At 41.6% G+C, this 270912-nt stretch overlaps 6 protein-coding genes across 10 annotated transcripts in view; 2 read left to right on the forward strand and 4 right to left on the reverse strand.

The window, feature by feature from the left end:
- The first annotated feature begins 30669 nt into the window (after positions 1–30669).
- thrb (thyroid hormone receptor beta) lies at positions 30670–169494 on the forward strand. 3 transcript variants are annotated; one of them, XM_083981879.1, is made up of 11 exons: positions 30670–31127; positions 113590–113654; positions 136012–136084; positions 138238–138288; positions 154355–154455; positions 154575–154722; positions 156216–156421; positions 157950–158036; positions 158242–158388; positions 159345–159603; positions 162142–169494. In XM_083981879.1, the coding sequence occupies exons 3-11, from the start codon at positions 136078–136080 to the stop codon at positions 162381–162383; spliced, it is 1248 nt and encodes a 415-aa protein (XP_083838005.1). In that variant the 5' UTR covers positions 30670–31127; positions 113590–113654; positions 136012–136077; the 3' UTR covers positions 162384–169494. The 3 variants fall into 3 exon arrangements, with proteins under 3 accessions (XP_083838005.1, XP_083838006.1, XP_083838007.1); XM_083981880.1 differs by having other exon boundaries at positions 158010–158036; XM_083981881.1 differs by lacking the exons at positions 30670–31127; positions 113590–113654; positions 136012–136084; positions 138238–138288 and adding an exon at positions 151618–153132.
- A 4961-nt stretch (positions 169495–174455) lies between these two features.
- nr1d2b (nuclear receptor subfamily 1, group D, member 2b) lies at positions 174456–183488 on the reverse strand. The gene is made up of 8 exons (XM_083981878.1): positions 182998–183488; positions 180973–181203; positions 180273–180361; positions 179142–179286; positions 178102–178832; positions 177441–177626; positions 177117–177327; positions 174456–176170 (listed from the first exon to the last, which is right to left on the reverse strand). Exons 1-8 carry the CDS (start codon positions 183014–183016, stop codon positions 175974–175976), a joined length of 1809 nt encoding a protein of 602 aa, XP_083838004.1. The 5' UTR covers positions 183017–183488; the 3' UTR covers positions 174456–175973.
- A 27062-nt stretch (positions 183489–210550) lies between these two features.
- Positions 210551–213813, reverse strand: rpl15 (ribosomal protein L15). Its single transcript, XM_083981759.1, has 4 exons — positions 213768–213813; positions 212676–212857; positions 212441–212577; positions 210551–210908 (listed from the first exon to the last, which is right to left on the reverse strand). Exons 2-4 carry the CDS (start codon positions 212845–212847, stop codon positions 210603–210605), a joined length of 615 nt encoding a protein of 204 aa, XP_083837885.1. The 5' UTR covers positions 212848–212857; positions 213768–213813; the 3' UTR covers positions 210551–210602.
- A 390-nt stretch (positions 213814–214203) lies between these two features.
- Positions 214204–218490, forward strand: nkiras1 (NFKB inhibitor interacting Ras-like 1). The gene is made up of 3 exons (XM_083982777.1): positions 214204–214688; positions 215345–215586; positions 216665–218490. The coding sequence occupies exons 1-3, from the start codon at positions 214595–214597 to the stop codon at positions 216905–216907; spliced, it is 579 nt and encodes a 192-aa protein (XP_083838903.1). The 5' UTR covers positions 214204–214594; the 3' UTR covers positions 216908–218490.
- Positions 218491–218509: 19 nt separating this feature from the next.
- Positions 218510–240277, reverse strand: LOC310994178 (ubiquitin-conjugating enzyme E2 E1-like). 3 transcript variants are annotated; one of them, XM_083982772.1, is made up of 6 exons: positions 239895–240069; positions 238400–238618; positions 237883–237933; positions 219996–220128; positions 219220–219367; positions 218510–219140 (listed from the first exon to the last, which is right to left on the reverse strand). In XM_083982772.1, the coding sequence occupies exons 2-6, from the start codon at positions 238609–238611 to the stop codon at positions 219043–219045; spliced, it is 642 nt and encodes a 213-aa protein (XP_083838898.1). In that variant the 5' UTR covers positions 238612–238618; positions 239895–240069; the 3' UTR covers positions 218510–219042. The 3 variants fall into 3 exon arrangements, with proteins under 3 accessions (XP_083838898.1, XP_083838899.1, XP_083838897.1); XM_083982773.1 differs by lacking the exon at positions 239895–240069 and adding an exon at positions 239762–239866; XM_083982771.1 differs by lacking the exon at positions 239895–240069 and adding an exon at positions 240203–240277 and having other exon boundaries at positions 218515–219140.
- A 7985-nt stretch (positions 240278–248262) lies between these two features.
- LOC310994179 (ubiquitin-conjugating enzyme E2 E2-like) overlaps positions 248263–270912 on the reverse strand; it is an 88558-nt gene continuing 65908 nt past the window's right edge. The window contains exons 5-6 of the mRNA XM_083982774.1: positions 257572–257719; positions 248263–249044 (exon numbers count right to left, since the gene is read on the reverse strand). Coding sequence (XP_083838900.1) covers positions 248947–249044; positions 257572–257719 — 246 coding nt within the window. The 3' untranslated portion in view covers positions 248263–248946. The remainder of the gene's footprint in view (positions 249045–257571; positions 257720–270912) is intronic.

Consider the following 270912-nt stretch of genomic DNA (forward strand, 5'->3'; position numbering starts at 1 on the left):
TGTGTTTACCAGGAGCTGAAAGGATAAATTGCCATCCCTCTGTGCAGCACTGCTCCAATCACCAGCATAATTACACAAAGTCCATTTGAAAGCGAGGATTTGCTCCAGCTCTGCTTTTGATTACTGTCCGTTCACGCCGACCCCCCAGGCCCTCCCTCGTTACATCTGCTGTGACCCATCACTGTCAGATCGTCTGTTTCTGCCCTTGCCTGCATTTTTTCTTCACTCAGGATTGGATTTTTTGAAAATGTAAAGTCAGCAAGCGAGATCTAATGTCTGACATATATTCAGTACAATGGGCATCATCTGCACTGCGCACAACTTTGAAGACATTTTTGTTTATTGCAGTCGGGCTCACATCCTGCAGACCCTGACAGGACTGTACACCTGGAGGAGATGATTCTTTAAGATCCTTGACTGTGTGTTCAACGCAACAACCAGTATAAAGCTTGAAAATATATTCTAGAGCTTTGGAAAACATAAATAACTGTAAACTCTGGTTCATTTGCTAGCCTTTTGGCTGGAGTTTACAGTAATCCGCTCTATTCTCCAAGGAGTAAAACTCACTTTGGTGTCTGGGATCGACAAGTAAGATGTCAAAGATACAAGCCAGGCAAGGGCCTTTCTAGACACTATGGGGGCCCCTTTCCAGCTCGGGGCCCTAGGTATTTGCCTGGGTAGCCAGGGGTAGCCTGTCCTGCTGCATCGCCTCTGAAGCCAGGAGTCGTAGACAGCCACAGAGGGGGTAGAAAGAAAGGGATAGAAAGAGGTAGATAGGTGGAGAAAGAAAGAAAGAAAGAAAGAAAGAAAGAAAGAAAGAAAGAAAGAAAGAAAAGGGTAAAAAGGAGTAAAAAGACAGAGAAAGGGTGTAGAAAGAAAGAAAGAAAGAAAGAAAGAAAGAAAGAAAGAAAGAAAGAAAGAAAGAGGGGGATAGACAGATAAAGACAAATAAAGAAAGGCAAGGCAATTTTATTTGTATAGCCGGTTTTTGCAAACAGTTTTCTCAACACTCAAAGGGCTTTACATGGCATCATAACAACATCCTCTGTCCTTAGACCCTCACATAGACTGAGGAAAAACTCCATAGAAAACCCTTTTAACAGGGACAAATCGGAAAAACCTCAGGGTGAGCAACAGAGGAGGGATCCCTCACCCAGGACGGACAGACGTGCAATAGATGTTGTAAACAGACAAGAAAACAGTTTATAACACAGAATGTGGGAAACATGGAAATGTTAACAAGAGCTGATGAAGGCAGCTTCTGGTGGGAGGAAAGGCAGGGAGAACAGGCCAGCTTAATGGGAGGACTGGAAACATGAATTGTTTAATCAAAACTACATGTCTCCTCTTCAGTATATATCACATACAGTACAAGCACAGAAAACAAGCATGGTAGAGTTTGGAGGTGTGTAGCTACTGACCATGAACAGCCAGCTTCGGGCTGGTGCCGAGCAGCCCTCCACAAATCTGTGTCTCAGATTTGCAAACTGTGGTATTTGCTGTTTCGTTTTGTCCCTTACCCCCTTTTCCTCCCAGGCAGCTGTGGCTCAGGAGGATGAGTGGGATGTCCACTAAATTCAAAATTGCCCTCAATGTACAAAATGTGTAATATAAACGTCGATCTACCATTTACTTCAATCCTATCCCTTTCTTTGTGTCAGAGCTGAATAAATCTTGATCCTTGTGCTCACCATGTAGGGTGATGCTTGGTCAGTTTTCATCCATTTTCATTTACATTTCATGCGTCTATTATGTTGTTGTAACGTCCTTGAGAGAAACAGAATCATTCAAATGTAAGCATGTGTGAATGTCAGTCTCCCATTTGAAGAAATCATTCCTGTGCATTTCTATGACTCCTGTTAACAACAGTTACAATGTGTTAGATGTCTTTTAAGATAGATTCAAAACCCTCTCCCTGACATGATTGAGATGTTGCTTCAGGCTCAGATTTTTGACTGCTCTCTCTGGTTTCAGCCCTCCCCTACCTCACCATCCTCTAACCTTTTGTTTGGTTTGCTTCTGACCCAAAGGAGCGGCATCCAGTGGACACCACGTGCTTGGATGACCTTGAATTTACAGATGATCTGGTCCCTGTCTCCCACACCCAGCAGCAAATGCAGATGAAGACCACCACAGTCTCAACAAACTCAGCACACCTTGGCCTCATTATACACAAAGGAAAGAGCAAGATCCTCAAGGTAAGCAATGACAACGCTACCCCCATCACGCTAGAGGGTGAAGCATTAGAAGAGGTGGAGAGCTTTACCTGTTTTGGCAGTGTTGTTGACAAACTGGGTGGGAAGGATGCTGATGTTAAAGTTTGGATTGGTGAGGCAAGAGCAGCTTTTACCAGTTGAAAAAGGTCTGGGAATTCTCAGAGCCGCCTACTGTACAGATGTTACTGGTTCAAATTTGCGGGGTTTGTCCTGCACTGCAGGATCGCGTGATCGCGTGACTTTTCACCACAACTGTTTTCCTCTAGGTGGCAGCACCGTACTAAATACTGCTCAGACGTTTTGGGGACAATGCTGACAGCCTGATAGCCGCGATTAGGAGTGGCGCTGTTCATGATACAGAATACAAGAGGATGAAAGGAGAACTAGCTGCAGACAGTAAATAATATAGTAGCCTAGTTTTTCAATGACAAAATGTAACGACGGCAGCTACAGTAGACTATAGCCCACGTCTCACTCTCTTTTTTCGGTCATCTGTCTCGTCATCTCCAAAATGTGTTTTTAAAATGAGCCAACTACAGTACTGTGCAGTAGTGCCGCAGATTTCTCACTCCGCACCTTGTTTGAGAGTGCAGCTGGATGATTTCTTGTGAATGAACGGGTCTGTGTCACTTTGGGGCTGGGCGATAAAACATAGGATAAATAACTTTCCCTCGATAGAAGACGCGGCCGATACAAAGTGACACCGTCAGCCATGCAGCCGGCCTGGACTTTTTATTTTTAATTATGAAGGATCATCTGCGCAAGGCAAAGATGATAGCATCAACAAAACACGGCGTAACACACGCGGCTGTATGGGACAGGCTTTTATTTAATTCAGAACAAACCGCTTAGCAAAAATGGAAAATATAGTCTATAATAATTAATTGATCTGTTGTTTGGCCACTGTTTGAAAATAACCCGAATTATGAGCAAATAATCTGATCCAGAACAGCAGTCATAATCAGACTTCTTCTAAATAAACCTAAACATTAAATAACTGGGTCAGGTCGGACCATGGGGTTATTTTTTCTCTTCTTCTTCACAGGAGAAGAGGAGGCTATGTGCAAAGTACCACATTAACATCTCTATTCATATAACGCCCATCGAAACAGCTGATTTACATGTCGGCCGTTAAGGCAAGGCAAGGCAAGGCAATTTTATTTGTATAGCCCGTTTTTACAAACAGTTTGTCTCAAAGGGCTTCACATGGCATCGTAGCAACATCCTCTGTCCTTAGACCCTCACATCGACTGAGGAAAAACTCCATGGAAACCCTTTTAACAGGGAAAAACAGGAGAAACCTCAGGGTGAGCAACAGAGGAGGGATCCCTCACCCAGGACGGACAGACGTGCAATAGATGTTGTTACAGACAAGAAAACAGTTTACAGTTTGTCACAGAATGTGCGGAATATGGAAATGTTAACACATGGCGATTGGCCATTCACGCGGCTTTGTTCTTGGTTTCGGCCAATCAGCTTATAAGCACATGGCTAATTATCAGCTTTCAACCAATCGCACTGTTTTAATGTGTGTGTGTGAAAGTTATTTTCTTTAGTTCATTTTCGTTTCTTTTGGATTTTTTTTACAACAATGTATCAATATAATATTGTTTTCGTTTCATTTCGTTATAAAAATCAATCCCTTTTCTTTGAAACAATGAGATTGAGCAGCTAAAACTCAATAAACTCAACCATGGCTTGTCTTATTGTTAATCTGAACGCACATGTATAAAGGGCAGAGTCAAGGCAGCAGATAAATCACAAAACATCAACGCGTCCGTGAGCGCAGCGCACCTCCTCTTCTCCTGTGAAGAAGAAGAGAAAAAATAACCCCATGGTCCGACCTGACCCAGTTATTTAATGTTTAGGTTTATTTAGAAGAAGTCTGATTATGACTGCTGTTCTGGATTAGATTATTTGCTCATAATTCGGGTTATTTTCAAACAGTGGCCAAACAACAGATCAATTAATTATTATAGACTATATTTTCCATTTTTGCTAAGCGGTTTGTTCTGAATTAAATAAAAGCCTGTCCCATACAGCCGCGTGTGTTACGCCGTGTTTTGTTGATGCTATCATCTTTGCCTTGCGCAGATGATCCTTCATAATTAAAAATAAAAAGTCCAGGCCGGCTGCATGGCTGACGGTGTCACTTTGTATCGGCCGCGTCTTCTATCGAGGGAAAGTTATTTATCCTATGTTTTATCGCCCAGCCCCAAAGTGACACAGACCCGTTCATTCACAAGAAATCATCCAGCTGCACTCTCAAACAAGGTGCGGAGTGAGAAATCTGCGGCACTACTGCACAGTACTGTAGTTGGCTCATTTTAAAAACACATTTTGGAGATGACGAGACAGATGACCGAAAAAAGAGAGTGAGACGTGGGCTATAGTCTACTGTAGCTGCCGTCGTTACATTTTGTCATTGAAAAACTAGGCTACTATATTATTTACTGTCTGCAGCTAGTTCTCCTTTCATCCTCTTGTATTCTGTATCATGAACAGCGCCACTCCTAATCGCGGCGATATGTGATACATAATCATCAAGTCATAAAGCAAGACAGGCTTTATCATATTACAATAGTTTCTGTGATTTAGGCAGTGTATACAGTAGTTAGTTCTAGTTTAATAGCCTAGAGTTTAAGCTGTGGATTACTGCACAGATCACTGAGTCATCCGCCTGTCGTCCTCCGTTCTCACAGATGCCACCTGGCGGTTGTTTTGGCACATTGAGGCTTTTCATTAAAACCTCTTGTCTCGCCAAAGAAAAAAAATGCATGAGTCTTGTGCCGTCTCGCGTGGACCACGCGTGAAGTCCGCAAATTTGAACCAGTAACATCTGTATGTATGAACACCAGGACCAGGATCTCTCATGGTGCAGCCTGTATTACTTAACGGAGCAGCCTCAGACAAATCCTTAGAATACACTGGCCGAATATTATCAGCAACCCAGATCCCAGATTCACAAACCTGCACCCAACATCACAAGATATGTCCTCTTCTGGAATCCACAAGGGAAAAGGAGAGGAGGCAGACCAAGAAACACCTGCTGCCATGACCTGGACACAGATGTGAAGATATCATGGAGACAGTTGGAGAATTCAGCTATGAACTAGAGTTGGGCATTATAGGTGTAAGAAAGTAAATAGACTCAAGACTGGAGCAGGTTTGGAAAAGATTTATTGCAAATGAAGAGGTGCTTTTGCTTTCACCATGTGGGATCCATCAGATCTGGGCTGGTTAGTCCAAGTCCAGCAGCTACAGTGACACTGTCTGCTTTAGCTGCTAAATGTTACACTACACTACATGCTCCCCAATATGTTTGTTGTTGCCTGGTGGTACCAGGGGTCCAAATCTATCATCCAGCAGAGACTTTCAGGTCCTATATTGTATAAAATGCAGACTTTCTTTTATTTCAATACTTTGTCAACTTATTAAAACAGTCACTAAACTGCAATTTTGTGTTTTCTCTGCCCCTAGACTGTTCAGAATCAGAATCTTGAGCAAAATCAGAATCAGAGAGATTAAATTGATATTGCTCCTCCTGTCTCAAAGTGACGATGGAAAAGGGGGCTTAAAAGCGTGTCCTTTAAAATTACTTCTGAATGTTACATCACCTTTTTCTAACATTGCTTTTTATTTTAGTTTTGCAGTGGATGGTGCTGACCGCATCACATCACATGAAAGGCAGGGTTAGTCAGTGGAGGTGGCTTGTAGCCTGGATTTAATAAGGTGTTACAGGCACAGAGTTGTGTTCACATGAAGATAAACATGGAGCAGATAGAGCCCACCATCTTCTCCTGAAGGATGCTCTGTCATTATTGAGGCAGCACAGAGGGACTTACAGGTTATTAACATGTTTACCTCACATACACTTCACGCAGATCGATGCCCACTTTGTCCCATTGACAGATGTAGGAAGAGCTGCAGGCCTGAGCCGCACAAATGAATCATTATTGAGCCGATGTGAGAGGATAAAGTGTGTCGCGTCCTGGCTCGGTGGACATGGAGCAGAGGACGGCGAGACTGATGATGAACTCTGTTCTGCTCACACTGAGCCGTGCAGCCGACAGGATAGGTCCTCAGGGAGAATGACACTTCTTCTTTTTCTCCTTTTATTTATTTTCAACTATGTGACATGGAGGTAAAAACCATGATTCATTGACCTGCTATGACACGTTATTTCAATAAACAACTGAGAACTGTGGAATGAGGCCTGTTGGTTTCCCCCCAAAATCAGGATTAGTGATTCAGCGTTTAATATTCCAGCCCCCCTGTGTGTTATTATTTAGGCTGTTTTACTCTTTTATTAAACACTGGTTATTTAATTCAAATACATTTGTCAAGTGAAGTTATTTTTCACTTGATTTATTTACTTTAGAAGCTCCAGCATCACTGTTTAACCTCAAGAACTCATCTCTCTTTGATGGTGTGAACGTGCCGTTCCAACACCTGCTGTTAAAGGGATAGTTCAACATTTTGGCAAATTGGCCCATTGCCATAATCACTATAATCATAGCAGTAGGTTTGTTGCCTTTATTTGTCGGTGCAAGCTGTTTTTAGAAAGGCGGAGCAGAGCCGCGAGCTGCTCAGAGCTACGCTATGGAGGCTTATGGGATTTCTTGGTTTCCCTCATCAAACTCATCAAATACACAATCCAACAACTCCACAACGCTCTCATGTACAAGTTGTGACCTGTGCATTCACCACGCTATGAGATAATAACAGAACGTTACGAGTTGTTTTTGAGGTAAATTCATGCAAAACCACTGATGCGTGTTGCCTTCAGGGACAGTTTTTCATCAAGCAGTCTCTGTATTTACCTCGAAAACAACTCTGTCTCGTAACATTCCATTATTATCTCATAGCGTGGTGAATACGGTATGCAGGTCACAACTTGTCCACGAGAGCCATTTGGATTTGTTGGATTGTGTATTTGATGATTTTGATGACGGAAACCAAAAAATCCCACTAGCTTCCGTAGCGTAGCTCTGAGCAGCTCGCAGCTCTGCTCTGCCGTTCTAAAAATAGCTTGCACCGACAATTAAAGGTAACTAACCTACTGCCAATTTGCCAAAAATGTTGAACTATCCCTTTAACTCGCAGAAGCTTCTGTTCTGTCTTGATCCTGCAGGCTTAACCACATCTTGTATCAGTGAGGAAACTCACCAAGGTCTGACCAGTGTAATGTGATCCTCTACAGTATTTGGGGGAGGGGAGGGGAGGAGAGGGGAGGGAAAGCAAAGTCAAAATCAAGACAAATCAACAGTGAAGGCTTCAACCTCTGCAGCGCACCATCCCCAAACACAGGACCACAGAAACCCTTCAGTAGAAGACGAAACCCTGCATTCATCATACAGTCTCACCTCCAGACATCACATCAGCTCCTCTGTCCTTTTTCATTTCTGACCGTGTTTCTGCTTCCTCTGAGCTCCTCAGACATTCCAGCACAGCAATGATGCTGTCATTAAACGATACCGTTGAAGCTTTTTGCTGAGGACAACACTTCTCATTTCAGACAGATGGTGGTCCGTGTTCGCCCCGTGGTGCATGATTTCTTATCTCTGTCAGCAGGCGCTGGAGTAAGCTCACCGGGTTTCAGAGGGCTATCTATTTGAGTCTGCAGCACAGCTCAGGGGAACTATTGAAGAGGTCAAACTGAGGGCAGCACGGGAAACAATAACACAAAGCTGATAATGACACAATACAATACAGTTGCCTGAAAATGGCTGCCTTATCATCAAGGATATCATATGGCGGGGAGCATGTGACAGTGATGTGAAAAACAAGCACTCCCCCTGGTGAGGAAACACATGAGGTCTGGATTTTTTATTTCTTTTTTTTTGTGAAGAATTTGATGTTACACTTGACTGGAGCTGGACAAGTGCAGCTGTATCCACAGGAAATAAACAGGTCAAAGTGCACAATTATTATCAGCCAAATAAACACCAATAAAAAAGACTGTCCCCCACAGTTATTTGTCTTTGGAGTCTGCATTAACATGGAAACAATAGTGTGACCTTTTTTATTTTTTTATATAAAGGACTGTTAAGTTGTTGTTGTTCTACTTGGTAGCCTACTTGGTCTCCATCTCTTTTTAATTCCATTTCTATTTCAATCCACTTCCTAAAGTCAGCTCACTTTATTTAGAATGAAATATTTTAGTTTTAGTTTTAGTTTTTTTTTACTTTAAACTTTAGGTTAAGATCATAGATACAAACAGATATGATAAACTAAAACACAACTCATTGTTCCAAGTCTTGAGGTGATTGGTCCAGGGGTTTACTGAAGCAGGTCGGTACCTGAGGTCTGGATGGGCTCCAGCTGCAGCAGGTTGGGAGGGGCCATGGACATAGACTTTAGGTTGGCCTAAAGGAAATTCTGACATGTCATCAATTGACTAATAAGGGAAAGCAGGGCTTTGCCAAAATTGTATTTAGCAGGGGAGGAAATCTGCTGACTCTGACCTGGCATATCACCAGGAACTCAACAGCAAAAGACATTGTTTCCTGTCAGACAACAATTACAACTCATTTGGAACAGCAGATGCATTTTGTTTGCAGATTACGATTTTCATCATTGAGTTGGATTGAATGAGTTGAATCAATTCAGTATCAAATCGCCAAGAATGAAAGCCACAAATAGTACATGGATTCGAAGCATATATCAGCAAATCATCACAAATGATCTCTGGCAGGTCAATGTCCACTGAGTAACAACAGCATTATTAGACAGTTCAAGCACTCACAGAAGGTGGGAAGGTCATTTTTTAGAATAATCATAGACACTAAGCAAATATTAACAAAAGGATTGAAGGTTGAAGTCTTCATAAATTATCTAATATAAGTCATTAAGCCAGTGTTATTTACAGGCGCATCTCAATAAAGTAGAATATGATGGAGGTCAGAAGTCTTCCCCATTGGAGTGCAGCTACTGAACCAGACTGAGAGACCATTTAAAGTGTTCATTAGCTGATTAGAGTGTGACACCATTAGCTTACAATAGGGGAATTGTTCATACAATTTTATAATAATAATAATGCATTTTATTTATAACGCGCTTTTACAAGTGCTCAAAGACGCTTTTGATTTAATGAATTTTGGGTTTTCATTAAATGTATGTAATAATCAATAGCTACAATTTAAAGAAATAAAGACGTGAAATGTTTTAGTCTGTGTGTAATGAATCTATATAATATATGAGTTTCACTATTTGAATTGAACTACAAAAATAAATGAACTTTTCCATGATATTCTAATTTTGAAGTTGAGATTCACCTTTTGGAGCCTATTCTTTCTTTGTATTATTTATTTTGGAAATGTTAAAGGAGCATTATCGCAAATCCAAATTCTTAATTTGGCCACTAGATGGAGCCAGGCGGAGCTTATCAGATATAAACAAGTGGGCAGCTGTCAGAGAGAGAGAGAGCAGCCTCCTTTAGTCCCCCCCTACAGTCTATGGTACCCCCCCCCCCCCCCCTCCTCCTCCTCCTCCTCCCTCACCAGGCTGAATGAACGTGCAATCGCGGGAAAAAGAAAACTCGCGCGCACAACGACAACAGCAACTGCAACTTCCTCCTCCTTAATAACGCTGAGAGGACAGCTGAAGAAAGACACAGGGACGTGGAGACAAAGTGTTCTACCGAGCGATTCAGTGACTGTGAGCAGCCTAACACTGCTACATTACTATTTACTGTTGCATTTTTCCGGTTCGGAGGTCGGATTTGCGAGTTCCGAGTGCAATTGAACGCAGCAAGCGCCGGGCCGGCTTGGATCATAACAAAGACAAATTGTGCATTTGCCCCACGGACACTACACTGTTGGCGATTTTTTTTGTAAATTTAGTTATGGCTCCCCCCGACCCATCTTTTGCATATTTCATCTTATTTTATGCTATTACTGCTGTATTTGCGATAATGCTCCTTTAAGGATTATGATAACTATTGAGGATATATACATTGTAGATGAACTATTATTTATATTTTTTGCTGCTCAGGTCAGGCATCCTACTCCTGTGATTGAGGACAGCTAGTTTCTTTAGGTCCGAAACACTCAGAAGGACAAGTTGTTACCTGCACATTCACCACACTATGAAATAATTATGTAACATTACGACACATGAAGCAAAGCGTGGTGAATGTGCAGGTCACAACTTGTCCATTGTTGTTGGTGGATTGTGTATTTGATGAGTTTGATTAGGATTCGGGAAACGTGGAAATACCATGCACCTCACATCTATCCCCTACTGTATGTAACAGGGGTTATGTAACATATATATAATCACACAAAATTGTATTAATTTGAGTTACCTGACGGATATTGCTCCTTGGACGGAGCTTTTGTTTGTCCTGTGTGCCCCTGCATTCTTTCTGGGGTAACCCCATGTCTTCCTATGAAATGGCCATGTCCTGCTGAAACTCTCTCTCTTTTCTTCTACTCTGGGAGAGGTGAGTGTTTTCATTTGCTCCGGGTTCTTTTATGTTTTATTTGGCCTTCATTTAATGTTTTGCATTATATTCATGTTATGTTCATTCTTGTAGGGGCTCGGGTGGTGTCCGGGAGGATATGTTGTTTATTGTTTTTTATCATCTCCATCAGAAAATAAAGACGATTGAGACAAGAGCACAGTGGTTCACTTCTTGACAACACAACGCAGAGGTTACACCAGTTACAGGTATAAATCTACTCCTAAAACTATAGGGATTATGGCGATGGGCGAATTTGCCAAAATGTTGAAAAATCCCTTTAAATATAGTTGTGTATTTTACATCCGTCAGTAGATGGCAGCACTGCACTGATGAATACCATGGAACCTTTCAGGGACAGACATGACATCAACACAAACGAGTTAAGGTAATCACTAAATTATTATATTCCTCCCGTAAAAAGGTGGAAACTGCCTTAAATAATATTGTCCAACACACTTAGCAATGTTACTCCCCTTCAGGTGTAAACACGGGGATCAGGGTCAGAGCTTGGGACTTTATGGAGCTGCAAGTTGCAAAGACATGAAGAGATTGAGAGTATAGTCAAAGAACTAGCAGTGGTAGTCTATAAATTGTTGGTGTTTCAAATGTATTTTGTGAGTTTGTAAAGAGACGTGTTAGCTAAAACAGGACGTTCAGCTCTATAAGAATAATCTCAAAGGACTGTAGTGTTGTAGTGACTTGGCCGAGTCATTACGTTACATTATTTTTCTGTCTTCATAGCATCCTCTGACACTGTGGTGTGTGGAAATGGTTGAGATCAAGAGGGAATACAGCGGCCAGGTGTGTGTCTGGCCTTCAGTGACAGTGTCCTGGCCTGAGGAGAGGAGAGGAGGAGGAGGAGGAGGAGGAGGAGGAGGAAGGAGATGAAGCATCAGGAGATGGCAGTCGGTCACTGAAGAAAGAAGGACTCTTACAGTAAGAATATGTGACTCAGTTCTCTATCTGCCCGTCTCTATGTCTGTTAGTGGTTCTTTGTAAAAACTCTCCTTGAAATCATGATTTTGAGCCAGCAAAGGTTTGTGTTTGAACATGATGATGGTTCTTCAACACGATGCCTGGAAGTACACAATTTTAGAAAGTGGTATAGGTTCAATGGAAATACATGGTAGTGATTATCAGTGACCCTCCACAGGTTTAACTTTATCACAAACAAGACTGATTCCAAGTCTTTGTTCTTCTATGACACCACACCATGTTTATTGTGTGAAAAGGACCTTTTTATTCACAGTAAGACACAGGTGTGCTTGGGTGTGCTGTCCCTTTATTCACTCTGAAGAAAAATGAGACATAAAATACACAACAGTCTTGTATTGCACAAATTAAAAACACTCTTGATGGTTATGCATAATACACAGTAGGTCACATGAAATACAATAAGGGGCATGTACAATAAAGGGTAATCTGTCTTCTGTAGTAAAATCCCCACTCAGATGAGGGCATACAGTAATATGGTGCAACCTATTTGACACGAATGGCAAAAAACTGCCGTTTTTTACAACCTGGACCTTATTTCTAGCATAAAATACGATCATTTACTCACCCAGATAACAAGTCATTCCAACGAAATTAGATCCAGCCGAGAGCCGTATAATCCGTATAATGTGAGTCTACAGGGCAGCGCCATGCAGCCGCTAAATAACACATTATCTGCAGTGAAACTCGTTCATTTCACCAATATTTTGTTATGATACACTAGTGCTATTCCCCTCTGAGTCCGGGGTTAGCTGTTCAACATCAACATCTGTGGTCTGTAGGTTGACCTACTGACCTCTGACCTGGATGATGTCATCTCCGACCGCTGCCCGGCTCATTCTGATAATAATCATTTCACTTCGGCATTCGGGCCCATTTTTAGCGCAACCAGCCGGAGCTTTAGTGAGTCCAGGTTGAGGAGAGGAAGCCTGTGGAAGCTGAACTTCGTCCAGCTGCTCATTTTGTTCTGACAAGTCAGAAACACACAGAAACGAACCATAGTATTAACAGTAGCAACAAGCCGAGAGACGAGACGATATCATCCAGGTCAGAGGTCAGTAGGTCAACCTACAGACCCCGGATGTTGATAACAGCTTACCCTGGACTCAGAGGAGAATAGCGCTAGTGTATTATAACAAAATATTGGTGAAATAAACGGGTTTCACGGCAGATAATGTGTTATTTAGAGGCTGCATTCCACTGCCCTGTAGACTCGCATGATACGGATATACACGGTTTTCGTCTGGAGCTAATTTTGTCGGAACGACTTGTAATGACACCAAAGTTATCTTGGTGATCGTGATCGTATTTTATGCTAGAAATAAGGTCCAGATTGTAAAAAAAACGGCAATTCCCCTTTAAATTAAGATTAAGATAGATTTATTGTCATTGTATGGTTGATACAACGAAATTACATTGCACTCAATATACTGGGCTCAGTAGCAACAAATAAAAACAATTAATTACTCTAGTAAAATTAAAAAGTATACTCATCCATACATCGTCTCATCCATTCAGTCACATTCACGTCATCGTACATCACACCATTTACTCAATACCTTGTATGCATTCAAAACGAGACAGTGAAAGTGCATATGCTGTGTATGGTACAAAGTGCAGTGCATTTGTGAGTTATTGCTGTTATGTTGGCAGATGTTGGTGGGTCTGTTTCAGGTCAGAGTTGAGTATGGTAATAGCCTTGGGGTAGAAGCTGTTTATGAATCTTGTGGTGCGTGTTCTGGTGGACCTGTAACGTTTCCCTGAGGGCAACAGTTCGAAAAGATGGTTAGCAGGATGGGATGAGTCTTTCAGAATGTTGTGTGTCTTCTGCAAACACCGGGAGTTGAAGATGGAGTCCAGGGTAGGTAGCTGTTGTTACAAAGAGTGCTGAGCCGCTGCGTGTACACGCGCCGCCATTGCAGATCGAAAAAAAGTGAAGTAAGTTTAAGTTAAGTTAGGTACGTTTTTTCCAAACCTTATTACTCGCTTACGATAATGATATGAATGCAGAATCCACCAATGTGGATGTGGATGATTCTCAGCCCCCGTGCTCCTGGCTCTGACAAACAGGGAGAGGGTGAGAGGGTGAGATGAAACTGTTGATAACATACAGATTTTAATTCACAACTTTACCGTGAGCCCCAACCATGATAATGGCAACAGAGCAGAATTCTCCTGGCACCGAAGCATTCATTAAATATGTCACAGTTGAATGTGATAGTCACACTATGTGTCAGATTTGACATCAGTGCCACATGCAGCAAGCTGCTCAGACAGTATCAGGTGACGTATGTGATGGATCTTTAGCCGGCTGTTTAGATCACTGTGCATCTTTGGGGTCAGTTTCATGAAATTGCCCGCTGACTATGCACTGTCTCTGTAAGTATCCTAAACTCACTAACCTTCACTTTCTGATGATATTTGACCTAATGTCATACTTGATTCCTTTGTCCAACACGCCAAAGTTTCAGTGAAGACTTAGATCTATTTGATGAATGATAAGAATGTTCTGGTTTCAGCTTCAAAAATGGGACGATTTGCTGCCATTTTGTGACAGTTATCAGAAAATGATACGGTTTGGAACAAAACAAATAATGTGAAGATATCAGCTTGGGCTCCGGGAAATTATTTAATCTCATTTCACTATTTTCTGACAAAATGATGAATTGAGGAAATAATCAGTTGTGGACAGGGCAGAATTGTTTATCTCTATGAAAGCATTTCAAATCACTTTGATCACCATGATTTCCTTAAACTCCTGTGAGTCCAGGATTTAAAGGTTAAAGGTACATTGTGTAGGAATTACTCTCATCTAGCGTTGCGGTTGTATATTGCAAGCAACTCAATCGTATTTTTCATGCTGCATTCACGTGAAATTGGGCAGACGGCAGACGGACGACAGCCGCTGCACGTAACGGCATAAACAAGCCTCTATGTAAACAAGTGGTCCGTCAGCACGAGGCAAAACAATACACGTGACAATATGTTGTCATGGTGATGTGGTATTGTTTACCTGACCCACGTTTTACCGGCTTTCTCTCCACTTCTGTGACTAAAATGACATCTGGTTTGTTACCGACGGCCGTCTGCCCGACTGCAGGTGAATGCAGCATCAGTGTAACGCTCCATTCCTCCTCACTGCGTTACCGCGGTGACTTTTCACAGACGCCTCCTCGACCTGAGCCGACAGCTCCGGTGTCTCCGCTGAGTTTCCATGGTTTCCTACCGTCACGCTGCCACTGAACGTAAAAACATGGCGACACCACATGGCAGCCAGCACCGAGCTTACCCACTCCATGTAGAGATGAATGATATGAACGGCTAATTCAGAGCTGAAAGGAACACTTCAGTTTGTTGATGGGGAGGATTACTGATTAATGAAAACTATACTTTTGAACCAAATAATCGATTTTCGTGAATACAGGAAAAGTTACACAATGTCCCTTTAAGGCTGGTGTTATTCTGTGTTTTGCTATTGTTAAACCAATGTTTTTTGTCCACCCTGCAGACTGGGCCTGGTGCATATTAATGCTTCTTCATCTTTGAAAACAAGGGATCAATAGGGAGACAACAGTGGCTCGTAAAAGTAAAATATATATAATCTCATCTTTGTTTTTTAAAAAAGACAGCACAAAAGTTGAACTTTTCTCACCGCTGTTGAGCACCTTGACAATAGATGGACCTGCTCCGACACAGATCCTGCAGACACTCACTGCCCACAACACCTCCAGCAGGTCTGTCTGGTTCAGCATCTTATTCCAAGTCTGTTGGGGACCGTGTCACAGTGTCTCAACAGAAAATCCGCAATGGACCAAGAGAGAGTAACAGAAACTTGAGTGAAAGCAATGGTGACAGAAAGAGGAAAACCAAGGCTGAAACTCAAGCCGCCATCAGGCCGATATCTTTGTCCATGAGCCAACACGGCCGCACATTTCTGCTCTTCTTCATCACAAAGGCTGGGTGTAATCACAACCAGCTTTCCTCTGCTGTAAGAGACCGAGACAACCATTGTGCCTCTACAGCCTTATACCTATTCTCATAAGATCAGATTTCCATAATCAACACCTAGGTTTGAATACAGAGACACACACAAGAACCGATGATGAGGCATTTAGAAAAATATCAGTCCTTCCTTGTTTTACAAATGTATACATCCAAGCTAGAGAGCTGCTTCCTGCCATGACCCTCCAGGGTGCAAAGTCAATCAGAATGGATTAAACCTCCTCTACTCACTGTCCACTGTGCTTCCCTCCATGTCTCCTGACTCAGTCTGTTCTGTTCTCGTAGCTATCAGCATGGAGCTGTGGTTGTGGCCAGCGCTCATTGTGACATGACCTGACCAACTTCTTTTTGTCCTCACAGACCTAAGGCCTTCCCCCTTCTGTCTCAACCTCCACCTCCACCTCCTTCTTCTCCTCCTTCGGGCCCATTGTTTCCCTCCCAGCCACATTACCAGCACCTGCAGCACCACTTGCCACAGGGGTACTAAGATATTTATTAACGGAGCATGATGTGCCTGAAATCTAGTTATTTCTTTCAAATTTGAAAATGTTTTTTAGGTTTTTACTCAGCTTTTTTGTGTTGTTCTATTGCAAACAGAGGTTATAAACTTCTGAACACCCAAACAACAATTTTCTGGGAGAAGTACTGTAGTGTAATTAAAAAAACATGCAGGGGTGGCAATATTTTTGGCCATGGCTTTAGAACAGATCAAGTAATTGAGGACATCTGTACCAGGGTGTGGGTGTGTATGTGACCTAAATGAAACATGGAGCAGACCTGCTCAGGGTGGTGGAACAGGTCACATAGCAGACAAACCTACACTCAGGTATAGATGATACAGTATAGATGCCCTCACTCACATCAGCTCAGCATGTCAGCTGTAGCAAGTGATGGACATGATGACTGCCTGTCATGAGGACAGTTTCTGTGGTAAACCTATGTATATCGTAATTCTAACATAATTGGTAATCAGCAAAATATCCTGTATGTGTGCGTGCGTGTGGGTGTGCCCAGGGCCGTTGTATAGGGGAGAAAGGTGTTGATAATTCTAGGGGCCCAGCGCCCAGTAAGGCCCACAAAAAACCCCAGCAGTCCAATCTTTGCATGACTGAATTATTCTGCATAAGACCCTGACTAATACTCATAGTAATGCTGCATTAGCATCAAAACAAAGTAGGCTAAATAAAAAATGATAATACATAAAAAAAAGGAAAAAAAAGTGGAAAAGTCAGGGTCTAGGGGCCCACTTTAGTATTCTTTCAGGGGGGCCAGAATTCCTAGCAACGGCCCTGGGTGTGCTGCATCGTGCTGCAAAGTGCGTGAGACCGCTGCCTTGTCCTCCAACAGGGTCAGAGAGAGAGAGAGAGGTGCAGGAGCTGTTGTGGAAATTTCCTTTAACTTGTGTGAGAGAAAATCATAAGTCCAGCAAAGAAGGGTTGCACTTTAAGTACTTTATTTTTTATCTTGCCAGAGGTGGACTGTCATACACACAAAAGTCTGTACAACAGTGCACACTGAGATTTGGTTACATCAGGTTACATAGGCACAATAGCAGGAAGGAGCCATGTGCTCCTCCTAGGAGGCGGCATCATATTTGTCCAATAACAATATATGCAATATATTGTTTTGTTTTGTTTTTTAAGTATATTTTTTGCGCTTTTAATGTCTTTAATTGATAGCACAGTGGAGAGAGAGACAGGAAATGGGGAGGCAGAGAGGGGGGATGACATGCAGGAAAGGGCTGCCCGATGCAGGATTCGAACCAGGGAAAGCGTCTGCAGTGAGGACTATAGCCTCAATATGGGGCGGCAGCTCTATCAAGTGAGCTAAACGCCGCCCCTTCTTGCAGAACAAGTTTGCATAGTAAAGTTTGCACTATAGCACTTTTGACATATCATTGGGCTATTATAAAATCAACTGATATGAAAAGGCAGGAAGCTAGTGGTTGTCTGTAACTGAAGGTTTGTTGTGTTTTTTTCACACCTCAGCATGTTGACATCTCTTTGACATCTCACTGTGGTTTTGGATATGGAGACAACTGCTTGCTTAAAGCAGAAGTAGCGATCCGGTCGTTTTGGCTAATGCTGCGTTCCAAGACCCACTTGTGTTTTTCCGACCTGTTTTACCGGTGAAAGTCACTATAACGGCCACTCGTAACTTCCGACCCGTGAACTCGTACCTGATCGAACTGGTACAACTTCACAGGTCGGAAAAACACGAGTTACGGGCTGTCTTGAACGCACCATAACAGTCCTCGTCCCTACGTCACCACATTCACGGCGTTCCTTGGCTGCACACACAGCCCTGCATGCCGTTCTCTCTCCTCATTGGATAAAAACTGTAGGATACGAGAAATGTTTTCTCCTCGGCTCAGAGCAGAGCAGAGGGACTGACAGACCCGTGTTTCGGTCCAAACACTCTATGTAAGTGATTGCTGTCGGAAGATATAACTATTTAAGACTTATATTAACACAAATATATCACTTACTTCTGCTTTAAGAGTTATCATCACAAACTAACAGGAACCCAGTCATACTGCCCCATGCACAGCAGACAAATGCAACTTGCGCTTTCTTCAAGGTTCACCTAAGGTTCATGAACATACATCTTCAAAGTTCAATCAAGGGTCATAAACATAAAATTTTCCATTACAAGGCAAACAGTGACAACACATCACAGACCAGCGTCTCAATCAGAAACAGGTGGTGAATGTATAAGAGAACTAACAAATGTGGAATCTGTCCTCTCACTTTCTGGGACCCAGACAAAGGCTAGAAGGTGTTGTGTTGGGAAAGGTAGCATTGTAATACAAGTAGGGATGTGTATCTTTCACATTTGAACTGATATGCTACCAATACTCTGTACCTGGAAACCGGTACCGATATACAACGGTACCTGTTTTCCGTACTTTTGTGTGTATGTGTGGTAATAAAAGTTATTTTGTCTGTAAGCAAAAATAGTCAATTTTGAAATTTGAATATTTATTTCTCAACAACATTACAACTTTATCAGCCTTCAAGACTACTTTACCGTATGTATTAGGGATGGGCAATGATTTTGTATTCAATGACTAAAATGAAAAAATGTAAATGTTTCCTTTTTACTATATTGCATAAGGAGAAACATGGAAGGACTCCTACAGCCATCAGAGAGTTCTGTATGAAACTATAAAAAAAACAATGAAACTGAGGTGCAGCACAAACTCTGCAAGGTGGGGACTGTGATTGATGTATTGATGAGAGGAGACTTTGTCCTTGTTTAAATGTGTTCTTAACTTTTAAGTCACTACTCTCATGTACTGTACAACTGGGTTTTGTCATTTTACTGCAATGGCTTCTGGTGGAGTAAATACAATGAAAGTTTCTTTCATGTTTTCAGTGTTATTTTATCACCATCCAATGAGAAAATGAAGAATCACAGCAGCATACAGGGTGCAGGTCCTCTATATATCCACTTGATGGCAGCAGCAGACTGATAGACAGCAGACAGACACGTTTTCCTGTTACATAATTTGGCACAGCTCCAAATGTTTTCTACCAATCAGATAAAACCATAACACTGCTGCATGTCTCCAGCAAGTATGTGATTCAGTCTTGTTTTGTTTTGCACCAGATAAGCTGCCTCTGTAAAAAGCTTTTCAAGTCACATTTATCAGTGCTCTATGACACAGTGAGAGACTGACGTGTGTGTGTGTGTGTGTGTGTGTGTGTGTGTGTGTGTGTGTGTGTGTGTGTGTGTGTGTGTGTGTGTGTGTGTGTGTGTGTGTGTGTGTGTGTGTGTGTGTGTGTGTGTGTGTGTTTATGGTAAAGTGTCCAACCAGCTGTTGGGATTATACACTTAGAGAGCTGAGCATGAGGAGTGCAGAGAGATGTGTGTGAATCTAGCAGCCTCAGCTCTCCTTCACCGAGTCTGTCACCTTAAATAAACCCGGCAACATTCTCTGGGTGTAATTCGACTGTTATCAAAAGATGCTGCTGTATGTAATGATACCGTCTTTTGGGTATCTGGGTGTTTGAGGCCTGTTCTTTAGGTCTAACAGTCAAGTTTACACCTGTCGTGTGGTAACGTCAGCTAATCTGCAAAACACACTCCAACCACCCAAAGACTTGGAGCTGCAGCAGATGTACAGCTCCTATCTGCCAGTCAGTGTGTGTGTGTGTGTGTGTGTGTGTGTGTGTGTGTGTGTGTGTGTGTGTGTGTGTGTGTGTACCCTGAACCTCTTATTAGCACCAGTTTGTAGTTCTCATTGACCAGTCATCCTGGTGAATGTAATCATTATTTCTGAGCTCCTGGGGGTCCTAGGGTTAGGGGGAGCACCATGTCGATTACTGACCTGAGGGTCATTTTTGATCTGTTCTGGGAACAGTCAACTTGACCATCAAGCAAGAATAAGTTTTTTTTTCTTTCTACGTTAGCAATGTGGTATGATAAACTGCTATCAATTGTTCCTTATGAAAGGCTATCCCATGTGTTGCAAGGAACCTTAGATGAATTTGTTAAAGAGTGGACCCCCCCCCCCCCCCCCCGAGCATGTTTTTCGGTTGCGAGTGGCCATGAATAATAAGTAGCCTATTGGTGTAAAGCAAGAATAAGTTGATGAACTTCTTGCATCATCTCACCTGTGCATGAGGCTACATATTGTTTGCCTTTGATAATGGACAAAAGAGAGGAATGTTTATCCAGTGTTAACAAGACAAGAGAAGACAAACCAAAATGCAGTCATACAGTATGAGCTTTGTTTACCCTCATTCAACAGAGAAGAAAGAGAGAAAGGGGAAAAAGCACTGGAATTCAACTGCCCTTCACCTCCACCCTCTCCTGTAATAACATGCAGTTGCTAAAATGGTTAATTGAACATAATGTTTTCATTTGATGGTCTGACATAAGTGTTTGTTTTTTGTTGGCTGGATAATTTTCCTTTCATATGAACATAGCGAACAGATGTAAATTACATTTAGCCTAACCTGAATTACTGCTCAGTCTCTAGCCACAGTCTGAGGGATGAGCGACTGAGGACTGGAGTTCAGATTAGGCTGTCCACAATGAATGGAAGGAAGCACGATATCCTAACTAGGATTTGCTACGTGTGCACGCGCGTGCGTGCATGCGTGTGCGTGCATGCGTGTGAACTGGTCTGGAGGGCTGTGTGTTGATGTTGATCATAACGCCACTTGACAGATCCCAGAACAAAATGCCCCAGTTGCCAGAGGGAGTGGGCACTCAACTACACACAGATACTTTATTTATAGGTGAAGAAGATCAGAAGGGGACAGGTTCACAAGGTCAGCAGGCAACACATCACTGTTTGTTTTTTTTGCATTGCTGAATGGTATTAACAGACAAACCAGAGAAGAAAGAGCACATTCTTTGAAGCAGGCCTCCTGGGGATACAGAGAAGCTTGGTGCAATTTTTAGATGAATACTTCCTTGACTAGATGAATGTACACGCTTGTAGACAATAAACATGTCATTCTTATGAATGAATGAAAAGTCCTGCATAAGCATGTTCAAGGTGGTGTGAATGGTCCAACATCAAGTTAACCAAAAGATTTGTATTGTTTAACATGTAGGGAGAGCTAAAGCAGTGACCACTCGAGTCAATGGCTTGTATCAGATGTCAAAGCAGACAAGAGTAATTACACATCAGGTAATGCTGTGTCACTTACAGTAAGTCATTGTCATTGTAAATCTTACCTGTTAGGTTTCAGGGCTGCAAGTAATGAGGCAAACCAGATTTACAGGGAGAACTATTTAAATGAGCATACTCTACAGATTTTATTCTCTACTGACACAAAAATTCAGGACAATTTTGCTGATTGCCAGTGTGTTATCTACCTTTACTGAGTTAGCATGCTAGTTAGCTGCTGTAAGGGTCATATATTAGACTGTCTCTCTTTGATTGTCCCCCAGGCCATCCCCTTTTCTCACAAGGAGGCCATTCATTTGACACCATGGGCTAGTCTTGAGCTGGGATGGAGATCGTGATCTGCCCCCTGTTTACGACCCATTCTTATCACATGATCAAATCACCAAGTTGCCATCATGTGATGACTCCTCAGAGTCATTTCAAACTGACAACTGTAACATGCTGAAGCTCTGAAGCAACATCATATTCAGAAGGAAGGGAGGGAGGGGAAAGAAAGAAAGAAAGAAAGAAAGAAAGAAAGAAAGAAAGAAAGAAAGAAAGAAAGAAAGAAAGAAAGAAAGAAAGAAAGAAAGACAAGTACTTGCACCTCAGAGAAGTCATTAAGATAAGAGGTCACCAGTCGAAAAGTCCTGTTCAACTAAAATCTCCCTCAGCTCTAAGCACATATAGGCCAAACATCAAAGCTGGAGTAATATTAGACCAGTTTACATTACATTGGATCAGATGAAACTTTAATGATGCATGTGGAGAAACTGGGTCATTCTAGCAGGCAAAAGAAGAGAAGAATAAAGACAGTAGAGTGGGCAATAAATCAATTACCAAGATGAACACACTGAGACTAAATAAGCACTGTAGTGTCTTGTACCAATAATAAAGAGCGTTTTCTGGCTCACTAGGACACCTTTTACCAATGTGATGGACATACTGTAAGTGCATTTTACCATTCTATCACAGGGCATGTAAAGACATGTGGAGGACACGTAAAGGTCTAAGCACAATATCCATTATGCATATCTCTTTCACAAGATTACAGTGATTTGAAAAGCTGTATGGGATGTAATGTCATCCTCATATTTCTCTTCATTGACAAAGGGAGTCAGTTTGATAGACAGGCTGTTTGTTGCACCATACAAAGCTGGACTGTACAGTTTAAGATTTTTAAAAGATATCATGCGTCTCACAGTCTTAGTTTTTTGCAAGGGTTTCAAATCTTGGTCCAGTGCAGGGCTTCAATTTATAAGCCCCTCCTGAGTTACGGGAATGAAGGGATGTTGAACCTTTATTCCACCTCATTGTTCTGTATAAAAGACACAATCATGTAATGGAGGGACCATTGTCCTTCCATCTTTATGCCTGAAGTGCAGCTAATTTGATGTCTGCATAGAAGGATAGGTGCTGTTGTGTCAAACATCATGCCCCTGATTTCAGAAAATAGGCATACTGTCTAAAATTAAAGAGTCTCCCATTGTTGCTCTATTACAAGGGTAAGTGAAACGGTCATGTTACACTCAAGTACAAAGGGTTTCATTCATAGTCTAGTGTAGGGGTCTCAGAAAATACCTACTGTAGAGCAAGTAGTCCAGTTACATTTTAAAATACTCCATCAGCTGTAATTTCCACACACATGCATGTTATCCACCTTTTTCCGAACGTCAAAAACGTAAGCCGGTTTTGCTCTTCCGGTGGAATTGAATGTTTACGTTTCCATAGTTTCAGTAGTCGCGGTAAATACATGGATTCTTATTTTTTTCCCCAATGAAAATCTGTAAAATGCATGGATCATCACAACAGCTTTTAACAATGGATATCACATAAATGGACATCCATGTTAAAAGCCAGCGTTAATAGATCCAGGCGTTTACCGCAACTATGACAACGACTGAAACCATGGAGACGTAAATGTACAATTCCACCGGAAGTGCAAAACCGGCTTCCGGTTTTGACGTTCGGAAACTCGTGGATTGTAGGTATCTGTTTGTTTGGAATGATGATGAACTGCACCCGATGGGTCATCAGTGTGGTGGCACACTGTGTTCCAAACACTTCAGCCCATGGTAGAGACTGCAGAGAATGATTAGTTAGCCTGGTTGTCATAGTTATAGAAAGAAGTGGTGCTGGTTGTTGTTGAGGATCCTTGGAATGTGAGGGAAGAAGCTGAGGGACTTGCACAGCCGGGTAGTGGAGGCCCCAGGGATCCAGGACTGACTCCATGATGCTATAGGCTATTCCTGTAGTGGCTGTGGCCCTGTGCCTATAATTCCATCCATGCATTCTCTATACGCCACTTATCCATGTAGGGTCGCAGGAGGACAGGAGCCAATCCCATCTGACACAGGAAGTGGAGATTATCCTGCTGAGAATTGGTTGAATTGCCTGTCTAAGGAAGGTCTAAACCCTCCATAGGACCCACCTCCTTTCTGTAAAGTGTTTCCTCATGATGTCCATGTCTGTTCATCAGCAAACTCCATGATGGCTGGATGCAGTGCAGTCCTGTGTTAGCAGCATGGTCAGGAGTACTAAAGTATGAGTAAGAGTAAGAGTAATGTTGACCACAAAGACCCAAAGATGTGTTGAAGAAATGATCCAGTGTCCACCAAAAAACTTTAAAGTCCCCCTCCCGTGACCCTTTTTGGTCATTTTAAAACCAGCTCATTAGCAATGCACATTAGCAATGCACCTCTGGAGGGGGGGCGGAGACTGTGCTGCTCTGCTCCCGCCCAGCCACCTCCTCGCACCCCACCCCCCGCTTGCTGACAGCTGGACGTTGTACAATTACAGATTCAGCGCGTTTAGCGTAAAACTCCACACTGGGATTCAATCCCAGACTGGAACATAGTCCTTGCTCACGGTGCAAGCTGCTCTAACAGGTGAGCTATACCTGTTGACAGCTACACCGAGTTGCCAAGCCTTTCACCTCTGAGCCAGATGCAGAGCGGGGCGGGAGCTTGTAGCACTAGTGCCCTCCCCTGGAGCTGTGACACGTCAGCTCCAGTCTCCCTGAAACTGCCAGTTTGCGTCTGCCATTGGTTCACAGCAATTTGAAGGCAGAGAAACTCAGAAATGCAATTTTGCACTTCCTTTTCTGCTGATATGTGCTCTAACACAAGAAAAATGCCACAGGAACATGTGAAAAGCATGAAAAAACACGATTTTCATGGGAGGGGGTCTTTAAGGTGAGAGGAAAGCTCTATTAATTAACAGCTGTAACAATATCACATGCTGACACTGATGCTTCAGTAACAATTCAATGATATCATCAATAATTATTCATCAGTGAGAGACCAAACTGGTACTTGTAGTTAAATGCTTTTACTACATCTTGATGCAAATACTTTTACCTATTTTACCTCATGTCACTAAAGTCAAGAATGTCAGTGGTCAAAATCAAGTCGACTGAGAGAATCTTCTTCAGACATCAGTCTTGATGTCACTGGTTAGCAAAACTGATTAAGTCATCATATCAGTTTGTTCATTCAAGGATAAACAGCCAGCCACCTCCACTCCTTCTAGTAATCTGTGACATATACAGGTAGACTGTATACCTTCTCTTGTATTTACAGCAGAAATCCACAACCCACTAAACAGGGTTGGTTGTAGCAGACTGTATTCAACCTATTTGTTATCTAAAACTTGAAGTTGAACTTTCAGGCATGTAAGAATAACAGCCGACATTAACATGGTACCTGAAGGCACCATACATGTTTACTTGTCATCATGTGGAAAATAATGAAGTTATGACAATCAACAGTAAATGTCAATGCCGTGCCTGAGATCTGACACCAAAATGTTTCATTCTGAACTAAGGAGAAAGGTCGACCCTGAGCGGAGACACATGACAATTATTTATTTTCTCCTGGAGTTCAATGTGACTGTTATTTCTGTTCTTGTGGAAAGTAAACAAGAAGTGGAACGAAAACTGTAGAATTTATGTAGAGGGTTTCTTTTCCCAAATACTAATGTGATCCCACAGGAGAGAACACCTTGGCCAGCAACCCGCCTGGTGCTCTCATACCCTCAATTTAGTATCTGTTATTGCTTAAATGCCCCATTTGTGTGATGTGTAAGTATAATGTATATGTTTTGATACAGATAAGATCCGTCTCATTTGCGTTTTACATCTCCACTTTTGGGCTTCTTTCTGGAGCTTAAGCAATACTTGAATCAGAAGAGAGGTGATTCTGGTCAGACCGAAGCCTCCTACTGCGGTTTGGTCAAACTCACCCATAATTGCGGTGGCCAATCAGTGGTGAAATAAGCCAAACAGATGGTCAGATTCTGGATTTTGTATACGTTCATCAGTCTTCTACTACACATCATGATTGTTTACTCTGCAATAGCTCATTACCATAACTAATCTGGCAACCACATGCCATTTCTCACCACCAAGAGACGCTGCCTATGGTAAATGAATGACTTCTGGACTGCACAACATGTAGGGTGGTCACGTGAGTCAAATGAGCCATGCAAGAGTCAAAGAGGCCAGCCCCTATTTGTCTTTCTCTCTTGATTGTCTGGACGCCATTAGCTTCATTTCAGCATGTCAGTAGAGAAGACCTAACCCACAGACAGAATAACTCATAATACACCTCCTTTTGGCTCAGGTTTACTGAGATTTTGTCTAAAATCCCCCGGCTGCTCATGCCAAAGGTTTTTTGTGACACTTTACAAATAAAATTCATTCCTATCCACAGTCCAGACTGATAGTATTCAAAAAAATCTGTTCAGCAGTCGTTTTTAAGCTTAATATTTCATCTAACTTAATGTTGTGAGTCAGTTTCCCTCCTAGGATTCTTAACTTTCACCACCCACTGCCACTGACCGTAGTTACTCTAAATGTACTCTATGGAATAGGTAAATAGAAATCAGCTCACTCTAGAAGCTGCAGGAGGTGTGGAGGCCAATTCTGAATAACTGGAAGTCCTACAAGGTTCTTAACCTCCTTGATTGGCTCTGTCCTTCCTCATCAAAATCAGTTTAAGGTCCAGACTCCTGCATCAACAGTGAATCATTTGTACGATCTCTCCATATTTGACAAGTGCAACTAAAGGATGTCACGCTGGATCCTCATGGACCATGTGATGACACTCCTCCTGATTATTCTCACTGACAAAACCTGTAATGTGTAGGGTTCCCCCATTATGATACTGGAAGATATACTCAGTTCATGAATCAACTCTTTTCTTTTTTAAATATCAATTCTTTATTGTTCTTTTCCATGTTAGTATAGGCAGACATTATGTGCTCAAAGTGTCCAAGTACAGAAAACAATGGCAACATCTGCCCCAACCCAGGTGGTATGCCCAAGGCAAGGCCTGCACGAATGTCTACAAAACGGTAACAGCAATTACAGCAACAGATGCAATGATAATACACAAAACAAACAAGCAAACAAAACAACGCAAAACAAAAAAAACATATACATGTCGAAAAATATTACATAAACAAAACAGCTTCTATCCCACAGGCGATCTCAACATGAACATCATACCAAATACAGAATACTACACACATATCCTTTGCAGAAGCCTTGACCAGCAGGAGACATTTAGTGCCTTGTGCAGTAGACCGCTCTATCTGAGCAATCTCCTTGTAGCTCAAAAGCCATTCCCTCACTGACAGCATGTGTGGCAATTACCAGCGACAAGCTATAATTCTTTTTGCAGCGGTAAGCCCGGCCAACAGAAGTCGTTTTTCATTCACACTAAGCTTTAATAATGAAGTGTCATTAAGCAGGAGCAAATGCTGTGAGTGAGGGACAGATATATCCAGAAGATTAGACAAGGTGCTTGCAACATTTAACCAAAATCTGTCAACCTCCAGACACTGCCAAACCATATGAATCAACATTTAATGCTATTTGTTTTTTTGCTTATGAGATGTGAAAAAGCCCCTCGCCCCCAAAAAACAGACTGTACACTACAGACAGACACCTAGGTTATGTAAGCCAACTTGCTGACCTTCCAAGATAAGGCACTAACACCAGTCTGCCTGTGATTCCTACTCTGTGCCCTCAGCCTGCACCACTCTGAGCCTCTCCACAAGCAGTAATGATAAACATACTCAAAGAGTCGACAGAGAGGTTGTAACCGTCCGTCCTTCAAGTACTCTTTTGTGGAAACAAGCTTTTATGAGTGGTTGCTGCACACAAATGCTGGCCTTAAAAAAAGTAAACATGGAGAGAATCCTTCAGTGTAGAATAAGGGGCCTCGTATAAGGCAATAAAACTGTCTTAGGCCATAACCAATCAATGACCTCAAACCAAGCCTTTTAAAGAATTAATATCCAAAGACTGATGCAACATAGTTTTGATTTAACTAAACTGAACCCTTTACACTTTGATGATGGTGTTTAGTCAGAATTAGTTCAAAGCACACTGTACAGACAGTCAGAAATGAAGGTTACAGAGTACAGTGTGTCACCAAGGCTCCACACACACAGTTTGACAACAATGGAAATGTTCTTCTGAGGAACTAATAAATGTCTGAAATGATGGCTGAAGTACAGGATGATGTGCTTCATTACAACATGGCAGTGTTTCAAATTAAGCAGTTTAGAATGACATGCAGACTTTAATACAAGTGACATTTCAGCAACATGTTGAAAGTAAAAAGGACAAAGGATCATCTGCTTGAAATTTCATTGCCATTGTCATTGTCATTCAATTATTGTCGAGATAATTTAGTAAAAGACAACTTAACTTTCTTGTTGAGGCAGAGGTGAAAGGAGGTGAAAGAATCACACACAAAAAATTGAATTTGTTGCAGCTACAGTCTTTTTGTTATGGCTATGTTTATCTGTATGACCAGAGAGCAATTTAACCATCTAACTGTGTGTTAGAGATGGATGGTCAGGTGAGGAAAACCTATGCTAGGATCCCTTAAGGTGAAAAGAGCCACCTGATATCATCTTCTTTAAAAGAAAAACACACACACACACACACACACACACACACACACACACACACACACACACACACACACACACACACACACACACACACACACACACACATTCAAACCATCAGAGAGTTTCAGAATTGTTTTAACCCTCTGGTGTCCACACCCATTCCAAAGAACACACTCAAAGCGGAAATAGGCTGGAAAAAGTTGCGAACAAAGAAGACTTGTAACCCTAACAGACTGTCATGTAAAAATAACAATGTGACCTGTATGCAATTATGTTGTAGTCAAGACCACCTAATACAGTGTTTTTCAACCTTGGGGTCAGGACCCCATGTGGGGTCGCCTGGAATTCAAATGGAGTCACCTGAAATGTCTAGGCTAGTAATTGATAATAATAAAAAACACTGATAAAAATATTTTTTTCAACTAATTATTAAGAAAAATGAATTTGATTCCACTGTGGGTCCTAACATTAGTGTAATAACTCATCTATCATTGATAGCATCACGTTGCTCACGATTCATCAGCCACTGATATTGGATCCGTCATCCATCAATCAAACGTCTGAGACACACACACACACTGAGCTCGGTCTCGCTCCAAACATTGAATATCCCGCCCGCTTGATAACAACCAATCAAATTCGTTTTCCTTACTCGGGTAAACTTGTGCTGCAACTTGTGGAAACTCGTAGAAGGAGGCGCGACAAACAGGACAAATGGCCATTTCTGAACACCTTTAAAATTATAGTTAAAAACACCACGCAAATTCTTTAAAATATCTGAACTGGCGGGGTCACCAGAAAATTGTTATGTCAAAATGGGGTCAAAAGGTTGGGAACCACTGACCTAACCCGAGATTGAGTCAACATCAAGACTTTGGGGGGGTCGAGACCAAGTCGTAGACTGAGACCAAACAAATGCGAGACCATTTTCAATAAACCAAAGTGAGTGAGTGACAGAGAGAGGCATTTGCGGTTAAAAAAAATAAAAAGATGTCACTGCAGCTGTGGTCTTGACTGGTCTGGAGAAGAAAATCAAGTCTCAGGACCGGTCTCGAGTAACACCAGTATGCAAATTATGTAGGAACTTACAGTATTTACCCTGTAACATCCAGGTGACCTTGAAAGTGGTATACACATTGTTCTTCCTAGAGGCAACAGACGTTATGCAAACAGGTTCTGCATTTTTCCCTCATAAAACAAAAGGTCACATGGTTCATATATGCAGCTGTGATTTGGCGTGCCACAGCAGTATCTTCCTGCTCTGTATTCTCCCTAAGGTTCACACAATGCTATGAATGAAGAGTGTGTGTGTGTGTGTGTGTGTGTGTGTGTGTGTGTGTGTGTGTGTGGTTTACCATGAATTGAGGTGACCTGAAAAATAAAAAAATCTACCTTAATATACACAACATTCATGTGGGTTTAAATTCTGTTTCCATAGGCAGTGAGGCTTTATGTTGAGCTATTTTCCTGTTTAGTTCGACAGTAGAAAATGTGTCAGCGACACAGTAGTTCTATGTGTAATTTAAACATGAAAACACTGCACTCTGTACTCTTTTTCCTTTTGACTGATGTTATCGCTCTACATCGCCTACATTACTACTGTAATGTAACCACAAACTGCTCTACAAGAGAAGAGATAGATTTAAACACAAAATCATACTCCTGAATGCTCAGCCTTTAATAAACATAGCATAAGAAGACTGTGGGAAGCCATCTCCCATCATCTGCACTTTAACCAAATTACAGTTTTCTTGGCATGTTATTTATCTATTGGAGCTAAACTTTCTTAGGGTGGTAGATAATTAGACAGACAGTTAGTTGTTTTAGGCTCAAACATCAACTAATGCAGTGGAGAAAGCAGCACAGCTCTGGCCCTTTTACACACTTGGAAAATGTCCAAGTCAATACGGGAAAGAAAAGGTGATATAAAGTAAGTGAGCAGGCCCCCACCAAGTGATCAGTGCCATTCAAGGTAGCGTATGCAGCACGGGGACATTCACAGATCACCGCCGGAAGACTTTGAAACCTTACGCTAATAATTTACCTGCAAGATGTGTATCTGCTATAGCAGTTCTTACAGACATAGATTAGTAGGCTACTTTTATGATCATTATGCATCACAATGCAAAGTTCATAAAACCAAGAAGACCAAAGATGGTCAATGCTCAACTTTTTTTTTTACTAGGACATGACTTCAATGTTTTTTTAATACTCCTACAGAGTATTGCATTTTATTGTTAAATGCAATTAAAAGCAATAATGATAAAATTACAATTTATCGACTTTCATAACAAGAATGATAACAACAGGAATGATAATAATAAAAAAATATAAATATAATAACAACATTCTCCCTATTTTTCATTTCATTTATAAACACAGTAGGCACACACTAATAAGTTAGAGCAGTGTTTCCTGCCTTGTCTGCATGTACCAGGCCTACTGTAAAAACAGCCAACCGCCATCGAAAAAAAAAAAAAAAAAAACTTGGGAGTTTGTAATTAGGGCGAGGCTTATTTTGCTCGGTTCCTGCCCGTGATTCGGCTCTCTGATTCCCCACAGCGATCAGTCGGAGCGCTGCAACTTACTGTGCCGTTTTCAAGGTTTGTTTTTCGGCTCCATGTTGAAGTTTTTTGCGTCCGGAGCTCCTCAGACTCTCCTCTCGTAGCCGCATACAGTGTTAGCGGATACACACAGTACACACACAGAGAGACACACACGCAGAAGCCCTCGCCTGATTTGCACCAGCGCGGGTCATTTCAGGTTAAAACCCTGGCGCTGTGTCCCGTCCAGTTTAGCCGACGGAGATCAACGCTGGTTCCAGCTGAGGAGGAATGCACGGACACCGGGACTCCTATTAGATTCTTTTGGACGCGAGCTTCTTCTTGCATATGCGGTATGTTTTTACATTTCTTGTTATTCGTGTCAACAGCCAGTGACAACCTCTCCAGGAACTATGTGTTTGACATTAGCGCTGGTAGGTGGGCGTAGAACGCTTCCTAAGCGAATTTTCACATGAACGTCCACGCTTTGACACAGCAGCCTGATGTGCTTCTGGTGTCCTGTGCACTGAGCGCTGTGTGGACAGTGTGTGTGTGCGCGCGCTGAACTACCGTCACAATTTCCGCAATTGACCGCTTGCTGCTCGGTGGGCTGACGGTTCACAGTCGGGTGAACGTGACTTGGACCTTTCCAGAACTAACCGAGTGTTTCCCACAGTTCGGGGTCTACTGAGCCCACCGAGCAGCACTTTATCACCGTCACATTTCAACTTCACAGATGCTAAACTCGGCTCCGTGACGCCCACGGCGGCGGTCTGTTGGCATGAGGGGGCGCGAAAAAGGAGGCTTTACTTTCACATTTAATTAATTTCTGTTGGGTTTTAATCCACGCCGAACTGAATACCGGCCTGTCAGAGTAAATTAAGTAACTTTTAATTTGTTGTTGGGGGTTGTGGAGTTTGTCAAAAAGCGATAGCAAAGTAAATTGGTGTAAGTTGAAGCGTGGTTCTGTGTCGGTAGGCTACGAGACCAGAACCGGAGCAGCTTTTATGGGTGCACTGACACTGGGGCCACTTGTTCCGTACCGTGCTGAAACACGAATGTCACCCCCCCTCCCCTGTCCTCCGCCGGACCGCACTCACATTATTTACCCCGAGCCCAAGTGTACTCAAGCACCGTTGCCTCCGACACATACGTCATCACGTTGATATATGACATGCGCGTGGCGCGACGTCATCATAAATGACTGTATGTGTCTGCAGACCCCGAGACCTGCACAGTCAGACCCCTGCACTTGTGGACCCACACATTCAGACCCCTTGGTTTTTTGCTATGGCGCCACAGGTCTGTTTTGTATGTGGATAATGTATACGAAATATGGACAATATGGATGGCAGTAGGAACGTGAATCACATTGTTCATTTAATGTCATAAAAGGTTTTGTCGAAAATGTATAGTGTAACGACCATTTGACCAATACGTTTACTACGATAGTCTTATATGCATGTCAAATTCAGTAATAGCCTATATAATATTGATCTTCTTGGAAGCTCGCTTGGCTGGCACATTTTGTTTAAGTTAATGAAACCGAGATACTTTTAATACTGTGTGCTTAAAATAAAGAGAAATAAAATGATAGGCTATGTGTGTGGGCCAACGTGTTCATAAAATATGTCATACTTTTGTGGAAACGTTGGCCCACACTGTCAGATACATTTTCGCCAAAAACTTTTATGACATAAAACAAACAACGCGATTAACGTTCGATACTCACGTTCCTACTGCCATCCATATTGTCCATATTTCGTATCTGGCATATCTGTATCCGCATACAAAACTAATAGTAGCCTAACCCCATGCAATAGAACATTTAAAAGCATTTTATTTCATTATAGGCTTTTAAAAAAAGTTTAAAAGTGTTCCAAGCTTCACAAACAATTAGATCTTGGCATTTTATTTGGATTTTGCCCTGTCAAAAAACCATAGTGCGGGTCTAGACTGTGCAGTTGCAATTTTACAGTCAACCACTAGGTGGAATTAAGGGGTCTGAACGTGCGGGTCCACAAGTGCAGGGGTCTGACTGTGCAGGTCTCTGGGTCTGCAGCCATATACTATTGGTTGTTAATACGCAGTTGCAGCAGTAGGTTGAAGAAGGAACCTGAAAACATGGCTCACTTACAAAACTGTGCTTGTAAGCATGCACAACCAAGTGTACCCACACCTCTTCCAACCGTACTGGGCAAGTGAAGCGTAGGCTACCGTAACAAGCATGGTACACTTGCACTCACACTAGCCAAATAATCCAGACTTAATGGAGCAAATGTTCTTGGGCACGGCACGGTTGCCTAGGTCACATTCACACCAGCCTTTTTTAGTCCGGTTGATCCGAACCCTGGAGCGTTTCCCCCTTTGGTGCGGCTCGTTGCGTGGGCCGCGAACTCTGGTGCAGACCAAACAATCGCTCTCTGGCCCACATCGTGACAGTGGTCTTGGTCCGCAGTCATATACCAGCCATTCATATGCGCAATACTTTAAAGTCTACTGAGATACAGTCCAGATCAGCACCAACATGAAAATAAGCCGACAATGCTCCATGTTGTAATTGCGACGAGGTTGTTGTCTGTTGTCTACTCGCTTAACCTGTACGACCAGTAACCGAACGCCATTTGTGGCCATGTGACTTTTGTTTACAATTTTTGGACCGTTTTAGTTCGGCCTTTGTTAATGCTAACCAGACCTATTGAAAATTAATTGAAAATTGAAAAGATATCCTTTCCTTGATTTGAATCATACAACAGACCCTTACTGTAGGTGTGAACAGTGGCGCTGCCAGGATTCAATTTCAATGTACACACATAATATACTGCACAACTGAAAGTATTGTTGCGACCCCGCAGTAATGTTCTTGTTATGATGTTTAAGTTCTGTGATTTCTGACTGATTGTGAATGTGTATGGTACGGGCAGGTAGCGTATGGTTGGATGAGAAACTGAGGAGCCGGGTTGAGTGTGAGGAAGACCTGTGTGTGTGTGTGTGAATGTGAGTGAGGAGGAGCAGAGGAAGAAGTGAGAGCTGTCAGATAAGTTTGTGTTATGTTGTTGTAGTTACGTCGGGTCTGACGCTACAATATCAATAACAACATGTGCTTAACATGGACGTCGGACGCGAAATAGCCGCGGAGCAGAGCCAGTTTCCTTTCGGTGCCGTTAACAGATTGTGCCAGATGCGCCAGAGCGCGTGAGAGATTAACACACACATTCACACAGGCTACACACACATACGGGCTACAATACCCACAGACACACAGCTGATGGGCCGAGGCGCGGCACGGAGAAATGCGCAACTGGTGGCGTGCTCCCCCAGTGGGTGCTCAACCTGGAATCGGTGCCTATGAGTCCATAATCGCGGTGCAGACGAGTGAGTTTGGAGCTAGAGAGGAGAGACCTTCATTATCGCTGCTCTGCTGCGTGTTTGTGATCGTGGGTTTGAATCTCTTTTTTTTCAAATGCCTGGAAAAGGCTCAACTGTCTTTTTGACATTTCTATACTGGACCGGGCGTAATCATCACATAGCGGTAGTGTAATAGGCGCCAGAAATCAAAAAGAGACAGATGACATGGCGTAAACGACAATCACTGGCTTTTATGTTAGGTTTCAGTGATTGGTTTAACAATCAATGAACTCAGCACGTTTAGCCTGTTAGAAACAACAAGCTTCTTTATCACACCCCCTAAAAAAAAAAAAAAAGTGCTTCTTTTTTTTTCACTTATGAAAACAATTGTACGCACAGTGCGTACAGGATTCCGGCTGGCGGCGCCACTGGGTGTGAACCATACCTAAGAGGACTTAAAGGTAAGGTATGAGATCCTCGAGGGTTAGGGTTCTGGTTTTCCTCCCAGTCCCAGGGCCTGAGGGAGGGCATCCAGCCTCTGATGGAAATACTCTTGTGGCGGCATCTGGCTCACTTTGACTCCTGTGGATGTTTTAAAGAGGAACTAAGAAGGATTTCTCCCGTGGCTAGGCAACATTTTTACCGTAATTAAAAAGCTCTGGAGTAATTGTGATCGTTAACTACATGACTTGTTATACGAGTGAGAACGGAGGCTCTCTGTCTTCCACCTGACGCCTCACGGCTGAAAACCAACCTTGCAACATCAGTGTAGTACCTGGTCACCGCCCCGGTGTCCCAGCTCTCGTCTCTGCACACCGCAACACTAACGCGCTCCGTAACCCGTAATCTTTTGTTTCATGACGGTTAAGACTACACAAACACACATGCTGTAACATCGTTAACGTTTTCCACTGCTCCATTTATTGATTTACGCCGGCTTCATTGTAAACAAATGCACATGGGCGAGAGGAGCGTAACTGACAGCTGGAAAAGCGAGCAGACTTGCATAGTTCCCCTTTAAGACAAGTCACTCACTTCATCGCTGTGATGTCAGCTGTGATCTTTGCTGTGTGCGATCAGCATCTTGTACAATGCAAACAAACATGTCCGACAGTGCGTTAGCGGCCTTAAAGGTCGGACCTGTGGACATGACTGTTCAGTTGTTGTTTGATGTTGGGTAATTTGATAAAGCACGTGTGGTTAGCCTTCAGGGAGGGACTTGTTTGTAAAGTTGGGTCATTGCTCAATATTTTTGAAGCTGTCCTTTCTGGCTTGCCGTAGTTTTCCGTAGCATGACAGATGACATATCGCCTTCACGAACAGTAGCCTACGTCAGTAGCTAAAATCGGCTGTAAAAAAAAAAAAAAAGCGCACACAACACACACATACACACATGATTGGCTTAGTAGCTGAAAAGGTATTTTTGACACATAAAAGAAAGTGGCACTTTATTCTGCAAGTTGTTTTTCCATAGGCTTATTATTGCATAGGAGTATTTATGTTCACCTGCCTGTTTCCACGTAAATGTGCGAGTGCTTGCATGAACATGTTTACTGTAATGCAACCTACAGTCTTTACAGTTGATTACAGTTTATTCCTGCATTTTGCATACAGCACCATGCCATCACTGGTCTCCAATTCTCCATTCAGTATAACCAGTTTGTGACATGAGGGAGATGGCTGGGGAAACATTGGCATGGAATTATCAGTTCATTTACTTTCTTTGATGCATTTGTTGAAACTTGTAAGATTATTTTCAGCTCTAGAAGGATGCCCTACCCACGTGATGACAGTTGTGAATTTTACAATAACAAGCCCCGACTCCTGAAAGGGCAGAGCACACACACACACAGCGAGTGGGTACAGTCTGTTTGATCAAGACATCTTTTATCTGTACCTATAATTGTGTGAGTTGAACTGGTGGCATTTCCTTTCCAGCTCATGAGGCATTGTCACACAGTCACTTGGTAAATGATTACATGTGATTGATTCAGATCAGTTCATCAAGGGGCTGAAGTTTGAAACCACTGGCGTTGCCATAAAAGGTGAACATAGAAAACCCCATCAGATTTAAAGCATTTATTTTCATTTGGCATAATTTAAGACCTGCACATGGATCCAACAAGTGATTCACTTACAATCCTGTTGTCAACTCTACAGGTTTTATCATGTGGGGCTGTAGTTTGAAAGCAGTAAATATAAAAGACCTTACACTCTCATGACTAACCCACACAGGTGTTTTCACTTCTCCAGCCAGATAAGACCCTTTCAAAGAGAGCGCGGCTGTGTGTAGACACAGTTTGATTGACACCACTTTCACGTTTCTGTTTTATTGCACTCCAAGGCAGTACTTTATTTTATTGTTTTGGAGGTGGAATCAAACAATTCTTTTCACTTAGGCACCTTATCAACAGTTTATATCAATTAAAAGTTGTCAGCATAGTCCTGCCAAACTACAACCTGAACACATGCCTCAGCAGAATGATTGAAAGCACCAGAGTGGATGTACAGGGCTTTAATGTTCAGGGGTAAGGGTTGATTATCCGCTTGGTCCACACTATGTCAAGTATCAATGCTGCTATAGTCTGCCAGTAAACCCAGAACTCTGTTAGCGCTTTTACCACTTTCGGTTCCCTTGTCAATACGTTTTTTGAATAGGATTTTGGTAAAATAACTCAAATAAGGGCTTAAGCGAGTTTCAGTAAAATCAGTAAATAATAGCCTACTTGTTAATTTTGAAGCTTTTACGTGTGGTAAAAAAGGCTGTTGCTAACAAGTTGCTCAATACAAACAAACCCTGTCTGGGACATTAAGCGTCATCACCCCCAACAGGCCAGAGTGTTGTTTTGGAGGTTATTTGATGTTATTCATGGCTCTTCAACAAGTAGAAACAGTCTCATTTCCCCATTAGACAACGTTTTTACAATAAAGTGGCTGAAATCAGTGGAAAGCTTAGTGGTGGTGACGTCAGTCATGTGACCGTGTAGTAGTCCGTTAAAGCAGAACGTTAGCTTTTTACTTCTGGCCATCGCATTTAAGCTTCCAATACGGTATAAAAGGTGTTCATATGTGAAGATTATCTCACTGAACTAAACTTGTAAGTATCATACATTTGTGTTTTAGTCACAGAGCAGATCATCCGGGAACCAGCATGATGCTAAACTTCAAGTTTTGACGTCAGCCCTGGCAACACTCTGTTGGTGCAAAGGTATTTCTGGCCTCGTCTTTTGCCCTTAATCCGAGGGAGAGAAAGAGTGGGCTTGACAGGTGCTTTGAAAACTGAAGTCTACATTCAGTGTTTTCTTCATGCAGGAGATTTGTTGCAGCTCCATTCTCCACAGGAGCAGAAACAATGAAAGCGGCTAGTGGGGCTGGTATTGTTTTCACCTTGTGGGTCTAGGGATGAACTGGTAACTTGTTAGACGCTGTATCACAGTAGAAAAGCCAGACAGTTGATTTTTAGTTTCACTCTTCTTCTGTATCACACATGAGCAGGTTTCAAAAGTGAAAGTGAATATCCCTGCAAAAAGGCTGATTGACTGTCAGGCGAGTTTGTCTCAGTCACATGACCACAGAGCTTCATGCACAGACTCAGCAGAGAGAGAGAGAGAGAGAGAGAGAGAGATAGAGCCGTATGCGAGCCTCCGTCTGAGCTCGTTGCTGCCACAGTGTTTCTGCTTTAACAGCGCCATGCTGGGCAAGTGACAGGTGTGTCTGAAAGATGATACAGAGTGGAGAAATAATATAATGAAATGGCTATTCCATTCTTCAGAGTGGAAATTCAGCAGGCAAACCCAGTACTGCTATTGGTTGAATGTGTGATTTCAGTATTTGAATGCAAATATTCAGCTGTTTAGACGAGTTCAAGTGATGATGTGTTACCACTGTGTAAAGCAACCTGATGGTTATAATTTTGATGTTAAATTTTTACACCATTTCATATCTAGTCATGGCAAAGTGTGGTCCTGAGAACACAAACATCTACCTCTAGTTTCGTAATGCAAAGCTGTGCATCTACATATTACAGAAAAATGATTGGTTCTACGCTGCTGTATTCATTTTAATGGAGGTCTACTGAGACTGTCCTTGTTCAGCAGCTTACAGTGCCTTGCAAAAGTTGAACCTTTCCACATTTTGTCACATTACAACCACAAACTTAAACATAATGTTTTGCATGTTGGCCATAAAGTTCAATTTTGGTCTTTGATTTAAAAAAAAATCTTGAACACCATGTATCATTTTCCTTCCACTTCACAACAATATGCATGGTGTTCAAGAATTTTTACAAATCAAAGACCAAAATTTAACTTTTTGGCCAACATGCAAAACGCTATGTGTGCAGAAACACTGCACATGAACCTGAACGCACCATCCCCACGGTGAAACATGGACTTTTTCTATTCCTATGTAACTACGTACTTTTAGTGGCAAAGTTATGCAGTCTAAAGGCCTTTGCACACTGAGTCCGTTTTTTCCATCTGAAATTGCCGCACGTCAAAAAATAAATTCGAGATGCGTGACCATTTTTGTCTCCTTCTCCGTAATTTGGAACACAAAATAAAAACGCATGCGAATAAAACGCAACGGACTCAGTGTGCAAGGAGCCTGTGCGTAACGTTTTTTGTCGGATGACGGATACGAAAAACGCATGCCAAAAAAACGGACTCAGTGTGCAAAGACCTTAAGTCTTATAGCCATGATTGCTATTTGTCACCATGGTGATGATCTCCGCAAGAAGGATCTAGGTTTAATCTCGGGGCCTGGGGCCTTTCTGGGAGAGTCCACATGCGCCCCCTGTGCCTGTGTGTCTAAACACACACACTCTGCTGATTTGTGACTTTAAATTGCCTTAGCATGTGAACGTGTGTCTGTGTGTTGTTCATCTCTATATGTGGCATGGCCCTGTGATGGACTGGTGGTGACCCGTCCAGAGTGTAACGGCCCACCCCTCGCCCCGTGTCTGTCCTCTGACTCCCTCAGTCCAGAGGCACAGTAGGTTGATTGGAGAAATTGTCCGTGTGTGTGACGTGTGGCATTGTGATAGAATATAAGCTGAAGACTGAGACTGAATTCAGACTGACTGAGGCCGTGACTCATGATGTACAGCACATGGTCTCTAGAAGTGTAAGATTCAACTTGTTATGGTCTGTTGGTAAAACACTGAAATACCAACACAATCTTCAAATTTAAATGAATCAACATATCAATTTGCAACACTTAGAACCTACAGTTCATACAGAATCCTTGCCCAACAGGTTTAGATAAGTATGTGGTCCCCACCCTAATGTCAAGTGTGTATGCAAATATGTGCTGATGCAATAAGTTAATTAATTCACTGATATCTAAGGTAAAACTGCTAAAGCTGTGTTGGTTTCTGCTTGTTAATTAAAAAAAAAAAAAAGAAGGTCTATTTGTCTTTTATTGCAGTCTGTGTGGGTTATAGTAACCTGGTGCTCTATCTGAATGATGATTTTGTTGGTTGCAGCCCAAGGAATGAAAAATCGATAATAGATCTGACTGGCTATGGGCAGTTAACCCAGTATTCAAAGACTCATTTCTCATGTTAATTTCATTGTCCAAGTAAGTGGGATAAAGGGTTATAGTTTGTTTTGATCAAAGTTTTGTAGTTTGACGCCTTAATGGCTTCACTAACTACGCTGTCCCGGTGATAATTTATTCAGTGGCACAACTGATACGAGTTTGTTGATGTGCAAATTATTATGATTCAGCCAAAAACTTCACTTTGAAGAAAGGAAGTGTAAAGCATGCAGCACAGTATGTTGTCTATAGCTGTCTCTCTGAAACATGTCAGTTTGTAATGATCTACTATTAGCCTACTATTAGAACAGTACTGGGAGGACTTGGGAAATAATTACACTTTCCCCTTGTACTTTGATCAGACTGACCCACAAGTGCAACCCAAGTGTATGGGATCATGTGTTGAGCTTCGAGCACTACCACAATGTGTGTTCTTACATTTCAGTAGTGGAACTTAACCTGTCAAGTCTATAAGATAGATGTGGAATAAAGGGCAAGCCAGAACCAGACATAAAACTGGGACAAAAACATAATCATAACATAAAATGCTCCGGGGGTCGTCATCTGATTTTCTCTACTTATTGCAGATATTGCAGTAGCGGCCTCATCAAAACATGCCGAAATGTTATCACACCAACACTCTGTCATGATACAGGCACAGCCAAAGCCAGTTCTCCAACTGGAGCTGTGGCTTACGAGGCCGTTGGCTGTGTGAGTTGGCACGTAAATGATTGTTTGCAAGTACAGGCTCATTCTGAAGGCAGCGACGTCTGCTATGAATTTATCTCCCTCTTGCAAAAGTAGAATGCAGTTTATTTGTACCATTGAATGTGAGTCGGTTTGATTCATTGCATTGTTTCTAAAGGGGATAGAAGTTATGGTAGCTTTATCAAAGAAGAGTTACAGATAGTAATTCATTTAAGAATGAACTGTACAGTAAAATAATGTAACTGTCTGCAGCACTATAACAGGAGTGATGATGATGTTGCCAACTGGATCATGGTTCAGGTTGTGCAACCAGTCTTAACAGTTTTAAATAGTACTATCTGGCCAATTTTACTAATGTAAGCTTAGCTACTGCTGTTAAGAGTTTACAGCGTTGGTAAAGTAATGTGTAATGTATGCATGGATGCTTTACACTTTTAATACTCTGGCTGAGAGAAGCACTGTGTCCTGTGGAGTTTAGCTGCACCTCCCACCTTCTTTACTGCAGCGGCGTGCAGCAGGCCACCAAAACAAACCAACACGTCACCGGATTGGTCGATTTCACTCATATGTGATCGGTATCAGTGGCAGATTGGGGACATTCCTGGTTCCTACTGTTTTAAAAGGATCTCCCACATACAGTATGTCATCAGCTCATTGAGCCTCATCAGTGTACCATAACCATTCCTCACCCATGGAAGTATCTAGTTGGAACATGAACGTGGGCTATTACAGTAAAACGCCTGATTGCACAATTTCAGACAACATAATAATGTATCTTGCATCTTGCAGCACCAGGTTATCAAGTTTATTCGAAGCTGTGGGTTCTATAAAACGAGAGATTATGCTCGGAAATCCAGCTTTTCAGATAAAGACTTCAGCTGCTATCAACTCCCTATACGCATTTTGTACGTCAGGTTGAGTTATTGCTAATGAAATCCTATCATCAATTATCAATCAGCTGTCAGTGTTCCAGTAATGTGGGTACAGGTAAATGGACCTGAAAGCTCACACCAGGAGACAGCTTTAAGGTGGGACCTATTGCACTGAATCAGTGAGACAGGAAGGGTTGAACATGAAGGCAACTCAGAGGGGAACTGTGCCTATACGCATCAACATGGGTTCACTAGCTGCAAAGATCAGCTGAGTCTGTGAGAGCACTTGACTCCTGAGAGGCTTTCTAAAGCCTCGGAGTATCAGCTTGAATTTCATCATCATTTCTGTTTTCTTCAATTGATTTAAATGCAACTATTGAAACCGTGACTGTGTCATAGTTGTGTAAATGTAAAAACTGCCAGCAGCACCAGTTGTCTGTAGTACAACAGTAATGTGGGCTGAGGCCATTTCCTTAGTGATGCCTGCTTGCCTAAGTCTCTGCCAGCAGCTGCTGGAGAAGATAAAATAATACCAGTTGGTCATGTTACCTCGGTGACATGGAAAGTGTTCCGTTTGATGGAGACTGCCCTGCGTGAAGTCTGTCACTCTTTTGGCCAATCACCTGTCTGAGCTGCAGTTACTGAGTAAGAGCTGGAGGTATTTACACCTGTCTATTACAGTTATATCACATGTTAAAGGTCCAGTGTGTAATAATTTACAAGGTTTATTGGCAAAATCTGAATATACTACCCATGAATATATTAAAGTGTATAATCGCTACAGAGAAGTGGAGCCGGTTTCCTTTCGGCGCCCATATTTACCGCTGGTGTTGTGTCGCGGCACCTCCACGGCCGGCTCGTGCCTTGCAGCGATTGTTTCGGCATCTGGTCTATTTTGTGCGTGAGCCACGAGCGATCGCGTCAAGCTGGGCAGGAAGTCAAACATGAAACAACGAGAGAATCTGGTCAATTTTCGAAATAAAACACAAATTTAGATCTTCACCTCATCGCTCCATGCTCCCGAAATACTCCCAGTCGTCCCAGTCTTGGTAAACAAGTTATTTTATCCTCGGAGGCCACCGTCACTTTGCCGATGGGAGGGGTGAGTTTGAACGAGTGAGCGCTGCAAACTAGAATCTGAACGCGATATCACGGTTTTCCCCCCATTTTACACACTGGACCTTTAACTAATTGTTCACTTACTGTCAAATCCATCCCAGACTTTGACATCTGTTGTTTCAAGGTAATCAGTGTTATTTGCTTATTTGTGAGTATAGTCATAAAGATTGGACTCTTCAGTGTCGGGCCATTATTTGAACTGAGCAGAGAATTCTGTGTGATTGTTGCTGTACTCATTGGTTTACATTACTCATACAAAATTGAGGAGAACAGCACTTTATCTTTCAGCGTAGGTCTCAGAGGGCGCTTAACATCTAGATTTATATGGACATGTGAAACCTCATGAGTAGCAGAGCTGGTTGTCTACTACGAGTTGACCTTTCTCCGTCAGTCAGACATCAGAAACCGCGGCATCTTAGACCTCTCGACCTTCCTGGCAACCGCAGTGTAACAAGTGCAGCATGGTCCAACACATGCTATGCTCTTTCTTGCTGCTATAATTATACATTTATAAGCTACATACTGTTCTGCTTTGACCTACAAGCTGTATGTCAACCAGAAACACGCAAGAAAGTATTTCATTGGCACATCCCGCTACTACAGTGTGGGGAGCTGCGATGGTGACAATGAGGCAGAACTCTTGACAAACTGTGGCGGGTGGTGTGATGTTTGGCTGGCTGAACATACTGTACTCTGCAGCTGTCAGAAACAGAAACAACTGCTCACACAGCATTCACATAAGGGCCGGATGATGATTCCTTTAAAAACTGGAAACAAGGGCCTTGTACAGATGAGTCATCAGAGAGCACAACATCAGAAACAAACTAACTAGTTCAGTTTGTGCTCAGTACAGGTTTGTGGGGCTTCATTGACTTTATAGTTGGTCAGATTTATCACATGACTTTGTTAGGTGTAGAGGGAGCAGGTGAGTGGGAGTGGTAACACCAGGCTGGATGAGTGTCGCCTATAGCCACCTACACCCATACCAAATACTATCTATAGCCTACTAAGTGAGATCACGGTTAATATGCGTCTAGCGTTCGGTGTTATGGAGATGTGTCATTTTCTACAGCTATCTTCTAACTTATCTCTACATTAGGCTACAGTGGTTTAAAGGTAGAGTCTGGAGGCTTGTTCGTTGCAGTTTGAAACTGGACCCCTCCTCTCGGGCTCAACTGTGCAGCCTCCTGCCCCTGACAGCAGCAGCAGCAGCAGCAGTTGTCAGGACTGCAAAGAAAAGAAAAAGTCTGAGTGAAGCGCTGGAGTGGCAGGCCGATACCCGGCCATCACCAACAACAGGAGCCTCCAATGTTATGCTGTAACGAGTAGGAGGGCCATTGTGGTGAGCTGGGAAGCGGGTGCTAGTGGCCACCGCTAGCAGAAGTTAGCGTGATGGATAGCATCTGCCGCTAGTACTCGCTAGAGCACTGGAAAAGAGAGCAACGACATGCATTGGTCCAATGGAAGCGCCTCCTGATGGCGGAATATGGGTATTGCAAAAGCACCCAAGAACTGACAACTTTGCATTGTTGGTGAATGAGCAAGTGTGGTATTTTCAATAATTTAAGGACATTTATAGATCACCCATGTTAATAGCATCATTGAGGGCCCTTTACAGATATACATTAACACATAGGCGAGTAAAAAAACAAAACAAAACAAAAAACAGTTATCTACATTAATGTTTCAATCTACATTTTGTAATAAACAAATTATAAGTATAATTTGATATGACCAAGACACCTAAAAACAAAAACACGGACGTTTTAATCAATTTACAAGCAAGTGGGCAACACACATACATTGGAGTGAATGGGTTTTCTGGGCGCTTTTGCAATACCCATATCCTGCCACTAGGGGCGCAAAACCCTTACCACGGGAGTCAATGGTGGTGTCGTTACTCTCTTTTCCAGTGCTCTAGTACTCGCTAGCATCCGGGACAGATAACGGGGCTAGCAGCCTTCCTACTCACAGCATGGAGTTTCACCTGAGCTCTGTCATTGGCTGGAGAGAGAAAATGACTCTCCACCCAGTTCAGCGTCCCTGTGCACAACAAAACAAAGCAAAAAATACAGACGGGGGGGAGGGGGCTGTGCAGACACAGCCACCACCACACAGGACTAGAAGCCCATAGGTGTTGATTAAGCCAGATTTCATTTGTATAAGTCTAGTGCTTATTTTTGAGCAAAAACCTCCAGACTCTACCTTTAATTAACATGACCAATTTGGGGGGAAATTAAAGTAGCTGAACCCTGAAGGAGGTTCAGATATGGTACAGTCTGAAAATCGTATCACATTAGATTTTAACTGGCAAGGGTATTACTGTATTACATTTTCCATTACATGATGATAAAATGAATATTTCATGCCCCCAAAACCATCATTTTTATCCTTTTAGAGGGGTCCATTAGGAGGGGGTCAGCCCCCCCCCCCCCCCAGTAATTGTGATGGTTAAATGATGAATTACAGGAAGAATGGAGGCTCTCTGTCTTCCACTTAGTGTCTCTTAGCTGTAAAACCAACCTTGTAAGATCCCAGCTCATGTGGCACTGCAACACAAACGTGCCCCGTAACCCATAATCTCTTGTTTATGACAGAGACTGCACAAATATACACATCGTAACATTGTATATGATAAGTAAAATTATTCACTCATGCTCATGGCCAAGAGGAGGGTTAGCAACACAGAGGAGAAGAGGCTGCTTGTATAGTTCCCCTTTAAAAGAAAAGTAAAGAAGAAAAAGTATTGGTATCGGGATACTGGCCCTGTATGTACGAGATATTAGATTAATTCCAGATTTTGCAGTATGACACAGCCCTATTAGAGGCAGACCTGGTCATCTGTGTTGCATTACTATGTTCTGTTCAGTGTATAACTCTTTATTACCAGGGCTTTCATGATGCTACCATAGGGATTATTCTGACCAGTCCAGTGATGTGGTCACCACTGGGATTTCTCTGGGTGCTCCTCATGGCACAGTCCATATAGTCTAAACTAAAATAATCCAAAATGGACTTTAACTGTCAGTGCTCATGTTGCTATGACAGCACGATGTGTTATAAAAGTTTATAAAAAGGTGTTGTGGCCCGCTTGGCCGAGCAGTGCTCTCCATGGTACTGAAAGGGGGATTTAATTCTGTCGTGTTGGATTAGTATCTAACCTTTTTTGTTTGGTTGTGTATGACCACATCCCCTGTGTGTCAATATGTGGAAAAGAAAGTCCACCACTGATACTTATCTGATACCTGACAATATTTTCACCCACATACACTCCACAGCATATTCAGACAGTACCATACAGTAAGTCCTACAAAGGTGAACAAATATTCTAATAGATATGTCACCACAGACCACGTGTTTTTAATTATTTTTTTTCGTCTTGCTTTTTTTTTGGCTCTCCAGTACAAACTCCAGTTGTGTTGATCTGTATCAGTTGTGGCCATGGGCTGTTTGGCTGAGTAAGCTCATTAAGTAAATACAAAACAGGATCACAAATACTTGATGCATGTGCTTGTGGGTTTGTGGTAGAGAAAGCAAACACCTACATATTAAGAAAGTGAAGCTGTGCAACAAATGGTGTTAAAGTTGGCAGGCGCTGTGGGTTTTTTTTATACAGTTGCCCTGGAGATACTTTATTCTCAGGTCCATTTCAATTCAATAGTCTGTTTGTGATAATGGTTTCAAATAGATGCAGTTCCATACATACTGTTTTGCTGCTGTGTCTCTGGTGCTGATCAGTGCTCACTCAGCTCAGGGAGTTTTTTTCTGCCTCCTGTTGTTCCTCTGCTCACGTTCATTCTGACTTGAAGTGTGTGTCATTATCCAGCCTGCTCTGTCATAGCAGCCCGCGTGTGTGAGTGTGATGCTTTCACCCTGAGCACCACAGGGTTACACTTGTTATGAAATCAGCAAGCAGAGCAGTCCATCTCATTACTTTATATTCATGTGACGAGCGTACAAATGTCAATGAGGTGCTAAACTGCATGAGCCCGGAAAGACGAGGCAATAATTTGGTTTTAACAATAAGAGGTTTCAACAGTAAAGAGATGAGGAAAAAATATATTCCGAGTCAGAGTCTGTTTATTTGCCATTTATGGAAGGAGACCACATTGGAAAAGTAGATAGATAGATAGATAGATAGATAGATAGATAGATAGATAGATAGATAGATAGATAGATAGATAGATAGATAGATTCATTAAGTATAATAATAATAAAAAAGTAAATATGAGGTCATATCAGGATATGACTGTGCCCCCCCAGTTTATGTCATGCAGTCACTGTCCCTCTCTGAGTAGGATCTGTTGCCTTTCGCTCTCATCTGTATCTCTGTGTAGTTTGTTTTTGGAGAGTTCAAGTTCAAACTTTGGTTGGGTCATTTAAGGACACGCAAATCTGAGGCTGCCCCAGCTTTGCCTTGGCTCGCTGCCTTGGCCACTCGTGCTCTTCCTGCACTCTGCAGCAGGCCTCTTCTACACTCTCTCTCTCTCTCCATCCCTCTCTGTCTTTGGTTCCGTATTTAGCGCCCTCAGTCCAGACTGGACTTGCATCAATATGCTGCTCCACCGCAGGAAAGCTGGGATCCGGCTCATGAAGTGGATCTTGTTTTTTTTTCCCCAGGTGTGTGTGTGTGTGTGTGTGTGGGGGGGAGGTTGGGGTTCATGGCGACCATGAAGGTTATGTAAACATGAGTCATTTAAAACATTGGTTCCCAACCTGGGGGCGTCAGAGATTTCAGGGGGTCCACTGAGCTTTGTCTGTTCTGAGGTTGTGAGGTCATCAAAATTATATTTGCGCATATTTCAATTTTAAAATCCCAATAACACCCAATTGGAAAATCAAAATCATGTAAAAACCTGAACCAGAAAGATAAAATAAAACAAAATAAGATAGAATAAAATGAATCAGATGGATTCGAAGTGTAAATGGGGGGGGCGGGGGGTTCAAGGAAAAAAGGTTGGGAACTACTGATTCAAAGGATGCGTCCACTTATTGCAGATGGGGATGGACACCATCGCTCTGATAGGTCTTTTAAATTGTCCACTGTTTTGATGGACAGGGTTGTAAATATTCTGTCTTTATCTACTATTACTCATTACTTTCATTATCATTTTAATGACGATGAGACATAGTCAAAAATAATCACTTTATTGCTTTTCATGTCAACAGTGCGTTAAGCAGATGGATGATTTGTTTGTCTACGGTGACAGTGGAGGACACTAAGCACTGTGTGTTTGAACTTAGAATTTATTTAACATTTATTTTTATTATGAACAAACCAAAAGCCTGCTCCTTCAGCTGGCTGCTCTCTTCAGTGTAATCTAACACATACATAGCTCTGGATGCCGGGGCGAGGTGCTCCTGTTGAAAACATCCACTGCATCACAACAGTTGGCCTTTGAAAGGAGCCAAGCTGCCGACGGTATCCCCCTACATAATAAAAATCAAGATGTTACTTTTGGCATGAATTATTACTTGAGGCATTCAGCAGTTTGTGCAGCCTGGCTGCAGGACATGGAAAAAGCCCTGGCTGCAGGACAAGAGGAAAATGAAAGAGAATGGTTGCCTTCTCCTCTGCAACAGAAGGTGTCTACAGGTGCTGTGAGCTGCTAGCACTTGTGTCATTTTATTGAACAATGACTGGTGTCTGTTAGGTGTCATTTCAAAGCTTCTGCCAGTGGTTCTCTGTTGTCATATGCTCATGAACCCTGATGTTGTTGTGATGTCAGAGCATCCTTAGATCACTTCTATGAAACTACTGCACACCTGTGGTCTGGCCTCAGGGAGGTGTTCAGCTGACAGTATTAATGTGAATTTGTGAACATTACAGAGGAACTATGCAGGATTTATAGCTTAAATCTGATAGATTTTTTTTTAACCTTAAAGCAGAAGTAAGCGATCCGGTCGTTTTGGCTAATGCTGCGTTCCAGGCAGGCTTTTGAAACCGTAAGTTACAGCTTCAAGTCACGACTTACGACTTTGTAGCGTTCCAGGCAACCCGCAACTCGCGTTTCTCCGTCCTGTTGCCTGTGAAAGTCACTATAACGGCCACTCGTAACTTCCGACCCGTGAACTCGTACCAGATCGAACTGGTACGACTTCACAGGTCGGAAAAACACGAGTTACGGGCTGCCTTGAACGCACCATAACTTCTTGTCAGCCGATGGAGTTAGCAGTCCCCGCCCTCGTCATGGATCTATTGGTCCTCGTCCCTACGTCACCACATTCACGCGCATCCCTTGGCTGCACACACAGAGGACCGCCCCTTAATGCCGTTCTCTCTCCTCATTGGATAAAACTTGTAGGATACGAGAAAAGTTTTCTCCTCGGCTCAGAGCAGAGCAGAGTGACTGACAGACCCGTGTTTCGGTCCAAACACTCCATGTAAGTGATTCCCGTCGGAAGATATAACTATTTAAGACTTATATTAACACAAAAATATCGCTTACTTCTGCTTTAATTAAACAGCTTCTGAGTTATTGTGGTGGTTAAATCAATGACTTGTAACTTGTTCCAGGGAGAATGGAGGCTCTCTGCCTTCCACCTAGCGTCTCTTGGCTGAAAACCAACCTTGTAAGATCAGAGCCTCTGACCCGGTGTCCCAGCTCTCATCTCTACGGCACCGCTACACAAACGTAACGCCCCCCGTAACCCATAACCTCTTGTTTATGACAGATAAGACTACACAAATATACATGTCGTAACATTGTAAATGATATATAACGTTATCTACCGCTCTATTGATTGCTTTCTCAACAGCTTTGTTGTAAATAAATGCTATATCTAACTGTTTGACTTTAACTGTGCCACTGAATGTCACTATCGTTGCTCAGTTTGCTTTGAAAACTAGCGAGCCAAGCCCACAGATGACTGTCTACCTTTTAAAATACAGGCTGAGAAGTGAAGCAGCAGAGAGAATCAGAGTGAACAAAGAGTTATTCCTGGCAAGATGGCTGAGGGGCAAAATGTATTCCAGTGATTTTAGCATGAGGTTGCAAAATGAACTGTAGCTTTAACATGTCAGCTGACAGTGTCTTGTGTCCACTATGAGGTGGAGTGTGGAGACGAATGTCTTCAGCATAGATTTAATCAACAAAGAAGTATATTTAAGGGACATATTATGGAAATATCCCTTTTTGAAGGCTCTTTAACTTATATTTGGATGTTTGTCTTGCATTCTGGCCTCCAAAATGTGAGAAGTGACAAAAATAATCTGTCATTTTCAGACTCCCTGGGTTGAAATCTATGTGGTTTTATGAGCTGTTCCCTCAGTTGTCTGACAATGATGTAACTAGTTTTCGTATTTGCATAATACCACCCCTACCTGCTACCAGTAGAAGGGGTGGGGCAAGCAGTGGTTCATTTGCATTTAAAGGGACAGACACTGAAACCAGCCGTTGTGAACAGGGCTGTTTTGAGAGGATGAAAAGAGCTGTGATGTTTGATCCTTGGGGTATTTTTGACCAAAGCATGTCACAGACATGTCTTTAAGACACCTGGAACTATTTTAATTTGTGGAAAGGGGGCAGAATATGTCTCCTTTAAAGTGTCATGCCTGTGTGTGAGACAGCTTTTTGCTGTTTTCAGTAGCACTTCAGCCAATCACAGAGGGAGACGATTAAGCCGTTTTCCCACAAAAATTAGCGGGTCGACCCAGGTTTTTTAAATGACTAACTAACAATCAGCATTTGGCTCCTTTCCCATTGACCAAAATGAGCCGAGTCTGACCCTGCGCTGGGTTTAAACGCGGGTTTAAATGGGTTTTTTGGCCAGTGGGAAAGAGGTATTAGACTGAAGGAAGCTAAAATGATTTCAGACTGTTCCCTGGGTTCCCCACTCTATCACACTTGCTGTCTCCAACATCATGGAGATCATGTCCGTGTAGGTTCTCAGTCATCCAAGTCATGGTAGTCAATCAGTGCTAGAGTTCTTAACGATGCTTCACCTCTCACCCAGAAGCTTCTTCCGTTCAGGCATCATACAGACTCTCCATTGACTGGTATGTGTGAATGTGCTTAGAAGACGGGTTAGCCAAACTGTCTTTGGCTTAACCCCTGCGTCACTTTCTCTTCCTGTGTCACTTCTTTTTTTCTTCTCTTGTTCCCTATATACTGAGTCAGGCTGTAGAAACTGAGTACGCATGTTTCTGCGGTTCATGTTTGCGAGGCGAAGGAGGGAAAAACTCTGCAAACTTCTGAATTCTTGGTGAGTGGTTGTTTTTCAACCTTTATATGCACTTGTCAGGTAGATGCTATATATGTGCAGTAATTCCCTTTCTTATGATTTTAAAAGATGCGCTGTGGAGATTAGTTTATGGAAAAACAATAACAGCTGATTCATCTCCAGCAGAGCTGCAGAGGAAGTATGCATTTGAAGTTGTACTTGGAATTCCTTGAAACCTTGAAAACAGATTAAGGAAACAGCATGTTTATAGTGGGTGAATGAAAAATTCCACATTTGTGTCTTGACAGTTGTGTTTTCAGAGAAGATGTATTAGGGTAATTACATTTAAGGATATGTGAGTAATGAGGTGATTCATCCTGATTTGAAAGGAAGCAAAACAAAGGCTTTGATGCCTGTGACACAGCCATCAAACTGCTCTTAATGCTGGATTGAGACTTAAGTACCTTAACCTTCAGTAAGTCCCGAGCACACTGTAGATGTGTATTGAGTCTGTTTCGATTTAAAAAATAAACTTTTGGAACAAAGATTTATTGGTTTTCAGTGAATGTGTTTTCCAAAGCTTAAATCTTTGGACCAAGGTTTGTTTGTATGTGGTGTGAAGCATAATACAGTATGTACTGAATGTATCCAAGGCAGCCCATTCATGTGTTTGTGTCCTGGGTGTTTCCAGATGCGACAGTCAGTGGATCAGATAGATGTGGTCTTTGGTTACAACTCAGATCCACATGAAATATATGAGCACGGTAATGCCTGTGATATAATTCCAGAAGTAAAAAAAACAATACAATATAATGATGCCTTCATCTCAACACCAGTCAGCCATATGGAAACTATAGCCTAGATAATAAGCCTTCATAAAACTGAAGTCATTATGAAGTAAATGAACATCCTGATAAATGTAGAACATATAGCTAAATAATTATGTCATTTTTAGAAGAGAGATGTTTTTTATAATGAATTTTTATTTTTTTTATTTTCATAGAAAGATCAGTTCCTTATTTTTATTTTAAATAATGGCAGTTTCCGAGCAATCAAACCTTATTATTTGTGTGTAATCCTAAATTTCCTTATGTTATTTTCATGTCTTAATTCAGTATGCGTGTGTGTGTGTGTGTGTGTGTGTGTGGCTTTCCATCGTTGAGTGATCTGCTGTGGTCTTGGGAATTGTTAGTTGTTTCAGCAAGTGCCAGAAAAAGACACGTGTATGTAGAAGTGGTAAGGCATAGTCCTGTAGTAATGATGAGAGGAGCAAAAGAGGAAGCAGCAACACAGCGATTTCCTGTTTCAAACCTAAAGTCAGCTTTGCTTCCTTTCACTGTTGTGATTGTTTTTTTATTTTAATAATAATGGATTTTGTTTGTCAAAGGTCAAAACAGAGATTCTGTCTTCTGAACTCAGTATCTCAGGAACCTCTGAGGGGAGAAGTCGGCTGAGACTTAAGGAGGAATTTAATTTGAATTGCAGGTCAAAGGTCAAAGTCACTGCACAAACACAACAAATCAAGAGCTGCTGAAGCACAGTTGAAACCAATTAGATAAATGAATTGTAGCCTATTGATCCCTGTTCTTCGATATATATATATATATATATATATATATATATATATATATATATATATATATATATATATATATATATATATATATATATATATATATTTGTTTTCCTCACAATTCTTTGTTTAGTTTAATTTAAAGGGACAGATGACAACTAGCCTTTTGGCTAAACCTGGCATATTTACAGAAATTAATCAATCAATATGCTCTGTCCCTGTCAAATAAACAGGTCAATTAATAAATAAATGGTCCAACAGAACAAAACTGATTGATGAATATTTCTATTAAACTTTTTTTTTTTTTTTTCCTGTGTTTGTTTTTCGAAGTTCAACAGTGCACTCCAAACTTCCTTCGCCTCTTAGGTTGGTGTTTTTAATTGGCATTTGAGTAAAACCGCCTGGAACTAATGATGTGTTGTATTTGGTTGAATAGAAAAAAGGTCTTTGACATTTTTCTTGGAGGAACCCCTGTGGATGGGAAAACACTGCTGTTGATCAGAAGTTACTGTGCTGCATACAAATTTAAAGTTCAGTGAGGAGAGCAAGCCAGAATTTAAAAGACACGTACAGATTCTCCAGTAAAAACTGTAATTTGTCCTTTCTTCATCTGTCATTTGGTTCACCATGACCCGAGCACTTTAACTTCAGCACGTAAGCATCATTTACACTAGCTTAATGCATTCACATACTGTAGTATCCTGGAGCTGCAGCCTTGGAGAACTTACTGCTGTCCAAACTGTTTATACTGTCATACAATAATATTGTGTCAATATAAAGTACATAGAGCATGTCCTGATGACTAGGCAGTGATAAGCTCATTTTGTTATGTGTGAAGTATCCCACACCTACATGTCAAATCATCTCTAATCTTCCTCTAGTAGCCTAATGCTTGTCTAGACTTGGTAGCAGGAACACTCCTTCTTTTCAGTTTACTCATTAGATGACTCAGCCTCAATGAAAGAAATAAAATGAAACTGATGAGTAAACCATTTAATTTTGATCTGTATTAAACAGTCTTTAAACATTACATTTGAATGAATTAAATCATTAGGGCTGACCCAAAAAATTGAAGCTTCGAAGCTTCGTTCGTTGCCATGGTAATCGATCATGAAGTCCGTGATCGATTGTTTTTTCTTTCTTCCTTTTTGACACCGGTTGTCATCGGCAATTGTTACATTAAAATGAGTAGGCGACTTGCCTGATTTTGGAGATATGCAGTGTTTGTTTGCCATTACTTTCATTATTTCCGCTACAATTGCGGGGTTTTGGGTTTTTAGCCTATGTTTGAAAGTAGGCTAAGTGGTACTGAAGTGTAACAAGGAGCAGTCCATTTCCTGTAAGGGCACCCACACTCTACAGAGCTGCAGCCTCCTTTAGATGTCTACCAGACAAAAAGACATCAAAGTTTTATTAACATTTGGTAGCATTTCTAACTAGGGGGCCACTTGCTTAACCAAAGCATTGAAGCATGTGGACAAAAATGTTAGGTTTTCAAATGGCAGACTCTTTTCATTGGTGCATAATTACCTGGGGAAATGTGATTGTGTAACGTGATCTACAGCCTTGTTTTCAGAACTAAAAAGCCTCACAATTTTATTATGGAGCCTGCTTTAAGATGTAACTAGATATTCAATAGTTTTGTAAATGCATCTTTTCATTTTCTGTGTCAAAGTGGGAACATTTTAAATGATTCACGCTCAGGAAATACCTCAAAAGATTCTTACTTGACACTGCTGGGTGAACTCTACCTTTACTTGGCCTCAGTTGAAAAAATACACCAAGCTTTAGGGCTAACTAATTAGACACTGTAGCTCTCTGAAACGTTACAGTACTATCAGCTGGAGCCATGACAGGGCTATCAGCAAACACTCGCACACAAATGTTCCGTTTTATCTGGTGTGGTGATGTCTGTGTTTAGTGAGATATTGAAAAGCAGTTTAATTGAAAAATTGGCACATAATCCACACTGTCATTTTATTATGTATCAAAGCCGGCTTGTCACACTACCAGAATTTCAGTAGTTGCTACAAATACCAATATTTCCAAGATTCCCAACACCACGATAAAAATCAAACAACAGAACCGCCCAAAAAACGGTTTCACATCAAACCCTTAAAGCCCCAGTATGTAACTTATTTGGCTTTTTATTAGCACTCAGCGGAGCTGTCGGCTCGGGAAGAAGGTTTTCCAGGTAGCGCCTGTTAAAACTGTCACCACTGTGTAGTGTGAGGAAGGACGGAGGCTCTGATGTTGCATTCAAGTGCAGTCAGGCAGATGGCTGTCGGCAAACCAACCGGATGTAATTTTACTCGACAAGAAAAGTAAAACGTGAGTCAGGTAAACAATACGACATCACCATGACAACATATTGTCAGGCCTGTATTGTTTTGCCTCGTGCAATGCGTTCAGATATGCAACCGCACCGCTTGATGGGGGGAATTCCTACATATTATACCTTTAAGTATTTAGGCTCCAATGTGCCTCAACAACTTCTCAAACTGCACAGAATTTAGTAAATGTTAAAGTGCTAAATCACTAATTGATGGCAATCATCATCACCCCCCCCCCCCCCCGACAGTGTCACGACTTCCTGTATCCGGCCCTTCAAATTAAAAGCCCTCTTGACTTTCTTACACAGATCAGTCCTATAGATTTTGACTTAATTTTGACAAAACACAACGACCAATCAACCAATGAAATTTAGGTCGACTAATGATTTTTTGGTCGACTAACGCTTGGGTGGCTATTTGGGGGCAACCCTAACCAGACTCATGATACCGAAAACAAGCGGGTATCCAGTCCACATATTTTTTGCGGGTTGGCCTCAACTTGGTTAGGAAGTATCGGTTCTCATGACAACCCTATTTAAAAGGAAACTTTATATTTTTGTCAAGACATACAGAGCTCACTGTAGGTTCTGCAGTGGACTAGGTAAACCAAATGGTTCTATTGAAGGTTACCTGAAGTAAAAGGTAGTACATTTGTTGATAATCTCACCTGCTGATGAGCCTGATGTTGATCAGTTACACACAGTTAGTCATTCTACTTGTGACTCAGGACACAAGTGTCTACCCAGTTTGACTTGCATCTAACTGCAGATCTCTTCCTGTAACATCTTTATGCTGACACACACCTCGCTCTCCATGTCAGCAAAAGTTCAACACAGATACAGCATCAGTTCAGCATGCGCTCGTCTTCTAACGAGTGTTTCAAAGCAGCGTCGCAGAACTTTGATTGAAATGTTGTGTAAATGTCAGACAGGAGCCGGAGGAGACGGTGCAGCCCGGCCTCCTTCACCACTTCAACGTCCTCACAGATAAATGAGCAGAGTCTCTGAAGAGAGAGGCGCTCTGCATGTGACTGCAGTCATCTGCAGTGCAATAAACTAATGTTGTTCTCTACTCTTTCTTTTTCTTCCATATGACTGGATCGTGATGATCAACCGTTGACTCGACCATAGGTAAGTTCAGTTTTTCGTATTCATTGAACTGTAGATCTGTAGACTGTGCTCAGCCTTCTCTTCTCTATGAGTATATTTACCTCCTGTCATGATGGAAATTCTTTTCTAAGCTCTCATTCAATGTTCATACAATATATGTTTCACCAGAGTACTGAGTCTCCACCTCTGGCTGCACTGTGCATGAGCAGCTGAAAATGTATGCTTCATTGATCATTACAGTCTGGAACCATTCCCTCCTGTTTGCCTTGCTGTCGTTTTTTAGAAACCAGTCTACATGACAGTTGGTTCTGTGGGGTGGCAGCTGTTCATCATTTGCAAACTGAATCCAGTCTTTGTGTTTTTCTATTTTAATCTACCATTGACCTGGCCCCTATCCAATTTCATTGATTTTTTTTTTTAAATTTAATTTAATTTTTTTATTTGTATTCATCATCCAGTATAAAGTTGGAGGAGCCCCTTTTTGTCCGGGGTTGATTTGAGTCTCCATATTGATGACTTAAAATGTAATCTTGCTTCCGATTTCTTAATCTGGCTTGAGTCTTTTGATGGGGAATTTTGGAAATATTCCACATTGGAAACTTTCCATGGGAATTATGTGAATTAATGTGAATTATTGGGAATTTATTGGAATTAACTGGAAATTGGGGGTAATTTAAACAAACTGTATCGTATCCAGACATAAATGTAAATATTTTGTCATAAGCAGACATCCATGCAAAATAATACAATTAAAAAACATGACATTTCAACAGATTTATTTGTGAGTAGAACTTTATCAAGTTGTAATTCTTGTATGAACAATCAATTATTTTACTAAACAACAAAAACATGAATGTACAATATTACCCCCCAATCAAAAAGTAAAATGTTCCTGTTTATTCCCATATATTCCTGTTAATTCCCATGGAAAGTTTCCAACTTTGAAAATTCCCGGAATTTTGCAACCCTACACTCTTTACACTCCTAAGCCCACAGAAAGCTTGAGATCCCTGGACTTTGTGGACTCAAGTCAAACCTTTCCTGTTCACACAGACTCTTGGCTGTTTTACAGTTTTGTTTTAATCCAGAGCTTGTAACTGTTTGCCTTTGTATATTTTACTAGGTGTTTTTATCATTCAGTCAATCAGTCTGTCTCACTTGTAATCTTATGTAATCGACTTGTACAAAGCTTTTGTGCAGTTGCCTGTGTTTAGACTACATTGAACTTGGTTAAAAAAAAGGTGTAAGATAAATAAACAAGTACAATTTTGATATCCCACATAGTGAGGTGTTGAAGATGGCAGCGTTGTGGACTCACAAGTAGACCAGACTCAACAACATTTTTGTTTTCAATTCAATTTTCGTTACAATGACTTGGATCTCGGCTAAAGTCTGCATGATATGAGGAAAAGTCTGTGTTAAGTGAATCTGCAGCACACAGTTTCCCTTTCAGCTCAGCGTTAGCTTCTCATGCTAAATCAAACTGGTGGATGGAGAAGTTGAAAATGTTGTTTTTCTGTATGATTTTATCTTATCGGACCGGTGTGTAATGAAGGATACTAATCGTTTTGATACTGGCATAGGGCGATGAGGCTCTCAGATATGACTGTGTGAGTGTGACAGAGAGAGAGAGAGAGAGTAGTTCTTTCCGGTTCACTTGGCTCAGGTGCTGTGGCTGTGCACATATGTGAGTCATGTTGTGTGTAAATAAAACTACTTCAGGGCTGTGTTTATTGCACATGCTCATGTCACAGTGACGATGACAATAGGATTAAGTGGTGGACACTGTTTGAAGTCTTTTTAAATGATGCATCTAAAACAACAAGAGAGCACACATGCAGAAAGGCTGCAAAGCTCAGCGTTGATTAAAAGCGATTACATATCTGTGTGTCGCAGCTTTCAAGTGCTTTGTAAAACATGTGGTGGCTGTTTCCAGATTTGAAATGATTTGCATTATCTCCCATCTCTGACCCAGCCGGCAGAGCCCTTGTTACATGTGCAAATGTCGAATCGAGTTGTTTTGGCTTTGTTGCTGAAACTGTTCAATCAGCAAACCTGCAGAAACCTCACTGAGTCTCTGCATTTCCGTCAGATTCGGGGCCTAATTCCAGATTCCTTGATGTAGCGCATGATTTACACAGAATGGATAACACGGGGCCCTGTGTAGGTTAACACACTACCTGCGCCTGTGCCTTTAGCAAAACCTCTAGTTGTGTGGCTTAATGTGATCCTATTATAATCGGGAGTGGATTTATGTTAGGTATGAGGAGCTTATGACCCTCCTGGCAGCCGGTGTGGAGCTGCGCTGTGTTTTCATGCTTCAGGGGAAAGTTGAAAAACGCTCTCAGGCCTGGATGGGGTTGAATTATTCATGTAGATGGAGGGAGAAGAGCTGTAAAAGCCTTCATCTTCACTTTTCTGCCCCTGGCTGTGCTGCTCAGTGGAGTGCTAGGGGTGAGCGGGGGTAAGAAGACACGTGATTATCCTTGTAGAGTATGGATAGCAGATTGAATAGCTGCAGAAGAGCAGATTGCTCTGCTAATGATTATACCAATTGTGTCTTCCTTGAAGAGTCAAAGCTAGATTGCAATTTCTTGTGTTCATCTGAACATCTGTTTGTTTGATTTTTTTAATATTCTGTTTCCCCGTTACGCTGCTAGTCGTGTTGACATTTTCATAAAGTATAAACAGAAGCTTGTAAAATGTGAAAAGGTTAGGGTTGAGTAGAATGCTAGCAGGCATAGAGACAAACTGGAAGTGCCATAATTTAATATTTAGTTATATGGATGACCAACTTGGATCAATAATCCATTGGTTACCTTGAGTTTGAGATGATGAGAGAAGTTATTCCACATGTGTGACAGTCAACAAATGGCAAGTAAAAGCCAAAATTTGAAACCGAATCATGTTCACCAACACAATATGTGTATCCAGTGGTGGGCCAAAATCAAGTGTCTGTAAAATGTTTTTCTTGAGAATTTCCATAAGTGTGATGTCTACCAATTTGTATCCTACATCAGAAAAGTCACTTGAACTCCTCACAGTGATTTAAGGTCACTGGGGGCAGCACTACAGGTTCTGCCAGCCTTTTGTTGAAAGACCACACATGTGATTTATAACGAGCATTAGTGACAGAATCATCAGCCAATCAAATCTCGATGTTCAATGGCAGGACGTCCTCTGGGCCCAGCGACGCATTCCGTACCAAAGTCACCTTGAGCAAAAAGAAATGGCAGCCGCTGTCACCGATCCGGATCTAGTTGTTGATCTTCTGAAAACGCCCTTTTCAAAGCGCTCCTTCCAAGACAAAAGAGAAATAATTGAGAAAGGAAGACCTACGCCCAACCTGGATTCATTAACAAAGGCAAGCAAAGGGCTGGTGCACCATTTCAAAGACGGCCACTATGAGCGCTACGAGTGGCTAACGGCCAGCGCCGAGCACAGCAAGCTGTTTTGCTGGCCGTGTTTACTTTTTAATACCAGTAAAGGGACATGGAATGATTCTGGTTTCGGCAGTCTGAACAGCTTCACCAAGGCAGCTGTCAAACACCAAAGCGCCGAGCGCCACATCATGTCAGTGGTGCATTTGAAAACATTTGGTGAATGTCGAGTGGATTTGCAGCCGGACGATCAGAGGAAACAGGAGATGAGCATCCACAACGAGAGGGTCAGAAGGAACCGAGATATCCTGAAGCGCCTCATTGACTGTGTCCTCTTTTTGGGACGACAAGAATTGTCTTTCAGGGGACACGATGAATCCAGAGATTCGCTGAATAGAGGCAATTATTTGGAACTGTTAACGCTGCTAGCTGAGCATGACGCCGACTTGCGGCATCACCTTGATACAGCCACAGTTTTTACAGGCTCATTAGGAAAAATTCAAAACGACCTAATAACTTCAGTGGCCGAGGTGTTAAACCATCACATCAGAGAGGAGGTTGAACAGACAAAGTTTGTGGCCGTTATCGTCGATGAGGCGACTGACTTCAGTAACACGGTCTCCTTCGTCTTCAGGTATGTGACTGACATGGGGGTCAAGGAGAGGTTTTTAAAAGTTGTGGACATTACAGACAGAAAACAATCCCAGGATCTAGCAGGGCTGGTCCTGGATCTGCTGGAGAGCTACGACTGTAAATCCAAATTAGTGGCTCAGTGCTACGATGGAGCGGCGGCTATGGCGTCGGGGCTAAACGGAGTGCAGGCTACCGTCAAAGACACCGTCCCCCAGGCCCTCTTCCTGCATTGTTATGCACACACCTTGAACTTAGTTATGTCCCAGGGAGCATCCGGAATTAAAGAATGCAAGATATTTTTTGCAAATCTTTGTGGATTATCAGCATTTTTCACCGGTTCCCCCAAACGCACCAAATTACTGGATGAGTTTTGTCAGAGACGGCTGCCGCACGTCGCGCAGGTGCGGTGGAATTCTAACTCCAGACTGGTGTGCACTGTCCACGACAAAAGAGTTGAGCTGGTTGAGCTTTTCCAACATATCCTCGACCATGCTGAAGATTTTGACAGAGACACCGTACACTGTGCATCTGGACACCTGTCTCAATTGAAAAGTTTTGACTTCTGCTTTTTTCTCTTTTCTTTAACCGGCATTTTCGACATTGCCGATGCGCTCTTTGGGATTCTGCAAAGCAAGGCCACAGATGTGCAGTTTAGTCTTGACAGAATTGCAGATTTTTGCCAGAGCGTGGAAAGGGAGCGGGCTAAATTCAGTGACGTCTACGACAAGACCGTGCAGGCGGCGGGACAGCCGAGGGCACCGCGCGGAAAGCCCGACGCGCACGCCTACTACGGAGAGCTTCACATGGCTGTAATCGACAACATACTGGCACAAGTTAGGAACAGATTTGAAGATCACCAGAGGCTGGTGTTTGTCGGATTGCTGGACTCAAAGCATTTTGAAAAGTTCAAGCAGACGTTTCCAGAGGCAGAGCTCAGGAGTTTGATGGAGAGCTACGGCGCACAGTTTGACTTGAACAGACTCAGGGCTGAGCTCAAAGTCATGTATAACATGTCAAACTTTCACGGCAAAAGCACAAGTGATCTTCTGGTGTTTCTGAGGAGTACAGGCCTTGCAGACAGTATGACAGAGCTGTATGCACTCACATGCCTGATCCTAACCATCCCAGTGTCCACAGCCTCCGTGGAGCGCTCGGCCTCGGCTCTTAAACGGATAAAAACTTACGCAAGGAGCACAACCGGACAAACAAAGCTGTCTTCTTTGGCGTCTCTCTCCATTGAGAAAGAATTGCTCAATCAACTGAAGCAAAAAGGACGACTGCATGAGGACATTATTGAACGCTTTGTCAAAAAAGACAGACGCATGGACTTTATTTACAAGTGACGGGTGAGTGCTGCTTGACGAGTGTCGTGTCAGGCACATTGTGGTTCTCAACTGATAATCAGCATTATTAATGGCTAGTGCAGATTGTTATTGAGGTTTGTGTGGTAGTTGTTGTATGTGGATGTTCAGGATGTCCAGCTTTGATGTTGTGGACGAGGCATCATTTTACAGTGGTGTGTATGAGCAGAGTGACACATACTAGTAGACAAATTTATTGATCCGTGTAGCAAAAATTACTCTGCATTTCACTCTCCTGCCTACTGTTGTAGTTGTTGATCAGCTGTCCTGTTGTTGAGACCGTGTGTGGCATAATATGTGCGTTATTTGCAAATGGCTGTTAGGCTGGGTTAGCCTGGTTAAGATTCAGACAAGTTTGTGTTTTATGTAGGCCTACACAAAATACGAATTGTGTGCATTTGATTGTTTTGCTTGTACCTACTGTACATGTACTCAGGTATTCATCATAAAGTAAAAATAAACTGGTTAAGATGTGTATATATCTAGCTCACAGTTGCGTACAGAAGGAAAGGATTGGATTGAAAGCCCACGGTGTGTGTATCACTGCACCCTCATAAACACAGCGTTTCCCCCTGTTTGAGTCTAGCTGTTGTAGGAAATGCCTGAGTTTTTTTTTTTTAAAGGGATCTATATATTTGGTGATCCATACTTCAAATATTTGCTTGTCTGGTGAGACATTTCTCAAAAGTCCCAGAGAGGACAAAGGGAAACAGGAAAGTGTTGCGAAACAAACTAAAGCAAAGCTATTAAATTTATTATTTTTTTTTTTTCATAGAATTTGTTCATAATAAAAATCCTTCCAGCCTTACTCTGTAACAGAAACTGTTACATCATGCACGATGACATGAAGGTCTGTTTGACATTGTGCTGTTTACAGATCCAGTTGATCAAAGCTCTGAGAGTTGACACTTTTAAACTGTGGCTGCAGTCCCCTGCTTTTTGTTGGCTTTGTTTGGTCATCCCACAGGACGGGACCATCACGGACAAACATTATGAACAAACTGGTAATCCTGACAGGGACTGGGCATTACAGTACAGTTCATCTCAAAGTCACAGAGGCTGAGGTTTATTAGCAGTTGATAAAGGTCATATTTGGCTCATCATATTTCTGATTACATGCCCCATAAAACACAAAATGTGTGAAACCACCCTGTAGATGTAGTCTATTCTAAGAAAAGGCACTATTTTATATCACCATGTATGGATAAGGATGTGAAACTGAAGGTTGTGTGCAGATGGGGTGATTTTATTGTGTTGTTACTTCGGCCAAGACATGACTCTGTATTTTTCTATCAAGAGGAAAAGTTCATCGATAGAAAACATGATCTTGGTTTGGAAAACCACAAAATGTTCCTGGCCGAGCGTTGGTATCATTGTTCCTGTGGACAGCAGGCCCATCGTACTGCAGATATCAAATCAGTTTGAGAGATTCATACAATAATAAAAATGCCAGAAGATACGAGAAAGCTAGATTTTTATTTACTGAGGGTGCACATAATCACTGATCTGCACTGCACTTTCCTCATGTTTCCCTCTATTGCCATCTGCAAAAGGTTTCAACCACATTCTTGAGGTCATGGGTGTTGTGATGCAAACATTAACATTCCTAAACCTATAACATACACATCACTTGAAGCACTCAATCTGCAGTTCATATTGATATGTAGTAATTTAGGATTCATTCTGCTTCAGAACTGTGATTCATGAATGTGCGTACAGCCGTTCAAAGGATCATCATCTGTCATATAATCAGTTTGAGATGTCTGACGTTGCAGACATCGGTGGCAAGTAGAGCAGAACATCTGGATTGCAGTTGTGGGTCAGCACGCTTACTGTATGAGGTCCACATCCCCACTTGAATGGTTTGTCCTGGGTGGGCGATATCTAACACCATCTGTATCACAGCTTGTTTCAGGTAGGATGTACGCATAAATGATGGCGACCAGACGACACACTCAGAAAACCCAGGGATCCTGTTTCAGCTCAGATGTGACTCTTAAAGTCCTGACCAGAAGTTGTGATGCGCATCTTTGCGCTGCTTTGATGCCGTTTCCAAATGTTAGTCATCTTTTCCTGTTCTCCACACACTGCCTCTGGTTACAGACTGTCTCAAAACCAGTCATGCATTTTGCTCAGTTCATAGTGTTCAGTGCTAGTGAGGGCCTGCAGGTAAGTCTTTATGTAAATACGTAGATAGCTGTGATGGGCTGTAGCTCTGTCTTCGGCAGTGTTTGGTGATGACCGTCCTTCCTCCAGAGTCCATGCGCTGCTACACCAGGCTGTGACCTTTTCAAATAGCGAGATACTGCACCCTTTAATTATGTCATATATGATTAACCTGAATAGTAGATAATATAAGTAAAATCATCGATAAGATATTATAAGAAAATATTTTAAACCGTTGTTGTTATGGGTCAAATTCGACTCGGTTTTTATTTCACCAATGTCTGCACATTAACAAACAGAAACCACAAAGCACCACCAAAACACAGTTAAAAATGATTTAATGCATACATAAATTGCAGGGACTACTGGGAATGTCATACTTTAGTCATTTTAAAATATCCCAATACAGTATTATGTATGGGCTATAACCATAAAATGTCATGATGTGCCGTGTCACTGCATAGTTGACTATGATTTGAAGAGAGAGAAGCGCAGGAAAGGACTAACGATGCCATAAAGAATACCACTGAACCAATGCACGTCAAATGTGGGTTTGTTTCTGTACTAGCCACATAGCCGAGTGGTTAGATTTGTGGTAGTGAAAACCCTGGAGTTTGCTATTCTCCTACTCTGTATGTCTGCATTTGTTGTCTCTTAAAAACAAAATGAAATACACACAGCACAAGCATGTTACTTTCATAGGCCCTATGGTTTTTGGGGATGTTGGAGGAGTTTTTGGTCTACAAGTCTTATTGAAGTGGTTGAAAAAGCTGCTTCAGCATAAAATCTGACAATCGCAACAAAAAAGACATACATACAACAGGTGTCATGAGGTGCAGAACACAGTGGTTACCTGACATCAGGACCATCCAGTGGTGCTGTATGCTCATGCATTCTCAATGTCTTCCTGGCTTATATGAATATGCATGAAAACAGAAAGGATGGAGGAATTAGAATAAAGATATGAGGATAAAACTAGAACAAGATTTGCACAAACTCATAGAAAATAATCAGACATGTAGTTGAGATCTGAGACGCTGAACAAAAACGCCCAGGAAAAGTGATGAATATAAAATAACTCCTGGCTCTGTCCCTTTAACGAGATCCGCAACAAAATTGAATAGGTCCTCTCCTGGCTCATGCCCCGTCCCTCTGCCAAGCTGTTTTGCATAATCCTGCTGACAAACAACACCAGACGAGCAAAAACACAAGCTCCTTGACGGAGGTAAAAAAAAAAGAATTAAAAAAAGGTGAAACACAACCACAAATGACTTTTAGACACAATAAAAGGAGCTCAGAGCTCAGAGCTCAGCTCAGAATCTCTCCCACAGCTTCTGAGTCCACACTTGGTTAAATCCGGTGACGTTAAAAGGACTGGATGGAGGTTTTTCTCTGGTGTAGGAGCTAATGAGGGTCTGCGCTGTGTGCCTGCAGCCCTCTGTCAGTCCTCCTGGCTCGTGGCTCTGGTGCCTTCACCTTTAAGAGCTGTGCTGGAATGGGAGCGTTGGGCTCTGTGGCCTGTTATGTAAGGCTTTGGCTGTGGCGCTCGGAGCTGCGTGGCCCCTGTGCTGTCCCTCTGCCAACAAGCGCAGGAGGTTTCATCACCCCAATGTTTCAAAGGGCCCTTTGGACTTTGGATATTGTTAACTGCTGCTCTGCAGTTCGCCTAATTCGTTTTCTCCCTTCTCTCCCTTTTACACCAGCCATCTGTCATCCTCCCTCTCTCTCTCTCTCTCTCTCTCTCCTTCTTTTCAACCCTCCGTCTTTTTCCTCGTTTGCTCTCCTCTCTTTTGCTGACTCACTCTGCCCTCTGAAATTATAATGCACTGAAATAGCTGACTCTCTTTCACATGCTCTTATTGCACCATTTTGTTTGTAGAGCTGATTCTCCTCTCTTCCCCTCCGCTGAGACTGTGCCTAACAAGATCTCTGTATAAAGATAAGAATAACCTCCCTACATTTTTTTTTTTTACATCAGTGCTTTAACACACAGAGGAGAGGAGGGTTGGTTGTTGTTTATCTATATATATATACAGTATGAAGCTAAACTTTAAAGTGCAATAAGCCCATCCTTGTAAAAGGTTAATGAATGTTTGTTTATTAGCTTGTTAACACTTTGTAAATCATTTATTAGCCGTAATCACACATTAAATAAAAAGGGCAACAGTGACCTCTTTCTAGCCAAATAGTGAGTCCACATCTGTGCTGTTCAGCCACTTATCTCATCACTTACTGAGCTTTCTTTGTTTGCTCCATAACCCAAGTTATTAGTAATTCAGCAGTTAGAGAGTTTTATCACATGATCAGACTGATACTCACTGTTGTTTACGTTGACCTGCTGTCAGCAGCCGTCCCCATTTCAATCACAGGTGTTGATTAGTTCATTTATTTATCAGTTAAAGGTAAAGGGAGTGTTTTACTCAGCTTTGCATAGATTAGAAGATAAGTATGATCATACAGGCTTGCCAAAATGATGCGACTGTTAAGCCCAAGTTATTATGTGCAGTCTGCGTCTGATGCTAGTTAAAGGCCTATGGCTTGTTGAGAGCGCATAACACATGGCTTGTTATTACTGATGAGAATGCACACGTGTGGATATGTTTTGTACTGTTAATAGTGTTGGAATGGAGAGAGATACATTCTTTTGATGTTTGTGGAGGTGAAACGCTCAGCTTGTTGAAAATAAATTTGGCACACCCAGTCTTTGCTGGTGCAGACCCAATTTTTTATTCTTTTTTCTGGCTACGCCACCGGTTGTAGACACTGTGGAAAAGCACTAAAGCTGGAGAGTGGAGGATTTTACTACTTGACACAAATAGTCACCTACAGTATCAACTGAGTGTGCATTGTCTTTAGACTGTGAGGGGAAGCTGCACGACTTGGACAAAACCGACACAGACATGTAGAGAACATGCAAACTCCACCCAGAAAGGCCCCAGGCTTGGGAATCAAACCCTGAACCTTCTTGCAGGGAGTGTTGACAGCCACACTAAGCTAACCTGGCATTATTTTAAAGTGCTGCTGTTCTTGTCGAAATTATTCATAATGGATTTGAGGAATAGAGACACTGTAGCTCATTAGTAAAAGGAAGTGAAACATGTTCAATAATTGATCAGGGCTCCAGACTGCCCCTAAATGGAGGCGTTTTGCCCCTAACATTTGAGACGCCGCAAGTAATTTTTTCATCTACCTGCACATGCGTACAGGTGTATGGGGATCATGAATGAAAAGGAAATGTAAATATTTGCTTTGCAAGTCAATTTACAGTGTGCGCCCCTAAATGTTTTGTGTAATAAAGTGTGTATAAGGGAATACAGTGTATCTGAGGATGAGTCTAAGCGGTTCAGGCACAGGGGCCATGTGCATGCAGGTGTTTCAACAACAATAGGAAGTGACTTATTGTGGTAATAACCACAGAGTCGGCTCACTCACAGGCACGGTCAGACGCACACACGGCTCATGTACGCAATTAACACACCAAAATGCCAGAATTTGCATCAGATGGTGGAGACACAGCCCGCCACAGTCAGGGACATGATGTGCCTTCAGAGAGTGTTCAGTGAACAGAACCCAGGAACAACATCTTAAGTCTCCTTCAGTAGAAAGTGATGCGTGGGCACATTGTCAACAGAAACTGCTAATAGCTCATTTAGCATGCTCCCAATGATGCCTGTTTTGTTTGAGTGAAGATGTCAGCTAAGAGTTACAAAACAATCTAAATTACAACATGAAAATAATTGCTCAGGGAGTATGTGGAAGTTTTAAGCGAGTAAAACAGTTTCAGAAATCCTGAACTCAAGGTCTATTTACTGTTGTTTTCAACCACAATTATCTTGTTGTGGTCTTCCTCAGTCTCCAGTAACAACCAGGCAACTACCATCCAAAGATTGCATAATGCAGCTGAAATTTATGTGGTTCTGTTTTTATAACCTTTCATTACACTTCAATGTGTCATCAGTTGTTCCAATTCTGCCGTCAAAACCTTTTTTTATTTTTTATTTTAAATTTGAGACAGTTAATTCCTAGGGGTGTAACGGTACACAAAAGTCACGGTTCGGTACGTACCTCGGTTCAGGGGTCACGGTTCGGTACGGTTTCGGTACAACAGACACTAATTGAATGTAAAACTAAAATCTGTCTTGTGTTATAAAAGTTAAAAGAAAAAAGAATACAAAATAAAACAAGTGCATTAGGAGTGTTATAATGCCATTCATTAATTCTAGAGGAAAAAAACGTGCACTTGACAACTGGCAACTATTATTCGAATTATTAAATTATTATTATTAAAAAAATATTATTAAAAAAACAAAACAATAAACTGACAAAAATGTTGGTTTACACAGTTAAATTAGACTAGCAGTTACTTTGGTGATGTTTCTGGTCCTGTCTGTGTTCATAAAACATATTAGGCAGCTACACGCACATCCCCCAAAAAACTGAAGACTAGGTGCTGGGCCACCAAGAAAGATACAGGTAAGGAAAAAAGGAGACCGCACACTAGTTAAAAGCTCCCGTGACAGTTTAATGTCACTCACACGTTTCGGGCGTCAGCCCTTCATCAGACAAAATGTGTCTGATTATATTGTGCGGTCTCCTTTTCTCCTCACCTGTCTGTGTTCATGTCAAGAGGCTTAAAAGCTGCGGGATAAGTTGTTGCACACAACTAGTCTTTTTACTTGCACCAGTGATTGACATATCGGGTTGAACATGCGCTACGTGTTTGATGCGTTTCTAGCGACGCACCGCGCATCCGTGAAACATCGCCGACGGACTTTGTCCGGTGGACCAGTCGCGAGCATGGATGTATTATGGTCGCGAGCCGCCGCCGCCGTTTGTTTCATTGAGAAGCCACAGTGACATGAATGAAGCAGACAGCTCTCCTCCTCTAACTTCACTCTCTCATCACTTCTCTTCTTCGTCTGCTATGACGGCTGCAGGCAGCTTCGAGGCTCATTACCGCCACCTGGATTCGAGTGACTCGACTTTTTTATTTTTATTTTTTTTTTAATAAATATTCATTCAGACGTATTCGTCGTGTGACTGTGTGCACCGAACCGTGACCCCCGTACCGTGACGGCACGGGACGAATACATATACCGTTACACCCCTATTAATTCCTGAAGATTTGATTTGGTCTTTTTGAAAGTGAATTCAGATTTTCCATAAAAGCAGATGAAAGCTGTGGTATCGTTGGCCGTTGAGCTGTGAATTGCTGCTGACAGCTGATTCCGGCAAAGAGATCGGTCACGGTCGACTTCTGCACCACCAAACTTGCCCAGCTGACTCCTGTCTGGCGCCTAACTGCCCTCTGGCAGCATCTCAGATATTAACATACTCCGATTGATGTGGATGGTGAGTGTGAGCATCTCCCCTGGCTGATGGTTAGGGGGAAGTGGTGAATTACTGCAGAGATGTGACCCAACACTGGGAAATGTACTGTAGTCAATGAACAAGAGCCAAAAGGAATATTTGTCAGATATTAGTGGAATAGAAGTCCTGTCCTACTCTGAACTATGGTACTAGGGGTCAACTGATTATTGGCATGGCCGATAATATCCGTCAATATTCAGGATTTTTACGTTAATCTGCATTGGGCTTTTTATTTTTTACAGATAACCGGTTTAAATAAATTTGAATAAATTTGAAAACTTGCTCCTTTGGCTCTGATAGGCATGTGCACAGTTACCCAGTTACTTGAGTACCCGAGTAGGCAATCTGCTAATCGGTTACAAATTATTACCCAGTTAACCTAAGATTTTGCATGAATTTACCTCTAAATCGACTCTGTCTCGTAATGTTCCGTTATTATCTCATAGCGTGGTGAAAGTGCAGGTCATAACTTGTCCACCAGAGCGTCTTGGAGTTGTTGGATTGTGTATTTGATGAGTTTGGTGAGGGAAACCCAGAAATCCCATTAGCCTCCGTAGCGTAGCTCTGAACAGCTTGAGGCTCTGCTCCGCCGTTCTAAAAACAGCTTGCACCGACACTTAAAGGTGACGAACCTACTGCTATGACTATAGGGATTATGGCAATGGGCCAATCTGCCAAATGTTGAACTATCCCTTTAACCACCTGATATTTTGTCTGACGAGGCTGTGTGTTAGTATGATTTATGAGTCATTCTATTTTTATTAAAGTAATCGGTTACTCGAGTAAGACCAGGTTAGGTTACTCGGTTAGAAAATGACTGGAGATGCCCATAGGCTCTGATGCAGGCGTAGGCCTGGGACGATAATCAATAAATCAATTAATCGCACGATAAATGAAATTGAACTCGATAGTTTTTCCGGCCTCGATAAATCGCCATGTGCATGCACGTATTTGTTTTCCTGGTCTCTGGCCTCCAACCAGGCTGGATGACAAGAGGCTTCACTCTGTGCATCGGTCTCAGCACCTGGGCCGATGTTTTGCAGAATGAAAGGAGTGAACCCTCTTTTCAGTCATCCAGGATCTTTGTTTCCCAGAATGCATTTGGCAGCAACCGGCAGCGTTAGCTGTAAAGCTAAGCAGCTAAAAGCTATTTTACTGTAATTCTTGCTGCCGCGCTGTTAACACGGCACTTTTTAAAGTTTTAATATTTTTTCATGCGAGAAAGTCACAGTTTGTGGTCAGTTTATCCACATATCGCCTGTTGGGAGATTTCCTCCGACGTTTTTGGAGCTAATGGAGCTAGCTAATGTGGTAGCAGCGAGCAGGAGGAGCAGGGCTTCCCACAGCCTGCAGCCGTCTGCAGCAGCAGCTCACTGGCCGGTCAACCTCCGTCATTGGGGGAGAAAACGACTAAGAAAACTTATCAGCAGGTTTTTAGAGGTTTACCACCAGCTGGTTTTTTATAGGAGATAAATTCTGGTCTCATTGATGAAATCTTACATCTGTGGAAGTCACATTAGTTTGTTTGAATGAAAAGTGGAGCTTCAGGTGTGTAACGCACTGTTTATTATTTTTTGTTTATTTTATTTATTTAGGATAGTAGCTATATAAGTTCTTGTCATTCCAATTACAATGGTTAAAAAAAATACTCATGAGAAATAAAAGTTTATCGCATTTAAAAGGGTCTACTTGCATTATTATGAAATATTATTATATCAGTGGTTAATTTGTTCTCAAAAAAATGTGTCAATAATATCGTTTATCGTCAATAATTTGTGGGACAATATATCGTCCAGCAAAATTTATTATCGGCCCAGGCCTATGCAGGCGTCACCACTCTGGGCTAGTCTGGGGCCGTTGACTCGCTGTTTTGGTAGGAAACGGATCCAGGGCGAGAGAGACAGACCTTTCCTTCAAAATAAAAGCACCAAGCTAATAAAATGCGGTAAAACTCTTTAATTTAAGGAATATAATTGTATTACAAGTTAATGTTTATTTTATAAGTTTTATGTTGGTGAATACTTTTATTTTGGTGAATTTGGTGATTTCGGTATCCGCTACAGACAGGAACCAGAATGCAGACTAATTGGGAGGTAACTGACACCAGGCTCTTCGCTTGTCTGAAGAGCCTGGTGATGCGAGGCTACTCTGGGCTGTGTCCCGCCCACAGCCCCCACTGATTGGTTACACGGCCCAAGTGATAGCCAGTCAACACTGAAGCCTCTACATGCAGTGGCACAGATAAGGAGAAGCAGACTGCTACCGTACAGCACACTTCAGTTTTTTACTTTATTGATTTCATAAAAAAATTCCAGGAGCTATTTTGTTTATTTATTTATTTATTTATTTCACTGAACTTTAAGAAGTACTGTTGGAAGATCCCTGCACTTTTTCTTTTAACCTGTTCACGCAGGCCCCCTAGTGGTTGGGACGCCGGCGTCCCAAATCAATAACACACGAACGGCGTCCTTAATATAACGAAAAGTAGGCATGCTGTAATGAAAACTCCACCACAGACCTTTTAAGGACACTTTCAGCAACAGGTAGAAAAAAAAAAGAAGTTTCTAGGTGCTACGGTTTTTTCACAGTCACTGAAAATGTCTCAAACAATATCAGACTACGGCAGCCCGCAAGCGACGTCACGTCAACAACGAAGGTGATTTTAACATATATGTACCATCTGTACACCTCTTCTTTCACCACCAAAAAATCGTTTTCTGTCATATAAACAAAAGCAAAGCACAAAAATGCAGTTTTTACCCCATCAAAGGTTTAAACCAGCCTGCTCACTCTACACAAACAAACCCGGAAGTCATTTTCGAGTGCCGAAAAAGACGGACAATAATCAATAATAGACCCACTAAAACACTGAATAAAATTACAAGCTTACCCTTTTTTAAAAGCTGAACATGTGCTCGAAAATAATCCATTGATTGATTTTATCCATCGTGACCAGATATTCCACGGCGTTTTACGTAACTCCGCAGTTCTAATACTGCTCGCATTCTCCGGCAGACTGCGCACCCGGTTTTGCGCATCTCTCGTCGCCTGTCAATCAAAGTCACGGGGGTGAAAACTTTTTGGTCCAATAGCAGAGACTCTAAGGTGTGACCTGATATATAATGATCCCTGATTGGGCAAAGCTTAAGCCTGCACCCAGCTGGTTCATGTGGTTCCCTCTCCCCCTAGTGTCAACATGTAAGCAATACAAGTCGACACAAAAAGTGTGTTTTTACTGCCCCAAGTTTAATTAAAAATAATAATAAAAGACAAAATGAACTATTTCAAATGTCCTTGTTAATTTAAGCCATCACTGATGGTTGTGGGATGTTTACTTCTGGAGTTTTAAAGGAAAATAACAATATAATACAGGCGAAAATAGGTAAATTCATGTTTGGATGGGTTTTGGACACTAAATATTCATCCCCAGAAATAAAATTTTCAAATGGCATTTTACTTATGTAACTGATGTTCCTAAAACCCATCAAGTGTGTGATTGGCCCCAATAGGTTATCTGTTGGAAAAAAAAAAAATCTCACTAAAATCTTGCAGTGTGCATTTTAGCCAAATTGGACAATTTTGGACACTGTACATCGCCAAGGGACACTGTTTGGAAAAACTCTATAGTGCCTCAGTAGTTTTACATATCAACCTAAAATTTGGTACACATGTGGACAGGGAGTGTGTGAACCATATATGTAAAATTCAACCTGTTTTATAATTAGGATTTTGATATATCACCTTTTCACCAAAAATTTCAAACTCGTTTTTTTTTTTTTTCAAAAAAAAAATAGCAATTCCAGAAGCCCATTTTTTTATGGAATGACTCAATTCAATATTGTATACATATAGATGTAAAGGGACAAAGGTTGTCTTTCATTTAAGCCATAAACCATAGTTGTGGGATTAGTACTTCTGTGGCTATTAAGCTTTAATTGCAGTGATACAAAAACAGGCGGAAATTGCCAAAAATGGCCTCTGCATGAAGAGGTTAAGATAGTTAAACATATTACTTTTCAACCAAGATCTGAGTTGGACTTTGTGTTACTGTACAAAAATGTTAGGTCTTTTCATCACAGATTTTCACAGTATACAAAAAACAAACAGTACTGTATTGTACTGTATTCAGAATAGTCTAATCCCAGGTGTGTTATATTTACTGCAAATGAATATTGGTTCTTCTACATATTGGTTTCCTCGATTACTAGTAATCGGTATCGGCCCTGAAAGAACCATGTCGGTTGAGGTTGAGGTTGAGGTTGCATGAATGTATCCCAACACAGTGGCCTCTTCTGCTCTCACAGCTGTGCATGTGTCTTCAGCTGGACTCTCTGTCCTAGTTTGGCTTCACATTGACAAACCCACAAACACATGCTTGTCTTCCCTTAGTTGTGAAGTCGCTCATTGACATCATGCAGTTGCTAACCTTAACCACCATTATTACACGGCTCTATTGAATGCTGCTCTCTGATTGGTCCATCGCTGCGTTCTACGGTCCGTTATTTCTGCATAATGACCGTCGTTAAGTATAACAGACCGTTGCTAGGGACGCCGCTCTGATCAGCGCAGCACAGAAAAGAGAAACTATGCAGGATATTTACTTTATGTTTCATTTTTACCGTCATTAAACAGCTTCAGACTAATATTGATGTTAGATTAATGACTTGTAACTTGTTACAGGGAGAGTGGAGGCTCCTTCCACATCGTGGCTGAAAACCAAACCTGCATCAGAGCCTCTCGTCTCTCACCTCGTCGGCACCGCGACAAAAACTCACCCCGTAAACAGTCCCCTTGTTAATGCAGATACGACTACACACAATTAACATATGGGAATATGTGTATGGTAATCCATCGATCCACTGATTGATTATCAAAGGCTTCAAATGCACGAATGGGAGGAGGCTCAGCAAAACAGCGGACGTGACCAGACTTGCAGATGCGCTAAATGATGCTATTATAAATCGATTAAAGTTGTTTTTTTTTTTGTTTTTTTTTAAGTATATTTTTTGGCTTTTTTGGCTTTATTTGATAGCACAGTGAGATAGACAGGAAAGGGGGAGGGAGAGAGAGGGGGAATGACACGCAGGAAAGGTCTGCCCGACACGGGACTCGAACCGGGGGCGCCTGCGTTGAGGACTGCAGCCTCTACATGGGGCAGCCGCTTTACCCACTGTGCCACGCACCGCCCCATGAAAGCTGTTTTTTGATAAACATTATGTTTCAAATTAATTATTTTACTTGTGAACCGTGTAATAAGCGGGATAATGTATAGTTTGGGGGTTGTTATGGAGAAATAAACCCCGACGTGACAACCTGTCGGGGTTTATTTCTCCATAACAACCTCCGAACTATACATTATCCCTTACCTAATAAATAGCCAGGCCTGATCCTGAACCTGCACCTAAACACCAAGTCTAACCACCAAGCAGCAAACACAACATGGAAGGCTAAAGACTATTATGGAGCCTCCAGTGTCCAGACTGACAGTGAAGGAGACGAGACCTCAGTCGGTTTTCTTTGTGGCACATTGTGTTGTTTCTTGTTGTGATGTGGCCCAGATTCCCCAAACTGTGTGCTGTGGATAAAAGTAACACAAAGTACACAGAGGCTACTCAGTTCAAGTATGTGTCTTTTATGTCAGCGCTCAGAGATTTGTAGCATTAACGTCGTCCTGCCTGAGTGATTACACAGTTCAGTCATCTGCTGTCCCTATCACGGGGGAATGTGGGTAAAGTATAATATCACTTTTGTTTTGCTGCTCCTGACTTGTTCCAGAGGCCAAAGGAAATCCATGCAGACATTTATCAGGAACTTGGAGAATGTTCTTAGAAGGCAGCTCTTGGTGTCGGGGAAAGCGTTTCCACTTCTCTCTGATTTAATTATAATAATTTCATCATGGTGAGTATGTGCTTGGAAAAACATGAACATGCTGATAACATAAGCTGTGAAATGGGTGGTGAATGATGGTCTAAACCCTTATGGTTTAACCCAACACCCTGTTTCTGCCCCTTATAATTGATGCTCAACACAAAAGCAAACTACCAGTTTCTGTCTCGACACAACTGAGCAGCACAGCCACTGTGTTTGAGGGAAGATTGTCTAAATTATATGTCACTCTTTCTAGTTATTGTACCTCTCTTTTTCCCGCTGCACAACGTTGGCTGTTTGACATATTTCAACATGTTGGACCGTACCAAATAGGGCTGTCAAAATGAACTTCACTATTCGAATAGAATTCAATTTTTTTTTTTAAATGAGAAGATTCAAGTGTGGAAACTTGTGCGCAACGACGTAAATCAAAGTCCAAAACAGACCTCTGCCGCGGCGTCGCCCCTACAGCCTGTTGTCCTGGTCCACTGTGATTGGACCACCGTCATCCACTGGTCTCTGCCTCCTCCTGCACTATATCTACAGTACATGTATACATTGTTTACGTTGTGTGTGAAATTTGTAATTTCTATAGCGCACATTTGCCCCGGCGCACATTTGTAAAAGAAAAGAAAAGAAAAAAAAACAATAAGAGAAAAAAAATAGAAGCGCGGCGGCAGAAGTCACAAAATAGAAATATTGTAACCTGTGACCACAGCTGGTCACAGTGGTCTATTAGCAGCTGCAGTATGACCGCTATGGCGGTCTGAGAAATAAATGATCAGAAATCAATTGTGTTTCATTTTGATAAGTTAAAGCTTCAGAAGCCATCAAACACAATACATTGGATTGACAGAGGAGGTCCAAATTAGGCACTTTATATCTTATCTATATATACATTTCTGGCCATATCTATAGGCTATATGTGCATCTGGCCTTCTAACATTTCGATTTCCCTTCATGAAGTTTTGTATTGATTTGGTAAAACTTGTTGCAAATGTTACATAACAGATTTGGTTGGAGTGTCCTCTAATGGACGCGGCACGTAGGCCTAATAATAAGCTGGTATTGGTATGATGATATAATAATAATAATAATAATACTAATAATAATAATAATAATAATAATAATAATAATAATAATAATAATAAAAAACATTAAAAAATTTGAATATTTAACATAAGAAGCATTAGAAATTCCAATATGATTTGAGGGGAGGATTGACAGCCCTAGTACCAAAGTTGTTATGCTGACATATAATTAAGCAATATATCATGACAGGCCGTGGTATATGCTCATTATACCACGGCTAAGGTCAAGGTCAAGGTCAGGTTTATTTATATAGCACCTTGACCAAAGTGCTTTACAATTAAAACAATTTCAGTTACTAAGGGGCGTTCTTTGGCCTGACGCGAAGTGGAGGGACGACAACCCCCTTAGAGTGGTATAGGATGAATTAATTGTATATTCCATATATAATCCAGTCAGAGAATCTAGCTTTTGTAAAGAGTATTTGTTAGAAAGAGAGTAGAATTATACAAAGTATAAAATGATTTAAGTCAGCAATCTGCTGCGTTTTTTTCATTCTCAGCTCTGTAACATCCAACATCTATTTGCATATCCATCTTGCTGGAGTCTTCCCTTCCTTACCCCCAATTCCCACATACTCTGTCTCCACTCTGTTCCGTCTCTGTTGCTGTTTAGCTCAATAGCAAACCCTCGCCCACTGCATGTGTTGCATCTCCGATCCGTCTCTGGAGCCCGGAGCAGCCGGACACCTGAGATCCTGGGAGAGCTACATGCTAACGTGATAACAGCCGTGTATAAAGTGAGGTTTAAAAAGTAAACAGATCACTTTGACTTTCTGAGCTTGATTTTTACTCTGTGATTTTGTGCCAGCGAATGAAACTAATGTTGACAAAGTGATGATTTGATGATTGGAAGTTGATCCATTGTGTTATATTTTGAAATTTACTGCATTTGACTTCCTGTGTGGGGCGATCTAATCGATGTGAATTGATGCGTGATCTGGTGAAAATAGACCTGCTGTGTATTTCTGCAGAGCTGAGACGGACCGGAGACACACGCTGGGTAAATGCTCTGATCGACTTGAATGGGAGCAAATTGCTCCAGCATGCACAACAGTGCTGGGATGGAGTATGTGGAAATTGGAGGTTATAGTCACTTGTGCCACATTCCACGTTTTGACAGTTCAGTGATATTGTCACTATCTTACTCTTTCAAAGACAGTCTGCAAATTTCACTTCCCTCATGGCTTGGCCATCCAGCGTTACTTGGCATTTTGCTTTGAATTGGGTTTCATCACTGCATAAAGAGAATGAGCTGGTAGAAAGCTGGATGAGCCTGTAACCTTAAACCAGTTACTGCACCTGGTTTACATTAAAATTACAGCACTGCCGTCCTCCACCAAATAAACTCTCTGAGTTTGCTAATTGGTCTGGCTTTTCCATTAATATGGTGAGCCTGCACTATTAAAGGGCTGATCATACAGAACGCACTGCGTCCAGAGTTGTCAGCTCTTTAATAGTCTCTGGACAGAGCTGGGTCTTTTTGTTCTTTCGGCCTTGTCACTTTGCTAATTTGGCTGATAATATCAGCTAATGCTCTCAGCTAACTAATGAAGCAAACACCCCCCTTCCCTAGTGGCACCACTCCAAGCCTTATGCTGTTTATTGATATTATCTGATGGTGGATAGATAGGATGTGCAAGAACAAGCAATATCGGCTTTTTCCCCTTGTTTTGAAGACAAGTAATAAAAGACAGGCCTTCTTTTGTCCTCAGACTGGAAAAGGAGAGAAAACGCTGTAATGATTCAGAGCATTCTTGAATGCTTTTCAACTATGGGTGCCTCGAGTGTTTCTTAGAACACTCTTGGTACGCAGCATGGATAAAAGGTTGCATGAGTGATGTGCAAAACACTTTAACAATTACAAGAATCATGGTTCCACTCTATTTTGGTTTAATTAAGGGCGTCCTATGTTTAACAGCACCAGTAAAAATACAATTGGATTTGGGTTTTCATGCCATTGTAGTGTTGTGAATGCAGTAATCTGAGAGCAAGCACGTCATCTCTAGACTACAGATATCTTGAGCTTATTTTGCACCACATATCTCTTGTATGTGGACCAGATGGATTCGATTTTTTTTTGCCAAACACCCAAATTAGAAAAGAGAGGCCTGTGTCACATGTGAGCAGAAGAATCAGATTTAGGATGTGGCCCTCTTCAACTCAGTCAGACGTCTCCCCCTAGTATCCAGTTTTGCCATCTGCCGGTTACAGATTCATGTTAAAGCACCCGTTGCTTCTCCTGGTTTGAATGCGAATGCCAAGGACGGTCTCAAAAACAGCCCAAATAGAAAAGGTGAGTGGGTGGGTGGGGGCAGCAGAAAAGGGGTGTAGGTGTAAATGTGGGTGTCATGGTAAAAGATAAGGGGAAATAAGGGAAGACAACGGTTAACACGGCTGAGAGACATATTGTGAAATCATTTTTAAATGCTCCAGAGTTTTTTATATCACAATCACACCAAGTATCCACATGTTCCATAGGCCTGAGGGTAGACAAGAGGGCGCAGGGACGAGAGGGTTGGGAGTGTTTGCTGTCATTCCCTTTCAATGAGGGAGAGGAAGCATTCTAATGATATGTTAGAGCTCATTGATTTCTGCATGTGACTGTACCTATTTTAGTTCCTTGGTTGTGGTCCTGACTGTGTTCTGCCACAGTCCTCACCCTCGCTCTTTTTTCCATATTCTGTGCAGATGCTCAGCAAACTGCTGCAGCAGTGAATCCAGTTTGTTTGCATTCCTGGTTATCACATGGAACCAGGGTTAGTAAATGTACTGCAAAGATCATTTCATAAAGGTGTCTAAACAGGGACAGACTGATGCTGGAGGAAGGACAGAGGAACAGTGTGGGGGATATATATATACTGTGTATGTGTATATATATATATATATATATATATATATATATATATATATATATATATATATATATATATATATATATATATATATATATATATATATATTTTTATATATCTATAATATATATTACTTTTTTTGCCGTGGTCTGGACGAGAATTAATGCATGTGAGTCTGGCCTCATCAGCGGATCGGACCGGGTCGGGTCTTTGAGAACTGTAGCAGGAATGAAGCACTTTGAGAGGTTTTGTTCATTCACTAGAACAGACCCGGCTTCTAATTGTGACCGGCTTTTATTTGCTCAAACCTGGAGACAGACCCGACCTAGTGCAACCGGCATCTCGAGACTCGCCTTTTTTTTGGAGAATTTACGGTAGGCTACATGATGGTCTGGGAGACGCTGTACGCTACTGTACAGGTTGAGAAGGCTTGCGGTTCAAATGATGTACTGTAGACTTGATCTAAAGTAGGCTATATATATACAGTATATATCAATGCATGTGCAAACATGCTCTACTCCATCCAATGAGCTGTTCTCTACTGCAGATATCTATAAGTCCTACCATGCTGAGCTGTTTTCAGGCAGGACATTGCTCTCATTGCAGCACTTAACACCGGCAGTGTACTCCAAGTTGCTCAACTTTAGTTCACCCATGGTTGAAGTGAACGGTAAATCAACCACGGGAAGGCAGAGTGGTCTGTTGTTTACATGTTGGTCTCACTTTATACATTGTTGTCATCAGATCAGCTTGTAGTTCTCCTGTGTGCTCTGGGCTCTGCTCTGCTCTGCTGTGTGGTGCAGTGGATCAGGAAGGCATCCAGTGAGCCAGAGCTGTCGTCGGAGCAACGGTTTGGCTCCGACAACATGGACCGCTGGGGCTGGACGATTAATCGAATTTTGACCAGTATTTCGATTTTGGGTCCAAACTGTCTCTAAACTTATATAATCTGCTGCATTTTTTAAAATTAATTATTATTAATTATCATTTTAATTCAGGTTTACAAATGATTTTCCTGAATTTTGAGATTTTGAGACCCCATTTAAAATCATTTAAGAGTTATTTTTTTTCATTATTATAACACCATATTACCCTTTTCACGTCAGACACCCCCTAGCAGCAGCTATAGTATAGAGGGAGTGCACGCACCACAGCTTGGGAATCCCCGCTTTAAGGTTTTAAGACTTTGGCGCGCCACATAAGTGCTTCTGCCCACCGCCACAGCCGAATGAACGGGCAATTGAAAAAAAAGAAAAAGAAACTCTGCTTGTATCCTTGAAGCAGCAGCGCTATACTGTGCACAACAACAACCACAACTTTCTAAAGTGAACAATTGTTTCTTTCTACCCACATGTGTCAGTTAATTCACAAAAGCATATGCAATGAGTCATTGTTGGCTGGTGAGTTAGTCACTCAGCTCCTCTGATCTGGTGTTGCTGCTTCATAAAACATGCAAATTGTTGTCACAATCAAGCAGCCCCACCCATATACATACATACACAATGGTGTAAATAATTATGATTTCAATATTGACCAAAATAATCGTGATTATGATTTTTGCCAGAATCGTCTAGCCCTATGGATCGTGGTGCAGATGGAGTTTGTGGACATTAGAGATGACCGCGCATTTCCGCCATAACTGTTGGATTAACCGACAATAAATCTTTGTGATCCCTAGAGGATGACTCTCCCTGACCCTCTGACCCTCTGACCATCCCTCTAGTGTCAGCAGCGGGTCATATTTTCACATACAGTATACTGAAATGAAGTAGATCTACACGTCCCGATCACATGGGAGCTGCGGTCATAGTTCATGGCAACCATCAGAATAGGGAAAAACACAGTCTAAGTGACTTTGGTCGAATTCCGATTCTCCCCTTAGCCCTAGCCCTTGGCCCTAACCCTTCGTTTTGCGCGTTCACGTGAAGTGGTAGGGGTGTCCCAATTCTGGTTCAGACGAGGGTTAGGGGGAAGGGGTAGGGCTATCTCGCCCTCGAAACGGAGATTTTTCAGGGGCACACTACGGACCGAGGGCTATGGCAAGTTTCCCAGAATGCATCTTGCGGCAACCGGCAGCTGATTTATTTCTCACTGTAGCGCTGTTATTACGTCATTTTGTTAAGTTTTAATATTTTTTCATGCGAGAAAGTAGCTGTTTAGATCCCCAATGTGCGGTCGGTTTATCCAAATGAGGCTGTTTAGACGTTTGCTCCGATGTTTTTCGGAGAAGTGAAGCTCCACGTTGGAGCCTCCACCTGTGGAGCAGATCAACAGCTCGTCACGGAGACACCACCCCGTCCGGAGAGCTTGTCAGCCGGCCAACCTCCCGACCTCGTCCCGGTAGAAAAGACGACCGCTAATTAACTTACCCGCAGGTTTTTAAAGGTTTACCGCCGCGTAGTTACATTCTTTTTAGGAGATAAATGCTCGTCTCATTGATGAAATGTAACAATTGTCGCATTAATTTGTTTGAATTAAAAGTGAAGCTTCATGTGTTTTGGACACAGGAGCAGCGCTGCCTGGGGGCTCTGTAGCCTATACAGAAATCACCACATTTACATCAATAAATAAATGTTTTACAATGAACCGATCATTCTTCATTAAATTTTATTTTATTTTATTAAGTTAACGTGGTTTTGAATAGAGGATTTGTGGCAAAAGCTCGTCACATCTGCTTATGTGAAAGCCAGCAGAGATGACTGATGACGCATGTGATTGTTGAAGTGGTGTCCCAATTCGTAGGGGTTGACTTTCAACCCTACTCCTTGTAGCTCCGTTTCAAGGGCAAGGGTTAAGGGCTAGGGGTAGGGGTAGGGATGAAAAATAGAATCAGAATTGGGCCTTTGACTTTGAAATTGTAATTGTATACATGTTGGTGGCTGGCGGAGGATTTTCTCAAACTGCTGATCTCTTGGGCTTTTCTATACTCAGTCTCTTGGGTTTTGACTCAAAGTGGAGCCAACAACAAAAAATACATCCAGTATGCAGCAGTTCTGTGGACGGAAATGCCTTGATGATGATAGGTCAGAGGAGAATGTCAAGACGGGTGGAGCTGACAGCTTTGTTAACTCAGATAAGCATTTCAAAAAGTACAACATGTCCGGCGTTGAGGCAGATTGGATGGAGGTCGGCAGCAGAGGACCACCAGGGTTCCACTGGCCAATCACAACGATGGTCCAACTGACCAGACAGATGGATGAGCCCATTAGATGACCTGAGAGTGAAAATCAGGGGGGACAACCAATCGATTCGAGGAGAACCCCTTCAGGAACCAGAAAACCCTGACTAGCGTTCTTCACCTTTCATTCAATCTCCTTGGTAACAGGCCCAGCAAAACAGAAAGGGGGCAGAATAGAAGAGCTGACCTTAGGCTCAGAATCAAAGGAGAACAGACTTGACGGAGCATCAGGCTTAATGTTTTTGGAACCAGGGTTTTAGGAGGCAGTAAAGTTGAACCCATCAAAGAATAGTCTCCACCTTGGCGGTCTGGCATTCAGTCTCTTAGCTGTAGTCTGATACTCTGGACTCTGTCCACACCAAAAAGGGCTTGCTCTGCTACCTCTTGCCAGTGTCTCCACTCCTCCAGCAACCATGATGGCTAAAAGCTCTGGATTGCCAAAATTTCACTATCCTCTGGTACAATTTCAATCAATCAATCAAATTTTATTTATATAGCACCGTTCAAAGCAAATAAATGCAGTTCAAAGTGCTTTACATTTTGATTGAAAAAGTATATATATAAAAAGTGAAACAAGAAGAATGACGTGGAGACTAATGCACAAAGATGAAAAACAACAATAAATTATAGTAATAGTAAAAGATAAAAACTTATAAATATGATACAATATAAAAAACAATAAAAACGTATTAAAATAGAATAAAATGCAGGATAGAAATATAGAACAAAATATAAAAACACTCAAAAGAAAGACAAAAATAAGAGAGAAGAAAGTAATAGAATAGACGACTGTAAAATTTGGCACCAATTCCTAGATTTCAATAGTCAACCTGCCCCACAGACTGGAGAGTCAATAACAGGTGCAGCGGTGAAACTAGGTTTCACCCTCTGGAGAGAAGTTTCAGCCTGTGGTCTCCAGGAGAACTGGGACAATGAGGATATTAAAGGTTGCAAAGGGGCTGCAATGGAACTGAAATTTCTAATGAGCTTTCTATCAGAATTTGCAAACCCCAGTCTGACCTCCTTCCTGTCCAAACGGGTCGGCCACTTAGTGACAGCACTAACCTTCTCCGGATCCATCCTCACCTCCCTGTCAAAACCAATAAATCCCAGAAATGAGATTGGAGGCATGCAACTCGCATATCTCTGCCTTGACATACAGCTGGTTGTCCAGGCAGTCTTCCATTTATCCCCTTCTCTTACCCTAATAAGGTGATAGGCACCGTGTTAATCACATTTTGTCAACACCTTCAGAAGTTCACAGCCAGAGGAATCTTAATGATGTCATTGAGGCCTCTTTCCTCAACACAGGGTCTGGAGGTCTTGTCCTTCTTCATCCACAAAGATGAAGGAGGACGGCCGGATCATGCCTGCAGCCAATGCTAAGCTCAAGCTGATCTTTGATGCTTGCAATGTGCTCGTCAGGACCAATCGATGTGGAGGTCGCTTGTGCACTCAGACAGTTGTAGTGAAGCCTTATTGCTATGACTGTTTGAGAACATGTTGAAGGATAACTCATTTGACAACAGGGCCGTTGTATAGGGGAGAAAGGTGATGATAATTCTAGGGGCCCAGCGCCCAGTAGGGCCCACAAAAAACCCCAGCAGTCGAATCTTTGTATGACTGAATTATTCTGCTTAGACCCTGACTAATACTCATAGTAATGCTGCATTAGCATCAAAACAAAGTAGGCTAAATAAAAAATGATAATACAAACGTAATCTAAGAAAAAAAAAGTGGAAAAGTCAGTGGCCCACTCTAGTAATCTTTCAGGGGGCCCAGAATTCCTAGCAACGGCCCTGTTTGACCATATCACTTTTCCCACACAGTAGCTCCTTGCCTTAATACCCACCCAGCAGTTTGAACCATGTGTGCTTATAACAGTTAGATTTTTCATGGTGAGTCATCAAAAACTGCCACCCTGCTAGAGACACATCCTCTGATGAAAGAAAAAAAAGCTCTGAAACTTTAACAAACACAAAAAGTCTAAAGCTGGGGCTGACTATCCCTATAGGGAGTTGAATTTAATTTTGAGGTCCCCAAATTGTGACAATGGTGCCAATATTGTTCAAATCAAATCCAGCCTATATGCTGGTTAGCCACAAGTTGGAAGTGATGGCTAGAACAGTTTGGGTTTCTTATTCTCTGTAAATGTGAAGAGCTGGGTCCACTTTCCATCAATTGTGGAAATTCAGCAACCACATTAGTCACCCAGTTACAGTTACTGTTCTTGTGCAGTGAGGCACAGGCCGTTGCTGCCTCAACTGTTATGACATTTTACACGCTAACCACCTTTTGGCTCTCAGCCTTTAATTTATCTTGTATGCTGCCATATGCTGCACATTTCAGCCTGACCCAGCTCACAGTGCCAACAGCACACGTGTTTGTCAAGTAACAGCACCGGAGATGCATAGAGGAACACAAACCTTTTCTAATGCCTCATCCACATCACTGATTGTTATGTGATATCACATCCATTTAGACCTCCATGAACGATGGCTAAAGGCTCTACAGTGGTAAGAATGAATACGTTGGTAGCACTGAAACAGATCGGGGAGACATAGTCGTGTGTCATAGTCTATTTCTATACTTTGCCTGTGGCCAAATTCTCAGCAGTTACACAGATGCTGTTGCCAGATGTGGATCAAACTGTGACCTCATAGTGCTTCACCTATTTTTAAGTTGCTCACACATGTGAGAACACACAGAGTCGTATATAGCTCATTAAATACCACTGCTTCCTATTATGTTTCCACAGTCATGTAGCATTGGTACCAGATCACAGCGTGCCCTCTCTGCTTTCATGTAAGTCGCTGATGGAATCACTGGGACGCTATTCTTGGCCAGTAGTGACACTATCAAAGAACATTTCATGTGCCTGTCAGTGTTTTTATATCACTGGCACATGCATGTGTTGGCTAAGCACTAAACACAGTCAGATTTCCCATTCAAATTCACAGCAGCTTCTCTTTGAGTTGACCTGAACCTCTGTAACTAGCTATAATCAATCATCAACATATAAAGCACTGTGGTCCTGAACTTGATGGCTACATGCATGGCAGCATATCAGACACATACAACTTATAAATAAGGGAACAGCAATGTTCTTTTGCATTGCTTTAAAGGGATATTTTAACATTTTTGCAAATTTGCCCATTGTCATAATCCCTACAGTCATAGCAGTAGGTTCGTTACCTTTAATTGTCGGTGCAAGCTGTTTTTCGATTGGCAGGGCAGAGATACAAGCTGCTCACTCCAAAACGCTCTCGTAGACAAGTTGTGACCTGCACATTCACCACGCTATGAAATAATAACACATACAACTATTTGCACTTTTGAAGTCACTCTGCTGAGCAGCCATGTCCGGGACATACTGTAGTTCCAGCTACGCATTTGTCTCGAAAACAACTCTGTCTCGTAACGTTCCGTTATTATCTCATAGCGTGGTGAATGTGCAGGTCACAACTTGTCCACATGAGTGTTTTGGAGTTTGTTACAGCTTGTACCGACAATTAAAGGCAATGAACCTACTGCTATGACTGTAGGGATTATGGCGATGGGCGAATTTGCCAAAATGTTGAAATATCCCTTTAAATTCAGTCTGAACAAAGCCAGAACAATCAGCAGGTTAATATATTCTTGTTTTTTTTCGTATCCATCTCAAGAAAAACAAATACAACAACCAGCCAGGGTCGGTGCTGGCTGAGAACAAAGAGAATTGAGAATTAGTTTTTTGGTTCTGAGCTGTGATCTGAAGTGGATCATCCATTTCCAAGGTAAACAGCAATCTGAAAGAAAACATGTTTTGCATTCAAAATATCATGCACGTAAATGGTTCTTTTTAGTTTCACACTGCACTCTGCACATCTCATTTGGTTTATCACATGAAATAGTAGCCTAATTTTTTTCCTTTACAAATGTTACTTAAAAAGGACAGAGTGCATTTGTCTGGGGCTGTTTTCAGTGACAGATTATTCAACATTGAGGTCCCAGAGGTGGGTATTTAGAGCAGCAGGTGTATTGAAGGTTGAGTCAAATTAAACTGCAGTGTACGTTTATGGTACTGAAAGAACTGCTAAAGACACACTGATTGATATTTTTTGGAAAACAATGGAGCAGAGGACTCTGGCTTCATGCTCAAATCTTACTCCGTGTTACCTTCAAAATCACTGTCTATTGTGTAAATGTATGAAAATGAAATCTCACAAATAAGAGTGACGAGGCATCTCCTGCAACACATTAGAGCCAAGTGTTAACCAATATTAGCTTATCACAGATGTGATGGCGTGTTGTCCCACAGTAAGTGCAATAGATTCTGCTAATAATATGTTTTATAGTCCAGCTGTTACACTGTTGTAACAACTGGGTTTGACAAATAAAAACATCTGACTATTAAAAAATGCTTCAGCTTTCTTCTCTATTTAATTAGCTTTATTATTTTTTTTTAACTCCACTCCAGTTTATTGGTGGTTGATTTCAACAGATAGTGACTCTAATAACATTTTTAACAGCACTGTTCTTATTCTTTTACCATGTAAAATAAAGGAAACATCAGTAGAAAACTCCCTCAACAGGCAGTAATGACCCAGCACCAGGCCTGGTCTGCACAGCTCACACTTGGCTGCGTGCATTAGCAAACTCGTTCTGTTGGTCAGTGTCCAAAGCTCGTTATCATAGTTAAGTGTTGGAATGAAGGCTGAATGGAGCTGTGCTTCTTTGCTTCACTTCCCTTTCATTCAGCGTGGTACATAGCTGAACACGGCCAAGTTTACTGCAGCTCATGCAAGTGACTGGCAGTCACACTCTTGTCTTTGTTCTTAGAAGGATCCAGCTCCTCCCTCACACTGACGTTTTGATGTGTTTTTAATGCAGAGAGAGAGAGTGAAGCTCGTACTTAACTTAAGAATGTTTGCGTCCCCTTAGGCCTTCAGTGTTGTTATTACTTTCCAAGTTACTTTGGATTGTTTTAGTGGTTAAAGGATCTGGGTTAAGACTGGACCTTGACTGATGAAAACCTCTTAACCTTCCTCTTATGTTAGGGTTTGCCAGCCACTGACCTGTTTTTAGGTTTTTAATAGATAAAAATACCACATCAATTTATTTATTTCATAAAAGCTTTTTGACTTGCAGGAGCCTATATTTAAACAAAATAAAACGTTTTTTTCTCTTCACAAAATTCTAAAATGCTCTGATAAGAGTCACCTTTGAGTCCGACCTGATCACCTTATCATGCCACCGATAGCAATCATCTACGGTACACTGCAGATGGTAGACATCATATCTCTCTCGCAATGATCTTTTATTAGTCTGGTTGTGTTTGTTGTATGAATTTGTCCTTAATATTTAGTTGTTGTCCTCTTGTTTATTCCTGTATGCCTGGATATATTTTCAAATTTGGGAGCAAATTGCATTTCTACTGAGGTTATCATTAATTGTTGCCACAATACCAAAAATATCACTTTGATACAATAACTAAGTATGTTGATAGCAGAGAACTGTTAACCATAAGAAGGTAATGTGTGTGTGCTTTACCAAACACAGACACTTTGCTGTAATCTTTGCTGCAGCGGATCTTTGTGCTGACTTGGGAAATCATAAATCTGAGCAGTTTCCACAGTCAGTCATTTTCTGTTGCTTAGTTTTACCGTTTGTTTGCAGATCCTGGTAACAGGAGGAGGTGGTGGGCCGGGCCAGGGCTCTGGGCTCTGGGTGTGAAGCTCTTTCTCACAAGAAAGTGCAGGCTTTTACAGAGGCCTGAGCTAATGTTGCCTCTTTCAATCAGAGACTCAACTGAGGTGCTGCATAGCAAGCACTTTGAGATAAAGCATTATTTTCATTGAACTGTGAATCATGCAAAGCTCCCAGGATAAAACTTTGGAACCAGGCATTAGCATAACAGCTCATATTAAGGCTACCGTGGCTTTATTTTTGTAGCACTGAGTATCATTTCTATTGGTTATGATAAATGAGTCCCAGAGAGTAACATGGCTGCATGTAAGAAGTGCTATTAAGAAGCCGTTAGGCTATTTTGAATTATGTAGCTGCTACTGTAACCACTGATTCACAGGCCGGTCCAGAAAGAGCCAGTTGGTCATCAGCGCAGATTTGCACATTGGATTTGAATTTTGCCTCTGTGCTTGGATGATTCTTTGTGACATTTAACCTTTTTTTAATTTTTTTTTTTTAGAAAATCTCATTCAAACTGTGTCTTTAAACTGGAGCTTGATTTAAAGTGTACAGTAGCTCAAAGTTGAACCAAATGGTCATTTCGTAAACAGCGATGGGTGTTTGCAACAGAGTTTGGTTTGCTAAGTGCCACTCGTTGACTCGAAGTGAACAAAACATCCCGGCGGCAGGCAGCTGTGCATGGGGAAGGATCTCTCTTCCAAAAAACCTTTGGCAAAGCCAGGACTTTATTTACAACCTGTCTGACAGCTTGTCTTGTTTAACTTCCTCTCAGTGATGTTACCATGCTTCCAGATCCACCGTGGTGTGCGCCACCCTGTTAGTACGGATGGAAACGGCTAGTGAAAAACTATTAAAAGACCTGGTTTGTAATCATCTGAAGTGGCCCTTTAATATGGTAGCAGTAGTGCGTTTTAAACAGTAGATAAACAGCTTGAAGAGTCTAGATATGTGCCTGTTCCCCGGCCCCAGCTGTTGGGAAAAGCTGTGTGCTGTTCAGGGTCAGAGAAATCAATCCTTCGGGGCCTTGTGGCTGCAGCTGTCGGGTGGAGCCCAGGCTAGAAGGAGCTGACCGCTCGCCGTGGCCGAGTCTTTATGACCGCCGTGAATCCGCTCTCTGATTTCTCCCAGTGTGACATCACTATGTTTTCATGGCTGTATGTATGCGTGGAATGCTGTGTGGACGTACTGTACAGTATGTGGAGCATTTTTAGCCATCCACTGTTGTCCCACGTGCGTTAAAGGAGAAGTGCAGTTTTTTACAACCTGGACCTTATTTCTGGCATAAAATGCGGTGGTTTACTCAAATATAACTTTGGAGTTCTATATAACGCATTATCTGCCGTGAAACTTTATAACTTCATATGTTAAATCATGCCAATGATCAGGGATTTGCATTTGCTCTGTTCTGCTGTGTATTATTGTCTACAGTTTGAAATCTGAGTAGCCTTTCAATTTCTTCATACTGATCTTCAACAATTCTAGTAATTTCCAACCATTTCATGCTCTTCATGTATTGTTTCATCTCTTCAAGATTGCTTCAGCAGTTTCTTCACTTAATTCAGCATTGTTTCAACAATTTATTCAGCTCATTCAGCTTCCAGCTTTCAGCATTCACCCGTATTTCCTTCAGGAAATGCATTCTCTAGTTGTTGTTGTTGTTGCTTTTGTTGTTTCCGTAGTGTTGTATGGATGTCTCTTATTTAGTGTCATTGCCTGATGGATTCTGTTTTCCACATGGATATGTTGTGTTTCTATGTCTCGAACTTTGTGTCCTCTGTGTCCTTGTTTCATGTATTTTTACACAAAACCTTTGTGTATTTTAATGGCCTGAGGTCTTTTTAACATCATTCCGGAGGACTGCAGTTGTAAATTAGCCTTCGGCTGACACTGGCACATTTACAGAAATGTCCATGAATGTGCACTGTCCTCTAAATAAATAAATAATAAAGTTATATAGTTGAGTAAACCACTGTATTTTATTCCAGAAATAAGGTCAGGTTGTAAAAACCGGCACTTCTCCTTTAACTTTTTGCTGTGTCGTTAGAGTTTTATCTGACTGTGTGTTTCCTAAAACCTGGCAGAGGTCCCAGCCAGCGAGAGGGGTGGTATCCAGGTTTCTGCCCCAGAGACGTGGGAACCGACCAATCAGAGGGGTAGTTTTGGAGAAAATCCTAGGATGCCCATTACTGACCCATTTTGCAGTTAGACACAGGCTTTTGCACTCTTTGCAAACCCTATAACGACCAGAACAGCCTTATTAGGAAGACTAGAGCAGCTGGATCAAGCTGGAACAACACATTACTTTCTCCCATTGCATTACATAGAGGCTCCACATGAGTTTCTCATTTTGATTTGACTTGTTCTTCTCGTTGTTTTCGTGTTTGTCTTTCTTTTACTGCCTGGAACTTCTGCAGCAAACAGCCTCCCTGCACATCTTGCCAAGAAACATATTGTTCATCTAGTACCTTGCCATGGAGCTGCCTGCCTCTCTGTCTGGGAAAACCTAGTGTTTACTGTAGGCAGCTGGGCCGAGCTGCAAAACCAGTAGGAGGGGAAGCATGGCAGACCCACAGCCTTCACTGGTTTATAGCCAGTTTATAACCAAATTAGAGTTTGAGTAATAAGCTTTACTTTCTATACTATACACAATGGTATCTTTGTGGTGGGACCTGGAATATTGCTGGAAGAGCTGAACCACTGAGACTAATGAGCAAAACATTTGTTCCACCATGGCTGTATGTGGAAGACTTCCTCACAAAGAGCAGCTTTTATAGCAGTGTGATCTACTGTATGCTTTGAGGTGCACGCTGAGGCCATCGCAGCAGCTTTAATGTGTCTATGAGCACTTTTATTGCCCTGGTGGTGACTCGTATAAGAAGAATGATGAACACTCTCCCTGAAAAGTAAATGCTCCTAAAGTCGCTTCCTGAACTTTGGGATTATTATTGATGTGTCCTGTAAATCCCTTCCATGCAAAGCAGTTTATGGCTTCAAAGTCAAAAAGCCCGTGCACAGACAGTCACATAATGGTGCTGAATTACAAGATAGCTTTCCAGTTTCATTTTTAGGGCAGCGCGGTGTGTGTGTGTGTGTGTGTGTGTGTGTGTGTGTGTGTGTGTGTGTGTGTGTGTGTGTGTGTGTGTGTGTGTGTGTGTGTGTGTGTGTGTGTGTGTGTGTGTGTGTGTGTGTGTGTGTGTGTGTGTGTGTGTGTGTGTGTGTGTGTGTGTGTGTGTGTGTGTGTGTGTGTGTGTGTGTGTGTGTGTGTGTGTGTGTGTGTGTGTGTGTGTCAGCCTGAGCTGCTGCTGCTGCTCAGACTGTGGATCATGCACATTGTGCTTTCGGGGATTGTGTTTATATTCAGTTTTGAATAATAGGTAATGCCACGCTTAAGGTCTTGTCTGGGATAAGCTGCTGAAAAGCATCTTCATATGCATTCAAGGCGTGCCCTCATCTGTGTACAAGCAGTCTGAGTGGTCATCTGTACCACAGCAGCTATGGGGTCAGTGAATCTTTTGGTCATTGGATTTTCTTTTGATGAATAGGGATTAAAAAACAGACAACAATTGGTTTATTTGATTTTCATTTTGAAAAAAAAAAAAAAAGTAAAATTGAAACACAGAGCATTCTTCTTTTTGAGTGTCAAAGGGCAATTAACTAAATTTAAAAAACAGATTAGATTTTCATGTTCTATTTCATATAACAAAAAATAAAATTTCTAGACAAGAAATGTAAAAATGTAAACATGTCAATTGGAAGATTCTGATCTGATTCGGCTCAATCGGAAAGATATTGTGTTCCGATGGAGAGGGGTGGGGGGGTGGGGGTTATGCCGATCCTTATTCTGAACCGCTCCATGTAAACACTTATTCCCATCGTGTTCCCATCGGATCAGCTGCAGGAGAGTGACAGATGAGCCGGCTGGAGGGGCAGCGCCGTCCTTTTTCTTTTATAATAATGGATTACATTTACATAGCACTTTTCTACTGATACCCGATACCCAAAGCGCGTACAGAAACCATTATTCATTCATACCACATTCACACCAGTGGTGGTGTGTAGCCACAGCTGCCCCGGGGCAGACTGACAGAACCACCATGATCATTCACACACATTCACACAAGGCAAGTTGGATAAGGTGTCCAACCCGCTGATTATTGGACGACCTGCTCTACATCCTGAGCCACTGCCGTCCCTTTTTCTTTTAGCAGCACCGTCCTGACAGGTGATGCACATGCAGATGTCCGTCATGGGAGAAATATGAAGAAAATGAACGGATAGTATTAATCAGTCAAAGTTGTTGTTATTGGTTAACAGTTAAACGGTTAATCATGTGCATCCTGAGCAGAGAGAAATTGAGCCACTTCCGCGTTTATTGGTTTATTTACAGCACAGGAGGAAGTATAACTTCTTCTGTGGTTATTTTAGGGAAATTAGACCCCTCTGCACATGTCAAAATGCTGCTATCCTGAATAAAGCTTGGTGCATGTATACACACGTCATGGTCGGATTATTTGATTTTGCGCCCAAATAAACAGTGGATTCAGATTTTCTAATCCTTAAAGTTTTTAATCCGATGAAGAAGTTATGCGCCTGTCAACATAGCTAGTGTCTAAGTCAAATTGCTGTTAAAGTGAAGGGAAGTTACACACGGTGCACACAACTGAATGACTGATTAGTTGTAAAACATTCCTCTATTGTATGTGTTGTGTGTTGGTGCTTGCTTTGTTTAGCCCTTAGTCCCAGATGTTGTGTTTCTTTCTCTGTTGAATCGTCTCCTCTTCTGTTGGTAAAGATAAGTGGTCCGGTCCAGAGAACAGGCCTTCACTGTTCTCTTGTTTGATGCATTTCAAACAAACACTCAAGTGTTTTTCTTGTGTTGTGTTCAGGATAGTCAAATTCTAGTATCATGTATCAAAAGTAAATAAGTCGTTAACACATCAGCATGTGAGAGCGCAGGGTTTTTTCTCTCTGATGTGTTGTAAAGTGGAAAGAAGGGGAAATGTGGTGGGTCATGTGACAGATCATATGACACACTGTTTGGGTGGAATCCAAATCCCTGGTCTGAACCACTATGTGCATCCTGTTTCTGCTGTGGTTTCATTGTGAAAGTCACTGACTCAAAGTTGTGATTTGTATCTTTCCAAATTGTGTCACAACCACACATGTGAAGCATGTGCTGCTGCATCAGCCTGCTGACCGGCTGGCCTGGCCTGGCCTGGCCTGGCCTCGCAGCACATCGTCCCTCCTGCTGCCGTCTCCCTGTCTGCAGAAGAGGACAGGTCTGTCCTCTGGCTGGGGGACTAGAAGCCACCGTCCTGGACCGCAGCCGGCGACGGTGGTTTTGGAAAACTGGTACATGTGATGCTGCAGAGCAGGACATGCACGGGCCTGGTCAGCTGCAGTTGGATCTAGTATCATCTGCTCCCTACATGTCAATCATTATTCATGAGGATCTCCACTAATAATACTCAGAATAAATGATTTATTTTGAGTTCTTTGTGACAGATGAGTCATGCACAAACCTGAAGCTCAGACCTGACAGTGACTTGACCAGGCTCCAACTGAAGATAGAAATAACAAAGATATCGTCTAAGTCTCAGAGACTAGGGGCGGAAATCTCCGGTAAAGACACTGTCTTTTGGAAGTTAAGCTGGGGAATTTTGGAAATATTCCAAATTGGAAACTGTCCATGGGGATAATGGGAAATTTAAAAATCTGGTTGAATTCAATTAAAAGCACATTCTGGGTTTTTACCATATATTCCCGTTAATTCACATGGAAAGTTTCCAACTTTGAAAATTCCAAGAATTTTGCAACCCTGCCAGAGACAAAGTTGATCATTGATGTTCTGGTAAGAGGCCGGCACCATGCACAGTGGACAGTGGAAGAGAGAGAAACAATGAAAAACTGTGAAAGAAACCCCAGTGACAGACTGTATTAAAGGGATAGTTCAACATTTTGGCAAATTTACCTATAGTCATTACCTTTAATTATCGGTGCATGTTGTTTTGAGATCAGCGGGGCAGAGACGTGAGCTGCTCAGTCCCCTGTCCCTCTTTAACTCATCAAATACACAATCCAACAACTCCACAACGCTCTGATGGACAAGTTGTGACCTGCACATTCACCACGCTATGAAATAATCATGTATAATTACGAGACAGAGTCGTTTTTGAGGTGATTTCAAAAGCGAAAGTAGTTCCAAGTATTTGCTTCATGTGTCGTAATGTTACATAATTATGACCATGACTATAGGGATTATGGCAATAGGTGAATTTTCCAAAACGTTGACTATCCCCTTGAACAAAGTGTGCAGCATGAGCCTGTGGACGCCTCCTCCTCTCAGACTGCACTATTGGCTCTGACAGTTTTTCTAACTTACAATTACAACGCAACACTCACACACACTTGTACAGAGTGAGCGGTCAGGTGTGTGGAGGTGTGGAGCAGACAGCAGCTCTCTTTACATTCCTCACACAGCTGCTTGTCACTTTAGGTGGCATTATGAATGCCTCTGAGCAGAGACTCCAGTGTGTGTGTGTGTGTGTGTGTGTGTGTGTGTGTGTGTGTTGTTATGGCCATTTGTGTGATTCATCACATCTCACCTCTCTGTGTGAAGAAGCTTTGTGCTCCGTGACAAGCGGGAAAAGGAAGAAACATTTTGGCTTCAGGTGTGTTTGATCGACGCAAAACTTTTTCATTTGAAACGCACAGAGACTTTTAATATGAAAGGGATGTGAATGCATACAGTGATGTATGACTATCTATAGTCACAGATGGCTGCTGCAACAAGAATAAACCAAAGCTCTCACTGACGTTTTATTAAATTAACATTTGCATGTCAGTTAAATGCTGATCATGTAAGACAGACAGTAGCCATGCAAATCTAAATGGGTTTTTATCAGCACAATGAAAGTGAACCAACAGGCTTCCTGAGAGAAGAACAATGAGAGTTTGATTTTCTAATGCACCGGCTCATTTTCATATGAGCACAAGTTGCCCGGGACAGTTTGGACTCGCATGGCTGAGGCGCACAAATATTTGATTTGACAGCAAGCGTCACCACAGATGATCTGTTTTATAGATGGATCCTAATCACTACTTGTCGTTAGATTTTTCAAGTGGAACCAGTTAGGCAGTCATACATGATGTACAATGAGCAAACTTGAGGTTTATTAATAGGATTATAATGATGTCTACAGTTTCTTCATGATCACCTTGAAGTAGATCAGTGCAGTCCTCAGGCGGTCTGCTGGTTTTATTGCCTCTGTTAGTGACTAACATAAGAAGGATTATTACCTCAGATAAATGATGAACTTAGCTCTTACAGTGGACGTTCAGAATTAAATCTCTCTGAAATGTAAATACTCCAAAGGTCACTTCTGGTGCTCAGTCCTGCAAATCCTGTGAAACTGCATAGAGATAAATTTCTTGTTATGGCCCAGGCCCCGAGCCAGATGACGACTTTATATCACACTGAGACGAGAGAGCCAGTCACTAGAACCCTCTGCTGTGAGTACTGGACAGATTTGCCACCTCAGTTTAAAGAGGAACTACGTATGTAAGTCTGGTCTCTTTTCCTCTGTGTTGCTGACCCTCCTCTCGGCCATGTGCATTTGTTTTCAACTAAGCCGTCGGGAAATCGATGAATAGAGCTTTATATATCATGTACGATGTTACCATGTGTATATCTGTGTAGTGACAGTCTTATCTGTCATAAACAAGAGATTACAGGTTACAGGGTGCATTTGTTTCTGTGGTCGGAGGCTCTGATCTTACAAGGTTGGTTTTCAGCCAAGAGACGCTAGGTGGAAGGCAGAGAGCCTCCATTCTCCCTGGAACAAGTGAAGCTAAAAAAATCCTGCAAAGTTCCTCTTTAACTAGCTAAAGTTTAAAAAGGAAAACCCCTCCTCATCCACCTCATCTTTCAAATCTGGACTTGTCAGGGAAAGAAGAATGTTTCTGGCTCCTCCCACATTCTATCATTTCATATCATAGACTGAAATAAAAAGTGTTTTAAAGTTTCCTTTCAAATCTTGAGCAAATTATAAACACAAAGCCTGCAATTAATTCGATCAAATGTGTGAAGCAGCTGCTTATTCTTCACTTCACACTTGTTTTATACAACAGGATGACAGGCTGAATGGCTGACAGCCTTCTGTCATTGTTATAGATTTATATTGTGCCTTCTTTGAAAGTGTCTAATAAACTGTGTGTGTGTATATTTAGTGTTTTTATGGGAGAGCAGGAGTTTGTGATTCAGTGTGAGGATTTGTGTCTTGTTCCTTTTTATAAATGTAAATTGGGTTTTGATCTATTGATCAAACAAAACAATCTTGAGACATAACTGTTGGTATTTTTTGACACATCCTAACTGTTTATAGACCAGATCAAAACTGTTGTACTGTTACTGTCACTGACCAGTGACCAGTTTAAACTCGCCTTCAGCTGTTTGCAGTGATGACGTTCCTGCCTCAGAATTAATGAGATAATGATATGATTGTGTTTGGAGCAGGTATGAGCCATGATGTGGTGATAGGGTTAGAGGTGGGGGGGGGGGGGGGGGGGTCTGGCCCCCTCTGGCCTGGCCCCAGTCTCAGTCTGGGTCTCAGCCTGACTGTGACAGTGGCAGGAAGCAGCAGCAGCAGCAGCAGCAGCGGGGGATCCGTGCTGACACAGACTACGTGAACATGTATTCCCTGCAGCTTTCCCACACACACTCCCTGCACCATTCACACACTAACACACTTCAGATATGGCTACACACACACACACACACACACACACACACACACACACATAGAGGTGGTGCAGGGGTCAGGGTTCCACATGATACCCATAGTAGGATGCCTGTGGGAGGGAGGGCTGGCAACACAGGACAGGTCAGTGTTAGTGAGCATGTTTACATGCAGTCAATATTCGGGTTACAGTCAATATTCCGGTTTCTGAAACCTGTTGGGAACTCCGACTGACCGAAGGAAAGAGCCGGAGCCTACAGTCTGTGGCCGAGAGCACACATTTATTTATTAGAAATGTAAAAGTTGCTGATTAAACGCCTGTAGCCTACGCCTGTCTTCAAGTAGCCTACGGTATTCCTGTAGGTCAAAATACCTAGGTTCCATCATGCGCAGAACACAAATTACTATTCCTTTCAATTAGGGCTGTTCGATTAATTGATTTAAAATCGTAATCGCGATTATTTGCCTAGGACGATGTTAAAAACGTGAAATCCTAAAAATCGATTTTTTACTCTAACTAGGGTAATTACGGTAAACCCCCGTTCATGAAGCTGCGCTGAATTACCGTAATGACTGCCGCCTCCTTCCTCTCATCACACTCTCCCACTGCTCTCCCCACACACTGTAAACAAGCATGTCGGCATTCTGCTATGACCAGCGAGGATTTCATTGCCGAAAAGACCAACAGCCCTTTTCCACTACACAGTTATAGCTCTGCTCTGCTCTGCTCGGTTCGGCTCAGCTCGACTCGGCCGTCATATCACAGCGGTGCGATATGACAAGGATTAGGTCTAAGTTACAGCTGAGTTCTTCAGCGGGGGCGGGGCCGTCATATAACAGCGGCTACAGCCGTGTCGTCTCGATTACGGACCACAGCGTGGTTTTCCACACAGCAGACATTTAACTCAGGTGACAGAATAACGACAGTTTGTCGGTGTGTTTTTACTGTAAAATTAGTGGTATTGATTCTCGTGACGGACCTATGGTCGGACGTCGCGCTTGCGACTCTTCCGGTGACAACGCTCTGGCCAATCAGTGGAAGGCAGTCAGTTGACGTCATGTTTATAGATAGATAGATAGATAGATAGATAGATAGATAGATAGATAGATAGATAGATAGATAGATAGATAGATAGATAGATAGATAGATAGATAGATAGATTTTTTTTTTTTTTTTCATTAGACTAGGTCCATTTAAAAAGACACAAACAGCACACAAAATAGTTTGTCATTTAACAAAAAAATCGTAATCGGAAATCGATTTTTGAGAGAAGAAAATCAAGATTTTACTTTTGGGCAAAATCGAACAGCCCTACTTTCAATGGAGACATCCCGATAGGCGTATACATGACCAAATATTCGGGTTAGAAAAGGAGTAACCCAGGGGTCTTTTTTGGGTTTTTACAAACCGGAATATGAGCATATTCAGGTTCTTCAAAAGGGTTATTGGTGTTTACATGGCCGTGCGCAACCGGGTTATTGCTAATATTCTGGTTATGAAAGGGTTATTGACTGCATGTAAACGCACTCAGTGACTGTGTTAGGGTGAGACGGAGTGAGCCAGATTGGATGTGGACACGAGGACACATCTAAGACAGAGACAGACAACTTCTTTGTCTTTTTCATATCAGATCCAATCTGATGTGCTGTTAATGCTGTTCTACAGCGCAGAGTAAAGAGCAGTGTTGGGCACAAGTAATTATTATAATTACTAGTTACTTTCCCCAAAAAGTAACTGAGTTAGTTACTTTTTATTTTTTATTTTTACTAATTTACTAATTACCAGGAAAGTAAATATTGCGTCACTTTGTTATAAAATGCTCCAATATGTCAAATGACTTGGACAGGTGCCACGACGCTGTGTGGAGGAATACTGAGTGAGTTGGTTAGTTCCAGATAAAAGGCTTTTTTCCAACTAGTATGGACTGAAAAAATATTGTGTGCATAACCTACACTTTAACAGGTGTATTATTCTGTGATGGGACTTCTTGAGTCAAGTAACGGCACATTTTATTGTCAGTAACTGTAGCACCACATTATGTAATAATGACGCTTATGTAATATTGTAATAAATGTTCACCTCATGCTGTAACAATGATGCATTTTGTAATAATCTGCCACATTTTGTAATAAAATTCATGAACACATTGTGCAACAAACTTAGCCTCATTTTGTAATAAGTTGTTACATAATGCACCAAATTATTACATTTTCTTCATGAAAAAATGCAACACCCACATTTTGTAATAATTTGGTGCATTACATAACAACTTATTACAAAATGCGGCAAAGTTTGTTGCACATTGTGTTCATGAATTTTATTACAAAATGTGGCAGACTATTACAAACTGTGTTACTATTACAGAATGTATTACATTATTACATAATGTGGCGCTGCAGTAAGAGTAACAGCGTTATCATGTGGGAAACAGTCACTTTTTTGATTACTCATTACTAAAAAGAAGTAGCTCTGTAACTAATGCCGTTACTTCATAGCACTGCTACAGTGTATTCCCATCACTGGTATAGAGCAAGTTGGGCTTCACTGACGTTGGGATGTGTGATGTGGTCGTGTATAATCAGTGTTACCTGCAGCAGAGGTCAGTTCACTAAAGTCACCGGAACAATCTAGGATCCATCTTCCACTGTTCACTAGAATATTTTCATCTTCCCATCGGCAACTGCACTTTCCTCTGGTGCTCAACTGTTCTCCTGCCCACAGATGCCCCCACTGCGTACACTGTGTTCCACCACAGCCACAGCTCAGCTGATGGACTAAAGAGTGATTACATATGCTTGGGTTTTAAACTGTGGCTGGAAAAAAGGCAGCGATGAGGTGGATTGTTCTACACTGATCATTTAAATTTCATCATAAAGCATTAATTAACCATTCCAGAACATACCACTTTGACCTGGAAAAAGATCCATATCTGCCTTTTAACGTATTGTCTCTGTCAGCACCAAACTGAAGGATAAGGCTTCTGTTCACGATGAATGAGACACTGTGTTCCAGCTTTTGTGAAAGCCTGATAAAAATGATATGAAAATATACTGACATGAAATAAACAAATACTGTCATGTATCAAATCATCACTTTCATCCTGACGAAGCAGCGTTTTCCTGTCGGTGCAGTCAGTCAGTGGAGCACACGGAGGAGTTAAAAACACAGCAAAGCTGCGTCATTTTCATATTCTTCAGAATGAACTGTTCTGAATTCCTCCATCCTTCCCTCATCTTGCCAGTATTTTTATCCCCCGCCACCCCCACCCCCACCCCCACTCCCCCCTCCCTCTGCATCTTCTCCCTCTTTTTTTTTTTTCATTGTGAACAGCTTACTGCAGTATCCTTAAAGTCCCTGCATGTGTCCTGAGTTGTCCTCTCTTACCCAGCATGCACTGCAGCGATGTGGAGCTGTGTCAGCTCAGGATGGGCACATGCTTTTGATGTCGGGGAAGAGGAGGGGGGAGGAGAGAGGGATAGGGGGGGGGGGGGGGGGGGGGTCAGGCAGACGCTATGATGCTGCTTTATATACTCTTTTCAACGGTTTCCCTCAGCGCCCACTGCTGTCATCAATTTGAAAAGGGCTTTTTCACACACACACAAACACACACACATCCTCTTATTTCCTTTTTTTTCACCCTGGCCTTGAAATAGTGTCCGTGAGGCTGAAACAGGAGGGGAAAAAAACATTGCTGCAAACAGTCTGTGAACCAGTGCGTTGTCCTGATGTGACCCACACTCAGTCAGAGAGGTGGAAGCAGCTACTGACAGCCAGAGAGGGAGGGCCTGGTCTGTGTGATGCATGAAATCTACCTCTCTGTCTTTATCTACAATATTGCTGCATTCTTTTACACACTCAGTACCTCACATTATTAACTCCTGTCCCATAATCCCACACACATTATATCATTATTTGCTGTGCGCTTGTAATGTTGTTGCAACTAATAATTAAATTTCAACACAGAATTGACATGATAATTGTTACTCATTTAAATATGAAAACTAGAGCAGAGAAAACAATTAAATAACATCTGCAAACAGTTAGATTATAATAACACACACACAGAGACACACATGTTTTTATCTCATTCCTTTTTATGAACAAATTCTTCAGTTTTTTTCTTTTTAATAATATACCTGGGTTACAGTTTCGTACGCTACAATTTATCAGTCAGGTTCTCAAATATTGAATCTGAAGCCAAGCCAATTATTAATTGCTGCTACTTATAGCCTAACTAATTAAACTGATCATAATAAATATATTTTCTCTTTTTTTTTTTAACTATAGAGAGTTTGGACCATTCAGTAAAGACCAAACTAATTATTGTCACAAGATCCACTCATAATACGTTTGTTTATATAGTAATGTATAGTAATGGAAACAACCAGGTCTCCAGATCATTTCCATGTAGGTCAGTACTGTTTGTGTAAATGAATCTTTATGTAAATGTCCATGACTGACTGACTGACTGACTGTTACACCACCGGAGTTTTCTCATGGCTCTTTCAAAATGAATTGGTCCAAATAGCTTGCATTTGTGCAGTGTTGTGCAAACAATTAAGTTCAGGGCTAATTAATTTCAACTCAGACGTCGACCTTATTTCAACACCAAATGGAGACCTTATGTTTCCTACAGACTAACTAACTGGGTGAAGGTGAGAACTCGGCCTGTGGGAAACAACGCACCACCATAGGTTAAGAGCTCCATTTCCCAGCAGGCACTGTGCCAACACAAGGGAAACAGTTTGAAACAAGTTTACCCAGATGTGCAGAGGAGGAGGAGATGATCCTCAGAGTTTAAATGAATTAGCCTGTGTCTTAATTGTTTGCCCAATTACAGCCAGCCATGCTGATACTCCATCAGCTGCTGCACCAGCTTATATAACACGTCTGTTACTCCTGGCATCCATACTGAATACATTTTGAAGGTGTTTTGTGGTTTTTGGAACAGGTTGCTCATGGCGACCTGAAACTGAGCTTATGTAATTACAGCATCATTACTGAAGCTTGCCCTGACTTCACCGGCTGGCTGACTCTGTATTCCTGCTACTACTAAGTTACATATTCCCTCTCTCTTCCATGCTGTGCTGTGCTGCACTCGGTTGCACCAAAAAAAAAAAAAAATGCTTGCACATCAGTTTGTAGTGCAGCTGCACATTTTGCTTGGTTGTATCTGTGTGCTTGAACTCACTGTTATCGTTTACGCTCCTTCAGGGCACTAAATCATTTTGTAAGATCATGGACCTTCACACTACATATCCAGATCACATGGAAACTTCCAATCACATGGTCTTTATCAGTGGACGAAGACCACAAATAGGCTTATTATAGAGCTTTCAACCTAATCACATGGTCTTCATTAGTGGTTGGAGTGTATCATTATTGGAGTTTGCAAGATTAAAGTAAAAACTAAGCAAAATCCAATGAAGACGGTGGAATGATCCAGGAAAAAGTATCACAGTTTTTCTCAATTGCTAAAACAGTAAACCCTCTTGTCTGAACCAAATGCTCAGCGCCCTGAACCCATTTATTGAATTGGTCACCATTTTGGCAGAACCTTACGCACTTTTCACCTAGTGAGACACAACTTACAAACATATTCTCACCCACTAAAACACATTTTGCACTTGTGTTGCATAATGGTAAGCACAGGTGGCAAAAAATGAAACTCAATTAAAGCGCAAGTGTCTCAACTTAAACACAAAGTTGATCACACTTGTGGCTAATGATGTGAAGAAACCAGTATAAGCCAGTTCAGGGAGCGCTGGTTGTTGAAGTTTCTCTATGGATAAAAACAATCAGAGGTTCGTTGCACGTCCACATGATGCTGTAAAGGAATAATTGTACAGTAGATACTGTATGCATCTTTGTAGTTTTTAGTAGTAGTAGTAGTTTATTCTATCTTTTACACAAAATTGTTTACAGTTGAGCATCAATCACAGTCAGTCAACCTTCCATAATACCATCATTCGTTCAACTAATTCATAAATAGATAGAAAAGGTGTAGGCTGAAGCTATCTAGCTTATAAATGCCCTTTAATTCAATATTTCATTAGACCCATTAGAGCTCTTCATGGTTTCAGAGTCATAGACAGAAACAAGTATCCAATAATTAACAAATGAAGCCAAAAAATAAAATGAATAAATATTTAAACAGTATTACAGTTGCAATCAGAGTCACAGAAAGAAATAAGTATCCAACAATTAACAATTGTAGCCAAAAAAGAAATAAATAATTTAACAGCTAGTAGCAATCAACACCCAATTACAGTTTTTCTCAATTGCTAAAACACTAAACCCTGTTGTCTGAACCAAATTCTCAGTTGCCTGAACCCACTGATTGAATCAGTCACTCTTTTGGCAAAACCATCAGCACTTTTCACCTGTTTAGACACAACTTACCAACACATTTTCATTGTGATGCATCTGTGTTGCAAAATGCTGAGCACAGGTGGCAAAAGTCAAACACAAGTAAAGCACAAGTTTCCCCGGTTGAACACAACAACTCAAAATTGATAACACTTGTGTCTAATGATGTGAGGGCACATATACTGTAAGCTAGTTCAGGATGAAGTCCTGTGGCCTGATCCAGTACAGAGAAATGATGCTGTGGCTGAGTTATGCACTTCTCATTTCTATATTTTTGTACTTTATTTTTACGTAGGCTTACTGTATACAAGTGCTAAATGCACAAGATTTCTGTTTGTCTTTGTACTGTACAAGTGCTACGTGTAAATGCACAAGATTTCTGGTTTTTGTACTTCTTTTTTTTTTTTACTATGTACAAGTGCTAAATGCACAGGTTTTTGGTTTTGCAAGAGGAGAAGATGAGAGACGACAGGGTGAAGGAAGAAAGGATGAGGGAGGGAGGGATGAACTGGGAAGAAAAAAGAAGAAGGAAGGAAAAGGGGATGAAATGGATGTGGAGAGGGAAGGAGGAGGGTGAAAGAAAGGGAAGGAGAGAAGTGCTACAGTGTAAATGCACAGGTTTTTTGTTTTGCAACATGCATTTAGCCTACAGTGAACGATAAACATTTATTTCTACAGCTTCATGTGCTGAGCGTTGTGTTTTCTATTTTTCTTTGTAGTGTTTAGTGGCTGCTCAGTAGTGTTTTTTGATTTTTGATTTTGATTGACTCGGGGCACGATTTGACAACAGAGTTCAGTTTTGGGCACAGATTGAACTGTTTTGAGGTGAAAGTTTGGTTTTGCAAGAAGAGTCAGAGGTTTTGTGAATGTAGCTTGAATATTGGGGTTTGTGTTCACAGTTTAGAGAAAATGAGAGAAGCTTTCGAGAAATGTGTCTTAGCAATCGAGAAAAACTGTAATCAATCCTGTTTATAGCTTTCTATCATACTATGTTTTAATCTATTTTTAAATTGTGTTATGTTTTTGCATTGTTTGAGATTCTCTGTCAAGCTATTCCACAGTTTTACTCCCGCCACAGAGTGCTAAACAGGATTTTTGTTTTGTTTTGCAAAAAGCATTTTCCTATTGTGAACGTCACGATTATTTCTACAGCTTTATGATCTGATCATTGTGTTTTCCCTTCCTCGATGTTGTGTGTAATGACTGTTCGCTGGTGTTTTTCATTTTGATTGATTCAGGGTCTGATGTCTTGATGACAACAATGTTTGGTTTTGAGCACAGTTTGAACTGTTTTGAGGCAACAGTTTGGTTTTCAGAGTCAGAGGTTTTGTGAATGGAGTTTAAAAATTGGGTTTTGTGTTTACAGTTTGGAGAAAAGGATGGAAGGTTTCAAGAAATGTGTCTTAGCAATTGAGAAAAACTGTAAAGGGACTTTGAGTTGTGATTATACTGATTCACAGCTGACACACTGACCTTTGGCTGGACTGCAACTACTGTCCAGAAGACGTATATAGTATGTGTATGTTGCAAGCATGGTCATAAGTCAAATGCTAAACTGTGGCAGAGCAGATTCACTATTAATTTGATCCTCCAAATAAAAAGCTGCTACTGTACATCTAATGATCGCTGATTACTGATCACCAGTATCTGCATCTAGACGCATTCTGTCATACACAACACAAACACCAGCATCCATCCATCCATGCAATTAATAATGCGTAGATTACTATTTAGTTTAGTTTATTTGAAAAGGGACAATGCACATTAATAAACATTGTATAAAAAACACATGTAAATGCACCCGAATTAGCTTAAAAAGCTGGTTTTCATCGACTGTCCCTCTGCCAGATTGTACAAGGCAACCTTTAAAAAGAACAACGATGGAATAAAATATTGTACCACATAGGGTAGAACACGTACACATACTGACTGTTGATGAATACAGACATAATAAATACACACTTGGACAAGGATACAACAACATCAGTGCTCACACAAGCCAGTTCTTAACATTTGCTTGGAATGAGTGATATGATGGAGATTCTCTGATCGATCGTGGCCACACAATGTGTTCCATTGATGTGATGCTCTGAATGAGAATACAGCCTGGCTGAATGTGATGTTCCTTAACAGGATTATGCAATCTTTTTTTGTCACACCTGGCGTAGTTCTAATAGCAGAGGATTTAATAAAACTGGATAGTGGAGGAGGAGCTGAGCCCTGCATGATCTTGTACACTTGACAGATGTTTTTGTATGTAATTAGGTTGTCCCAGCTCAAAAGTTTATACTTTTTCAGGATATGGCAATGGTGATGTCTAAAGGGTTTCTTGTCTAGTGTTTTAAGTGCTTGTTTGTAAAGTGATTCCAAAGGGTTTAGAGCAGTGGAATGAGCATTAGACCAACTTATCAGACAGTAAGCAGTAAGTATGCAAAATGATCATAGAGAAAAAGTATACTTTGGCTGCTTCGGTTGACAGGGAGTCTCTGATGGACCTAAAGTTTGATAGACTGAACTTGAATTGATTACTGACTTTCTTTATGTGCGTTTTGAGGCTGAGATTTGAGTCAATGTGTACTCCTAAATATTTGTATCGGGTAACAACTTGTAGCCTCTCACCAGCGATCAAAATGTCTGGTTCTATGTTTGTTTTGTTATTTTTGGACAAAAGCATACAAACAGTTTTTGAGAGAATTCGCTGTAGACAGCATTGGTTCAGCCAGGATGTAATTGTTACCATAGCATCAGTCAACTTTACATATTTTATGCAAGCTAACACCAAGACATGGGCCTCATGTGGAAGGAGAAAGTTTGTTCACTGCAGGAAACAAGACAAAAGAGCTCATGCACTCCATAGAAATGTCAGGCCTGTGATTGGCTCTCTGCCTCAATGCAGACACACACTGTTTTCATGTCAGGCCAGTGGGACATTTTTGTAAATAATGTAAATTATATTTTTGTTTTATCATTGTTAGAGCCCTTATTCTTTTATCCCTAATCCCCAATACCTCAAAGAACACTTCTATAGTGTCTAAAAAGAAGTTTATAATAATCTGTTCACAAATATGTGAAAAGTGTTTTCCATTTTTCTATTTTTCTTTCTTTTTCTGATCATATAGCTTTTCTACATTCATGTGACAGCCCTGGTTGTCCTGGAAAAAAGGATGTCAATTACTAATTAATCGATTGTGCATCACAGGGCTGAGGTTATACAAACATTTATACCCAGTGTATCTCAGAAACCTGGAGCGAACCCGCACAGACTCAGGGAGAACATGTAAACTCAGCCCAGAAAGACCCCAGGGGGATCAGACTCAGGATCCTGTTGCTAAGAGGCGAGAGAATCAACCACTGTTACCACTATGCCGCTCCACCAGCAGCCAGAGGTGATATAATACCATCATCACAGCACAACAGTAACATGTTTCTGTCCACTTAAAGCTATAGTATTGCAAGTTTGTGTAATAGTAAACACAGGGAAATGGACTTGGCTGAGGAAATGCAGTCTTTGAAAATGTTTAAAGGACAATTCTGGGCAAATTCAACTCGGGGCTGTATTTTCCTAACATTTTAGGTCTAAAAGAAGGAATCTGAAGATTTTCAGTTTAATTCCTCCTGTTTTGCGGTAGTTGTGTCTGTCCCTGCATCGCCACGGCAGCAATGAATGGGAGCGGATGCAAGTTCCGCTGCTTAGCTGTTTACATCCCTCAAAGCCGCAATTGTTTTCCACAGACAGCGTGAGATGGCTCCTCAAACATGCACCGAGAAGTTTGTTTACTTCAAGCAAGCTGACATGTTTGAAAAATAGATCTAATTCAAAGTCTCCCGGAGTCTCGCGTGAGACCCAAGTTGCCGTGCTCGGTGTGTTCAGGTGCAGTTGGAAAGCTCCCGTTTGTGTCATAAACACAGGAATATCAACCCTTGACTTGCTTGAAGTAAACAAACTTCTCGGTGCATGTTTGAGTTGCCACCTGACACTGTGCAAAAAAATTGCAGCTTTATGATTGATCAGTTTATAAGTAAACATAGCAACAGTGTGTGATTTGGAGGTGTGTGTTTGGTGAGGCCTGAAACCAGCTGACACCAGGCTGATGCTGACAGGATGCAGTGGATGTAGTTTCCATCTACGTCCTCGGCTTCACACCTCAAATGCACGTGGTGGAGCTGCATGCTATTTTGACGTAGTGTTTAAACAGTGCAAAGTTTTTCAGAATTACCCCCAAACCAAGGTCTGAGGTTAGGCTTCAAATGTGTGTCACACTTCAGCCATGGCAGGGCTCAGTCTCAGAGTACATTATTTGTTTCATCTGAAAAATGTCCCACAGTAGATCTTCTCAGTCCACATGTTGTGTATTGGAGGATCAGGCCTACCTTACTGTGATAGATTTAAAGGAGACATATTCTGCCCATTTTCCACAAATTAAAACAGTTCCCAGGTGTCTTAAAGACAGGTCTGTGGCATGCTTCGGTCAAAATACCCCAAGGATCAAACATCACAGCTCAAAACAGCCCTGTTCAGAACGGCTGGTTTCAGTGCCTGTCCCTTTAAATGCAAATGAACCACTGTTTGCCCCGCCCCTTCTACTGGTAGCAGGTAGGGGTGGAGTTATGCAAATTAGAAAACTAGCCACTCAACCCAGGGAGCCTGAAAATTACATTTTTTTTTTGTCAATTCTCACATTTTGGAGGCCAGAAGGCAAGACAAACACCTATAAGAGCCTTCAAAAAGTGATATTTCCATAAAATGTCCCCTTTAATTCACAAAAACTAGTGAAAACACTGGGTAGGAATGGGTTTTACAGAAGAGAAGCTTGGAGTCAGCTGAGCTCCTCCAGCTACCTTCAGCGGTTTTGCTTGTTCATTGGACACCACAGATGCACATGTGTCCCCGTGTATGTTTTAGCCTGGTTGGACGGAAGAGAAGGTGCACAGTTATCTTGCACATGTAAACATTTTGTAAGTGCTATTTCAGCCATTTCTCTGAAGAACCCGCCAAAGCACATCAGGTCCCTGCAGCACAACAGCAGAGGATTCACTGTTGTAAACGAGGGAAGAGCTGCCTCTTGCTGCAGACCATGTGATGTGCAGGACCTTCTTCAAAGCTAATGAAGCTAACATGAAAAATACATCATTCCATTTGCTTTAAACCCAACAATATCAGTACTTGCATCAGTGGCCGTCACTTTGTGGAATGTATAGTTATCAGATGAGCTCACAGTCAGCATGCCATGCAACCTCCATCATGCCCACTCATAGCAAAGTGTTTGGAAGCTAAGTACTGACAGTAATCACACTAGAAACATGAAGTGGGAACTTGTGAGTTGGGATCAGAGGCAAAAGACCTCGCCTCGCTTTCATTTATTTGCCACAGACCACTTGACACACCCCTGGAGGAAAGTACTTCAGGGGAGCTCCGCCCTCCTGAGCTCCTTCTTAACCATTTACAACCATTACAGTCCAGCCTGTCGTCCCTCGTCCCCACGTCCTCCCTCCACTCTCCCCAGGCGGGGACGCGGCCCTCCACACATTTTATCTCACTTTCCCTCGGCAGAAACCATTCACTCTTTGAGCTCACTGCACTGGAAAAGATGAAGATGACTAACAGCACAAGTGGATGCTGAAAATGTGCGTCACATTGTCAAATATAACTCTGATCACCATGGAAACTGGGTAACAGAGTGTATCAGTGGGAGTTTTTTCATCTTTCCCTAACTCTCTCCTGACAAACACAGACTTTCTCTCTCTTCGTCCCTCTCCTTTTGTCTTTCTTCTCTTGATCATACCGCTACAGCACAAAATCCTACAGTGGTAGAAAATGTTTGGGGGGTTTAATGTCAGAATCAACATCAACATGTGAGACAACTCCACTAGTTTGTATATTAGGCCCAGTACCGAGTCTCACATACAAATGAAAGGCTAACATGAGAGTGATAACTCTGGTTTATAATGACGGCAGTTACACTGAATGTTGGATTTTATTTTGTAGGTCACATATTTCACATTTTTCTTGTGTGTTTTTATCAAAATTGTTGATCCATAAGAAGATTTATTTGTGGTTTTTAGAACTAAAAACCATCTTGGTGTTTCACATCAGGCTCCTCTCTGGAGATCCAGAAACAACAGGTCAGTGAGCCAATCAGAAGAGAGGAAGCAGAGGCGTCGTCTCTCTTCTAACTGGCCGACTGTTTCTGTTTCTTTTAAAAAATACTGGTTCTGGTGGATCCAAGTGGGCAGGACTATGTGTATTATATGTATATTGTATGCATAGTTTAAAGTTTACAGTAACATGTTTTAATAGATTATCCATCCCAAAGCATGTCAGTATGTTGAAATCATATACAGTGGGTTCCAAAAATCTGAGAACACCGCTTTGTAAGGAGGCTTTCACACCGACCTCATTTGTTCCAGACTCTTTAACTTTTTTTTTGTTGGATTCGAACCAAACTTACAGACGTGAAAGCTCCCAAGACGATGGTCTGGACTAAATACCTGAGATCTGGTCCGACCAAAAGAGATGGTCTGGTTCCAGACTTTAGAACATTAGCATACACACTACTACACCCTGTCGTGGAGCCAGGCCTAGCAGCACAGCTTCAGTCGTCTTCTCCTTTCCTGCCGGCGACGATACAGCCTCCACATGACGAGGACGTTCATCTGAATCTTCGTTGTAAACAAATGCACATGGGCGAGAGGAGCGTAACCAAAACAGCGGAAAAGCGAGCAGACTTGCATAGTTCCCCTTTAATGCAGAGTGAAACCAAAACAAACTGGATCAAATGTAGACGATGGAGCAGAAACACCAACCTTGGTCTCAGTTTCTCAACTTGCATATTGAAGGCTCTTCAACATATATTTAGATGTTGGTCTTGTCTTCCAGCCCCCAAAATGTGAGAATGGACAAAGAAATCTGTAATTTTCAGGCTCCTTAGGTTGAAATCCATGTGGTTTTACAAGCTTTTTCCTTAGTTGTCTGATAGTGATGTAATTGGTTTTCTAATTTGCATAATCCCACCCCTACTTACTTATTAGATGGATGGTATGAAGATTTTTGTCAGTTGGTGTATGATGAAATGGGAAAACACTCACAGAAAAAGCATTATAATAAGAGAACAGAGAGAAAATATAAAATCAGCAAACCTTATTGGAACAAGGAGTTACAGGACTTATGGTATTCTATGCATAACTCAGAAAAGTTGTTTTTAAGATGTAAAGGAGCCAGAGGAGACAAGCAGCAACTTCTAGAGAAATTCAGACAATGTCAGCATGTATTTGATAAGAGGTTACGGTTGTATAAAAGGAGATATCAAAGAGGACAACTACTATATCTGGAGGAAATTCAATCATCAAATCCACAGCGTTTTTGGAGCGAAATAAATAAATTAGGGCCAAAACGTAAAAAATGTATCCCAATGGAAATATGGGGCGAAGGAGATCATTTAATTAGAGAGACAACACAAGTGTTGGTTAAATGGGAGAAGGATTTTGCTAGTTTATTTGAAAATGACGCGGAAGGATTTGATGAGGGATTCCTACAAGATATGTGTTTATTAAAAGGTAGTCTGGAAAAAGACATGCTAGAAGTTAATTTTCAAAGTAATAGTGAGCTTAATGTGGAGATTGATATGGGGGAAGTGGGGAAGGCTATTGATAAGGCAAAGGCAGGCAAAGCTACAGGTATAGATGATTTACCAAATGAATTGTTGAAATCACCTAAGTTAGCTCAAATTTTGTTTAATTTATTTTATCACTGTTTTGAACATAGCATAATACCATCAGTTTGGCTTAAGTCCATCATAAGCCCCATACCAAAATCACAGAAAACAGACCCCAGAGTCCCACTTAATTATAGGGGGATTAGTCTAATGAGCACAGTCTATAAATTATATTCATCTTTACTCAATGAGAGATTAATGGAATATTTGGAAAGAGAACAATTATTGGTAGAGGAGCAGAATGGGTTCCGTAAAGCCAGAGCTTGTATTGATCATATTTATATAGTATGTACTATTGTAAGGAATAGACTTAAGGAAAACAAATCAACATATGCATGTTTCATTGACTTTCAGAAAGCCTTTGATTTTATCAACAGAGACCTCCTTGCATATAGACTGGCTAAAATAGGGATAGATGGGAAGTTCTATCAGGCCATTTGCTCTCTCTACAGTGCACCCCAGGCCTGTGTGAAGGTAAACAACACCTATACCAACTGGTTCCCCACACTATTAGGAGTCAAGCAAGGAGATGCACTGTCTCCTACTTTATTTGCTGTGTACATTAACGATCTAGCCAAGCAAATCAAACATCTGCATTGTGGAGTAAAATGTGGAGGAGAGGAAGTTAGTATTTTATTATATGCGGATGACATTATTTTGATGGCAGAAACAGAGGTTGATTTACAAAGAATGTTGACATGTGCAAGCGATTGGTGTAAAAAGTGGAGACTCTTGATAAATGAAAAGAAAACAGAAATTATGCATTTTAAGAACCCTGTTAAGCAAACAAGTGATTTCCAATTTCAGTTTGGAGAGTCAAAATTGAATTATTCAAGAAGCTACAAATATTTGGGTCTCTATTTGGATGAACATATGACTTTCATGAAGGGATCATCGCTACTGGCTGAGTCAGCAAATCGGGCACTAGGGGGTGTTATAGCTAAAATAAAGACCCTGAGGGATGTTGGGTACTCCACCTACTCCAAATTATATCAGAGTTGTGTGTGTCCAGTGTTAGATTATGTAGTAGGAGTATGGGGATTCAAACAGTACCCTAAATGTGAGGCTGTGCAAAACAGAGCCATGCGGTATTTTCTTGGCGTACATAAATTCACACCAACACTAGCCGTTATGGGAGATATGGGCTGGGAACCCAATGAGGTACGGTGGAGTGTATATATGGTGCGTTTATGGAATAGGATACTAGGATTAAATCGTAACAGGATTGCAAGAAAAATCTTTGAGTGGGACACTCTGACCAATGGGGCATGGGATAGGGACATATATGACATCTTGCTGAGAGCTGGATATGAAGACCATTATTATAACAAAGAGAAAGTTGAGATTAACGTATTAAAAGATATTATTTTTCAACGAAGTAAAGATAGATGGGCATTAGATATCTGGGGTAAACCAAAGCTGCGTACTTACTGTGAAATAAAACAGGTATTTGGCCCAGAAAACTATGTTTTGTATAATTTGTCTAAAAAGAAAAGATCCCTGTGTGCTCAATTGAGAGCTGGTATTCTTGGTCTTCATATCGAGACAGGCAGATATGTCGGCACAGCAGAAGATGATAGAATTTGTAACTTATGTGACATCCGAGAGGTGGAGAATGAAATGCATTTTGTGTTCTACTGTCCTTTCTATGACTCTACAAGACAAAAATTATTTAGTAAAGTAGATCCAAATAATGAATTTGTGTGGTTGGATGATGCTGAGAAGCTAAAACTTCTTTTTCATTTGAATATTTTTGCATTTTCTTTGTTTCTTGAAGAGGCTTGGGCAATGAGACGAAGAGCGATATATTGTTGAGTACTGAAAGTAATCTGAAATTGTTTATTTATGTCACACCTGTGTGGCAAGTAACACCAACAGGAAGGACTGTCTAGTTTTTGTTTTTTGTATTTGTTATTGTGTCTTGTAATCCCATATGGGATGGGCCAAAGTGGTGGCATGACACGAAAATAAAATATTCATTCATTCATTCATTCATTCATTCATTCATTCATTCATTCATTCATTCATTCATTCATTCATTCATTGTACCAGTAGAAGGGGCGGGGCAAACAGTGGGTCATTTGCATTTAAAGGGACAGGCACTGAAACCAGCCGTTCTGAACGGGGCTGTTTTGAGAGGATGAAAAGAGCTGGGATGTTTGATCCTTGGGGGATTTTGACCAAAGTCACAGACATGTCTTTAAGACACCTGGGAACTATTTTAATTTGTGGAAAATGGGCAGAATATGTCTCCTTTAAATATGCCACAAATATCAGCACAAGCCGGTCTGGACAGAAAAATATCAAATGAGTATAATCAGTGCAAAAAGGGATCCACCGGAGAGACAGGACCTGAAGTGGTTTAGATGATCTGACTCAGTCTGACTTCATGGGTCTCTGGCAGCTGATAATAAACCAGAATGATCCTTCCACGAGCAACGTGACGTGCAAATTTAGCCGTATTGTCACATAACATGATGGGGAGTAGGAGGAGATATAAATGAGCTTTAACCAGACCCGAGGAGAATACGAACCAGGCAAATATGCAAATGTGCATCGCTCACAAAAAGGACTTGATTATGTTGTATTGTTGTGGATAGACGGTATTATCAAAACAATTACTGCCTTTCAGATGGAAGCGCAGCGTTACATTCCCCAGATGACTTGCAAATATGCTCAGGCGCCCACATGTGCACACTCCCTTTGTGTGTTAAAGAGTTGTACAGGCAGAGCATGGAGAGAGTAGCAGCGTTCCCTTCAGAGTGCCCATTAAGTCTGATTACAAGTGATTACCATCTGTCTGAGGTGGATGACCGGTCCTGTCCTGCCACTGAATTAATGACAAACAAATGCTTTCCTTTCTCAATCTCATCATAATCCAACCACCTCCTGTTTTCTTTTTTTTTCTTTGTCTCCAGAGATCTCACCATGAAATTAACATGGCTTCCAATGATTTTCTTGGCAAATACCAGACTGAGTCCAACAGTCTTTGCTTCCTTGCACATGTTCTTTCTATGTCACTGTTGTTGTATTTATGGTCATTCTTCTCTGAAAACGTCATTCTTTTTTTCTTTTCGGAAGACTCACACACACACACAAACACTCAAAGATGCTGGTCCAAAAAAGAGAAAATTTAGACTCGGACTATTCCACCCTCGCTGCAACATGGGGGGAAGTATTTATGGTTGTAACCACATGTGGCAACCACCAGAGGTGAAGCACATTTGCAAGACGCTGTGGGAGTTGCTCTGTTGAGGGAAATGTTGCGTATAGGTCATAGACGCAGCGATCTGACTACTTCCTGCTACACACTCTCAGCTGAAAAGTTGTTAGAACTGATGCTGTTGCTTCAGTGGGACGTGTTTACTTCCTGTGCATTTCTTTCCAAGGCGGTATGAATTGAAAGAGCTGATGAAAACATGGGCAGAACCCTGGACTGTAGGTGTTTTACAGCCGTCGCTCTCACTGCTTTTTAAACTTTAAAACCCCATACGCAGGTCCTGGGGGTTAATTTTTAATGTCGTGGCAGCATGTTTGGGATCATTTTTTAGCCGTCCTGACGTTCGACCGGTGGTTTTCTGTGATTTTCATCTTGGCTGCTCATTAGTCTGACCGAAGTGTGTGTGTGTCTGTGTGTTTTTGTAGGTGTTTCTCTCAGGGAGCTCAGCAGCTCCTCCGTGCTGCCTGGAGTCAGTTCACCACTTCCTCCGGTAAGACCTTCATGTTGCTCAATTCCACACAGTCAGAGTCCTGCAGCCTGCAGAATGCCAACACACAGCACATCTTTCCATTAGACCTCCCTGCTGTGGCCAGGAGACACACACACACACAAACACACACTATGCAGGGATATCATCTGAAGCAGCTGGGAATGGTGATGTCAATGTAATGGAGTTCATTTATTGGTTATATTCCAGGCTAAATCTCCATGTGCCAGACTGGTTATCAGCCTTTATGCTGCTGCTTTTGCAGGTCTGATAACATTCAATATGTTCCCCAAATCCAAATAATTATGAAGCAGCAAAGATATGCAAAACAAGAATATTTTTATGTTCAATAAACTCTGAATGAACTCCTTCAGGAACTATTTTTTCAATCAGTTTGCTTAAAGGGATAGTTCAACATTTTGGCAAATTGGCCCATTGCCATAATCCCTATAGTCTTAGGAGAAGGTGCGTTACCCTTAATTGTCGGTGCAAGCTATTTTTAGAACGGCGGAGCAGAGCCGTGAGCTGCTCAGAGCTACGCTACGGAGGCTCATGGGATTTCTTACTAAATATACAATCCAACAACTCCAAAACACTCTGGTGGACAAGTTGTGACCTGCACATTCACCACGCTATGAGATAATAACAGAACGTTACGAGATGGAGTTGTTTTAGAGGTAAATTCATGCAAAATGTTCCGTTATTATCTCATAACGTTGTGTATGTGCAGGTCACAACTTGTTCACGAGAGCGTTTTGGAGTTGTTGGATTGTGTATTTGATGAGTTTGATGAGGGGGTGAAGGTAACGAGCCTACTCCTAAAACTGTAGGGATTATGGCAATGGAGCAATTTGCCAAAATGTTGAACTATCCCTTTAAGATTAGTTTATAGACAGATATCACATACATTGTCCTCAGGATTTCTAATGAATGAAGTTAGATCACATCCAGCACGGTCATGACACAGACCAAATGACTGACATGTGAATAAGACACTGATTTGTCATTAACAGCTGGTTGCTTATTTACATGGAGAGTGTTCTGTAAGTTGGTGAATGCAAGTCCATCATTCACTCTCTCTGAGCTGTGTGACCATAGGTCGTCTGTGCAGCAGGTTATCATGACTTTTTTTTTTTTACTTTTATTGTTGCTAGGAGACATCTAGTGGTCAGGGGCAACAGGTAAAGTGTGCTGACGTAGGATAAAGAGAAACAAAATGATGGGAAAAAAAGGATGTGATGGATGGATGAATGTGATGCAGTTCCCATGTGACAGTCTTACCTTTTGATCCAAATCATGATCAAACCTAACTAAGTAGTTTTGTGCCTGGACTAAACAAGCCATTATTGTGACAATAGAGAGAAAGGTCTAGTGCACCACTGTCAGTACCATCTGCATCTTCATAATCGTAACCACAGCGTCCCAAGTGTGGTTCACCTGCTGCCATATGGACACTTCTTCAGGAGACACTGGTACGGGTCGTATCAGAGGGTTGTTCTGGTTCTGGTTGGAACTTGTTGGCTCTAAAAGCTTTGTCTCTGAAGGCAGCCGCCTGCTGCAGCCCAGAATGATGGTTGTCACCGGAGAGTGAGCCGGAACTTACTGACTCACTGGAAGTTGGCCCATGGCTACGAGCAACACCTCTCACATTACACAGTGTCATTTGATGCGTTGTTAGAATGAAAATATTCATTGTCGCCGCTTTAATGTTGATGTTCATTTATTGTGTCGGAGCATCTCATATGAATTATTCAGCTGCTGTAATTGCCCCGGCCTCAGAAACAATCACTGTGAAGCATTTAGACCCATAATGATCAAATTGAATCAACACAACACTCAGCTCCAGAGCTAATGAGAGCACTGGATGGCTTTCTGCATTACAGACATTTCTCTTATAGATGTAACACATGTTCACACTTCATCTTTATCTCGTAGATCTAGGTTTAATGGCTTCTTATCACATAACTCTGGACCTGCAGTGACATGTGCAGGGGTTTTTATCTCCTCACTGCGAACAGGAAGTAACACAACAGGACACTGTGCGTTTCAGCTGTGACACAGGCTTTCCTCCCTGCACACAGTCAAATGATCATGGGTGGAAACCAGCTCCGACCTCTACAGACTGAATGAACAGTGTCTGTTTTACTTGGAGTTTCTTGTGATGAACATGCAGATGTTTTCTGCTTGTGGTTGCATTTCCCTTTCTAACACCTCGCCTCTTAAATATTTGTCATCCCTGTGAAAACCAAAGAGAAACCCTCGACCACATCTACAAACAAGGCTAACGTCTTCAAGAGCTGGAGATAAGGATCCTCTAATCTTCTGCCCCCAAAGAGGAAGAGATAAGAAATTAGATTAGAGCTCCCTGGCCTACATGTAAAAACACTATCATGACTACTGTTGTATGACTACTTGTTTTAAAGGAGATGTATTATGCAAATGTCACTTTTTGAAGGCTCTTTAACATATATATATGTTCTGAATAGGGCTGTTTTGAGAGGATGAAAAGAGCTGTGATGTTTGATCCTTGAGGTATTTTGACCAAAGCATGTCACAGACATGTCTTTAAGACACCTGGGAACTATTTTAATTTGTGGAAAATGGGCAGAATATGTCTAATATTTGTCTATTTCTAGTCAAAATGTCATTTCTAGTCAAAACAAATCTCATTATACTTAAAATAAGAAACATCACATTAAAAAGTAGCTTGTTTTCAGACAGTTTTTACTTCTTTCAAGCATATTTTCACTTGAAATAAGTAGAAAAATCTGATAGTGGATAAAGTTTTTCTTCCTTATTACAAGCACAAAAAACTTGCTTTTACTGGCAGATTTTTCTACTTATTTCAAGTGAATATTTGTTTGAAACAAGTGAAAAATATCTTAAAACAAGTAAATTTTTAGGTGATGAGTCTTATATTAAGTGGAAAGAGATTAGTTTTGACTAGAAATGAGACATTTTGACCAGAAAAAGGACAAATATTCTTGGAAAGATTTAGACTTTTTGCAGTGTATCATATTCTACTGTATGAACATTTCGATGTTTCTCTGAAGCCATATTCACAATAACCAGCTAAGAAATCTCTGGTTTTAATGAACCACGGCAAAGTTCCAAAATATTATCAGACTTCCAGAACAGTCGGCGTTTTGTTCTCCAAACTCCCATCAAAGGGTTATCTGTCTACGTTTGACAGTCACATGGACGCGTCGGAGCAGGATGTCGGCTATAAAAAGCACAAAATTCAAACTACGTACTAGCCCTATAGGCACATTTAGCTTCTCATTAAGGGCAGTGGAAGTCTTGCTGCACTCGACGCTGGCTGTCACCCTTTAAAGCAACATCAAAACCTGCCTCAGACTGATTTAATGTCAGCTAATTAAAAGGAAAACTTGTGACCGAAGTGCACGCACAAAATGGGAAGATCTTTTGGGGCTTAAGTGTAATGATGATAAGTTTCATGTCACTCACCATGCATGTGTTGTTGTAGTAGTATGTGGATTATTGCTCATAATACCTCCTGATGTATTGTTGGCTGAGCTCAGCCTCCTCAGTCTCCAGTGAGGGATCAAGCTCTCGTTGTGTTCTGCTGTAGCATTTCTGCAACACACTGAATAGCCACTGTTTGTGTATCATACAGCCTTTTTGACATTGGCCTGTATGTGTGCGTGTTTGCCTGCCTGACTGTGCGTGTGTGGGTGTGCGTGTGTGTGCATGTTTTCCCGGCAGCTCCAGAACTTAATGTAATATGATAAGTGCACTGGAGACTCCCAAACAAAGTCATTCGGTTTATTCTTCTATCAGCCTGAATTCTTTAATGAAAACACCATCTGCTGTCCTTTCTGGGATGCCAGTTGCCATGATGCTGAGCATGTATCGCATTGCATGGTGTGATGTTGTTTAGTAAATGAAGTATTAGAGCGCTCCAGGTATAATTGTCGGCCGATGGAGATCGACTCTTATCTGAATGCCACCTCCCCACACCCCCAGACAAGATGCATATTGGTCAAGGCTGTGGTTATTGTTTACTGCTGCTGGTCAGTGTTGGTTCGTGATGCAGGCAGATGTTATGGGATTAGCACTGAAGATTGTTAGGGGGGCTGACATTTAAACAGAGGTACAGTAAGGTCCTGATGACCTTTGTGGGCTTTTCAAAACAACTACAGACTTAATTCTTACAAACATTAGCAAAGAGATTGGCCGATATGCTTTTCTATCAGGGCTGATACCAGTTATTAGTAGTAATCAAGGAAACTGATAACTGATATTCAGAAGCCATATTCGTTTACAGTAAAAATTAAAATTTTGGTGTCAAAATTTAGAATAACACACCTGGGATTTCATTTTTCATCACCAATATTATACTTTATTTCCAAAAATCGTCTATCTATCTTTTCTTTTTTGCCTGCGCTTACAGTATCTTTTCTTTTTTAAACATTTTCTTTAACTGAGATATACTTGTACAACTTTTCAGTTCCTTGCTTTGTGAATGCCATAATTTTACACCCGCAACAGAAATACACATTTGTTTTAAGCTTAGCCTTGGAAATGTATGTTTAAAATCAAGTTTCAGTCCTCTTCCTCCAGTTTGAACAAGTTCTGTAAATGTTCTGGTAATGAGCTGTTCTTTATACATTATTTTTAAGGTCTGAATAGTATACTCTTTGTTTTTTGTACACTGTGAAACACAAATCAGAGCCAAAGGAGTGCGTTTTAAAATACATTCATTATATCAGTTATCAGTGAAAAAACGGCCGGTGCTAAATATTGGCTGATATTTTCAGTCTTGCTGATAATGGGTTGATCCCAGGACAAACCAAACCTATTGGAAACATAATAAAACTAGTGTTTTGCAGGTATTGAACTATTGTAGGTGGTTTTTTATAATTTTCGCTGGCCCTGTCCTTGTCCCTGTGGTGCAGGGTGTGAGCTGGTCCCAGGAAAGAAGCCTAAGGTTGAATTTCTTCCCCACCCTGAGTGTGCATCATCTTCATTAGAAGTTCATAGTACTCCTTCAGTGGTTGTTCTTACATGGAATCCACATGAATCCTGTGTGGAGTACAAACACAATGAGCACTGACGCCCTCTGTTGCTCATTGGATGGAAGAATGTTGTTTTACCCGGTCCAAATCATTTGGTTTCCTTCCTGTTTACAAGTCAGAGGACTGTAGCCGCTCACAAGTTGCCAAACTGTGTGTTGGATTAGATTGACTTACTGCAGCTTTATTTGGCCAAGTGCTCTCAAATTCTCAGACTCTCCACTCTTGCGACGTCCTGATAGTGTCACCGACACAGGAAACTGTACGCGCGCTGAATCATTTTGTGCTCTCCCTTTAACTAAACTGATTCGTTCACCGAGAATGCTGCTGCAGATGAGGGAGCGTGAGGATGATGAGAGTGAAACTTTCCATCCAGTCGTTAACAGACCTTCTCTCTCAGTTTGATTCTTGCTGGTCCACAGGATGCTGTCTGACGATGGCTCAACTGTACATCACAGTGAGAAAAATGCTACCCTGAGAAAGCACATGTGTTTTTTATCAACTCTGTCAGACTCAAAGAATGTTGACTGACTGCGACTTCGTTTGTGCCTCAAATTTCTGCCCTAGTTTGATGACTGGTTGTATTTGTGCTGTCGGCAATCTCATGACCTTGTATGTGCCGGCAAAAGGTTTTACAAGTTAGTTGTAACTGATAACAGGCATATTTTCAGACAGAGATTCTTGTCTTGTCTTACTGTAACTGTAGAAAAAATACTAAAAGATAATAAAATAGTAACTTACCTGGGTAAATACATAGTGGTTAGCAATATTAAAGCAGAAGTAAGTGATATATTTGTGTTAATATAAGTCTTAAATAGTTATATCTTCCGACAGCAATCACTTACATAGAGTGTTTGGTCTGAAACACGGGTCTGTCAGTCACTCTGCTCTGCTCTGAGCCGAAGAGAAAACATTTATCGTATCCTACAGTTTTTATCCAATGAGGAGAGAGAACGGCATGCAGGGCTGTGTGTGCAGCCAAGGGACGCCGTGAATGTGGCGACGTAGGGACGAGGACTGTTATGGTGCGTTCAAGGAAACTCGTATTTTTCCGACCGTGAAGTCGTACCAGTTCGATCTGCTACGAGTTCACCGGTCGGAAGTTACGAGTGGCCGTTATAGTGACTTTCACCGGTAAAACAGGTCGGAAAAACACGAGTGGGTTGCCTGAAACGCTACAAAGTCGTAAGTTGTGACTTGAAGCTGTAATTTACGATTTCAAAAGCCTGCCTGGAACGCAGCATTAGCGAAAACGACCGGACCACTTACTTCTGCTTTAAACCTTGTATGCTAACAAGGAGCAAAAACCAAAGAATGTACCCCATTAGAGGTCTGGCCTTGTGACTGTATATTTGTTGATAAAGGTATTTTTGCATCGGCTCTGCAATTGTCTCTCTATGCTGTTGTATTATCCATATTAAAGGGATAGTTCAACATTTTGGCAGATTCTCCTATTGCCATAATATAAGTAGGTTCATTACCTTTAATTATCGGTGCATGTTGTTTTGAGATCAGCGGGGCAGAAACGTGAGCTGCTCAGTGAACACAATGGAGGTGAACGGTACAGGTCCCCTGTCCCTCATCAAACTCATCAAATACACAATCCAACAACTCTAAAACACCCAAAACAGACGAGTTGTGACCTGCACATTCACCACGGTAAGGAATAATAATGTAACATTATGAGAATGAGTTTTATTTTAGGAAAATGCATAGCCGGAACTACATTCCAGACATGGCTGCTGGGCGGAGTTATTTCAAAAGCACAAGTAGTTCAGAGTATTTGCTTCATGTGTCATAATGTTACATAATTATATGTTATTATTTCATAGCGTGGTGAATGTGCAGGTCACAACTTTTCAACAAGAGCATTGTGTAGTTGTTGGATTGTGTATTTGATGAGGGACAGGGGACCTGTACCGTTCACCTCCATTGTGTTCACTGAGCAGCTCACGTCTCTGCCCCGCCGATCTCAAAACAACATGCACCGATAATTAAAGCTAATGAACTACTGCTATAACTGTAGGGATTATGGCAATAGGCAAATTTGCCAAAATGTTGAACTTTAAACATGAAGTAACTCTGCTTTCATTTACAGTAAATAAGTAATGAAGTATTCATGTTGTTATGGGGACAATGAATTTTGGCAAATGGCAACAGGCAAATATGACCTAAAATTGATTTCACAAAATTTAGTTGTTATGAGACTCCACTCCAACATGGTCCTACTGTTTGTCACTCTATTCCTTATGTAAGAAAACACATTGTAAAACAATAATAAATATTAAAATGTAAATTAAAAAAAAAAATAAATAAACACAGATGTCTGTCCGTATGTGATGTGATTGATTGTCAGAGCTGGTGGTAGTAAGAGCTGTCTGTTGTTTGGAGCTGGGAGGGTTGTATAATATCTTGTATGATGCAGTGCAAGAGTATTACAGTCACAGATAAATGAATGTATATGGAGATAGTGTCTTTTACAATAACAAACTCCTGAAATACATAAATTCACAGCTTTCGGGGCAGGAAATTGAAATGGAAGTGTTTGATGCCTGCATGTAAAGAATGAGCTGCCAGAGGAGGTGGAAGTCAGATTAAATAAACCTGATACAATGTTGTAGTGATGACTGTTATGAGCATTATAGCCAAACTTTAACCAATCATGGCAAAGTGTTTTCGTGACAGCGGTGGTTTCCAGTCAGTGCAGCCAGATTAGAGCAAACGTACCCAAGTGAGCCATATCATGTTCTGCCACCACATTTCTAAGCAACGACGAAAGGGAAGCTTATACACTTCAGGACTATCTACGTTAAAGCCCATTGTGAATCATTCACTCTATACCTCCTTTCATGTTGTTATCACCTCTCCACCCACACGTGTTGCAGCCTTAGAGAGCAATTATGAGAAAGGGAGAATCTAAAAGAACATGACAGAAGAGCAGATTACAACACTCACTGAGTGAACTTCAACAGTGCAGCTGCAACGTTATTTTTTATTCAAAGGGGTGCGACTGAAAGTCATGAGTAGGAAAACCAAAACAATTAGCTGAAAAATGCTAACGTACTAAGTAGCACAAAAAACTGGACTCAGATATTCACTAAAATACTATCACGGGTAATTGTATGGTGGAATTGTGTATTCCATCATGATATGGGATTTAGTGCCAAAGCTACAGAAATATGTATCCTATTTTACACACTAGTGGCTGTAGTAGTGCTATAATTGTGTAAAGTGATAGTTCAAGTTATTTCATGTGGAGTAGTTTTGGCATGATTTAGTCACTCTTAAAATATCTCCAGAGAAAATAGCTAGTATCAGTTTATATGGTTTTACTTTGAAATTTTCCTTTGGAACTACATTTCTTCAACCACTGAACTAACAAATCCCATGTGTATAGTCCTATGGTAGTTCAGTGGTTCACAAACTGCAGGTTAGGGTAAGGTTGTTGAAAGTAATTAAAGTTCATCAAAGTAAACACTTCAATTAGATTTTTTTTCTCTTCACATCTTGTAAAGTGGCAAAAAAAAATCTGAATAAATAGAAAAAGCACGCACATCCCTAAATCTAAACGCTGGGTGCCGGACAAAATAAGTCAATAATAAGAAAAAGAAGAGTCTGCACACCAACAAAAGCTCCAGAGCAATAATTTATTATCACCCCACATAATAAATGATTGCTCTGGAGCTTTTGTTGGTGTGCGGACTCTTCTTTTTCTTATTAAGAAAAAAATCTGACCTCATCCACAGCAACACATGGGAACATGAGCGTAGGGCATAATGCAAGTTCCACCACGAGGTTCTTAGGCTATGTAACGACAACATACCTCTATTATATAAGTTACATAATGAGCATCATGCTTGTCGTTGTGTGTGCTACAGTAACACACAGTACATAGTGTTCTTGCACCTCTTATCATACAGGATGTGGTAGCCTGTTGTGGTGGAGAAATTATGTTTCCCAGTGTAGAGGAGGAAGTGCTCACACACAACCTCCAGACTGCTGCTCCCGTCTGCAACCGGGGGAACAGAACACTCCCACAAGACGCTTCAATCCCATAAGTGAATCTGACCTCCAAGCACACACGCAGTCTCTTTACTGTCGGCAGTTGTAGGACGTTCAAAGAGGGAAAAGGTGGGTGAATATGATCAAGGCGGTGTCTTTATCTGAAGACCAGAGGGTTTGCATTGACTCAGTTGTGGCTGCAATCTGATAGTGACAATCAGCTTTCACCCACTGAAACTTGATGACTGAGGCGACTCCTACAGTCTCCTAGTTGTAAATGTTTTACATTAGCAGTGTCAAAGGCAGTTGTTGCCAGACTGAGTCCCCAGCATCTTCAGACAAGTCTTTAATCTTTGGCTTTTGCCTTTTCTTAAACTATTGCTGGTGCTGGTTTCCAAACATTCACCCTGGCCTTCAGCCAAAAGAAAAACCATCTGTTCTTTGACTTAACTGTGAGAAACAAATGTCTTGTTGCGCTGGTTAGCACTCTCGCCTCTTAGTAAAATCAACTCAATTCCTGGCCATGAGGGCTTTCTATGTGGAGTTTGCATGTTCTCCTTGGTTCTCCAGTAGGTTCTCTCCAAGTTCTCCAGATCTCTCAGATGCAGGCACTCTCCATTGGAATCAACATGAGATTATTCCACCTCAAATACAAAACAAGCTTGTTTTTTAGTGTGGAACAGAAGATTAATGGCATTCTGTGATGACCTAAATCTGGCTGCAGCCAAGACAGACGGCCGTTAGACGACCACCTCATTGATGCTTTTGAAAGTACAATAACAGATTTGTAGTAACCCAAGAAACCACACTCACTTTCAGTCTGTGTGTGCTTGCATTTTGAGATGGAGTGATATTTGATTAAAAAAAACAAAAACATCAGAGCGCACCTGACACATGGTGTGGGTGAATATTGCAGTTATGTAACCACTGTTACTGCAGCGGCAAGTTTGCGTTGATAAGCCATGTTCAGGTGCTCGACTGACTTTCTCAACAGTTTCATCATGTTGAGAATTTATATGATCATCACACAAGCATCCAGTTCAGTAGAATTAGAGTGCTAACAGGCTAGGCTATGAAAACGTAGCTAAGCTCATTTTCATATCTTCTCAGAGGATACCAGCAACTTTCAATTTGGAATGTTTTCCTGCAGGTAACTTAATGCATTTTATTTAACACTTTACTCATGTGATATTCTTGTACATTTCAACTGTGTAATGTGAACTGCAGATATTTTACTTCACATTGTGTTGGAAAAAAAGTGGTGAAGCTTCCTTTTAAGCGCTCTCCAGCAGCTCTATTTGTGATGCTGACCCCCTGCTTTAGAACTCACTTCCTCAGCTGTGGTGTTTGGGATTGTCCTGATCAAGTTTGTTGGCCCAGATCCTGATTTGAGTCCTTTAACAATAGCTGCAGTCAAAATCCATCTTCTGTTGATTGTACTTGTGTCTGACACAGTAAGAGCTACAGCTCATTAAGGGTTATTGAATGTTTAACTGGAGGAATGCTACACCAAAATGTGACATAACACCATCAGCTAAGCCTTTGTTTTGGTGTTGGGACTACAGGAGGTCGATGGAGGTCGATGGTGTCTTTGGGCAAGATACCCAATCATCAGTGTCCATCAGACCAGGAGTGTGTTTATAGTAGAAACTCTGCCCTGTGTGAATGTGGCTTATGCTGTAAAGCAGTGGTCAGTAAAGGCTAATAGTGCTACATAAGTGCAGTCCATTTAACATAGGCCCTTTGCGGTTACATAATGGAGGTTCTTCCTTTATTAAACCTTTGGTAGAGAGCAGACAGCTGTATAACCTGCAGTCATCAGTGTTTTTCAGTCTAACTGGTCAAAGCTTCAGCTGAATGTTTTCCACATCAAGCTTTGGTGTGAAAAGCAGCTTTTGGCAGCTCTCAAAGTGCTTAGTGAATATGTGTAACATCAGTTTTACCAATTCATGTCACAACTCAGTCACTCACTACTGTACATTCATATTCATATGCTCAACTTTCCAAAATGGCACAGTGCAGACCTTGGCTAAAGTTGCCCCAATGCAGGAAATACACAATGGAAGATGCAGATTTGAATGGGTTCATTTTAGTCTTTAAAATCTGCCCAGACTGGCTCTGAACTTAGGACTCGGCTCAGGACAAGTTAAGTGGTAGCACAAAATCCCCTGACCACTGTTAGGAAAGAGACATCTGCAAACAGCTGACAGGATATGATCGTTGATTGGCTGAAGGCCAACATGTGAGGTTGTGATTGGGTAAAGACTCGAATGAGTGGGTGTAGCTTATAGACTCTGGGAAACTTGGGATGCATTGTGCGAGCCCGAGCCTAATTTTGAAAAAGTCAAGAAAAGCATTTGACATCATCCCATTGTAAAGTCTACAGTATGTGATATGAGCAAGGACAACTTTTTGGATCATCATCATTTGAATTGGTGCAGTCTTGCAGTCTGTTTTCCAGCTCTTATGATACAGCCATGGTTCATTCAAAATAAAGAGATGCAGGTTGGCACCGTTCCATCCAACATCCGTCCTCCAACATCTGTCGCCTTAGCAGGACAGAATCATGTGACATCAACAAGTGCTTGGTATGTTTAAACACAAAAACAACTTTTAGGGCAAGGCTGTTATTTGGATTAATATGTGAAAACTACCTCTGTGAGGTGTGGAAAATACCGCCCTTCATTACCATGGCTACCATAATCACAACTTGTTTGAGGCTGCTGTGTAAGTTCATGTATGTGTTTTTTCCATTGGTGTATGTGCAATAGTGTTATGTAGCCTAATTGTTGTGATGGTATGGCTGGTGACGTATTGTCCATTGTCATTGTGGCGGTCAAGGTTTTTATGGCACAGTTACTGCAAGACAAATTTCCCTAAGAGGAATAATAAAGTGTAGCCTATCATATCGTATTGTATCTTATCTTATTGTATCATATCAAAGTATCCTTGAGTAAGATGCTGCCTGTGAAATGTGTGTGAATGAGTAAGTGTGGCAAGTGTTGTAAAGCTCTTTAAAGGGATATTTCAACATTTTGGCAAATTTGCCTATTGCCATAATAATCCGTATAGTTTTAGCAGTAGGTTCATTACCTTTAATTGTTGGTGCAAGCTATTTTTAGATCAGCGGGGCAGAGACGTGAGCTGCTCAGCTAACGCAACAGAGGCGAAATACCATGCGCCATGCAGAGCTCACGTCTCTGCCCCGCCAATGTAAAAACAGCTTGCACCAACAATTAAAGGTAATGAACCTACTCCTAAAACTAAGGGGATTATTATGGCAATAGGCGAATTTGCCAAAATGTTGAACTATCCCTTTAAGTGAAGACACCCTGCTTAATGGGCCCCTAATCATGATTCAGCAGATTTTCATTCAGACCATAATAGATTGGCGTTGATACTCCTAGAACTGCGGCTGAGAGAAGCACTGTGGGCTGTGAGGTGTAGTTAGTTGCGTCTCCCAACTTGTTCGATGTGCTGGCGGGGCAACAGACCACCAAAACTAAATGTGGGGCAGATATTATGTTGTACATCATCTGTAATGCAACACCATCTGCCATTGATCGCTATCAGCTGTGGATTGGCTGCCAGTATCATTATCAGCAGCCAAGATAAAGAACATAATGGCTGCATCTCTAGCCTCAAGTGGTCAGTAAGACTTGAAAAGTGCAAGTTCATCAGTTTTAAAGGAATGATTGTGGCCACGCATTAAAGGCTCCAACACTGAGTGCCCTGCTGAAGCTCTAATGTTTTGTTGAGCCATCCATCCACTCTCCTAGTCTGACTTCCCACATTTCTGGAGGGCTTAAGTGCTGTGAAGGCATGGGTGGTGGGGTGATCTACCCAACAACTTTGATGATGACATAGCAGATACTTGACGCTGGAGTCCACACTGTGTAATTCAGATCTATGGCGTACTTGTTTTAATAGGACACACTGGGTCTCTGAAGCTTGGAATTCCTTCATGCAGCTGGAGCAAATTGGACAAATATCCATTGTGCAATTTGCAGTAAGTCTTTTACAGTTCAAGACAAAAAGGCTTAAGCTTTGGTAGATGGGATAAAATGTGATTTTGTAGGTTGTGTGGACATGAAACTGTAATGTGTAGCCTACTGTATACACACACCACTGATGAGTTAACATTAACGATGTCCAGATCAGCTGTATACTCTTCCTCCCTGGACTTCTTTTTAGATGTGAACAGAATATCCTAATGGAAGCTGTGGATCTGTGTTTCTCTGTCTTTCAGTAGTAGTATAAAAGCAGGAAAGTAGAAAAGGCCAAAGCTGGATGAGAGGGTGGACTGGGGCAACCCTGCTTCCCGTCCACTGCTGCTAATTTACGCCTACGGAACAAGTCCATTATTGTCAATTTTGTTTATTTAGGATAGTAATGTGAAGAAATGGCAATTAATGGAGCCACAAAAGAACTCAGCCAAGAGTTTTTTTCCCCCTTTTCCAAATGATTTGCCATCTCTGGAGCTCCTCTGTGATGGAATCAGGGTGTCTTTAATCAAATCATATTTTAGTCCAGATGATGTATTTCTCCAAAGGCAAAACTTCAGATTAAGAAAATAAGGTCTGCGTGAGACAGTGTGTCAGGTCTCCAGGGTTCAGAAAGTTAAAGTCAGTTTTCTTCATTGTCACTGAAAAGGTGAATGGCAGTTGAAGTGCATCCAAGGTTTGGCAGAAAAAGTCAGCTATTATTCTCATTCTCTTTATGAATTTTCTACAACAGAGTTGCACAGTCTGATGCAACAGTTCTGCTCTGGATCCTCCTCCCTAAACGCTATAATGCTCAGGTTCAGTTGAAACTGTGTGTATGTGTGTGAAACTCCGTGTGATCTGCTGTTGAACTGTACTGCACTCTATTGATACATGTCCCTATTATTTTTCCAGCACATTCAGATCAATGAGGGTCAGGCCCAACATCAGACGCACCTCTGTAATCAAGCACAGTTCATGTGAGACTGAACTTTCAATCCTGTCACAGACCGGCAATTAATATTCGCTTTGCTATTCTCTATGAGTTTAATCTTCCACCCCAAATTCCAAATAGGAACTTATTATTCAATGTGAAAATTGTAAAACTCAGTAAATCAGAAAGTGGTACTTAATGGTGAACAGGAGGACTATTTTTATTTAAAAAAATAAAAAAATAAATTGTTTTTCTGGTTTCAGAAAAGTCAAATGATAATTAAGTTTAATTTTGTGATTTGATATACATGGAAGTGATTGTGTTAAATCAGCAGATGATGTCATCTCATATCAGTTTCACCTTAAAGATCCCATACTGGAAAATAAGTTAGGCATCCAAGTCCTTTGATTATAAAGCAGCTGTTTGCTCAATATACAGTGAAAAGTATGAACGTGCTCCGCCCTGACCCGTCACTCACTCTCAGCGATGCCCCAAGCCCCGCCCACCTGGACCAACCCTCCGGCCCCGCAGGATTTGGTTTCTCTGGGTGTTTTTTTTACCAGAAATCTTTTCTCTTTTGTTTGGCTGATTGTGATCCTAAAGAGATGGCTCTTGGATTTTTAAAGCCACACACACACACACATACACACACACATTTATTTTTATAGACCAACACTTTAAATTCAAAACACATGAGAAGTATAAAGGATGGGCCTTTACAGTGTCACTGTGTGTGTCTGTCTGTGCCATTCAGAGCCATTCAAAGCTGTCGATGATGTTAACTGTTATCAACCTGCCCCAGGGACAACAGATGAAAATTAGCCACTGTGGCTAACTCTGGCACATTTACATTGATGGTAGAACTGACCTGTTGATTGATGTGCACTGTCCCTGTTCAATAAATACATAAATGAAATGAAAAAAGAAATGACATTGGGGCTTTTAAAAAGAAATTGGAATTGAAAGTGGCAAAAAGCACTTGTGCCCTCCATTTGTAAGAGGCAGAGAGACAGTATTTATACAAATTAAAGAGAGAATCTGCTCAGAGTTATTTGACTAACTTGAAGCCAGACTCAGAGTGCAGTTTGAGAGCCCAATAATTAGAGATATACACTTTGCCCCAACATCTGGTGCAACTCTGAGCCAACTGTTTGCTTTCAGTCTGTTTGTTTAGTCAGTAGACTGTCGATGATATAGAGATCTGATAGGAGGTCATTCATCAAAACATTCTCATGAGGGGTTTCACTTTGCCAGTGATCTGCATCTTGTTATCTCAGCACCTGACTGTGACCTGCACTCATCCGTCTTCCCTGTGTTTTTTCCCTCCATCATTTCATACTCGTTCCAGCGTGAAGGTTGAGCTGGTATTTGACTGTGTGCTCATTAGAGCTGCAGAAACCTGTTGTATGTATGAACCAGCTTTCTGGCTTTCCCCAGCTGTTGTCTGGATATTAAATGCTCTCTGGGGGTAACAAGCAATAAAATGAAGCACAGTTTCCCATCATGCTTTTCCAGCCAGCTGTTGCTCCAGTGCAGAGGAATTGTCAAAGCTTGAATACTTTTTGCATTTTCTTGTTTCCAAGTTTGATGACTGAAAGTTGTTGAAGCCGTTGTTGAACAGCTGATTTAGTGGTTGATGTATCCGGGGATTTAATTAGAGCAGCAGTAACAAAAATCTCAAATTGGCAGCTCACAACATAGAGGGCCAAATACCTGCCTCAGAGCTGTGTGGAGTTCAGTGACAACAGCTGAAGTGAAAGTGGGGGAAGTTTGAGGGGTAATGGATCACTTATGGTTTCCGTCCTGATGCCTCTAATTGTTGTGTCTGACCAGCTGTACATTATGATGCCCATCTGCCATGGAAGCAATCAGACAGAGACAGCAAAGTGCGCCATGTGGTCCAGTGGAAAGTGCTCCGCCAAGCAATAACACAACGGGTCCTATCACTGGCTTGTACCTGTATAATGTAAGGTTTTAAAGGTAGAGTCTGTAGGATTTTCCTAAAAAAATGAAAAAAACAACAACAACTTATACAACAGAAATCCTGCTTCATCATGCGGCACCAGTTCCACCCAGACCCATCTGAGTTGTGGGTCAGAGTTGTTTTCGAGGCAAATGCAGAGACTGCTTGCTGAAAAACTGCATCAGCGGTTTTGCATCAATTCACCTCTAAAACAACTCTGTCTCGTTCCGTTCCGTTATTATCTCATAGCGTGGTGAATGTGCAGGTCACAACTTGTCCACCAGAGCGTTTTGGAGTTGTTGGATTGTGTATTTGATGAGTTTGATGAGGGAAACCAAGAAATCCCATTAGCCTCCGTAGCGTACTGTAGCTCTGAGCAGCTCACGGCTCTGCTCCACCGTTCTAAAAACAGCTTGCACCGACAATTAAAGGTAACAAACCTACTGCTATGACTATAGGGATTATGGCAATGGGCCAATTTGCCAAAATGCTGAACTATCCCTTTAAGGTTTTAAATAGTGTTATAAAAGATCTTAACACTGTGTCCCTGAGAGCTCAACACACTGCACCTTAAGAAAACTCATGCAAAGACAAAAATGTTCTGCAAATTCATGACAAGTGTGTGTTTTTTTCTGTGCATGGGTAAATGGTAAATGGTAAATGGTCTTGTATTTATATAGCGCTTTACTATACCTGTAACGATACCCAAAGCGCTTTACAGTACATCAGATTCACCCATTCACACACACATTCACACACTGATGGCGGAAGCTGCCATGCAAGGCGCGAACCACGACCCATCAGGAGCAAGGCGGGTAAGGTGTCTTGCCCAAGGACACTACGGCAGCAACCGGGACAGAGCGGGATTCGAACCGCCAACCCTCTGATCATTGGACGACCAGCTCTATCACCTGAGCCACTGCTGAGATTTGAACTGAACTCTTGCATTAAAAAAAGTCAACTAAACCTGAATCTGACTCTGACTCAGAAAGTCAGTGGCAGCGATATCGGTGATGATATGACGCACAGGGCCACTGGTTGGACTTGAACCCACCGTGGCACCGACATAAAGAGAGTTTCAGTTTCAAGAGAAACTAGACTGGGTTGTGGAAGTTGAAGACGTCTGGGCTCATCCAGGTAGGCTTCTGCAGTCAGACCGGCTGGTGAGGTGACCTAGTTTTGAAGCCTTTGCTGTGTTGCTTGTACTTGTACTTTGGCATTAATAGCATCTCACGTTGTGGAGCTGTCTGTCCTCTCTACAGTATATGAGATCCGTGCATGTTTTCTGAAGGTGTGGCTCCTAACCTTCAGGTGTAGGTAAATTGCTGAGTCCTCTACCTGTCGAGGCGTTGCTGCAGTTGTTGGAACGTGTTTGGTTGGTTTGGGGGGGATGGACCAGTTACTGAAGAACACAGTGATGATGAAATATCCACCTGAGTTTTCTCCACAAAAGATAAGAGCATCCTTCATGTGTGTGTGTGTGTGTGTGTGTGTGTGTGTTCCTTTACACTTGTTGGCACATTGCCAGTTGAGTGTTACATTGCTGTGAAGACTGCTGTTTAGAGGTCCTAGAGGAACTGGTCTGTCTGGTTAGTCCATATGACAGTGCTGCTTATCAATCATTTATAGCAACCGTACATATCTTCTTCCTGAATCATTAGTTATCTAATTGTTTCCAACGGTTATAATGCACAGATCGCTCACAACATGAAACCAACCACCTGATCGGCGTGAAACGAACTCCGTACCTCGGTCAGAGCGAAACTGTCTGAAACAGAGCTCTTGTTTCTCTTAAGTGAGTAACAAATGGTTTGCCTGCAGCGAGATGAAATCTACACACTATACTGTTTCACTCTGCTCCTCTGTCTCTATGAGACATGTGGAGAATTTGGATTCAAACATTGGTTTCACCCTTAGGTAACAATTTTATCACTCTGAGCAGACACTATACATCTGTGGGATGGAGGCACCTCTAATAACATTCACTGGGTATAGGAGGGGGTTTTAAACCTAAGTAAACCAGCCTGCACTGTTTGTTACAGAGGACACACACGACGCAGGGAGCAGTGTCACCAGAGAGTGCACACACACACACACACAGTTGCAGACTCGAGGGAGACAGGGCGCTGTGCAGACCGGTGAAACGAATCTGACACATCTCATCTCTGGGTTGGTGCTCCTGTCAGTGGCCGAGCCGCCATGCGAGACGTTTCCATCGGTGATTGTTTTTTGTTAGTTTTTTTTTTAAACGTAGCCTATTTCAGGGCTGCGTTCACTCACCGCAGGTTGAACAGCACGCTGCTGCACAGGTGACAGGTTTGGTTAAGTGTTTGTGACTGGACAGCAGTAAAAAGATGGTCACCACCGGGGTGCTGTGAACCTTATGTGATGTCTGAACTGACCGTAAACACTCACACATACAATAGCTTTATCAGGGCTCCAGACTCACGTTATTTACAAGGAGCACAGTGGCCCACTCACTTAAAGGGATAGTTCACCCAAAATTGAAATTTCACTCATTATCTACTCACCCTCATGTCGACTAAGGGCTGGGAGAAGTTTCAGAGTCCTCCGTGGCTTCTCTGAGTTACATGGGGTCTCGGCGTAGCAGTGCATGTCCATATAACGGTTGCAAATGGATACCAACTGTCTTTGTAACAAAATGACACACCAAAAAACATCCAAATACCTCCATGCTGCTCGTATGTAATGTCCGTCTTGTATTGAAGCCCCGAAATGCGAAATTGTCCCAAAAAAAATTAAATAAGTCTATAGTTCAAGCTTGTTTGTAGCGGAAGCTTCTCGAAGCTCCTCTTCCCGGTTCATCAAATTTGGACGAACTGGGAAGAGGAGCTTTGAGAAGCTTCCACTACAAACAAGCTTGAAAAATAGACTTATTTAATTTTTTTCGGGACAATTTTGCATTTCGGGGCTTCAATACAAGACGGACATTACATACAAGCAGCATGGAGGTATTTGGATGTTTTTTGTTGTGTCTTTTTGTTAAGAAGAAACGTGGTATCCATTTGCAACCGTCATATGGACACATGCACTGCTATGCCGAGACCCCCTGTAACTCAGAGAAGCCACGGAGGACTCTGAAACTTCTCCCAGCCCTAAGTCGACATGAGGGTGAGTAGATAATGAGTGAAATTTCAATTTTGGGTGAACTATCCCTTTAACATTTTAGGGGAGCACACTGTAAATTGACGTAAATTAGAGCTTTGACATCGAACTTCATTTTTCGAATCACGTCATTATCGCCTGACGCCTGTTCACTTCTTCACTGAAAAACAATGGCGGAGCAAAAGGCTGCGAGTGCGACAACCACGGAGGGAGAAGTTGAAATATACACAGTGTTTCCTCCACATTCATTTAGGAGTGGCGGGCCGCTATTATCAATAAATATTTGATTATTAATATTTATATTTTTGGGCAAATGTCAAAGCCCTAACGTAAATCAAAGCAAATTTTCACATCTTTTCATTCAACATCCTCACACACATTGGCCTTCCACCTGTAATGGCAGATCCCAGATTCTTTGAGTTGACCCTTCCATGTTTCACCAGTGTTAAAAAAAACAGCCAATTTACTGGTTGCACATGCGCAAGTAGATGGAAATTTTACTTGCAAAGTCCCCAATTTTGGGGGCAAAATGCCTCCATTTAGGGGCAGACTGGAGCCCTGTTTATGTGACCGATGTTGTCTGGCCTGTCCTGAGTGGGTTTCGAACCCGGGTCTCCGATGCTTATCGTTTCGCCAAGAGGTCAATGACCACTTGGATAAGCATGTCTTTTATGGGTGAGTGAACTTAACTTCAGTACCACTAACTGCCACACGCCGTCACGTCTCCTTCCTGGTACCTTGTGACTGTGACTATACCCGCGGACCTCCGTTACATTTATAAATAACTGACATTAGGCAGATGTGATTTTCCCAGGACATAAATGTTAAGATACACTGAGCAGATGGATGTTTGAATGAGACCTTTTGGTTTTGGGAGCTGTTTGCTTCGTTCAGTTCGTTGCTGTTTCTGATCCAGGTCTAGTGGCTGCGTGTAGCATTTATGCTGGACTAGACTGAGATTCTGTTTTTCTACATTAACACACAGTCGAGCTAACAGGAACTTGTAAATGAGACCTGCTGTTTTAGAAGCTACCGTAGCTACAGAATGTACCTTTACATTGAGATTCAAAGCGTAGTCAACCACAGCATGTTTCCATTTCCTCTTTTTAATAGTACTTTCATTGTAAACACTTAACAGTCTTGACTCAGTGAAACTTATTGTTCATTGTACTGTCTGCAGCGTACACTTTAAAAGGGACATGAAATTGTTTTTTTTCCTCAACACCTGAGGTCTTCAGTGTGACTTAAAGGGCGCTCCTCCTCTTTATCTGTGTGAGTCAGCGATGCCTGCAGGGCTTCTGTCTCGCTGCTGGCTGCAGGTGGATTCAAAGAAGCCCTGATCAGAAACCCCAGGCTTGATTAGCACAGCACACAGAGAGAGGATGCATGCCTCGGTGAACTGGTACCCAGCCCCCACTTCCTCCAGCTAATCATCACAATCAGGAGTTCTCTTGTTGTGGCTGCAGCGACAGGAAAGTAGACGAACGTACTGTATGTGGAGGCGGACTCATGAGGACAGCCAGTCAAGGATGTTTGGCTTCCTGGTTTGTCAACCTACAACGGCCAGTTACAGGACAGATAGGAGCACAGTGTGACTCTCTGCTGCTGCTGCTGCTGCTCTGCCATACACAGTAATGAAGGAGATGCTGCAGCAGGGCTTGGTGTGTGGTACAAACTGGTAAATGGACTGTGCAGCCGCTGCTGCGACTGATTAGTTATTCTGCTGACTGCTGCTCTGACAGATATACATACATCAAGGTCTGATGATGATAAGGCAGGTGTGATGGCTTTTGAACAATGTTTATTTTGTATAAGTATTTTAAAGTATTTATTTGGTGAGAATTAAGAAGTAAGAGCAAGGTGGAAAAAGCTGTGGACTTGAGTGTGACAGCTGTGTTAGGAGCTTCGCTGTCAGTTAGTGTGTGTGCATTCATGCAAATGGGTTATGTCTGTGTGTATGTTGTAAACATGACATCCAGAGGAACCAGATTATGGTAGCTAGAGGTAAACCCATCAGTCAGGTTTCTGACTGCTCTCACTCATGTCATTACAGGTGTTTTACTTAGTAGGTCAGACACATTATTGTAATCCTTGGATATAATAAGAGACTAAATAATGCTCATTACAACCCATCCCAAGGTCCATATATGTCTGGAGATAAGGTTAAAGCTTAAAGCTTTAAAGTTCAGTCTAGTCCATTGAGGAAACTATCCCAGTTTAAGAAGTACGATGCTACATGCACTTGTGAGAGCAAAAGCTTTAAGGCCGTGTATTTAAAGGTCCCACGTTTTACGATGTTGAAACGTTGAAGGAAATGACAGAGATCCTTAGTGCCATTCTGTTGATCAGCTGATCATTTTAATGGAACAGTTGTCAGGTAGACCAAATCTTGCAAGTTTGATTTGTGGGTGCGAGTGGGCGGGGCTTTGGATGTGGCTGAGACCAGCAACGTTGTTGTGACATCACAAACTTCCAGAGGTTTTGACAGCTGTTTTAAGTGTCAAGGCCTGTGTGTGTGCATTTCTCTGTGGACTGAGACTTTGATACTTTCACAGTATTAATAATATAGAACCTAGAGCTGCTTTATAATCAAACAACACATGCATATCTACCTTTATACTGAAAGAACTTTAAAGGATAAATACACAGTTTTTCATATATGGGTTGTGCTTGCTGTAATGTGCTAAGATGAATTTGTGCTCACTTATCCATACCATGTTTCATTTCATAACAGTTTATCAGAGAGTGACATGTGAATGTATGTGTGGGTGATGTATTGCTGATGGAGACCTTTAAACTTGACACTGCGTTGCTTCAACCTCTTATCATCACTCATATGGGCTACTTGTTCTCTGTTGCGTGTGCAGTGCTTGTCACCAGCTTCTGAACATTTGCAGGTGTTTATATGTCTATGGACAAATCTTTTGTCAGTTAAATATAGTTACAATAGACTTACAACAACTAAATACAATTTTAGTCATACTTTACCTATGACTTCACAGTTCCAGTCTCTGTTATGAGGCTGCATTTACATTGTCTGACCACTGGATGTCAGCCTACACAGAGCCAAGCTGCTATCAGAGCCCTGAATCCCTGTGATAGACGGTGACACCTACATCCTGGAGCTGCACACAGTCTTGCAAACACTTTTGTCAAGCTGAAGAGGATGATTACACCCAATTACTGGCACTTTTCCCTTCCCACTTGTGGTGTGGTTAAATGGCAGAGCTGGGATGGCCAAGCTCCAACACATGCAGTCAAGTGTGACTCCTGTGACAGACGACATGACTGATGATCTTCTTGCATCTGTTTTCAGCTTGGTGGGTACCCAGATGTCTGAGGAGGCTCTGAGGATGACATCTTGGCCTTGAACCCCACCAGTATGTCAGGTAAGACTCACTCAAAGTCTTAGACACATCATTTGTTTTGTTTTGTTTATTTGGATCCCCATTAGCTGTTACAACTGCAACAGCTACTCTTCCTGGGGTCCATTTCTATTGCAAGTGCCAATGATACTGATAGTGATATGAAGGGAACAATGCTTTAAAACAATAAGAGCTTCATGTTTCCCCTGGATAATAGTCTTGTCAGGTTAGAGAAGCCAGAACAGTACAGACACTAAAAGTCTTTATTGAAATACAAACATTTTAATCATATTAAAACAATATAATATATAAACCTAAAAGTCTGTTTCTATGGAGACAAAACCAGCCAAAATGTCCAATACAACGCTGGTGAATTAATCCAAAAATTCAGTAACATAAATGTGTCTGAGTTTTTTCTTCAGTTCTTTCCCAGTGCCAGCGGTAACCTAAGCCCCTTGCAATTTTATTAGCACAAGTTCATACCCTTAACTTTTGTATCAAAGAATTTACTTGTTAGTCATTTGTACTGCTGTTTTAGTAGAACAGTTTCATGGACATCCAAAAAAGAACTGTAGTAGTAGAAAGTCATTTTCTTCTGGAACCAGAGGCTCCTGAAATAACACCACCTCCCTCTCCACTCTATCTATAGAACAAATCACCTTGTTGTACTACTTCCTGGTAGAAAACCAGCATGAGAACAATAGTGACTGACGAGAGTTTCGCTATATATACTGTATATCTCATTTTTCATGTCACTATATCGCCGTTTAGACCAATCTGGTGTTTGTAAAGTTTATAAAACCAATGATTGGACAAACATTACTATTTATGTGTGCACATTTTTGGAATTAGTCATGGTTATCAGAGATTAGCCGGGCTAACTTTAATTATTGGTCCATGAAAAAATATTTTCTCCAGCCGATATCTTAGTTACAACCACAGAGCTAACTGGAGTAGTTTAATGTTGTTGGGTTTTAACAGCTGACGTCCTGATGTTAGCTTAGCTACCGCCGTTAGCTTAGCTACCGTTAGCGGTCCCTGTCAGCTGAGCCACTGATGCTTTCTAGACACTGTGATTCCCCCAAACTGAATAAATACCACACATAGCAACACAAAACACACACACAGAAATAGGAATGTTTCTTCAATCATTTCAGATTTGTCTAAACGGTGATAGGGCGTGAAAAATATGATATATAGCTAAACTCTCGTCCGTTACTGTTCTCATTCAAATTACGTGCTGGTTTTCTACAAGGACGTAGTTGTAAACAACAAGGCGATTCGGTCTATATGACAACAGTTAGAACAGGCTTGTTACTGTTTTAATCCTATATAGCACATTTGGTTACAATGAATCTACAATACTCACCTCAATGCTCCCAGTTCATGCAGCTCACGTGCAGAACTCCTCAGAATACGTTACCGTCACCACACCAGCAGGACACCCCTCATGTCCAGTGGTCATACTGGCTGATGGTGATCTGTGTGCACCACCAGAGGGCCCTGTTTAATGTCAGATGACCTCTGACAGCAGGAAACACTTTGATGTGAGGAAAGGAAACATTGAATGAGGTGGAAAACAGTTCATGTAAATGTGCAGTTATATGTTCTAGCTAAACGTTTTCATTCATTAATTAATTAATTCATTCATTCATAACCTTTATTTAAACTCAGAGATATAATGAGGAGCAACCTCATTTACAATATAGCCGAGATGCAACACAGAACATATAAAGACAGAAGACAAAACAATTGAGACATACATAAATATTCAGACATAACAGAGATATTATTATTATTTCTAAGAGATAAAAAAAAAAAAAAAAAACTAAATGATCCATGATCCAGACAACTTTTCACCTTTTTTAAGTATAACCATTTATTACAATTCATTCAGTGCGCACAGGAAAGGTTCTCTTCACTTATGTACAATATGTGAGAAGCTGTAAAATGATACATTGACCATTCTGGCTCATCATGTAGCAGACACACACATTACAGTTGAGCCACTGTGCATTCACTGAGTGTAGAGACACTGTAGATTTAACCTGTAGAGAAAGTGATTCTTTTGTGCTGCTGTTGTGTTAGGATTGTTGTCTTAGACCAGCATCAGCCTCTGTCACCTGTTTCACTGAGCAAGTAGCGTTCTTTTAAAGTGCCTCTCCCATCTATTTCAGAGCCAGCAGAAAAATGCTCCCCCCGCTGGAAAGATGAGGCCATTCAAAATGGTAATATTTATCTTCCCTCTCAGCACTGCTCTTTCCTCCTGTCTGTCAGTCTGGGTGAGCTCTCATGCAGAGTGTAGAACTTCCTCAGACTCTAACCTCCTTCAGCTTTCTGCTCCACATCTTCTTCAACTCCTTGAATGACATGATTGATTGTAGATGACTTTGAAAAAAAAAAGTTTGGTTTTTTTAGGCTGTGCACTTCATCAGAAATAATAATCCATCAGCATTAAACAAGCTTATGGGAAATGTTTAACTGAAATCTAAATGAAATGCTATTTTAGTGTAGTAATGTACAGTAGTTTGAAGAGTATAAGCAGACAGTCTTTTACTGTCATTGTGCTTTTCCCTCAAGTTAAAAGAGGTAAGGTTATGGCTAATATTGTGTGGTCTAGGGTATAGTGATATGCAAATAAATGCAAAATAAATAAAATCTCCACTAATAATTGAATGAATAATTCAAACTTTGGTTGAAATGGATCATTTCTTTTGAGGACAGTCTTGAAATCAGAATCCGATTTTTAACTCAACACAACTTATCAAATTGAACTCCTTCATTAGAGACTAATTCTTGTTGTTTTGGATTTTTTTGGACAAATTTATAAGGTAATGACTGCAAATAACAACATGTATCCTCCTTGGTGTTTAGGGCAGGACAAGTTAGCTCAATAAATACACATCAGTCGTCTGATGTTATTATATCCGCATGGAGTGCACACAGAAATGTGTGTGTTGAAATGATGAGCTTGGTTTGTAGCGGCCTGTATGAAACGATTAAAGCACAGACAGTATAATCAGGTTATTAGTGAGTTTGTGAAAGAATAATAATCAGCAGCAGTTCAAGTCATAACGTCAATATGAACAATTAAAAAAAAAAAAGTATTGGTTTTTAAAATGTGGTCACAGCTTGTTGTAGTCTCAGTATTGCTGCTTTGTTATTTTAGCTGTTTGAGCTGTTTGATAGACAAACAAGAAATATATTGATTCAGTTTTGGATATGTTGATGAACACTTTTCAGTTAATTATAAAAAATGGCAGATTAATTAATAATGAGAATAATCTTCAGCCTCGGCCCTGGACTAAATGATTAAAGCTTCTATTGAGACTAACTGGTTGCAGAACGGTCTAAGTGACTCCTTAGTTACCCACAGGCCTGTAACAGCATGTAGTGGACACGTCCACCGGCCTCTGTGTGTCTGTTTTCCTCACTCTGACCCAGCGATTAAAGTCCCAGCGGAGCTTTTCATGTGGCTGCAGGAGGGTAAGGCCAGCCTTAAAAGCTATTGCTAAATAGACACAGTGGAAATGAAAGCAGTACGCAGACGCTCTCAGACAAAGTTTCCGTCAAGCCTGGCAGCTGTTTTATACTCTCCACTGATCACTGGTGCATTCAAGGACACTTTTCAGTGCTGTTACAGCAGTGACCTTTTCATTGAGGTCTGGGCTGCTGTGAATGGGCCAGACTAATTTCTGATGACTGTCCACATAAAAGGGAGACTTTAAAAAGTGTCTTAATGCAGTTTGAAGTGAATTATAGAGTGTGAAATTGATTTATTTATAAGTACGGATCTGTTGGACGCTTGTGATAGTATGAATTCAGTTTCTTAACAACATGTTCCACGTCCCCTCAGACTGAATAGATTTATCCTTGATTCAGATTAGTGAACCAGACACACTGACTTGAATGTGTGTTTGAATCAAATAGCACAGTGAGGCAATAATAACAGCATTGCTAATCAATGCCCACTGTGCAGAGACTCAGTGGTTTGCTCCATCGCTGCAGTAGCTCCTGAAGAATACCTGTCAGTCAAACAGTATGGGCTCTGCCCTGGATTTTACTTTGTTGACTTTTCCGGAGGTGTTTTATTTTTTATTTTTTGTCTCCTGGGCCTGTTTGGTGCTGTGTTTGTCTGCTCTGTGACATGGTGAGCATTATTCTCTCTGATAGAGACGGAGTGAGCAGACAGACGGGGTTGGGGAGGATCAGGGACAAAGAAAGAGGGAGGAACGGAACACAGCAAGTCCATATGAGTCAGATATGGCAAACTGCATGAGCACATACAGCACATTATTCAGCAGAGCTGCTGACTGCTGGGACACAGCATCACCTTCTCTGTGGAGCTGTACCTCAGACATTATCTTAGAGCAATGGGCCCACAAGTCAATTCACTCAAGCTCCCACTTTCCTTTGATTGACAAGTTATTTGTGTAGTTTCCAGTGATGATCCTATGACAGATTAATTAGGACATGTCAGAGTACAGCATGTCTTTCATGCTGCTGTAACACTGTGTGTTACAACATTTATAGAAACACGTGTCTAACATCAGCCCAATAGTTGATTGTCAGACCACATGATTGAATTTTGTGTTGGGAAACATATTAACAAATGTAAATAATTCTGTTCATTCTGTGATAATAATATGTATTCCCACTTTTATTCCATATATTATATCAGTTTTAAAATATTATATATTATTTTTGTACAGACCTGCAGTCAGATTTAAAAGCTTTAATAAGTCTTACGTAGTGTTTAAATCACCCACTAAAACACTAAGGAAGGCTCTACCCCAATGCATTATTCATTTTCATTTTGCTCTAGTGGCATGTGAAATCCAACACGCACATCAGGACTTTATACTTCCTGGAAGTGCACAAAGTGATAGAGTAAGAAACCTCTTATGGAAGTTTCTAAAATGTGCACTAATGGTTGTAAAGATCACCATGTGTGTGTAATGGGCAGATGAAGCCTCTAAGTTTTGCCTTAATGTCACTAAGGTGCCAACATGTGTTAACCTTTGCAAATGACCAAGTGCAATGTAAGAAGGACCCCTCCTACATCTGTTGGATATCTCTGATTTATATTTATGCATCTTTGTGGTGTCTAATCTTTGAATGAAGAGTTGAAGTAGATCAGTCTATATCTGGAAATAATGGTGCCACAGATGGGTTTAGGTTATTTCTTGGTGCATTTTATTTAGACTGGACAGCGAAGAGAGGGAGAATGGTGCAATGGCAGTCAAACCGGCGATCGCCTGCTTTTTGGGAGCCCATATGCTGTGTACTCTAACCACTCGACGGGCCAAAGCACAGATTTTCTTGATATAATCCAGACCAGAACTTTGTTTCTATTGTCACATCCAAGTCCAAGTCCCTTTTCAGTTTATTCAGTGTTGACTTTAAACTTCCATCCACCAATAAACAATACACTTTTAATACGATCCAAAGGGCTTTTCCCCTGTGAAGCAGTTTTTCCATCCCACAGAGTGTCATGTAAAGTCAGTGTGGGCCTCAGACTAGTTAAGGAGGGATCTCAGTTATGAACAAAACATAGTTCCTCCTTAAATCCTCAGAGAGACGGAGCTGCGTAAGCTCTGCTATGTGCAGCATAACAAATCTGAAATTTGAAAGTGTGTTCAAACGGATCCACTGCACTGTTACCTACTGTCATTATGGTGTGTGGTTTTAATTGAGGTTAAGCTGTGTGCTTCTCAGGAGAGATCTCACTCTAACGCTTTTTCTCTAGAGGTTGGTGTGCGATGACTCACTCCGTATATCTGTGTCTCTGCACTAGCTCATTTCCAGGCGTCTTAATTGAGGTCAGTGAAGGCAGCAGCAGCAGCAGCAGCAGCAGTTCATGATAATGAACAATGACACTGGTCAGAACAACCTGTAGACACGTGTCAGTGCATCTGTTAAATATATTTTTCCATTCAGACTAAATGTCTCTATATTTCTTAGGGTGTTAAAAAGCAAAGAGCCTTCACACCAAAACCTTTTAACGATTTTTACTTAAGCAGGTGAACATATTGTCCTTAAAGTTGATGTGTTAGAAGCAGGAACAATGTTCAGCGTTAGGATCTGATCCAGGACGACTGGGTCTCTCATGTGCTGCAGCTGCAGCTCTTGTGGGCTGTTCCCAGGTCTGCAGTGGTCAGGATCTATCAGAAGTTGGTCCAAGGAAGGAACAGTGGTGAAGCGGCCACACGTGGGGAGAGAAAGCTGACCCGTGTGCTCCCATCCAACAGACCAGCTACTGTTGCTGCTGATAGAAAGCTGTCAGGACACACAGTGCAGAGCAGTTTGTTGTTTGGCAGCAAAAGCCAACACAATATTAAACATGTGATCATGATGTAATGTCTGATCGGTGGATGATTGTTTGCATTAGAGCTGCAACAATTAATGGATTAATTGCACAATAATCCATTATTAAATTATTCGTCAACTATTTTGATAATCTAATAATCAGTTTGAGTCGTTTTTTTTAAGAAGAAAAGTCCAAATTCTCTGATTTCAGCTTCTTAAATGTGAATATTTCTGGTTTCTTTGTTCCTTTGTGACAATAAACTGAGTGTCTCTTTGGTTTGTGGACAAAACAAGACATTTGAGGACGTCATCTGGTGGTTTGGGAAACACCAGATGACGTCACATTTTATTGACCAAACTACTAATCGATTAATCGTTCACATAATCGACAGATTAATCGGTAATGAAAATAATCATTAGTTGCAGCCCTACTTTGCACCAGTCCTCCAGTCTCCACACCTCCTGTCTGAACTCAGACTCATCATCGTGCTAGATCAATCCCATCATGTGTCATCTGAAAGTTCCTCTACACCACTGCTCTGATGTAGCAGTCAACAGTCAGATAGTGAGCAAAGCAGCTGATTTTACCTTCTGCCATCTAACGTCTGTCAGTCCCATCCTATCAAACTGTTTGAACACAGATAAACTCTGCTCTCGACTGTATGTTGTTTCATCGCTAACAGGCTCCAGTAGATTTCTTTACGGCATGATGTCCTCTCAGATTTATTTGTATGTAATGGTCACATGCTGTTCGTGAGACTTAAGTGGCTTTTCTCTCACTGGTTCTATCAGCCTGACTCTGTGGTGACCGGTCATGAGCTGCACTTGACCTTGAGCAGCCTGCCCCTGCCCCCTGCTGGGTCGGGGCAGGTTGTAAAGTGCTTGTGAATACACTTTGACATTTACAGTTTTAATACTCAGCTTGCATGATGAGACCTCAGACCACAGTATCAGGCTGATGATTGGCTAATACAGGAACTGTACAGTACATGTCAGGATTTTTAACCTGAAGTGAAACTGAGTTCTGTTTTCTTTTCTTCTTTTTTTGCAAATCCTCAGTGAATGTGTGGAGACATGCAATGAAAAAAAAGAACTGTATCTAAAATAGATCCGAGCACTTCATTCTAAAGTGCAGGATAATCCTCTCCAACTTTAACCTTTACCAATGGGAGCCTTCTGTTGTTCCCCAGAGCTTACCCTGAACTTTAAGGGGAAAGGTTCACCAACTGTGCCCTCCCTCAGGTAACACCGAGTAGCCGGGGACATCTGGCACAAGACTTCATGTCAGATGAGGGCCCAGGGTAAAAGAGATTCCCACATCCAAAAATTGTTCATGACCGGCTTTGAACCCCCAAGGCCTAAAGTAATCAATCAGGGAGGGAATATATCTGTGTAAACCTTGCTGCAGGGCCACTGTGATCAGCTGCCATGGCTCGAGAAACGACTGTATGCTGCTGTTTGTACAAGTACAGTGTTGTAAAGTATCGTTAAAGAAGAAGTCTTGTTATTTAGAATAGACTAACCCTGTTGTGTATGTCAGCTGGAGGCAGCAGCCGCTGCCTGGTTACATGGAAATATTCCTCTGGATTTACTATTGCAACATGTTTTTACTAGAGCAAGTTTAAGAAAAAAAGGTGCAACTTCTAAAAAAGACAATCGAGGTAAGTAGAGAAATAGTGGAAATAGTTTTAGAAGTTTAGTGCTATTTTAAAACTAAAAGGTTTGTGATTTATTTTTTATGAGCATGGAATTTCACTATGCTTCTGAAAATATTGAATGTTAGCTATAGCACAGGACTCATTTTCTAGAATTGTCAAGTCAGAAGAAAAAGAAAATACTTCAAGAAAATCAGGCTCTATCATGAGTGTTCTACTAATGTAATATTAAGAATATATGTTTTATTTATTTGTGATTCATGAATAACACAATACCAGGATAAAGTCAAATTTGTATTTTTTTTATTTTTTTTTTATATTTTCATATTATATGTACATTTCATATTTTATTACAGTTATAAATAATTTGCAATATACATATGATATAATTATTTCATTATTATTATTTTTTTATACAATTATCGTGAAAGTCTTAAGCAAATTGCATATTTACAAGACTGACATTAGCATGACAGAAGGTTTTATAGTAGATTTTTTATAAAATACTATATTTTTTGAAAATGTAATAGTAATAATTCATGCTTCTTGAGAAAACATGAACAACGTTCATTTTATTAGTTTGGCAAAAAAAAATCTGAACGTATTCAGTCAATGTTCAATGTTCAATCTTTATTATCCCCAAGGGGCAATTTTCTATGTGGCAAGTTTTCAACACACATTGAGCACAAATACAGACCATGCAGCAACACGCAAAGATCACAATGATACAATCTTACATAGAAATAAATCAATCAATCAATACTCAGCAGGATACATTTGAAGATTATAATTGAAATTTCAAAAAGGGAGCAAGTATAACACTAAATACAAATTTAAACAAATGAATGACAACCTACAGCATTATAATAATAAGCAGAGAAGCTTACAGAGGAAACTGTAGGTGTTGACTCTGTCCACGCAGACAACAGATTGTTTGGGCCTTAGACTCTGTCTGATGAACGCTTAACAGTTCCTTTAGTTGTTCAAGAAACTCCAAACAAGATTAGTCCAGGACAAGGCCATCACCTCATCAAAAAGTTAAACTGGTATCAAGTCTTCTTTGGAAGCAGATTTGCCTCATAAGGCCTGCCTCTTAACAGCTGTTGCATGTTGATCACATCTACTTGTCACACACTCACACTTAGTGATGGAGTCAGTAATCCTATGGTAAGCAATGTAACCGGCAGCCCAGCCACTTTATACAGAGTAAACACTGGCTGTTCGTTCTTTCTTTCTACATTTATAAATAAAAAGAAGTACATAGATGTGTGCCGTGTGCTCATTTGTGTAGAAATAAAGTGGAAACAATAATAACTGCTGATCCCGTGTGTGCAGGATCAAGTGTTCAGTTCAGTTGAGTGTGAAGCATTAATCAGTTGATAACAGGTCTATAAACAGCTATGTCAGACTTACTGTTTTATGGAGAATTGTGAGAGTGACATAAAGTCTCTGAGGAATTGATCATTGTATATTATGCAGATTCACTGTTTTAGTGTGTTAGCATTGCACCTCTTTACATAAATTACATTGAACACAGATCATCTTCAGCTAGAACTAATTTAAATAAAAGTTATAGATATTTCCCTGTACGTTGTGTACATCCTCTGCCTCAGTTGTCCAGATTAAGTTTTAACTTGTAGGTTAATAGACTCACTGATGCTCATCTGTTCCCTCTTTTGTTACTCTTAGTTTGTAGTGTATTTGCTGCTTAACTGTCACATAGTTCAAACTTGAAAATGATAACTTTGATATCTGCAGAACCTCAGTTTTAATTACTTTTTATGCAAATGAACTCAATGGTGATTCTCTCACCTATGTGTTTATTATGAAATAATCAGAATTTGTATGTATACACTGTAATAACACTAAAACATTTACAGTCATGAAATTGTCTGTTACAGGAGAGGTTATTTAGTTTTAGTGTATAGACAGTATATATACACTCATGTATATATATGCTGCAATTTTTTGCAACAGAGATATGTGTGGTTACCTATGAGCTTTTAGCTATTTTGAAATGATAGTGACTCCAAATTATATTGTGGGAATATAGGACTGTAATGACAATAAGTTAAAAATATATAATGCAATTCTTAAAATCACAAAGGAAATCTCACATAAGAACAGATCAACAGTTGATACAGAAATATCGAGGCCTAACTAGGCTTTTATCAGAATTATGAATTTGATTAGTATTAAAGCAGAAGTAAGTGATATATTTGTGTTAATATAAGTCTTAAATAGTTATATCTTCCGACAGCAATCACTTACATAGAGTGTTTGGACTGAAACACGGGTCTGTCAGTCACTCTGCTCTGCTCTGAGCCGAGGATAAAACTTTTCTCGTATCCTACAGTTTTTATCCAATGAGGAGAGAGAACGGCATGCAGGGCTGTGTGTGCAGCCAAGACATGCGTGTGAATGTGGTGACGTAGGGACGAGGACTGTTATGGTGCGTTCAAGGCAACTCGTATTTTTCCGACCTGTGAAGTCGTACCAGTTCAATCTGGTACATAGACTGTAAAAAAAGACGTACTGGTACAATTTCACGGGTTACGAGTGGCCGTTATAGTGACTTTCACAGGTAAAACAGGTCGGAAAAACACGAGTGGGTTGCCTGGAACGCTACAAAATCGTAAGTTGTGACTTGAAGCTGTAATTTACGGTTTCAAAAGCCGGCCTGGAACGCAGCATTAGCCAAAACGACCGGATCGCTTACTTCTGCTTTAACATTACATTATATGAATGGTCATTCTTCATTTCTTTCATTAGCCCTTGTAATAAGGCATGAGTTGTTCATGTAGTATTTAAAAATGAAATTGTCACTGACATGCACACCATCAATACGTATGATGTATTTGACCCTAGTAAAATCTGCACATGTATCTGTGGATCTTTGAATGGAATCGCTGATCATCTTGAAAAGCCTTCCCCTTTGCTCTTTCTGTTTGAAATGAAATGACAGGAATCTTTGGCTGTTTTCATTAGTGTCAAAATTACGCAAATCAGAAATTGACTTTTTGGTCAACTAGTTACAATTAATACACCAAGATGGCCACAATGTTTGTTATTTTACTTTACATATTCACAACAGTGGATTTTGTAGTCAGGTTAAAAAGTAAAACCAACTATCCTAATGGTATAACTAATGAAAAATGGAATAAAATACAACAATAAAAATTAAAACAATAGGTACTACAGTAGATTTGAAGCAAGTAGCTTAGCGTTTTATTTGGACCCCTGTCAGTGACATCATAATATCAATCCTGTTTCTGATATTCAGCTAAATTATCAGAGAAACAAGCTGAGAAATTATGTATTGCCTTTGAACACACCTCAGTTATTATAGTTATATTTCATAATTAATATATTTAAAATACCACATAATTCACGCATTATCTGTCTGATGTTCCTTATAGCTGGTATTCCTGGTATTCCAACAAATGAGTTCAAAGTACTAATTCATATTTCAGTGTGATGAGCTGAGTACTTTGTCCATCCAAGCCTAAATGTATTGTAAAATCAAAGTCCTTTAATGAGCAGTAAACTTGCATTGACTTCCTCAGTGACCTTGTTAACTGTAAGGAGGTACAGTATGTGTGTCTCTTCACTGAGCAACAAGTGTCAGGCCCATCTCAGTGTGTTTTTCCAAAGCCTGTGTATCTGCAGCCCATAAATGCATCGCTGTGAAGCAGATCATCGTGTTCTCCACAACTAATGAGATTAAAAAGCCAGCGCTCCAGTCAGAAATGTCACTTCAACACGAGCCGGATGACATGTTTAAGTCGCTCTAAGTGTCATATTATATCTGGACACATAATCCTATTGTTAGGCTTTTGGTCTCTGGGTTTCTACCTGTATTAGGGGATTATCAGCACTCCACTGTATACCACTGTCAAGATTGACTCGGATTTAGGGAATCCTGAGATACTTTATAATTCATAGATCATGCATTAGTTAGACAAAGCAGAAGAGAATATTGTATGTTACATAGATAGATAGATAGATAGATAGATAGATAGATAGATAGATAGATAGCAAATACTCTGTAAAGTGATCCAAAATTGGGAAATAATTTCCTCACTAGAAATGAGTTATAATAAGAGATGGCAGTGTGTCTGTATGCAGATATAATTGTATAGTTTTAAATAATATAATATGTCAGCTAATATGTTTCTTCCTCCAGAGAGGAGTCAGCGCTTTCGTCTGAGAAATTCTGCTGTAATGTAAAAGGTTTATTGCTGTTTGACTTCCTTCCTTATGCTTGTATGAGGTTGTGTTTTACAGAGGTTGGAAGCGACTGTTGCACAACTCTGGTTTTCAAAAATTGATGTGAGAGAGTAATTGTGTAGTGCTGCTTATTTTACCTCTAAACAATCAGTTTCCTTCCTTTTTTTAATCGTCTAAAGAGAAAGTTTGATTGTTGCTTTCCCATTATTTCACTGTCTTTAAAATGTTGCCTGCCTAAAGGGCCAGCACTCGCAAAATGTCCTTTAGGTAGCTTTAATGTAACAGGTGGCGAGGTACCTGTTACATTAAAGCTACAAGGACATTTCATTTCATTTTGATTTATTCCATTCATGGTTTACACACATGGTTGCACATATTTACATAATGTACACATAGTCACCATAAATGAAAAGGAGCAGGATGAAGAAAAACATATAGTACCTGTCCCTTTCTATAGTTATAATTGCATTGGCTTACTATCAACACCAATATTATACTTTATTTCCAAAAATTAAAGATGATGAAACATAATAGCCTAATAACAAGAAAACAAACAAGCATAATAACAGTGGACACCACTCATCTATATATCTTTTTTCCCTTCTTTTTCTCTTTCTCCTTCTTTTTTGTAGGTGTTTATCTTTTCTTTTTTAAACATTTCCTTAACTGAGATATACTTGTACAACTTTTCAGTTCCTTGCTTTGTGAATGCCATAGTTTTACACCTGCAACAATACACATTTGTTTTAAGCTTAGCCTTGCAAATTTATGTATTTACATCATGTACACTAAGTCACCATAAATGAAAAGGAGCAGGATGAAGAAAAACGTATATGTGAGTGCTGGCCCTTTAACTTATTTGAAGCCTGTTCGAGCCGTGGCGTGCACCCATCATATATTACCTGGGAGAGTGCTGATTCCCTTCCTTTAAAATGTTGTCTGAAATTAAATCGCCAGGAGATATTAATAAGCACACATACGCACACACATACATTTTTGAATAAATACCTGCTAAACTGCAAACAACCTGAGATTGAGATGTGGATAAGAAAATGGAAATGAAATATTTTAAAGTTACAATCTCTGTAAATGGCTACATTTCATTTCATTTCATTTATTTGTTTCAGCCCTGGTCATTTAAAGACTTTTCCCCGGTTGGAAAGGAGCAGGGAGAAGATACATCTTATATTGCCCCTCACTCAATACATAATTATTCTGAAATAATCTGTCAGTCACTGAGCAACAGTCTTCCAATTAATTAAACAAAACATACGAAAACATAACATAACAAAAAAAGTTTCAATCTGACATTATTGCATAAAGAGTTTGAAATGTGTTACTTAACAAGTGAAAAGATTTTGTGACATCCAGTCACACACGAAAACAAAACAACAATGACTAATGAATGCACACTACAGTAGCAGCCTTAAAGCTAAAACTTTTACAAGGGGTCTCCAACACCCCCAGTTTTCAAACAGTATAAAGTGATAGAGCGGAGCAGTATTGATAAATCTTTGGTTAAACATGTCAACTTGTCAAACGTGTTCGCAGTGCAGAGGAACCCTAATTATCTGTAGCGGTTGATAATCCAGCGCAGCAGCAGTATTGATCGTGTGCAGCCAGTGTGCAGGAGCATGCAGACTGGCTTTGATTCCCAGAGTTCAGATAAGTGCAAGCAGCAGGGATTTTAAAGCCAAAACTGCACGCATCCGTACTCAGACTTGGCCATGTGTTCACGCATTCACATGTCTCCATGTTTGTGGTCCAGGAACCGACAGGATGCTCTTTGTTCTAGTATTTAGCAGTCTGGTAATTTGATAAGAAGATAAGAGGCATCGGCGACCAAACTGTCTCGAAATGAGCACGGAAGCTTTACAGACGACGACAACACTGAAACTAATGGAGAAAAAAAAACGTTAACGTTCTGGAAACAAGGCTTTTTGATTCTCACTATTTTCCATTGAGATCTGTTGCTCGTCCAGTTGAAGCTTTCTTGTGTTTCTTAATGAACAGACAGGATCACAGTTGGATTTAATGAGAGTGCTGCATTAATTATGTTTCAAGTATAGGTGTAATATTATTTTATACCTCAGTCTGGAGTCAACTACATTATACTCAGATCACATGACGTCTTGACAAACTGAAGCCTTTGCAGTTACTTACATTATCCTGTGCATTATTTGATTCATTCTTTTCAGTCAGTAATTAGGAGTTATAGTGGCCTGACTTTGGATTGGTCCTTTTGCAAATCTATGTGAATGTGACGAACAGTGTTAAACACTTTGAGTGGTCCTAGAGACTGTGCAAGTCCATTTACCATTTATACTGCCCTGCTGCAAAGTGCAGTATCTGCATTTAAAAAAAAAAAAAAAAAAAATTGACCAATCAAAAGTGTGGCATATTCTCTTCAATCTGGTAGAATTTGATATTGGTACTGCTAACATTTCCAGAGTTACTGGGCTTTCTATTTTGCTGTCCATCCAAAAAAGCACTGTGAAACCAAGGCAAAGTGCAGTATCTGCCATAAAACGGTCTAAATTGGTCAGAAAGACAAACTACAAAATACATTTAATTCAGTCCACCTTTATCTAATCAATTATAGACTTGGTAGTTATTCATAATTTGATGCTTAAACCTGACAATGAAAAACACAAAAAGCTGTTTTTCTCAGTTTGGCATTTTTACAGATACTGCACTTTGCCTTTGTAGGGCAGAATAGGTGTTAAATAACATATTTTGTTGTTCCATATTGTGTTTTACAGTCATACAAAATGATTTTGTTGTTTTAGTTCTATTATATCGAGACTACATGAAACAAAACAGTATTTATTCATAATATCAGAGAAAGTACTTGCATAAAAAAGTGAAAGTAACCACATGAACTCATAAAAAACCCATCATACTGTATCTAACCCACTAGAGAAATAGTTGATTAGTTCGTCTGCTCCAAAACTAATTGGTTCCTGACCTGCGGTACCATCCATTCTCCATAAATGACTGAGTGAACCATCAGGAGCTCATTCTCTGTCCTGTTTTTCTTTGTTTGTTGTGTGTGTTTGTGTATCCAATAAAACCAAACCTCATTTCTAAGAGCCACTTTATACAACAACATGACGTAGTGGAATATGACGAAACGCTGTTCCATTATTGAAGAGGGCATTATGAATCCCAGCAGATACACATCCAGACCATAAGGCTTATCCCATCAATATAGAGCAGGAGGCCTAATCAATATGGCTGAGTGTGGCCAGTGTGGAGGATAATAGGTGTATTATCTGAAACAGATCGCACAGTGCGTCGCAGCGCGTCTCTTACATTTGGAGAGGGACAGTATTGATTTTGCCATCATCCTTGTTTCAAACTGAAAAGTCACCAAAATGTTTTCAAAAATAAATGTAAAAAAGTTTTATTTTCAATACAAATTATACAGAATATGAATACATTTATTTCTCTTAATGTTTTGTTATTATCATTATTATTATTGTTTTAATCTAGGGGTGTACATTTAAATGTATTTAAGTTATGATATGCATCACACAAATACAAATCATTAAAAATATCCACCAATCAGCCAGAACATTAAAATATCCCAATCCATTAATAATTTGCCTTGAAACTTTTTAATGGCTTCATGACTTGACTCAGTCAAAACAGACACAGATCAGTTACAACATTAGAACGAGTGTAATTTATCTAGTTAATTTGATTTGTGCAGTAATTGAAGATAAATTAATTAGTGTTTTGGGTATTTTTCTTGTTGTTAATTGTCCGGAAATCAAATGTTAAAATATTGTTGGTGGCTCCATGTTTCCTGTTTGTTCTCTACACATTAGCCGTACAGTAGAGGTTAATACTCTGTGTAGCTGTAATGTAAAAGTCAGGGCGGTGTGTGGCCTCAAAACATCTTCAAATCTTCTTAGTGTCATAACATTGGCTAAATAGTTGGCAGGAATAATTATATGGTACTGATCTAAATGAGCTTGTTTACGGATTCTGTTTAAAATACCCACAGGATCAGTGTGAGGGGTTAATGCACAGAGGGTAAAGGTTAGAGGGTTAAGAGAAGCCCTGATTCTTAGAAGACATGAGAGCCTTCTTTATACTTTACACTCATTCTTCACCTCTTCAGTATTCAAAAGATGTTTTCTTTGTTTCTTGTTTGTTTCTGTTCTTTGTGGAGATGTTTTTGTTTCTGCTTTCTGGAGGGCTGTACCACTTGGATGGTATTTACCATAGGTGCAACACGCAAGGTCTTAATCTGTGACATCACCACTGTCTGTGGCACATCAAGGATTTGTGGGGTATAAGATTAGAGCTCTGCGTCGTCATAAATCTCTGCTTCTCAATTCAGCCTGGGTGTTGGCGGGTGGGATGGTTGTTAGGTGTGGACGGTGGTCTGTGGAGAGCCCACCTCTCTGAAGTTTTAGATTGTAGATTTGTGCTTCTTGATGCTCGAAGCTTCTTCTTTTTTTTAGGAGCGTATTTTTCCGGCTGGTTTTTGTTTCTGAGAAGATTGTTTCTCCATGATGAACTACTGCATACAGGACACGTACGAGATGCCCCACGTGGGCATGGGGGGCTACAGCATGCAGGGCGGGGGGGAACACTGCATGTACGCGGGCGAGGGGCCCATGTACGGCCACTGCGAGCCCCCGTCCCTGCACCACCTCCCGCCCTGCGTGGAGCCGGCCTGGCTGCCCGGCGCCGGACAGCACCACTCGTGCCTGTACGCCGCCGGCGGCCCGCCTGTTTTTAAGAGCGAGTTCTGCAGCATGGAGATCCCACTCAGCCACTACCACCACCAGCCTGAGTACAGCTTCCCCGAGATCAAACCCGACTTCTCCCACCTGCAGTGGATGGAGGGGGCGTACAAGAAAGGTAGAGCGTCCAGACCGCGGTCGAGTGTTTTCAGTTTGGATGTTTGGTGTAGCTTCATGGTCTGGATCACGTCTCGGGTCCATATTTCTCATCTTGTTGTGTGGTTTGTGGTACGGTTTTGCTAATTAGCGATGGCTCCTCCTTAATCAATGAATCAATGACGTCTGGGATTTTCAAATTAAGTCTGATAAGTGTAAATCCAAGACTTAAGGCGTCATGTGGCGGCGAGTCTGTCTATGCGCACGACTCGGTGCAACTGCCGGTTCAGAGTTTGCTTGCGAGGCGGGCGGGCGGGCGGGGGGTTCCTTATTGATTGATGTGGAGGCAACAGAAGGTTGATGCAAGATGAATTATTGCTTTCTTCACCACCCCAGCCCCCCCCCCCCCCCCCCCCCCCTCTCCTCCTCCTCCTCCCCTCCCCCCAAAAAAAAGTATTGATCAGTTTCTTAACCTCTGGTCCCTGAGGTCAAAGTGCTGATCTCATTAAGCTGAATCTCTAAAAATGGGCCAGGTGTTAACACAGTGAGTGAAGTAGAAGCCACGGTGTTGTCTGTGGACGTCGGTGCCTACATGTTTCACTTTTCATTTACATATCAGTCCATACTCACATGTTAGAGATGGACACAAAACAGTTCAACCTCAAGGAAATTTAAATCCAATGCAACTGGACTTGGTTATTTGTCTAGGAAGTCTTCCTCCTTGAGATAACTATGACCTGGACAAATGAGAATATTCACAGGCTTAAAGTGTAAAACCTGTCATGTTACTAAATTTACCTGTCAGTATTATATCCACATTCCTTAAAAATCTGGTTGTAATTTTCGATTATTCAAACTATTTGTATCCACCTTTTTCCGAACGTCAAAAATGTAAGCCGGTCTTGCTCTTCCGGTGGAATTTTATGTTTACGTTTCCATGGTTCCTGTAGTCGCGGTAAATTGATTTTTTTTTTTTTTTCAATGAAAATCTGTAAAACGCATGGATCATCACACCAGCTTTTAACAATGGATATCACACAAATTGACATCCGTGTTAAAAGCCAGCGTTAATAGATCCATGCATTTACCGCAACTATGACAACGACTGTAAACCATGGAAACGTAAACGTACAATTCCACCCGAAATGCAAAAACAGCTTCCGGTTTTGACCATAGATGACGTTGGGAAGCTTGTGGATACACATGAATCAAATGGGATGTTAACGGTGTGTTCTTCTCTGCAGGGTACATACCAAGTTACCTAGACAAGGATGAGCTCTGCGTAGTGTGTGGAGACAAAGCCACCGGCTATCACTATCGCTGCATCACCTGTGAGGGCTGCAAGGTAACGCAAGTGATTCTTTTACACTATCTTCGTCATCATCATCATCATTCATCATCATCATCATCATCATCATCATTTTCCGTGAACGGACCTGAGCAGTTTGAGCGTCTGCCGTGCAGGGTTTCTTCAGGCGGACCATCCAGAAGAACCTCAACCCGACCTACGCCTGCAAGTACGAGGGGAAGTGTGTCATCGACAAAGTGACCAGGAATCAGTGCCAGGAATGTCGCTTCAAGAAGTGCATCGCCGTGGGCATGGCAACAGACTGTGAGTGTTTCAGCCTCAGTGAGGTGGTGCCTGTTTCTAGATCTTTGTACATAACATAAAACAGCTCCTCTTCTTTTATTTCATCAAACCTTTATTTGTTTTCGTTGAGGTTTTGCCCTTGTTTGCAATGTTGTCGAGATCACAGTAGTATTCAAGTCAATGCACAAGTAGAACAAGTCACAAATAAACCATATGTATAGTTAGGATGGGACACAACTGCAAAAGGTCAATTCAAAAATTAAAAAAAATGTCAGACTGTGGTAAGGAGGTTTGTCCATAGGATGAAGGAGCGTTGGTTTTAAGTGTGAGTTGAGTAGAAAGTCAACAGGTTCAAATAATCTGACACTGCTTTTACTAAATCAGTGGCATTTCAAGCCTAAATATTTCAAATAGAGACCAAAGGGGCAGCATCACTTGAAGTGAGGTATGGGTTTGACCTGAATCTGGTTGTGTCCAACAGTCACTGAGGAAACCTTCAGGAAAGAGCTACATCATTGAGCATGATTACATGCACCAGGGCCAAATTGGGACACATAATATTCATTATTATTAATAATTCTTATTTAATTTTTTTTAATTTTCTAAGGTGTTAATGCAAAAACAAAGTTTACATTTTTATTTCAACAACATCTACTGTAAGTTCTTGTTTTATTTTTTTTTCTCTTGTTGCTCCTGGTTCCTCATGTCTCTTGGACACCGTCTCGTCTCTTCACCTGCAGCCTCTGACCACTGATCCATCACATATTGACTGTGGTCAATCACTGCAGTGTGTGGTGTCAGATTACAGCCCTGGTTGCTGCCTTGCCTCATGCTGACCTGGTGCCCTGCAAGCGCCTCATATACAGCGCAGAAATGGCACAATATGTGGGGGTTAGGGTTACGAGTTTTCAGATTATTGAAAACGTTAGTTAGTTACTTAATTTCCCCAAAAAGTAACTGAGTTACTACATTATAAAAGTAACTAATTACCAGGAAAAGCTAACTATTGCGTTTTTTTTTTAATAAAATGCTCAAATATGTCAATTTACTTGGACTCGCCCCCCTAACCCTCTAACCATAACCTTCTGAGTCAATTGGTTAGTTTCTGATAAACAGATTTTTTCCGACTAGTTGATGGACTGAAAAAAGTGTACATGAGGTACACTGTAACGGACTTCTTGAGTCATGTAACATTTTATTCTCAGTAATGGTAACGGTGATATAACGGGGGAAATAATAACTTTTTTTGATTACTCGTTACTTAAAAAAGTAGTGCGGTTAGTAACACCGTTATTTAATAACGCCATTCTTCCATCACTAAGCATTACTGCTGATTTTCCTGTGTATAACAGTTTATTTCTACTGTCACAGGACTGAAACTTCAGCTGCCATGCCTTGTATTTTCAATAACATCACCAGTTTGTCATGTCATGCATTTCCCTCCTCCTCCTCCTCCTCCTCCTCCCTCTCCTCTTTTTTTCCTTCCTGCTCTCCCTCTCTTCCTTCCACCTCAGTGGTGTTGGACGACAGCAAGAGGCTGGCCAAGCGGAAGCTGATTGAGGAGAACCGGGAGCGCCGTCGGAAGGAGGAGCTGCAGAGGACGGTGTGGGACCGGCAGGAGCCCACCCAGGAGGAGTGGGACCTCATCCGCATGGTGACGGACGCCCACATGGCAACCAACGCCCAGGGCAACCTCTGGAAGCAGAAGCGGAAATTCCTGGTGAGACGCCCTCCCTCCCTCCCTCCCTCCGTCCTGACCACAGCCTTCATTGTATTGATTACCCTGCCTCATCCAATCCTCCCACCCCACCCCAGCCCCTCCCCGGCCTTCCCCCTGTCTCCTCCACCTCCACCACAACCACTGTGCCACTGTTCCCTGTGTTAATATGTCCATGTGTTTTTTGTATCTCCTTGTAGAATGGAGAGAATTAGCTGGACGATGGAGAAAAGTGTGTTCCTCAACGCAGCTGCACTAATTTATAATGGAACATCTTACTCTTGTCTTTCTTTATGTCCTACCATGCAATGAGCCTTAATCGCTAATACTAATGACTTGCTTTTTTCATGCTCTGTCATTTTCCTTTCTATCTGTTTGTAGCTTTTTGATTTCACACCTCAACCCTTTTGACTAATTTTGTTTCTTTTCTGTAAAGTTTAATCGCTCTGTCCGGATTGAAAGTCTGTCGGCTGTTGACTCTATTTTGGCTTTCTATGGCACGATCAGAGGAAACACTCCCCGAGTGTCGAGCGGGCGGCGGTCTGATGCGGTTTTGTTCCTTCTCTCCGTACAGCTTCCTACCAGGCTGAGAGCGTTTCTGTCGGCACAGTTTTGTTGACTCTCGGATTCGGTCTCTTTTTTACCCCCCAATGGGGTGAGCCATGCCACCAGTTATAACATGGTAGTGATGTGATGTGTGGTCAGTGTTTTATTTTTGAACATTTCTGGCTCGATCATCAGGTGACCAATCCAAAACAGAACAATTAATGGTCTGTGTCGGTTCCAGCCGTGCACATTTCCAGATCCACAATTTGGCAGTTAATGCAGCACAACGTAGTCTGCCAACAACAAGTAGAACGAGAGAACAAGAGAAAATCTGATGTGGGAACTCTTAGAGGAGTTCAGAACCATTTGGCCCCTTGTAGTTTTTCAAATTAGAATCATATAATTGTGGGTAATGGCAGATCTCCTCATTAAACCCTCTCTTTAAGGCAAAACTCCATTTGCTATGACAAACATGGGGAGATGATGTCATACAATCCAGAGCAAACTGTCACAGACATGAACTGAGACACTTCAGGTGGAATCATGAGCTTTGTCCCAGTTTTAAAGCAGTGAGGCAGATTTAGGTTAATAAGGAAATAGACTTGAGACAACAGAGATCAGATCTGTTTCATCCTCTGGAAATGGAAAACTGAAATTTAGTTTTGTTTCAGCTTTGCACAAAACTAGATTTTTTTCACCGCTGTCGTCCTGTAACGTTGCACTTCGCCATCAGAGAACTCCGATAACAGGATGTAAAGTAACACATCTCAGTGTCGTCGGCGGTCGTCGGAGTGTTTCTGAGGACCGGTTTGTCCCGGCGGTCCTCAGCCTGAGTCCCACCATAGAAACCCAACTCTGATCTGTGTCCTCACCTGTTCTCTATCTGCACACTTTCATCTGTCTTCAGTTTAACTTGTTTTCTTTTTAGTTGGCTTGACACGGGTTCTTCATTGAAACTTCACAATTCCTGTTGATTATCCAACAGGTCGAGGAAGCTATGCTTCTTAATGAAATAACATGTAATTTATTCTATACTTCTGACCAGAGTGCAGCGGGGGTGAAGGAAACTAGGGTAAGAAACTGAAACTGTCTTCCACATAGAGCCTGATGCAGTCACAGCCTTACTGTGTGTCACTACTCTTAACATGCATGACACATTTCATTAAGAGAGATCGGTACATGTTAGCTACAACACATCACACTGCTACATTCTGTCTGCAGTTTCATTTAAATGTGGAGACAGCTGAGACACCGATCCTCCCTCTTTGTCCTTTCAGCCTGAGGATATTGGTCAAGCGTCCATGGCGAATGCACCAGAGGGAAGCAAAGTGGATATAGAAGCCTTCAGTCAGTTTACAAAAATTATCACCCCTGCCATAACCCGAGTGGTGGACTTTGCCAAAAAACTGCCTATGTTTTGTGAGGTAAGTGAAGCTGCTCATTACTGAAGAACAGAGAACAGGATGCGCCCTCTGCTGGCTGCAGGCAGCGCCAGCTGAGCTGCAGTCTCTGCAGTGGATTTACACTAGAGCCGATAAGATTATCACAGAGAAAATACAACAAAGAAAACTTTGAGGTGATTTAGTTTGATCAGCAGAGAGCACTCTAGCCTATATATATATATTTTTTTTTTTCATAACCACATTGAAAGGATCCAGGAATTGTTCAATGTCAAATGTATGTGAATTTCTTTACTGTCAGAGCTCAGTTAAAATGTTGATACAGGATTTCAATAAAACAACATATCTATTTAATGAATAATATATAAAAGAAAAATTAAACAAATGTAAACAATAATTTGATAATATATTTATATATTATATTCTGTTGTTTCTGTTTTAATGATAATTTCTAAACAGTTACAAAACAACAACAGAGAAAGAAAGATGGTCAACACTAGAAAATTGAAAGGAATCTTTTATTTTATTTATTTTATTTTATTTTATTTTTAACATTCAACTCAAGAAAATGAACAGTAAAACATTTGTAACAGCTCATCTATGAGATTGATTTGATCAGAAATAGGATCTGTTTTTTAGTATAAACAATAAGCAATAATAAGATGTAGGAATGATATTCAGTGTCTCATTTATACTAATAATGCATTCATAATATATATTATTGTATTTATATAATGCTAATGGCATTGTTTAATTACCTGTCAGATGGTAGTTCATGGTTAACACAGGCAAACAAAGCAGCTTCTAAAAATGTCATTTAATTAGAATTTTTATTTAAATGTTTTGTTTTAGTTAAATATCACATTTTTAACATTATTTACACTGAAATTTTACAGCTTTAAACTGACAAAAACAAAATAATAATAAATAATTGCTATAGCTGCCACTAACAACGCTCATCTGTGTGTCCTTGTCACCAGTTGCCTTGTGAGGACCAGATCATCCTGTTGAAAGGCTGTTGTATGGAGATCATGTCACTGCGAGCCGCCGTTCGCTACGACCCAGAGAGCGAGACGCTCACGCTGAACGGCGAGATGGCGGTCACACGGGGTCAGCTGAAGAACGGAGGCCTGGGCGTCGTGTCGGACGCCATCTTCGACCTCGGCGTGTCGCTGTCCTCCTTTAACTTGGACGACTCCGAGGTGGCTCTCCTGCAGGCCGTCATCCTGCTTTCATCTGGTAAGCACCTGCTGTGTGGACGCTCATTACAATGCTGACTGCAGCCTCTTAAAGGGATATTTCAAAATTTGGGCAAATTGGCCTATTGCCTATAGTCATAGCAGTAGGATCATTACCTTTAATTGTCGGCGCAAGCTGTTTTTAGATCGGCGGGGCAGAGACGTGAGCTGCTCAGAGCTACACTACGGAGGCTCATGGTATTTCCACGTTTCCTTCATCAAACTAAATACACAATCCAACTCCAAAACACTCTGGTGGACAAGTTGTGACCTGCACATTCACCACGCTAGAAATAATAACGTATAATTATGAACATTACGACACATAAAGTAAATACTCAGAACTACTTGAGCTTTTGAAATCACTCTGCCGAGCAGCCATGTCTGGAATGTAGTTCCGGCTATGCATTTCTCTGGAAAACAACTCTGTCTCGTAACGTTGCATTATTATCTTATAGCGTGGTGAATGTGCAGGTCACAACTTGTCCACCAGAGTGTTTTGGAGTTGTTAGATTGTGTATTTGATGAGTTTGTTTGATGAGGGACAGGCGGAAATACTGTGCACCATGCAGAGCTCATGTCTCTGCACCGCTGATCTAAAAACAGCTTGCACTGACAATTAAAGGTAATAAACCTACTCCTAAGACTATAGGGAGAATGGCAATAGGCGAATTTGCCAAAATGTTGAACTAATCCTTTAACATATTTATAACAAAACTAGAGGCACTAGAGACTGAGGGTCCATCTATAAATCATTAGGATCACTCATCACATACTGGACTACTGTACTTTGGCGTCCTGCACAGATTGTGAGAATACTTGTTTCTGACATGAAATCCATACAAACCTACTGGTCCAATCAATTAATCACCATAATCACTCTGAGCGGCTTTGTCCAGCCAGCGTGGTTGTTACTCGGCAACAGTTTCTCTGGGACACTCTGCATCTCATTGAAGATCAATAATGTTCTGCTGTGTGCTGCTGTCCATGTAAGACATGACATGGGGTTAACCTGCCCATCTGTTTTGCCTTCTGACACACTTACAGTAGCCACTAATCAATACCACTGTCAAGGTCTAATGTCCACAACCAGTACTGGACGCAGCACTGGAAGTTGAACTTTATAGTTTTTTGTGCAAAAGATTTTAATTTTTTTTTAAAGGCATTTATACCAGAACAGCTTTAGAAAAACATCCCAATGAAATATGAGCATCAAAGCAAATGGAATATAATCATCCATACACAATACAGTAAATAGCAACTGGTGCTGTCTATCCAGTTAACAAACTAGCTACATAACTGCAAGTGAAGCACAAGTAACAAAACAACGTATCCTCTTGATCTTATTCCAGTACTCAATTATGCTTTATTACGACTTGAAATGAATACTTTTATTATTTATTGATTAATTTTCTTAATTTTTGTGATAGTCACCAAATTCAGCAGAACACAGACGGAGAGTGAGGATGTAGCTGAAAGAAGACAGAAAATATCATATATATCAACAAGCTGCCTGAATATGATTATTGTATTAATGCGCAGTACAAACTAGCTTTTGTATGTGTATTTTGAGATCCACATAACTATTTTACATCATGGACCTCAGTCTCTGTCCCTGCGTCCCCAGTCTGGTGTGATTTTGCTTTTAGATGTTTTATTACAGAAATAGTCACATTCTGTCACTGTGTTCCTTATGGATGGAGTGTTAGTGTGACTTTGTCGGCTCACTCATGTTATTTGATGAGGAATGAGTGGTCAGGTTTCTCTCTTTTTATTTCTTTTTCTTTTTTTTATTGAGCAGGTATATACAGAACCAACACTGTATACATAGATGCAGAACAGCACATCAAAAAGCACTAATAGTCAGAAGCATTGTATAATGATAGAGCAATTATTAAATTCAGTTTGAAGAAGAAAAAAAAAGGTTAAAGATGGATACAAAAGGGATGAAGAATAGAATAAGATACATAGAGAAAATAAAACAGCAAACAAAACAATCATAAAAAGAGGGTCAGTCAAAGGCTTCAGGACAAAACTTTTCATAGTTATTCAGTAATATGTTGCTTTTTTGTTGTTTAGCACCATGAGAGATTTAAAGGTACAATCCCGGGCGGCTGGATTTACTGGACTAATGATTTAGCGTGCACGTTGACTGACAGACGGGCCATCCAACCAAAGTTGTCTGAGACTAATTTGATTGGTCAGCCAAATTTTGGCCCCTACTCCTTACACAGATGACCAAATTTCGTCATTGATATGTCAAATCACTTATGTCATCAATTACTGTCTAATACTTAACCGATATACTCAGATTTTTATATTTTTGCCACAAAATGAGCCATCCGGGATGGTACCTTTAATCAGTGAGTTTAGTTCCATTAGGAAATGAGTGATTTTAGGTATTGGTTTAGCAAATGCGAAGTCGTTTCTGTATTATGTTTTCACAAAAAAGTACAGGAATCATTAACATCTGGTGGTCAGGTTTCTCTGGCTGCTGCTTCCTCTCACTAATGACACTGCCCCCCCCCTCCCCCCTCAGATCGACCAGGCCTGAGTAGCGTGGACCGAATCGAGCGCTGCCAAGAGGAGTTCCTGCTGGCCTTTGAACATTACATCAACTACCGCAAACACAAAGTGGCACATTTCTGGCCCAAGCTGCTAATGAAGGTGACGGACTTGCGGATGATCGGCGCCTGCCACGCCAGCCGATTCCTTCACATGAAAGTGGAGTGTCCCACCGAGCTATTCCCTCCTCTCTTCCTGGAGGTCTTCGAGGACTGACCAATGGATTTTTAGTGTATGTGTGTGTGTGTGGTTGCGTGTGCGTCCATGTATGTGTGAGAGACTGAATGTGTGTGTGTGTGTGTGTGCATCCGTCAGCGCCTGGGCACCCTGGTGGTCTCAGGGGTGGAACTAGCAGAAGGCCCGTCACAACAAACTTTCTATTAGCACTACTGAGTGTCACTTCATTCCATACATTAGGAGTAGCTCTCTGGTCTAGTTTTGGATGGAACCATTCCTTACAGTGCGGGTACATTTTTTTGTGCGTGTGTGTGTGTGTGCGTGTGAGTGTGTGTTATTGTTGTGGATATAACCTATCACCTCGGATATGTGTTAATGATTGTACAGTTGGCATAATGGTGATTTTATCAGCACTTGTTTATTGATTAGAAACCATGCACCATTTCCCTTCTCCAGGTCGATGGCTGCTCACCTGACAGACAAAACAAAGACATTCTTAACGTCAGCCTTTCACCTCACCTGCTCGACTGTATTGGACCCATTTGTTGGTTAATATATGAACTGTCATATAGTCTTATCCATCTGGTGAGCGTCTGAACTGCTCCGTGCCTCGCCATCATCACACTGTGACCTGACCCATTAATAGCAGCACTCACTTTTAATGGACAACAGCTCGCAGGCCTTCCAGAGTCTCTGCATAGCCACTCATCATAACATTAAACGTCGTCGTGCTGCATTCCAGAGATGTCGGAAAAATCTGATTTTTTTTTTTGCTCGTTTTTTTTTGCCGCGACTCATTGTATTCGTGAAAAAGAGAGGAGATTTATTTTGAAAATGCATGAGCTGTAAGTTGTTTCGCACAAAAAAGAAAAAAAAGGAACTGTCAAATGAATGTAGAGAATGTTTATGACACCGCAGTCAGAAATATGCAAGAAAACTTATCGCAGCGAACCACACTGCTTTGCCTTTAACATACTGTATGTTCTCATATGTAGAAAGTGTCATTCAGAAATCTAGTTATCTCAGCACAGCCTCGTTCCACAGCATGACTTCAACTCCTGAAACCGTCAGGTCCACTTCAGACCTGACCAGCAAAACACACACTCTGATATGTATAAATGTAGAGCTCCCTTTAATCAAATGAATTGATTAGTCAATCGACACAGAAATAATCCCTCACCTTTTTTGAATATTCCGTTCACAAATTTCCCGTAAAATCTTTTCCTCTCTTTCAGCTTTTTCTTTGTCTTTACCTGATAAATGAGATTAAATCAGATTGGTGACATCATCGTAACCCCTCCGAAATTAAGTAGGCAATTATCTGACCAAATGATAAGTCAAGAAAATAATCAGTGCATAATAGATCATGAGTATAAATAGTTAGCAGCTGCAGTACATAAACAGCGTCGTACTGTTTATCGTCTCTGTTCGGCTGAAGAGACTCCTGCTTGTGTCAGTGATTATCGCCTTTATTTTCTACACAGTAGCCTAGATATCTGGACCTCGTGGTTGATTCAGACTTCCGACATTGAAAGGAATGCAGCGGTAGCATTAAGATGAAGCCTGTTCATCTTTGCCTGAGAAGAACTGTTCAGGACTTAACTAAAAGCACACAATGACACTGATGTCAAGAAAAGACAATCAAAATATGACTCGTTTATCCTCTCTGTTTCTTTTTCTTTTCCTTTTTTTTTTGTAACAATGCCACATGCTGTGCCAAAACCAAGTGAATGATGCCCTCCTTACCGAGTCCCTGCTGAGCTGTCATAGCGACACCAACGCTCGACTGGTTGTGCTAGTTAGTGCATGCCTCTCGTGTTTTTAGTCCACGTTAGCGGCTCTGACTTTAGAACCAGTGCAAATTTTTTAAGTGTTTCATCTCGGCCGCGTTGCCTCACTAGTCAGACCCCCACACACACACCTCCCCCTCATTTGTTTCTGTTTCTCTTCCTTTAACCCCGGCGCCTCCCTGCGGACTGGGGAGACGTGACGTAAAAGCAGTGACGTCATGGTGCTACGGTTGTCAGGGGACACGGCTGATCCAACTGTCTTACCCACACGCAGAAAAGAACATGATGTGTTTCTATCACAGCCAACCTCCCTCTGATGATGGCATGCATATACACTAACACGCCGACACGCACATACACAGTACATACAGTATACAGTATACAGTAACATGCACATATATACACATACAGTATATGCATGTGCCTACGTATCATATAGGTCAGACCCCACCACTGTGAGCAGTGGGATTCGGAGGCCAAGTTAAACACTGGCTGGGCCAAACACAAACCAACAGTATGATTCATCATCAGCAAGGTACACTGAGAGAGCTGGCCAGGTTGTGAAACGTAGCTCTGTCCTTTATTTTTAGCTCATATGTTCATTTTTGTTGTTCTCAAAAAAAAAAGAAACTTCTCTATGGTATTGTTGTCTGCAATGTGACAAACATTTGCTTTGTATATCTCGCTTTTTCCAGCTTCACACTACTCCTCAAAGCCGCTTGTGTTTTTTTTGTTGTTGTTGTTGTTGTTGTTTGTTTGTTTTTTCTCTTTTCTGTGAAGTGATGCCTTTTTATCAAAGCAATAGACTTGCTGCAGTGTTTGAATGACCCGGACCTCACACACACACCTCGCAAACTGTACAGACTCAATATAAATGCACAGACAATCAGAGGGAGAGAGACGTAAAAAGGGGGGTTAGGGGTGGGGGTGGGGGTGGGGGCAGGGGGGGGTTAGGACAGGCACCCAGCGCTCAGCGGGTCCCGGTCGGCCTGTATACGGCCGTGTCATGCTGAGACAGAGCCATTTCTTTTATTGGGAAAAGTAGTATTGGCTACGTTTCCATGCACCCCCAATGTCCACAGTCCTGTTGGATTCATCTTCATGTTGTGTGACTGAATCTGCCCTGTGATGTCAAATGATGAGTGAATGTCGGGGGGGAGGGGGGCACAAACAATGGTGATAAAATAAAATAAAAAACACAGATGTTTGAATTTGGTCAGTTATCACAACCAGGAGCTGGTGACACAAGTTGAAGTGCATCAGGTCAGTTCGGGTCTTGATTTGGATGTAGACGAGTGTAATGGCCTTTACCCACCAAATAGTCCCAGGAGCTAAACTCAGGAACTGGTAAAAGGACCGAAAAGTCCCTTTGGTGTATTTGTGTTGCATTTCAATTGCATCTGAAGAACCATTAAGATTAGACTAGCACATCAGCAAATTAGACCTACAAAGGAATAAAAGTGACAACATTGTTCAAGGCTTGTTTTTTCTAATGCAATGACATGACAAAGCTCATCTGTTTTTTTTTGTAATTTACTGCATGGCTGTTTGGTGTTCTACTTTAGCGTGTAACAACACTGAATCAAAGTTCCTCTGCTCTCTCTGACCTCTTTTTTAGACTTTGTAGACTAGACTCAGGAATTCGGCTGTTGTAATTTTAGTTCAACATCATTTAACAAGAGAAAGAAAAGATCCCATGCTCTAAGCCCCAGTATACCAGTGACAGCTCTAGCTTGCTTTGCGGTTTGAATGAAAGTTGTATACGTGCTGTAGCAGTTTGTATGCTTGTGTTTGACCAGTCACTGACATACAGTACTGTTAACACCACATACTACCTCAGGAGCTGGGACTTCTTGGAAGGCACAAACTGTGGCCTGGGCACCAAAACTGGAACTAAGTTCCTGCAGTTAAAATACAAGTTCTGTAGATGTTCCTGCACAGGTAAAGGACCACAATGAGAGTTACAGTAAGACACAAATAAAAACAAGTGTAATTTTAAAGCTCCATTAATTGATTTTTTTGTGCCACTAGAGGGCAGAACTGTGGCTTTATTGTGTTATCCCGACCTTCTGTTTTAACTATGGTACAGACATGTAGCATGTTTTACAACAAAGTGTCAAATAAAATTAATCAATCAATCAACTACACAACAAGCTGACACCCACACACAACCTAGACCAGTGGTTCCCAATGTTTTCCAACTAAGGGCCCACTTGAAAATCTCACAAATGTTTGCAGCCCACCTCTGACCCCAAAAACAATGTAGAGGCCAGAGGCCAAATGATGTGTTCTCAGAGCACTTTTCTTATTTTAACGAAGTGGATAGAACATTCAGGACTGACCTGAGAGCAGGGGAAACATGTAGGAAGCCAAAAGGCACTGAGAGGTTTCATGTATGGCTAAATGTAGTAGACAGAGGGGGAGAGCCCGACCATGAACACTCTGCAGGTTATAGGAGCTCAAACAAAAAGTCTTACAATCATCCCTGGTCTCCCCTATTTTATTTCTAAGTAATCACATTTCTATGCATGTTTTTTTTTCCACAAAAATTATACTATTTTGAAAATGATTTGACGGCCCACTTGCAATACCGTCTGGTCCCCCCAGGGGGAGAGGCCCACATGTTGGGATTCACTGGCATAGACTAAATGCTTTGGCCCAATGTGTTAGCAAACAGTCACATATTTGCACAAGAACAGTATTCCCATTTATTTGTGCATGTTTGTGTCCACCTGACAAATGTAAGCCTGAAATTAACTCTTTGTTGTAGTCTAGCATCCAACAAATCCTGAGAGAAATATCTGATGGGTCAGGCCTCCAGATTTGCAGCTTCCTTCAACAGTTTGTGGCTTATTTGACAGATGATGCACAATGAGTTTATCAGAAAATAGCCTGCAAACAGGCTTGGTGACAGGGTGAAACTTTCTTCCATTAAACTGCTGTGGACATCAAAGTAAAATAATGGGTTGTCAAAGGTTCAGAACACATGTAGAGTTGCAGCAATGGATAATAACTCTCTTTTACAGTCAAAGTTCAGCCTCCAGTCTTCTCATTGGTATACAGGCACAGTGATACCACTATTGAACCCATTGTTCCTCTAATTAAAGCTCTGACTACCATCAGATGTTTAGTGCGTTGTCTTAAATATAAAGGTTAAATAAAGGTTTTGTGAGATATTCTTTCTCCCATTCTCGTCAGTGGACTTGAGCATTAAGCTACCACTGCAGGACCCGTATGGACTGTGACCAAGTGCTCTCTCTTTCTGCTTTAGGATGAACTCAAAGATTGACATTGTTTGACATTGTCTTCTGTGTGCCATTTAGTTAGATCTATGCAGTCAGCCCAGAACCAACAAATATATTTTTCCATATAAATATCCCAACACATAAAAGTAACGGACTGTGGTGAATCTTCAGAGTATGTTTTAACAACCTCATCTTAAAATGATTTACAGTAACCTTAAAGTTTCATTATTAGTTTTACTTCACAAGTCACTCAATAAAGATGACTTATACTGTTGAGCATGAACCAAACCCAAGCAGACATAGAGCAAAACCAGCACTAAATTGTGGAGCAGTGTCAGTGTTGACCTGATGAATGTAAGTCTAACACAGACTGTCCTTCAGCCTCCATTGTGTTCTTTGACAGAAATACAGTGTGTGACACTTCACCTGCTATTGTGAACCAGTCGCTGACTCTGTCTGCTGTGTGTTGCTGGTGTATAGCTGAGTCATAGGAGCGCTTTGCTTACAACAACTGACTGCTCAATTGAGAAGAGAGCCGAGTTGCTGGTGTGGGCTGTGAAACCAAAACAGAGATCTGAAAGACACTAAAGTGCTCTTTAAAGAGAGACGTATTATGCTCCTTTTCCACAAATTAAAATAGTCCCCAGGTGTCCTAAAGACCTTGACATGCGTCGGTCAAAATACCCCAAAGATCAAACATCACAGCTCTTTTCATCCTTTCAAAACAGCCCCGTTCAGAACGGCTGGTTTCAGTGTCTGCCCCTTTAAATGCAAATTAACCACTGCTTGCCCCGCCCCTTCCATGGTACCAGGTAGGGGTGGTATTATGCAAATACGAAAGCTAGTTACATCATTGCCAGACAACCGAGGGAACAGCTTGTAAAACCACATGGATTTCAACCTAGGGAGTCTGAAAATTACAGATTTTTTTGTCAATTCTCACATTTTGGGGGCCAGAAGGCAAGACAAACACCTAAATATGTTAAAGAGCCTTCAAAAAGTGATATTTCCATAATATGTCCCCTTGAAGAAGTTGATGGGAACTGAGCTGATAATTCCACATTGGTTCATCACTGTGAGCGTCACAGGTGGTCATGTGACTCATTCATCCATAGAAATAATAATTAGTGTACCTTTAGCTCAACTCAAAACAGAAATTTGAGATAGCATCACAAACATGAACTCAATCACGTGTGTGTTTTTGTACAATGAGAGTGAATGGCCCCATGAAATTTTCAACGTCACAAACATGAAAACCATGATTACTTGAATTTCCATATTGACAGAGCTGTTGGTGCATGTAAACATAGTCAATGCTGACTGCTGGTTCAGAGGATGTTTACTGTTTCTGAAGAGGTGCCAGTTTGCTGTTATCTCTCCCACGAGTTGTTACATGTTTCTCAGTTATAAACCAATAACAAGAGTTGCACCATAGAAAAGCTATTTTACAGTACAAAGGAAAAAGGATGTATATTTTCAGACTGCAGATTTTTTTTTACGGATGTTGTTAGCATAATATGAACATACTGTTTTGCATAGTGTTAAAAAGATATGGTATCTTGCTCTCAAATCTATTTCCACATGTCTGCGAAAAAAAAGTATGAGCAAGACATTATGACTGGTAAAAAAAAAAAAAAAAAGAAGAAGAAGAAGTTAATTTGTGCAGCATTCTACAATTAAAATAAAACTAATTACTGTAGCTGGACTTCACTGTCAGTACAAAGCAGCACAGCTACATGTGAACACAGGTAAGGACAACCAGCATCAGAGGAAAAGTCATCCACTGTCAACACAGATTTCTCTCCTTGTGTCTTTGAGTGTCTTCTCTTGTTCAACTCATCTGTTCAAGACATACTGGAAAACCGTCACAGAAAGAAAGGGAGTGTGTGTAGGTGTAAGGAGTAAATCTGTGGCAGCCAAACCAGACGATGCAGAGTTCAGTTCCAAATTTGCTGTCCTGCACTCTGCGTTTTACTGGAAACGTCCAGTTTCAGATTCACTGTCCATCTGTGGACAGTCCTGTGATATGAGCGCTGCTAAAGGACATGGTGTGCTCATGATGAACAGTGATTACAGCTAATGTGAATTGGCTCTTGGGAATAAAGATGGTTTTGAGAAAATAGCCTATGGGTTTGTCCTTGCTTCTGTGGCTTCGTTTCTTACTAGTACTACTAGACTGCTACTGCTGCTGCCACTGCTACCACCACCACTACTACTGCTGCTACTGCTGTAATAGTACTACTACAAATACCACTGCTACTACTACCACCACCACTAATAATAAGTCTCACTCTGGATTCTAACTTCTCAAGTACTAAATTATGGGTCTGAATACTTCAGAGAGGAGAGATTATAATTCCCCCAGATTTATATAGCCTAAACATGTTTTTACTTTATTTTCACATTATTATTAGATATTGAGTGTGGACTGAGAGACAGTTAAGGTTAAAGGGATATTTAAACATTTAGGCAAATTGGCCTATTGCCATAATCCTTATAGTTTTAGGAGAAGGTTCATTACTTAATTGTCGGTGCAAGCTGTTTTTAGATCAGGGGGCAGAGACAGTATTGCCACGTTTTCCTCATGAAACTAAATATACAATTCAACAACACCAAAAAACTGATGGACAAGTTGACCTGGGGTCCGTTTCACAAAGCAGGTTCAACAAACTCTGAGTCTAATCCTGAACTCTGAGATAGGAAACTCAGAGTTTGGGCTTTCAGAACAGGTGATAACAGCTAGTTCAATCAATTCTAGGTAACTTGACCCTGAGTTATGGGAAGATGAAAAGCCCTCATCAATGGAACAAAGATAACATGATTCACCATGGCAGCCGTCAAAAAAAAGCCTCGCCCCTCCTACTTCTCACGGTGGAGTGACGTATGAATGCTGACTCCCCCCCCCTTCACCAAAAAAAATAAATAAATAAAGATTCTGTAGCAGCGGCAAATGGACGTGAACTCTGATTTTTTATTTATTTTTTACCGCGTGAGTATTAATCGAAAAAGAAAAACCTCTAGTGTCATTCAATATTCAAAGTGTGGAATGGTCATCGGGACCAACATTTCCCGGTCGGCCGCCCAGCCAGTAGGCTAAGCTGAAGCAAACTGGCCATAGTTGTTCTGCGCTCTGCACAGTTTGTGTGGCCTTTTTGACCACCGTCATTCAGTAGAGGTTTATGTAAGTCATTCATGTTATCATGAAAATCTCCAAGGTTTTCCTTAGATTTCTTACATAGAGCAGTCCAACCATTATTTATACCACGTCTTGTCTCTCTACATCTCACTCATGGTTGCGATAGTGACGCAGACTCTCATCAATCCAGCCTACTAAATGATATTTTGTGTATCTAATTCTTTTTGTTCAGATGTTACAGAACTTTCATGGCCACAAATATAAAATAACCAGCATTTGTTTGTTTGTTCTTAAATTAAGAATGGCGCAAAGCCTCATGGGAAATGGGAAACGCGCTAGCATATCACTGAGAAAAGTTATCATTAAACTAGCGGCTACGGCTAAAAATAGAACGACTCACGGAAGCCAAACAGCTATCAGTCCTGCCCGTGTGTCATTATTTATAAGTTTTGATTTAACAAGACAACACAGTCCGTGCTAAGTGGGCCGGACTGGGTACCGTTACTTCTGGATTTTAACCACTTGAGAGTCGGAACCTATGGGCACCGAAGCATGTTGGTGAGGGATGGGACAAGACCGTTTGCAGCGCGCTGTCAGTAAAATCCATTCGCAGAGCAGAGTACGGAGCACAGTCTGTAAACCTGACTGGATGTAATGTTATGGTCAGCAGCAGTGTTAAGTAAATCTGCTTGGGAGGCACTAATTGCAGCTCTTTCACCCCATTCAACATTTACTTCTTGGAGGACACCCAGACCACACAGATTAAGTTGTTTCACCCACATTTTTTTTTTTTTTTTTGCTTCTGGTACCCATAGACTTTGCCTATGGAATGTGACATAAGGCCATCTTATTGTCCCCTCTGTTTGAGCGGTACATAAATATGTAGGCTAAATGGTGTGTGTGTGTGTGTGTGTGTGTGTGTGTGTGTGTGTGCGCTTTGGGCCGACGGTGGGCCAGTGCAGTCAGATTTTTCCCGGTAGATTTTGGTGACCCCCACTCCGCCCCTGCAACGTGTGTTGAGCAGGTGCAACTCCAAATGTGTGTTTGATATGTTCAGGTTTATCTCCATTATGATGTGACGGGGATGTGCGTGTAGTCATCAATCACACCTGGAAATAATCCACAAATGAATCGACCTACTACGAAAAAAATAAGAGAGAGAGAGAGATAAGTGTCCGTGTCATGTCATGTGAGGGTTGTTCAGATAAACTGACGGTGCAGAACAACGGGAACGATCAAACAAATCCTCATATGGAGAATAAAACATCCAGTGAGGTCTGACTGACTGAGTTTACACGTCCTGTCAGCCGCTGCTTTCAGTCTGCAGGCTTCAGATAAAAAGGAGAAACTCAGGGTTAGTTGGAGAAAACCTGCCCCCGACCAGGTTAGGTTCACGGAGTGTGTTGCCATAGTAACTGACTCCAAGCTTGAGTTACCTCCCTTTCTGAAACGGAAAACAGACTCTGAGTTTTCACTAAACCTGCTTTGTGAAACGGACCCCGCACATTCAGCACGCTATGTTTATGTAACATCGCGACACATGAAACTCGGAACTACTTGCACTTTTGAAATCACTCAGCCCAACAGCCATGTCTGTAATGTAGTTCCGGCTACGCATTTGCCTCGAAAACAACTCTGTCTCATAACGTTCCCTTATTATTTCATAACATGGTGAATGTGCAGGTCTCAACTTGTCCACCAGAGTGTTTCGGAGTTGTTGGATTGTGTATTTGATGAGTTTGATGAAGGAAAGCCGGAAAGTTTACAGTATCTCTGTCCCGCCGATCTCAAAACGGCTTGCACCGACAAGACTATAGGGATTATGGCAATGGGCAAATTTGCCAAAATGTTGAAATATTCCTTTAAAGAAAGTGAAGGGGTCTACATGCTCTCACTTTTAATTTAACAAATGTATTTATTTGAAATGTTACAGTCTGGTTTAAGGACAAAAGGAGGTAACACAACGCAAGTTAAAAGCTAAACATTATTTTATGTCATGTTCCTAGAAAGAAAACCTAGCAAAAGCCAAACAGAACCAAACAGGGTGGAACCCTGGGGAGAGAGAGGCAGGCTGGCTGCTGTCGGCTATATACAGTATACACTATATGTGACAACCAGACTCCGCCCACCAGGCTCCTGTAGAGAGCCCTGCATGGAGAGGGTCCTCAGTCATTTCTTCAAAGTATGATTTGTGCCAGAGCAGTTGTTGGTCTGTAAGTCTTCTCTAGAGCAGTTGTTCTCAAAGTGGGATCTGGGGACCCCCAGGGGTCTTTGAGAGGGTTCAAAGGGTTCCCCAACTTTGTCTTGAAATTTTACCACTTTTTTCCAAAAATTTCTCTAAATTTTTCCAAAATTTCACGCAATTGGCCCCAATTTGAACATATATTGACTAAAAAAGTAATGCTATTCAGTCACAAATATTTGTGTATTTCTGGTGTTTGTCTCAAAATTTTGTCCAATGGGGTCTGTGGTCTAATTTGTGTAGTTTTACAGGGTCTTGATGTAAAAAAAAGTTTGAGAACCACTGTTCTAGAGTGTAACAGTGTGAGGTAGGGACATGTAACTGACTTCTGTTTATATGATCCTGATGCATCTTCATGTACAAGACCAAAGGTTTAATATTAATGAAATAATAATTATAATTATAACAATCAAACTAAACTTAGGTATCAACATTCAGCCTTGGTTGTTCTTCTGAAGAACTAAGACCCTGATTTGCTCTGCAGCTCAATGTGAGCAGGCTGCAGATGGTATGGGAGTGGTAGTGAGTGGACAGACGCAGAGGAAGCTGCACTGTTGCCATCTGCTGATAGATAGGGACACTACCAGTCCCACCGTCCATGAGCTCTGACTTCCTCCACCTGGATGAGGACCAAAGCCTCTGCTCAACAACCTGTTAATAAAGCTCATCTTAAATTCAATGAGAAAATAAAGAAGATTCAGTCTTTTTAGATTCCCTAGATTCATGCTCAACCTGTTCCTATTTTCATGTATCGAACTCTGAGACGACAGGATGTAGCAGGAGTCTTTTGAATTATAAATCTTCTAATAAAACGTAATCCAGACCATGCAACCTGTGCAGACCTCAAATAACACTCATCAGGCTCACAAGACTTGGTTTAGCAATGAAAAGATTGTTATTTTCATTCATATGATTTCACATCCCAGTCAACAGGAGCTGTCACATGTTCATGTCGAGTCACACTTTAACCGTCTTGTATTCAGTGTGTTGCATCATTTATTTTCCTGGTCTAAGCTGATTGGTTGATCTTATACAAAACCTATTGGATGACACTGAACCAGGACATGCAGTGTGACTGAATGACCATATGGTGGCGCTTATGCATTCTTAAACCCTACCTATCCCTTAAATCAAACCAAATAGTTATGGTTAGGGTTCTTGACAAATAATTCAGTGGTGCAGAAATCTTCAGCTGCAGCTCCAGGACTTTATCAAGATGAGTGACAGTAAAAGTGAGTGAATAAATGTCATGTTTAACATTGCAGAGTCAACTGTAAGTGCTCTTGCTTTCTCTGCCCTTATAGAAAACTTCTCTGGTTTCTCTGGTGCCAAATTCAGACTAGTTTATTTTAAGAACATCTCTAAAATGAAACTGACTTCAGGAAATAGTTTCAAGTCTCTTTAGTTTAATTTTTAATATATTTGATCATTATTTTAGTTAATGTCTGCCATATTTTAAGGCTTCTTAACTTATAAAAATACTTAATATTAAGATGCTTTTATTGTCATTGTATGTCATACAATGAAATTTCCATTTGAGGCATTCCCAAGTACCCGTAGCAGCATTTAAAATAATGTTAATAATAATAATTCATCCTAAAGCCAAAGCAATAAATAATAACAACAATTAATATGACCTAAAAACCTAATAAGGTGATTCTCATTCATTCAAAGACAACACCACTTGACAAAATGAACTGCATTTATAAAATTTATTTATATAGATATATTCATCTATACAGTTATGTATGTATGATAGTATGTATATATTTATATAGAAATCTATGCATACTGCAATCCTTTCACAGAGGAGAACAGAACCACATTTTAGCAATGTTAACACAATGACAGAAGCTCTGGATATGGACAGCCAGACGTTCTGAATTCAACATCGGAAACCAACAGAAAAAAAGATGGCAAAAATATCTGAACACCAGCAACTCAGATGTCACCTGGACTCAGCTTATTTCTTTAAACTACAATCACATCAGTGATATTACAGTCATATTTTATGTGGAATAGTCCTACCTATACAGCTTAACTACACTCAGCTAAAGTCTGTACAGTTTTGTAAAACAGAAATGTTTATTCAAAGCAGGAGTTGCTGGTGACAGCGAGACACGTTTTCTCTGCCATCCAGTGTCCAACAGCAACATGAAGTGTCTGACCAGGAAACTCAACATGACCCGGGACAAAGAGGACAGCTGACACTAGAATCTCAGAGAAAGCTTTTTTTTTTCTTTAAAAGGAAAAAATAAAAGATATACGAGAAGATGCTGAAAGTCCAGAATTCCATTGGTTCAGTCTAACTCCATTTTCACTGTTCCGTGTGTAGAAACCTTGTATCCCAAAGCAAGAGAGTGACACTGATACATTTGATTTGTCAAAATGCCCAAATAATTTAGAAAAATAAGGTAACCTGCAGCTTGACAGGAACACAACTTAGTGCAACTGTGAACTGCATGAAAAAGCTTTCAAATAAGACACTGTCTTCTTTTGCTTCCCAAAATCATTCAAATTAAAACACATTCTTTGATTTCTCTTGGTAGCCAGAACGGAAAGCTGCAACTTTAATCAGCTTAACACCACATTCCTCTCATTGTCGTCTGCTGGAAGAGGACTCCACCTCTGGTCATTCAGTTCCTGGGGTTATTTTTAGGTTTACAACTCCCCCTTTATAACGAGTACAGCACCTATTCATATCAATGAGTGCCACTGAACAATGTACACAAGTTTTTTTTTTTTGTCGTTTTGTTTTTTGACAACTCACTATACAGCTCAAAACAAAAAGCAGTCACATATTGCACTATGAATGCAAAAATACCAGGCTACGCTATACAGAAAAGTGCTTCTATCGTTTGCACAGTCGCAAACGCACAGTATGCTACACACAAACACAGGAAACATGTACATCAATCAATGTGTCTGTATGTACGCATTACCATCACACAGGCAGTTACGCCCTACAGTACAGTACAATAACATTTTATGGTCATCCTCCCCTTTTAAATGTCAGCTTGGAGCTTTAGTTCGGTTTATAGACAGAAGAAACAGAACCAAACGCCCCGAAAACAAGGAGAAGCGTGGAGGTGCAGGTGTGGTCTGGGAGGCTGGTGGAGCTGCTGGTCTCCGGCTGGTCGGCCTCCTGCTTTTTTTTCGGTCACGGGGGGGCCCAGTTCCAGTTTGCGTCTGGGAGTCAAGTACTGGAGGAAAAGTTCAGGAATGGACCTTGAAGGCCAGGAGCTGCTCCGAGTGCATGTTGTTGAGGGAGCGCAGGTCGGGCAGCTTGAGCAGCAGCTTGGTGAAGATGGCCGACTCGTTGGGGTGGTTCTTGGTGATGAGGCTCCGCAGGGCGCGGATCAGCGTTTCCTGCAGGGCCTCCACCGAGTTCACATTCTCGATGCCGGAACGGTCTGGAAGAACGGGATGCAGAGGTTAGAGTCGGGCTGATGTGATGGATGACAGAGATGCTGACTCAAACACATGCTCACTCCTAAAATCCTGACTTTGTAACAACAATTCCATAGTTGCAGTCGCTAAAACTGCTGAGAAGGTTGTTAATCTAGTGACAAACATGCCAAGTTGTCCAGGCACATGGAGGAATTCCTGCAACTTAACCGATGGTGTAACTGAGCTGGCCACATTTAGTTTGTGAGGCTGCTGCAGGCTAACCTTCAAACACAGGGGGACAGATGCCAGAACTTGGGTTACACTCACCTATCAGTTGACTAATGAACTGGTTTTGCCAACATGAGGATTTGGACCAGAAGGGGCCACAACACACAAGTCGATGTGTTTATAGATTTATATTTGAGAAAATGTAGGTGTCTTATAACAAACAAAGATCTTTTTTGTACTTCTGTTGTTTAATCCAATTCTATTTCCACAATAGTTGTATATGTGGTTAAGGTCTACTGGGGTTAGCCTTCAAAGTATTGTGCTGCTTTTAGACCAGTGGTTCCCAACCTTTACAATGAGGAGCCCCATATACATTTTGAATCATTAATCTGATTCTTTTTATTCTATTTTGTTCTATCTTAGTTTGTTTTGTTTTATTTTATCTTTCAATCCATTGTGTCATAATTGTTATCATGTCCCTATAAGCAGGCAGGTTGTAGGTTTTTCTTTCTATTGTCTTTGTTTATACATGATTTTGATTTTCCAATTAGGTGTGTTATTGGGATTTTAAAATGTCAATATGCACAAATATAATTTTGATGACCTCACAACCTCAGAACAGACAAAGCTCAGTGGACCCCCTGACATCTCTGACGCCCCCAGGTTGGGAACCAATGTTTTAGACGATGAATAAACTATGTTGAAGGTGTGTACTGTAGTAGAGCCGTGATGAAAACCCACCTGCAGAGACCAGCACCACAGCAGTGAAGAGGCTCATCTCCTCCTCGCTGAGGCCCAGGTTGATCAGCTTCTCACTGAAGTCGAACATGGAGTTGAGGAGGTCGCTGGCCCCCATGGCCCTCAGGGCGTCCACACTGTACTTCTTCCCTCCCAGGAAGGTGACGGTGCGGTCCTTCACGTCAAAGAGAGAGGCGAAGCGAACCACCAGCACCTGCAGAACACAAACACCGCTGTCAGCGCAGGGACAACAACAACAACAACTGCTGCTGCTCTGTCAAACATGAGACGCATGGGCGAGAGAGAGAGAGAGAGAGCGGTGCGTACCTCGAAGGTGCCGGCCTTCAGCAGGCTGACCTGGTCGTGCTGGGTCAGGTCTCTGAAGCCCGGGATCTTCTTGGCAAACTCCACCACCTCCCTGACGGCGGGGGTGAAGCTGTGGGAGAACTCCTCCCACACCTCGTGGCCGGACTTCTGAGGGTCCACGTAAGGAGATGTGTTCATTGGACAAACCTGAGGACAGGAAGATCAGGAGAGACATGTATGAGGTCCCAAGTTCAAAGTTGGTGGAACAAAAATGAAGTTCGAATTGAGTCTAATTGATTTTAATGGTAAGGATGATGCTGATATTATAAAGAGGCAGCTGCCTGTGCAGGCTGCTGCTAATTCCTAAGAAGTCAGATGTTTCATTTCCAGCTCATCACACCTCATAACGCCCCCAAGTGGCCCAAAAAAAAGAAGTAATGTTTCAGAGGCTGTGATGGTGCTTTAGAAAAGCATCAGACAGCTGCAGCTGATTCACAGCACAAAGACACTAGTGTTATGAACTCATGTCTCCTTGATGAAAAGATACTGGTCTCTGAACTGTTTTCACATGTTTCACTATAATTTTACATTTTATTTCCCTCCCTCTCACTGACTTCAATGGTATTTTAAGGTTTTAATTTCTTAATTCAAGCACGTTCACTGGGCTGTGTGTTTATCTCACCAGGTGCATCCTTTTGCCTTCTCTCCACTGGTGTCCAGTGAAGCCGGCGTGGGCCTGCTCCTGGCTAGCTGCAGCTCTGAAGGCTCCGTGTGCGTAGGCTGGACAGTGGCTGCCAGCGCTCCTGGACAGTCTGAAGGGGCAGTGGGTGGGGGTGTTGCCCTCTGGACCCTGAGGGCCCAGGCCGGAGGACGGGTCCTGGGCCGCCATGGTGACCATGTTGTTACGGTGGTTCCAGGTGTCCTGTCGCTCCTCCTTCCAATGGTTAGTGGCGTTTTGACCGGAGTCAGTGTTCAGGGGCCCCGTGGCGGCGGCGGCGGTGGCGGTGGGGGGCGGGGCCACGGCCGTCAGGCTGCTCTGCTCCTGGTTGTACATGAAGGTCTCCTGGTGGGCCCTGGTCACCGAGCCGATCACCTCCTCTTCGCCGCTGTCGGACGCGCTCGGCGAGGACGAGCTGGGGCTGGTGTCCATCGTCACGGTGGGCTCGGGGTCCGAGCCGCCGTCCGATTGGCTGGAGCGTGGGGAGGAGGAGGGAGAGCAGGAGGAGGCGGAGCCGCCGTCCTCAGAGGTAGGTTTTGTGGTACTGGCTGGCAGTGGTTTGGCGATGGGTAAGGTCTGGTTGCTGTGCAGCTGGCTGTGCAGCTGGCTGTTGTTCATCATGTTGTTCATAGCACTCTGCATCTCCAGCAGCATGCGCTGCTTCTCCCGCTTGGGGATTCGGCCAAAACGCACAGCTGAAGAGAGGAGAGGAGAAAGACTTGTGTTACTCTACTGTCTAGGAGCTTAGTGAATTAAAAATAACCTTGGTTGCATCACAGTGATGTCATCAGGATTATTTTTGACTTGGTTTAGGATACTTTAAATTTATGAAAGAAAAACCTGGCAAGAGCTTTGAAAGGTATCGGCATTTACAACGGAGGACAAATACACTTCTGATATGCTATTCAACATTAATAAATATAACATTGTTGCTCTGCCTCAGATGCTAGCGACTGGTCTGTATGTGTGTATAAGAGGGTGTGGTGGCTACAGCAGATACTCACAGTCTCTGGACATCCCCACCATCAGGCATTTCTTGAAGCGGCACTGCTGGCAGCGGTTCCTGTTGATCCTCATGATGGGGCAGCTCTCGTTCTTAAGGCACTTCTTGTACTGGATGTTCTGTTGGATGCTCCTCCTGAAGAAGCCCTGTGTGTTCACAGACAAACAGTACAGTGTGAAGCCTAAGGTCACGCACACCATTGAGACAAGAGGGAGACAAGCATGTATGTTAAAAGAAATCTGAGTGTAACAGTTTGTGTTGTTGTTTTGTGGTAGTTTTTTTTTTTGTTATTTCCCACTTTTGTCGTTTGTTTTATATGTTTCTTATTTTTGTTATGTCGTCAGCATCTGTTGTGTTTCGAGGGTATATGTTTGGATATTATTTTGGTTCTGATTGCTGTGAAAGGGATCAGCCCCCATTGAAAAATTCTGAAATGTGTTATATAAGTGTTTCGGTTTTTTTTTCAGCAATTTCTTTCTATGTTATCAAGCTTGATTTATTGTGTGTTTGATTAGATTTATCCTCTGTGAGGAAACGTGAGATGTGGGGGTTTGAGTTCTATGTACGTATACTGACGTAATCAAATAAGAAAGAATATCATTTTTTTTTTAAATCTACAGAATTTAGTTTTAAATTGAGTGTTGAATGTTTTTTTTTAAAAAAAATACAATTTTGGCATTTTTAAGTCCATTTTCAGCCAAATCGTTTGTGTTCTTGCAGTTGTGCGTGTTGTACAGTAAAACGGCATAACACTGGCTTATCAATACATCAGAATAGAACACTGAGTGTGTGTGTGTGTGTGTGTGTGTGTGTGTGTTCCTCCTCTAAGGCGTACTGTGGTGTGTTTGTCGCTGCGCACCGCTCCCCACAGTTAACTAGGCCACACAGCAACGTGAAGAATGAGGGGGCTGCTGATATAAATACGGGGAGAGTGGACTAGTTTCACTGAGTCTGGTTGTGGCTGTGCAGATGGTTATGTCTGCAGTGACCCACTTCAACTCCAGTCCAAAGTCACATTTCTGTGTCGCAGTGAAAATGATTCCGATTGGGTGTCTGCAGCATGTTTGCTCTGTGTGTGTGTGTGTGTGTGTCGGAGGATGGGGGGGTTGTTGGTTGAGAACGCTGCACTCACCTTGCAACCCTCACAGGCGTGGACACCATAGTGGAATCCAGAGGCGACATCACCGCAGACCTTACACAGCAGCACCAGGCCGTTGATTTCTGATTGGTACAGACACACATTGTTAAAATCTACCCGAGTTAGATACAACATCACATCTATTTCACATGTGATGTCACAAGTGCAACATCATTTCAAGGTAAAATGAGTCACATTGTTGGCTGGAAATCTTTGAGAGATTTTTGCATTTTATTTTTAAATTTACTTGTTTTTAAAATCAGAAAAATTAAAAGTAAATAATAATAATAATTATAATTTAAAAAAAAAACCGTAATAATTTCAAAATGCATAGCAGGGACTTGAGCTAATGGTTTTACAACATAGAAGGATATGATGCTTAAAGTAGAGCCAGTAGCCTGGAGGCTATAAGATGAACCAGTCCAGCTAAGATAAGTGATCTGCGATGTAAATTGTATAGAAGGCTTTTGTAAGTTATGAGTCAGATTTTATAATTTGCACTATTTTTTCCTTGTATGACCTTTTCCTATTCAGGCAGCAACAACCTTTACTGGAAACTTCCTAAAATTAGCATCCTCTTATTTACTGAGCACAGTTTGATCCCTAATGGGAGGAAGTGTTCTCCACATGAAAAACTCTGATTAATTATTAGATTAATATAATTGGTCTTTGAAAACATGAGTGGTTCTCTTACTTGTGATGCCACATTTAGCAGAGGAGGAAGATCGGCCAGTCTTCTGGGTCCCTGGAAGGCTTTGGCCCCCAGCAGAGAGTGCGGGGTCGGCTGTCTGACCCAGATGGCGGCGGCTGGGTGAGGAGCCGTGGGGCGGGGAGGACGACTGGTAGCTGCCGTTGGAGGAGTCGCTGTGACAGGACTCCGGGCTGGAGGAAGAGCTGGATGAGCTGATATAGGCTATAACGCCTCCTGGTGTAAAATGGAAGAAAAAGAAAATGGGCCATGATGAAAGGGACTGCTGCAACACTCCACAGTGTGCAGCACTTTGTGCTGGGGGGAAAAAATCCATTCATATTTGTCAGGGTTTTTTTTCTTCCTTAAAACAGGCAGGGGAATCTATTTCTCCTACTGTCCTACTAACAAACTGACATTATACCTGTAGCCCCATATCTGTCATTGCTCTGGGCTATACAGCTCTATTATTATCAGATAGCCTACCTACTAAAGCACCAAATCAGGATTAATGCACACCTGAAAATAGTCCCTAGCAAATGCACTACTTCCTTGTGTTTCACTGTAGGCCTGAGTATTAAAAAAAAAACAACAACAAAAAAAACAGTGCTGCAAACAGGTTAGAAACCAGTGAGTGCTGGACTATCTAAAGTGCTGGTTTTGTTTTTATGACAAGAAAAACATGAAATGATCAGTCTTCTCCGTTTATTTCAAATGCTGCATTCAGCCCTGTGGTGACTGAATCCTTTGTCCGTGGCTCATGCGCCCTGCTGTTCCCTTCCCTTGAAATTAAATGTAACTCTAACTCACGACGAGCTTAACATAAAGAGGACAGATCATAATACGACAGCAGCTCCCTCAGCCAGTGGGAAGCGAGCAGACAGGCTGCGGCTGCGGCTGAGCTGTTTTTTCCCCCCTCAACACAGGCTGACCTGATGTCTTCCCCTGCCATTCTCAGTGATTAGGTAACAGCCATTACATAATGTCAACTTCACAAGGGTGTAGTAGGTAGTCTGGCTGGTCCCTGCAGCCACTCACATACAGGCTCCAGAACATCTAGAGGAGGATCCAGTGTTAAATCATCATCTTTATGGCTCCATTTTTTTCAGTCTGGCAGAGCATGCTCTAATATAATTAAGTGTTTGATATCAAGTCAGCAGACACTGCTTAGTTTTAATCTTTTTCAACTTTCGAAACAAATAATATTATTAATATTAATGTGCGAGTTAAAAACATCTGACTTAAGCTTTTATTTTATTAAAAAGAAAAAGCTAATGTACAAATATGGAAAAAATGCAGTCATCAGTTGTGACCCAGTTAAAAACCACGGTCAACCAACTCCTTCCTCCTGTATCTCACTCAGAGAGCCAGTTCACACGGAAACTGACTGGCTGTGTCTATTCTACATGTATTTTCAACAGAAAGACAGAAAATAAAGCTACACAAAGAGCACCGTGTGACGTCCCACGGCTCTTGAATGCACTATAACTTTAGGCGTTTTTTTTTTTCTTTTCTTTTTAACACGCCCCCACGTGGAGCAGGCATATTCTTTCCCCGGGAAAACTGGGTCACCGCTCGCTGCTGTGAGAAGTCTCACGTGTACCGCGGCGAGACCCCACGCCATCTAGCTGGGGGAAATTATGCAATGTCTACGTCACGATGCCGCTCGGCCAATGAGCGGCGACGCACGAGGAGCGTAAACACAGGTACACATGGCTAGGCTGACGGGTCCATGTGAGAGGAGACGACTGCAGTGCTGCTCCAGCCAACTACTTGGGCAATAACAACAGCCTGCTGGCACTCCTAACCCAGTTTAATACCAACACACCGACACACAGCTCGACCTTTACCATTTTAAAAGACCCAAAACACGATATAAACATTTTCAAACAACAGATAGTCCGTGTTAAACTAGTCGTGCTGCTTTGAAGAAGGCTAATTTCACTAACCTAATGCAGGCTGCCGCCACAATATTAATCCCATTACAGCAAACTGGAGTCATTCTACTTGATGTTAAAAAAACACACTCACCAGCTTTGGTTGACTCCATGTCCTTGTGAGTTTGGGGGTTTTCCTCCTCCTCTGCTACCTCAGTGCAGAAGCCGTGTTTCTGTCTTTGGTTCAGCAACTGAAAAGTCGCTGAATGAGTCCGGTTGAGAAACTGTCTTCAAAGCTACAACATTTAAATGGACGTCGTGGAAAACTTGTTAAAGACCGTGAAAAAGCAGCGGTCGGTTCGGTCGGCAGTGTCAGACTAACGAAGAGACAATTTCACAGGGAGGAAAAAAATCTCATGTCAAACCGAAGCTGTAAGTTTTCAGAGAGAGTGGGTTTAAACGACACCCAGAGAGCAGTTTTTCTTCGTCCTCGGTTCTGAACCGAACGAGAGAAGTCGAGACTCGTCTGTCTTCACTAAAACCGAGTTAAATCTACAAACGAGCCTTATTCCATTCAAAGTGGACGCGTAGCAGGGCGCAGCTCCAGTGATGTGGAGAACGGGCTTTGCAGTGACTGTTTCGAGTAGCGATCAGTGTGCAAACATGTGACCTATTTCATCGGCTCCTCCTTCTCTCGCTGCACTGGTGTCAATGTAACCCACTGACATACTTTCACCAGTCAAAGTGAACAAAGACAGTTGGCCAGTACATGTGACCAACAAAGACAAGTGCGTTGCACCGAACTAATCACTTGTTGTTGATTCAAATTTATTCATTCTTTTTCATTAAAGGACAGCCAAAGCTAGATTTAAAAATGGCAAACAAAATACTTTGTCAAATACTTTTTCCCCCAACAGGTTTAATTTTTTTTTCTCTCAATCACTTTAAAATTCCATAATTTATTAATTCAGTCAACTGATTGTCAGTTAGTCACTAAATTGGATTTTTTAAAGGTCCAGTGTGTAATAATTGGCAAGGTTTATTGTCAAAATCTGAATATACTACTCATGAATATATTTGTATAAGTGTATAATCGCTATAAAATTTGTTTGGTTATAGTAGCCTTATAATAATACAGGGTCTTGCTGAGAGTGTCACTCGCGATCTTGTACCGCCATGTTTGTACGGCAGCCCGTAAAATCCAGCCAGCTAGAGAGCACGTTTCGTGAGTTTCACGTTCATAAATAAACCAATGAAGAGGAAGGCTGAATGAAAGAAGGAGTAGGAAACAGCAGACATATTATAAAATGGATTAGATCACCTCATCAGTCTACACACTGGACCTTGAAAGAGGAACCATGCAAGATTTTTACCTTAACTTTGCTACATTTTTACCTTAATTAAACAGCTTCAGAGTACTAGTGATGGTCAGATAAATGACTTGTAACTTGTTCCAGGGAAAATGGAGGCTCTCTGCCTTCCACCTAGCGTCTCTTGGCTGTAAACCAACCTTGTAAGATCAGAGCCTCCGACCCGGTGTCCCAGCTCTCATCTTGGCAGCACCACGAGTCACGACACAAACTCAGGCCGTAACCTGTAGTAATCTCTTGTTTATGACAGATAAAACTACACCAATAAACACATCATAACAGTGGCGTGCACAGACTTTTTGAAGGGCAGGGGCGAAAAGGAAAAAAAGGGGCACCTAATAGCGCGTCCTCGCCACTGAAGAGGGCACTTTAGCACACGTTTTGGCTTCCCTGAAGGCACTTTAACACATGTTTTAGCTCCCAAGAGGCCACTTTAGCACATGTTTTGGCTCCGAGATGTGGCTCCTAGAGGGCACTTTCAGGGCTGCCAAGTTTCAGAAAATGACAAGAGTGAGACTGTAGCGACATGGTGCGTTTGGCCGGCGACCACAGGTTGGCGGCGAAAATTTTTTGGCCTTTTTAACATCGATTTGGCCTGTTTTAATATCGATACCTTAAGACTAAAAAAACGTCGATTTGGCCTGTTTTAACACGTGTTTTGGCCCCCAAGAGGCCACTTTAGCACACGTTTTGGTTCCTAGATGTGGCTCCTAGAGGGCACTTTCAGGGCTGCCAAGTTTCAGAAAATGACAAGAGTGAGACTGTAGCGACATGGTGCGTTTGGTGGTCGCCGGCGAAAAAAATTTGGCCTTTTTAAACGTTGATTTGGCCTGTTTTATGATATCAATACCTTAAGACTAAAAAACATCGATGTGGCCTGTTTTAACACGTGTTTTGGCTCCCAAGAGAGCACTTTAGCACACGTTTTGGCTTCCAAGGGCACTTTAACATGTGTTTTGGCTTCCAAGAGGGCACTTTAACATGTGTTTTGGCTCCTAGAGGGCACTTTAGCACACGTTTTGGCAACCATGAGGGCACTTTAGCACACGTTTTGGCTCCTAGAGGGCACTTAAGCACGCGTTTTGGCTCCCAAGAGGGCACTTAAGCACGCGTTTCAGCTCCTAGAGGGCACTTTAGCACGCATTGTGGCTCCTAGAGGGCTCTTTAGCACACGTTTTGGCTCCTAGAGGGCACTTTAACACACGTTTTGCCCCCCATGAGGACACTTTAGCACGTGTTTTGGCTTCCAAGAGGGCACTTTAACGCGCGTTTTGGCTCCCAGGGGGCACTTTAGCACGCGTTTTTCAACAATTGGGCCACGAGGGGGGGCGACCGCCCCCCCTGCCCCCCCCCTGTGCACGCCACTGCATCATAATGTTATCCACCACTCCATGGATTTCTTTCTCGCCGGCTTCATTGAAAACAAATGCACATGGTCGGGAGGAGGGTTAGCAACACAGAGGAAAAGCAACCAGACTTGCGTAGTTCCCCTTTAAGACCACATTTTCTCTGGTATATTAAGGCAATTAACAAGGAGGATATTTTAATTGTCATTGTCAAAGTTTGAGACACTCCCCAAAACTGTGGATAGTTGTTAATATAGCCTAATATCTGCTTAACGATTTGAGTGGAACATTAGATCTGTGAAAAATCTAGTTGAACGTGCTTTGAGTTGGACTTGATGACCCATGTTGTCCCAGACCACTTGTTCTCTCCATTCTCTACTTAAAGCAGAAGTAAGCAATATATTTGTGTTAATATAAGTCTTATATCTTCCGACAGCAATCACTTACATAGAGTGTTTGGACCGAAACACGGGTCTGTCAGTCACTCTGCTCTGCTCTGAGCCGAGGAGAAAACTTTTCTCGTATCCTACAGTTTTTATCCAATGAGGAGAGAGAACGGCATGCAGGGCTGTGTGTGCAGCCAAGGGATGCGCGTGAATGTGGTGACGTAGGGACGAGGACTGTTACGGTGCGTTCAAGGCAGCCCGTAACTCGTGTTTTTCCGACCTGTGAAGTCATACCAGTTCGATCTGGTACGAGTTCACGGGTCGGAAGTTACGAGTGGCCGTTATAGTGACTTTCACCGGTAAAACAGGTCGGAAAAACACCAGTGGGTTGCCTGGAACGCTACAAAATCGTAAGTTGTGACTTGAAGCTGTAATTTACGGTTTCAAAAGCCTGCCTGGAATGCAGCATTAGCCAAAACGACCGGATCGCTTACTTCTGCTTTAATATTATCATACATATACATAAATACATTAATATTGAGAGGCATTAAGGTTGAGAGACTGGTCCTTGGTGGTCATTGTTTTTCAAGTACCGTAGTTCTTTGGTTGGCTCCTTCTCCACAAAGATGTAAATCTGAAGGTACAGCATGTCTCTGTAGGACAGAGTGGTACTTGGCCTGGTTGTAGTCAGTTTGGTCCAAGTGTCCAATTCTAAAAGCAGGAAAAACATCCCCAGACTTGAATATTACAACTATCTCTGTCAGTTTGGCGCACTGTTGTATCTGTCTCGTCTGACCTTGCACACACCCTCTCTTCTTGTTATAAGTCTCATCCTTAGATTCATGAGCTAAGTAAGACTTTTTGCAGTCATGCACAGTGAAATTCCAGTATTTCTCAGCCCATCCCCAGGCCCTGTTTGCCCCACTTGAAAAGAAATTTAGCAAGTCATCTGAGACAACCAGCAGTATTATGATTTGAGTTGTGGCCTTTGTTGAGCAAAGTCTATGCAGCTGTGATGAAGTTGCTTTTCTGTCACTCAGTGAGCAATTGGTCTTGTGGTTTGGATATAACCGTATGTAAAGCATTTCAGAGTTCTGTGCACTCTGATGCTGTTTCACTGCAGTCACAATGCTGATTAGTGAGCAATGGTCTGCTGGAAACCTGAGGCACATGAGACGTATGACTGACGTGTGACTGCTAGTTGAGTTACTTCAACAAGCCTCTGATGAGTAGATCAAATCCTCCTCCTGAGTCACTGCCTCAAATGTGCTTAGATTTGTTTTCTGATCCAGAGTATTGTTCATTTTTCATGACATAACACATTATGTTGTAAATGTTTCTAAATGTTCAGATATTCTGATTATTTTCAAGCGTATTTACTAATATTGAAGCTTTTAATATTGAAGTTTATTGTAACTTTAAAACAATACGGCCACGGTTACCCAATGGGGTCATCAAGTACAGATGACCACAGACCAAGGCAAGCAAAGGTCATGCACATCTACAGTATGACTGACCTTTAAAGGGATAGTTCACCCAAAATTGAAATGTCACTCATTATCTACTCACCCTCATGTCGACTAAGGGCTGGGAGAAGTTTCAGAGTTATCCGTGGCTTCTCTGAGTTACAGGGGGTCTCGGTGTAGCACTGCATGTCCATATAATGGTTGCAAATGGATACCAACTGTCTTCGTAACAAAAAGACACACCAAAAAACATCCAAATACCTCCATGCTGCTCGTATGTAATGTCCGTCTTGTATTGAAGACAGTTGGTATCCATTTGCAACCGTTATATGGACATGCACTGCTACGCCAAGACCCCCTGTAACTCAGAGAAGCCACAGAGGACTCTGAAACTTCTCCCAGCCCTTAGTCGGCCTGAGGGTGAATGAGTGAAATTTCAATTTTGGGTGAACTATCCCTTTAAATGGGATGAAGCGCAACAATTAACTCACTGACTTTTGTCACTGACAATATGGTTCATATATACTACAGAAATATGAGTTGAAAATTCAACTTGTCACCTGATACCTGAGAAGCATAAACATGTATAATACCTCTACCGCTGAATGTTCACTCCCCCATTGTTTTTCATATTCACAGGATGTGGCAGCAGTAGAAGAGGGGAGGGGGAGGGGGAGGGGGAGGAGAGCTCGGGCTGGGACAACAGGTGAGACTGACAGCACACACTGGAAATAGAGCCTCCCACTTGTCATTAGGGCTAGAGGTGGCCTTGGGTGGTGGAGGTGCTCAAGTGGCTGTAGATGAGGGACCATGTTTGGAAAATGTGTCCTGTACATAATTCCTAATGTCCTGGTTCCTCAGAATCTATGTTACGTCCATCATTTTGGTAAAGTAAACACTAACTACAGTATCCATGAGCACCATTGGTCAGTAAGGCAAGGCAACTTTATTTGCACAGCCCATTTTTACAAGCAGTTTGTCTTTACACAGATTCATAACAACATCCTCTGCCCCTTAGATGCTCACATCCACTGAGGAAAAACTCCCAGGAGAAACCATGAGAAACCTCAAGGGAGAGGGGTTCCCAGAGATGATGCCATCTCTGCTGCTCTTCACCCATCCCTCACACACCTGGACTCAAGAAACTCATACATCAGAATGCTGTTCATTGATTTCAGTTCAGCATTCAATACAATCATCCCCCAACAGCTCATCACCAAACTGGACCGGCTGGGCCTAAACACCTCGCTGTGCAACTGGCTGCTGGACTTCCTGACTGGGAGACCACAGGCGGTACGGGTTGGCAGCAACACATCCAGTACCATCATACTGAACAGCGTTTATTAAAGCCCCAGTATGTAGGAATTCCCCCCATCTAGTGGTGCGGTTGCATATCGGAACGTATTCTTGATGTTGCATTCACGTGAAATCGGGCAGACGTCAGACAGACAACAGACGCCGCATGTAACAGGATAAACAAGCCTCTATGTAAACAAGTGGTCCGCCAGCTCGAGGCAAAACAATACAGGTGTGACAATATGTTGTCATGGTGATGTCGTATTGTTTACCTGACCCACGTTTTACCGTCTTTCTCTCGTCCAGTAAAATGACATCCGGTTGGTTTGCCGACGGCGTCATTCAGGTGCCTGACTGCACCTGAATGCAGCAGAGCTAATGGACTGTACAGTTCACATTCAGACTGAACTGAGATGTTACAGCTTTCTTAGACAATTTGGTATCACTCAATACTTGGAGGAATTAAGTGCTTATGGCTGCGTATTTATCTGAAAGCTCTGCCAGGAACTCATATGCATTGATGAATATTGTACCGAAATCCAGTATCATCTTACTGTGACTATTGACTGCTGTGTCCCTCCCGCTTCTTTTGCATCTCTTCCTGAAAACTATTTTTAGCGATGGCTGCAACAGCAGGGCCAGCCTGTGTGTGTGTGTGTGTGTGTGTGTGTGTGTGTGTGTGTGTGTGTGTGTGTGTGTGTGTGTGTGTGTGTGTGTGTGTGTGTGTGTGGTCCTGCCGCTGCTTCTTAAAACAAAACCTAGAGTAAACATTGTAAAGTGACACTGAACACTGTTCACACTGGGGTTGCATTGGAAAAAATCGGATCTGAATCTGATTCAGGACCACATAGGATAGGCCTGAATCTGATTAGAAAATGTCAGATTCAATGCGACTTGTGCTGTTTACACTGTGAAAAGCAAATCGGATATGGGTCACATTTGAGCAAAAAAAAATCGGGTTCAGGTCACTTGTAACTGCAGAGTGAACGTAGCCTATAGTGGTTACTAGTTAGGGTCCGGGAAGCTGAACTGCCAGGAATTCTTCTTCTTCTTCTTCTTCTTTCTTCCGAGGAAATCATACTTCCCATGGGCGAAAACTCACCAAACTTAACAGAAATGTCCGACCCCATATGCCCCTCCAGGGGGGGGGGGCACATCAACATTCACCAAAATGTAGCCTCAATACTACTGAAACGTTTATCCACTTATTACAACTGTAAAACTTATAAAACCTCCCACAATTTTTGCTCAATTGTCACCAAACTTGCTAGGGAGCATCTTCAGACTGTCCTCCACAAAACTTGTTTCTCAGATTTTTGATTTATCAAAGATTGAGCCTACAGTGCATGAAAACGTTTGACTGTAAACATATACTATCCAATTCTTCAATCTTCCTGAAAGAAAATGACAATAATTTGGAGCCATGGTTGATGAAGTTTGGCAAATATCAGAATTTTATCTCAAAAACTGTAAAGACACAACACACATTTAAACACTCATAATAGACAGAGAATATTTGTGCAATACAAATACTACTAATAGAGGCAGGTTAAAACATACATTTAGTGAATCAGGTTTAAAAATATAGACGTTGAACCTGAACGCACCCTCACACCCCCCCACTCCCTCTCTGGACACAGACTGGGCCTCATCAGGGCCTGATTGGGCCCCCCAGGTGCTGCTAATGAGTGTAATTAGAGCAGAGGCCACGGGGAGCAGCAGTATAAAACCAGAGCAGCTCCACTCAGTTGACAGACCAGACTGTCAGTCTCCACTATTCACTGGCTGCTGAAGACGAACTGCTGAAACGCCACTGCGATGTTAGAGTCAAACATGGCACCTGGACTGGCTTTGAGGTAAGAGGAACTGTTTTTGTGTTTTTAAACGTCTCCTTAAAGTGACTCAGTTTCGGCTCAATTTTACATTTAGGAGCAAAAATAAACATCTCTCACTGTTTCAGGGTTTCTTGGATCTGTCTGCTGTTGAGCTGTGCTGCTGCTTTTCCTGCAACAAAGGGAGGTAAAGTAATTTCTTCACTTTACAAATTAGTCAGCTTTTAGGACTCTGAACAAAGAAAATGCATACGTAACTTGAGTTTCATAGTTGATACATCTTCACATGTATTTTGGTAAACTTCTGCAGCTCCTAAATCACTTAATATGCCACCAACTCTAGAGTTCTAAACTGAGAAACCTTTCAAAATGCTGTTGACAAGTCTATGCACAAACTGAAGCTTATTCTTGACTCTCCCATCCTGTCCAGACTATAACTATCCCTACACGGCTACCTGGAGCAACAGTGGCAGTTCTGGCTCATCAAACTCTCCTTCTGGCGGTTCTCATCCTCTCATGATGCCCCTGTCACAGCCCCAGGCCCCAGCCCAGGCCCCAGCCTCTACATCCAGCTTCAGTGCTCCCAGCTTCCCTGTGCAACCTCAGCCTGCAACCTCCAGGTTTGCACCTTCTCATGGCAATGCTCCAGCCCTCCATATGGGTGATGGCCCCATGCCTTACAAAGGTGGCTCCAGTGCAGGCTACCCAGCCCCCAGGAATGATGATGGCCCCATGCCTTATGGAAGTGGCTCCCGTGCAGGCTACCAAGCCTCTAGGAATGTCGATGGCCCCATGCCTTACAGAGGTGGCTCCAGTGCAGGCTTCCCAGCCGTCCATATGGGTGATGGCCCCATGCCTTACAGAGGTGGCTCCAGTGCAGGCTCCCCAGCCGTCCATATGGGTGATGGCCCCATGCCTTATGGAGGTCCAGATACATCTTTGAGGCCTTCACAGCCTGCAGGAGAAGCCTACGTCTCAGCCCCTGGCTTTTTACCCCTTCCACCTCATCCTTTCCCTGAATTCAGTTGGGAAGCAGTACCTGAGACCCAGGGTGAGACCCCGAGTGCGACTTCTCCTCTGCTGCCTTCAACCTACATCATTCAGACCAGCAATGGCTTCCAGCGTGCACGGGACTTCCACTCCCACATGCAGTATTCTCCCGAGTACCTTCCTCCACCCATCAACCCACCCAATGAGAACAATGCTCCAAGCCACGCTCCAAGCAAGCTTCAACCATCCACCCCCCGCATTATACCACCTTTTTTCTTACAGCCCTAGTAACATTATCCCTTCTCATTGTCTTGCAGGGTTACCCTGGGACTGATCTTCAGTCTGGTCAAACTAGTTCCACATGTGGAATGTAAAAGTGTTAAATAAAAACTAAAAATCAATATTTGTTGGCTCTTTGAACTTGTATAGACCGCACTTCAACTTCTCAGCACACTTATGCTCTGGTTTAAACTGCCTCAAAGACTTGACAGTGAAAGTGTTTGAGACCCAGAATTGACCCTTCGCGTAAGCCCCGCCCCCTTGGTTACTGTTGCTACGGCGGGCAAGCTTTCACTCCCTGCCATGCTCCTGGCTAGGGATGCACGATAACATTTTTTTGAAACCGATACCGATAACCGATAACTTTCCGCTTCTGAAGGCCGATACCGATACCGATAACCGATAACATACCTGGAGATTAGAAAGACTAGTCAGGACCTAACATATCGTGACAGTTTTGACTCTTTAAATGAAGATATTCTATTAACAAGCCTTTCAAACATTTGCTAAACTATTTGATATCTCAATGAACATCTATTTAAATAAGGTGCATAACTTATTGATATAAAAAATAAAATACTCTAGAACTGATTTTATTATATTTATAATCATTTTATTTTACTCATTTAAAGGGACAACGAGGAGTTTTGGAAAAGCGAAGCGTTTTCACACTACATTTATGAGCCTCCGCGCGCACCGTACATTTCTTTGACCGGGCGCAAGACGGACTCATGTTTTCATTCATCAATAATTAAAGTCAGAGGTTCAAAGAGGCTCACATACCACCGTAGTTCCGACCATAAACGGCGATTCAGCTGCGTTATTCTCATGATTCGCAACGAAGGAAACGCTGGTCGGCTCGACCAGCACTTCCGCCACCACTAATAATAACAAAATAACGATAGAGACAGAACGATATATTTATCGATAATGGGCCCATTAACAAGTGTGGGTAGCGGAGATTCATCCACATTAACGTGAGACTTTTTTATTACCGAATAGAAACTCCTCGTTGTCCCTTTAAAATAAATACCGACATTGTACATTGTGCATCCCACAAGGTAAAAAAGCCTGACTGGTTCCATACAAATGAATAACTATCAGAGAGAGAGAGATTGTGTCTGTGTGAGAGAGAGACAGACAGACAGTCTGTCTGTCAGAGTGTCTGTGTGAGAGGGGGTGGGGGGGTACAGGGGTGTGTGTGTGGTTGAAGGGGAGAGAGAGGGAGAGAGTGTCTGTGTGTTTGTGTCCCGGTGGCTTCTTACAGTTAGCTTTATGTTGCTAGCGTTGTTAGCATCGTCCTCGTAGCTTTGAAAACTCCGTCGGAGCGACGCTCATGTTTCAGGTGACTGACCAGGTTTACTCGCGCTATTTTCCCTCCTCGTGGAGCTTCCTTGGAACAGTTATTACAGATATCCAGCGAGCTGTCTTCTTTATTACCCCCCCACATTAGCGCCATCATGTTCTGTTTACAAACCCAGTACGCACATTGTGCTGCGTTCATGTGTTGACGGGAATTCCCAGTTCCCTTTTTGCGAGCCGTTCTTCAGACCTTTTTATGTTCATATTTCTATGGTTTATGTGTAATAAGGGTAATTGGTAAAATATTGTGGATAAGACGTTGATCAAGTAAAGTCGGCAACTACCAAAATTATGACCGAGTTGACGAGTTGTTTTCCGAAATGAGGGACTATTCTGATTGCCGTCAGAAAGTTGTTTTTCCGATTATAGGGAGGCCACTTGAACGCAGCATTCACTGCAGGCCGCAGGTATCATGTAGGAGTAGAGCAGAGCGCTCTGAGTGAGAGCGCTTGGTAAAAAAAAACGACCCATACCGCAGTGCTGACAAAAAATATATAATAAATCTTATCGGGCCGATAAGTTATGATATCGGATTTATCGAAATTACGTCATAATTTCCTGATATCGGGCCGATAATTATCGGGCTGATAACTATCGGACCGATAACTATCGTGCATCCCTACTCCTGGCAGTATTTGGTATCGATTTCAAAGGAAATATCAGCAAATTTCTGGATAAACTGTTCTGAGATAATAGAGAGAAGAAGTCACAAAGATCATTCATAGTTTTCAGTGACGTGACTCGCGCAGGAGGATAAAACATCTGTTCAACGACACGACTGGACAATGTACAGAGCAGCAGTAAGGACCGGTAATTTTACCGTCTATCAACCCACGAAGACTTAGGTCATCTCACTGGTCATGAAACGTTGTCAAACTGCAAGTTTTTGGGCGATTGTGAACCACATACAACTTTCGCTGCTGTTTTTTTTTTCTCCCACCGCTGTATCAGTCAGTGAAAGCAGTCCCTGCCTGGACGATCCCTCGCCTAAAAGCCCTAAAAGTACAGCTGTCATTTCGGAGGTGAACATATGGTTATCCCCATATTTACACTTGCTCAAGTCGAAAAAAAAGTCTGCTCGTATCCAGGGTTCTAAATTAACACCCGCCAACCCGCCAAATGCGGGTTAAAAATCATTTTGGCGGGTGTTAATAAATACTTACTAGCCAGTTTGGCCGGTGGTGCGTGAGGCAATCATCACGGCCAGAGCCGCTCTACTGTTCTCAGTCATTTGTCCCCCTGGCAGTACTACATTTACCATGAACACTGCATGCTACGTGATGACGTATCAGACGCCCATTGGCTGCGCGCAGGCCGGTGTTTCACGCTACAGCAGAGAGGAGACTCCAACCCGTCGCTCGCGACTCACACCGGCCCGCTTGGTTGAAGCGTGTGTGCGTGCATGGGACCGTTCAGATGCAACGTGTAGACGTGCCACATGCCCGCTCACAACGAAAGTGAAGCCGTAGCGGCGGCAGACGATACGTCGCGGTTTGTTTGTTTTTTCGTGCATGTTCGCGGTGCACAGATGAAAAAGCTCAACTTTTTGGGAGGCAGCAAGCAAACTGCATGTCATGTGAACCGATCAGCTGCACGGACCTGCTTCTCCTGCAGCGCATGCTACCTGGCTCTCAGTGCTTGTTGTCGGTGTTGTGTCAAACCCTGGTTCCCTGTCCAGCTGGTTCTCTCCTACTGTTTCCCACAGAGCTCTGCCCCCACATGTAGAATGTGTTTTATAGAAGAGAAACACTGAAATATCCCTCATGTCCACCTCTCAGTCTTAGCCCAGTCCTTCATTGACAGTAGTTACTGGACTAGTTTTTTTTGTTTTTTTTGTCTAGCTAACAGAATACAGTTGTGTGTAAAACTGAATAAATAAATAGCCTAAATGATAAAATAAAATAATAAAAACAGGATTTTAGGGTAAGAGTAGCTTATAAGGTTTGACATCACACATTACCTGTACTTAATCATTTGCAAAGATGTACAAAGACATTTAGGCTACAATGTGATGAAAAAAAACACAGTATGAACGTAAATAATCTCTCTTATTTTCACCGGAAAAAATTTGGCTAGTGGAAATTCTGATTGGCTGGTAACTTTAGAAAGTTACCAGCCAAATTGGCTGGTGATCTAAAAAGTTAATTTAGAACCCTGCTCGTATCTGAACATCTCTATATTGCTGCTGCCGCCACCGCCATAGTAGCAGCAACAACATCCTTCTCTACAAACAAATGTTTTTCGTCCTAGTCTCAAAATGTGTCCACAAAAGCAAACGTAATGACTCACTGCGGAAAGCTTGCCAGGCCTATAGTTACGGTTGCTAACGTAGGATTGGACTGGACAATAGCCGTTTGTGGGAGGAGTTGGCGAAGGGTCAATTAACACTGCAGACCAGTTTCAGTTTCTCTTATGTCTTGACATTTTTAGCTCAAATCATTCGGGGGTATTTCCTCAGTCAATGTGAGGGTATTGGGGCAGAGGTTTTATGATGTGTAAACCCTTGAGACAAACTGTAAAAATGGCTAATGCAGCAAAATATTTATCGGATGTTACATTGCGTCATGCAAAACCTCTGCTCCAATTGCAATGACCTGCAGGAGGGCAGCATAACCCCTTGGTCACACTGCACGCGGAAGTTGAGCGCGCGCACTGCGCGCGGCTTCTCGGGCGCTTGGGTGGTCGCACTGGGAGCGTACTTCTTCTCCTCTCTCCGCGCCCGTCAGACATCGACTGCAGTCGTTCATACTCGTATTCACTCGGTTTTCCACACACACGTCATTTTAAACGTGTGTGTGTGTCCCGTGTGCAGACGCAACTGACAAATATGTATAGACGGACAAGCAACAACTTAATTAATCATCATTTTATTTTATTTTGAAAATTGACCGGATTCTCTCGCCTTTTCTGTGCCCGACTTCCTGTCTGGTACGATCTGGTCTACCCAGCTTGACAGACGGCGCCCTTGGCGCGCGCGGCTCGCATGAAAAATAGAAATGAACCGATCTGAAGCGCTGCAGGCGCGCGCACTGCGCTCCACAGCGCGAGATGTGCGACCAGGCAGACCGGTTAACATGTGCGCCTATCTGAAACTGCCTCCGCTCCAGGGCGCTGCGCTTCGGTTCCGCGTCCAGTGCGACCAAGGGGTAACAACAGCCAGTGTACAGCCTGCTGGAAATCAAGAGGAAGAAGAATACACAGGTGTGCGGACTTGGTGTGTGGCTCGCTGCCACCTAGGCTCCTGGCATGCATACAGCATTGAATTACACAGACTTTTGCTGTATGCATGCGGATTTCCACCCCAAAAATGCTCGTTTAAGCGTGGAATAAAACTTTTGTGTTTTCTGTTCAGATCGTTTCCGCATAAACGTAGCCTAAAACTGCCTCACCGTCAGCTTGTTAACAAATGCATACCGCTGTCTGAGTGTGGCTTAATTTCAGATTGGAGCAAAATAAATCTGATAGGGCTTTAACCAGCAATTCCTTGTAACTTATCTTGGGGTTTTTAGACTGTCCTTTTGGATGGAAATAATAACATTGTTACTGCTATGGAAAATCTAAACATGTTGAAGACTGCAGTGGCTCCAATTTACCACTATGGCTTTTAAGAGTTAAAACATGACACTGGAGGAAGCATGAACCCAAGTCATTTGACCTCCATGTTTTTAGGGTCCGATTCTTCTTCTTCTGAGGAAATCCTACTTCCCATGGGCGAAAACTCACCAAACTCTACAGAAATGTCCGACCCCATGGGGGGGAAAGATTGAGCCTACAGTGCATGAAAACGTTTGACTGTAAACACTACTGTAAACATATACCATCCAATTCTTGCTAAATACATTTTCAATCTTCCTGAAAAAAATTGACAATATTTTGGAGTTGTGGTTGATGAAGTTTGGCAATTATCAGAATTTTATCTCAAAAACTGCTCAGTGAGTTAGGAGCTGGTTCTTGGTGCCAGATGATGTGGGTTCAAGACCCAACATGGGTGATAATAAGAATACATCAAAATACCACATAGTCTTCGTGAAACAAATGTACAAAAATTTTGAGTCATGGTAGAAGATGTTGACAAAAACATATCAGAATTTTACCTCAAAAACGTATTTTTTTTTTTTTTTTTTACAGTGGTTTCAAATCTGCCTGCACGACAGTGAATGGCTTACTCAATTTGTGAAGCCACTGTTGAACTGCCAATTAGCTCAGTGTGATAGATAATGGTCTTTGGTTCCAGAAATTGCAGGTTCAAGACTCAACTAGTGGAAAATGAACATTATAAGGTCAACTGTCTTGTCTTCCTATTCTCCCGTTTGTTGCTCAGAATTTGCCTAAATTTGCCAAAAATAGCCCGTATCCGACCCATCGCTGCTCAGAAGCTATAATGATGTATTAGTTTTCCTTTGAAAATATGTCAGTGTTGTTTTAGAAAACTTACACTTCATGAAGTTGAGTGTAAATGCTAACAAATAAAGAGCTCTATATTTGACAATAGTTAAAGTCCACATTGTGTTCTTTGCAGCTTTGCCAAGAATCCTGAACTGCTCATGAAACAATGTAAACACTTCTCTTGGTAGATTTTAAAGTGTAACCAGTTTGTCAAAACATGACTTGTTGTTTGTTCACAGTGAAACACACACAGCCTGTGGTCTGTTTTTTTTTTTCCATGTGACCTCAATTTGAAGCACAACAAATTAAAGCACACTAGAGAGAAAAATACTAACCCCTAAAGCTGACCTTAATTTAATAACAAGCTGATGCAAGACTAAAACACAACATGACAATGTAAATTGTATCTCTAGTTTATGCCTTTTATCATTCTAGATTCAAACAGCCACTTGCTGTTTGTTGCATGCAACTACTGCATGCAACAAACAGCTACTCACACATTCCCTCTTTTTAGTAAATATTTTGTCATTTAGATGCACATGAAACAGAATAAAAACAATTTATAAGCAGATCAAAAAGGGTTAATAATATAATTTAAAGTAAATAATGAATTAGATTTGATATATTAAATGTTGTTTAATATTGATTGCAGACTTAGTGCACAATGAATTGTCAAAAATGAAGCCAAACTGTCTTAGCCCTACACTATTACATTTACATACTAGTTGCTGCTGTAGCAGTTTTTATGCTTGTCCATCTCAGTGATTCCTTTCAAATTTGGCACAAATCTTCATTTGACTTAAGGATGAGCTGATTGCAGTGTGGTGGTCACAGGTCAAGGTCAGTTTGACCTCATGTGAATGCAATCTATCAGGAACACCCAGAGGGGATTTCATGACATCTGTCACCAGCACTGCATATTTGGCTGTGTTCAACAATAAGAAAAATTGCAATTGTTTGTGTGTTGTCATCCTAAGACCATTAGGTTGTAACTTAGGGCACACTAACACTAGGCAATTGTACCATGCCCAAGCACATTTGCCCCCTAAAGTCGGATTATAAGTACGGCCCACTTCCCTGGCCCAGTCCGGTTGGGAGACGTGTGCTTGAGCACGGTACACTTGGTCACACCTACGCAACACGTGAAACATAGTTTTCGGGTTCGTTCTCCATTGTGCTGCTGCACGTGTATAATCAACAGTCATTTAAAGCAACTACAAATAACTTTTAACTGGAGAAGCCTCTGGTTTCTGCTGATGTCTCTGTATGACCTATAACAATAAATGAGGCCATCGGTGGGAAGATAAGCTATTTCTAAGTAGTGCAACTCTAAACCTTCGGGAGGCAGTGTGGTCAGGTCATTTACGGCACTCCGCCAGCCAGATAAGCATCTTCACGACAATACACGTTAGAGCTCATGGGAAATGCAGTCTTCATTTCGGCAAAATATTACCACTTTTGTCCACAGGTGTATGTTATTATGCACGCAAGTTTTATCCGCCCTCAGCACCAGTCTGACCTGAGTTGGGTCAGGCCAGCTGCAAACCCAGGCAGAAAATCAATCCATGAGTGTGGTACCCTCGGGCAGCCCTATGGGCACTCCACCTGTGACCGAGTATAAACAGAAAAAACACCTTTAACACCCAGGACACACACAAGACTAAAATTAAGTGGAGTAAGAGTAAGAATCTGGATAAATAAATAGAAGAGAAGAGAGAGAGAAAAAAAGAGGGAAAAAAACAGTTGAGTGCAAATAAACCCCACATGTTGTTGTTGAGAGTAGAATCAGATGACATTTTATGGTTTAAGCATAACAAATAGTGCACTGCAATGGTGCACCATTTGTTATGCTCAAATAAACCACAGAGACAACAGTTTGTGCACCTGCTTGAGGAAAAATGAATTAATATCAACACACACACTCAAAGACAGAAATATTGTAAGGTTTTTGTTTTGCTCTTCACCATCATTAGCTTTAGATTAAAAATAATGATGAATAATAAAAGTTGCAAGGATGGAAATGGAAAAGGAGCCAGAGCCACTCGGTGGCCAGAATGTTAATATATTTTTTCCACATGCTTGTGATTATGCACTTTCGGTACATCAACAACAAAGTTGTGAAGGTGCAATTTCAGAAGAAGAACTGTTAGACGCTATTAATTCCTTTTCCTCTGGTAAATCACCAGGGATTGATGGAATTCCTATTGAGTTTTATAAAGTATTTTTTGAAGAAATTAAAAAACCTCTGTTAGAATCTTTTAATTTTTCCTATAATCTAGGATTTTTGTCTGAGACACAAAAAGAGGGCATCATTACGTTATTATTAAAGCAGGATTCACAAGGAAATTATAAAGATCCGGGATATTTAAAAAATTGGAGACCTTTGACACTTCTCTGCGTTGATACCCGAATATTATCAAAATGTATCGCATTAAGAATAAAAAGAATAATTGATCAAATAATTAAATATGACCAAACAGGTTTTATTAAAGGGCGTTTCATTGGTGATAATATACGGCATCTCCTTGACACTATAGAATATTATGATCAAGAGAAAAAACCTGGACTTTTATTTATTGCTGATTTTGAAAAAGCCTTCGATAAAGTAAGATGGGACTTTATCCAGAAAACACTTTGCTTTTTTAATTTCGGGGTAAGTCTTGTAAAATGGGTGAAGGTGTTATATAATTCACCAACTAGTCGAATAATTAATAATGGACATCTATCTAACCCCTTTACCCTTGCTAGATTCGCCAGGGGTGTCCACTGTCTCCATATTTATTTTTATTTAGTATTGAAATCTTAGCCAATCGAATTCGAAATAATCATTGTATTGTAGGTTTAAAACCATATGATCTCGAAGCAAAAATAACTTTATATGCAGATGATGCCATCTTTTTTCTGCATCCAGAAAAAAGCTCCTTACACGCTTTGATTGAGGATTTAAAACTTTTTGCCAGATTATCTGGATTAGAGCCTAATTTTGAGAAATGTACTATCATGAGGATAGGCACATTAAGAGGAACAGATTTCAGTTTACAATGCCCTGCTCCAGTTAAATGGAGTAACGGCCCCATTGATGTACTTGGCATTCATATTCCTGAAAATCCGAAAGATCTAGTCAAAATAAATTATGAACGAAAAATAGAGAAAATAGAAAAAGTATTGCAACCGTGGAGAGGAAATATTTTGTCCCTACAAGGAAGAGTAATATTAATTAATACGTTGGTAATTCCCCAGTTTATTTATTTGATCATGACACTTCCCTCTCCGGAAGCATCCTTGTTTAAATTTATTGAACAAAAAATGTTTAAATTCCTTTGGAACAATAAGCCTGACAAGATTAAAAGACAGTATGTATATAACTCCTATGAAAATGGTGGATTAAATTTGAAGAACATTGTAGCCATGGATTTAGCCTTGAAAGCATCTTGGGTTAACAAAATCTACCACAATACTCATTGGAGAACAAGCCGAACGTTAGCTACAGTATACACGTTTTTTGAGTGTAAATTGTTTCCTTTTTTTCAGTTGATGCCGCAACATGTGGACTGGCTACTAAAAGAACCACTGGGTAACCTTTCGCCATTTTTTAAAGATGCAGTCAAAGCTTGGTTAAGTTTCCAGTACTATCCCCCAAATTCATTAAACGAGATCCAGTATCAAATAATATGGATGAATCCTTCATTGTTAATTAATGGAAAACCTTTCTTATGGAAGCATTTCCAGAGTAAAGGAATTATTTTTATAAATGATCTTCTTGATAATGCAGGTAACTTTCTTTCATATGAACAGTTTAATAAAAAATATGGACAATTATGTGACAGTTATAATTTTAATCAATTGCTTTCTACAGTGCCATTAAATTGGAGGAGGAAATTAAAAAATTCTAGTAACAATCAGCAGGTTAGTGCCCCAGTTCAAAAAACTCTTAAATGGTTAACAAAAATTAAGATAAATAAAATGATGTATAATTTTTTCTTATTTAGCAGATGTCTGTCTCTTTTTCCACACGCAGCCTGCTCCTTTTGGGAAGATGAGTTTAACACTTTGATTCCCTGGAAAGATTATTTTAGGTCCATTTATACAAGAACAATTGATTCATATTCTAGAATTTTTCAAATTAAGATTTTCTATAGAATTACCGCCACAAATAAACAATTAAATATTTTTAATATTAACCACTCTCCATTATGTAAATTTTGCAATGAAGAAGTGGAGGATCAGTTACACTTATTTTTTTATTGTACACATGTAGTCAGATTTTGGTTAGACATTCAAAAGTGGCTAAGACCCAAAAATATTCACTTCGAATTTACACCATTAAATATTTTGTTGGGAGTACTGGAGATAAACTGCCCACAGATTGTGAACACCATCATCCTTTTGGGGAAAATATTTATTTTTAAGACCCAAACAAAAACACTTCTGAATTTGGCTTTTTTTTAGAAATAAAGTGCGATGCCAATTTCTTTTGGAAAAAATTATCGCATCCAATCAAGACAAGATAGAAATGCATAACAAAAAATGGGAAAAACTTACTTTTGAATGAAGGTATACTAAGTAGTTACTGTTGATATAATTTTAGTAGTTTCACATCCTTTTTTTTTTGTTGTTGTTGTTGTTGTTGTTGTTGTAGTGTTTTGTGTGTTTGTCTTCTGTCTGTTTGTGTATTGGTCTGTGTATTGTCGGTTTATACATTGTATATGCCTGTTCCCATTAAAAAAAAAAATGTAAAAAAAAAAAAATAAAAGTTGCAAAATCAGTCAAATCTGCATGTAGTTTGAAGAATCACAGACTCACTAAATGGAATGAATAGTTTGCGATTGAAGGAAATTGGATCAGCAGGCGGCTACTAGCTTTATCCAACTTGAATAGCTTTATAATATACAGTGACAATTTATATTGCTACATGCATGAAGACAGGGATGCTCATTCTGTATTCGAACAGTCCATGTCAGTGTCAGTGCATAATTCTATCACGGCACTAAATGGAGCCAGAATGCAAATGATACTTATGGTACATCACTATTCACACTATAAACCCTTGATTCCTGGCCCCGATGTATTGAACACATCATGTTCCCTCACCATGGTAGACCTCATTTCTGCATCCAATCCAAATGGCAGGATGCAGCCACCGCCGACGCCATGCTTCACTGTAGGGATGGTAGGCCTACATAGGAGCCTGGTGATGAGCAGTGTCGTTGTGTTCACTTGCTCATCGTCTCTGCTCTCCTTTGGATTTTATTTCTTTATGCTATGTCAACTACTACAACAATTAAGTGGGTCACGGTGACAACATATTCCAGGACCTTGGCTAAAATAGCATTTCCCTGAGCAGGTCAACTGAGAACATGGAGGGGTGGAGGGAAAACAACGGTCATCTCTCACGTTACCCCCCAGCTATTGTCTGCTCCATAAGTGAGTCTGTGGGGCAGCAGTAACTCCTGACCTGGTCTGTAAAGATCCAAAAGAAGGAAAGTGGAGAACGGGATGGTAGTGCGTGGGATTGGTTACTCCTAAAAGGTTTCAGCATTGAGAGGAAACACTAGCTGGGGCTGAGGCTCTGTCTGCTCTGAACCTTTGGCCAATTCCTGCCTGCTGTTTGGAGATAGAGAGGGGAGACACATTTCAGTGTCATGTTAACCCAGTAAGAATTTAGTGGGGGTGGGGGTGACAGCTTGAAAACCTCTCAACATTAAGTATGGCAAGCGGATTTGACATTTAAAAGCTAAGTTTGGTTTTCAGGAATTAACGTTGTAGATATCAACAACGTCTTTCCAACTAGTCGTAATTATATTTTGAATAGTTGGATTTTTTATTCAAAATATCTGTAATTCAGTTTTGCCTCGTCAAAAAGAACATTTCAGATATCCACAACTAAGTTCTTCCTAGGACAAATGACATCACTTTTGCCATTCGTCATTACAGATATCTACAATCCAGTTGCATATATCCGCTATGTGAATTACGGATATCTGTAACTGAATTACGACTATTCCTAATTCCAGTTTGAGATATCTTCAACATCATTTTGACTAGTCATAGTTCCATTTACAGATATCTACAACGTCATTTCACCTAGTCAAAACCTAATTTAAGATATCTGAAAAGGGGCATATAGATATCTTTAATTGAGGTGAATTTAAATATATCTTGAACTGGAATTATGACCAGTCAGAATCAAATTGTAGATATCTCAAATTGGAATTGGTACTAGTCATAATTCAGTTACACATCCATAATTCACATAGCGGATATCTGCAACTGAAATGTATCTGTTATGACAAACCCCATACAAATGAATGGCAAGAAAGTAGCTGTGGATATCTGAAATGACAATTGTGGATAGGAAGAATGTAGTTGTGGATATCTGAAATGTTCTTTTTGACTAGGCAAAACTGAGTTACAGATATCTGCAATACATCCAGACTGGCTTTTAAATGTTAAAATGGTTTACCATATACAACTGAATCTTCTCATTTAAACAGTGTCCACTCAAGTGCTGGTGTGTTTGCAAAGTTATCTCCTATTATTAATGATCTAATACAAACATTTGTCACTGTTCACCGCTATGTGAATGTCAGTGCTTTAATAAGGAGGTTCACGTAAACAACCGGTTGGTTTTAAAGCTATATTTTGTTGAGTCAATGTTTATTTGGGGGTTTAGCATAAGCATAATATCAAATAATCCACAGATCAGACCATTGCTGCATTGGGCAGCTTCCAAGTGTGAATGTGGTGAATTGTGAGCTGAGCCCAGTGATGGCACACTTGTTAAATAAATGTTAATTTATTCATTTAAATATTTCTACATAATGAGGGAAAATGTTTGGATTGAAGCTACAATTCAAAGATCATATCAACTAAGTAGGTAGCACAGGTCAGTGATGGACTGACCATAACACTGTGATTGGTTTGTTTGATGTTGTGCCAAAAACACCCTCATGAATAATTAAGAGACAACCATTCATCCATTCATCTGGTCCAATAACTGTTTTTATTCCATTAAAATAAAAACATATGGACATGCTGTAGATGTCTACTTGCCTCATGACTTGTTCGTGTTAAACAGGACAGATGTGTTTAGGAGGAATCATGGATTGCATATCAGGTGTTGAGAAGTTAAAGATCCATCCAGAATGTTTCACCACCTGCTGGAAAATATGCATCCTACAGTCAGTCGTGGGTGGCACCGGTTCAAACAGCTGCTCCCCATGAAAATATTCATGACGCTGAATCACGGCACCGATCAGGTTTGGTAAGGAGAGAAATGTCTGCGTTACTCCTTCTGCCTGTGATACGTCACCATGGTATCTGTTATTCCACCGCCGCAACAACCTCTCTAACTCCTACCTGGGTACATAACACATCAATTACACATTGATTTTTGTACTTCCTGTCCCCATATGCTGTTGGTGTGCCTTCAAAACCCACCACTGAGTGTAGAGAATACAGTGACGTACAGTGAAGTGATGAAGGCCATTCCAGCTCCCATAGAACAATAATCTCTCCTTCCAGTCACTTCATGCAGAATAACTTGAATTGGAACATCTCGTGGATACCACCGTGACTGTAGAACATATTGAGTGTGAACCTGTGCTAGTAGGATTGTTGCTTTTGTTTCAGAGCTGGCTTTAGTCCAAGCAAACTGCTGCCCCCTCTGTTCCAGCTGGGACACTTGACACAAACATGGGTTTTCTAATAAAGAAAATGTGTGTTTTTTTTGTTTTTCTTCATTTAAAAAAATAATTTATTGGTTTTTTTATGTACAATGAAAAAATAATAAGTAGAAAACCAAACATGAGTAGAAAAGGCAAATGTACAAGAGAGTATCTTTACACTGCCTTGAGGATGTCTGCTGCTCCTGCCCCTGGAATAAAAAGTAAAAATGTTAAGTGTGTTCAGTCAACAAACCTGCGAAAGAGGGCCACTGTGGGAAAAATAGTGAGTTCTGACTTTTTTTTCCTATACCTTATAGTTGACTTAAATCTTGAAGCATGTACTTAGCATTTATCTTCAGCTTCGCAGATGCCATGAAAGGTCATTCAACTGTGAAGGACAGGTTACTCCAGAAACACTCTGCTGCTCCTGCACTCTTTGCAAAGGGTTTGCTGACAATAAAGACAGTGTTTGCCATAGAGAGCCGGTAGCAGGACCAGTGTCACATGTAGTGACAAAGGTCTTAAAAACCTCACAGCAAGACATGTCTAAGATCACACCTCTCCCAGAGCACACGTGTCCTCACACCCTCTCCCAGACATTTTCACTAGAGATTGAGTGAGCGCAGCGTTTCCTCCGTTCAGTCAGCAACAACTATTCTTTATTGCAAAGGTTTTTTTGTCCCTATGGGCGACCACAGCTCAAGGTGTAGGTGTCTGGAGGCTGTGGCACTGGTGCCAGAGGCGTGTCACACATCATGATAATCACCATAGACAGCTATGTGAAGCAGCCTCAGTGCTGCTCCTGCATTGAAGCTATTATCCATCACCATAGTGATAATATAATAGCTCCAGTCCCCTTGTAGCATCTTATAAGAGATGGCAGGTTTGCAAGTAGGTCACATATTGCAAAGAACAAAGGCTCCAGATTGGGTTTCTTTAAGTGGCGGTGCTATGAAATGCCTGGAGGGGGATTAGATAGTGAGGAAATAGGTGTGGTAGCTTTTTTTAGAGCCAATCAGAGAGCGTCATTTCACCAACACAACTCAGTTCATGTGAAGATTACTGCGCTCAAAATGAGTGATGATTGGAAACAACTGTGTGACAAGTCACAGGCAAGAGCTGGAGTTTGGTTTTGACAAATGTCTGTAGTTACAAGTGTGCACAGTGAGATTATTAACATTCCAGTTGTGTATTTATATGAGGTTCCTTTAAGTGTTTGGTCAGATTGAATATGTGTCTCCTTAACTTTATCTCTTTGGCATTTATATCTTAAAGCAGAAGTAAGCGATCCGGTCGTTTTGGCTAATGCTGCGTTCCAGGCAGGCTTTTGAAACTGTAAATTACAGCTTCAAGTCACGACTTACGACTTTGTAGCGTTCCAGGCAACCCACTGGTGTTTTTCCGACCTGTTTTACCTGTGAAAGTCACTATAACGGCCACTCGTAACTTCCGACCCGTGAACTCGTACCAGATCGAACTGGTACCACTTCACAGGTCGGAAAAACACGAGTTACGGGCTGCCCTGAACGCACCATAACGTCTTGTCAGCCGATGGAGTTAGCAGCCCCTGCCCTCGTCATGGATCTATTGGTTCTCGTCCCTACGTCACCACATTCACGCGCATCCCTTGGCTGCACACACACAGCCCTTCATGCCGTTCTCTCTCCTCATTGGATAAAACTTGTAGGATACAAGAAAAGTTTTCTCCTCGGCTCAGAGCAGAGCAGAGTGACTGACAGACCCGTGTTTCGGTCCAAACACTCTATATAAGTGATTGCTGTGGGAAGATATAACTATTTAAGACTTATATTAACAAATATATCGCTTACTTCTGCTTTAATGGAGTAAATCTTTTCATTGCAGCAGAGTTTTGAGTTTAGAGGAAATGCTAAAATGAATGAAGAAGAAGAAAATCTCTTGAGTTATTTTGTTTTACTTTGTAAATGCCAAGTGGAACTAGTAGCAAGTAGCTTCTTGTAAAGCCTATGTTTTCTAATATTATCCCAATTTCCATCATACTGGATAGAAGATGTATTGTACAAATCAAACCCACTGGACCCACTGGACTCACTCTCTCTGTTACTTTGATACAGTATTTTAATCATAAGAGATATAGCTGGCTAACAGCAAATAGAAGCCACTGTAGTAATCAGAACAAGGCACTTCATTGGTGTTGTAGTCTCATGATGAAATTTAAAGGAAAAACCCCCACACTAATATCTCATAAAAACATCATCCCTACTGGGGGCTGAAGTTTGACGGGGTCAGATGACTTTATGAATGTTCTGTATTTCAGTGTGAACCACAACCTGACCTGTTTTTGACGCTGCCCAGGTGTTCAAATCTCTATTGGCTTGTTTTGTTCGACTTGTAAATGTCAAGTGGAACTAGTCGTAGGTAGCAGCAGAGTTGTACAAGAACGATTCAAAACAAAACACTGCAGTGAAAACCACTAAGGTCATGGTCACTAACCCACATAGTGATTGACACAAAACATCTACCTACAACGTGGACACCACTGAGTTCATATATAATTTGAACTACGCAAATTAAAATTAGGAATTGCCACGTACAGTTTTTTCAATTGCTATCAAGAATAAGTTCTAAAGCCACTCTGAACACAGTCTGCATCACCTACATCTCAGCTAAACACTTCATCTCACACCCAATGCTGCTTCTCACCAACTAAACACCTCATGTCTCAGAATAAGCTCATTCATCACAACTCTGACAACAGCAAGCAAACGCTGCCACTCTTAACACACTGCACTACATACTAACTACAGAGAGCATTAAATGTAATCTTAAAAGTTGCACTTTGAGTGTGCTAAATGATTGTGATATGAATGAATCAGTCATGCAGCAATTTACTTCATTATCATTTATTATCTCTACGTCTTTGCATAGTGATTGACAATACTGCCAGTTTACAGCACACTGCACATAGTTATATATGTCTGACTCTGGATGAACAGACGTCTAACCTGGACATATTGATAGCAGAGTTCTACACATTCTACATCTCCTCTTTTGCATTCATACTTATTTTATTGTTTCCTTTTTACAGTAACATGCTTTTGTTTTTATTTATTGTATTTTTGTACCAGGGAACATCTATGTATGGGACAGCGGATGGAAATTAGCCTGTGGCTACAATCCGGCTTGTTTACGATTTTGTTTCGTTCATGAACTTGCACTGTCCCACTTTAAATAAATTTAATTTAATTTAATTGAAAGCAATGACAAATCAAATGATATGACAATCATTGTGTGCATCTGATATTATAATAAAAGATTACATAAAAAATATTATGGAATAGAAGAGTTCATTTGCAAAAGCAGATAACTCCGTTTTTAAAAAATTCCAGAATCTTCATTTTTAATTTTTAATTTACATAAGGTGATATCAGTCAAACCAAAGTTGAGTGACTTTGAGATGTAACAAAACAGACATATCTCAAAAAATAAAGTTTTATTGAAAAGAATAATTAGCAAAGAATAATTACAAAGCCTCAGCTCATTTTTTTCAAAATGGCACTTATCTGCTTTTGCAAATGAACTATTTATTCAACACATGGGTGTAAAAAAAAATTAGCAAAAGCAGGTAAACCAGGTATAGGAGAAGAAAATAAATAAAATGAAAATAATGTAAAAATAATAATAAAAGATTAAATAAAATCAAAGTGGAATGAGCTAGAAAATACATATGTAGTAATAATAAACATAAGAAGATAAAAACTCAAAAGATCCATATGGACTATAATGTATGTATAATACAGAGATCACCATTAGATGAGTTTGCACAAAGTCATAAAGGAGACAATGCTTTACTTTAACGCCCCCCCACCCCCCCCCCCTAACCTGAACCAGTTCCACCTGTCTGAACCACTGGGTTAAAATAGATAAATAAGTAAATAAAATAATATAATATGAAAACAGCTAGGCGCTAATCTGTATTGGTTTACCTGGAATGTGTCAGGAAGGGTTCCCAGATTTCTGAGAAAGTGTCCAGATTATTATTTATCTTGTGAATGACTGGGTTAGTGTTACTACTGTAAAGTGTTAAACCATTCTTGATAAGTTGAAGGTTCACTGTCCTTCCAGTGTCTCAATATTACTCAATATTATGGCAACTTTTAGCCATTTCAAGTGTTTGACCCTAACATTGATATCTTTAGTAACATTTAGGAGACACAAACTTGGGTTAATAGTTATCAATGTTCCCAGGTTGTCGCTAATTTTTTCTACGATCTAAAAAACATATGCACTATGTGGCCTATAGGCTGGAGTTACATGTCCAGCCCCAGATGCTATCAGGGCCATCGTCTGTAACTTTGCTGGGGTAAAATAGACCCTATTGAGGATTTTGTATTGAGTCAGTTTTGATCTGGCATCTATTCTCCACCTCTTTCAAAAGGTACTGTGTACAACTGCTTCAGCCCTATTTTGTATTTTATTTTTTTATTTTATGATTTTATCTCATCAGACACCACAGCTCTTGGTCTTCCTCCCTCGCCCCGTCACTCTCTCTACCAACCTCAGCCTGGATGGCTTGTCATTCAGAAGCCATCCCCATCATACTGTTTTCATTGTGTTTTTTGAAAAGTGGTGTTGCAAAGGTTTAATGCTGTGCAGGTGGTGGAGTTCATAAATTCTGGTAGCTGTGGTCACTGAGTGTATGAACCACGTGGACTTTTGTTTACTCACTCAAGTTTCAACAAAGTGACCTCAGCTTTGACCAGTGCTTACAACTGAAAAAACTGTGTCCATTATTCTAAACTGTTAGGTGTGGCCAGACAGGGAGATGTTGGTGCTGCTTTGGTTTTAGGTTAAATTTGGTTTTTCTTAGTTGCTTACGCCTCTTTTGTTCTTCTGGGCCAGGGTCTCCATTTCCTTTGGTTAACTATCTTTTGTGTTTCTTCCCAAGAGGTTCTTTTTCCCCAAAAAAGAGAATCTTGTTGCAAATTTCTAAAACCTTGTGTGGCATCCTTTTAGATGTTGAGACCTCATAGAGCCAGTGGGTTTGAACATTCATGAGGACGTAACAAACCAAACTCAATGTGTTGCGATCAGATGCTCATGTCACAATACTGATATATACACAGTATATGCATAATCCAAATGGCTAAGACCACTTTTGAACTCATAACCTTCCTCCCGAGAGCCAAGACTACTAACCCCCACTGCCTTCATTCAAGTCCTAATGTGCTGTGGCCAAAAAGCTCATCTCATAGTCCATTACAAAAGGTTAGGAAAAAAGTTATTCAGACTTTTCAAATGAGGATATACCAAGTGTTTGAAACAGAGAGAGACACCAGACAGTACTGTCACCATAAAAAGGGCTGTTTATTTTTTTAATGTACAGATGTGTGACGTGCTCTAACGATAACGGTGCAGCTGCAGGGTGTTGCGTCTCTTCCAGGCAGCGCGGCGAGAGCCACCAATGGTCAGGTGGAACTTGTGGCCCTTGCCCAGGCCGCGGCTCTTCTTTCCTGCAGATGTCAGCCCACGCATCTCTCTGTGCTTGTGCACAGCCTTTGTGATCCATTGGGTGTCTGGGTTGCGTCTGACGGCCTTGTGGTTGATGTCGACCAGAATCACCTCGAAGAACTTGTAGGTCGAGTCCTCGCCCACCCAGTAGGAGCCGAGCACTCGCAGGGCTCCGCAGTGACGGCCAGCACGCTCCTGGAAGATTAATGGATGAAAACACAGATGTGAGTCAACAGCTCACTTGCAAGAGATACTTTGTGCTTTGGCGGCTCCCAGTGGCAGCAAAGACATTTCAACTTCACTACCCAGTAATCCTTCAGATGTGTCCCCAGCAGAGTGCACACACACCGTTCACCAAACCTGCAGGTCTGTCACTACAAGGACAGAACAACAGTGGCAAATCCAGCTTCCTGTTGAAGCACGTTGACTACCAAGTAGGACAAACCTTCAGGTGCACATCTCATCTACAGTGTCCAATGTGTAGATTTGATCTCAAATCAAAGTGAAAATCATATTCATAGGAGCCAGTTTGTTCATAGTGTCACAGGTGAAAGCCAATATATCACAAACATGAGGCATCCAGCATCCTGGGAGCTGAAACTTGCAAATCTCATCCAAAAACATGCTCAACCAACAAGAACCAATTAGAGCTGCACAAATTCATCCATTAGTCGCAAAATAATCTATTAAATTAATCGTCAAATATTTTGATTATTGAATAATCGGTTTTGAGTAGTTCTCTGATTTCTCTAATTCTCTGATTTCCGCTTCTTCAGTGTGAATATTTCTGGGTTTTTTTTTCCTTTATGACAATCTGAATATCTCTTTGGTTTGTGGGAAAACACTAACATTTTTTTTTTTTTTTTACATTTTATTTACCAAACTACTAATCTATAATGAAAATAAGCGTTAGTTGCAGAACCAAGCTTTTTTTTTTTTTTTTGATACATGGACTTTTGAGCTGCAGGCACATTGTCTTCCTGAGTGGCCCCGAGCAATAACTTTCCTTGTGTAAAGACAACTGCAGCCACATAAATGTAATGTCACACTACCTTCATGTAGTCTTTGCACACACAAAAAAATCAGGACAGCACTTATTAAATCTCCCTTAAAATATATGGATATGAATGAATATTAATCAGAATTTCACTTTACAGCTGAATGCTGAATTATTTCTAAAAGTCTAAAGATATGTTTTTCATCTTCCAGGTTTTCTCTAACAGTTCACAGCCCCATGATCAGTTTACCATCAATATCCTCCAACCAGTATATGTGTAATACAGAGCAGAGGAACAAGTGGCCAGGTGCTCCAACATGAGCCAACTTCTGTAAGCTGGACAGGGTGCATGAAAAACCCATGTGATGTATAACTAACTTTGCGACAGAATGAGATTACAGACTACACTATGTGGCCAAGTGCATTATGGTCTTGGATGGTTTCTACGATGCTTCAACATCTTTAAATCACTAAATCAACCACCATCATTTGGTGTCATATGCTACAGTGAAACAATGCGTTAATAACAATTTCTAACACCAATGACATCCCAGTGTCACTAGTACACTAATGTACTCTTAGTCACTCATGTTTACATTTGCATTTCCTTCAGGCAGGGGGGAGCATCCCCATCCAGAGTTCATCTGTAACATTGTCAGACCAGCAAAAACATAACTCCTCCTCTTCTCTGGCCTTTCAGCTGCAGACTACTCAGTGAAGGTGAACGTACCTCAGCAGTGGACTGCAGGCTGCGGGCGAACTTGATCTGGTTCACACCGTGGTGCACTGGCTTGCCATAGGTGGCTCCCTTGGGCACGGGGCGTTTACGGCCTCCACGGCGCACACGGATGCGGTAGATGACGTAACCTGTTCAAATACACAACAAACGTGATCAGAAAAACAAGGAAAAGTCGGCGAGCGATCATTCCTGCAGCCTTCTTTGGTCGTCGAAACCGACCACTCACCCTGCTTGGCCTTGTAACCCAGCCTGCGAGCCTTGTCGGGTCTGGTGGGTCTAGGGGCACGGTGGAGGTTGGACAGCTGACGGTACTGCCAGCAGCGCACACGGAGCAGGAAGCGCATCACATCGGACTGCTTCTTGCGCCATAACTCCTGCATATACCTATATGCTCCCATGTTGACTTATCTGTGGAAAACAAAGCATCAGTCATAAATGAGCACATCATTGATATCAATTCTCAGCTCACAGGTATAGAAAGCTTTTAATTGAGAAATCAATACAGTTGTTATGCAAAGTGCAGCCAGTGTGTACACTTAGCCCTGAACTCCATTGATACTGCACTACTGCTAATAGCAACATTTTCATAAATACTGCAGCAGGTTTTAGCAATGCAAGTACAACACACATAAAACACAGCTAGATCATTATTTTTATTCAATCTGCCGTTTTCCTAATAAGTGATTCACAATGTGATTGTTCTGTCTTCACACATGGTCAGGGCTCCTTACACTTGCAGGAGTGAAGCCATTCCGTACAAGTGCTTTAACACAGCCATTACTCAGTCTTAGAAACCTTTTAACAGGGGTTACTACACGTCAGGCATATCGACTATGGGATCTGCCGTAGAGAAAAACGGCCAGAACACAAAGTGAAATGAAACCGTGGTCCATGCGTGTTAGGAAGCAGAATGGGGTTTCTAGCTAGCATGCTAATGTTAGCCCCGTAGCCCAACACATCTCACTGCACTGTAATGTCGCTGGAGTAAACACAATAGTGTGTAGCATTGTGTCGCTTACTTTGGGTTGAAAAGCTACAATTATTAATTTGACCTAAGCGACACCACATCACAGAAACGACACACTAGTATTTTACCGAGGCCGGCAGTAGCGATGGCTGACGGACCGACTACACCTCAGCTACACTTTACAGGGCTATCATTTAACTTTTCAACAATGTAAATCAAAAAAATAATCAACTCATATGTGTCTTCACTAAGTCTTTAACCAACAACCCGATTCGAAAAGACAGATGAATTGTATAAAAGATGATTTTTATGGATTGCGTTTTGAACTAAAGCATAGAAAATCTCGCTTACATGATGGCGTACCAGCCGGAAAGAGAGAGCGTACGTACCCAGCATGCTTTATGAAAACGGCGGTGACGCGTTTCCTCTGTCGCGTTTATGGGAAATGTAGTCCACCGTACGTTTGTTTTTATTATTGTTTTATTTCCAGTTTCCACACTTTCGACATTACTTTAAATACATTTGAAAGAAAAAAATAAAGTTTATTAGTGGTTTATTATTTAATTGATCCTCTGTTGATCTATTGTGTAACAAACTCAATAATAATTCCATGTGAAAGTACGCACAACTGTTAAAATGTTTTACTATTGCATGTACAATGTTTTGTGTTGTATTGTGTAATGTATTATTTTTATTTTTCAATTAAAAAAATATTTAAAATTTATTATTATTATTGTATTATTGAAGCCCCCGTTCACGCATGCGCAGTGACAGGATAAGTGTGAAGTGGTACCAGAGCAGAATGGATACTCCGGTTCTGACGTTTCATACTTGATAAAAAATAATTATAGACGTAGTTCAAGTAAGAGCCTGACCGAATGTACCGTTCGCCTTCATAACTAAGACTGTGTGGTAGTGGGTTGTTGGTGGTCAGAGCACACGGCGAGGACTGAGTTGTGACAGCTAGGAGTTGTTAGCTCGCTAGGCTAAACCATGGATGGACTATTAAAAAAGGCTAACGTTAAATAACAAAGTGCTGTCATTTCGAGCCACTGCTGAGGATACATTCACTGTTGTTTCCGGCCACTACCGGTCTAAATGGTGTTATAGTATTCTTAACATATACCAGACGACACTAAACAATATAATATTTTGTTGTCAGGCTCTGTGGGCTCAAAATGGGAAAAGGCTGTAAAGTGGTAGTATGTGGCCAGACAGCAGTTGGAAAAACTGCCATTTTGGAACAGCTGCTGTATGGAAATCACACTGTAGGTAAGAAAAGTGCCTGGATTTACTAAGAAAACAGTGTGTTCATGTCAAACATGGAGTCATCTAATACTGTCAATGTAGGATATATCTCTGTCTTAAATTTAGAAGACCAACAGGGCTCCAGACTGCTGCTGAATGGGGGGCAAAACTTGAATCAGTGCAATTTATCTACTTGCACATGTGAAACCAGTAAATTTACCTTATTATTTTTGCATTGGTGAAATGTGGAAGGGACGACTGAAAAATCTGGAGTGCGTCATTACAGTTTTTATTTCGATCAGCAACATTTACCACTATCAGAGGGGAAAAAGAAAGAAAGGATACAGGTGTGAGGATCATGAATGAAAAGGAAATGTGAATATTTGCCTTGCAAGTCGATTTATGCCCCTAAATTTTGGGCTTGCGCTCCTAAAATTTGAAATAAGGGGTCACTAATCTTTCTATAAAAAGTTAGTCTGGAGCCCTAGCCAATTAATGTGGGTATTCAACCCCTTGATTTACTGCTGGTGTGTTTTTCATTTACAGAAGAGAGTCATATTTCATGATACTGTTCAGGGCTTCCTATGATAACGCTACTAAAGGCTCAGATATTGTTTTATAGCTGTAGTCGACTCAGCTGAAAGTCTGTTTTTTGATTTGTTGTGCCATGTGTCTGGAAGGCTCCGAGTCCAGCGAGACGCAGGAGGACGTGTACGTGGCCTCAGTGGAAACAGACCGCGGTGTGAAGGAGCAGCTCAGACTCTATGACACTAAGGGCCTCCACGACGGACAAGATCTACCCAAGCACTACTACTCAGTGGCCGACGGCTTCGTACTTGTGTACAGCGTTGACAGCTTGGAGTCTTTCAAGAAGGTGGACGTCCTGAAGAAGGAAATAGACAAATCCAGAGATAAAAAAGAGGTGCAGCTCATTTAGAATATTCTTCACCATTCAAAATATGTGCCGTCATCTCCTTGCATAGAACGTTTTTATTCAGTTTGCTGCATATCACACCAGCAAATGTCCACACCACATAGAACATAAATAAAGAATCATGAAACATCTTGTAGCTGATGGTGATGGAAGCAACTAGAAGATGATGTAGTGCACACTGCACACACGGAGAGAATCAACATGGTCAGCAACAATATTCAGTTAGATTATGATATTTAAACCCTGACACCGTTCAGTTCATTTTTTTTTACAACTCGGAGCTCGTTTTTTTCCCGACTTCCAAGTTGTTTTGAACGCAGCAGGAAACAGGATACAGGAAAGTGTATAATGTGCCATTTTAAAGGGATAGTTTAGCTTTTTTGAAGTGGGGTTGTGTGAGCTACAAATGCCCATTAAGTACACTAGATGCAGTAGAAAGGTCCCCCCCCCCCCCCCCCCCACTGAGAAACACCGGCGCATCGCGCTGCACTAGGACACAGGCAGTACACTGTTGTCAATGAGGGACGATTAATCAGTGTATTTTCGCCTACTCAACTAGGGAGCCAATCACAGAACGGGGGAGTGGGCAGCAAGACGATGAGGACACACTGAGGCTACTTTGTTGATAGCTTGTTGATCCAACATGGCAGCAGACACTTTACCTTTCGCTGCAGCGTTAGAAAGTGTTTTAAGTAGTTTAGAACGCAAGTTTATTTTGAAAAAAGAGCAACGTTTAGTGTTTTTTTCCTCATAGGATATCTGTCGCTCTACATACATCATCGGGTATGATTGATGCGATTGACTATAAGCTACGTACAGACACATTTGATAGACATTTGTAGCGCCCAATAAACAGCTCTGGGCTTTCATAAACCATGCCTCAAATAGGAAAAAATGAACAGGTGGTTTCCAGACTGAATCTCAATCTTCATTGAGATAAGGTCTGGTGTTAGCCAGGCTACATTTGTAGCTCATACAACCTCACTTCAAAAAAGCTGAACTATCCCTTTAAGTCTTTGGCAAATGAGCTATGGATTGGGTTCATGTGTGTGTGTTGTGCCCTCAGGTGACGGTGGTAGTGCTGGGGAACAAGACAGACCTGCGGGAGCGTCGTCAGGTGGACCAGGAGGTGGCGCAGCAGTGGGCGCGAGGCGAGAAGGTGAAGCTGTGGGAGGTGACCGTCACCGAGCGCAACTCGCTCATCGAGCCCTTCACCCAGCTGACCAGCCGCCTCACACAGCCGCAGAGCAAATCCTCCTTCCCTCTGCCGGGACGCAAGAGCAAGGGAACGCCGTCCAATGACATCTGAGAGCTTTCGCTTCATATAGAAGAACCAGGAGGACGACATGGGTAGCCCTTTAATTGCTTATATGCAATGTTAACGTCTTCTTGAAGGAGTTATGTAGCATTATGGGAAGTACGCTTACTGGCTTTCTTTTTTTAAATGTGGGATTAGAAGATGAGTATTGTGTCTGTGTGTATGAACAGAGCTGGAGTCAGAATGTGTTGAACAAGAAGCAGAGGGCCCTTTAAATCCACTCTAATGAACATGGTGTGATCTTTAGACATAGTTACATGCTGAATGGTGGATAGAAAGATCAGTGTGTTTCTATGTAAACCGCTCTCTCATCATCACATCACACTCAGGTTGCCAAGTTTGGGTCTACACATTAACTAAAACCTATGCTCAATAGTCATATCTGGCAACCCACGCTGTAAGTGGACATATTGCACAGGAGAGCTGAGTGCAAAAATAAAGTGTAGCTATTGATTCAATATTTTGATGATGGAATCATCTTTTTGTATTGTTGTGTTCACTGTAACACTACACGTGATATTATTTCCTCCGTTCTCTGTGCTAAACTGGAACACATCCTGACACCAGCTCCATACTGAACACAGACATGACTGTTTAGTTTCTACCTTCTGCTTTTCTGGGAGACGTGTTATTTAAGTATATTCCAAAAATCGTTGAACTGTCAAAATGGCAAATCACAGTCCTGTGTTCATAGAAAGCACTTTAGAACCAAATGTCTGAGTGAACTCATAGATTTACACTTTAGACTAGTGACATGTATACATCATTCCAAGTTGAATATTTTTCCAAGTCTGTATAATGCTAATACAATGCTCATGTGCCCATAGTACATGTAAATAGCTCTTATCTTTCTTCCTCTTTCCCCTGGGAGTGAGGGCAACCAAACAGTCCACTTGACACTAGATTCAGCAGCTGGTAACTGTGTAAACACACATGTGGCCATGTCCTTGTTGCACTAAGACAGACTTGATCTGAAACTGTTGTATAAGCTCTGCTGCCAAACGCTGACTTTATAAATACTGACACTAATCATATGAACAGGACTTTTGTATCCCAACCATTAGTTCCCATCTGATGTGAATGCAGCATTAATCCTGTGTTAGCCAGTGTCCAGTCCATTTGCTATATTAAATATGGCTCAGCAGCAATAATGTTCATGGTACTACCTTTAATTGTGATGTATGATTTCATTACGTCTGTCTGACGTTAGTTGCACTCCAGTGTGTTGTCCAGCTGATATAATCCAATAGGGCTACTAGTTAAAGCTATGTGTGTGTGCAAGCCTTTTTAACAGTAGAATCAGCATCGAGAGGAAATATTTATTTTTTAACTAATTTATTTTTGTCACTTTAATGAGCCACATTCCTTGATTTTTGGAAAATGTTGAGACGGTGTAATAGATGATCTGCGCTGATTTCTGTGTCCTTAATGTTTCAGAGTAATAACATTTCATGTGCTGCTAGTAGACCAGACGTAGAGAGATCAAGACTTGCACTCCTATGATGACGTTAACCCTAAATTATTCTGTCTTAAGATGTGCTGAACAAAATAAAGCCTCTTCATATTAAACACTCTTTAAACGTCTACATTGGTGTCGGAGTGAATGGTTTGAACCGATATGAAATGATCAGACCACGTGGGATGCTTCAGTTGGTCATGTTTAAGGTTTGAAGGAAGAAACAGAACAGCTTGTCATCAGTACAGAACACAAATCACAACCAATATCCATCCATATCTAAACATGTCTACGTGTGGAAAACAGCTTTTCAAAAGAGCAGGGGTCTGGAGGGGGAAGCAAACACCAACTGAAACTTTTTTTAAATGCGTGAGACATCATTGACTGGGAATCATGCTGTGACACGTTTCATCTAGCAGTTTAGCATTAATGTCCATCTTCAAGCACAAGCTAAAAAAAGAGGAAACTTAAAAATGCATTATTGCCAAATTTGAAGAGTTGGGCCAGAGATAACTTAAAAAAATACAATAAACAACAAAATGTCAGGAGTTAAGACTTCAATTCTGAGATAAAAATCACTCCCCGACTGCCGCTCCCTCCCTCCCCGAGTTCCCCCCCACCCCCCACATCCCACATCCCTGACTCCTCCCACCAGCAGCTGCTCTGGTGATTATGTGGCGTAGCGCTTGGTCCACTGTTTGGCTATCCTGTCGTGTTCAGGTCTGTTTGTTGTGTACTGTGTGGCGATGCTTCCAACCAGAGGGTCGGCTGAAACACACAAACACAACGTTAACTCTTCTGTCGCTGATCACACAAGATCCTGCAGGAAGAACGCACGAGCTCTCACCAGGGTTGCAGTCGGTGAGCAGGGAGCAGATGGACAGCAGGACCTTGGAGATGGTGAGGGCGGGACTCCAGTTGTCCTTCAGGATGTCCAGACAGATCACCCCCTGGCTGTTGATGTTACAGTGGTAGATCCTGGTGCGGAACGTCACCTGGAAACACACCAGACAAGACAAGTCTATAATCCACAGGATTGTTCTCTCATATGCAAAACTCCACAGTGACAATGAGATGTTTGATCAAGCATTTTTTTTTGACCAATCAAAAGTGTGGCATATTCGCTTCAATCTGGTAGAATTTGATATTGGTACTGCTAAAATCTCCAGAGTTATTGGGCTTTCTATTTTGCTGTCCATCCAAAAAAGCACTGTGAAACCAAGGCAAAGTGCAGTATCTGCCATAAAATGGTCAAAATTGGTCAGAAATTTAATTCAGTCCACCTTTATCTAATCAATTATAGACTTGGTAGTTATTCATAATTTGATGCTTAAACCTGACAATGAAAAACACAAACAGCTGTTTTTCTCAGTTTGGCATTTTTATAGATACTGCACTTTGCCTTTGCAGGGCAGAGTTAACACTTATCTGATGAATTCATCCAGTGCAGGACCTAATCATTTAGAAGTATCACAATGTCCTCTGTGTGAATGTTTCTACTCTGTAGCTGCAGTGTGACCGAGCCCTCACAGGGAAGTCATCATCAGGTAAGTGATCAAGTATGAGCTGCTGATTTTATTTGCTTGTGCGCCCTCTGGTGGAAAACAATGAGAATGACGCTACCTTGGGTGGTTTGAAGGGGTAGTCTGGTGTGAAGGCGATGTCCAGGAAGAAGACCCCTCCCTCGTACACGGAGCCTGGGGGGCCCAGGATGGTCGACCTCCACTCATAGATGTTGTCTCCTTTGGGACCGGCACTGTGGACACACAGGACAGATTTACTCTGGATCCATTCTTTAGTCTAACAACGGGTCTTTCATAACTACAAGTAAATAAAGTAACAACATTTGATCATTCATAAAACTGTTGTAGCCTACTGGTTGTGACACCCACACAACTTTTATGTTTTACAGTCCACCATCCAGCTGTCCTCTCCTGGCTTTAACCTCATCATTCAAAGTCTGCACACAGAGCAGACAACAATCCAGGAAACTCCTGTCCCAGGTAAAGACCATCAAGTCCAATATATTTAACTTTTCCAAAAAACAAACTGAAATTATCTGCTGAAACATCAGTGTTTTGAAATGCTTTTAGGGTTTTTTGGGAAAAGAAAGACAGAATTTAATTTGTGACGCAGCCAAATGCACCAAGGCAGATGGAGGAGAAGAACCTCCAAGAAGACAACAACATGTTGCAGATGGAGGAGAAGAACCTCCAAACCATCGTCATCGTGGCAACCACCTCAAATTGTTGCACACACACCCACACACAGAGCTGTGCTGCACGCTGGTGAGACAGATCTGTCACCTGTCATCCCCAGGTCGGTGCTGCTGTAGAAGTGTTGGAGCCTCCAGGTCAGACACTTACATCACTGATCCCAGCACTGCAGCTCACACGTTTTTTCCCCTGTGTACAGTGTAACCGGTGTTCCTCTCTAAATAAAAATTTTCAGTGTTGTATTTACGTCAATGCAGATGAGAGAAATGGAAAGAAACACCTGCACAGTCCTGGGACCTGGCTGTTAATACCAATGCTGTGTGGGCAGGGATGTCACAATGACTTTCACAATTAATCGTGGTATTAAATGCTGTAAAGATTCCTAAATACCATCACTTTCCAAAAAAGATTACTAGGAAGCATATGGGCAGATGTGCACCAAAGTAAAGGTAAGTGCACAGATACTGGTCCATTTGAATTGGTAGGAATTTAAATGCTAGAGAGTCATTTGTAATTAAAACAAAAATATTAAAAATAACTTACACCTTTGGTATAGATGACAATAAATGACTTGAATATTTCAAAAATTATTGGTCATAGATACTTAAAATGTTTTGTGTAAATATTTGGTAATGTAATTATATTTTGACTATATTTGATTTTACACATGAATAGTGTTGTGAAATTGATAAATGCTGCATGCATAATAATCGTGATAATCGGAATACCGGGATTGATTCTCTGACAATAATCGTAGCAAGAAAATCTATAATGGTGACATCCCTGTGTGTGGGACTCAGCAGATGTATGCAGGCCCTACTGTTGTGGAACTTTATGTCACAGATGACAGTATAACTAACTTCTTTTTTAAAACATCAATGAACAGTTCCATGTAGAGAACCACTGTTTCCCTCTGCCCCCCCTCATGATCACAGGTTAACCTCAGACCACAGCCCCTTCCTGAGCCTCTGTTGAAACCTGTTTGTTTTACACTTTATCTTTCATCTACTGAGTCACATACACCTGCTCAATGACTTCAGTGTCTTTATCCTGTTGTGCAGACAGAAATCTCTCCAAACAACTCTTCTATGTCAACTTCTTTAAAACAATAGAGTGTGAGTCATTCCACCAACACAGTGGGAAGTGATACAGAAACACTGACAACGTCTGCCACCTTCCACAGCAGCAGCAGCAGCTTCTGGTAGTGTTTTTAATGCTGGAGGTGTTTCCATGTCGTTGACTGTCTGATGAAGCGCTCACAAACATGCTTCACAGTTTACCATCTCATTTCTAAAAGATTAGCTCAGCTATTAAAGCTCGTCTGTGGGTTTAACACCAAAGACTTGCAGACTGACATTTAAACAAACAATAATCCATTATTCAGAAAGAGCAATAGCAAGAGTGAGTCAGTGCACAGTCGTGCCGTGGGTCACATGACCATGTGCCGTCTGGTTCTGGCTGAATATCGGACAATAATCATATTTTCTGAATCAGATGCTCCACTCTGTTCCCACAAGAAGTCATAAACAGCTCTAAGTTATGATGACATGTTGAATGTTCAGAGAAGCTTTAGTGATGAAGGCTGTTGTAAAAGACACTGTTGATGCAGCGGCCTGTCTGATCTCCACATGTAGACTGATCAGAGGCTCCAACAGCAAAGAGCCCATCACCTGTAGAGCTCCAACCCTGATCTAAGTGAAGGCCCACATGAGGGGAACAAGTCCTTGATCTCATTTCTGGACAAAAACCATTTCATGTTTAAAAAGGCTGAGATGAGTGTGAACCAACTGCAACCAAGACGGAAAAGTCAGAGGCTGTACATCTATGTAATCAAATCAATCCAAGAATTAGACTGAGCTCTGAACCTCCTGCAGGATTCAGGTCCACAGCTCAAGTCCTGCAGCTATCAGCAGGACCACATGAACCCACCAGACCCCCTCTGACTCATGACTCTGTCAATCGTATGGACAAAATCATATAGAATGTTGCATTAGACTAATGCTTTCAAATACAGACAACAACATGGAGTTAAATGACGTGCGTGTGTGTGTGTGTGTGTGTGTGTGTGTGTGGGTGCGTGTGTAGCAGTGATATGTATCCATGTGTATTGGTGCAGGACAGATTGGTGTGCTGAATAAGACATATGGTTAAAAATAAAGTATGATATATTGATATTACTCTAACAATAAATATCTGCTGTGGCAACTACATAAGAGCAAGAATCATTACACCCAATTCAAGCTATTCTATTTGTGACCCTGGTAACAATATATCTGATCCAGCATAATAAACTATAAATCAATGATAAAATACACACTGCCATTTGCACTTTGTTTTCTTGTAAGAATTCACTGCCTTAGGTCTTTAATAACTGAGCTGTTTGTTGTGACATGACACAATGAAATAAAATGTCAACATTGAAAAGAATGTGTATTGCATTTCTGTGCAGTCCAGCAGAGGGCAGCACCTGCCTGTTTAGACTGCATGTGAAGCTTCCTCATTTGTTTCCATGAGAGGATGACGGGCCTTTAAAATGTACAAGGACTGTGGAATAATTAAAGGTCCTGCATCGTATAAAGATAGAGGTCAGTGTCTTTGATTATTACTCAGGTCCAGGTTCTAGATTTACATCAAAGTATCAAAGCCTCAGTGACAGAGAAACACACAGCCTGTATTCAGAAACTGAGTCTTAAAACCAGCTGTCAGGACTGTTGTCACTTTGTGATGTCACAACTTTACAGTCACTGCCCTTGCTCCAATCCCTGCCAAACCCCGAACCACCCAGTCTTGCAGGATTGGGTCAGCCAATGGGTGGAGAGACTCAAAAACCTCCTCTCTTCTGATTGGCTCACTGAGCTGTTGTTACCACAGCTCCAGAGAGTTGCCTGAGAAAGAAGATGTACTACACAGGTTGTTTTTGGATCTCTTCATTCTCACCCTGTCACTCATTTCCATCCTGCTCTGTCATATATTCCAACAGCCATAAACCACCACTCTTTGGTTTGTACTGCTCTGAGCCTGTGCAGTTTATTTCCTGTTTTTTTTCATTGCTCAACTGTAGTGTGAAAAGTTAACCACGTGACAAATGTGAAGTGATTTTTGAACTGAATGTAGTTAAGGCAAATGTCCTGAACCTTTTTAAGTCGAACCTCAGATGAAATGCGGATGGAAACTAGCTCTGAGCTAAATCCGGCACACTTACAGGATGCCACGGCGTTAACTGCTCATAAATGTGCGCTGTCCTCAAACAAATAAACAAACAATAAAAAAAAAGTAACAGCTTATAACAAATTGTCTTTTAACAGTGTCTTGCATTTCATTTTATTGCTGCTGTATTTGATCCTTTTTCAATTTATGCATTAAACTTTTCCCCTTAACAAAAACCATTCACAGATATTTAAATGACCACAGACTGCCTCACTGTCCAAATGAAGCCAGAGGAGTTTCCTCTGGATGGAAACCAACCTGTCAGTGGTTGTGATGAAAGCTCTAAATTGGTTTTATCATGAATTTAATCATAAATATTTAAATACTATGATCCTGCACGCTGTACATTTTCTTCATATTACACAACAGTCATTTTCAGATCTAGTGGGACAGCCATGTATAGTGTACTACCCACATGTGAAAAGAAGAGGAGAAAGCCCCCTCTTGTTATAAAAATACCACATGTCCCTTTGAGGAATGTACTTCATTAGCACTGTGGAGGCAGCATTCCTGCAGGGGGACCCGGACCTAGGATGGGACTGTTAAAGGGACATATCATAGAAATATCACTTTCACAAGGCTCTTTAACATATTTAGGTGTTTGTCTTGCCTTCCAACTCCCAAAATGTGAGAATTGATTTAAAAAATCTGTAAGTTTCAGGCTCCATAGGTTGAAATCCATGTGGTTTTATGAGCTATTCCCTAGTTTTTGAATTTGCATAATACCACCCCTACCTGTACCAGTAGAAGGGGCGGGGCAAACAGTGGTTCATTTGCATTTAAAGGGACAGACACTGAAACCAGCCGTTGTGAACAGGGCTGTTTATAGAGGATGAAAAGAGCTGTGATGTTTGATCCTTGGGGGATTTTGATCATAGCATGTCACAGACATGTCTTTAAGACACCTGGGAACTATTTTAATTTGTGGAAATGGGGGCAGAGTATGTCTCCTTTAATGTACATATATTACTGCTCACACCACAACATCTCGGTCGGAAGCCACCACTGTGACAAGAATAGATATTGTATCATTTGCCACTGAATCAACCAGACTGAGGTTTCTAACACAGACAACACAGACGAGCCACAGAGAGGCCTTCTTTCTCCCCGCCTGCCTGCCCCCCCCCCCCCCCCCCCCCCCCCCATACACACACACACACAAAGGCCACCCAGTGCTTTGTGTGAGCCAGTAATATGCCACGCTATCACTGTGGTCATTCACTTCAACATCAGGGGGGGCTTCTTCTGCCGCCCTCTGTGTACACAAGCACTGCAAGAAGAGTGCTGACATTTCAGCTGTTTCATTTTTTCTAAGCCTTTAACCTTTCCAAAAGCCACACAGTGCTTTACCCAAAATTGACTCCTGCAGCACAGCCGAGGAGAGCGGGAGCTCAGCACACTCTGTTAGTCATCCGCGGCAGACGGGTGGATGTTACGGCATTTATATGCTGTTTTTCTCTTGTGTAATGCAAACATACAGCGCTAGATGGAAAACAGAGATTAAGTTCAAACAGAATGGAGACTAAGACATGAGAGCTGGACGGAGGCAGGCGGTTTGGGACCCTGGGAGCTGAATTATTCCAGTGGATCTCTGTTCCTGGGTTTGGTCGCATCTCTTCACTCCCCATTATCAACCAAAGCTTCTAAAAGCAGGGTGAGATATGTAACATGTTAAATGGCTCGAATGTCACTCAAGAGTGCTGCTTACACTTTCACCCATGTAGAGTGTGAATGACAGACACCCATCAGGCCCCTGTCTGACAGCACTTGCTGCTAAAACAGGCTGTGGCAACACTTCCCCACACTGACTTCCTTTTCCCTTTCAATTTTGGCTACAAAATGAAAGAGCAAGAAAGTTTTGCAACAATATTCTATTTCAAAGTCATAGCTCTCGTCCGGTGTGAGGCTGCAGACCATCAGGACCAAAACCTCACACCACAAAGACACCACCTCCTCCTCTGTTCTGACTTTACTTTCTTCTCATTTTCTCTTCATATTTTCTTGTTATTGTATTTTTGTTCTTGCACAATACACCAAGTCAAACTAAATCCTGATCGACCTGGTGTTACAGGTACATTACCAGTTTCTTAAATGAGCAGAGGTCAGACCTGCCAGCCTCAACACCTCGGACTGCCCGGCTACAACTTGACACCAACAGGTGATTCTGGGAATCAAATCACTACATAGAGCTCATCATCCCAACGCTATGACACAGCACAGTCATTAAGCCAGCCAACAGAGCATGAAAAACACTCACACTCTCACTCACATCTGCCTCCAACGTCCAATTCCAAGTCAAAGATGAAGGGGATTTTTAAAGCTATGGTGTCTCCTGTGGGTCAAAAAGATCCACAAAACCACCACCACTGATTCCATCTAGGTAAAATCCAATGTTAGCTACACAGGAGCTGAATTATTCAACCGTCTTAAAGTGTCTGCACAGAGAAATACACATAACCTTCCCTATTCAGACACTGAGCCTTTAAACCAGTCAGACAGGACTTCTGTGACTTTGTGATGTCACACCCACAGTCAGTGCTCTCAGACACTAGGGCTGTCACTTTTTATTCGACATTCGAATATTCATTCGAACGTGGGGTGAAAAGTTCATATTCAAGCGGTAATGACCTGCTCGATATGTAGGCGGCAGTGCCTGCATAGCGCCGGGGACCGTCCACCAGACGCGGAAGCGCCGCGAATAGCTGCGAAGTGCCGAGAAGCGCCGAGAAGCGGAGCCAGTTTCCTTTCTGTGCCCATAGTAACCGCTGGTGTCGTGGCGCGCACCTCCGCGGCAGCGATTGTTTCGGCACCTGGTCTATTTTGTGCTCGAGCCGCGAGCGATCGCGTCAAGCTGGGCAGGAAGTCACACATGAAACAACGAGAGAATCCAGTGAACTGAAACAACTTTCAAAATAAAACACCACGATTGTGTGTGCGGCGGCGGGGGGTATTCGAATATATCCGAACGAATTACGGGTCATTCGATATTCGTTCGAACCTCATTTTTCTAAAAAGTGACAGCCCTATCAGACACACTGAGCATATCAGATTGGTTCACCTTCCGGTTGTTACTAGAGCTCCGGAGAGAAGCCTGAGAGAGCAGCTGGAAAAACCACAATAAGGGTCTTTACACACCAAGGCCGTATTTTTCATCACAAATTGCTGCACGTTTAAAAATGAATTCAACCTCATGTTGTGTCGATCATCTTTATACACCGACTCTGAAACTTTCGCCTGTCATTGAAGTGTTTGGAACAGGCTAAATTTTCTGAATCTGTGAAAAGCCTTTCTGACCACTCACATCAGTGTTTCAAGGCTGTTACACAGATCCCGGCTGAGCTGCATGTGTGTGAATGTGTGTGTCCTAGACATACTGCCAGCCGCTGTTCAGGATTAATTGGATCTCCAGTTGAGCTAATGATCAATAATCTATCTATCTGGACCACTGACATCCTAAAATAATCTATGGAAGTGATCTGGATAATTCTGCAGCTCATTTACAAGCAGGTCTTAGATGGATCCAATGTTTTAATTTTCTCGTTTTATTTTTCAATAAGTGAGAGGACGACACAATCATCCTCACTGCCTGATGACTGTTGTCTCCTTTTGCGAGTTTGGGAACAGAAAATTAAATTGTATAGTAATAAAACGCATCAGTGTGTAAGGCGTGGATTTGGCGTGTAATTTTGCTGTATGACGGATTAGAAAAACGGACTTGGTGTGCAGTTTTCCTGTCTTGCTCAATTAAATGAAAGTAAACACTGTGTCATTTACACTCATCAGCATCAAACCAAAACATCAAGAACATTTGACTTTCTAGTGATTTCTTGGCTAAAATGTCTTTTCCTTCCAGGGTGAAAGCGTAACAGCTGATCATTAAAGGTGCTTCTGTTTCCTGTTATCACCACTCATCTTTAAATTAATCCATCTCACTGTTTCACAGCACTGTTGGCTCTCAAACCTCTGCTGCACAAGTCTCATCTGTTCATTGTGGACCTTATTATACACACCATCAGCACACACCAGGTTTCATTTTCAATCACCACTATCTGCTCGCAACAGTATTGTGATGACAAGGAGAATCGCTGTAATAAGCTGTCTGACTGAGACAATATAATGACTGCACTTCACTTGAGTGCCAAGAAGATTTTGTGCAACAGCAAAAAGGCGCCCAACCCCTCACACACCCCACCAATTGAATACAGTGGCAATCAGCCTGTAAATGTTCTCTCAGTGCTTCATGAGGACTGTGCAGGATGAGTGTCGCATGGCAGCATCAGAGTCCTCCACTCAAACAAAGAGCAGGGCTGTCACAGGACATTTATTTGACAACTAATAAACATACAAATAACGTTTTAATTATCTTTTTCTGAGCATTCTATGACACTTTTGTAGTTCTAAAGGTTATAGCTACAACTTTTTCATCAAAAAGATTAATTTTTCAAAAATAATACAACAGAACATCTAGAGGGGTGCAGAATAAAAGTATTCATTTTACAGAATTTTTTTAATAGTATAAAAATAATTGTTTTATAAATTTTGACGGGTCCAGAATATATAAATATTTACATCTGGTTACGTTGGCAACGTCGGCATGAAATGATCTCTGCGCCAACAGCATTAGTACACTGATGTCACGTGAGGCAGAGCTCAGGCGGAGCCAGATCCTGATAGAAATGGCATTGTGCTAATGCTTATGCTAACTAACAGTCAGCCGGTACTGTAACGTTTTCGGTGCAGGCGTGATGCTGCGGGTTTGTCGGGTTCGTCTGCAGGTGAGTTAGTGTGAAATGATTCAGATGTGTTTCCAGTCGGCTGTCAACACCAGAGCTGCTGCTCGTTAAATACGGTTAGCGTTAGCTTTAGCTACTAGTCGCTCCCTATAGGCGTACCTGGCAACCAGTACAATTGAAGGTTGGAGCGAGAGTGGCCAACTCTGAGTGCGACACCTACTGGCCGTGAGGAATTAAACTTGTAGCTAACCCCTTTACCTTATGAAGAAGAAGACAGTGACATTTATTGGCTTTTCAACTAAATCCGTGTCAACAGATGCTCATCGAAATGAGGTCGTCAAATATAAGAAATTAAGCTCCTCGATAAAAAAAACTGTTTGTGGCTCCATGTGCCATTAAACCACAGCAGAAGAAGGGAGTGCGACGTGATGGTGTCATTAGAAGAGCACCAGTAAAACCTCAAACTGTGAAAAACAATATGGTAAATAGTGATGAAACGACATTTCTGTTCTGTTCTGTTCTGTTCTTCCAGCTGTTTTTAAACAGATGAATGGAAACCATTTTAATGATTATGCTGGCAATTACGTAATAATTATGACAGGCCGAACAAAGATCGCTGCAGTCTAGAATTGATGTGTACTGATATTGTTATATTATAACAATATCAGTACACGTCATTTTGTATAAACAAAACCCCAAATAAAAGCGGTTGAAGGGATAGTTCACCCTAGAATGATATTTCGCTCATTATCTACTCACCCTCATGTTGACTAAGGGCTGGAAGAATTTTCAGAGTCCACCGTCCCTTCTCTGAGTTACAGGGGGTCTTGGCGTAGCAGTGCATTTCAATGCAACGGTTGCAAAGGGACACCGGAGCTCTTTGTAAAAAAACACACACAAAAAAACATCCAAATACCTCCATGATGCTCGTATGTAATGTCCGTCTTGTGCTGAAGCCCCAAATTGCGTAATTGTCCCGAAAAAAATTTAATAAGTCTATATTTTAAGCTTGTTTGTAGCGGAAGCTTCTCGAAGCTCCTCTTCCTGGTCCGTCCAAATCTCGCGTGATTTGCGCCGGCGTCAGTGCGGTTACTGCGAATCACGCGAGATTTGGACGGACCAGGAAGAGGAGAAGAAGAAGAAGCTTCCGCTACAAACAAGCTTAAAATATAGACTTATTTAATTTTTTTCGGGACAATTACGCAATTTGGGGCTTCAGCACAAGACGGACATTACATACGAGCATCATGGAGGTATTTGGATGTTTTTTTGTGTGTGTTTTTTTACGAAGAGCTCTGGTGTCCCTTTGCAACCGTTGCATTGAAATGCACTGCTACGCCAAGACCCCCTGTAACTCAGAGAAGGGACGGTGGACTCTGAAAATTCTTCCAGCCCTTAGTCAACATGAGGGTGAGTAGATAATGAGCGAAATATCATTCTAGGGTGAACTATCCCTTTAAAATACATTTAACTCTCGTTACAAGACAGCTTTATAATTAAACCTGAAATATGTGAATGTACTAATTTGGGAAGAAATGGCTTCAAGTTTCATACGAAACCTCTGTAATATGTGATTGGTGGTACTGGACAGGTAATAATCTAAAAAATGAATAATAATAGTTTTGCTTTTAAAGAAATAAACATGGTGAAGAATCCAGTACTGCTGCTACTGGTCAGTGCAGATGTGTCTAACTGACTTACAGACACAGTGTCACTGTGTCCACTGCACTGCCTGCACCATGTGTCATCATGTTATTTGCAACACATCCAGACAACAAAGAGCAGGATTGTTTTTAATTCTTCTCTATATTTCTTTAGAACTCTCCCTGGGACCGAGACAGCAGATTTCCTATGGGGCTGAGTGAAGGGGAAATTCCACTGAGCAGATGACGGCTGATGCGTCGGCACCTGTGGAGCTTTCCCACGTTGGCCCTGAGGGTGGTGCTAGAGAAAAGGTCAGCGGGGTCTCCTCAGTGAAAATGATTTCTCCCCTGCCAAGCATGAATGTGTGTACACACTTGAGGTTTGGACAATTTTTACTGGACATTTATGGCCTGAATTAGGCTGTAAGTGGATCAATCAATGGTTGATTTTTACATGCTAAAACAATAGTTTCAGTGTGGCCACAAAAATGATTACTTCCTATAGCTTACAGCCAAGTCATACCTTGCAAACTTGGTAACTAACGCTTATGAATTTCCAATATCTAGAAACAGAAAGTTCCAAAGAAAGACAAAGCTACGTCATAAAAGCTCTTTTAAAAACGTTTATAATGTTTTTTAAATTAAGTTTTTAAAACAAATCATCTACTCCTTCTCCTGTGTTGGAAAATCCAGAGCCTATTACTATGCAAATATTGTTCATTTTAAATGTTTAACCACGGTAAGCCCATGCTCAGTGTGCTCACTTTGCCAGTCATAGTACACTATGTAACTATTATAAATGTGATGTTGGAGTGTGGTGTCATACATCGACACCAACAGCTGCGTGTAGTGACACAGGAAACCTGCACAGTATGCTAAATTCATGCTTTATATTGGTGGAATTATAAATATTTCCACATTGAGCCAAGCCTGCCCAGAGCAGAGGACTCAGTGTTTATGATTCAATCAGTTAATAATCAACTGGAACTGCTCCAAATGAAAACTAAATCTATTTTACACACAACTGTTGCCAAATTACACGGCTCCTCCCAGGAAACCTCCTCCTAAATACCAATAAAATGAAATGAAATTTCACTCATGTTGTAAACTAGTAACAGAGGCAGACTCACAAGAAAAAAAAAAAAAATCTGTAAAATCTGAAATAAAACCACACACATGGGGTGTCAATACTCAGCCCTACCTAAAGCTGATAAGGAACAGTAAGATGTCAGTACTGCTGAAGCTACAGCATCGACAGCAGCTTCAGCAGATAGCGCAGCTTCAGCACTTACAGAAGCTTCAGCAGCTTCAACAGCTTCAGCACTAAGCTTCAGCAGCTTCAACAGCTTCAGCACTTACAGAAGCTTCAGAAGCTACAGCAGGTACAGTAGCTTCAGCGGCTCCAGCTGCTTCGGCAGCTACAGCAGTTTCACCAGTTTCATCAGCTTCAGCAGCTACAGCATCTACCGAAGCTTCAGAAGCTACAGCCGCTACAGCAGCTTCAGCAGCTACATCAGCTTCAGCAGCAGCAGCTGCAGCCCCTTCAGGCCTTCAGAGCTCAGCACTGCTTTCAGAGCTTTCCGAAGTTACAGCAGTGTACAGGCCACTTCCTCTCCAGGGAAGAGGCTTTTTATAGATATGAAGAAGCTGTTGAGAAAACCTCAGTAGTCTCGAAACACGCAAGCCGGTAACATACTGCAGAGGGGTGTGTGTGTGTGTGTGTGAAGCCACTGCTCACATTAGCAGCCAAACAGAGGGATATTGCAAATGTGTAATGTGTCTTTCACCAGGCAATACACACAGACATACACACACAGATCTAACAGAGAGCCCAGAAAGTGTAAATTCTATATGGTTAATATTAACAAGAGTCTTCAGAGCCCTGTATGTTTACAGCCCTGTTGAGCACCTCTCCTCCTACTGTACACAGCCTCTAACTCCTCAGCTGAGCTGTGGTGACCTCCCCGGCCCAAGAATGTCAGGAATCTGTCTGACACCCGAGGACAACGTCTCAAGAGGAGATCTGGAGAATAGGACTTAAGAGGACATGGTGTGGAGTGAAAGACAGAGAATAAAAGTGTGAGATTCAGGAAGTGAGCAATAAATTAAATAGCTGGTTGAGAGGAAAAAAGGAATAAAACATAATGAAAGAAGCAGAGGACGGTGGGAGGCCGAGGGGGGCGGGCGGTGGAGGTGAGGGAGGCCTGTGATGTCTGCAGTTCACACTTCAGTGGCAACGATGCTGTGGCAAAATAAAAGAGGGCCTGCTCTGCAATCACTGTGAGGAGCATCATTCTGTTTCTGGTAAATGACACTCAAAAGAATTTATAATTGCAGCTTCATAGTTTTCATGAGACAAAGAGACGGGATCATAATGGAAACTAGCTGATCTGAGTCTTTCCCTCATTGGTCGGCATCAGGTTTTCGGAGTGAGGAGGCCCTGATCCAACCTCCAGAGAAATGAGACAACAAGCCACTGACTCATCGGTGTGTGATCCATTAAACAGCATCTGCAAGGCGGAGCTGGCCAGAGCCATTCATACTCTAATGAGCAGATTCTGGGCTAAATGAAGCAGAAAGAACCCAAATCCATTAAAAATCCCCTTTTACTGCACGTGCTGTTGAAGAGAGGAGCTACACAACAGGGAAAGATGAGGCCTCAGCTCACACTGCCGAGACCAGGAGATCAATCACTCAGGGTACATCGCACCAAATGTTAGAGGCTATTATCTAAACCCCAGAGCCTCCTCCACTCAGCCAGGTGGAGGCCAGGTCTCCTGACTCAAAGGGACACAATGCAGAATCCTGTGGTAAACCTGTCTGTCTCCATCACACACAATCACACCATTAGAAACACCAGCACATAGACAGTGTCTGCCACCAGGCATTAAATAAACCGACGATCTGTCATTGAACGCTGCCCCATGTTTTCCTATGCCAATACATTTTAAAGGGATATTTCAACATTTTGGCAAATTGGCCTATTCCCACAATCCCTAGTCTTAGGAGTAGGTTCATTACCTTTAATTGTCGGTGCAAGCTGTTTTTAAATATATAGTAGTATAGTATAGATAGTATAAACAGCCAATCAAAGAGGAAGAAGGGAAGATCACACTAATCAAGCACTGATCTCCTGTGGTGTTAATGAAGAATGCTAACAGACTACAGCTGCTGCAGTATGGTAAAAACCTTTAACATGATTATTTATGATCAATACTAAAATATCAATTCAATACAAGGATGTTCTGTGTGTGTTGTTAGTCCTGATATAAATTATAGGTATCAGAGCGTGGGACACACTTTTATGCCGCAAAAATAGATACTAACATTTAAAAACACTAGTATTTATTTACAGTTGGTATTTTTACTAAAATGAGTGCTGTTTGTCTTTGTGGTCCAAAGATAATCTCATGATTTGGGTCTCCAATCCACAGAAGAGGATTAGGGCCGCTGTGGAAAAAACAAAGTGAGTTCTGACTTTTTTGAGAATTCTAAAGTCAGAATTCTGAGAAAAAAGTCAGAACTCACTTTTTTCCCCCCGCAGTGGCCCTAATCCTCTTCCGTACCAATCATTAACTCAGACTTGCTTTGTTTTAAAATTAGAAATTATTTTTTATTATAATTTAATAATTATTTATTTTTATGTATATATATATATATATATATATATATATATATATATATATATATATATATATATATATATATATATATATATATATATATATATATATATATATATTTTTCATTGTAATGTCAGTATTGATTGAAAATAATCATGATAATGTTAATTTTTGCCATAATTTAACAGCTCTAATCTGCTGCTCTTCTTCATTAACAGCACAGGAGGTCAGTGCTCTATTAGAGTGGTCCTTTCCTTCCTCTTCTCTGATTGGTTATTTAGACTTTTTAAATTTATTACGGCACAGTGTTCAACGACAAAATGTCTTCAGGTGTTTATTTCATTTAGAGCTGTGTTCATAAACGCGTGGTGGCGTTTGTGTGTCAAGACACCGTGTGAAAGAGACAAACTAAGACCCTTCTGATTTGTTCTTCATGTGAACTGGAGACATTAACTGAAGGCGAGTCCACGTTCTAACACTCTTTTTCACCTATATTAATGAGCATGAGCAGATTCTTAAAGCAGAAAAATATAAAACGTAGAGTAAAACCAACTGACTCCAGTTTACCATTCTGCTCTAACACACACACAACAAACACAGCGAGGAGCGATGTCATCACATGCACTCAGAACACACTCACAGTGGAGAGAGTGAGCTGCTGGCTACTGTGCAAACTGCTAAAATGGATCTGTCACATCTCTGGGTCGGTGCTCCTGTTAGTATCAAACTGACTAAACACATCACTCAGAGATGTGTTCTAATATCCTATTTAAATTAATGAACATTGCTTAGAAAAACTTAAATTATGCTGTACTTATTAAATTATGCTGTACTCTAGTCAGCTTTAAAAGACTAAAACAGTATGGAAAATTAAGTTCAATGATTTTGTACTATTTTGGGTTATGCGCTGTATACAATTCTTTATTTTGTTGTGATCAGAAATTTAAGTGTACTGATTAATTTCAAATGTCTGTGATCTGATCCTTTTGTATTAATGCGTATAATAAAAAAAATAATAAAAAAAAAAGGGGTAGGGGTATATAAGCTTTGGCTTCAACCTACCTACACCCTTTCGGTTATACTTGATATACCGAAATAAATAAATTCATTCATTCATTCATTCAAATACAACTCATCAGTTTGTCATCTTTATCTATTATCAACTCTCACTTTATCTGTTTAAAGGTGTACAGAAAAGAAAATTGAATTTGAGCCCACTTTGGGTCATAAAATTAATGTGATAACTCATCTTTCAGACGTTGTAGGCCAAACTTTGTGCAAAATTCTATTTTTGAGTAAATCCGGGATGAAAGTGTGTATTTTTTTTTTCGCATTGGATAATGCAGGCGCACGGATTATACGTCAGCCTGTACACGATTCACCAGCCACTGATATTGGATCCGTCATCCGTCATTCAAACGTCTGAGACACGCACACACACACGGAGCTCGGGCTCGCCCCAAGCTTTGAATATCCCGCCCGCTCGATAACGACCAATCAAATTCGTTTTCCTCACTCGGGTAAACTCGTGTTGCAGCTCGTGACAACTCGGCGCGACAAACAGGACAAACGGCCATTTCTGTACACCTTTAAGCTACTGTCAATGGGAAATGGTAAACACACAGCACTCAGTACTCATGTAGCCCCGCCCACTTCACCACTTTCCAACTTGACCTGGTCTAATGAACAGTTCCCCCCAATTCCAATCCGCCCCCTAAAGACTCAAGCCCTGAACCCTCACTGACTAAAGTGACGTCAGCTGTAAGTGACAGAGTGTGAGAGTCTCTGAGGGTCCAGATGCTGTAAACATGAATGGAACAGCACTTACACACTCTCACGACATGTTACCTTGACAACAACATGTTGTTGACTCCGGTCTTGGACCGATAATTTACGTACTTTCAACGCACACAAGGTGTGTGAGGGGGACAGACTCAAAACAAAATATTCCTGGATCAGATCTGCTCAAATCATCATCAATAATCACAAACTGCACGTTAATACTGACAGTAAACTTCTTCTTTTTTTTTTTTTTCTTTCTTTCTTTTTTTTGGTTGTTGCTCTTGTCCATTAACAATAAAGAGACAGCGGAGCTCTCTCTCACTACGTGTGTTAATTTACTTTTTTTTTTTTTAACACTTGCGTTCCGACGGCATCTCATGTGTTTGACTTCACAGCGCTATGAACTGTGGGTAATTCCCCTACCCAAAGTCAGCATCGGTGCTGACTTACGGTAAGGGGGCAGTAAGGGCTCATTCACTGACTCACTGACTTGATGATCTGACAATGGAACAGCCCTCACACACTCACGGACTTCCCGTGAACGCGCCTCTAAGTCAGTGAGTCCGTGAGGGGTCGGATTGGAATTGGGCCATCATGTCTCCATGGTGTGAGGGGACACCCAGGTCACCATGGAACACTGGGAGAGTGTTGATCTTTTACAGTGAAAGCTGCCGTCACACGCTCATTCATACACACACACAACATTAAAGGGGTATTTCAAATTCTCCTATCCCCGCTAATAATAGTCATAGCAGTAGGTTCATTGCCTTTAATTGTCGGTGCAAGCTGTTTTGAGATCAGGGGGGCAGAGATGTGAGCTGCACGGTATTTCCACGTTTCCATCATCAAACTAAAGTAAATACATAATTCAACAACTCCAAAACACTCTGGTGGACAAGTTGTGACCTGCACATTCACCACGCTATGAAATAATAACGCATAATGTAACATTACGACACATGAAGCAAATACTCAGAACTACGTGCGCTTTTGAAATCACTCCGCCCAGCAGCCGTGTCTGGAATCTAGTTCCAGCTGCATTTGCCTCGAAAACGACTTGTCCACCAGAGTGTTTTGGAGTTGTTGGATTGTGTATTTGATGAGTTTGATGAGGGACAGGCGGAAATACTGCACGCTGTCCAGAGCTCATGTCTCTGCCCCGCCGATCTAAGAACAGCTTGCACCGACAATTAAAGGTAATGAACCTACTGCTGTACCTCCTGCTGCTAACGCGAGCTTCACACACTGTTGAACATCTCTGAACTCAAAAAGCTTTCATGGTGATCATTTTTGAAATCACATGACATGACGTACATTAGAGGTAAGAGACGCACGACTGCTGATGACTTGTCTGTCATGTACGTTGATGTAACACCTCCACAGCTGCCTGTCAGAGCACAGAGGCAGGCTGCAGCCCACAGCACACAGCCCACAGCCCACTCTCAGCCTCCGTCACTGAGTCAGGGCGGTGATTCTTCTGTGACAGAGTCAGAGTCAGCCCATCACACCAACCACACAGGTTCGCTTTATTTTTATTTTCTTCTCTTCTCTGGTGTTTGGTCATCTCACACAGTCACTGTTAATTACAGTTGAGTAAATCTGCTGGTGACTAAACCGTTCACCTCCTACAGCTTCCTGACACTGTGATTCACACTGTATCACAACTGCAACTAAAAAAAAACTCATTTTTCAGTCCTACTATCAAATAAATGCTGAGAGCTGGGAATAGTTTTGACCAGTGGTGGCACCAATAGAAAAACCCTGTGTTTGTTCCCATTCCCACCTTGTTTTTTTGAAGGGCATCAACCCGTTTCTACTAAATCTCTTAATTTAAATGTCTTATTACAAACAGCTGAATAAGGAAGGGACTTATAAAATAACAGCTTTGTAAAAAACAACAACAACAAAAAAGATAATTATGAATAAACTCAGAAAGTGACAGTGTCCATTCAAAGAAGAAGCAAACCAGACCAGAGATCTGTTGCAGCTTTCAATACTGACTGTCAGTCTGTGCCAATAAAACATTCAGCTTCAACACTATAATAACAATGACTCACTTATTATAAGACAGACTCAGGTTTCAGTATGGAAGTGCTCAAACCTCACACTCCATCACACATGCAGTGAAAACAGTGACAGCAGCTTACTCACACAGTTCAGCCTTGTTTTTGTTTTTTTTAAAATCTGACTACAGATGGATTACTCTGCCATCAGATAAAGACGACTGACATCATAAAAAATCATTATAGTCACACACACACACACACACAAAGAGAAGTGTACAACATTACGCTTCACATTCTTACCTGCAGTTTGGGGGCGGATCCAATGTGATGTCGGCCAGTTCTTTCTGAATTCTGCAGAGGGAAACAAAGGGCATCCATCAAACCTGAAGCTCAGATCAGATCACTGTAAATCGACTGCGACAGAGTCCTGTTCGTGAACCTTAAGAGTTTTATCATTCAAAAAGCCTTTTTTTTTGACAGAGACTTCACAGAAACGGGCTCATCAATAACTGTTTCAGCGGTGTGGTTTTGGATTGATGCTCAGCGTGGCCCCTGCTGCTCATGTTTCCTAAATCATGCAGAGTGTATCTGGAGCCGAGCTGCTGGGGACAGTGATAAAGTCTCCCTGAAGACACTCAGCATCCGGCCTGTGAGTAATATGCAGCATTTAAGAGCGAAACTGCAGCTATGAGCCTTTAAACCACTCACTAAAATAAAAAATATAGAGTAGTATGAAACTTTTATTATGTTGAAAGGTTGGTGATCTATATCTTGCTGTCAGACGGCGGCTTCTCCGCTGCAGCGCGAGTGCCTTCACCTTTTAGCGCTAGTGGAGAGAAGCTTGGAGGTCTTGCTCATGCTGGCTTTGCTTTCTCGTTTCTTTGGGGTGTTTGCCTCCTGCGGCTGCTGCTGCTGCTGCTGCTGCTGCTGCTGCTGCTGCTGCTGCTGCTGCTGCTGATGATGATGTTGATGGCTCGAGGATGAAGAGGAGGAAGAGCTGGTGCTGGCACGGGAATCTTCATCCGACATACCGAGCCTGGGGAGAGAGAGCAGGACCAGAGGATTTGAGAGGAGCCTGCGCACACAGTCCAGACCTCAGCTGGGGGGAAACCATTACCACCACTGAGACCAGCACCTTTCAGTCCACTAACAGTTTTTACAGTTACTCATTCCTTCCATGAAAACAGTGTCCGCAGGGAGCTGAGTGAATTTAAGAGTGATTGTTAAGTTGCATTGAAGTCTACAGTACAGAGGGAAGCTGAAACCTGTCATTCAGTTGTGTAGCTACTGTGTACAGTCAGTGTGTATGGAGGAACAGGCTGCAACCATGGCTACCACAGTGCAGCCACAGACTCCATGAACACATCCATCCTTTAAACTACCAGGCCTGCACCAGATGTTGACCCGGATTAACTGGTTTCATCAGTTTAAATGGCGCTGTGTGGATGTTCATGAGGATCCAGACCAGGACCCAGACCAGGAACATCAGAGGAACATTTCCCTCTTAGGCATTTTACTTTTAAAAAGTTATGGTTTCTAGCTACTTTCCCCAAAACGTAATTGAGTTACTATATTATAAAAGCAACTAATTACCAGGAAAAGTAACTATTGCGTTAGCCTACTTAAAAAAAAAAAATTTAAATGCTCAAATGTGTCAATATAGCCTACTTGGACTCGCCCCCCTAACATCCCGTTTATCTGGTGGCAGTGAGCCTGTCTGTGCGGAGGAATACTGAGTGAGTTGGTTAGTTCCAGATAAAAGGCTTTTTTCCAACTTAGTTGATGGACTGGAAAAAAAAAAACCTAGTAGGGCTACACTTTAACGGGTGTAGCCTATTATTTTGTGACGGGACTTGACTTGAGTCAAGTAACGGCGCATTTTATCGTCAGTAACAGTAACGGCGTTGTAACGGCTGGGGAAACAGTAAGTTAACTTTTTGGGTTAGCCTACTCGTTACTAAAAAAAAAGTAGCGCAGTTAGTAACGCAGTTATTCCCATCACTCTTCATATCGCTGAGTTGTGACCTCAGCTGATGTTTGCAGGGCGTTATTTTTAGCGCTGTCAGGTTGCGACAAAGGAAATCATCTAGTGAAATAGTTGGGTTACGGGCCTAGTTCTGGCCGACACCGCGGACCCACACGGGACCACACACACTGACTGACACACAAACACACACACCAGACCTCCCGCTCCCGATTCAGTCGAAGAAGTCGAAACGAGGGGAAAGCAGAAACACAATCGACGGGGCGATGTCGCAGTAGCAGAGCCCCGACAAACACCTCCACAGCCTGCATGCGAATCAAACTTTCACCTGGAAGTCAGCGAGCAGCCTCGGCGCTGTCAGCCCGGCTGCACCGACCCCAAGCCCCGGAGCCGCGGTCACAACAAACACAACACGTCGGTCAATTAAAGGCTTTCCTCGCGTTTTTTTTAAAGCAATATCCGTCGACACGCAGATGAGCTGAGTGCAGCCAGTCACAGGATGGACCGACAGACTCCCCGGGCTCACCTCTGACGGTAACACGGATACACTCAGAGCCCCGGCGCCGGAGAACACAGGCCGGTAACATGGATGTTAAAACACAACGCGCTGTAATACCAACATTAAGCATTTGATACCTTTCTTTGTGTGTGTGCGCACAGCCTGTGTGTGTGCCTCCGCCGCCTGGACGCACGAGCGTGAAAGCACCAGCAATGGAGAGAGACGACACTTCCGGTCAACATTTTAAAAATAAAAGCACAGTCATAATCAGGATACAAAAGTAGTAGGCTATGAGAACCGATAACAAACTAAGATGCTTCTATTAACATCAACCATAAAAAAGGAAAAATAAGAACAAATGATACATTCAGAAACACATTTTTTTTAAATGAAAAAAAAGAGGATACAACAGTGATGTCATTAAAATATAGGCTACAAATGGTGAAATAAAGATAAATAATTTTAAATGGTACTTAGTTAGGTATTTGGCCTATAAACCTGGATTGTTCAAATATTATTATTAAGCTGCTATCATAAGTAATAAGGAGCAATTAACTTGTGTTCTGCTAAATGTTGCATGAAACAAACTAATTTGTAAATTAAGATTAAAATATATTGATGTATTTATTCATGTCTCTGGAGACCCCCAGTCATCCAGGTTATGGGATTAGCCTATATGGTAGGCTATATTTAGGTAGGCTATTTAAGGTGTATTTCTAGAAGACCCCCATGTTCTGTTAGGAGTCAATGGTTGGGGTCTTGACTTGAGGTTTGTCGCTTTTATTTTGTAGAGTTCAGCCGTCTTCTTTCCGGGATTGTCGTTAACAAATGTGAGGCACTTGACTTTACCACTGGACGCGTGCCTTTCCTCGCCGGAAGTGTTGGTCCAGCAGCAGACAGACGTCCTGACATTGTCATCCACAGTCATCAAGTGTGTCTTTAACACCGCCACAGTGTCACACACCGATGTGAACAACACACACACTGGCGTCTATAGAGAAAAGAAGTGAGCTAAAGTGACCAAACCTAGGTAACAGAAAGCAGGCGCTGCTGTTGAACACCATTAAAAAGAAAAGCTTTTAACTTCCTCACACCTGTTCCAGTCCTGGCTCAGACTGAACGTTGCCCCCCACCTCTTCCTAATTCAACACTTTGTCTGTTACAACCTGTGACGAGGTTAAAGGTGGTTAGCTTTTACCTTCTTGTGCTGTTTAAACACCATTCATCATTATGGTCAAATCACATAAAGCCATTTCCAGCCACAAAGCAGTTCTAAACACACAGAGATGGTTATAGTTTCCTGAGGTAGGAAGTATAACCTTGTGTAAATGATTAGGCTGAAGTCATAAAATGGGGCTAGTGTTAGCCATTAGCCTGAATTACTACCAACACTGAAGCACAGCAACCGAGTGTTGAGTGGCAGGCAGCTTTAAAAGACCATTATGGTGCTTGACAGTGTGGCCTGGCAATCAAATGTGCTGCTGGTTAAACCCACATTAAACAGCATCAAAGTGTTGGACCTGAATGGTGCTCAGAGTCATAAAGTGGCACTTTGATTGACTTCTCAGAACACCGACTGGGGTTTGAGTGCAGCTTCTGTTTTCTGGCATGGGAATGAGAAGTAGCTGAGCTTTATTTTCATTTCTTCTTGTGACAGAGGACATGGGGATCCTTTCGCAATCTTTATTATGATCTCACTGGTGAGCTGGTGACACGTTTCTGTCCCTCAACCACATAAATTTGCCCTCATAAGCAGGGGCGCATCCAGACATTTTTGATAGGGGTGGCCCAAGTGGGGCCCTTACTTAAATTACTAACACAACCTCAAGAAAAACTAGACCTACTAAAATGGAGTGGCAACATACAATTGTGATAGAAAACCTCAATATTTTATTCTTGGAAAAAAAAGCCAGTATAAAACAGTTTATAAAATACCTCTGACTGGGCATATAGCCAATCATATTTTGGGGTGGCACCTGGGGTGGCCAATCAGATTTCAGGCCACTCCCTGAACACGCCACTGGTTGGAAGTCCTTCAAGTGAGGGCCACAAACATTACAGGACTCTGAGGTCGTGGTCGGTAAATTTAGATGGTTTACCGTGGACATAATATAGGCTACAGGTTGATTACAGTATTTTTATACCCAGTATATTTACATTTGACCACTTTAAATAGGCAGCATGAGCAAATCAATAAAAGATTCATTACTCACCAGAGCTGGATTAGTCCTCTGAAGGAGGCCGGTGCAGAAATGAGCTGGGTATTGACCCATCGTTTCTGCTGCTCTGTGCATTTGTGTTTTAGTTATTAATGTGACTTGGTTGATTAAGCTCCTGATTAAAGGCTTTGGTTCATAACCTCTTTATTTCGATGTCTTTTTATGAATACAGCCGCACTGTGTGTGTGCTTAAAGCACTTGTAGGTGGGACCATGCTCTGCTGTGGGTGTGTGTATTAGTGATTCATTTGAGGTAGGCTGATTAAGCCCTTGATTAAGAGCTGCAGCTTATAACCTCTGCAATTTCCATGATCCCTATACAGTCAAATGTAGGTGTCTGTGGACAATACTGCAATATGAAATCATATAATATGAATACAAATGTAGAATCCCATCAGCTGTGTGCTGTTTAGAATAATCTGTTGGTGCTGTTTGAGTAATAACCTGCCTGGCATTTTGCCCTCAGTAATTACAGCATGTGTGTCCTAACAGCAGAAACAAGACCTTCTACATTATACCTGCATAGCTGACATTACTATGCAGAGCAGGTGCTTGTTTATTCACAGAGCAGGTTTGGCCTTTTCACTTCTATTGATCATTTATCTCTCCTTGCAAATGCTACATGATTGTCCACGCATCAGCCTCTTCCTCCCACAGCATGTGAATGAGGAGAGGGAGGTCGGTGGAGGGAACGAGCTCGGCCGCCCCGCTCCTCTTCCAAAAGCACCCCACCCCCACCCCTCCTGACACGTCAACCGTAATTAACTCTGCAACTGTTTTTCCACTTTGCTGGTTTTGCAACACAATCAGAGGCCGAATCCGCGGCGCAGCATCCTCCCCTGCTCAGCAGACACACACACACACAGCCTCAGTGAAGAGGGTCGACACGTGTTTTCAGCACACACAGCACGACACCTCCCACGATTTACCTATTAGTTATTCAGCTTCTTCGATTTCTTCTAATGCGCTTGTTTTTCTTTCTCTCTAAAATGGTATTCTGGGAAATACATACAGGATTCACAAAGTCAAAACGAAAAGACAGAAGTTTAGGAAAGTCAGGCCTCGTCGTTTGTGGAGGATTTCTTCATGTCGTGCACAAGATCCATGTGTGGTTTTGGTTTGCACAAGATCCAGTGATATGTCAACACAGAGTCCTGCAGGGTGGAGAAGGAAATACCTGCTGCACACACAATTTTATTTAGACAGTGCAAAAGATATAGATCTTATTTGCACAAAGCACTTCCATATGCAAACGTGTGTGAACAAAACATATTATAAAAGATCTTGTTGACACAAGATAATCATACATATATTGTGTCCGTAAGATAACACATCTCTACTTATCTAGTATCTGATACTTTGTTCACACAAGATAATCTTTTGTGCAAATTTGTGAAAGTTGTGTGAACTTGAAGTAACAAGATATTCATATTCATGAATGTTCGGTCAACAAGAATTTAGCTGATGTATCGTTCTTGTCTGCACACATATCACACTTTGGGAATTTAGGGTCATTGAAGTATCAGTTAACTGCTGCTAAAACCCATTGAATATAATGGACTGAGCAGGAGCCAGGGGAGTTACAACTTCATCACATGCTTTATTGTGTGATTTGTTGTGAGGGAGGAACCTCCATCATGTTTAAGATGCCCCACACTGTCCATAACACAGGGCAGTAAATCTAAAGCAGTGGGTGTAGTGGTAGTAGAAGACTTTCCCTCCCTCAGTCTGGAATGTTTTTAGTCAACAGTCCGTGCTGCTTCAACATCAGTGGTTTCACTGAAACGCAGCTGAACTGAACTGAAATCATCTCTGTGCTGCTTTACATTTACAGTAGTTGTAGAAACATTCAGCGTTTGAATTAGAGAACACAACAAAGATGTAAATATGTTGTTGAACACTGCTCAGGTGATGAACTCTTTCATTTCCTCTGCTTTAGGAGGCTTCACATCAACACTTGATATAAACTCAGACCTATTTCCAGTCTGAGAGCTGAGGGGAGGATTGAGGTTTGTGCATCAGTGTGCAGTGGAGGATGAAGATGAAGCATGGCAGCCTTTATATACTTGAACACTGAATGTTCACTTTACTTTATATGGTGGAGATTTTATGATTCTCTCTGCAAACTATGATTTGACCTTTACTAACCGCACCCAGTTTCTGTTTAAATCACTTCTTATTGGCGATAAACTGCAGAACACGACAGCTGGACATTTCCAACCACAAAATCTGTGTGGTGGTGTGAGATTCTGAAAACCACTACTCTCCCATACACAACTGTGTGCATGGTGAATATTCACCAAGTCACTAGTCGAGTAGGAAAACCCCACAGTCAAATGAGTCACGTGTGACTGCAGTTTGTGGTCAACACGAGGCAGAGCCGCGGCTCTATCACCAGATAGCGTTCAGCTGCTCCGGCGTCCTCCAAACATGGAATTCATTTAGCAGGAATATGTGTGTGAGTGTGTATCTGGCAGTGTGTGTGTTGCATTGTGTTACAGTACAAGTTAGCTCCAGCTGTGTAACCGCAGCAACACTGCTCTGGTCTTATTCAAATGAGTGGTGTGTTGTTGTTTCACACAGTTCTAGTGCTGGTCTGAGAAGGTTTCTCCAGGCCTACTCAGACAGGACTTGAGACTTTAAATATTTAAATAACACGCGTCCTTCTGGGCTTTTTATTTATTGTTTCTTATGACTTTACTAATACTAATAACTCTTTTTATTGTGTTGGTAAATGTCTGTCAGTGCATGTGTCTGCTCTTATTTATGTCCCAAGACTCATAATCTCTATACATGTCGTCCTCTGTTGGTCCATCACAGTCTGGATGAGAAACAAAATAAAATGTTGAGACTAAGTCAGGAGGGCCAACTCTTTGGCTCCGGGCCCCTAGTTAGTTTTAAATAGGAACTATGCTACATTTTTAGCTTAGTGAAACAGCTTCAGAGTCCTAATGCTGGTTAAATAACTGACTTGTAACTAGTTCCAGGGAGAATGGAGGCTCTTTGCCTTCCACCTAGCGTCTCTTGGCTGAAAACCAACCTTGTAAGATCAGAGTCTCCAACCCGGTGTCCCAGCTCTTGTCTCTGCAGCACCGCCACACAAACGCCCCATAACCTGTAATATCACATTGTATATGATATATAACGTTATCTACTGCTCTGTTGATTGATTTCTAACTGGCTTTGTTGAAAACAAATGCACATGGAGGAGAGGAGGGTTAGCAACACAGAGGAGAAGAGACTTGTTCACCTTTAAAATTTGCCAGCCGGGCCAGTATCAGATGGATGGAGAGTGTTTGTGTGAACAAATATAAAAGACATGTAAAAGCCATTTATTAAAAGGAAAAGAAAACTTACATTCAGTTTCACTGGGAGCAGTTGTCATAATTTTTGCCAGTGCATCAAAGTTTGTGATCATTGCTATAATTTGGACAATTTTGTACAAATACTTGACAGATATATGCGTATGGCCTGCAGGTCTTAGTGTGCCCATGCCTGGACTAATGGTCAGGGCCGTTGTATCCACAAATTTCCGAACGTCATCTATGGTCAAAACCGGAAGCCGGTTTTGCCGGTTTTGGTGGAATTGTACGTTCAAGTTTCCATGGTTTTCAGTCGTTGTCATAGTTGAGGTAAACGCATGGATCTATTAACGCTGGCTTTTAACACGGATGTCAATTTGTGTGATATCCATTGTTAAAAGCTGGTGTGATGATCCATGCGTTTTACAGATTTTCATTGGAGAAAATCCATGCATTTAACGCCACTACCGAAACCATGGAAACGTAAAACATAAAATTCCACCGGAAGAGCAAAACCGGCTTACGTTTTTGATGTTCGGAAAAAGGCGGATAGGGGAGAAAGGTGATGATAATTCTAGGGGCCCAACGCCCGGTAGGGCCCACAAAAAACCCCAGTAGTCTAATCATTACATAACTGAATTATTCTGCTTAGACCCTGACTAATAATGCTGCATTAGCATCAGAACAAAGTAGGCTAAATAAAAAATGATAATACATAATGTAGTCTAAGAAAAAAAGTGGAAAAGTCAGGGGCCTGCTTTAGTATTCTTTCAGGCGACCCAGAATTCCTAGCAATGGCCCTGCTAATGGTTCCTCAGTCAGAGAAATATCTATTTGTAAAGTCAGACCAACATTTTCTTCCCATTCATGTCTGTGTGTGTAACGGGCTGAGACACATTCACTGCCAGATGAATTGATCCTTTTGCTCCACGGAGGTCAGTCAGATGGACCTCTGACCTGTGGGATCACCACGGCCGCCCGGCCTGCAGCCTCTGTGTGAAAGGAAACGATGTTTGTTTCTCTTCTGGTTTCACCGGTGAATGGGAAACTAACACAGGCCAGCAGAGAAGACGTGGTGTTGTTTGGCTGCAGTGACAGAGGTTAACGACAGACAAATGAATCAGTCTTTACTGTGGGGCAGAGAGTGCTGCTGCTGCTGGTCCACTCAGCCTGCCAGCTCCTGCTGCTCATGTTTACAGCCCCGACCTTCACTGTTTCCTGTCTGTCTGCACCAGAATTAGGAGCAACAAGTGGTGTTGTGACCTTTCTTTTCTTTTCTCGCCCTAGGGTTTCTCCTCTCAGGTTTCATGCAGGCGGCCCTACCTTATCAGTAAATCAAACTTTATTTATACAGGTTGGTGCAGTTCAAAGTGCTTCACAGGCAGGACAAATAGAGCGACAAGTCTGACAATGACAACAAAAACAAACAGAGGAAAAAGAGTTATAAAATACAGATTTAAACTGGCATTCATTCAAATGAGCACAACACATACACTAAATGCAAAAGTTTTAAGCAGATGTTGAGATTCTTATTCATTATGCGATACCATCTGACAGGCCTCTGATCGGTCCTACATTTATTCTGCAGCATGACAGTGATCCAAACATTACAGCCAGCGTGAAAATAACAGTTTTAATTGGCAAGTTCTCCAAAGATGCTTCAACAAGCTGCCAGTCAAGAACCTGGAAGAACTGTGTGTGAGTGAGTCAGGAGAAGTTCTGATGTGATTTAGGTTTCTTCTGTTGTATTCTTGACATCACCACACGTGTCTTGTGTTGTTTTTCTCTATACAAAAATGAAAACTGCAAAGACCTGTTAAAAAAAATGTTAATGCATACAGTAAATAAAGACTATTCTTCATGCCATTATTTTTGAAAGCATCTTCACTTTACTTACAGTGACATGCAAAAGTTTGGGCAAAATGTCTGTTAATGTGAACAGTTCAGCAAGTGGAAGATGAACTGATCTCCAAATAAAGTTAAAGGTATAATACGTAGGAATTACCCCCATCTAGCGGTGTGGTTGTATATCGGAACGTATTCTTGATGTTGCATTCACGTGAAATCGGGCAGACGTCAGACAGACAACAGACGGATAAACAAGCGTCTATGTAAACAAGTGGTCCGCCAGCACGGGCCCCTTATGTATTTGTAACGACTTGTAACAACTCATTCTAAGGTATGAGAAAGCTTTCATTTGTATGCGGGTGTGATTCCACTTCAGTGAAATACGCATTTCTGAAAGCAATATTTGATTTTTGCTAATAAAAAGCCAAATAAGTTACATACTGGGGCTTTAAAATGTAAAGGGAATGTGTCATCTGTAACTTTATGTCTGTTGAAGATCATTTCATCTTCCATTTGCTGAACTGTTCACAGTAACAGAAATTTGGACCAGGGGTGCCCAAACTTTTGCATGCCACTGTTTAGTGCCTAAAACCTTTGCACAGTTACACTACATCAGAAAATAATCTAATTAAATGTGAAAAGTCTTTTGACCTAGAACACACTTGTAACCTTTCGCCGTTGATTCATTCTGCTCTCTGTGGTGAGCCTGTGACGACTCATTTCTAACAGGAAGTGGTCTGTGAGACGAGGATGCATGCTCACTCACAGACACACACACACAGTCACCGCACACGCTCACATGAAAGCAACAGATTGAGACGGGGCTCGGTCACATTACAGCCAGTGTTTATTTCAGTATTCAATGAGTATGTATTCTCACAAGGCATTAAAATGTACAGCAAACTACCACTATCATCATACAACGGTGATGGGCTCACTTCATGCCAGAACTCTGCCAGGACAGAAATAATACCATGACTACATGTCCCACTGAGGGACACATGTCCTGATGTCATGCACTAATATTGACCATGAGCTGTGAAACCACTGGAGGAAAACAAACCAAACACACTCACTCAGCATAATCATCTTTACATCGAATGAAATGGGAATAATGCACACACTCTTTTTTTTTGTTGTTTTTTTTGGATAAAGAAGATGTCCAGGGTGGCGACAATGTTATACACAATGCAATAACGATAAGAACAACAACATCGACGAGAACAATAACAGTATTAAAGCTTTTCATGACCATATCAACATTCAGTGTATTGGAAAATACAATCCCAATAGACTCTTTGTATAAAAAAGAAGCTTTTCAAGTCAGCATGGAACAAATAACAGTTCATTTCTCAGGGGATGGGAGGGGTGGGGGGGCAGGGTGGATGATACTGGGTGTGCTTCCATAGATTTCGGAGGAAAGGGGGGTGTCAGAAGTGTGTGTGTGTGTATGTGTGGGTGGGGGTGGGGGGTTGGGGGGCCAGGGCGGGGTTCCTGGAGGAGTGCAGCTGGTCTATGTGGCGTAGCGCTTGGTCCACTGTTTGGCTATCCTGTCGTGCTCGGCTCTGTTGGTCAGGTACTGTGTGGCGATGCTTCCAACCAGAGGGTCGGCTGAAACACAGAGGGGAGGGGGGGACTCGGTCAGAGGTTACCGTGGTGACACAGCTCTAGAAGCTACAACACATAACACATTGAATGAGGCGGATGTGATCAGCGCTACACCTGTCATCCTAATAGAAACCGGTGACATATGACATTGATGTTTAAAGGGATAGTTCAGCTTTTTTTGAAGTGGGGTTGTATGAGCTACAAATGCCCATTAAAGGACAATTCTGGGCAAATTCAACTCAGGGCTGTATTTTCCTAACATTTTAGGTCTAAAAGAAGGAATCTGAAGATTTTCAGTTTAATTGCTCCTGTTTTGCGGTGGTTGTGTCTGTCCCTGCATCGCCACGGCAGCGATGAATGGGAGCGGATGGAAGTTCCGCTGCTTAGGCTGTTTACATCCCTCAGAGCCACAATGTTTTTCCACAGACAGCATCAGATGGCGACTCAAACATGCACCGAGAAGTTTATTTACTTCAAGCAAGCCAACATGTTTGTAAAACTAGATCTAATTCAAAGTCTCGCGGAGTCTTGCACGTTGACGTGCTCGGTGTGTTCACGTGCAGTCGGAAACTCCCGTTTGTGTCATAAACACAGGAATATCAACCCTTGACTTGCTTGAAGTAAATAAACTTCTCGTTGCATGTTTTTTTTTTTTTTAAATGTGGGGACAGACACAACTACCGCAAAACAGGAGGAATTAAACTGAAAATCTTCAGATTCCTTCTTTTAGACCTAAAATGTTAGGAAAATACAGCCCCAAGTTGAATTTGCCCGGATTTGTCCTTTAAGTTCCACATAGATGCAGTACAAAGGTCTCTGCCCCCCACCCCCCACACTGAGAAACACTGGCGCACCACGCTGCACCGAGACGCAGACAGTACATTGTACACATCTAGTGCACTTAATGGGCATTTGTAGCTCTTACAACCCCACTTCAAAAAAAGCTGAACTATCCCTTTAACGTTTCCTCTTCATACTCAAAACTCAAAAATACTCAAAAGTCATAAAGACAAAGTCATGATCATAAATACTCAGTACAGAAAACACAGTGCACATTATCAGTGTCATGTTAGTCTGTGATATTCCACTCATTGACTGCTGCTGGTGAAACAAGCAACAAGCTCCAGGGCCAAAGAATGGAGCCAAAATTTCAGCCGAGCTGATTGGCTGAGAGCAGATTTTCAGGTAAACACTCAGAGGAACCAAATCCTGCCAAGGTTGGATGTTGGGTCCAGGTGGGCGGGGCTTGGGATATGGCCGAGGGCGGTGTTCTGATAAGCTGGTTTTAAAGTCTCTGAATACAGGCTGTGTGCGTTTCACTCTCTCTGTTATTATTCTATTCAATACAACTTTATTTATCCCAGAGGGCAGTTCAGTTTGCAGCTTCCCAGCCCTTTAACACATTCATTCCAGCATGTACATTCAGTTTCACAACTCCCAGATATGCACTAATTATGCATCGAGCTAAATGTCAAGCCCCGGAACAGAACAGCATGAGCGTCATAGAAACAGTGCTAGAATGAATAAAATAATGATTTTGTTAAATTAGGGGAACTGTAACTTAAGTTTGGTGCAGAGGAACTGTGTGTTGGTGAGCAGGCCTCTTGGTGTGAAGGTAATGTGACACACAGTCCTGCTCATGTTTCCATGCTACACACAGTGGAGGTGCTGCATGGAGAAATGCAACACAACTGCTTCTTAGACAACATTAAGGTGAGCATCTGAACCTAACACAAGCTGCTCTGTAAATGTAATGGTGCTTTTCCACTAGCGTTTTACAGCAAGGCTCTACTTGGTTTTCTTTTGCTTTTCTACTAGCGCCTAGTAACTGGTACCTGGTACTTTTTTTTGGTTGGTGGTTCCAAGTAAGCTTAAGCGATACTACAGTAAATCATGACGTCAGCCGACTGCCTTCCACTGATTGGCCAGAGCGTCGTCACTGGAGCTGATGAGATGATTGAAAAAAGAGAGCGAGACGCCGTGATATGACGCCCCCGTCCCCGCTGAGGAGCAACTATGAAGGACTCAGTCGTAATGGAAAAGCACCTAAACCGAGCCATACCATGACTGTGTAGTGGAAAAGCACTATAATGTGTCCAACATATTTGCTAGGTCTTAAAGGGGACATAAGGAAATATCACTTTTTGAAGGCTCTTTAACATACATTTGGGTGTTTGTCTTGCCTTCCGGCCGTGCAAATGTGAGAATTTAGTTTTCAAATTTGCATAACCCCACCCCGACCTGGTACCAGTATAAGGGGCGGGGCAAGCAGTGGTTCATTTGCATTTAAAGGGACAGGCACTGAAACCAGCCGTTCTGAACAGGGCTGTTTTGAGAGGATGAAAAGAGCTGTGATGTTTGATCCTTGGGGGATTTTGACCAAAGCATGTCACAGACATGTCTTTAAGACACCTGGAAACTATTTTAATTTGTGGAAAAGAGGCAGAATATGTCTCCTTTAAGAATACACACAAATACACATGCAATCTGAAAGTACTATTGTAATCTACTAATTGGATTTAATGATTCACCAAAAATCTTAGTCTGAAGGTGGAAAAACAGCGGTCAGCAGTTCATCAGATACATAAAGATTCATACTCTGTGGAACAGCAGGTTTACACACACACACACTGACCCTGTGATGGTCTCTATATAATGTGAACCTCTCACACCTGCGCGTATAGATGTCCTGCAGAGAGTTTTGAAAATGCACCATCAAAAAAGAATCTTTCTTCAAACAGCTGCATGGTGCTGTCTGACATCCAGTTACCTGGAACGGACTAAACCCCCTCTGCTCATCAGCAGGGAGGGAGATTTTATTACAAGCAGGGAAAACCACAGAAAAAACCATGAGTCAAACAAATGGAGTTGTATCATCCCTGTGGTCTGAAGTATCTCAGGACACACACACACAGCGCTGCACCAGACACTTTTATGGCCAGCGTGGTCAGATGGACCCACTGCTGTAAATCTCAGGTGATCATGATGATGATGGCTGCTGTCTGTTGATACACCGCACACGTCCGGCTGCTCTGAGTTCCCACAGACCGGTGGATGGGTGGATGGACCCTCTCTGCACCAGGCCCTGCTAGGGTTTCAATGCTGGGAGGTTTTTACAGGCTAATACCAGTAATTGAGGACGGATGAATGGATCCTTACATGTCACGGCACAGAGGCCTGAGGCTGGAAGCATCTGACTTCTTATTACAACACAGTTAAGAAGTCAGTTTGGGCCGAACACTCATGTCCCGGGGGAAGTGTGTCTCAGTGGAAAACTTGGGTTGTTCCAGCTCTCTGACGAGGACGGCTCACACACACACACACACACACACACACACACACACACACACACACACACACACACACACACACACACACACACACACACACACACACACACACACACACACACACACACACACACACACACACACACACACACACACACACACACACAGACTGACTGGGTGTGTGAAAGTCAGCAAAATGTTTATGATGAATCTGAAGGTCTGTCAGGTTCTGTTCTGCTGTGCAATATTTCCTGTCCTTCTTTTATGTATTCATTCTTTTATGTAAATGTATTTCTTTTAATTTATGTATTATTATCTGTATTTATTAGTGTCATATAGCCACAGAAACAAAATGTCATTCATTGCAAGGTGCATGTACTATCTATCTATCTATCTATCTATCTATCTATCTATCTATCTATCTATCTATCTATCTATCTATCTATCTATCTATCTATCTATCTATCTATCTATCTATCTATCTATCTATCTATCTATCTATCTATCTATCTATCTATCTATCAATCATCAAGTATCTTTCCTCCCTCATGTTTCCATCTGAAAAAGTTCATAAAATGTGAAATTTACACAAATTATTGTGCAGTTTCTTTTCAAATTTTAACTAGTAAATGTTATTAAGGGCTCCCTTCCTGGGGAGCGGAGTGTTAGTGGTTGTGTTTTAAAAGCAGGGGACAGGTGTGTTGTCTGTGTTTGTGCTCCCAGAGCCAGAGACAGTAAACAGCCAGGACGACTGCAGTCATGTGACCTGAGAGTGAAGGCCAGTTCCTCTCTCACTGACCACAGTCCAGTGTTAGCAGCTCTCAGTCAGATTGGTAACAAGTGGAGAGGTGATTAGATGTGATCTTTAGGAGCTATTTGACTATTAAAGGAGCATCAGGATGAAGAGCTGGCTGCAGAGGACACTTGAAAAAAAAAAGAATTATGTCATATATGAGCATCAGTGTTGGGCATGTTACTTTAAAAAAGTAATTAGGTATAGTTAGTTTCTTCCCCCCAAAGGTAACTGAGTTAATACCTAAATGACTACATTATAAAAGTAACTAATTACCAGGAAAGGTAACTATTGTGTTAGTTTTTTAAATAAAATGCTATAAAATGCAATTATGTCAATTTATTCTGACTAACCCCCTATTTATCTGGAACTAACCAACTCACTCAGCATTCCTCCGCATAGGCAGGCTCCTGTCTGTGCGGAGGAATACTGAGTGAGTTGGTTAATTCCAGATAAACGTTTCTTTTCCATCTAGTTGATGGACTGAAAAAACATGTAGGCTATATGACGTACACTTTAACTAGTGTATTACTTTGTGACGGGACTTCTTGAGTCAAGTAACGGCGCATTTTATTGTCAGTTGCAGTAATGGCGTTCTAACGGGGGAAACAGTAACTTTTTTGATTAATGTTACTGAAAAAAGTAGTAACGCTGTTATTTTGTAACGCCGTTATTCCCATCACTGGTGAGCATAGCTCGACTTAGCTGTGCATCATGTAAAATGTATGACATTTCTATTTGTGTCAAAGCTCAGGCCTCAGGTCTGTGCTGCTGCAGCAACAACACGTTGTATGAATGAAGGCAGCAGGTCGTCTTCCAGAGGACCGGAGCTGGTTAAGTTGATAATGAGGCAAATAGTAAAACCACTGTGCTCATGTCCTAATGTACTCAGACCAGATGTTACACTGTGTGCACTGTTCACACTTAATTCATTCTAATTTCAGCCCTTTTTCTAACACTTGACTTGATGTTTCCCAACTCTCCAGGAGCCAGGCAGGAGGCTGTACTAAGCCAAACTGTTTTTTATCTTACTTATTCTGGTCTCCATCCAGATAGTAAAGCCTTCCTTTATGGCAGGCTGAGGCAGCTGTTATTACAGGTTTGACAAACTGACACCCCCGCAGCTACACAGGGGGAAAAAAGTAGACACCTTTATTATAAAAGGCGTTGTGGATATCAGCACACAGCAGATATACGAGCTCACCCAGAAGGCAGCAGCAGAAATCACACAGGAGGATTCCCTCTGGTTGGGATGGACAATTTAAAGTGACTTTTTGGATGGTTAAGACGGAGAGAGACAGAGTGGACAGAGGAGCTGGGACAGATACAGCTGGGTTGGAGCAGGAATTCTGAATGCGGGACAGTTCAGTGTGGTGGTAATCAACCATCATTCTACCATCTTTACCTCCCTTTAACAAACCAATTAGCCAATTAGAGGCGGGGAACAATCGATACAGCATAGTATCGTGATATTTTACATGGAAACACTGTATCAATATAATGACGTCAAGTATCGATCTGAGCAAACTAACGCCGGGTTCACGCCGGACGCGGAAGCTCCTCGAATAACCGCGGAGGGGGCGGGTTGGTCAAAACACACAAACAAACGGAAAGAGCGAGAGAGAGGAGGCAGAGACGATTTCTGCGGCCGCTCCGCTTCGTGGCGCTTCGCCGTCCGGTGTGAACCCGGCGTAAGAAGTTCATCTGATTAGAAAAAACACCGTAGCAAAGTTTTCATTTGGAGACGTCATTTGCAGTTGGAAACAAGTGAAGAAATCGCAGCATATTGTGATATTTTAAATACTGCAATAACATGGACGCACAAGTATCATGATAATATTGTATCACAGGCCCTCTGGTGATTCCCACCCAAAGCCCATAATGTCCATCTGCATGGGAGACACAGGAGGGGAGGGGGGAGGGGAGAGGAGGGGGAGTTCAGATCCAAGGACCACGTTCATCACCACTTTTTTTCCTCTATTTTTTAACTCAGCCTGGGATGAAGTGAAGCAGGCCGACTGATTTTGATGAGGCAAGAGGCAGAAAGAGAAAGAGAGAGTGTGGGGAATGGGAGGAGGAGGAGGAGGAGGAGGAGGAGGAGGAGGAGGAGGAGGAGGAGGAGGAAGAGGAGGGGGAACGGGGACAGGGGTGCTGGTTCTTTTTGTTCCTCATTCCCCGTCGTACTTAAAAGGAATCAGCTCGTATCATTTCAGCAACATCCGAGAACGTCGAGGAGGATGAAGAGGAGGAGGAGACGAGGAGGAATGGCTGTTCTCATTTTCGCCCACGGAGAGAGAGAGAGAGAGAGACTCTACTGCAGCCATGTTTATCAAAGAGCCCCCCCCAGAGAAGGACACAGACTCATCACAGGTCTTCACAATCACCACTGTGTCCCTCACGGCTCTGACACCTTTACGTCCTCCCAGCTCCTTTCCCTCTGGATGTCACATTGACACAAGACAGATTTTTACATCTGCTGCTTTTATCCCCTCTGCTTGCTCAAGGTAAAACTTTACACCAGCAACAACATTACTTGTATTGGTAGCAGAGGACCAGTGAACCCAGGTTTCACTAGTCCATAAAAGCCTGATTTAATTCCCTGTTTCTTCACCGGTGGTCTTTGCTCTGCAGCTAAACTGGGCCATAATGGATCTAATGAGCAGTTTATAGGACTGTGTTTACCCAGCCAGCCCTGAGTAAATACTGATTGGACTGTGAAGAGGGGGGGGGGGGTCAGGAAAACCCAGGCTTGTAGTTTACAACTCAATATACTAAGACGCAAATGATGTCAACATGCTGCAGTCATTATTTCTACCACACTATTACAAATAAGAGCAGGAGTGATTATTCAGGGGTGGAGAAAGCCTCACTGATCTTCAAACCCAGTATTTAGACCTGATATTAAAGGTCCTGTTTGTCTAGAGGTCTAAACATGTCCATGTGTAGTGTGATTATAAAGTAGCTCTAGGTTCTATGTGACCTGATCCAGCAAAATGAGTCGCAGTGACCCAAATTTCAAAATTGAGATTTTGGTATCAGTGGAAAGAGGAGAAAATAAGATTTAAAATGATACCCTAGTCAAAGTCATACATTGGATAGTTTTTAAGATATGGCGATTTTAATGATGGTCTTCCACTCACTGCTTTCGATTGAAAACCTGAGAAAATTGCGTTCAAACTATTTAGAACGTCTCTGGTTTAAAGCCTTCCGTGAATCTGGCGTCTGTTCCTTACCGTGATTACACGTACCTTGTAGAGGCACCATTTAATGACCCTCGGAAGGCAGAATGTAACTATTCAGATGCTGTTTACAGCTCGTCTCTATCATAAACGGTTCAGAAGATATTTCATGTTTAGTAAAACATCTGCAAGCGTTAGCATGCTACGTTCGGTTTAGCATCGATGCTAACGCTCGGTTTAGCATCGCTGCTACCGCTCAGCTGAGCATCTGGTCCCGTACTACGTGATTTCACGTGGCTACCCTTGTTGTCATAAATGCACCATTCAAGGACCCTCGGAAAGCGGAGAATCTCAGGATTCAGATGCAGTTTACAGCTCGTCCCTATCAGGTTCAGAAGTTATTTAGCCTAATGTTGTGCTCCTCTCTAGAGGGTTAAAAGTTGTAAGTCAACTTTAATCGTCATTTACGTGCCTTTCCTCAATTATCTGGACTATGAAACTTTGGGAGATTGTTTTTGAATGTCATTTCTTTGAAATTAGCAAAAAAAAATTTGGGGGAGTTTTTATTGATTTTCCACGTTATCAGCTGATTATCTAAAAATAGAACGTTGCGACTTCCGACTCATTTTGCCAGAGCGGGTCACATATTAACACTGTCAAAGTATCAAAGTCTCAGTCCACAGAGAAATACACACAGTCTGTATTCTGAAACTGAGCCTTAAAACCAGCCGTCAGGACTTCCTGTCACTTTGTGATGTCACAAGAAAACAGTTACTGGCCCCAATCCCCGCCCACGAGGAACCACCATCCAACCTCGGAACATTTGGTTTCTCTTGCATTGGCCTGAAATCTGCTCTATTTTTATTCTGTCACTAAGAAAACAGTTAGACAGGTTTAAAAGCAGGTGTGGATGTGGACAGGGTCTGAATTCCACAGTGTCACCTGTATTTATAACTTCCTAAAACAAACAGACTGTCGGTGTTTGCAGGTGTACAAGTTATCAGGGTTTGAACTTCAAAGCTCTCATTTTTTTTATTTTCTATTCCTATCCAACATAGTGTAAACACACTCTGGACCAGCAGGGTCTCACTCTAACAGGTCTGTCCAGCCTCTGTCATGCTGTGAAAACCATGACTTGAGCCTCAAAGTGACAAACGTCTATATACATTATGCTCACAGAGTGGACATGTCCATCAACCTACCACATGTGGACAGAGATATGACAAGGCGAAGTGTGTGTGTGTGTGTGTGTGTCTTGTAGCTCTCACCAGGGTTGCAGTCGGTGAGCAGGGAGCAGATGGACAGCAGGACCTTGGAGATGGTGAGGGCGGGACTCCAGTTGTCCTTCAGGATGTCCAGACAGATCACCCCCTGGCTGTTGATGTTACAGTGGTAGATCCTGGTGCGGAACGTCACCTGGAAACACACAGATCAGAACTAGTGTTTAACAGAGACAAGTCACATTTGAGGTGGCAGAAAAATCTACTTTTGACAATCAGTATTCCACACAGGACGCAGTAGGACAGCTGCTGTTTTTGCAATGATGTGCAGACCATCACTAACAGTCTCCATTAAAATCCAGACAGGCAATCAGATGAAATGCTTCTACATGTGCAGTGACACTACAGTGAACTCCTACTGACAAATAACATATTGATCAGATTGTTCTACTGCTTGTATTAGGTTCAGTATGCTGTATAAATGGAATGTGGACTCATTACCTAGTTCAGTGGTGACACTGAATAGTTAATACAGTTCCTTAACAACAAACATGCAACAGATATCAGCACACTTCAATAAAAATATTATCATCATTTTTGATTCAGTCACATTTGTCCATGATGACTAGCATAATTGTAACCATGCTAGTAACTTAGCATCTAAGGAAATGACCGGAAAGGATATGGAAATGACCTTAGACCTAGATGTCCTGTGTTTATACAACTGATTTAATAAATATATATATATCAGAGCATCACTAACATCTTAGCAACACGAGGCCTGAATAAAACACTCCCTTTGATCCCATGTTTACATAAAACATAGAAATTAGAGCAGGTATAAATGTTCACTTATCATTGAAGACCCTCAAAGATCAGATGTACATTTCTAAACACAAAGCACAAAGCATGAAACCACACAGGAATAATCAATCATGGCAGTGTGTACGCTCTGAATCCAGCCAAACCAGACTACAATAATATGTGGATGGGGCTTAGCTTAGGGCTTTGTTGTGACATCACAAAGTTACAGAAGTCCAGAGAGCTCATTTTAAGACTAGCTCCTATCTGTCTGACAGATCGTTCTCTGTAGTTGTTGTCCCGCATAAGTCAGAGTCAGTCCCCTTTTCATGCGGCGTTCCCCAGGGTTCAGTTTTGGGGCCCATCTTATTTTCTTTATATAAGCTTCCTCTCAGGGAGATCATCTCTCAGTTTGATGGCATCTCATACCATATGTACGCAGATGACCTTCAGTTATATGTTTCCTTTGACCCTGACAGGGCAGAATTAATAACCTCTCTGCAGGACTGCTTGACAGCAATCAAGGACTGGATGGCCAGTAGCTATTTGCAATTAAATGAAGCAAAAACTGAAGTTTTAATTGTTGGCCCTGAAGGCTTGGCCTCTAAAGATGTCACTTGCTAAATTTCAGAATCCAATACAAAATCCCCACCCTTACAGCGCCCTCAACAGTCAGGCCCCTCCATATTTATCTGATCTCCTCTCTTTTTACCCCCCTGTGAGGTCGCTGTGATCTGCTGGAGCCTGCTACTCCATGTTCCACACAGCAGACTGAAAACCAGAGGTGATAGAGCTTTTCAGTCTGTTGCTCCAAAATGGTGGATCTCTCTCCCTTTTTCTGCCGACACGTTTAAAAAACAGTTAAAGATGTATCTGTTTAGGCAGGCATTTCAATAAGCCTGGGGGTATTTGTATTGTGTTGCTGTACTTCTCTTTCAATTGTGCTGCTGCTTTTGTTGTTATTTACTTTGTATAATAATGGTATGATGTTTGTATTTATCATGTATCTGTGAAGCACTTTGTGAGTCTTCTCTGTGAGAAGTGTTATATAAATAAACTGTATGGAGCTTTAACACAAATGTCTACCTTTATACTGTATGGAGCTTTATACAAACACCTACCTTGGATAGCACCTTAAAGGGATAGTAGCATTTTTTTTTTAAAGTAGGGTTGTATGATCTACAAATAGCCCCTAAGTACTTTAATTGCAGTAGAAGACTCTATTTGTAGATCATACAACCCCACTTTAAAAAAATGCTACTATCCCTTTAACAGTCCGGTGAATAAATAAATAAATACACATTGTGATTGGTTTTCAAAATCCAGATGGACGTCTGGTCTGCCAATATCTCATCCTGATGCATTGATAATCTGCTGTATGTCACCTCCATCTGTGAATCCGAAGGCCATTTTAGAGATCAACTGGTCAATACAGTGCAGGAATATGATAGTAGCAGCCTGCTGACAAACTGCAGCTGCTGCTCTCACCAAGCCAACGACACACACTTCATACTGAGGGTGATCCTGTCAGCTCCTGTACATCCACCTTAGTCAACAGTCGAGTGAAGACAGCCTTCACGACTCAGCACAGCCCCACGTCAGCACAAGGAGCACATCATTAAGAGGTGATCTTTGACCCCTCTGTTTCCTTAAAATCAATGATGCTGACCAGGACTGGCAGCTCTCTCTCTCTCTCTCTCTCTCTCTCTCTCTCTCTCTCTCTCTCTCTCTCTCTCTCTCTCTCTCTCTCTCTCTCTCTCTCTCTCTCTCTCTCTCTCTCTCTCTCTCTCTCTCTCTCTCTCTCTCTCTCTCTCTCTCTCTCTCTCTCTCTCAATTCAATTCAATTCAATTGGCTTTATTGGCATGACATACATCGTATATATTGCCAAAGCAAGCGTTTGGAATTAAAGAAAAATAATAATAATCATGACAATTAAGGAAAACAACATTTACAGTATAGTGTTGTCATTACTGAAGAAAGACGTATAATCATTGTAAGTACAATAAACAAAACATCAAACAACAACATTTGTGTCAGCTGACGAGTGTCTCTTCCTGTCCCTCAGTCTATGACAGGCAGAGACATAGACTGCTGCTAGTTTATTATTCTTTGGTTCTTCCCCTAGCAGGATGGGAAGTTTTTCTTCATCTGATAGTTTTAAAAAACCTTTTGTTATAGATTCCAATTTTAGGAAATATGTTTCTCTAATATTTATATATTTCTCACATTTGGTGAGGAAGTGTAGTTCTGTTTCTGGTTGGTTAAGGCTGCAGTGACAGCACAGCCTCTGCTCTGCAGGGAGCCAGGTTTTCCTGTGCCTCCCTGTTTCAATAGCAAGGCTGTGTTCACTCAGTCTGTACTTTGTCAGGGTTCGTTTTAGTTGCTGATCAGTCACCATGCTCAAATAATCTGCTGTGGTGTACTGTCGATTTAGGGCCAAATAGCACTGCATTTTGCTCTGTGTTTTTGTTTGTGTTTGCCAGTAGGTGATGTAGTCTTGTTTTAGCTGTTTAGTAATCTGGTTGGGTCTGATTGGTGAGGTGTTGTGTTCCTGGGCTGAGCCAGTGGGGCAGGTTTGTGATCTCAGCCTCAGGACCAGTTGGGTAAGGGGGTTTCTACTGCTCATGTCTTGGCACTGCAGGGCTTGGAAATGATACGAGAGGGGGTCACTTAGTTTTAGATGTGTCCAAAAGTTAATTGCTCTTTTTTGAATTTTTATTATTAGTGGGTATTTGCCTAATTCTGCCCTGCATGCATTGTTTGTCGCCTTCCTCTGGACATGCAGAAGGATTTTACACAGCTCTGCATGCAGGGTCTCAATGGGGTGTTTATCCCACTGAGTAAAGTTGTGTTTTGTAAGTGGACCCCACACCTCACTGCCATAGAGTGCAATCGGTTCAATAACACTTTGATTTGACAATTAATTTTAGCCAGATTCGTGTTGGTATTTCGGTTTGTATATTTTTCTTTATGGCATAGAAAGCCCGGCGTGCTTTCTCTCTCAGCTCATGAACTGCCTCATTCAAATTTCCAGTATAACTTATTTTTATTCCTAAATAGGTGTAGTGTGTGCAGTATTCTACCTGTTGTGTGCCAATTGAGAATTTATGTAGAATATCCTGGGATCTGTATCTTTTTTGAAATATCATTGCTTTTGTCTTTTTGAGGTTTACTGTCAGGGCCCAGGTCTGACAGTAATGCTCTAACAGATCCAGGCTCTGCTGTAGACCCTGTGCTGTCGGGGACAGCAGAACCAGGTCATCTGCAAAGAGAAGACATTTTATCTCCTGATTGTGGAGACTTACACCAGGTACAGAGGACTTTTCTTTTCTCTCTCTCTCTCTCTCTCTCTCTCTCTCTCTCTCTCTCTCTCTCTCTCTCTCTCTCTCTCTCTCTCTCTCTCTCTCTCTCTCTCTCTCTCTCTCTCTCTCTCTCTCTCTCTCTCTCTCTCTCTCTCTCTCTCTCTCTCTCTATTCTTCTCTGCTTGCTTTGTGGCTGCAGCCCACCACGGTTTATTTTCCTCCTCTTCCTCCCTCCTCCGTCCTCTCATTAACTCTCTGTGCCTCCCGTCACATCTCTTTATGAGAAACAAACAACCCTGGGATACAAGCAGAGCCTCCCTCCTCACGTTCCACGCTGCTATTACTGTGCAGATGATGGACAGAGTAATAAGCAGGATCCTCTCTCTGTTACCTGAGAGGATGTGACAGGAAAAGGGCAGGCAGGCAGGAGAGCATGTGATGGATGGGGACCGGTTGAGCACAAGGTCTTGTGTCTGCTCTAACACCTGTGCTGAAATGGGTTAGTGGTGGCATGTTAATGCTATCAGCCCAGTAGCCATGAAACAGATCCCTGGCTATCTTGCGTGGTAATAGGCTGTAATCCCATCACAGCTGATGCTAATAGATTATGATGCTGCCTCTGTGTAACTAAAGCTACGAGTCTAATCTCGCATCCCCTCTGCACTGTGGCTTCATCCTTCAGCCTCCAAAACACAACCTCTGCATCCCAACTCTGATTTCACTCTCTCATGCGCGTGCTTGCACGCCAGTAAATGCAGCTTTCAAAGAAAACACTTAAATACAAAGAGCTATACGGCAAATGCCACGGCAATCCAGGAATTCGTTTTCTGTCACTGTATTTTCTTCAAAGCTGTAGTTATTCAAATTGGCCTGAGGAAAGCTTCTCACGCAGAACACTTCCTCTGTCTGCAGAGGAAATACACACACGGGTCGGATGACCGAAAAGGTTAAAGGGATAGTCCAACATTTTGGCAAATTGGCCCATTGGCATAGTGTTAGGAGTGTTAGGAGTAGGTTCATTAGCTTTAATTGTAGGTTCATTACCTTTAAAGGGATAGTTCAACATTTTGGCAAATTGGTCCATTGCCATAATCCCTGTAGTGTTAGGAGTAGGTTCGTTACCTTTAATTGTCAGTGCAGCTCACATGGGATTTCTTGGTTTCCCTCATCAAACTCATCAAATACACAATCCAACAACTCCAAAAGCCTCTCGTGGACAAGTTGTGACCTGCACATTCACCACGCTATGAGATAATAACGGAACGTTACCAGATGGATTTGATTTCGAGGTAAATTCATGCAAAATCGCATATGCATGTTCCTGTCGGGGGCAGTCGTTGAGCAAGCAGTCTCTGCATTTGCCTCGAAAACAACTCTGTATCGTAACGTTCCATTATTATCTCATAGCGTGGTGAGTGTGCAGGTCACAACTTGTCCACCAGAGCGTTTTGGAGTTGTTGGATTGTGTATTTGATGAGTTTGATGAGTGAAACCAAGAAATCCCATTAGCCTCCGTAGCGTAGCTCTGAGCAGCTCGCCGCTCTGCTCCGTCGTTCTAAAAATAGCTTGCACCGACAATTAAAGGTAACGAATCTACTCCTAAAACTATAGGGATTATGGCAATGGGCCAATTTGCCAAAATGTTGGACTATCCCTTTAATAAATCACTCATCTCCATTGGAAGTGCAGGACAGATTCCTGAGGAGATTTCACTATTATCCTCAGTATCCTATTTTATATCTTACAAATATATTTCATTGCAATCTAAGATCCTGATGTGAATTCATTTATTTGAGGTAAACGCAAGAAGTGAAAAATTGATCACGTGAGTAAACATTCTCTTTTTACACACCCAGCAGACACACATCGATGTTGACACCCACTTGGATTTGCATTTCTTTCCACACTTTGAACACAGCTCCAACACCTACTCTACTTATAGCTCTGTTTTGATCTCCACCGACTCCAGAGAGAAGCAGAAACACCGCCAGTCACACCTGACCTGATCCACTTTGACAGGAAGAAGTTCCAACCCATGATTACTTAGTAGTAATTACTATATTATTAGATTACGGTCACACCCATCATTGAATTTGGAAACACACCTGTAAGGGCCACATTCTTCCATGATGACTCACACACACACACACACACACACACACACACCATGAAAATAATATCAGCCTGCTGTTAAAAGCTCCACTATGTCGCCCAGCCAGTTTCCTGCTCCATCCCTCTGCGCTGTGTGGGAGTAAACAGACAATGTGCAGTTTTGTTAATCAGTTCTTTCAATGACATTTGCTGCCATGATGACTCTATGTTGCACTGCAGTGACGGGACAGAGCTCAGATGCAGAGTAGAAGCAGAACAAATTAGGAAGAAAAAAAAAGTCACAAAGCCAACACACAGACCCAGTAACCTCGGGGTTGCAGCAACGTCTAATAACCAGCGTTAGCTAACAGCTGTTACCAAGTGAGGCGGTCACAGCAAAACCCCCAAGAGTCCACGGGCGTGTTCTATTATTTATGAAATCAATGTTTGACTTGTAAGAGGAAGACTGTGTTGTTTCTACTTCCAAAAGTGATGCAATCTCACTTAAGTCTGGCTCTTAATTAAAACAAGAGCTCAAATAACACGACAAACCATTTATTTTATAAGGCTGTGTGTGCATATTATAACCTCGACATAGTAGATTAAGGGAACACGTTTTGCATGAAGAGGATTAAACTTGATTTTGTGTTGGATTTAGCAACTGGGATTTTTTATTTCTATATTTCTTAATTAACGTTTTTTTAATTTATTGATTCCAGACAGCATTGTCCCATCTGAATTTTACATCTCGTTATGTTTTCCAGACAGAACATACATTATCTGGTAAGCACTGCATCACGGATGTGCCAAAGCTGCCACCTCATGACTTCAGGTTTATAACATAATGATGATTCCATTGTGTATGTGTTTTTTAAATATTTTTTTGGTAACACTTTATAATAAGTGCACTATTAAGCATTTATAAATACTGAATTCTTCATTTATAACACATTAATACTCATTAGTATGTAGTTTATAAATACAGTTAGTGCTCATCAATGAGAAAATCATTTTTAACTGTGTTTAGATACTGTAATTTATATAACTATGTATTTAAGCATTCCCCCTGTAACCTGATGCATTCTGTATTTTTACTGTGTGTGGGGTGACACCTTAATAGACGTTATCCTTATTCTTACAAATACTAAAGTCCTTCTTTTTCATTTTTATCTTTATTTTCACTCCCTTTCAGAGTCTAACTGGGTTTTTTTTTTTTTAAATGTTCAACAACAATTGAACACATCCAGAGATGATAGGGCTACCTCAGCACGACTAGTACGGACTTTTTTTTTTTTTTTAATAATCTCATGTCACAGTATCTCTGGTCACATGGCCCGACCTCAGAGCGTGTCAAGTAAATCATTTTAATTGCTCTGTAGGCTGCACAGATCCTTCCTTAACTGCGACAAAGCAGATCCCTCTGTTATTACCTCAGCCTTGTTCACATCTATCAGTCTGTTTGGCCGAAAAGGGATGAAAAGCAATTGAGGTGATTCATAGTTTTATAGACAGTCATCGTGTCATAATGTAAATGAGACAGAATGGAGGGTTTGAAGGAGGGAATGTATTGAATGGCTGATCGTCTGCAAGTCTTAGCTTGACTTTATGACTCTTCATGGCACGTTAAACAGCCTATTTCACAAGGAGGGGAACTAGAGTGATATCACGCAGGCGAAGATAAAGTGCAGAGCAGAATTTAGTTCAAAGCCATGAGGAAATTAGGGGAGATGGAGCGGGATAATGTTAGTTAGCGTCTAATCTCGCAGCCTGTCACTGGATAGCTCAGCTGAACAGCTCCTGGAACCCACTAATGTTGGACCAAAAATACAAATCCTGATGAAACGTCCTTGCCATGCTCAACCTCTATCTAAGAGTATCAGTGTCGGCCTTAACGGGGGCTTTATCATCCTAACGTTAGCGAGCGAGCCAGTGGAGCGAGCAGCTGCAGCTGTCAGATCGGTGGCTGTGAGCCGGTGAGCTGCTGGATGGCACAGCTCATAGCCAGACTGGAAAAACAAGGCAGCAGGAGGCCAAGAGTTGAGATGAGCTCTGTTTCCCCCTCAGCGCTGACTGCCAGGAAGGAGGCCGCTTTTTTTTTTTTTTTAAGCCGGTTGAGAGGGAATAAGGAGATGATTGTTTCTCTTTGGGAGTCGTGTTTCGCACCAGACTCGCAGATCAAATATCCCAGGCCGGAACTTAAACGATGGAGTAAATGCAGTTTTGTTGTGAAAAACGCTCAGTGTTTTGTCCGGCGTTATGTGGCGGAGGAAATCCAATCAGAGGTAGGAAGCTGGAGTAAGTCACCAAGCTGTTACAGTCTCTGATGCTGCTGCCAACACAATAATCTGCATTTTGTTCCACTTTTATACTGAGAAGTAAAAGAACTACGAAATAAAGCTGAATTAGCTCAGCGTGTCAGTGTTATCGTCAACACATCTGCCTTCCTTCATGTGGCTGAATGAGTGAGAAGATGAGGCAGAAATGACTCGTATTCAGTCTTATCACTCACTTAAGTTATCACTGTGGCTTCAATGCAGACAAACATTTCTTTAACTCTAGATTTAAAGCAGAAGTAAGCGATCCGGTCGTTTTGGCTAATGCTGCGTTCCAGGCAGGCTTTTGAAACCGTAAATTACAGCTTCAAGTCACAACTTAGGACTACTTTGTAGCGTTCCAGGCAACCCACTCGTGTTTTTCCGACCTGTTTTACCTGTGAAAGTCACTATAACGGCCACTCGTAACTTCCGACCCGTGAACTCGTACCAGATCGAACTGGTACCACTTCACAGGTCGGAAAAACACGAGTTACGAGTTGCCTTGAACGCACCATAAGAGTCCTCGTCCCTACGTCACCACATTCAGGCGCATCCCTTGGCTGCACACAGCCCTGCATGCCGTTCTCTCTCCTCATTGGATAAAAACTGTAGGATACGATAAATGTTTTCTCCTCGGCTCAGAGCAGAGCAGAGGGACTGACAGACCCGTGTTTCGGTCCAAACACTCTATGTAAGTGATTGCTGTCGGAAGATATAACTATTTAAGACTTATATTAACACAAATATATCACTTACTTCTGCTTTAACTCTAGATTTAACTAGATAAGGGGCGCTAAATTCAATTGCATGCTCGTGGTAATACATTTTTGTGTTTGGTTAGCGCACGCAAAACGGGTGATCTACTAAGAGTAACACGCTAAATGACAGCACACGCAGTATTTAAATGAGCGTGGTAATCGTTTCCATCGTGGAGAGTGTGGACAGAGAGCTGGATGGCTGCAAAGACACAATGACATTTGCGGCGTTCGCTGGACTGACCCAGAGACGAGGGAATGCAGAGAGAAAAGAGCTTTAGCCCTGGCTGGCAGGTATTAAATCAATAACCGTACAATGTTTTTGTTTCACAAAGCTGTGCCAGTTAAGACTTGCCTTTCAAACGTACTAAATAAAGACGCAAAAACTGCCACCGCAATCTGTTTCAGGTTTGGTAAATCACATTGCGTGTGCCAAATTAATCTATTTGCATCTACTCCTCCAAATATTTTCCATGTTCTGGCAGAAACACAGAGATATTTGCATATTCATCAAATTATCAAACGCGCTAAATTGATTGTGTGTGCAATCAAGTTTGCACACATTTTTACACACGCAAACCTTTAGTAAAATCAGGCCCCAAGATCAGTGTTGAGTAAAAGTGACATTATTTTAATCAGAAATATGAATTTGAACAGCCAGCATACTGTGAATCTTCTCAAGAAAAATATAAATAAATAAGGATATAATGAATGCACATAAAAATAACTTTGTTTTTCATTAACAGAGCCATCAAGCTAAATTGAGAATATATCAGATATGAAGAAACTGGTGAAAACTGTGTTGTGATCTTCAAAAAGGGTGTAACCGATGTGTCTGTTTGTTGTCAACAGAGCAGCAGCTTAGTTGTCGATCTTTGGCTTGGTCCTGACCGTACAGCTGTTGTGTAGTGTAGTGTACTATGGGATTTGTAGTGTGAGTAGTGTGAGCACCTGCAAGCCATTAATAATAGAAATATGTAATTTTCTCGTCATAAAATTGTATGGCGGATCTGATCCGACCCCGGGGCCTTGAATGTGACACAACTAACACTTTTTTAAATGAATAAATCAAACTGATTATAGTTTGTCTAGTTAGTTTAGTTTGGTATGCAGTGTGATGGAGAACAGATTTTTAAATGAATAAATCAAACTGATTATAGTTTGTCTAGTTAGTTTAGTTTGGTATGCAGTGTGATGGAGAACAGATGAGGTGGTGGATGGATACAACTGGTCTTTAACAGAAGGTGGTTACTATCTCTGTCACTTTGTTGTCTTTCAAGCCTTGGATTTCTGTTTTAATCACTTCCTGGTACTGAACCAGAAAAAAACATATCAAACTTTTTTTTAATTTTTTTTTTAAACCTTTATTTTACCAGGCAAATTGCTTGAGATAAAAAAAATCTCTTTTACAAGCATGGCCTGGCCACTTCAAGACAGTGCAAATACCTCCACTATACTGAACACCTTCAACTCTATCATCACTGTGTTCAGGATTCCCCCTCTTGATCAAAGTGTCTTACATTGTGGATTTGTGTTGTGAATGCTCCTCTTCCCTCCAGAGTTTGAATCCCAATATTTGCGCTGATCATCTGACAGCATCACCCTCAGGACCAGCTTTGCATACAAACCATCGCAGGCAAATTCTGCAGCGTCGCTGCCGTCTCCAGCAAACTCTCTTTCACTTCTCAACCATAATCCAAAGCCAGTCAAATGCTTTGCAGGGTGCACATAGGCAGATAGGCCGACACATGTTCCTGTTCACTTCGTCTTTCTGTTTACCTCAATAACACGTGCTGCTGCAGCCTGGGAGTATTACAAGATTTGAAACCAAAGACACAAAATCTGAAGTACAGTTCTAACCGAAGGAGGCGGCGACCGCTACCAGCCTGCGTGTGTAAATTCTGACACACACTTGCATCAGCAGGAGACACACACACATGCACGCACACAGCCACAAACCCACAGCCACACTGGAGGGAAGCCAATTGCTGCAGAGCACTAGTGGCATGCTAGCAGCATGCATATCAGGAGGGGACACAGCAACATGAAGCAGATCAAAGATAAGCCGGGGATTCTTATCGCTAAAAGATAAAAAAGCAACAGTCAATGGATCATCCTACTAATCACTTTTAGAAATGTGACATCTTGTTTCTCTGTGACACACAGCTCCATTGTTCTCAACACTGACTACAGCACCATGTTCCTGTTAGGAGCAACAAACTGTAGAGGCTTTGGAAGTTACTGCACCGTGTTTTAAAAGAAATATTAAAGGCCCAGTGTGTAAAATGGGGGTAAAACCGTGATATCTAGCGTTCAGATTCTAGATTGCATCGCTCGGTCGCTTGCACTCACCCCTCCCGTCGGCAAAGTGACAGTGGCCTCTGAGGACAAAAAAACTTGTTTACCACGACTGGGATGACTGTTTCAGGAGCATGGAGCGATGAGGTGAAGATCAACCATTTTATAATATGTCTGCTGTTTCCTACTCCTTCTTTTCTTCTGCCTTCTTCTTGTTGGTTCGTTGGTTTATTTATGAACACAAAACTCATGAAACGTGCTCTCTGGTTGGCTGGATTTTACGTTCAGGCTGCTGTACAAACATGGCGGCGCAAGATGGCAACACTCTATAAAGCAAGACCCTTGCTACAGTATAAAAGAAGAATTATAAGGCTACTAAAACCAAATTAATTTTATTTTATAGCGATTATACACCTATACAAATACATTCATGGGTAGTATATTCAATAAAAATTCACCAATAAACCCTGTTAATTATTACACACTGGACCTTTAATGTCAACACCTTCCTCCTCTTTTGATGTTCCAGAGACACTCTGGTTCTGACCCTTTTTCTTGGTACCACCAGAACTACCGGTGCTTTCCACAGCAGAGGAACTGATTACTGAGAAGCTGCAACAACTCATTAGTTCATCAAATTCATTAAACCCTCTGTCTGATCTGAGACAAGCACTGACACTGTGATATTCCTCATAGAGTGCTCAAGTGTAGATTCAAATGGTTGACAAGTGAAAGTTGACAAATCCCCTAAGAAGAAAATGTTGCATTAGGCCGTGATTCCAGTGACAGTGTTTTAAAATAAAAACTATCTTTGTTAAAATGACAGTTATGTGTGCCAGTACAGGAAGAAGGTTATCCACTCTGCGGTTGCTTAGTTGCAGGAAACACTAAGAACACGGAGCAACACAGACAGTTAGATCATTAGAAACACCTGCAAGCAACGACAACTGCAACATGCTCGGAATTGGTAATCCATGTTGCATTCACCACTGACAGGACCCAATTAGGATGCAAAGTATGTGTCTGTGTCTGTGTTGCTGTCGGTCCAGATGACAATGCATCCCCGGTGTTTCCAGAGGAAGACAGAGCCCCCCAGCTGTGGGGCGTGGTGTGCACCGCAGATGTAAAAGTGACAAAAGAGATGAGTTTTAAAAACTACAATCTATCAGTGTGGATGTGCCTTACATTCTATCATCCCCAGTAGCCTTCACTTATGTTTATGTGATCTTCCCTTTTGTTCTGAACTGAATGTTTCCATGAATTGTCATGAGTCAGATACTTTTTCTTTCCAAGAAGTGGAAATGTTTGCTCGCATTACTGGAAGAAATAACTCAAGTGCAACATTTATTGCTCTCTTTAAATCTAGTGTTATTCAGGTGTTTTGTTTATCTTTATATCATCAACATAAATGAAACATTTCCATTAATTAAATGAACAGGTTCTGCAGGAACCAATGGAGTTCAGGCAAGGCAAGATACAGTACGTTTATTTGTGTAACCCATTTTTTTTTTACAAACAGTGTGTCTCAAAGGGCTTTGCACAGCATCATAACAACATCCCAAAAATTCCAAAAACACACTCTGCAACTGGTAAATTGTCATTCCAATCTGCTGCACCCAAACCCTGGAACAATCTGCGTTCAAGATCTCTAATCTGAACATTCTCACTGATGCAACTGCTTCCAGACCCACTGACATCCTGCCGCTGGCTTTCTCATGTGTTTTGCTATTGTATGATTTTACTGTTGTTTTATAATTCTACTTGTATGCGTCATCTGTTGATAGTGTGCCATCAACTTTAACTTTGCAATCCTTTTCAGCCCCTTC

This window comes from Trachurus trachurus (genome assembly GCF_905171665.1).
Source record: "Trachurus trachurus genome assembly, chromosome: 11".
NCBI classification, from domain to species: Eukaryota; Metazoa; Chordata; class Actinopteri; order Carangiformes; family Carangidae; genus Trachurus; species Trachurus trachurus.

Excerpts from the sequence above, each read along its gene's own strand:
- thrb (XM_083981881.1), top strand. The coding sequence starts at position 152,778 with ATGATGAACTACTGCATACAGGACACGTACGAGATGCCCCACGTGGGC. Across the intron at positions 153,133-154,354 it reads GGAGGGGGCGTACAAGAAAG|GGTACATACCAAGTTACCTA; the intron begins GTAGAGCGTCCA and ends TCTTCTCTGCAG. Across the intron at positions 154,456-154,574 it reads TCACCTGTGAGGGCTGCAAG|GGTTTCTTCAGGCGGACCAT; the intron begins GTAACGCAAGTG and ends TCTGCCGTGCAG.
- LOC310994178 (XM_083982772.1), bottom strand. The coding sequence starts at position 238,611 with ATGTCGGATGAAGATTCCCGTGCCAGCACCAGCTCTTCCTCCTCTTCA. Across the intron at positions 219,368-219,995 it reads ACCCCTTCAAACCACCCAAG|GTGACGTTCCGCACCAGGAT; the intron begins GTAGCGTCATTC and ends GTGTGTTTCCAG. Across the intron at positions 219,141-219,219 it reads GCTCACCGACTGCAACCCTG|CCGACCCTCTGGTTGGAAGC; the intron begins GTGAGAGCTCGT and ends TGTGTGTTTCAG.
- rpl15 (XM_083981759.1), bottom strand. The coding sequence starts at position 212,847 with ATGGGAGCATATAGGTATATGCAGGAGTTATGGCGCAAGAAGCAGTCC. Across the intron at positions 212,578-212,675 it reads GGGTTACAAGGCCAAGCAGG|GTTACGTCATCTACCGCATC; the intron begins GTGAGTGGTCGG and ends GTATTTGAACAG. Across the intron at positions 210,909-212,440 it reads GCCTGCAGTCCACTGCTGAG|GAGCGTGCTGGCCGTCACTG; the intron begins GTACGTTCACCT and ends TTAATCTTCCAG.
- nr1d2b (XM_083981878.1), bottom strand. Across the intron at positions 180,362-180,972 it reads TGCTAAATGTGGCATCACAA|AAATCAACGGCCTGGTGCTG; the intron begins GTAAGAGAACCA and ends TGTACCAATCAG. Across the intron at positions 176,171-177,116 it reads TGTGGTGCTGGTCTCTGCAG|ACCGTTCCGGCATCGAGAAT; the intron begins GTGGGTTTTCAT and ends CCGTTCTTCCAG.
- nkiras1 (XM_083982777.1), top strand. The coding sequence starts at position 214,595 with ATGGGAAAAGGCTGTAAAGTGGTAGTATGTGGCCAGACAGCAGTTGGA. Across the intron at positions 214,689-215,344 it reads GTATGGAAATCACACTGTAG|GCTCCGAGTCCAGCGAGACG; the intron begins GTAAGAAAAGTG and ends TGTGTCTGGAAG. Across the intron at positions 215,587-216,664 it reads AATCCAGAGATAAAAAAGAG|GTGACGGTGGTAGTGCTGGG; the intron begins GTGCAGCTCATT and ends TTGTGCCCTCAG.